This window comes from Anas acuta, chromosome 2 (assembly GCF_963932015.1).
Source record: "Anas acuta chromosome 2, bAnaAcu1.1, whole genome shotgun sequence".
NCBI classification, from domain to species: Eukaryota; Metazoa; Chordata; class Aves; order Anseriformes; family Anatidae; genus Anas; species Anas acuta.
This window is the reverse complement of record NC_088980.1, coordinates 78509449-78753241: the sequence shown is the minus strand read 5'-3', so window position 1 is coordinate 78753241 and position 243793 is coordinate 78509449. Positions and strand designations below refer to the sequence as shown.

The 243793-nt window shown below is 40.9% G+C and overlaps 1 protein-coding gene and 2 long non-coding RNA genes across 6 annotated transcripts; 1 reads left to right on the top strand and 2 right to left on the bottom strand.

The window, feature by feature from the left end:
- The first annotated feature begins 8338 nt into the window (after nucleotides 1-8338).
- On the top strand, nucleotides 8339-33009 carry LOC137850636 (uncharacterized). 2 transcript variants are annotated; one of them, XR_011092698.1, is made up of 4 exons: nucleotides 8339-8473; nucleotides 28306-28452; nucleotides 30994-31138; nucleotides 32876-33003. It is a non-coding gene; the product is annotated as an uncharacterized lncRNA (long non-coding RNA). The 2 variants fall into 2 exon arrangements; XR_011092700.1 differs by lacking the exon at nucleotides 30994-31138 and having other exon boundaries at nucleotides 32876-33009.
- Nucleotides 31751-144824, bottom strand: CDH20 (cadherin 20). 3 transcript variants are annotated; one of them, XM_068670875.1, is made up of 14 exons: nucleotides 144699-144795; nucleotides 136569-136661; nucleotides 83000-83125; nucleotides 67561-67924; nucleotides 60097-60391; nucleotides 58255-58374; nucleotides 54893-55060; nucleotides 52599-52786; nucleotides 48285-48538; nucleotides 44413-44549; nucleotides 41773-41894; nucleotides 39801-39918; nucleotides 33787-34038; nucleotides 31751-33467 (listed from the first exon to the last, which is right to left on the bottom strand). In XM_068670875.1, exons 4-14 carry the CDS (start codon nucleotides 67801-67803, stop codon nucleotides 32968-32970), a joined length of 2397 nt encoding a protein of 798 aa, XP_068526976.1. In that variant the 5' UTR covers nucleotides 67804-67924; nucleotides 83000-83125; nucleotides 136569-136661; nucleotides 144699-144795; the 3' UTR covers nucleotides 31751-32967. The 3 variants fall into 3 exon arrangements, with proteins under 3 accessions (XP_068526976.1, XP_068526975.1, XP_068526977.1); XM_068670874.1 differs by lacking the exon at nucleotides 136569-136661 and having other exon boundaries at nucleotides 144699-144824; XM_068670876.1 differs by lacking the exons at nucleotides 83000-83125; nucleotides 136569-136661 and having other exon boundaries at nucleotides 144699-144801.
- An 81565-nt stretch (nucleotides 144825-226389) lies between these two features.
- On the bottom strand, nucleotides 226390-241550 carry LOC137850634 (uncharacterized). Its single transcript, XR_011092697.1, has 3 exons — nucleotides 241386-241550; nucleotides 228520-228686; nucleotides 226390-227815 (listed from the first exon to the last, which is right to left on the bottom strand). It is a non-coding gene; the product is annotated as an uncharacterized lncRNA (long non-coding RNA).
- Between the last annotated feature and the right edge of the window lie 2243 nt (nucleotides 241551-243793).

Sequence of the window (243793 nt, the reverse complement as noted above, 5' to 3'; positions counted from 1 at the left end):
AGAAGGGCTGTCGTCTTCAAGCTGAATTCATTTCTCTCTTCATACGCAGAGTCCCTCAAATGCCCTTTTTTTTTTTTTTTTTTTTTTTTTCTTTTTTTAAGTACATTTTCTGTATCTCCAAGGCAGTGTTGAAACATCCTAAAGTATCTGCATCCTTTCTTACAATTAACCCCTTTGGAAACCTCGTGGCTTGAAACATGGGACTTGTATGTGTGCTTGGGAAGTTCCCCTACGTGACTCAAAACAGTGCAGGAGAACTACAGGTCCATGAGAATAAGGGTCTGTCTGGCTGCAGCTCTCTCTTCATCCTTCCGAAACAGTTTCTCCTGACATTCAATAGATTAAGTCAGCATCCTTCAGTTCTTTGTCTGAGACTTCACTTTCTTTAACGTTTACTTAACAGCTAATGCTACCTTTCTTCTTTCTTAGCATCTGGATAATTTTCATGCCACAAATAGGTGTGGGATTACTGTTGCAAAAAGTCATTAAAAGTCAGTGATTTTGTCACAATAGCATGCTGTGTGTGAGGATAATGCTGTTCCAGTTTGATGACCCAGAGAGGACCCTGCTCAGCTTTCTGAGCCTTGCTTAGTCTTGTTGCTAAGCTGAGAGTCTAAGTGACACTGAAGATTGAAATCAGAAAAATTGTTTACTTAAATAAGAATGTCATTCCAAGAATGTACATATCCTTACCACAGCTGTAGATAGCTAATTGCTAAGGAAAATCCTGAGACAAAAATAATCATTTTTAAATGTACTTTTAAAAATAAATTAAAGCAATAAGAATAATCCAATGTATGTTCTACAGTCAGTCTGTCACAGGTGTTTTTCCTAGACATGCTATAGTTCAACCAAATGTTGTATATTCAGCTGAGAAATGATATCTTCACATCTTCTTTTCCACAGGCCAGGGCTCACTGGAATATTCTGATTCTTGTGGTCTTGCAGTCACTTAGATGATGTGTATCTGTAGAAGAAGCTCAGACTTACCAGTGAGTTGTATTTTTGTCTGCAGAACAACAACAAAAAATACTGTGTGTGGGGGGAGGGGAACCAACACAATAGTCCATTCTTATTAAAAGACAAATGAGTAAATAAATCTGCACTCCCAACAAACTAAAGAAAACTGCAGTGTTAAATGACCAGAGCCTCCCCAGGCTGGGTGGAGAGCTTGTGAGCCACAGGCTGTAGAAGCTTTGCAGCAGAGTTTGCTAATAGGAATCACGCGTCTGGCAGGAGGGCAGTAGTAGTCCTAAAAAGCAGTTTCTTAGAGAGATACCATCCTGGCAGTGTCTTTGTGTTGCTGTACAATGTTATGTTATGGTTTGAGGGATGGAAAAGAACATCAAAGAGGTTGTACAGAGGTGGAAATTGAGAAACAAGTAAAAAGGTCACGATGAAGGTGAAGATGATAGGATGTTTTAATAACTTTTCTCAGGAGAGAAAAGAAATGTTCTGTCTTGTTTGCCTCACCATGCGTGCAGCCCTGAAAAATACTGGTGCTCTTCTGGAATCAGAAATGAGCGTGCTTCTGGTAGAAAACTCCACACTTCTGAGGGCAAGCAAAAGCTGAAAGATTGTTTTATTTTTATTTTTATTTGGTTGAAGTGGACAGATTCTGAAAGTGCGTGGAGGCAGGACCTGGTTGCAGACCTAAATGACCCTCTGCAATGACAGTCCTGATGGCATTAGTTCTCCATCGCACAGTCTCAGGATTCCCTCTGTAACTTTGGATATTTTCAAGGACATTCCTAGTGTAGACTCATGGCTCAATACTGGGAGGGACTGGGTGCATAAGGCTGGCTAAAAAAGAAGAGAGATGTGTGTGTGTACATACATACACAATCAGAGCACTGAAGAAGCATAGATTAGAAATAATTAATGAGATAAGGTGATGAGGATGGTGGTTACAGTGACATAAAGACTAATAACAAAATGGATTACTGGAAAAATGCTAAAGGAGAGACAGAATGGGAAAATAGTAGAGGGACCTTAATTTTCTTTTAGTAGGTAAACTTCCCTGGCATATATATTTTATTATTATTATTATTATTTATTTTTTATTTAGTCTGTGGATCAGAATTGTTGCTGCTTTTTTACCTTTATGAGAAGATGAATCTGTGGTGTACATGCTTCTGTAAGGAAGCTGGCCAAGCTCTGCAGAAACTAGTGGGGAGTCACTGGCCCCAGTTCACTGGCTGAGTGAAGGAAGCAATGAAAGTTGGCTGCTTTGATGAGGAGCTGGGTCTGATGGGACAGCCTGTGTTCCTGGTGCCCGTGCTGTTATTAGCAATTACATATCAGACTTTCTATCACTCAGTGATAGAAAGTTGCTAGGGCTTTTCCCCTCTCCAGTTCTCTTTCAAGCTGATCAATGAACTGAGAATGTTTCTTGTGAAGTACTAGGGTCCAGCAAGTCCAAAGATGGGAGGCCAGCAACAGCTTTTGTTATCCTTCTCTATTGCATTTCTGGGCAACTAGAAGGGAATCCTTCCAGTGCATCTGATCTTTTCATAGAGATTTACCTCTTGGACAGCTGTGAAGAAGCTTCATATATTTATCTGTCCATTCCCAGGAGCTCTCAAAGATGACTTGTAATTTTATGTCAAGGGAGGGACTGAGTGTATCCAGGCCTCTGTTATTTCTCTGTAAGAACAAGGCAACTGAGTTGAAGGGAAAGCTCACTTGTAATGTCGTGCTATTGCAGAACTAATGAGTACAGCACTATCACCCCAGAAGTACAAAGCCACTTTTCAGCAGGTGATAAATTTCTTTATAACTTTCTTGTCCCCCAACAGAATTTCAGCCCTTGATAACTTGTTCAGTGTAAATGGCATAAAATGATATTAAAAAGATAGTATTAAAAATGCAAAGTCAAGCTTGCAGATATGAAGAAAGGCTGGAATTCATGCTCAGCTGAAGCCTTAGTTTGGTTCCTTTCCATGGAGTATGAGTTTTGATTACTATTTGGTCATGGTTTTTCCAGAAGCTTCCTGTCTCACCCAGCACACAGGACACTTGGTGCTTGTTCACAGTGTACCTTCTAAAATACTGCCTTTTCCACTCTTCCTTGGTATGGGCTCACATGCTCTCCCATAAACATGGACTTCTTCATTCTTCTTGGGCTTTTCTAAAGTGTTTGTGCTGGAATAACCTTATAGATTTCAGATAATAAGGACTTAGTATCTTTCAAGTTAAGGGGATAATATTATCCATATTTTACTGACTGCTGTCTGAGACCTGAAGATTAAAGCCAGTGGCATCAAAAGCAAATCCAGCAGCAGAGAAACAGGTTGGATACTGTTCTTCAGTTTGACATTGTTTCTTTAGCTGTGAAATCTTTTTGCTCCTCCTCCAGTTTGCTACCTCATTACCTTTCCAGTTGTCCTGTGTCAGTAACAGAGGAGCTGGGCTTTCACAGACAAATGACCTTTCCACCACAAAAACTCAGTTTGTCCCTAGAACAGGCTTATGCTGTATAATTAAAAGACAAAAGGTGAACTGTGAAACTCACATTGTACATTCAAGGAAGATTCCAGCTAGCAACTACTGTGTTTGGAAACCTTGTCTGATGTGGGTGGCATTTCAGGAAGCACAGCAACCAGCACGGCTGAGAAGAGCGTTGTGTACTGCCCTCACATGGTGGCTGTACGGTGAGGAAAGTCAATGAAGACAAGATAAAATCTGCAGAAATAAAATGACAAAAGGGAATAGCGAGAGTTTTGAAACTGCAGAAAACACGGGAAAAAGAATTGAAATGTAAACAGCTAGTAAAATGCTGGTGTGGGAGATTCAAAGACTGCAGAAAGGGCTTGGCTGTGCATTGGGAATGGACCCAGAAAAGGGGCCTGTAGTACATACTCACATAAAAGCAACGAAAACCAAAGGTAATCTTAATTATGTATCAGTGAAAACTGATGTGGAACCAAGAAGCTTAGAAACGTACAAAGCAGCGAAATGAGTACAGAGAGAAAACAGATGGTTACTTGCTTCTGCAGCTGCAAGCAGAATCAGGCAGTCACACGGGAAGATGAGGAATGCCTCTGCAACGCTTCTGTAGCCCCTTTGTGTAGGTTTGCAGCACTCGAGACCTGTCTGGTGTGCTGGAACATTTAGAGGAGATTGGGGGTAGCACAGTGTGTGGGAACACACTGTAAGTTCTCAAACACTTGGAAATCTACCTGTGGAAGGACAAGTAAAATAGGCTTAATGATTGTGTAGTTCTCTGCAGTCGTTTGAGGGGCATAGACTTCTCTGTAAATGTCATAGGAGTAGAGATGCTGAAGGTGGAAACGAGTTTTCCATTTAAGGGATGGAGAATGGCAGTGCATTTTTATGATGATGTCTCATCTCCAAGTTACAAGGAAGCTGTGATGGGCTAAAAAGATGCAACTGCTAGATTCTTGGCTGATTTTCACAATTGAAAGCAAATTGCAGCACTTTTACAGGCATATGCATGATTTTCCCTCCCTGTGTTTGGTTACCGTGCATCAGAGTGAGTTCTTACAACATTTCTGAGGCGAAGTTTAGCTCCTCTTTCTTGCCAAAGCCTAGAACTTGTAAAAGAAAAGTTTTTTAAACAGAGCACTTAATAGGGAAACTATCCTTTCCTGTCACACACATGCATCCATTCTACAAGCACGTGTATAACTTTGGATATAGGTTTGGCTTGCCTGTCTTGAAGAATATTCAGAACACATGACTAGGTTTTGCAGTGGGTTACCTTGTAATGAAATGGCATAAAACTGTTTTGTTAATTTCCTTATCATTGGCTTTCCGAATCGCAAATCAGCTGTTTCTTAACCCGAGGACAACATGTAAGGCTATCTATAGCCATATAACAAGCTGCCTTTTTGTACATAGATATGCGTAACGCTCTGAAACACTGCCATCTTTTGGCTGCTGGAAAATGTGTTGTATGATTTGTTTCAGATTCCTCACAGGTGACTGGGAGGGGAGAGAGGTGTTTATAGGCCCCTCTTGATTTTATCCTATGCAGCAATGCATGGCATTGCAGGAACATGGAGAATCACATTTCCATCTCCATATTTTGGTGGGAACATCAGTGATTGGAAAGAGCAATGTTACTTTCCTTCCTGCCCCGTCCAGGAAATACACACAGAGTTTACCCCTTAGGCAAAAGGAATAATGGACTTCACATAGCAGAGTTTGATGCTCTGCTGAAAAATGCTTACACGGTTCAGTAACGATGGCTTTATGAGTTCCTGTATTGAGATCCTTTAGGATATAGTAAAGGATATGAGGTTAATAAGCTTGCTCTGAACATCATACTTGTATATACATCTTTGGGAAATGTGCATCTAATTCCCTCTCTGAAGTTACCCATACCCTCTAATTCATAGGATTTCTATGCTTCTATTTATTGTACATTTATGAAGAGTTTTGACGCCCCCCTAGCATTTTGCCTAAGATGTGTTTTGGTACTGCTAGGGACCTTTGAGTTGGCTTTAGACTGGGCAGTTTAGAAATGAAACCTGGAAATACAGAGAATGGAGATCCTAAAGATGTTCTGCAGGAAACAAGTCTCCCTGGGATGCTAAGACCAGGCACAGGATCCACATTCTCTTCTCTCTGTGCCGAAGCTGAATACAATCAAGGTAACTGAAAGTGGTTTGAATAATTTGTGAGAGCTCTGTTGTGATTTACCAGAACACCTTACTTGATAACTGCATTGTTTTGGGAGATGAATAATGTGATTATAAAGTAGGACTGTAATCAGGAAAAAAAGGATAAGGTATTGAAGACTGGATTCACTAGGCTTGACTTTTTTTTTTTTTTTTTTTCCCTGTACAGCTTTATGTGTGGATTTAACTATTGCTGAAGATTTATATTAGTGCAAGGAAAAGCAGGCTTAGGCACTCTGGTGCAAATGCTGCATAAATTTGATAGAATCTCTCTATCAGCAGACTGGAATATGCGAATGAAGAATTAAATGCCCGGACTTACTAATAGATGCTTATTGATATGTCATTGTACAAGGATACAAGTTTGTACAAATTTTCATGGCAGAGAGCCAGAAGAAATTGTCACATTAAATTAGGAGGATCTATTTTAATTTTCTCCTTTTGACATACTCCTATCGATTAGGTCCAAGTGCCTTTATTCAATAATTCTACTAAATGAATACCAAACAGCCTAGTTGCTTAAATAGCATTTATTTATCAATACAAATTTTAAGACATGGAATCCCAGTCTATCAGGATCCAGCTGATTTATGAAAGTGTGTTAAAAAAGTAAAATAAAATGTATCTTAGCAGGTAGCCTGTCTGGGAATTAGCTGTAGCATGGAAGCACTCTCTTTTCCGTAGCAGCCAGGTTGCAATGGTACTGTCAGATACACTTCGCCTTTAACACAGGATCTGGCTCCTCCGTTATTTGGTGTAACAGAAGTAAATAGGCATTATATGTCAGGAGGGGGTGGCCGTCCTGTGACAACATTCTAGTCTGATGATGTTATCACTTAACCACTGAAATAACTGGAAATAAAGCAGGCATTTGTGAAATTGTTTGGAGGCACCACATCAAAAAAAAAGTGACATGAGTAATTTCTGCATGGGGTGACATCATATCTACATCTTCTGTGCGGAAGAAAAGTTTTATTTGGTATCTCCTCTTGAGGATTGCTTACAGTATCAGCAAAGCTTTAGTATGTCTATTGCACTATATATATTTGGAAAATGTAGGTCATGGTTGTAATATCTTCTTTGGAGGAGAAGCAAAACTGAAGACTTGATAATCTGTACCACTGAATTTGAGGGGGAAGTAAGAGTGGGAAGTCAGTTCTCCTTCCCTGGTCAAGCTGCATTTTGTGAAAAAAACACCGTGCCTACTTGGACTCCTCCTGCAGCACCAGTTGGCAATGGCACATTTGTTGACTTCCTCATCTTAGCACTCTGCTCCTACAGTTTCTAAAAGCTGCAAAAGCATTTCAGGGATTGCTGTGTCTGTATTTGTCTGTGTATGCAAACATAACCATTAATAATATCTTAGGGCTTTGCAGCATTAATAGGAAATTCATTCAGGTGTTCACAGTCTATCAGTTTTGCTGGTTCAGTTTCCCTACTGCTGTAGAGAAGAACTGCTGTGAATATGTATGGGAAAGATATGAATGTGTAATAATTGGTCAGGCCCCAGATTTGTGGAACTTTGTCTGGTGGTTCAGTACTGATCATACCCAGTAAGTTGGTCATTTGGTATTCATCAGTAGGCTGCCTAGTAAACATAAATATGTGAGATGAGGGGAATATTTGTATGAATACATGGAACAATAAAGTGAAACTTCAACAGAGTTCAAAGAAATGGGGTCTCTTTTGTGTAATTCAGATACTTCCTCGCACATGCATTATTGTGCCCAAATAACTTCAGAAGAAAACCTCTTGCTTAGCCTGCCAGACACCAGAAGACACTGTATGAAGAACTTAACTACAAAGTTTAAGACTAATTAGCTCTTCTGTTACCTTAGTAGTGCTAATTCATTTAAATGGATTTGATGGAGTAGGGTTTGATCAAACAAGGATCAGAGAGAGGCAGTCATTGACGGCGGCTGATGCGAGGAACAGACGTCAGGAGATTTGTTCCTTTTTTCCCCCCAATCCCGTTGGTTCTCTGAGAATTACTGTTTGTAGTGATAGCAGGCTTCAGAAGAGGCTTGCTGCAGCAGCTAACTTATGATCCTGATTAATTTTCTATAACTCAGTAAACTGTAAATAAATGGATTAGAGCCATTTGATCTTCAAGAAGAGGTTTAAAGTGGCTTTGATGACTAAGTACCTGGGGGAATACAATGGATTATCATGGATAATTGATTAAAGAAGAGAGGACATTAAATTGTTGTATATGTGAATACATATAATCTGCAGTTTGTGTGTGTGTCTGTAAATAAAGACACACGTATAAGGGTGTATATACGTATATGTGTTATTTTCTATTTATTTTGTGTTAAAAGATGAGGCACTGCTCTGTTGAATCATAATTGTGCTTGGGGATACAGCAGCAGGCTGCTAAGCTACAGGTGAAGTGCAGGCACCAGGTGAATTTTCCAGACCTGCCGTCATTAGTAAAACTGGCTGAACGTAGAGGTGCACTGTAACTACAAGCATATGGGAGCTGAAGCATTCAGTGATAATTAAGAAAGTAAACAGGTGGTGGAAACGTGAAAATACCTTAGAAATAGTCTCGCCGTAAAAAAAGAGCATTAGAGATCATGATAGCTTACTGTCTTCCCCCATGTGTCTCAGCACAGATACCAATACCTCTTTCTGCTGTGGGTATGCGCTTAAATAGAGGACTCTGAGGAAAGCTTAAAAACAGGTGGGACGAATAGAAAGGGGATGAAAAGATCAAGGGGGCTGCCCCCTCCATCTTTCTTAATGGAAGGACCTAAAGACTCGTCTCAGCTTTTAAAAGACGGAATTTTAAAGTCAGACGTGGCCAGAAATGAAAATAATGTAAGGTAACCCCTAAGACTAGTTTTGTGACCTCTTCAGATTAAACAATTGGTTCTCCTGGTTGGTAAACTGGATTTCAGCCTGCAGTATATTAAGTCAGCAGAGCTGTATAAACCTGCTAAAAATAAGAAGTGAAATGGAAACAACGATTCAATCTTGACCTTAGCCCTGTGAAGACAAGGCTATAGGAACTGAAGTAAATCTATACGCTGTTTGCTTTCAATTGCCCTCTTTCTCTTGGATGAAATGTGTTTGAAATGTGTTTGATTTTTTTTTTTCCATTCATTTTAGTAAAGACTTTGGAGTAGGAAAGGGTGAATTTAGCTTGGGGAAGGGAAGAGAGAGGTGATGTTTGTACCTTGTGGCAGTTACTTGGTTGGACCTGTGATGGTATTTTTACTTTTTAATTTTTATTTTTTGTACTTGAAATGATAACTTCACAGATGATTCAAAACTGAAATGATACGAAACAATCTATTCCTTGCTTTTGTTCCTCTCCTGCATATATTCCCTGCCCAACTGTACTTGCTCTTTAAAATTAAGTGGAGAGAGAAGGATTTATTTTGCACCAGGGCTTTGGGAAATCTAGAAAGCAGCTGTTCACTTCCACTAGAGCAACGGAGACAGCACAGGCTGTCCTCTGGGAACTGACATAGAGCATAGTACTGCATTATAAATGCCATTTCCTAAATACAGACTAGGCTCCCCACGGCTGATGAATAGAGCCGTGCTGTCTTAGTACAGGGAGTTAAAGAACATGTTCCTTGCTCTTTTTCAGAGCCGGGGGAGGCGTCTCACAGCATTTCTTTTACTCCACTGGTTGTTTGTGGCATTAGATAAACCTTTAACAATAATTTGTGGACTGACCTTTGTGCTGGCTCTGTCACCACCATCTCCCACGGAGGTGAGCTGCATTTGGGGGCACAGATCCTTCTGAGCAGGGCGAGAAGAGGGCTGCAAGTTTGGGCCCTTCTGCACTTCTAGGTTCAGGGCTGGTTTGACGTGTAGCCCTTGATAAATGGCGCCACAGCATCCTTGCATCGCGTTGCTGGTTTGTGAACTGGAGCCTGAACTTCCTCATAGTACGGTAGGGATATAATAGGCCCCACTAAATGACTGCCAGCTTCACTGCGTGCCTGTCTTTTCTTACTCATCTGAAATAACTTTCCAGTCTCATTAGGACAATTAAACTCCTCTTGCATACAGGAAAGAATTAACTTTGTTCAAATAACGCATAGTGAACGAGATGTGAAATAACAGCATTAAGTTCCCACTGAATAACTGCTGGAGAATTGTCCCAGTAGGAGCTGCTGCTCGTAGCCCACCTCCTTGGGTACTTTCTGCTCTCTTCATGCATTGCCTCTGCATGAAGATCTGCCCCTTCCTCTCTTTCATATTCTCATGCATCTTTTTGCCACAAGGTAGTCTCTGAGGAGGTAGGGAAGTGAAGGCAATTTGCAGCTCCCTGTATCAGCTGTGAAAAGCCTTCTGTAAAATACATTAAAACAGAGATGTACTCTCTGCCTTAGAGAAAGCAGCCTAAGAAAAGACAGTTCTTTAAGGAAACAAACAAGCTGCAGTGGTTTATTTTATTTTATTTATTTATTTTTGGAATACCTCTTTGGTGAGCTTTTACTGCTCTGAAGGCTTCTTAATTAATCACCAGAACGGAACTGGTTGTCAGCACTCAATATGTTCAGCTGCATGATCTTTTTGCTTTTGAAGATTTGAAATTGCAGTAGCTGGTAATACCTTAGCCTCATTAGAGCTAAATTGCAACTGAAATGTAGGAACCTCCTGTCAACATCACTTCCATGCTGTGCTGCTACCCTAGAGGACCGGAGTTTGCCACACACAGCAACGATATGACTACTAATGCAGGAATTAAGAGGGAATTCTGATTTTGCCCTCTGTGTGAGGGAAAGATGAAGCTGAAATAGGTAAATACAAGTTTTCACAGGATGGAGCAAGGGTGAGTTACAATTGCAAAGGAGACATTGTTTTGGGAATTGTGGAAGCCTTCTGTATTCTCTTGATACATCCCCTCGGTTAAAACTTAACAAGCAAATTCCTGAAATTCATTCTTTCTGTCTTATTTTTCAGTCATTTGCCTGGCTATCAAAAACGCAGTACCTATCGGCTGCTATTGAAGTCAATAAAAGCAACCATTATGTTTGCTTTTTAGTAATTGCTTCTGTGCAGGAGATTCTCCCATGTGAATCTGTCCCTTCATTTTTGATTAGAAAACTGGCTATTTAGAGCAGTGCTATTTGCACATACTGTAAGAAGTGACGAACAAAATTAAATTTTTGTTTGAAAACTGATTCCCAACATTGAGGAAACTGTAGTGTAGATGAAACATTAGGAGGAGCCCACTGGAAAACAGGTGAAGTTTTTCCTCACAAAAAAATTAAACAATCTGTAATAATTTGCCAAAATAGTCAGTAGACAGCCTTTCATTGAAAAATTTAATAGTTTTTTTTTTTTTTTATTTCTATCAAGACAGAAAAATATCCAAGGCAAAAACACAGTTTCTGTAATGATAACATTGTAATAACAACAACAATGCAACAGCTTTGAGTTGAAGGAAAGGATGCTGGAACAGGAGTAAAAGCAGAATGATGGGTAGCCCTGTGTGTTGAGGTTTCCAGGACTTGTGTCACCAAATAGCATAGCCACAGCAATTAAAATCAGGAAAAAAAAATGTTAAAAAAGATTCACAGAACTCTTCCCAGTTCTCTCTCATTTGCCAGTGTTGCCCCTTCTCATGTTGTGCAGCTTCTCACTGTGTACAACCAGGCATCTTTTTCCTCTGATTAGAAAACAAATTATTTCAGAGTTTTCTCTTTTCCTTTTAAATGCAGCCAGCAGAACTGATGGGAAAGAGAGCTGACTGCATCACTAGATTCAGTAAGGTCACTTCGACTGCTATTGAACATGAATTTTTCAGGTTACTGTACTGTCCATGTTCCCTATCCAAGCGTGCTGTGTTTAATATATTGTAGCCATTTCCCTTGGGAATAAAGCCAGAAACGATGATTTGAGTTATGTTTAAAAAATGCTGATCTTGTACTTGTGGCTTTGCTACTTCCCTTGAGCTCAGGCAGAGCAGAGTTCTTAGCCAGCACATGGTGGTACAGACCGTAGCACACAGCATAAGCTGCGACTTGCCCCAAGGCAAATTAAGGACAAGGAAGCCTGAATGCTGCATTTCTTTTCTTGTGTGTGTCCTGTCTCTTTGGAGCAAAAGGATTTCTGGTGTAACAATGACACTAAATGAAAGTAAACAGCACTGATGGGAAACTTGCAAAGAGTTTAGCTCAGCTAAGCACTCCAGTGTTATTTCTTATTAATTATTGAGAGCAGCTTGAAATTGTGGAATACACGAAGGATAACAGGAGCTAGAGAACACAAAGTATAACTGAGTCACTTTGCTGTTCTTCTGCTCTATGCAGTTTACTGGGGAAGGGCAAGAAGGAGAAGCAGTTTTAGAGTTGTTTTCCCTGTGTGTCAGATGCGTGCGGATGTGGGGACTTTCAGGAGCATTCAGAGCACTCTCTGTGGGTGCATTCTTGCCTCAGAAAGCCCGTGCTTTCTTGCCCTTGTTAATACCACCTGGCTCTCAGCTGGCATGGAGAGCCACGGGCTCACCCTGCCCCCTTCTATGCCTTGTGTTGGTAGTGCTCTCAACAGTTTGCCTAAGGAAAATCTTTACCTAGAGTCTATTTTTCCCCTAATTTATTCCAGCACATAGCCCTGACTGTGAGAAATTCATTCAGGACTGAGCCATGCCATCCTCTTGAGCTTAACAGGACTCATATTGATGATTTAAGGGGGAAAATTGCATAGGTTATTGGCAATGTCATGTGGCATCAAGCTCTCTGCACCTATGAGAATGTATTTTAAATTTTTCTTCTTGGAAAAGCAGTGCATGAAGTAAATCATGCTGTAGAGTCAACGAATCTCTTCACAGGACTGTTTCATCTGGACTAAAAATTGCCTTAGGATAAAATCAGGGCAGATAGGACTGTTATAATTAAAGTGATGCGGTCAGAGAGTGCATGATGCAAATTACACATACAGCAGCATGCAAATGTGTTTTGAGTAAATTGCTTTTGAAAGGTTTAAAAGAAGGGGAGTGGGGACCAGTTTTCAAAACAGAGGCATCTTAGTGTTGTTTCAAATGCCCTCTGTCTTGCACACTCCAGCTGCTTCTCCAGAAGAATGTGGATTTGCAGTCTCATGTCATATCATAGAATCACAGCATATCCCAAGTTGGAAGGGACCCACATTTGGAGTCTAAATCCTGGCTCCACACAGGACCACCCAAAAACCAGACCCTATGTCTGAGAGTCCAAACTCTTCAACTTTGGCAGCTTGGTGCCATGACCCATGCCCTCAGGAGCCTGTCCCAGTGCCCGACCACCCTCTGGATGCAGACCCTTTCCCTAACCCCCAGCCTGACCCTCCCCTGTCCCAGCTCCATGCCGTTCCCTCAGGTCCTGTCGCTGTCCCCAGAGAGCAGAGCTCAGCGCCTGCCCCTCCGCTCCCCTCCTGAGGGAGCTGCAGGCCGCCATGAGGCCTCCCCTCATTCTCCTCTTCCCTGAGCTCAACAACTCCTCATATGTCTTGCCTTCTAGACCCTTCACCATCTCCGTAGCCCTTTGAACTCTCTCTAATAGTTTTATGTCCTTCTTATACTGTGGTGCCCAAAACTGCATGTGGTACTCGAGGTGAGGCTGCAGCAGGCAGAGCAGCACAGGGCAATCCCTTCCCTCAACCAGCTAGCAGTGCTGGGTCTGATGCACCCCAGGGCATGGCTGGCCCTTTGGGCTGCCAGAGCATGCTGCTGGCTCACATTCAACTTGTTGCCTACCACAACCCCCAGATCTCTTTCTGTGGGGCTGCTCTCCAGCCTCACATCCCCCAGTTGATCCCTAGATCCAGGGTTGCCCCATCACAGGTGTAGAATTCAGCACTTGCTCTTGTTGAACTTCATATGGCTGGTGATTGCCCAGCCCTCTGATTTGTCAAGATCTCTGCAAAGCCTCTCCACCCTCAAAGGAGTCAACACTCCCTCCCAATTTAGTGTTGCCAGCAAGTTTACTTAGTACACCATCAAGTCCTGCATCCAAGTCACTTAAGAAAACATTAAAAAGAAATGGCTCTAAAGTGGAGCCCTGTGGAGCCCCAGTAGTGACTGGCCACCAGCCTGATGGCAGTGTCAGCCCCACGTACATGTCTCATGTACTTAAAAGCATCTAAAATGGCTCTTGATGCCTATATTCCAGGGATCTGTGGAGCACAGTCCTGCTTTCAGCTCTGTAATAGCGAGTCCTATTGACACACGTTTCTGCATTGCTGTTGACACTGAGAATGAAGTAAGAGCAGCCTTTGTCAAAGGCTATTGTGCATTCATCTCTGCCACACAGTGGGCAGAGGTAGCAGCAATAACCCCTTCTAACCGAGGTTTGAAAGGGAATAACTCCTATTGCCACATTAGGTGTGGGTGTTCTTAATCTCTGCTTGCACCACAAATTACAATTTCTGATTGAGTCAAAGGGCAGTGTCACTTATTTTACTAAATTAGCTTTCACAAAGATCCCAAAAATGAATGTTTGAGATCATATAGAACTGAATGTAGTATTTTCAATCATTAAAATTTTGTCCACACAGTTAAAAAGAAAAACAAATCTGTTGTAACTAGCTGTGTACAATTGAGTAGCTACTTAGGACAGTGGTTAATATTATCATAAACCCTTGATAGTTCTTGGACTTGAGTTTGAATACTGAAATGTGCGTACTGTATTTTTATGTTCTCATTCTCTCTTCTTTTTCTCTTTTTGTCTTTTCCTAACAAGGTAATAAATTCAGTTCTTTGAGAACTGTTCTGCTTCTTTTCTTCCAGAATTGTTCACGTTCCTGTCTGTGAATAATGATTGCTTTTTGAAGCAGTTGTTTGTGTAGTGGAGACAATGTTTTGTTTGGAGAATCCTAAGTTTTCTAATAATTGGAGTGAGAGAAGAAGGATTTTTTTTTTTTTTTTTTTTTGTCTTTTGTCTTTTTTTTTCTTTCTCTCTCTCTCTCTTTTTTTTTTTTTTTTTTTTTTTTTGTATGCCCATAAAGCAGCCAGCATACTGTTATTCTTTCTGATATAGGGTCATATGTCATTCTAGCATCTGAGTGCCTTCTGGTGCTGTGGTAAGCAGTGTGATTAGGATTTTGTGGACTCTCAATTCCTCTAGACCAAAAACAGAGCTGGAGATTGCATTTCCTTTGTTTTTCCAGCTACTCTAGGGAGCTGTGAGCACTCTTTGTATTTGATACTTCCACCTGACCTTGCAAACATCAGTTATAAAACATTCTTTAGACAGGTTTGCAGTACAGTGTGTTTCTTTGGAGCTCAGACAATCCTGATTTTGCTAATGATTTGGACATCCTCTGAGATTTTAATGCAATTTAACAAAATAATGGTATCTTTGGGTGTTTTAAGGGCTCCTACTTCCAGCTAGATGAATTAATCTAATAACTATGTGCTTAGAATTTGCTGGTGATCCAAAATTTGCAGGTTTACATACAGAACTATATTTTTGCTGAGGAAGCAACATCGTGTGAGCTCTGAGAGCTGCCAGCTAGTCTCTGCAGCTTTCATTTGTGTGGCTGAAAGATGAATTTCTCCCTGCAAATTGTGAACAGCTCTGTGGGAATCTGTTTAATATGTGTAAAGTAGGTTGTGCATAGCAATAGCAAATGCCATAGTACCACAGTGCAAACACTTCAAAGCAGGAAAACAATGTTTTTCGTGCTGCTTTATTTGTTTCAACTAACTCTTGTGAGGCATCAAAAGTCATATCCAAGAATAACTTTGAATTCTTGAAAACCCCTGTACTGCATTAAACTGCAGCGGTGGGATGATGAATCAGCATGAGAGAGAAGGAAATATGGCCCTGGGCATTATGCTTTGCTGTGCTTTGTGCAAGGTAGGCCTTGGAGACTTGTCATGCTTTATTGACTATTGGGGGAGAAGAAAGAGGTTCTGCAATGATTGCTTGCACCAATAAGTTGTCATAGAAATGCTCTTATCAGGGCACATTGCCAGAGCAGGAAGGCACTTCAGAGACTTCTGACTAACAAGTTGCCATGTTTGGGGAGCAAATTACCTGCTTTTACTAAGGATCCCTGGAAAAAAAAAAAAAAAAAAAAAAGCTTCAATGCCTTCAGCTGCAGTTCGTCATCCAGCCAGCTGCAGCACAAGGTACCTGCTGCTGGGCCTCCACCTTCTTCTGTTGTGACAGCTGTAGAGCAGAACTACAGAGGCCAGAGCATGACCCCTCCCAGAGATGCTCCACTGCCCTGTGTGTCTTTGATGTCAGACACTGAGGCATGTTTGCAGTATTTCTTTTCCAGTTAAGCTTTGGGCAGTAATGACTCTGGAAAGGTTTCGGTTGCTGAGGTTGCACCAAAGCCATGACTGCTACATTGTCTTTTGCCACTTGAAGTTTCCACACCATCTTTATCTTTACGTTATTGCTTCTGCTGTTTTCTCACAGAATTTGATGGGCACACGTTGTGCTTGCTGAATCAGTTTTATGTATGTGATGTGTCTTCAAGGATACCCTAGTTCTTCAAAAATATCCCAGTAAACTTTAGCAGTTTTGCCTTGGGTGTTCGTGCACTGTGAACAGCCTTAGATAGATGCTTTTCAGTATTCTTACTTTCTTATTCCATTTACCTTCAGGACATGATTGCCTTCTGGCATCCTGTTCTGTCTTTGAGCAGAAAGAGAAGAAAAGGGAAGACATTATAACAACCAGGGTTTTTGCTCTTTCTGTCCATATATTATTCTCTGTGACTAAGTGAAGCAGAGAACTTTCTTAGCTCTCAGGCACAGCATTCCCTCTGAATGAGAGCTCTTTTTATAACCTGGATCGCCTTAATTTTTCACCATTCTCTGAACATAAACTATGAAAGTTGTCCTTTTTCTTCCTCCCTGCCTTGTGAATCCCAATTATAAATTGTGGGAGGGTTATGACCAAGGTGTACAGAATACAAGATGTTGCATTTTAAAGGTTTTACTGACACTCATTTGTCATGACCTACATAAGTCACTGGTTGCGTCATGCTTTAGAAAATTAGAAGGAATTAATTCATAAATGAAATTAATGGAAAAAAATGACCATGAATTTTAATAGAAGTGTAATATTAAAAGGAATGGAACTCATTAAGCTTTGAAATATGAGGCAGCCTCTTCATCCACTAGTCTCCACAGCTATGATTATAACTGATGGGGATTCAGGGGTATTAAATTGGCTGTATGAGGGCTTTCTAATTGGCCCGTGAATAGCATAAGAGTAAGGGGAAAGGAGAGAGATGGTTGCAGGGGAACAGCAAAGAAAATCAGGAGTGAGAGCAAAAAATTATTGAGCTTATTCCATCCCTATTCTCCAGTTCATGTTGAGTTACAATCTCCATCAGCTGCACCACTTGGGGGGTTGCTTTCACTAGTAGGAGTGCTAGAAGAGCTTTTCTCATCTCTTGCATCCTTGCTTGTGTGCACTCCCCAGTTAGAAGGGTTCTTCTGCGCAGAGCATGATTTTTTTATCCTGCCTGTTAAGCAGCAGCCTCTGTGTGACCTGATGCTTCCCTCTGACTACAAAGGCTTCCCACCACTGAGACTAGGTACAGAGGCAGCACCTTTCTCAGTTTTGCTTGTTTCAGACTAAACCACAGCTCCGTCCATTGTCTCTCATTATCATTTTTTTTTAATGATTTTTGTGTTTTTCTGCCAGTCAGTACTAAGGTGTCACATAAATTCCTGGTGATAAGGTTTCAAAGATGTTCTCCTGGGTCAAAAGCATTCCTCTGCAGCTTGGTACTACCTTACACATGCAGCTGAAATGTATGTGCATGTGTTTTCTGTCTGTCTGCCTACCTATCTAGTTACTAATAATTATCTAGGTGTTTAGAAAATTAAAGCTCATCTACTTCGACCAAATTCTTCCACTTGATATTGAAGTTCATTTCTTCTTTGCTCGTGCTTTTCTTGTATGTCCTATTGGTGCTTAGTTCTGGGTCACTTAATGTACATTTATAAACTTTACTTTTCACTTGAACTTTTACCCGTCATGGGTTGAGAGGCAAGTTATATTGCCAGCCCTCAGTTAATTACCAGTGCCATTATTTTTTTATTTGTGGTGCCTGAGCAAGCAGGAGAACAGCAGGTTAAGCCACATTTGCAAAGAGATCACGACTCAATTAGTGCTTATGAGCAAAAGGAAAAAAAGGCATAATTAAGGGTACAGCAGTAACACCATTATATGCTTGCCTAAATGCTCAGGAACCTGCTCAAAATTGAAGCCAAATAAAAGAACAAAGGATTAAAAAGGAAGTGTATAAAGCCTTGAATGCAATTGGGAATTTGTGTGAGAGACTCTTCACACAGAGGAATTAGAGTTAGAGGAGCTTGTTAGAGCAGGGCAGAAAATCTTGGCTCTGGTTTTGCAAAATCAATGAACACAAATGCTCTGGTTTTGGAGGGTTTGCTGCATGGATAGTTTAATTTTGGTTGTGAAAGCAGAAATAAAAAGCAGCAGACATTCAGGATCATCCCTGTCCATTACAATTAGAAAGGCACAAAAGCATCAAGGTTTTGCTTGTAAGCTCTGCTCTTTCTAACTAGGGAAGTTGCTGCTCCCTTTATGTTCAGCTATGCTTCTCCTTCCTCCAGCAATTTGTAGTAATACTAATTCACATTATTTTTAACTACTTGCCTCAAAAAGTGACATGTGGCAAACTCAAGAACTGAAAGGATCACTGTACAAGATTTCTTCGTCCAGCTTTCTGGATGGGTTGTCTGTTTTGGTCTGCATCGGAGGTGTTTTTATAACCTCGTGGTGCTACCAGCAGTTGGAGCTAACTAAAGAGCTAGGTTTTTGGGATACATGTCCTTCCCTGAAAACTCTATCTTGAGGGGAATAGCATATGTGCTGTTTATTATCTCGGTAAAACCTTTCCTAACGAAATGGCAATTACGGGATTTTTAAAGCAATTCCGGTGAGGAAATTGCTGTACACAGTAGCAGGAATATTCCACAAAAGGTTCTCTAGCTTTTAAAATTTAAAGTAAAAAGCTATTGCCCTTGAAATCGGTGTGCTGATTTCAGTGGGAGCAAGGGCACCTTGCCATCCCATCAGGACACTTGATTACTGTGATTTCCAGAGTCTTTCAGAGATCCAAGGGGAAATGCCTGCCCTGCTGAGCTTACAGTGTTTTGATATGCTCAATTGCTACCGCATCCATTAAAGAAACAAACAAACAAAAAAACAGAGGAGGAGATTTTCTCCAGCTTTTTTTCCTGATGGTGTTTTCCAACTGTCTGAGTGTGGTCTCAAAGCCTTTTGCCTTTGCAAGCAGATACATGTTTAACTTTTGTTCTTCTGTTTGCAAGTGTGTGGCTTTGTTAACATGTGTCCAGGAGAAATAAAGAAAAAAAAAAAAAAAATAGAGTGATGGGTTCTGACCAGGCTTGGTGCATTGCCATCTGCCTTGGGGCTGCAGTGCAGGTCCTGCAGCACTAGTCAAGTCTTCTCTCCTTTTCATTCCCTGGGTGTAGCTCTACATGTATGTTTGCTGGGTGAGAGCCCCCAGATGTCTACCATCATCATGTTTCCAGATCCCACCAGTGCTTGGAGCTGCAGGGATGGAGCCACAGGCTCCTTATTATCTACAATGATCTCCAAAAGCCACAAAACATTTCAGACCATGGTGTGCAGAAGAAGAAGGAAAGACAGCAAAACTGTAGACCTCCTTTTCCACTAAAGAGGATGCTCTGGCTTATCCTCCACTGCTGGGCTGGGAGGAATCAGCCCCCCTGGCTGTGTCCTGCTCCTTAACATGCTGCGTATTGGTCTTCCAGGTTTGTCAGCTTGCTCACTTGCTGGGGCAATCTGTCTCTGTGTGTGTTGTACGACTGCTTGCCATTCCTACAGGCTGCTTACTGGGAAAATAACATGTTCTGCATGAAGAGAATCCAACCACACTTAAACCTGGCTGCCTTTGGCTCGCTTTGTGGCGCTGTTTTATCCTCCCTTCTTATTTTTTTAACAACCCCTCTACAGCCCCTGTGCAGCCCATTCATATGAGGATGAGTAATTGGACTGGCAGCAATACACAGCTGGACAGTGAAGTTTCACATACAGTGCAGTAAAAAATAATACTGGCATCACCTCAGCCTATGGCAGCGACTAGGAAGTGATTTCTTTTAAGCATGGATACGTTACAGTGACAGTCTTTTCTTTCTTTCTCTCCATTTGTGTACAGAGCATCAAAACATGATTTTTTTTTTTCTTTTTAACTGAGTGACAGATCCATGCAGTGACACAGTCCCAGAGGTTGTACCTTTGTGTTTTTATTTTTATTTTATTTATTTTAATTGTCTCATTTTCCTAGCTCCCCTCCTGGGGGCAGGACACTTGGGTATCTTGGTGTTCTGTGCTACCGCCGCTATGAAGAGGGGATTGCTATTTGCTCAAAATGGAATTTTAATGCATCCAGATGGCAGCCGGTGAGCATGTGGGCTGCTTCTATGGGAGGGGAGTATTCACTAGCTCGTGGGGCCTCAGAAAGCATTTGGAAGGGAAAGATTTTGAAACAAATTGTTTTGTGGTTGTTATTTTTGGTTTGGTTGGGTTTTGGTATGAAGGGGAGAGGAGAGGTAAAATTGCCTGTGTATCTTTTGAAATATCTACAAATGTTTTATGAATCTGCAGAAGTGATTAGGAAGCATGCTCCTTCACAGAGGCTGTGACCCTACAACAAGGCCCCCGTGAGCTCAGGGCAACCCTAACCAGCTGAGGCTTGCAGTGGCTGCACTTAGTGCAGGCATTTCATGCGGATCTAAATGGACCTGAGGGCACGATTACATCTGATTTTCTTATAGAAACATTGGCACCAACCTCTTCCCCTGATGGACAGGGACTAACCACCCACAGAATAAGCCACAGCTCCGTGTAGGACCCAGTGCAGAGGGCAGATTATCTTCTTAAACGGCATGTCTGGGTGCTGAATGTGACCTTACTCTTGTCCACATTTTCATGGATGAAGATGAAGAATTTTTCTTGCTGCGTGTGGGAAGCACAGCAGAGAGTTGTCTACCATGAGTGCAGGAAAGTGCATTTCCTCATCATTGGTTTCTTTAACAGAGCAGCAGGGTGTTCTTGCGCCTTCTTGCTGACCTTTGGTAGAAATGAAGTATTAAAACTCAAGAGCCAAGGAGGAGTACCAGTTTCCCTGAGTCATGGTATGCGTGTGGAGAGCCCAGTGAGGAATGTTTTTTTGGTGGGCATGCAGGTAACGAGGTGGGGGATGCTGCTGTGCCCTCCAGAGGAGCAGCGGTGTGCTGGCATCAGGGGCAGGCTCCCAGGTGCTGCAGGGGAAGAGCTAGAGCTTGGTGGCTGTGAGGGACCAGGTAGGTCAGCTAGCTGTTGTTACTCATACAGGGGGTTGTGCTGCTGGTGTGTTCGTGTCCAAAGCAGCAGGGGCTCACAGGGCACAGAGAAATGGTTTGGCGTGTGGTTAATCAGTTGTCGTGTGGGCTTGAGTGATTGCCTGCCTATTAAATCTTTTGTTGATGGACTTACAACATGTATTGCTCATCTGTAAAATGATTATAACGGCTATAAATCACTTAAGAAACCTTATAATTCATTTATGAGCCCATTCTTTAGAGTAAAGTGGGGTTGATCTTCACCTTCATGCCCAGTATTTTTAAATTACACACACATCCTCCGCAGTGGGCAATTGGATAGAAATGATCCCGTGTGTTTCATGGTGGCTGTTTGTTTTCCTCTCCAAGCTTTGGTCCTTGTCTTTGTGGCAGTTATCACCCTGTCCTCAAAAATGCTCCACTAGGTCTGGTCCAACCCCCTGTAAGCCATTGCAGCTGACTGGAGCACGGCCATTTGCTCGGTTGGTGGGATTCTTGGTGGCTTATGAGGAAAAATGTAAGCTCATGGCCAGCGTTGCTTCGCTTTGACCACGGTGGTGAGTAGCCCTGTACTATTTTAGAGCATTCCTGAGGTTCTGCTCACTTACGTCTATTTGTGTTGCTGAGGAAAGGACCCAGGGACTGTGGAGATTTGGGAGTGATACGTGTTCCCAAACCCTCCTTCTCCCAGTGAAACTCTGAATGAGTGAGGCCTGTGGCAGCTTCGGGGTATCTAGTGATTTCGCTGCTTTTGGAGAGACTGCACAGAGGACTCTCAGACCTTTTTGCCTGACTTGGAAGATGCGTAGCAGGGCTGATGGTATAACTCTGGTTATGTTTATGGCACAACTTCGTGCTTCATTCATGCACTGGGACTTCTAATCCCTAAGAGAGATCCCATGCTGAACACCACAGAGGTACGGAGCAGGGCTGTGAGCACCATGAGGCAAAGGCATCCCCGGTGCCCTACAGCTGCTGGGTGCCCACATGGCTCAGCAGCACCCACATCTCAGACTGCACTGCCCTCTGAAGCTCTGCAGGGGAAATCACACATTTTTTTTAAATTTATTTTCTCCCCCCTGATTGCCCTACAAATATGTCATCCAGGTGGACTGCTGCTGCTGGGAAGAGACTGCCAGGGCATTATTTTTTTTTCCAAATGAAAATCTAAAACACTTCCCTCCTACCCTCTTACTTTTTATATTAGCCTCTTGGAAATCAGAAATTGAAATGTTTTCTCCCTCAGGTTTTCTTTTTTCTTTTTTTTTTTTTCCCTTTTATCCCTTAGACTGCTTGAGCATTTGATGGCTGCTTTTTAAAGGTAGACTGTAAGTTCAAAAAAACAAACAAGCAAAGAGAAAAGACATACTATATTGGCAGAGGGAAGATGCTAATACCCTCTGTAGAAATGCTTTGCAGACTTCAAGCGTGGATGGGAAAGCAAGGCTGCTATAGGCAATATTAGCATGGTCTGCCTGCTGTTAATAGCTCTGTGCCAGTCCACAACTTACTGTGAGGCAAAGAAAGGTTAATAACCTGGGGATAGCTGAACTGTGGTTTTTGACCGCTAGTAATTGATATAACTTCTCCCTGTTACAACACCAACCACAAGAGGTGTGGCAGGATTATCTGTCCTTCACTTGTCTACTTCCAGTTCCAGTGCGATCTACCCTCCACTTGGATACTTGGTATTAGTGACACTAAAAATATAAACGAGTGATTTGGTGGTGGTGGTGCTGTGCAGCAGAAGGGGCTGTCCCCTCCCCGTGCATGGCCCAGTGTGCAGTGACAGCCTTACACCCGACAGCAGCCTCCACGTGGCCTCAGTTTGGGCTCAGGTGCAGTTTGATCCCTTCTGATGTCGCTGCTTCAAGATGGTGCCCACATGCTCCAGCACCAGGTAGTTACCCTTTTCCAGGGCTATCATGAATGCAGACTAGTTGTTATTCACCGTGAACTCTTGCCCATCCCCTGCATGACATTACCCCAGGATTATAATCGCCTGAAGCAGCTCAGCACTGGGGGAAATCCTGAGGAGAGCTGAAACAAGCAAACAAGACCTCTAGCCGGGAGCTTCCAGCCACAAAAGACTTCAGTTATTAACTCAGCTCATCCAGACACCAAAAAAAAGTCACCATGCTCCACAAACACTGCTGCAGTGTGCCAGCCCCAGTTGCTTGCTGTGGGGAAAGTGGAGATTTTTCCATTTTCAGTGATGTTGTTGGAGTTTCTCTAGGATTGGGGTGACCTTTGTTAGCTCCGTGGGGCACTAAGGAAGTCAAAAGGGATGCGGGGGTGCAGGAAGCCACAATGTGCAATGGTGCAATTGCCTCTCGAGGGCTTACAACGTTAGAGTTTGGCTGTACTGTGCCTTCTGATCCCTTTGCTCACCTTCAGCAGAGGGAGATGCTCCAGCTCTTACAAGGTATTGATTAGCAAGGAAAATAACGTGCGCGGTGATGGTGTCTGCAGACTCTTCCCGTGAAACTTTCCAGCCAAAACTAGGTCAGGTTTAAAAGCCTAACGTGGGCACCGAAGCACAAAGGCGGGCAGAGAGATGACTTGTTCCCAGTAATGATATTTTAAACAAAAGGAAAAGGCCGTCATTTTGTTTGTTTAATGGCTGCAAGCTGATCGGGTATTTCACCACAGCTGTGTTTTGCTTTCAGATGCTGTCACGGTGTTTACTTGCAGAGACAGGACAATGAGTAGCAGGCAGAGCCTGGCAGGGAGAGCATTACAGCAAAAGTAGCTAAATAGTGTAATTTTTCTTTTTATAATTCTGATACATCGCAGTGGCCATTATCCACGCACAGAATGAGAGCTGCTCCCCTGGCCTCGTGGGCAGAGTAGCGAAGGTGGAGTAGGCCATTATCTCTGTTTTGTAGACAGGGATCCAATAATAACAGGATAAATGACTTGCTCTGGGTCTAAAGAAAGTCTTTAGCACAGCTGTGTACCAAACCGATGCCACGTGCTTGCATCCTGCCTGAAGTACAATCCCTCTTTTATTTAAAAGGGAGGTTGGCCAACTCGTTTTTGCCACGTGCCAGTTTTAGCAGCAGACGTGGTGGCAATTGGCATGGCAGCAGGTATACAAATCCTCAGGCAGTGGCAGACCTTACCTCCTTTATGGTCTGTGCACCCCCATGAAGCACTACAGAGACCCAACACAACAATTTGGGAGCCTCTCGGATTTTACTCCTTACTGTTGTTTCTTGCACTGGTGTCTCGATGAAACCCATCTTCATCCCTGCAGGAGACAGGCAGTGAGAAACCAGGGTGCCCTTAGCAGTCCCTTGGGCACCTCTTACCGATGTGGACACCTCCTTCGTGGCCAGCAGTTGATTGTCTGGGCAGAGAAGTGCTCCTCCAGGGTTCAACTTGTCCTCTCCTGAGACTGGTGTCTAAAGTAGGACAGTTTCCTTACTAGGGTAACCTCCGCTCTTTCTCTTGTCCACAGACAGAGACTAAAAAAATGATTTTTAGATCCAGTTCTACAGTTTTCAGTAAAAGCAGAATGCTGTATTACCAGTCTCAAATCCTGCTGGGCTGCACCGAGACACTGAGCTGATTTTCTTTAGCAAAAATACCAACATGTAATAGTCTCCAAGGGCTACTGATAACAGAGTCACCGTACGCATCGAGAATGCGGTGCTGCTTCGGTAATTCATATTTACTGTGTGCTTTGATGCTCTTGGAGGAAAGGCCTGACTAAAGGAGCAAAATATTGTGACTACAGCTCCTAAAGTGAGACAAAGGGAAGGGATTAGGATCTGGCTTGCCACTGCATTTTGCTCAAGTCTATTCTAGGGAGGCTGCATCACTGCAATCTCTAAGTGCCTTCTGGCACTGCACTAAGAGATGCTACCAACATCTGCCACTGAGTCACCCTCCTTTCCCTCTTTTCCCAGAGCTAGAAGGGTATGTGCTTTTTGTAAAGGAATATGCAGCTTTATATCCCATCTAGCATGTGCCAGGGGCCCTAAAAGTGCTTAGCAGTCTGCTTAAATAAATACTAAAACTCTTCAGGTTGTTATGCTACTTTACAGCAGGTAGCAAAGATGGTTACCGGGTGGGGAACCAAGGCAGAGAGACTGAAAATCCACCATACAAAGTGCATGGACAGCAGAGCCAAAACCAGGCACCAAATCTCGTGGTGCCTTGTTAGTATTACATGTTAGTGACGAGCTGGGAAAGCACATTTGGCAGTACGTGGCTGATAGAGGAATCATGGTTGCACACCAAGGTGTTGGTGGGAGATGCTTTGCTTTCTGTGAGCCCAGATATACAAATGCAATACTGGGGTCAGTGTGGAGGGCTTCCAGTCTTCCCTTCTCCTTCGCTAGGCAGGTTATTGGGGTGGCCACTGCACTGGTTTACATACAGCCTGGCTCATTCTGTGGGATAGAGCCCTTTTCCTTGCTGACATTAGCTTCTCTTGTGCCAAGCCCCCATCAGAAAATGCCTGCTTTATTAGGTCTCGTTTTAAGCAAAACCAATATTTTACCTCGTCCTTGAACGTGCTGCTCATTTATAAAGCAGATCCATGAGATGGCTGACATTTTTCAGGGAAGATGAAGGAGGCTCAGTATCTTATAAATCGGTCAGTTTGGAGCTTTCACTGTGAGTGATGTTTCTAAAATGCTAACATCATCTCTAATTTCTCAAAATTATACTTAATTTATGTTGTGGTTGTTCACTACTCTGTTGGTTTAGGAAAACAGTTTACAATTAACTCTGGATGATAAGATTTAATAAGAGCTTTCACACATTTTTATCCTACTCATCTGTTTTGGCTTGTAAATGCAACATTGACTTTTGATTTCTTTAGTGGTTGGACAGCTGGCTGAATAGGAGTTGAGAATTTCAAATATATGGGAATTGTAAAATAAGTTTTCCTTGGATTAATAGTAGAGTTAATTTTCTCCTGTAGGACTGTATTTATCATGCCACCCATAGACTCATTTATTTCACCAGTTTAAAAAATGACTTTGCATCATGTCACCTATGCCATAGGAATAATTTATAAAGTGATAAAAGGAGGTCTGCTGAGTTAGCACAAATTGCCATTCGGTTACCAAAAGTTGGTTACAGGTTACCAAATACAGTGTTTTCCTCTGAAATCTTAGGCATTTTTTTCAGCTTCTCTGTGCTTCCATTCATTTGTCTTAAAAAAAAAAAAAAAAAAAAAAAAAAAAAAAAAAAACCAAACAAAAAAAAAAAACAGGTATTAGGGTCTTACTTACCAGAGGTTTGCAAAGCCCTTTGCATACAGTCTAAAGGTAGAATATGCATCTTTTTCCTTATCCCTAGTGGACATCTTAAAGACATTTTAATGACACTTCTTCCTGGTCAGTAGGCACAAGACTGAGACTGTTGGAAGGTACGTACTTCAACTAGTTAGTTTGTTTTTTTTGAGAATGTGGCTCTAAGATGAAAACAAGCATGATTTTTCTAAGCCAAAAGGATGCTCTGGGGTTGGAAGTGGTCATGTGCAGGCTGGGTGTCTGTTCCTATTGGAAGGTCACTTGACTGTTCTGTACCTCTTTTTTCCTACCTTCCCAATCTGTGATACCTGTGCCTTTACAGAATAGTTGGGTGAGGTTCTTCAAGAAGAAGAGACCTTGCTGGACAGGTTGTCTCCTTGTGGCTGATCCCAGAAGAATCCATGCAAAAAGGAAAACAAACAAGCCCAAACAACCCACCCTGTGTTAGCATTACTGCTTGGTAGAAGACGAGTTTTTCTCCTCTGAGCTTGGAAACACTGCTCTTGTAGAGTCACAGCGATGCATGTTGTAGCTCAGGAAGGCAACAAGAAGGTTATGGAGCTGTAAAAATTCTCCTGTTCCAAAATGTATCCTGGGCTGTCTAGGGGAAAATGTCTTCATACAAAAGGGGGTTCACGTGTTCCCTGACTTCTCCCTCACAACTGATTTGGATAAGGACCAGGTCAAGAAAATCTGAGACCTTGAGAGACTCCCTGGGGGCCAGCAGTGACTGGCTCTCTGAAGGACTGGTGTCAGTGGAGCCCCAGAGCATTTAGCTGCACTGGGAGGAACAGGGCTCTGTGCACAGCTCCAGGCTCTCTGCACACTCCAAGCAGCATCTGAATGGTGTTTTCCAGGTTCCTTCTCTTGACTTGGTGGAAAAGGCAAAATCTCCTATTCTATGTTCATCATGCTGCTCCCTTGCTGAGGAGGATCACGTTGTACTCTGGAAATAATAAGCCTTTAACTAGGGGTTCAGCTTCCTGAGTCCCAGAATGAGTCTGGGGAATTTCTCTCTCACACTGAACAGGAACAAAATCCCACCCCCAATCGTGATAGGCATTGGCTTTATTTATTTATGTGGATGTTATGGCAAGCTCTTCTGCCTCTGTTATTAGATGTGATAGCTCATGCAGTTTTCAGGAAAAAAAAATAATAGGACCAGTCATTGTGGGACTGGCTGATAGATATTAAAATGCTATTTTTGAAAATTCATACTCCCCAAGAGTCCCATTCCTTAATGGTGGGCTTAATAACAAATGAGATTTGAAAATGGTATTCAGGCATTGTACTGTCTTCTACAACACCTCCTAAAAAAATCATGTGATTTTTTAGAAGTCACTGTAAAGATATTTCCTTCCATGTCCTCCACCACATTACCCTAATGTCTCTTGGGAGTGTGGGCATCACGCTGCTTCTTCTGCTCAGAGCCAGTGATGCAGGTGGCCTGATCCTACCACTTCCGAGGCCAACAGTAAAATATCATGTCTGTCAGTGGGGGTGGGATTTTTAGAAAGTTTACATGGAAATTAAAACTCTGTCCCTAAGTCCTTAGCTTGGCAGTAGGGCTCCCCAGCCCTTATTGCTCTCCTTGGATCGTAGCTCTCACTCCACCTGAGCTTCACTGCTGTCCCCGCTGATATTTCTCCATCTGTTTATAGCGGATGCACTGGTACAGATCATGTCTGCATCACAGTCCAAATGACATTCAAACCACTGACGTCTGTGCAGGAGAACTAATCCCTTAGGTGATGCAGCTGTGTAGTGGTGGCTATATTGGAGCACTCTATTCATGGCCCTGCAAGAAACAGGGCACCACAGGGAGAAAGTCAGCTCCTCCTCTTCTGCATGCTGCAGGTCTCAGCAGGCACAAATTGGGATTGCTTGGATGGACTCACTCCATGTTTATACCAGCTGCATGTGAAGAAAATACACAAAGGGCTATTTCTTGAGCAGTACGCAGTGAGTTGCCTCCCACCCTGACAGGCAGGAGGAGGGAGAGAGCTGCAGCACGCTTATTTTACAACAGTACAGATATCCCTACATGCCATTCTCACCTGTTGTTCCCTGTCTTCTCTCCTAGGGAGCAGCAGCCTCTCCCGGGTTTGGTCTGACTAACAGCTGAGCCAGCAGAAACCAAAGTGGTGAAGCCTGACAGCACGGTGGTAATAAGGCCCGGGCAGCACAAAGTCAGAACCAATTGAATCTCCTCAACTTTGAATTTGTCCAGGTCAGAACTTTTCTAGAGTCTGTCAGGCACCATTTGTCTCTCTTTCACATGCCTCATTTCTCCTACTAACGGCCAGCACAGGTAAGATGTGGTGCATATGCAGGAGAGACCTCTGGGATCCATCCATCCCCCTTGGTTTGATGGTTCCTGGGAGCTGTGGGCAGGCAGCAGGCAGTGAAGCAGGTTCTGGTTTGCTCTATGTGAGAGCTGCACCAGGCAAAACCCTGGTGCAGCCTAGTAAATCGTATTTCAAGGTGACCAAAATATTACATTTGGGTCCCCAAGGATCCGTGTTACTATTGATTTTAATGAATGGCCTAAAAGGGGCTCTGTAGTTAGGCAGCAAACGTGAAGGTGGCATAAAATGATTAAGAGCAATAAAAGCTGGAGGAGAAAAGACAAAATCAAGAGGGACCTAATAAAGCTGGAATAATGGTCAATTCAGCAGCAAATGAAGCTCAGTGTTGCAAGAAAATTTATGCCATAAAGAATGATGTTAACTCTTTTTATGCATTCTTGAGTTCTGCATTTTGCTCTGAAAAGATCTGGGCTCTTGACAGACAGCTTAAAGAAAGCTGCTATTCAGAGCCTGGGTGTGATGACCGATGCAGTATGAGAGATGACAGGTCACGCAGCCTTCCTAGATGAGACAGAGATGGATGGTAGGAAGGGAAAAGGAAATCATCAGAGCCTGTAGTGCTTGCCCATGGTTGCTCATAAAGCCAAATGTAGAGTAGAGGGCTTCCAGATGTCATGCCTAGGGCCAGACTGAACTGCATGGATAAATCCTCAGAGGCTAGGCCATTAACTAAGAAGGAAGCACTTCCAGAGGGCCATTGCATCATATTCATGGCCATAGTAGGGGTGTGAGTGGTTCTTTGTCTAGCTCTGTTAGTTAGGGAGCTCAACTTTTAGGGGTCTGGAATTAGTGAAATGACTTACGCTTTCTGCTCCTTCTTTCCTCTGAACCATTTAGGTTACACATAGGCCTGATGGCTGTCACTTTGAGGTGTCTCCTGGTGTGGCAAAGCCCAGACCTGTGGCAGGCTGAGCTTCTCGTTGTAAACCACCAGCAGCAGGCTTTGTGTAGTGCTACAAATGTCCAAGCACATGGCCAGGCCCGGCCTTGAGGAGACCCAGGGCAGGAGACTGAGGACCTGTGTGATCAGCAGATTTATTTCACTGCCACTATATGGCACCATACACCTCCTTTGGGCTCAATCTTCTCCCTTATTCTACTTTGGGCCCTGATGTGTTGGCAAATGGATAGTTTTTATATCTCATCTGTAAATGCAGGGAGATCTTCAATTTTGTTTGTGGGAGGGTGATAGATGCAAGTGTTGATTGTTTGCATAGAGATTTCACAGTCTGCAAAAACACTGTCACCTGTTCCACAGAATGGGAAAAATCCAGGCTGCCAAGCATCTTCTAAACACCAGCTGGTAAGTGTCACAGCATCAAGCTGTCCAAGTATTGACTGGGCTCATGAGTTTAGGCAAAACAAGGGGGTAATCAGAGAAGCCAACTGCGGCGTGCGGCTTAGGAAAGTGGAGGATTCTCCCTGGAGGGTCCCTGAAGGTGTGAGTGCAAACACCTGACAAAAGTGCCACGGTCCTTGCCCGCTGTGTGACACACAACCTGGGAGGATGGTCTCAGCCACTGTACAGCCTTTCTAGCAGAGGCCACTGCTGGGGGCTTCTCTGGAGTAAAAGCAGACCTTGGAACATGTTTTCCTTGGGAAAAGCCTCAGTAAATGCAGTAGGTGTCTTCAAGTTGAAGGCAATGTGATTCTGGACTGCATTTCTACTCCCCTTCCTTCCACTCTAGCTACAATGGTAGAAATAAAGCAGTCTGGTCTCAGGACGTGAGGAATTATCTGGAGCCTTTTTGTTACCATAGATTGTGGCTAAAACAAAAGATGGAAATGGTCTGTAAATACTGAACTGTAGCTCTGCAGAGGAACACAGTCGTCTGAGTGCATTGTGGGCTTGTATGGCAGCAAGGGATGCTTTGCTTGTGCTCCCCAGGGAAGGCTTTCAACACTGAACATATTGATGTTGTGGAAGTTTGCCTAGACGGCTATGGAGCCTTAGCAGTTGGAGGTTTTCAGAATAATCAGGCATCTGCTTAAAATATATAAAATTGATTATTAATTCAGACAGGGAAGCGGTGTGAGATAGATGTGCTCTCTATTCTTCCTGCCCTACATTCTGTGATTCCTACTTAATCAGGGGGGTGAGCAAGCTCTCAGAAGTCTCTCAACACCAGTTTTGAATGCTGCACCTCACTTCCTTGATCATGGTGGTTACAGTTCTTTGTCTAGTGTTATAAAATCAACACAGTATGTGAGGGTAAGAGCTACAGCATGAGTAAAAGAATCATTATCAGGTATATTTCCATGCTTTTTCCCCAGAGGTGTAAAGCTCAAGGGGTAAGCAGAACCCATGGCATATTACATTTACAAAAGCAGAGAGTTTCATCATGGTAGATTGAATAGCCACTTTGTTGTTGTTGTTTTATTTGTTTTGTTTTGTTTTCTAGCTGGCTACCTAGTTCTCCAGGGTGCATGACTTTGTATGAGCCCCGGTGGAAACAATGCTGCTGTCTCAAATTGATGCAGCCTAAGATTCGGCCAAGTGGAGGCAGCAGTGTTTTGTGCATCTCTGCAACAGAAACTAAGCACAAGGTGCCCATGGTAACTGGGTGATTATGTCTGCACATGTATTTCCTGGGTAATTTGAGATGGAGAGAGTCCTTAGCTAGAAGGACACGTCATTGCAGACTGTCCTGCTTCCAGAAGTCTTTTGCCACATTTCATGGAACTTGTGTTAGTGTAATTTCCCCGTTTCTCCTGTTTATACAGGCAAACAAGATAAGATCCAGGCTCAAAACCTTGGCTGCAGAGTAAAATTGACCATTAATGAATATTGCATGTTATAGTCCATCATTTTTCTGAAGGCATGAGCTTCTGTCAGAGCTATGTAACTGGCATCCAAGCTTCTCAATGCCCCAGCTTGTTCCAAAAAAATCAGCCAAGACTTTCTTTTTACTCAGATGGATCAGAAATGTAACTACTCTGATGGGCTACACATGAGCCGATTCACTGCTAAGGGCAGCATCCAAGTGAACATCAATAAAAGAAGCAGGCAATCTGCTCAAACCTGCGAACTGAAGGCTTGTCTCCTTGACACAATGCTGATGAGCCATTTCTTCTTGATGCCTGAGGCATGTGACAAGCCACAGATAAGCTTTAAGTGCTGTGTGCAAAGTAGTCAATAAATTGCCATCAGACTTTCCCTTCTGTTTAACTTTTATTAAAAGAGGTGCTAAGGTCCCGTACTGTATGCAGTACATCATATTTATTACCAAAATTAACAAATATACAAAACTTATACATGTAATTTTCTTACATCCATTTATTGGTCTATAATACTGCATTTGTTCAAGTAGGTTATCTACAGTATGTAAACATCCCTTGGATTGACCTCACACAGATTAGGAAAGCCCATCTAACCCATGTAGTTACCAAATATAGCTTTCTCTTTTTTTACCTTTTTCTTTTTTTTTTTTTTTAATTTATTTGGCTTTCATTGGTAGAATCTAATCTTCACATTTGGCACGTGGAAGAGACATCTACAGTGCAAAAGAGGCAGATTTTCTGGTTTTGCTCTGAGCAGTTTAGCAGTGTAATGGTTTTAAAGAGTCAAGAGGAGAATAAATTTACACAAACTTGATAGGAGATGGATTAGTATTAACGTCAATGACTCATAGATCAGCCATTAAACTAGAGCAGAAATTCAAAGCCTCTTACCCAGCCCTCTCAGCCAGGTGAAAAAAAAATCTCAGCCTTGTTTCTAAAGGTTTTAAAAAAGGACTCTGATAGCAACAGAGAGAGGAGGTTTAGTTTACAAAGAGACCTCAGAGATCCCCGTTTCAATTTTCTGCTCTGTGTTTTTTTTTTCTCTTGTTAGCAAGCATTTCTTTCTTTTTTTTCTTTTTCATTTTTTTCTTTTTTTTTCTTTTCTTTTTTTTTTTTTTTTTTCTCCTTCTTCTTTATTTCCCCTTCTTTTTGATGGGGGGGAAATAACCAGTGGGGTTATTTTCTTTTCTGTGCTGATAATTTCTCAGTGAGCTGGAGATTACAATTGGAGTTTACAGGTCTTTGAACCCATATGTATAGAGCTCAGTAAGCTGCCATATGTAGGAGAGGGAAAGGGGAGGGAGGGAGAAGAAAAGTAACATCATTATATTCTAGGAGTGGAACTTTCCATTTTTTTCTGTAAAAAAGCAGGAAAAGCTTTCTTCCTTCTGCTTCTCATTGTTTCAAAACATGACTTAATTTAACTGAGTAAAGCTGATCCAGAGAGACCTTCATTCACACCCTTCTTCCCATTCTCATTCAAGCACCGTATTGCTATTTTAGGAGGCCTCACCCATGTCCATGGAAGCATCTGATGAGAATGGACCTAATCGGACACCGTTTCGCATGGAAACCCCTCTGCAATTCCTCGCCCATTACCACAGAGCCCCACTGCTGTCCGTGGCACCGTACATCTCGGCCAGCTTTTTGAAGCGTGGCCCCCAGTCCGTCAGGTAGTCGTAGCTCTGGTCTGAGTCTGTCGTCACCGACTGTAGGGAGCTGAGTGACTCTGCCACTGAACCGTTCCCTTCAAACATGTATGTCTGGAGGGAGTCAAAGGGAGGAGCCCAGAGGTCCATGTCAGCCTCATACAGCTTGGCGAGCACGTAGTTATGGACGTTGTTGTCCATGACGCACGCCTGAGGCACGTATCTGGAGAGGCTCTCTATTTCAGGGAGCATGTCCTGCCTGTTTTTTAACACGAGCTGGGCTTCCCGTGGGTTCCACATGGCGGCGATATCGAAGGCCTCCGTGTCCTCCTCCCCACCGCCTTCATCATCATACCTGACGATGTTCTCATGGATGTTCTCCTCCTCGTCGATGATGTACGGCTGCTTCCGCTGGCGCCGCATGGAGAGGATGAGGAGCACCAGCACTGCGGGAGGCAACCAAGACACGGGGCCATCAGTAAGAGGGCAGATCTTGCAGGGGCTTTAATGTGTGTTGAATGCGTGTGTATGTTGAAGTAATACCTCATGAACCAAGAGCCCAAACAAGGGAATCAAAGTGCTTTTGACACCAGCAGCTAACAGGGGAAATAGAAGGTCTGGACAAGGAAGGGAAATACGTTTGTGGAGAGCACAGGCAAGATGCCCAGCTTTCAGTACTTCCTTCTGACACACCCTTTCCTAGAAAGCAGCCCCTAGCCAGAAGAGAAGAGCTTGTCCCCTCCCAGCAAGCAGCCAAGGCTTTACCTAGCAGGACAAAGATGCAGGCGAGGATTGCAATGAGTGCCCCTCTGCTCAGGCTGACGGGAAGGACGTAGGCCTCGGCGTTGCAGGACATCACCATGCCGTCATCGTCGCAGCTGCACACGTGTATGGTCAGCGTGCCCGTGCTGCTCAGCACGGGGCGGCCGTTGTCGCTGATCAGGATGGGGAGGTAAAAGGTGTTCTGCTCGTGCTGTCTGAAGCCAGAGCGCCTTGTCAATATCCACGCCGTATTGTCTAGGGGCGGACAACAGAGAGAAGAACTTACACACAGAGCAAATACGTTCAGAAGAAAAGGAAGGTTAAAAAAAAATCACTGCTAGGCCCACATCCCTTTGTCTTCCCTCCAATTTTTTTAATTGTTTTTAATCAGTTTGTCACCATTCAGCATTTTGCCTCTGCATCCCTTATTCCAATATCTTCCCAGGCCACATCTCAAAACCTCCAAGGCATACACACCTTACGAGCTGTTTTTACCCTTTCTGACATGAAGTGCCCAGAGCAAAGTCACAGCCTTCAGATTTAGCTAGAAGAGCTTTCAAAAGGCAGGACAGAAATGAACAGTTGAGGGCAACTTGTTGTCCCTGTTTGTTCTTGCTCAGCAGCTTTTCTAGACATTGCTCTTAAGAGCTGCCAGCATTTTGGGGATGCTGGTGTATAACCCTTGTGGACATGTTAAGGTTGTCTTTATGTTTTTTGATACATGGCATGGCCATCTGCTTGAGGCAATAAGAAGACAAAGGGAAAAAAATACAGCTTGCTATTTGAAAGAGCAGTGAGTTGAAAATTTTGCAGCTAAACATTTTTTCAATGAAATACATGCAATTTCATTGACACTTTTACCATTGAAAAAAGTCAGACTACTTTGTTTTCATTGCCAGAATTACTCTGTTTTGATTGACCATTCTGCTTCATTTAGTGTGGCTACCACCTGTCTTCTAGAAGAACTTGAAACAAAATGAATCAAAATGATGCTGTGGAAACAAGAGTTAAGAGAATGACCAAACTGCAAATTGCTTTTAATTTTCATTTCAAGGGTAATTCCTACTTCTAGGGCTTTTCCTCCATATTCATCATGTTTTTTTCTTTAAAAGTCAACATCTCCCAATGGCTTTTGAATTTCTTTCTCTACTCTCTCCCTCAGATTCCTCAAGCTGTGCACCGAGTTTTCTAACTAGAAAGAAAATGGATCCAGGAATCTGTCCTTCTCAAGTCTTATCTCAGAAATACCACAGCAAACCCTTTGAGGTTTGTGATGATTTTGCCTGTGCTGACTTTCAAATTTTATGGTCTCAGAGACTTCTGGAAAGTGCAAGGCTGAATGTCTCCAATGTGATCTGGGCCACCAGGTTATGTAAAGGAAGCTGTGGAAAATTGGCCCTTTGTACAAACATGTATACAAATCTTGGGCCAGCTAAGATAGGGAACAAAGGTACTTCCACTTTTGGCAGACCTACAGCCATGGTTCACCAGATTAGTTTGAATTGTGACTCGTTTTTAAAAGCAATCTCATGATCTTTTATTTCTTACACTTCAATGAGATTTCAAGCTTTCACTCTGAAAGTGTAAAATACTGAAGTGAATATGTAATGAAATTGTATAGTCTCATTAAATCATGTCATCCCAAGAGCTGGGGCTTTGAGAAGAACCACCAAGTAGCACCAGATGCAGGATGAAATCCCCAAAGTTGCTTAAAACTGGTAATGTGTCAGCGTTTGCTGATTTTACCACTTTTTAATACACTGTGCAGCTCTGAACATGTGCAGCTGGTGTGTACAGACATAGACAGACGCATTTCCACCGATGTGTGCCAAGATGCAGCGGTGATCAGCACCCTGCAGCTGCCAAGGCTCATGGGCAAGAGGTGCGTGTTCTCCTGCAAGCCTCCCTTTCCTCCCTCTTGGGGCACACACACGTGGTTTCTCACCCTCAGGCTATTTTATGTGCCCTCTAGTAAATGCTTCCCAGGATTAAAAACACATCTTTTCATCACTGAGCTTGATATAGCATGAGAAAAGCAGCCCAAAGGGCAGAAAATGGCAAAGTGTCTGGATTTATGCTGTGTCAGTGGAAATGTCCGAGTCATCTTAACATTGTAGTAGTTTGGTTGCATTTCTCTTTCCTGGGCGAAAGACTCACTCTCTTTAAACTGGCTTATAATAGAAGTCACAAATTCCATTCAGGTGACAGCAAACTTTCATTTTATGCGAAATTGCTCTTTGTGAAGGAAAAAGACTTCATTATTCTGAGCTGGTCGTACTTTGCCTGTAGAAAAAATCACAGGCAGTGAGTGTGACTGAAGCTGTGCAAAATCAGTTAGTGAGAGATCTCAAATTTTTTAAGCATGTCTTTTTTTTTTTTTTTTTTTTTTTTTCTCCAGGCTGAGAAACAAGTCTTCATAATCAAATATTGACGGAGATATATATATGTGTATGTGTGTTATATATATATATATATATACATATTTTTGCAGTGATGTGTTGCCCGTATCATCTAGGTCTCAAATATTCTTGGCTATGTAATTCCCTTGGTGACTTTCAGCATAATGTTTCATCCCTTTTGCTTTGTTTTGCTTTGTACTAGGCAGGCATCCAAATCATCCCTAAGGAATCACTCTACCTGTTACTCCACAACTGCAGTGTGTTTTTGCCAAAGCTTGTTGTGTGACTCATCAAAAGCCAATGTGATTTGATGTGCTGCTGCAGTGCAAAGGACATGCTGGAATGGGATGCAGCACGGTAGAAACTGGAATACGCAATTTTCTTCCAAATTTGATATCTGTTAAGCCCCAGCCATCAGCAAAATAAGGCTTGTGAGGACATGAAAGCTTCATTATATTAAAATAAAGCATGATAAGAATGCACAGTAGTTTTGCATCACAGCTTCCAGTTACAGCGTCTTTGTCTTGCAGAGGGCTGGATGGTAGCACTTAGCTACGGCACTGAGCAGAGACAGTGAAGAGCACGGTGTGGTGGGTCCCCATGCCCCTGAGATCACCTTGAGCATGAAAACCATACTTCTTCCAGGCATGCAAGTTGGTGTGCTTGTGACAGCAAGCCTTGGAGCATCTCCTTCCTGCCATTTTCTGCCCCACTGGAAGCAATTTACCTCCTTGGAGAGGTCAGGGGTAAATAATCACTGTGTAGGTCCAAACACCAAGATCAGAGCTAAGCTCCTCTCACAAGAAAGACTTGTTTTTAATCTCTGCATGAGTCTGTACAGTGACAGAGGACGGTTAGCCTAAAAGTCCTTTTAGTTTTTAAAACTAATTGCAATAATTAGGAATGGTTATTAATAATACGACGAAATATTTCACCAGAAGGTAGACCTCAGGGTCTACCTGAAGGGTAGGAAGAAGAAGGGCAGGGAAGGAAGAAATAGCTATCAATTTTTCTAGGACAAATTCAAATGCAATGGGGAAGACTGCTAGAGGCTTCCATTGACAGTCCTGATGGTGGTACGACCCTGATGCCTGAATCCATCAAAATGGCTACTACCTTCATTAATTCCTGTTACCCAAAAATGGAGGAGAGCAGGTAAGGGTCAACAGGAGATTAGCTCAGAGTTTAATCTGGAAGTGCGGTAAGCCTCTTTCGTTGCTCATCTCATTCTTACAGCAAGTCTCTTTTGCCAGCTGCTTCCCAGAATAATCTCACATGGCTTTACAAGCAGGACGAAGACAGATCACTGATGCCCTCGGTCAGTAACCAAAGGGACAGGAGACCCCAACTCAATTCCCTGCTTCATCACATATGCTCTTGTACACACATATGTCCTTGAGAAGTCATTCAGGCCCAGATCTTTGCAGATCATTACATGTCTATTGCCTGCTGATTTTACTGAACTGAAAGGGAACCAAGCATGTAAGCAGATTAATTTCTCCTTGCCCCAGATCCCCGTCTACGAAGTGGAGACAATAGGATTTCTCTGTCTGCCAGAGATATGGGGAGAATGAATAGCCTAAAGTAGTTCTTAGAGACTATAAATGACAAGGGCCAAAGAAATATGTAAAACAGCTCATCAGAATGCAAACCATGATCTATCTGTTGCTTGGTGTAAATCAAGGTTTTAATTGTTGCCAGGAAGGCTGCATGTCTTGCAGTTTTTCTTACCACTGTATGGGACGACCAAGTAATCAGCACAATTGCTAATCTTCACAGTGTGTTCCTACAGCCTGGGAAGTACTGCTGTCTCATGGTTAGATGCACAGGCTGTGAGGAGCAAGGTGGGTTCTGTTCCTTGTCTTGCCACCCTGTGACATGCAGTATATCTAAACCCCTCTGAATAAGTCATATAATTTATATACTACTTAAGGGTCCCTAGATGAAAATAGAAATATAAATTATTGTTACTGAAGTGACTACTGCACTCCAAATTGCTGAGGCAATAAATTAACCCTTAATATGTATAGTCAAATAGTCAGTGATTTGATACTTCACATTTTTATTTCAGATTTGTAACCAACAGTACTCTAAGCTTCTTGTGATATATATTTCTGGAAAACTGGTATTTTAGAGAAAGCAGGAGGCACAGCCATTCAGTCACTGCTGTCACTATAAATTACAGCAAGTATGGCCTTAGACAGAAAAAGTGCATCTGATGCTGGGAATTTTGCGAGTTTCCTTTTTTAGAACAATGCCCTCAGGATGAAATGAGCCTAGTTTGCCAAATGTTTTAGCAGTGGTTGTGTTCTATTTGCTTATTTATTTTGGCAATATATGTTCAAAAATAAAAGAGAGGGAGACAATGAGAGAGTGAAGGATAAAGATGCAAGAAGCGGTGCGGGGAGACTTCAGGGACCTTACAGAAAAAAATGCTTTTGGGATGAAAAATCATTAATATGCTGTGGAGGAGGGCTCCAGGGCTCTGCAAGCAGCATCTTTTAAGATGTGTTTAGTTAGTGAAGGCAGGGGCTTGTTTATTGGCCTATATGTTGCTCTTTCATATGCCTGCAGAGGCACAGATGGGAGCTTATGGAAATAAGTACGACAAGTAGGCATGTGTGCTTATGTGGGAGTAGGATCAGCACTCTGCCTGGAGACTGGTCACGGATGCTGCAGGTGCCTTTCCCCCCATTTATAACAGAATTGCTTGCTGATTTGTGGTGCTTTGCATACTAAGCTCCTACTGACATTCAGCCCCTTCATACCGACATTCAGTGCACCAGTTCACTTGAGGCCATCCCTCTTCCCTGCTGAAGGCTGATGTGGACTTGACCTTGGCACTGTTGTTTGCCCACGGAGGTCCTCTATCAGCAACAGTGATGTGAAGGCATGCTCACAGCAGGCTTTTCCTGCAGGCTCCAAAGCAACAAAAACTTCCCCAAAAGAAGCAAATTCCACTGGTGTGGATATGCAAATGCCAGTGTTTGGCCATGAGTCCCCCTCACTGGTATTTCAGTTTCTGCTTAACCCATCTCCTGTTGATGTTTAGCTGTAGTGCACGTCACCCCCTAAGGCTCTGCATCTTCTCCCTACCTCCCTCTCTTTCCCAGGCACTCAATGAGGATGTGCAAAGAGGAAGAAAAAAAGTGCTTGGGGAAAAAGATTGGAACAATACGAGAACCTTCCCTTTCAGTGCCTGGAAGAAAACATGAAGAGTACAAAAAAGAGCAATGTAATTTCCTTCAGATTTGTCTCCCTGTTCCAGTTTCTAGCCTACCTTTAAGCATCTCCTTTTGAATGAATGCAATTTCCACTCTGGTAATCTGAGATGCCTGCAGCCTGACCACAAGATCTGAATTTGCACAAAACACTGGCACATTTCCTTGGAGAAGAAAAAGGGGCCTATTGCTAGAGAATATTTATAGAGAAGGAAATATCATATAACCTTCAAGTGTATTAAGTAATATGTCATTTTATCTCTGCCTTTAAGGAGCAGGTGTCACTTGGTATTATTTGAAATGGCAGTCTTATCAAACACTGTAAGTCACAGCCTCTCAAGTCCAACTCAGACATTAGAAATTAGAGTAGCTAACTGCCCATGTCCACTCTGATTACCTTGATTGTCCCTCAGAGTAAAGTTGGGGTTGTTGGCTGCCTCCGGAGCCAGGCTGTAGTAGAAGTGCTGACCATCCTGTGGGTCATCCCGGTCGATGGCACTCACTGTCTGGATCAGCTACAGAATACGAGAGCAAAGCAGAAGCAGGTGAGAAGCAAAATGTATGTAATCTAAACAAGCAAATAAGTTAATATGTATATTTATATATGTAAATATAAGCAACTTGGAGCATTTGAATAAAACTTTCTTGCAGAGGCACAGAAGATGAATCAAGAAGAGACTCAAAACCTCACAGGCTTCATTTTATTTTACTGTGATCATGCAAATCACTTTTAAACAAAGGAGGAGACAGTCAGTTTTGTTCAAATAACAGACACTTTTCTCCCTTGTGTCCCTATCTTCTGTTACACATTTTTCTCTTCTTTTGAGGCTCCAGGGTGTTCAGGAAATACATCATGTATTAGGGAGCTTGTAAGAAAGCCCATGCTTATATTCAGCTTCATTTTACAGGTAAAAAAGGATGCAAGGTTGATTTTTATCACTCTCAATTTTAAATCTATTAAGCTCTTCCCAAGAAGTCAGTGGAAAACAAAGAAAATTCAATGAAAACAGAGAAAATGCAACTCTGCAGATGCTTTGCTTGTGCAACGAGTAACACTAAGGAGAGAAACTAAGAAAATACTAAATCTAGGAAGAGTTTTGTCACCTCACTTATGGAGGCTTGATGAAGTCGGTATAACAGATTGAAGCACAGTGAGCTGTAGCTCTGTCTCAATAAAAATTTTAACATCTTTTCGAACAAAGAACAGGTCTTCACCTGGATTTTTGCATTCCAAGCTATTTTTGGATTCAGGGACAAATGGCAGACACGTAATGTCTTATTTAGCGCATCAGAACCAATTTCAGAACTTTTTGAAATGAGGCAGAAGTCCCACTTAGTGTGCTTTCAAAATACAGAAGAAGGCTGGGCAATAATTTCTATTCCCTGTATTATTAAGGGCATCTTTAAGTTAGTAGAATGAAATTATCCTGTGTAAGATTTTTAGTAGGACAGCTGTCCCAGCAGTGAATAACTATTTCATTCTGCTTCAGAGCAAGCTGGGAGGAGCTCTGCTGCATGAGCAGTGATATTGCTAGTATAATTTTTCTCTTCATAAATCATCAGTTGTGTATCTGTGCACTTAAACTATGTTTATCAGATGTGAATTTGGAGATACAGGTCCCCGCTGTGGACCCTGGGTGGTGAAGCACCAGGTTGCATCCACACCAAGCTATAAGCAGTAGAAATTGTACCACCACTGTACTACCAGGGAGAGCTCCTCTCCATGTGTGACAGAGGCAGACCTTGTTCAAGGGCTTTGATGGGGTTTTAGAAGGGGTAGGAGCAAAGAGGTGTCACAGTTTGCTTGAAGGTACAGGTTTACAGTGTGCAGAGCTGGAAGTCCTGTGTTATCTATGATTCTCTGTAATCTCCAGTTCACAGCAGAACAGATTCAGTTTGTCACCCCTTTGAAGCTGATGTAGTATATTATGTTCAGCTTCCATAAGTCAGGGTGCTTAAGGCTCTTATAAATAGGGTCTTTTAAAAGGAAGCCTTGTCACTCACACACGGGCCAGGCTGACTCCGTGGCATTTCTTACAACACTTGTCCTCTCTTTGTTGCTGCCATAGGACACACCGTCCGTTTGCCTGCTGGCACCTGCCCAAGGGAAGGCTTTATTCCAGCAGTGAAGTGTATGGTGGAGTAAGTTTGGAAACTACCGAGGGTGAAAAAGTGGTGCTTTCTATGATGCTAATGGTGATGTAATGTGCTTGCCCTTGGAAAGCAGCACATGTAATGGCTGAAGAGAGCTCAGGTGCACCATTTGGTTAGCTGTGCCCTGTTTTCCATGCCTAGCCTGTTTGTTGTGCTTTTTCCATGCGGGCCAACCTTGCCCCCTGCCAGCCCCCGTCATTACCAGCATTTCTCACCTGTCCTGCTTTGGCGTTTTCACAAACAAAAGATTCGTAGAACCTTGCAAACTCCGGCGCGTTGTCGTTCACGTCCAGGACTTTCACCGTCACAGAGACACTGCCCACCTGTGAGGGATTGTCTGGAAGGAGGATGGAGAACGTAAAGAAAGTCAACTTGTGGCAAGGGAAAAAAAAATGGCTCCCTGCTCTGCAGAAGAGTTAAATCAATGCTTTTTGCTACTGATTTGTGTTAAATTATTTTCTTCTAAGAGGAACTGCGTTTGCTTGCAGGTTATGTGACTCAGAGTGAAGTTGCAAATGCTGCTTTATCTATCTTGGCTTTCTATCTGGTCACATCAGTTTCAAACAAGTTCCTTTGGATGCAAAAGGACCTTCAACCTGGTCCAGTCAAATGGGACTATTTCTGTAACAAAAGTTTTAGACAATGCCCCGCAGTTAGAGCTTTGACTGGGAAATACTGTTTGTTGAGTCTCGGTATTGGCAGCATGAGTTATGTTGCGACTATTTTTAGGGATAGTCTTGTTATTTAGAGCTTGTCGGAAATGGTAATTCTGCATTTCAAGTATCTTTTTTGCTCAGAACTTATATTCCTGAACACAAAAATATTGTGTCAAGTTTTTGATACTTTGTACAGGGGGTTAAAATGCAATACCACATGAAATTGTACAGAAAAGCTTTCAATGAAGCTTAAAATCACAATGAAAATTTTACATTCTGCATGACATCATTTGTGATGTTTCTGTCCCACTGGTTCATTAGCTCTCTTGCCCAGTACATCCAGACATCATTTCATATATCTTCACAATTTCCAAACTCAGTACCCAAAAAATATGTTTTTTTTTTTACATTTTTTTTTTCCTCCCAGAACAACTTTTTTCCCTTATTAAAAGATAAATGAAACTCTAAGAAGAGATTTTTTTTTTTTAAATCATTATTAGGAGGTAAAGAGCAAAAATCAAGAACATTCTTAAGAGTTAGGCTTGTCTTAGCTATCCAGCCTCATGCATTTATTTCCAAATATATCTCACTTTATGGCATGAAATGATGTGTTCGTATAAACAATAGATAATTTTCTTACACTCAGGAATTTTCTTAAAGGTTCCATGTACTGAATCCATAATGTGTGTCACATTTTATCGAGATAATAATCTTAAACTATATTGTTTCTCCCTGATTTATAATTTAGTCCCTCAGCTTCCCACATATCCATACATATCTTACCAACACACCTGTCATTGTGGCATATGAATGTCTGCATTCACACTCAGTAATATTCATTTAACTTCTGAAACTAGAAGCTGTATTCAGGAGCGCACAACTATGGCATTTTCAAAACTAAATTTCTAAATTAAAATATTGTGCTGCACATGTACAGGGCAAAATTGACAAGAGGATGGGCAGAGGATGAGCCAAAGGAAGACATGCCTTCATATTGCTCTCACCCCGGTGTGCTGCTACAGGGCTGCTTCTGCAGACTCGTGCGTGTAAGTGGATCTACACGGAATTGCAATGACCATCGGTGGCTGAAAATAAAACTAGCATTGAAACAGATGGGGTGAGATCCCATCACGTCACCAGCCCCTCTCACTACTAAAAAGGTGACAGGAAGGCTTTGCATGCTGGAACAGCCTACAAATATATGGCAGATTCACCCTGACTCTTGTGAAATACTCCCCTTGCTAACTTCAGATTGGTTGACTGTGTTTTGGATACGCTTCTCAATTTTTTTTCCCCTCTCAGACTGCCCCATATCTCTGGTACAGCCTGGATGTATATAGGAAGTGCTCTCAGACATGAGGAACAGCTCAGCTATTGCCAGCAAGCTTCTCAAAATCTGCTGCCCCTCAGCAAATGAACTGAAATCCTGAGCAAAAGCTATGTGGAACAAAGAGATCTCGGGTGAAAATTGGATGAATGTTTTATTTTATTTGCTCATATATCCTTAGCTCCTTTATGAAACTCAGCAAATTTTTTCGTAGTGTCACTACATAATGATCAGCATCTCCTTGTTCTCATAGCCTTGGTAAATACCTGGCACAGATTAATCCTGAGCTGAGTTTTAGCTCACTGTGAAACCTGAAAATCTAATAAGTTTCAGTTGCTCTGGGGTTTTCATACAAGAGGATCCCAAAGCACCCTCTCCGAATCATTCATGCAGTGAGCAGATGGTGATGCCACTCACTTGCTACTGGCCCAGAGCAGATTTCCACCAGCAACCTAGCAGTGAAAGCATCGTTGCTGCCTGCCAGTCCCTGCACCACGCAGTCCTCCCAGGTAGACTGGCAGCTGCACAGCCTTTGCAGCTTCTGCTTTTGCTGCCTAGTCCTTCTGGAGAAACAGAGCTCTTGCAGAAACATATTTCACAAAGAGTTTTACATAAATCCCTAGAATACTAATGACAAGAGAAAGCAGCACTCGGCATTTAATTGCCAGCCTCTGTTCCTCCCACCACTCTGTGAAAAGGAGCGTAAAAAATAAATAAAATGCAGCATTTGCTTGTTGATGTCAGAAGAGTAATTCAGTTAATACAGCTTCCCACTCGATACATAAGAACATCTGAATTGCTGAATTCAGGTCTCTCAGCCTGCTTTGTCTATTGTATCTCTTTAATCTATGTACAGCCTGCATTCTCCTTACTCAGCTCCATGGCCAGCACTGTGATGTTGTGCCAAGAAACATCCTCCCGATCTAGAGGTCTCGCAGTCATCAGTGCTCCCGATGTAATGTCGACATAAAAGAACCGCCCCGGGTCGCTGCTCCTATCAATCGAGTATCTGCAAGAGTAGAGATTGAAAATATTTTGCAACTCTGGTTAAAACTGAATGTTACGTACACCAAAGTGCCCCGGCAATGGGAATACTGTCGCATGTAGCAGATCCCCATTCTTCCACAACCTAGCTGTGTGCTCCGTTGACTTCTGTAGGTACAGTGAGATGCATGAAAAACTTGTAGTTCACACGTCTAATGGAATTTAACAGCGAGCACTGCTGGGATGGAGCTGGAAGACAGGGAGATTTAATGCAAGCAGTCCCAAAGCGAGGCACAGCTCAGCACAGGAACATCTGCTTTACAGAGAAAATGTGTCAGCGAGGAGTGCAAGTTCTTTTTCTAAGCTCAGTAATTATACCCTTTCCTTGGGCACAATTCAGACTCTACGAAAATGACTTTACACCAGCTCCTTCTCTGGGCACTCAGGCTGATGAGGAGGAACCGTTCCCTTCCTTGTGCTTTTGCATTCTCTCTTCCTTCAGGAGAATGAACTCCACGTGCATCCTGAGCCATCCTACTGACTGAGCCACGGCCGTGCAAGGGGGATGATGTCTGGCTTTCTCCTATCAAGCAAGAAAAATGGGTCCCTCTGTGAGGTTGGTTCATCATAATTACTGAGCCTGCCTGGCCACAAAGCTTCATCAGGCAGCTGACTGACAGCTGTCACGATAGGGATGGCTGGGGGTGAGTAAGGCAGCTCTCAGGGCTCCTCCTTGCTTCTGCCCTGAGCCCCTTCTGCAAATTAAGCCAGGGCTGATGCAGCTGGTACGTTGGTACCTTCCTGTTTTTCCTGCCTAATCTCTAACAGATTTCTGGTTTCAGTGGTAATGGCCAGCAGAAATGAGTTGCACTCGCCCTGTACGTGCCGTGTTTGCCATTCAGCTGCATGGACGTATTCCTTGTGTTTGATATGTCAGAAGTACTCTCAGGTTTTCTATCAATCTGCAAGTTGCACAAATCATGTGCTGTCAGCTTCTCCTTCAGCAGATGGCAGGACTGGTGGCAAATACATTTTTGCGGGGTGTGTAAAATACTCAGTACCCTTCAAATGCTCTTAACAGCAGTTTGTACAAGTCGCCTTCCCAGCTAATTATGTTAGCATGGTAAGAGATCCTCTGGCAAAAACCACCCATGCGCTTATGCAAATGCCACAGCCTAGAACAGAGCCCAGACTTATTCTCTCTCCTTTTTTTTTTTTTTGTTCTTTCTTCAAAGTTGATGGGAATTGAAAGCATTAGTCATAACAGATGCTGAATAGGGCTTGTTGTTCTGAATTTTCTCCTTTCAGCATAAGCGCATTCACTGGAACGAGCATGCCAGCCCGTTCTTTATATAGGGACATATTAAATTGGGATATAAAGTGCTGTTAGGCTACGCTGTTGTGAAACAAACAGCATTCTTTTCCACTTTTTTCAGAAAAATGAAAGAGGGTGGAAAGGCAGGTTTCCTTCCCTTCCCCTCCCAATCCTTTGCATTCCAAATAATGAGATTTCTGAGGCACTTGATTTATTTAGGAAATAAGTATGAATGTTGCTATATTTTGCTATAATAATTATTCTTGTATGAAGGCTATAAAAAGAATTTCTCTCTGACGGTTTAAGGCCAACGAGTATCTGAAATTTAATACGGCCTTCTGATTAGTGGTGCAGTATTAATCACCAGTGTCAAGAGGCACAGGTGGAGTCTTTGTCTGGGTTCTCCACACACCTTCTCCTGATAATAAGACCTGCTCCTTCACACTTGCTTCCACTTTACTCTTCAGGTAATCTTCCCAAATCACTTGAAAACAATCCAGACGTAGAGGACCGAAGAGTTTCCCTGTGTTTGATGAGCCCTCCTGAATTGTCACCTGACTTTTCCGTAATTGAGAAGATGGCCTGGACCCCACCCAAAGGAGGGGTCAGATGTCAGTTTTAATTTCAGATGGATTCCATCTTGTGTAATAAAATGTGTTATCTGGTATTTTGTTCTTCTTATCTTGCTTTGATCTGTGCAAGGTGAATGCAGAGTAAGCCCAAAATGTTGCCAGACTGGTACTGCATGGGTTTGTATGCATGGAGAACACCACATTAGAGGTAAACACTCGGACAACAAATACTTAATATCTGCATTTTAGTTAGCATTACAAATGGTATTCAAAGAACATTTCTTCTTTTCTTCTTCCTCCTTTTTCCTTTATCCCAGTCTTTTATATGTACAATGTGGAAAGGAAGAAGGAGGGAAGAAAGGAAGGAAAGTGGGGTGGGAGGAAGATGGGAAGAAAAGAAGGAAAGAAGGTGTCAAGGAACAGTTACAGAGGAATCTCTGAAATTTGTATATATATATTTTTTAATATATCTTGGGAATGCGTTCTGTGCTTTCTCGAGTACTGTTTCATCATGGGAAGTCACTGGAAAGCTCTGAAGAAAACTAAGAAAAAAACTCATTAAATATAACAATGAACGCTTCTACCCTCTGATAACAGCACAGAATTATTTTTATACTATTTTGAGCAGATTTACACAAATCTGTTTGTGCTGCAGTATTTGGATAAAGCTAGACAATAATCAGCAAAATAAGATGTGGGCAGTAAAAAAGTTTAAGGTAATGAAATCGTGATGCACACAGTGTGATGCTTTAGTTTTATTGAAGAATTTAAGACATCATGAGAAGTAAGATAACTTCATAATGTAGGTAGAAAAGACAGATATATTAAAGTAGCAGAGATGAAAAAATTAATTAGAGCAGTAACACAGAAAGCAATATCATTAAGGAAAAAAAGGCTTTGTGCCCGGTTAGATCTCACAGCTGAAGCCCACAGAGTTGCTCGTACAGATTTCACTTCCTTTGAAAACTCCAAATGCTCGGTGTTTTGTCTCTCTCTGGTATTTCCCAGTGGTTGTCCTGAACGCCGAGCACTCAGAAGCTGGACTGACACCAGTTAAAGCACACAGCAGCTCAGCATCCAAAGCATTTCTCAGATGAGAGGTGCAGCTGAACTGCTGGGATTATTAACTCGCAGACACCTGGAGCTTCTGCAGGTTATGGAAATCAGTATGTGAGCTGGGCTCAGAAAAACATCAGTCTTCCTTGATAAACTGGGCTGATTTGGCCACCACTATAGAAAAGAGCACTGCAGTTGCACAGATCTGCCCCTATGGCTCCTTGCTGAGTTGCAGCTCTGCAGCTTCCATGGCTAGAAATACACCTTTTACCTTTCGTAACTCCTTATGGGGTTATCTAGCTCTACAGAATTGACCAGACACTATATAATTCAGTGGCTCATGCATATTTATCAGCATGCATTCAAACTACTCCAAATGTAGCTGTGCTTTTCAGCTGTTGACAAAGACAGGTTGCACATAGCAATGGCTTTGAAACAGAAGGGGGAGAGACGAGAGGCAAGCTCATTACCTTCCCCTCAGTACTACAGCAGATTCTCAGCAATGCTGTCAGGTTTTGTGTTCAGGTTGTGCCAGCAAAGGTCTGGGCTTTGTTTTTTCGTGTACCCTGTCAGGGCCTGTCTGCAATGTTAGGTGCAGATGTCCTCCAGACCACAGAAAACAGAAAGGTGAGCTCCTGCTTCACCAGTTGCAACAAGGCCCCTCATTGTATGAGATCTGGTTTGATTCAACCTACTGATAACTACAACAGGCTGGAAAGAGAGTCCCTCCCACCTGTCCTGTTTCAGCCCTGCCACCAGTTCATCAACTGGATGTACCAGGGAATGCTCTGGGGGGACACACAAGGAGAGGACAGACCTGATCGAGTTGTTGGTCACGTCTGGGTCCTTGGCAGAAATGATCTGTATGGTGGTTCCAATCTCCACGTCCTCAGGCACCTCCACAAAGTAAAAGCTGGGCTCGAACACAGGAGGCTCGTCCACATCCTCCACGCTGATGTGAACCGTGGTGGTGTCTCGGAAGGGACCCAGGTTCAGGAATCGCATTTCCAGGTGGGGGTTGGCACCCTCTACTTTCAACGTGTAGCTTTTCTTGCTCTCAAAGCTTAGAGGCTAAGGAGAAAAAATATATCTAGCATTAGGCACACTGGGCCATGCGATTTAGACAATATCTTTCTGATTTTCAGAAGTAAAAGATACCTTCCAATATAAACTGATTCTTCTTTTTAAAAATAAGTCTACTGTGATTTTTAATCATAAGGGTAACAAAGATAAATACTTGCAGATGGAGACAAAGCACTAAGTGACAGTTGTATTGGCAGTGGCACTGCCTGCATCTTTTTCTTTCATTTTTAATTTGACAGTTGAACTGAAGAAGTCAGGAGAAATATTTGCAGATCTTTTTAAAATATGTGTTCTTTCATTCTCCTCGGAGAAATGAAAACAAAAGTGGCCGCACCACCCTCGCGCTGTGATTCACAGTTCCATTCCTCTCTGGGGTTGAAACAAACAAACCAAAAACAGGCAGAAACAGGTATATTGGGAGCACCTGAACAGAAGGCAAAGATAGGAAGAGCCAGTTCCTCAGAAACAGGCCCTGGTAGCACTGATAGGGACCCTTGCACATGATGTGGAGGTCCCAGTTAGGTTCCCCTTCTCTCCCTGATGATATCTGAGTCTTGTCGGCAGAGAGCCCTGGCTGCCAAGCTCCTAAATGGCTCTGGTGGCTGTAGGGGACAGGGCCAGTCTCTCTTGCAGGATCCTGCTCCAGTTTGCATCCATCCCTCCTAGAGGTGTTCTTTTCTTTCACTTCCTCAGTAAATGTCCTAAATGCAGGTTCCCAATCTAGGTGTGCTGGCTGCTAGAACTTGAATCTCCTCCCTGCCTAGGGCATAGTTTAATTTCAAAGCATTATAAGCTACCCCTGGCTTCTTCCTGGTGAAGCTCTTTCACTTTTCATTAAACACCCAAGTATTACTTGAAACAGGGAGCCAGAATGGCCCTTGTTCTTACTGAGATAATGGATAAAGAGAGATGAGCTTCCTCTGTTACTATTTTTTTAATGAATTTGATTTCCTTTCTAGATAAAACTACGTATTTAGGGAACATGGATATAGAAATTATTGATGCCAACACTGAAGATTTTAATAAATAAATCTTTCATTTTCTTCCTCTTTCCTTTTCGCAAATCCCTGAAGAAAATGGATCCTCACCAAACCCTGCTTAGACCTAAATGGAGATCTCCGTATTTTATGTGCATTTTACCAGTCCTAATGAGAGATGACTAAAAGCATCTGACAACCAGAATGACAGCAGGGAAGAATCAGCCCAAAGCATACAAAAATCTTTCACCAGATTACATAGACCTTCCAGAGGACACAGTTGTACTTTCCAAACTGCAGCTAGAAGTTATGAGCAAGCCCACTTTGTTTAAATGGTCACCACCCTTTGCTTCTCCACTCTCTGAGTTTTAATGCTGGAAGCCAGCACCGCTGGACTCCCTTAACCAGCACAGCTCTTGAGCACGAAAAGCTTTGTACCAGGATAGAAACTGCCCAATTCTCAGGTTTGTCCAGTGGGAGATTATGTTTATTTTTGTTACATGGATGGCTTTCAAAATGTGTGCCCAGGAATGGGAACTGCTTTTCTTGTGCTGGGGCAGATGAAGACCCTGTATTACTGGAGATGCTGTGCATCCATACAACACGTGCTGTGCAACCTGTGGCAGCAGGCAGAAGCTGAGGATCTAAAACTTACTCCTGGTGCCCTCAGTTCCACCTGGTAAATCAGTGACTACTGCAGGCACAGCACCTGTCAGCAAGGATTTAACTAGATCTACAAATGTTTTACCCATTACTTCAGAGTCATTATGGTCTACCAACTGCATATTTAAGCATTGTTAAAATAGCAATAAAATATATTCACATGATCAAGCAACAGTTATTGTCCATCTGGTGGGGAGCATGTAATGCAAAGCTTCCTAAACATATAGTAAGAATGAGGGCATTATATCTCCTGGTTTCTCATGTGAAGAAAAGTGTGAGAAACATTGCACGTATACTAAAAAGCTAAGTTGTATAAAGAGCAGTTAAATCACAGAAACACTTAAAGCTATAAAATACAACTACATTAGGAAAAGAGTTAATTGCCTGGAGTGCTCGAGTTAGAAAAAAATGAAAAATCAAACGTGCTGGGCCACTACACGTCTGATGCTCCTGGGCTCAGACCAGCTCAGTTTGCATTGGACCCTCTCACTGTCAACTGCAGCTTAAACTTCTGAACCTTTTATGTGCCAGTGCCTCAACACAGCCACCCCCTCCTCAGATTTCTCTTCTGTGGGTGTGTTCAAACCTTCCCCCAATGACGCTCCCATGGGGAGGGCAAGCAGGTTGTCTCCTGTGAAGGTCAAAGCCAAGAGGAGAGGCACCTCACGGAAACATCTCCCTCTCCTCATCCACCATTCTCCAGCACTGAGACAGGCACCAAGGGATGCACAGGTGGGATTTAGCTCTGTGAGAAAGCATTTCACTGGGCAGCAGCTGGTGAGGAGGGCAGCATGGGGCTCTGCCCTTGGTGCTGTGGTTGATGGTGGCTTGATAACCCACCTCTGCTCCCCAACAGTGTGAAAGTGATGGCAGGAAGAAGGGAGAGGCTGTCGCTGCAGTGAGTAGCAGCCTCATGGATGGGGAGCTTTACAGGCACTGCAGCTCCTCGAGAGGTGCTCAGTGTTGTGTGGGACTAGTTAGCTGAGATAAGTGCAGTTAAACAAGTGGTGGTCTTCTCTGTAGCTGTGAATTCCAACTTTTTGATGTCCAGGATAAAAGCAGGATTAACATTAGTTATTTCTTTGGGGAAATCTGTCTAGAAAAATGAAAGGGAAAGTTTCTTTCAAAGAAGATTCCTTTCTGGCTTTAGAAATTCTCTCTCTACTCTCATTGTGATACCCTTTTCTGACAGTACCAATTGCACGTTTTTTTTTTTTTTTAAATTGTTGAGTATATCCAAAGGACAGCTTTTCCAGTGTTTGGCTACTGATAACCATACCATTACAGACAGCTGCAGGTATATACAGTATTTTACAAACATTTACATACAGTAGATGGATTGAGCAGTACATATCCAGTAAGACTGATGCCATAAACATTTATAACTTCTCCTCATACAAATGGACATCTAGTAAAACTGTATTTGGAATAACCAAAGTCAAGCTTATCAACCTATGTACTCCAAATAAACTATTTTTCCCATCAATAAATAAATGAAAAATTACAGTAGATGTTTCATTCACCTTCTATTTCATTCCTGCAAAGCACTTAAGCACATGCTTAACTTTAGGGACCAGTGCACATAAACAAGAGTTGGAGAGAGGTGACCATAAATATATGCTTAAATGCTTTGCTGTAGGGCACGCAGACTTGCAGGGTCAAATCTATCCCATGTGTTGTTCCATTTCCGTGCACAATTTTGTCCCAGGCTATTTTAAGGGAGAATATATTTCCTTATTAGTACACTAGATACATTTAGGCAGAAATATGGTTACAATTTCATAACCTAGAAACGGAGTTGAACTTCTAGCATTTATGTAAGATTGTAGAATAAATATCCTATAGCAGGGAGTCTAGCAAAATAGTCTATTCCTTTCTGCATAGCCTGCGGTACAGAGCACTAGCAGTTTCACAGCTGCCATTTTAGAGACAGCTTCTTCTAGCCTAATTAGCATTTATGGATCTTCAAGCAGCAATTAAAAAAAAAACTGCCTGGGTTTTATTGGTTTATAAATAATTCTAAGGCATGCTTTATTATTGTTTGTGGGACACCAGAGTGAAAAATGTGTACAGTTCAAATGCAAATATTGATCTAATTTCTTGCATTGTAGGATAATTAAGCTACAGAGAATATTTAAATAGATAAATAGTGAATCAGAATATTCCTTTGGTGGGAGAAGACATGTTTATGCTGATGCTGTCCCCACTTCTTAAAGGCTGTGCCTAAGAATGCAGTCTGTTTTCATTTTTCAGCAATGATTATTAAAGAAACGGTGTTTTATGGCAGGAAAGGGGCTACTGTCATGTAATGGGAACCAAGTTACTACAGGCATAAGGGAATATTGCACACATAAAATGTAACCAAGACTGTTAGTCATATAAATTACTATAAAAATGAACTTTACTACCTTTCTCACAGTTATGATGCCAACTTGGTAATTAGGATCAGTGTTAATATCGAAGACATCCAGTCCATCTCCATCCACAAGGCTGTATTTCATCTCCGCATTAATGCCTTCATCCAGGTCTTTAGCAACCACGCGGCCCACAGTGGAGCTGACGGGAGCAGACTCCAGCACGCTCATCTGATAATGCTCTGGCACAAGCAGCAGAGAGAGACAGGGGAAAGAAAAGCAAGTTGTGAAAAGGAACTGAAAGCTGCACAGCGGTTCAAAGAGTAGATCGGGGCAGGCCACGATACCGCCTAGTCTGCCAGGAACCTCTCCCACCTTTCTTGGAGCTGAAACAGCAGTGTGATATTCTTGAAAAAGCCACAGCCAGACGGAATTGCTAGGGAACATTTTATTTAGGTGTTTGTCATATCAACAGGTTTATTCAAAGGGTCCTTTTCAAAACAGCAGTATACCTGAAAATGGGAACTCGAGCTAAAAAAATAGGGCAATTAACACCAGTGCAGTTGCAGCCATGATACATAGCAGGGTATGAAAAAAAAATTAATAGGACAGGCATCTTTTATTAGATCAGCTTGTACAGCTGGAATAAACACAAACGTTCTGAGAACCACAAATCTTTCCTCAGGTCTGTCCAAACTTCTTTTTCAGCCTTGTACAATGCTTTGAGAGCTCAGAAGCTTGCCTGCTTTTTTCCAAATTTAACAGTGACTCTATTAAAATGTACTATGTCTCCCTACAAACCTTGTCTTGAGCACATTTGGTGCATCACTAATTTGCTTAGCAGCAAGCCTGGGGAAAGAAAGAACGGCTATTTTAAAAATATGCTTTTTAAAAATATAAATGCCGTATCTAAAATACTTTCCTGCCATCATACTTTATGTCCAAACCTTCCTTGCTACACTCTGCCCAATTATTGAGTTTTACAAGGCAGAGTAATACCAAGGATAGGGTTTGATATATTCTCATTTTCCTTAATCAATACTTTGATATCAAACAGTTACAATTCATGCCATTTTCAAAAGAGGATTGGCAATGATATGTTCAATAATTTGCTGTGAAAGGAGAAGAAAATTGGGGGTTGATGCTTCTTGCTGGTCTTAGTGGACTGTTTTGTTTTAGCAGTGCAACATGCAGAAACAGATGGAGAAGAATAGCAACAAATAGAACTGCAGGAGGTTTTGTTTCTCAGCCAGATAAGAAAAATTGGCAAAACTAAAATTGCTTGAGATTGATCTATGCTACCGAAAAATTGACTTTATTTAAAAAAAAAAAAAAAACAAAAAACAAAAAACAAAGTAGAAACCTTGAAAGCTTTAGTTCAAACAAATCTAAAATGTTCCTTTCCAATTTTTAAAAGTAATATAGAATTATGCAGGTACATTTGATCTAAAGTAATTTTACAAAAGAAAGAATAAAATATTGAAAATCTTGCTTTGAGACTAATTTCTGTAAATACAAATTATTGTTTCTGATAAGAGTGGAGGTGCCTTTCTTTCCATTGCATTAACTGTTGATGGTATATATTTTAGGGTTTAACTGTATATTCCCAAGTTTTAGATGAACCTTTACTGGAGAACAGTCTTTGTGACAATGTACTCTACGCTAACAGCACAGTGATCTAATGCTCCCCTGCAGTGGCCTGGCTGGAGTGGTGAATGAATTATCTTTCACCTTCCAATACTGCCACATGTCCCTGATATGATGGATATCTTTTTGGAGATAGGATGAGGAAAGAACCAGGGCAGAAATAGCAGCCAAAGGTGATGGTTTATCCGTTCTTTTCTTTCTTTCCTTCTTTTCTTTCTTTCCTTCTTTCCTTCTTTCTTTCCTTCTTTCTTTCTTTCTTTCTTTCTTTCTTTCTTTCTTTCTTTCCTTTTTTCTTTTTCTTTCTTTCTTTCTCTCTCTCTCTTTCTTTCCTTCTTTCCTTCTTTCCTTCTTTCTTTTTCTTCTTTCTCTCTTTCTCTCTCTCTTTCTCTCTTTCTCTCTCTCTTTTCCTTCCTCCCTTCCTTCCTCTCTTCCTCCCTTCTTCCCTTTCTGTAAATTAATTTTCCTCCCCTTAAAAAAGTGTTGCTTTTGGTGATTTTGGCCGTTGGAAACCTTTTTTGAACGACAAACTATTGAATGCTCCGTTTTGACATTTTCTGAAGGGAAGTTCCTTCTTTGATCTGAAATTCTGCTCATCTCCCGTTATCGCTATATCGAGTTGGAAAATAGCTGTAATGAGAGCAAATAGCAGCTGTGCAGCCCAGCCACCCCTTTCTGCCCATCCTGATGTAGCGGGTACTCACTCTGTGGAAATCTGGGTGGATTGTCATTGACATCAGAGAGGGTGATGTTGACTGTGGTTGTTCCAGCTAATCCTCCCAGCTGTCCACCCATATCCTTGGCCTGGATAATCACTTCATAATATTCTTTTGCTTCTCTGTCCATGTTCATCAGAGCTGTCCTAATTAAGCCTGTGAGATTGAGAGGGGAAAGGGGTTTGGGGAGCAAAAGAAATGGCCATTAAAGAGTGCACAAACAAGGCAGGGTGGTCTTGCTCCTGCATCCTAGTCCCTGCATAAAGAATGAGACCAGACTGTGCGTTCAGTCTCACCTTTGCTGGCACAGTAAAGTTCACCCAAATTAAATTTAGGCTAACAGAAGGTGTGAATTTTAAAGGAGCCCAGTTAAAGTGCATCAGCTGTGGGGCAGGCTGCCTGTTCAAAATTAAAACGCTGCCTTCCAAGGGAGCTGGAAAAGTATTTCGGGAACAGAGTGCGCAGCGCTGAATTACGGCCCTGCTCAGGCTGAAAACGTCCGTGCAAAAGGGGGAAGCAATGGGATCAGTGCAAAGCTACACCACGAGGAGTTTTACAGGGCGCCCCTCCACACGCAGCCCTGGAGGCAAGCCAAGGAAAGCCACGGCCTTCGCTCGCCCTCCTTGGCCGGGGGAGACGGGAGCAGAGTTTGTGGGGCGCTGGAAATGCCGCCCTGTGGGAGCGAGAGGGCAGGGGTGGCCGTCCCTTTGCTGAGGGGCGACACTTCTGCGACAGGCCGTGAGGTGGCAGCAACGCTTCTCCTATGGAGGCTGCCAGCAGCCGGCCCCACCAACGGGACGCTGCAGCGCCCAGGGCCCATGCTAGGCCGGGCAGGGGTATAGGGGTGTCCCACCACACGGCTGTGGTACGTGTGGGTGTCCCACCACACAGCCATAGCAATGGTGGGTGTCCCAGCACCCGTCCCCCTCAGCCCCAGCACCCACCCCCTTCACGCATCTCAACATGCGCCGCTTGCACATCCAGACACTGCTGGCCTGAGTGATGCGCGTTTAGTCTTTATTTTTAGCAGACAGACAATGTATGGGTTTAATAAAAAAGCAGTAAAAAGATATTGCATCGGCAATTATCGCTGCATGTAAAAGGAAAGAAATAGCGACCAGAACTGAACAATTCGCAGTGCACTATTTTATTCGTGCTACCTGGAGTCCTTAAGAGCCTCATCTTGCAAAGTTGAGCAACTCCCATGAAGTGCTGTAGCTCCTCAACTCTCATGAATGTAAATAAGATATGAAAACACATAGCACTTTGGAAAAGTATTTTCTCCATAAAGAAATACTTTGTATGGAATTTCCACTCCTGGCTTGTCCTTAATACAGCACAAGCTACAGCTAAAAAAGACATCGGTGCCTACATTTGGGGCCTCTTGTCCCTAGATGAGGGCTAGTTCAGCACACCAGCACTCAGAGCCACGTCAGAGTCCCACACTCCCTCTTCTCCCACCTCCATCTTCCTCTGACAAGGTTGGCTCTTCTGGGAAAGCAGTGCAGATAACTGGCATTTTTTAAAGGAAAATGTAGGTTCCTACAAGGTCCCCATCACCTGGATGCTTGGCCTCCCTATGTAATGTCTGTTGGAGGGGGTCATACTTCTCCAAGCAGGACACGGAGTAGTAGCCATGCAGGGAGTCTCCTATGCTTATGCACACAACTGTTTGGCAAAGGAATAATCCCTTCCTTTGGGGAGGGCTCAGATCCTCCAAAATTAGGTGCAGGTATCATTTCTTTCAGCAGACTGAGTGGGGCTTACTTTTAAAGACTAGTAAAGAACAGAGGTGATGTCCCTTCTTTTCTATAACAGACAAATGGTTTCTTGGGATGTGGGAGACTCAGGTGCCTTTCCCTACTACACTTGAGGGGACTTAAATCCACATTTTTTACCTTCTAGGAGAATATGATCGCGGACAGGCCGTAAAAGTACTCTGGGAAAAAGAAGGAGGAGAATCTCAGCCCGTCCTTGAAGTGATTTACATATACATTAATACGACACTTGTGAGGCCAGCAGCAGCACAAAACCAGGAGCACTATTCTTGAGCTAGTTTATGTTGGGAGGTGAATGATAAAGACCTCAAGTGCTGCTGGCAGACAAATGTATTGAAATGGGTTGCTCACCACCATGTGCTTTGCTCGCTAGCCGCCACTACAAAGGAATTGGTGATGATTTATGGACCAGTTCTGCTTTAGGAGAATGTGAGAGGGACAATTGCATTTTGTGGGTTAGAGAACACTGCAGGTCAGTTTGGGAAGCTCGTTTGAGCTGTGCCTGTAATGGGAGAACAGTTTCTGGATCACAACTGTATGTAGCCTAAATGGGTGCCTTGATGACTGTTGTGAAGGCTAAGGCTGCCCTGAATGTATCCTGAGATGCAGGACTAAGTGACTGGGAAATTTCTAAATGGAGAAAGAGGACGTTTTCTGGGTTAAACAGCAACCAAGTATATGATTTTGTACTTAGAGACCTACCTTCTGCCTAAATTGCACTCCATTTGTTAAGTCTATACTGGATCTGAAGCTGAATATTGCCTCTGCTTTCTTAGAAATCATTCAACACTAACAAAAATTATGCCCTTACTTGTCCGTGCTTTATAAGCTGATTCCGAAATGAACATTATTGTTTTCGTATAGGGCAGACTTGCCACATACAAATTTGTCTTTGGATAATGCACCTACTCCATAAACTGCTAACTTTTAGAAGTGGATTATGTAGTGTTTTTTTTTTTTTTTCTTTTTTTTTTCTTTTTTCTTCTTCTTCTTCTTATTTTGCACCCTACGGCTCAGCAATGACTATCATCTCATGATTTTCTGACCTTAGCACTACAGATGCCCTTTAGAAACTGTCAAAACCTGTCAGATTCCTCTTTTGGATATAATCCTTAGATATATACAGAAAAAGAGTGAGAAAGCAAGTAAAACAGAGAGGTTGTCTTGTAGATAAATTTAAGGTTATTAACAAGAACACCCTTAGGTAAAACTACTCTAGATAACTGCATCCTTCAACTTGTACTTTCCAGTTCTGGTTACCAAGTAGATCTGTTGAAGTCATCATTCCAGTGATAAAAGCCAACAAGGATGTTTGCAGCACTGAACACACACAGCTCCCTAACTGCAGAATATGGTCATTCAGATGAACATATCACTGCAGAGAGCACATCCTTCTTCTGGGGTTCATTACAACAGTCTTGCTCTAACCCTTTCAGAGTGCTGCCCTATGTTGGCTCCATGCCATTGAAACATGTTTCTGTGGCCACAGTCACGATGCACTGCTTTTTCTTTCTGCTTGAAATGTTTTCTTTCAGTTTTTACACTGGCTCATTCCCCGGTGAAATGATATACCTGTCCGAGAGTCCACAGAGAAATATGGTTGTCCTTGGAGAATACTGTACACTACTCTTGCACTGTTCCCATAGGTTGGGTCATCAGCATCTGTTGCTGTCACCTGGATAACAGAGGTGCCTGAAAAAATAAAACAACAAAACAAAACCGAACATGAGGTAAGACCTTGTGGGATAAAGAGCTATCTTGAAAAGTACACAGTTCAAAACAAATTGAAATGTCTAACAAGCTTTCCCACACCAAATTTTTCCATTTGATGCTGGAAGTGTTTGTACTTACTGCTCATACTTGTATCTCATTAGCACTAGAGATTAATAGGCATAAATTCATCAAGCATCTTTAAGAAGATATAAAAGTGCAAGTACTCTATGTACCATAGTTGCAAAATTGCTGATCTAACAGTACTTTGTGGTGGTTTGCAGACAGTGATTAGTGATATGCTATTTGCTTCTTTCCCCCCTTTTTTTTTGCTTTAAAATGTTATTTAAAGTCATTTCAAATAACATCAATAGGTATTCTGACATAAATCATGAATTACCATAGATGCTGTAGGTTGACTAAGGGATGTGAATTGCCCACAAATATTGAGCACGAAGGGATGGATGTCTCTCTGAGATAATCTCTCTCCAGCATTGCAGTTTACATTGCATGGAGTAGAGATTATACCCTGCTAAAGTGCCTTGTGGACCCTGCAGAGATGCATATACTTTTTTTTTTTTTTTTTTTTTCAATTGGTTTTCAAGGTCTGCTTCCTCTAAAGCTAATAATGGCTTGTAGGTGATGTAATTTATCAAGAGCAAGAAGAAGGTGAGATGTAACTGTTTGAAATATATGAGAGTTTTGACTCCTTAAAATGTCAGACAATGCCTTTATGAATGTATCTACTCTTCTACATAATGTTTTGTGTTAGAAACAAATCCAGTGTTACTATATACACATTGGAAAAATATCCAAATTCAAACTACTTGCTAATATTAACATTATTTCTGAATGGAACTTTTGAAATTTGCTACTTGTCTCTAGCTTTATGTCAACATTATACTGAAGAAGGGAAAGTTGAAGCATATCGGTAACTTCAAAACATGTGATTTATCTCATATTATCTCTGTAATGATTTCTCTGGGCCAGAAAGCAATATGCATCTCCAAAAGGAAGAAAAAATCCAGTATTTTACACGTAGTATTTTATGTGACTATTGGAATTGCTATATGGTAACAGTGTAGGTAGGTAGGCGGGTATTTGCCTTCTGTCAGCACTGCAATAATGGGACTGTTTTTGACATGATCCCACTTTCTAAGAAAGTGTGGAGCAAATAGCACCAGATCTTTGGGATGCAGGCTTACTGGTTTAGAAGGAGCAAAGTTGCTAAAAATTGTTGTCATGTCTATAGGATTTCAAGGGCTCCAGGACACTATTTCGGCTCTTAGTATGACCTAACATAGGTTTCTAGAATTGTGTTATTTTCTGGCTGGTAATGGATGTCTAATGGTCATTACTATTACTACCATCTGATGGCAGGGGAAAAGTGGCACTACACATCATTGCAAGTTGTCTGAGGATGACATGTTCAAATTACACCCTTTTTCAGCTCTTCAGCTCCCCATCATATATATATTTTTTTTAGAGGTGCCCAGTGGATGGTGGTGTAAAGCTTACATTCCTTCTTCTGAGGCAGCCAGGCACCCCTCAGGCACCCTGAGGAGAGCTGAGAGGGGAAGCTCTCCTGTCCTGCAGCTTTCACAAAGGGCAAAAGCTGAGTCCAAGGAGTCAGGGAGTTGATGTTTTGGTGACCATCTCTAGGTTGGTTATAGGGGCGAAGAGACTCCACAAAATCTGTCTTACCCACAGGTGACATTTCCGGTACAGAGGCTACATATGGTCCATCCAGGAATTTGGGCTCATTGTCGTTGATGTCTTGGATTTTGATGATGAACTCTGACTCTGGTTCCATTGGCCTGCCCGTTCTCCTGTCCAGAGCCTGTGCCCTCAGGGTGTACTGCGACCTTTCTTCCCGGTCCAGTCTCTGAATGGCATGAATGTCCCCTGTGGTATCATCGATTGTAAACACAATGCCAGCTCCCTCTCCCGAGAGGATGTATTTGATGGAACCATCTCCTCTATCCATGTCAGAGTGGAGCTGTGGAAAAGACCAGGACTCAATTAGACCATGAGTGGGGCAAGCAGCTGCTGAGAGATGCTAAGCACATGAATGTCCTGAGCATTTTGGTCTCACTGTTGGGACTCACAAGCTGGTTTTAATGAACTTGTTTTGCTGAAAGAGGAAATGCTTAGTAAAGCCTGTGTCACAGAGTTGCAATTAAAAACCCTGTTCTGTCTTCCCATTTCTGCACCCACAGCTGTGCCAGAAGAAAAGAGGGGCTCCCAAACAGGAACAGGTTCAGTGTCTTTTTCAAACCTCACTCAGCACAAGAATTATCTTTTGCCCAATTGCAATGGCCATTGAGGAGGACTCAGTGCCAGGCTTGGGATAAGGAGAGGTCAGCAAAAGTACAGACTGCTTGCTCACGTGACTTAAGAGAAGTCAGATATTCCACAGGTAGCATAACATTGGGCAGATGAGTTAAATCTGTTTGTGACCAAGGGTGAAGCAGTATGGAAGAGCTATTCAGCTACTGTCATGACTCAGAAATCTGAAAATTTTCATGTGAAAATTATAGCAAGAAAAATTAAGCTGGACCATTACATCTTCAGGCAAGAATTATTGTCAAACACTACGTACGGTAAGCAACGAGGAACATTTGATTGTGGCCATAACAGTATATACAGATGAGAGGCATCCCAGATATTCTAGGGAATTAGCAAACGGATTTATTGCATGACTGCTAATTAGTTCTGAGCAGCCACAGATTGCTGGGAATGCAATAGAACAGAGGAAAAGTAAATGCAGTGCTAATTATCATCTAAAACAGAGAAACAAATCATCCTGGGGACTACCATTCTGTTAGACACCTGGTTCCCTCTGAAATACTGGAATGACTATCAAAAGACAAACAAATCACTTAATTTCACTCACACTATGAGGCTGCTTAACCGTAATGCTCATGCTTCTGTGCTTTTGAGGAACAGAGCATAATAACCTGACCAATGCTCAGAGAATGGTGCTGGTTCAGTCCTAATGAGCAGGACAGTAATAGAACTGAGGAGCAAGAATGAAAATGAGATTTTAAAGAATGGCTCAGGTGCGAATACTGTTCTCAAATGAGATTATCATATTGGGAAATAAATAGGAATTTAATTATTATTAATATTAATAATGATAAAAAAAAAAAACACACACCACCCAATCATCAAAGTGGCCTCACTTCAGTTGAGCACATTTTAAAACGCACACGAGTTAGTTTTCTCAAGAGATGTGGTCAGAAATAAGTGTAAATAAGTGCGTGTTTAATGCTTTGGTGAATTCAAATGTAGGAATAATTGTGGAGGATGGGGCCAAATACAGGTAAATATTTGAACTAGAGAGAAAAATCTTGGAATAACAAACTGGATATATGAACACAGGACTGGTGGGATTTGAAGAATGAATCCTGATAGAAATGGAAAATTTATGTGGAAAAGCAGAAGTCAAACCACATGCATTTGATTAGAGGCTATTCGCTCAAGCAAGCAAGAAGAAATCTCATCTCTGAGTTAAGACACTGAAACACAGACAGAGCTATACAAAACTTTATCATTGAGGAAAAAGTTTTGTGGAGATGTGGACAAATTGTGTTATCTGACCTAATCATTTCTAATGCAAGTGGACCAGCACATGATCTTATCAACTTCATTGCTCACAGACCATTTCCCCAGTGATGGGTCTGACTTGAAGATGCTCATTCTCTGGTGGTCGTTTTCCTTACTTGCCTCTCAGTGCAGCCCAATACCTACACAAAATTTGGGTCTTGAGCTGTTTTTAGGGTAGGTCTGAGGTGGGATCTATGGATTTTCTATGGCACTTGCCACCCTGGAGAGGGGCCTGTACTTAGTGGCACATTGGCTCTTAAAGACTGGTGTGATGACGATTGTTAAAGGCAGGTACCCGTCTGCCACAGCAGAACTCCAAAGTGGCTGTAAGAGCTAAAGGTACAGATTGTGACAAGTGTCTTGTCAGGTAATTGATACTTCATTTCATCTCTTTTCTCTGCGTGGCTACTGCATCTGAGAAACATTAGTCCTTTGGAGGAATGCTGGCAGCTCTCAGGTGATGGATCAGCTAAATGCAGGAAGAGCAAGCCCAGACAATACATGTACTGGCAAAAACAGCTAAATTTAGATGACTGCCATGTGTATTAATTCTTACATAGACACCAGAACTGCAAACTGGCGTATCTTCAGGAAACAGCATTTTGTGATTAATTTAAAGAAAAACCTAGTGGTTGTCATTATTTACCCTAAGCACTCATAACTCAGAGATTATCATTGTTGTAGCTAGTAAACAAGATGCTTCCAGAAGGAGGACACTATTATAGCATTTCAAATTGATTCAGCTACATCTTGGGCATTTATTTTAGTGCATCAGTGCGTCAGTGAGAGAGTGCAGCTGCTCAGGCAGATACAGATGTTAGACCTGACTGGGGAATTATAACTGGGCCTGATGGAAGAAAATGTGCTTTGGAACATCAACGAGTCTTCATTAAATTGGAAAAAGGAAAGAAAAAGTAAAAGGCAAAGGCAGAGAAAAGACACAGGAAAAAAAATGAGAAGAGGAAGAGGAAGAGGAAGAGGAAGAGGAAGAGGAAGAGGAAGAGGAAGAGGAAGAGGAAGAGGAAGAGGAAGAGGAAGAGGAAAAAGAAAAAAGAAGAAGAAGAAGAAAAAAGAAGAAGAAGAAAAAGAAGAAGAAGAAGAAAAAGAGGAAGAAGAAAAAGAAGAAAAAGAAGAAGAAAAGGAAAAAGAAAAAGAAAAGGAAAAAGAAAAAGAAAAAGAAAAAGAAAAAGAAAAAGAAAAAGAAAAAGAAAAAGAAAAAGAAAAAGAAAAAGAAAAAGAAAAAGAAAAAGAAGAAAAGAAGAAGAAAGAAAAATTAAAACAAAAGAGAAGAGAAGAGAAGAGAAGAGAAGAGAAGAGAAGAGAAGAGAAGAGAAGAGAAGAGAAGAGAAGAGAAGAGAAGAGAAGAGAAGAGAAGAGAAGAGAAAAGAAAGGAAAAGAAAAGAAAGGAAAAGAAAAGAAAGGAAAAGAAAGGAAAAGAAAAGAAAAGAAAAGAAAAGAAAAGAAAAGAAAAGAAAAGAAAAGAAAAGAAAAGAAAAGAAAAGAAAAGAAAAGAAAAGAAAAGAAAAGAAAGAAGAAAAGAAAAGAAAAGAAAAGAAAAGAAAAGAAAAGAAAAGAAAAGAAAAGAAAAGAAAAGAAAAGAAAAGAAAAGAAAAGAAAAGAAAAGAAAAGAAAAGAAAAGAAAAGAAAAGAAAAGAAAAGAAAAGAAAAAAGAAAAGAGAAAACATTTTAAAATAGCAGATGGTGTCCTGGAAAGTTCAAAAGACTTAGAAGAAGATACTGAATAAAATAATGGGTTAAATTACACCTCTGTCCAAAGCCCTATTTGGAATGAATGCATTTGTGTAGGGAGCAAACCAGGAATGACCATGGCACACTAATAAGAACTTGGGAGTACAAGTTCTCTGTCTAACTGTGATTTGTTAAAAGCATTGGGTCTCAACCAAGTCAAGGCAATAAGAAATGTTAGCAATAGTTCTGCAACTTCTCATATAGCCTGCTCTTTCTAGACAAAACGAACAAAAAGAGGATAAGAGTTAATAATTACAGACTGTAGTAAGTCAGAAAGAATTTGGTGTCCAAAGGGACTGACACTCACACCATTGCAATGACAAGCCCAATATCAGAACAATACAGTTTTGAAGTGTATGTAGAAGCCACTGTACTGGAAAGGTGATCCAGTATTAAGCTGGCTCTGTTTTATGGGTGGTACAATAAATTGTGCTGCCATGTGGCTGACACAAAAGTAGGAGGAATTCATTTGTACTTTCTCCTCCATATTAAAGAATGAACTATGGGAGGAATGAAAGAGATAAACCCTGAGAAATTGTTACCTGCATCAACCCAAGCTGCTGCTTTTGATAAGGATAGTACAAAGATTAAGGAGGCTGTATCTGCACCTAAACGACACGTTTTTCTGGCAAAGAGCATGTGCAAGAAAGTGCTGTTTCCAGGGGCATCTCAGGGAAGGAATCATGCAGATCCTCTAAACACGCTGTGATTCTGTCCTTGACGTGCTCTCCCATCTCTGCCTCCAGGGACGTAGCACCTGCAGGGGATTTTTGTGAGGATGCATGAGAGTATTTGGTTGATCTGGAGTGATAGTCTGTAGACAGGATGCATTTTATTCACTCATTCAGCTGCTGCGGTTCAAATGCCTTGTTCCTTTGAAAGAGGGCTAGAGAGTCTCTGACACTGCAAAGTGGTGAAATCTGTCACCAATTCAATTACTGAAGCAGTTTGGGATGCTGGATAAATGTGGAAAATGCCTGTTGCAGCACATGTGGGGGCTTTGGTTTCCCTAGTTCATCCTATTAGCCAATAATGGCCACCTATAAGAAAGCTGAAGTCTTGTATTTATCTGCTGTGGGGAAACCTCTGAAGCTAAGATACTTTATGTTAGAATAATGAGCACTGGAGAAAAGCAAAAATTGTACTGACTTCACCTCAGGAAGCTTCCTTCCATTTCCCTGCCCAATAGATATTTTGCACCATGCCTCATAGGTACGTAGGAAAGAACATTTGTTACAGCAGACTTGAAAATTGTATTAGGCAAGCCTGGACCCAGGGTTCAAGTCAAAGTTATTTTTGGTTTGCTCCAGTATTGCGTGGCTAGCCAGAAACAGCCATACAAGAGCATCAGAGGAGCTACTCTCTTACAGGAAGCCTTCAGAGTATGAAATAAATATAACTGGATCAATGCTATATGCTATTTCCTTCTGACATGGGCTGGAGAAAGCAGACAGACAACAGCAAGGCCCAGCTAGCAGGACGTTGCAGGGTGCTGTGGGTGGTATGGGTTAGGGGAGGCTCTGCCTGTCCAGCAGCAGACACAGGGTGGTTTCAAGGGCTGGTGCTCGCACCGAGGCTGTGGGCCTGAGGTCCTTCTGCATAGCTCCACGCGAGCTATTTCTGTGCCTGCCTGGGGTGACTTGGGCTGAGATATTTCTGTAGTGCCAGAACAATTAATTCATCCCACAGCCTATTCCCTGCTGACCCCTTTCCTAAGGATCCCTAAGGAACAGGCGGCACGGATGGTGGCTTGTAGTAGGCTGCAGCTTCTTCCAAGGCCTGCACCTTCAGCTGTTTGGCCTTTCCCTCCCGGCAGCCACCACCCTTCAACACACCGCTCCCCTGGCTGCTGGGTGCCCAGCTTAGGGATGGGAGAGGATATCTGAGCCCCAAAGGCCCATTTTGGCAGCACGATTCCCTGGTGGCTGGTGGAGAAAGACCTAGGAGGCCTACAGAGCAATCTAGGCAGCAGCTCACAAGTGTGTGGGGTTAATTGGCCCTGTTAACCCTGAGAGATAATGAGCCCTTCTTGCACCTGTGCCAACCCAGCTGTGGTGTAGGCCATCCTGGAGAGAGAGAGCTCACTCAGGGCAGCTTGGCCCTTTGTGTGGTGGAGCATGAAGAGTCATCGCTGCTTCCCTCAGTTTGTCAGAGATGAGCAGGAGCAAGCTCAGGAGCACTGCTGGCTGCGCCAAGTTTTTGTGCTCCTAATGACACAAGTCTAAAGAAAAGATAATTTGGCTTCTTCCAGTACTTGCTGTAGCTAAAATTCAACTCACAGTGTGAGTCTGGATTTGTTTCAGATGAAATTGAGTACGTGAAATAATATGTTTGGCCATTGTTCCAAAGCTGTGAATTGCATGAAAATAAATATTAATTTCTTTAATCAATAGAGATATCATGAGCAGAAAAGCTAGGTACAGAGATGAATGAAGACTAATGTGGTCTCATTTGATGGCAATCACTAGTAATACAACTGCTATGAGGGGAAGGAAGGAGAGCACATCTTGCTGTCAGTCACACAAGAATAAATCAGGAGGAGGTCCTTTGAAGCCAGTGGATTCATTTTGATTTATACTGGTGTGACTGAGGGCACAGTTTAGCTCTTTTTGGTTGTAAAACCATAAATACAAGTCCAAAATTGGCCTCTGGATTTGTAATACTTTTTTTTTTTTTTCCTTTCCCTGCAGATTGATAGCTTGGAAGGAAAAAAAAGATATGTGATCATGTAAAAATAAGCAATGAAATCTGAAGGAATTGTTTTCTGACGTAATTTCTTAGTTCTTAATCTGTCATATCTACTTATATTGTAGTATGTGTTTATCATCTAGACATGTAAAATCATAACTGTATTGTTCGAACACTTAACTACACTAACCCTCTCCCTCCCACTTTTCCCACATTTGTCACCTCTGTTTTAACTAGATGCAAACCTAGTGCTGCCAATAAGCCTTTGAATAGCAGGTCAATATGTTAAACAGTTCATAGTCTGTACAAATGTTGGGAAAGCAGAATAAGGAGGATGGATATAGTGAAGTAGACTGTGATGGCAGACATTACTAAGCTTGCTTTCCATCTGCTTGTATCTAAAGGAGCTACAGAAAAGTGAATGCAAAGTACTACCAAGTAGATGGGGTAAGTTTACCAATCCATTTTGCAAATATCTGTAGTAATGTATGGATTGTTAGTGTGTAAGGGAGCTGAAAATTTGGCTCTGCAAATTGGATTTAATAAACTGTCCTTCTATCTTTCTATATTTGGAGCAACTTCTCTGTAGTCCACAGAATTAACCTGGGGTCAAGCTGTGGTTAGCAAGGAGATATTCTGACCCTAGAGATTTGCAGAAAATGAAACCTGAAATGTCAGTTTTCATGAGATACTGGCTCTTTCATTTGATTGTGAATTTCATCTTCCAGCTGACTTGATCACAGACAGAAGCATGATCACAAATGCTTCCTTTCTTTCCTTATCCTCCTATGTCAATATAACCTTGCTTTGTCTTGACATTGTAAGAGTCCCTGGAAAGATCACTGCAGATTTTCTAACACTACCTCAATTACAGCTGATGATGGCTACTGAAGATCTCTTTGAAATAGGCAAATATATTGACAGCACCTTTAAACAGAAATTCTTCACAACTGAAGGTGACACTGAAGCTCTTGGGAGCTGAAGTGAAATTAATGTGGGTGGATTCACTGCCAGAAAGAAGGTAGAGACAAGGCACTTAGAGAAACTTCCCATGTTTTGCCACAGTCTGCAGGTACAGAGATGCACACACTGTGCCAGATATCCTCCTGGTGCAGCTCTTACCTTCCCAACATACAGAGGGTCAGTTCCAGTGTACTCCTCCAGAACAAAGAACTGGTTCCACACCCAGCTCCTCTTCATACGCTGATGCAGCTTGTCTGACAGGTTGTCTTCTGGCCTTTCAGTGAGTGGCCTGGCACTTCCTGACAGCACAGTTGTAGTAAGGTCCATCAGTCCCCAAAAATACAAGGAGACCCCAAGTCCAAGCAAGTTCTTTGCATTTCTCATTCTACCTGAAGTCCACATATACGAGGGTTGACTTAGAAGTCAAAGCACAGTATCTTAGGTCCCGTGAGAAGAAAGTAGGTCCTTTTTGTAGTCCTTTGAAATGTCCAAGAGAGATCCTGGTTCTGGGAATGACAGCCTCCTGTAAAGTTAAAGGAAATTCAGAGGAGGATGTTTTTTTCCCCCAAGGAAAAAGAGTTTCCTCGATAGGCAAATATGCTATAAAATATTTAATCTTCAGTATAAAAATGTAATAACAGAATGCACAAATTCTGAAGCTAGGAATACTATTACCATATAAGCTGCAGAACTGGAACCTCACATACAAGAATCACCAGGGCTTAGTCAATAAGTAAGAGTGCTCTACTTTGCTAACTTAGCTGTAGTGTTGCTTTATAGTATTGATTGGCATGAGTTAACTGCATACTCTTTAGAAATATTTATGACCAGAAGCCATTAGAGAATATTTAAAAACTGTTCACTTTGGAAATTTATAATAGCTGGTGAACACTTTTTGGCAACTGGCTTTTTCTTTCTGTTTAGAAACCAAGTCATTGTCATTACACACACGTGCATGCCAACATGTCTACTTAAATACACATATTGCTACATTGCAAACCTTGAATTTCATTTCTAGTAGCTGCAAGTTATTTCTGTTTTTAATTATTCTTTAAACCTTCCCTGTTTCTTGAATTCAGTTTTCACACTCTGCTGCCTCCTCTCTGAGGAGCTGATTGCTGCTACAAATGCAACATTTCTGGAATTTGAATGGTCAGTTAATCATTTTATAACCCACAAAAGGTTTCAGAGTGCTGACGGTCACATGCTATTATGTGATATGTCCAACCAAGTCAAGCTAACACATTTTTCCTCCACAAGCCTGAAAGACCTGTTTAGGCTGAGGAATGCTGACCTCTATCAGAGGACACTTTCTCATCAGTCTAGGATCTTTTGTTGTCATGAAGTCAGATTAGTTGGTGACCTCACTCCAGGCTATGGATTGGAGCAACCCTTTCCTTCACCGTTTTCCTGGGTTTAATGATGTGATGCTGCACTCAAGCTACTCTGCCAAAACACTCCATACATCCTCTGTGGGCCCAGTGTTTTTGCTCGGCTCTCAATTCTCTTCGAGACAAATGGACTCATTAGGAAAGGCATATTGGGCTCTGAGGCTTAAGCGAGTAGTATAATTTCATTTTACTGCCATTCTGTAGTTAAGTCTTTAGGCTTAATTAATTGTTTTATCCTGTGGAAATAAAAAGCAGTAGGAGACATCTGTCAAATATTCCTAATTGAAATTCGTGAAAGATTTCAGAATCTTAAGAAGTATTTTAAACATTTGCACAATAATATTTTGAAGTGAAGACTGAGACAGTACAATGCTCTCAACAGAGAAGAAGAGAGCGTTAGAAAATTCCCCGGCATCCGAGTTGATGTAACTGGAGGCCTGGGACCCTTAGAAATCTACTGAAACAGCAATTCAGAATTTAATTCAGAAGTTCACTGAAGTCTGAAAAAGGCAGCTTAAGTCTGGAGTAAATGTTCACAAGGGAAGTAAACCCAAAATAACTATCTTAGGCTGGTTTCTGTACACAACAATGTTTCCAGGTATGAAGCCCAGAAGGAATATGACTACACAGTGCTGCTAGTAGTGAAGCATAAAAAAAAAACCACAACTAGCATGCTCTTACCTTGAAAAGTTTAAAACTTAAGGTTAGGTACAAGAAAGAAAGGACAAACTATGACCACAACCACAGAACATGGTAGATCTCTTTTAAGCACAGCAATTTACAGAACTGCCAATTCTGTAATATGTAAATATGGGCTACATAATGTAGATAAGGGCTACATAATCCTTAGCTCCCAATAGCCAAAATACAGTTACACTTGGGGAAAGGAGGCTGAAGTCCATATCACATCATAGGTACATACACCTTGCTCTTAGCATGTTGTCAACAGCAAGTTTTTCTCTGCAAAGACATGACTGATAGTGTTTTACTGGTGAATAAAGGTGGGGAGAAGCCTCCCACAACTGCTGTCCACAATCTGAGGGAACCCATCACTGCCTCCACCGTGTAACGAAGGGAGAGCAGAGGCCAGCAGGGTCCAAGGTCCCACATGGAGTTTTTACTTTAAGAAGTTCCATAAATGGAATTTCTGGAACTTCTTTTAAGAAGTTCCAAAAATGCTAGTTACATTTTTGTCTGTATGACCAAAGAAGTGACACTGCATGATGAACCAATTCCTGTGGCAATGAGAATCATGTTTATAGGTGAATGCCCAAGCCATGAATTCGGAACTAAAGGTGCCAGTTGTCTCCTGCAATTAAATTCAGCCAACAAGGGTCAATAGTCAAGGTAGTATTGAGATATGGATAAAAAAAAATCACAGAACTTCCTATTCCCAGTGCAATACTACTTAAAGTAGGGTGACTATTAGAAAACTTGACATTATGCAATAAAAAATCTTGTAGAGGGATGTTCCTTTCCCATTTAATAGCAGCCCACAATGACATGGTCATATATTTTTATGGGCAGGGGAGATCACACCAGAGATGAAGTGCCTCAGATTGTTTGTTTATTTGTTGTGTTAGTACCAGAGTTTCTGGTTGTCTCATTCCTTTCCAAAACTTGAACAAGCATGCTCAAACTTGTCACATTTTCCTTCTTGCCTAAAGGCAAATTACTACTATTAATAACAGTGTTTAATCACAAATAGTTCCTCTACCTCTGAAATTGAAAGAGAATTAGCTTTTTTTTTTTTTTTTTTTTTTTTTTTTTTTCCCCTATCTCAGGTTTTCAGTTCATATTAAAAGAATGAAAATGACTTTTGTAAACTTCTGGCCTGTGGTGCTCTTGATCTCCTTGGGGCTCCTTTTCCTCAGCTTTACCTATTGTTGGCTCCTGGATCTGCAAGGGGTACTATTTCTCTAAGAAGGTATTTCCCATCAGCATAAAAGGCACTGATGTACAGGTAGGGATTGAACTGTGTGTGAGTACAAGAGATAGCTGAGGTACAGATAAGGTCATGGAAGACTGGGTCCTTCAAAGTACTTGTGCAGATGATGGCTGCTTCATCAGCTGAGTGTGATGGATGAGGATGGAGTCACTTGGACTGTAGATACAACAGTTGGTGAGGATGATGGCCATATGCTTTGAGTGTGCTAACTTGGTGTAGACCTTGGAGCTTTTTGCCACAGATGGATGACACAAGCATTGAGGCAGAATCTGTGCTGCCTCAGGCTTGGTAGTTCTTTACAGGGGGATCAGGAGGACTGGTCATACAGCAAGGCACTTGTTGGCATGATTGCGTGAGACCTCTAACATTCTCTTAATTCAAGTTGTTTCTTGGAGCCCTTCAAAACAGGCTCTGAAGGATATCTGCAAAGATGGAATTGAAGTTGTCATATGACTCTTTGTTATATGAAATACATTATAGAAACTCACGTTTCATGGCTCAGAATGGGGGTGGGCAAAAGATTTTAAAGCAGTGAAGGGAGGGAAATCTTGTTTTGCTTGTTCACACATGCACACAAAAACAAAGATATTAAGCCTAAGAAGATTGCATGGCCACAGCCTGCACAGGGTTATTTTATTTTTCAAGAAAAAATTACGTGTGTTTCAGAACCTGGTTTGTTACCCACAGCTGAGTACCCCATTAAAATACGCTTAGCTGCATCTGTGCAGTTTAGATCCCTGACCCAAAGGGAACACCTTTCTTGGCCCTGCTTTTGTGATGAATATTTGATTACTAGCTCAGTTGTTTAGGCTACTTTTTTTCCTGCTCTTGCCTTGCAGATGTTGCTGAAAATCTTTTTTCTTGCCACTCAACAGTAACAAATATGGCTTTTGGCTTCATAAAGACCCGTGAAGATCTAATTGAACCCTGTGCAACTGGTGGCCTACACACAACACAAAGGAAGCATCTAATTGTTCTACACAAAAGAGTCACAATAATGCACTTTCCACTGTTGCAAATACAAATTTCTCTTTCAGCACATACTGTGCAAATAAATTAGGCATATTCCAAGTGTGAACTCCTGTTTATGCTCCATTTTTAAAGACTCACCCAGCCCCCCTCCCCTCCATATTTGTACAGTAATTAAACTATTCTTAATTTAATATCTAATTCTGGTCAAAGATGAAAAGGAAAAAGCAATATCTGCCAGAACTGACTTCTAGCATTTCTTGCATGTGACCCATTTATCATGTTAATTCTGAAGGGAACAGCACTCCCAAAGAAAGGATAAAAATATTAATAGTTTGGATGACCATGCAGAGAGTTCCACTGGGATTGAAATGTATTGTGCTCAATACATTATTTACATAAATGCCAAGGATTTTATAGTCAAAAAGCTGAAACTTGAAAAGGCTTATACACATGCTTAGTGCATTTGTCATTTTGAGCAAGTGGTCTCCCAGAAAGTCAGTGGACTATTTGCATTCATAAAATTAATTACATGCTTGCATCTTTTGTCCTTGGTCCTTCCAATGGATTTTGTTGTGTGGACCCAGCACTCACGTAGAAAACTACAGAGTTTACTGGATCCTATGTGGGTACACTGCCTGAGCAGAGGCAATTCACTTACAGGAGACATATTACACTGAAAAAAGTGGGGAAGAAAGAGGCAATCACTTTCAAATTCAGCCCCCAACTTTCTCTGTACATAAATACACAGATATGTGTGATAAATTTTCTCTGTACATAAATACATAAATACGTGTGATATTTTATATATATATATATATAAATGCTTCTTAGCAGCATATACCCTGAACTAAGAATATGTTAATAGAAAATGATTTCTGTGCTTAATGACACCTTTAAAAGAGCCCCCCCCCCCCCCCCCATTTTGTCAAAAGAAACCGAACTACTTGGTAATGAACCCAGTAGGGAGGAACTGAAGTTGAATGAAAAGAATCTCCAAGTGTGCTATTTGCTTAGTTCCTTGAATTTCTTGTGATATTTTGAACCCAAGGTGGGGGTGTAAGTATTGTGTATTTTTTTTTCCCCTCATTGAATGAATTATTCTTTTATGTTTTCACAGATTACTTCTTAGGTTTCCTGTACCCTAACTTGCTCACAGCTTTGTTGTAAGATGCCTTTGCAACAACCCTACAGGAGTGCCAATCATTAAGAAGGTGTAGGCTGTGTTTGGCACTAGGCAGACCACCTGTAAAAGGTGCCTAACAGCAGCCTCCAGGACCACTCTCCTCCACACAGCCAGGATGTAAAATCTCGTGGGCAATTTATGTAATCCTGGTCTCATTTGAGAGATCCTAATGCTTTCAGTACCTGAGTTAGGTACCTCTAAACAGGCTGATTACAGTCCTAAACAAATTTGTACTACTTTCAGAACTGCATATGTTTTATCTCTGGCCCAGACCAGTCCTGCTGTTATTATTACCTGTCATATTTACTGGGCAAATTCAAATTAAAAATAAAAATCTAGAGGAGTTTGTTACTGAAAATAGATGAGGCCTGAACATGTATTTTTATTTTTACTTCATTTTACTGAGATCTTCATAAATACAACGGAACTTGACAACATACCATATGGTGCATAAACTTTAACTCACAATACAATCCATTGTCATAAAATTACATCCACAGACCAGTCAACAGTCTCTCCTGGGACACATCAGTGAACTCATTTTACTCAAGATCTGAAGTCCTTCAAAGCCACAGAGTGCATGCAGAGCAAAAATTCCCACCGAGTGACAGAGGGAGTCCCATCTTATAAATCCCAGCCCTATCATTACAGGCTCATAAAAAGATCAAAAAGAATGAAACATGCACACAATCACAAAGTAAACATTTTCAAATAAAACGATGCTGATAACTTAAGTCAGGTGAAGAGCTGATCCCCAGCTTCTACTCAGTGGGAGGTACTGTAAATGCTACATAAAATAAAGCAGGACAGAAGGAAGAGGAGGTTTCAAAAGCTCCACGCTGGTCTAACTGACTCTGCTGAAGTCTGCCTCAGTAGGAGCTAATGAGGCATCACAAATACATTGGGAAATCCAAACAAATGCCAGATAAGACAACCCCTGTCCAATCAAGGACATATATAAAAATTGTACTAATTAAACTATCATTTTGAAGGGAAAACTCTATAGTTTTCGCAGACTTCTGACTACTTTTGCTATCATGTCAAGAAAAAAACATATACAGTTTTTACTTGATGGTCATATAAACTGTGGCATTCCTCTCAAATACATAAACCTCCTCCTCTCCCTCAAAATGTGACCTTTCTTGCTTGCTGTGCAGCTGTACCAGAAGCCTTTGCTCAGACCTGTCCCAAGGCTTCCAAGCAATATAAGTAAAATCTGTTGTTTCCTGCCACGGAGTGGCACGGAGAGGGCTGGATGGGGATGGTGGAATTTCTATCAAAATGCTATCAAAAAGAAAGAAGAGGAAGGATGGGTTAGGTGTGGTGTGAAGAGCTTGTGCCTGTTAGAGAGCCAGGGTTTCTGTGAAGGCTGTGAGAAGGTAGGATCGTAATGCTGGGTGAGTCTGCCCTCCCCTGTAAATGCTGCAGTGCCCTCCTGAGCTCTGAGAGGCCAGCAGGAATATAACCCTGGTGTCCTAGCCAGCAGTGTACTTATGGCCAGAACAGGACCTACTCAAAACTGTGACAATCCTCTTGGAGAAAAACAAACAAAACCCAAAAAAACCCCTAGTTCCTTCCTTCTTTATTTTATTTTCATTTGCTTCCTTCTGCCTATGTCCCTCCTCTCTTCCAGTTCCTGAGCAGACGCCTAGCCTGATCTCTCTCATTCCCCTGCAACAGGATAAAACCCATTGCTGCCGTACACCTGGAACACATTTTGAACCTGAAATGTCCCTGCCTGTGCTGCATGGTGTCTAGTAAGCAGGCCATGTCCTTTAGCTACTGAACATTGCACTTTGTGTATGCTAGTCTGCAGAATATGACAGATTTCCACATAGCAATGAAAACCGGACTCTTTCTTATCCCACAGCTGCTGGGTGGATGATAAGGCTCACTGATACCCCCTAAGTACCGAAGATGGAAGAAGTGTTATCTCATATCTGGAGACAGATAAGAGAAGCAGCTCTCTGGCTGGAAGAGATAGAGGTCTTTCAGGTAACACTTTTTCTCATGCATGATGATTGAAAGTAATGATGGGTCAGGGCCTATGCGCTGTCATAGGTGAAGACAACTCCCTAGTTTCATTATGATTGTATTCCTAGTTAGCGTGACATTTCATGAAGTATTTTGACATATTAAAAATGGTCCCCAAATATCCCACGTCCAAAAGCAGCTGCTGAAGGCAAAGAATTGAACAGGGAATTTTCTTTGTTTTTCTTTTTTTTTTTTTTTTTTTAAGCCAGCAAACAGTATTTAGCCATCCATCAAGATATGTATATGCAAGGACTGGCATATAATGTGGCTTTTTTTTTTTTTTTTTTTTTTTTTTTGTGTGTGTGTGTGTGGTGGGGTAGAGGGCTTAAAATTGTCCCTGCATTCATAGAGAAAGGGACATATATTAGCTTAGGAATAGCTGCAGGTGCTGTAAGAGGTGAAAATCTTTCCTCTATTTCATATTCCTTGAGTCTGACATTGATTTGGCTGTCCAAAACTGGCATCTGTACCTTGCCTTGACTTCACAGTCTTCCCTATCTGAACATGAAGACATGCTACTAGCCAACAGGATGAACATTTCCAAGCCTACTTCAAGCTGCTGCCTGTGAAATGAAAACAGCAAAAGAAACAGAAGTCTTACAACCTTTCTCTATCTGAACTGTTAGGGTGCTGCCTTGTTCTTATCACCCAGCTTCAAAGTGTTTCTAGAAATACAGAGTATGAGTGTCTGGCCTTCACAGGACACTTTTAAGTGGAAAGAATAAAAGGAATAAAGATGTGCTGACCTCATTTGTCCCAGAACTGTTCTAATACAGCAAGAATAAGGTTCATAAAGCCTGAAAAACAACCTCAGATATTTTGCATGTCAACTTCTAGATTTTGGTCTTCAAAGTTAACTGTTGCAGTCTCCACAGGAAGCGTATGAGAGGTATTATCTAACTGGCTTTTGCAAATGTGACGTGCACTAATAATACACCTAAGATGATTCCATTATCTATTTTCTGTCTTCTTCATAATCCACTGTTGGGACACGTTCCCTGAACTGATGACCGTGACCATAGCATATAAACGTAAGAAGACCCTACTGACAGCAACTGCATGGGATATCAAGGCCCATTTCTCCCATTGTGGGTAGTCACTTCATGTAATCCCTCAAATAGTTTAATGATTCTTTCTTAATTCTTAAGAATTCAAAGTAATGCATATATATAATCAAAAGAGAGCAAGGAAATGCAGAAAATGTAGGAGGGCTTAAAGGAAAGCAAATTAAAATACATTGCAAAAGAACTCAAATGAGATTGCAGCTTTGCTATTAGTCCATCTGTGCGTGCATTGCAGCTAAAAAGATTATTTATTTAGTTAGTTATTTCTATTCTTTCTTACTTGTGGATCTGCATTTTTATGAAGTACTACACTGTATCTTTTTGAGACGTCAGGATTACCCTGCCAAACCAGATCTTTGCTCCTAATGTTGAGATTTTTGCCTTTGGAAATTGCCACTAAGTGATACTACTAAGTAGCTAAGGTCCCTTTTGGTATGCTTTAAATGTGGTAGTTCACACATGAAGGAAAGTCTGAAAAAAGAAACTTGGTATCATAATAGCTGCAATTAATAGAGACAAAGGATTATACCAAGAAGCTGGAGAGATGGTATTTCTCAAGTGGAAATGGGGTGGGCTTCTAGTCTGACACAAGTGAAACCCTAACCAGAGAAGGTGTAAGGAAAGCTGAAAAAGCGGTATTTTTCTTAGATTTGAGTTATGGATTGCTGGGAACATGTTTGAGACTTGAAAGACAAGTACATGCAAATTTAAATGATTTGCCTGAAAGATTGTTGCTAAAAGAAACTTCGCTTGCAAGTGAGGCAGAAACATACAGTCTCGGTATCGTGTTGTTTCATTCTGTTTGTGGGAGAAATCTAATTAATTAAATATTTTGTATTTGAAATTTCAGAGAGGGGAAAAAGGAGAAGTGGAGAATAAAGAGCAATGGGAATAAGCACCAGTGCTTATAAGAGGTCAATATTATGATACTGCATGATACATCATCTTTAGTTAATAATAATGAAAAAAGGCTCTACTGCTGTGAGGTGCTGGAAAAGGTGAAAATTCCTTACTGACCCTTGTGATTGGTTTAAGCACTGAAGCATGAGTTTTATTTTCTTCCTTTTGACTGAAGAATTATTTGGTCTCTTTAAAAAAAATAGCAGTAAATATCTCCTTCAATTTCTTCCAAATTTTCTAGTATCTTACTCCATCTTTTCTTTTTAAATTTGGGGGATGCATAAAGAAAAAGGATGGATCTATTTTTACTCTATCAACATAGTTCGATCTCAGCAAAAAGCCTGATCTAGTGCCCAGTGAAAAATGATGGGATACCTAGGTATTATGTTCTGCTTTCTCTCAGGCTGCATAACCTACATTTTTGAAATCTCTTGCCAGATCAATCAATCCGTGTGGAATTTACCCTCAGGTACTTCAGAAACCAGCAATAGCTAAAACCTTTGTGATTATCTTCACGAGCTTATAGAAGATGAGCAGGTTCCTAGAGGACTGGCAGAGAAAAGTCATTATACCTATATTTAAAGGGGGGTGAAAGGGATGGGAGTAGGGGGAAGCAATCCAGTGAATTATAGGGCCTTCAGCCTAACTGCAGTACTTGGAAATTTACTGGAACAAACAAACTGTTTTTCTGTATGTAGAGGATAATAAGGCACTAAGGAATGGATAGCTTGACTTTGCAAAGAACAAGTTGACAACAAAATGGCCTGGTCTCCCTCTCTTTGGTAAGATAACTAGCCTAGCAGATGCAAGATGAAGAAAATGCAACACATCTTGATTTTCCTAAGATATTTTACACAGCTCCACAACTCGTTGTCAAAGGCAAGACAGAGGAATATGGCCAAGGTGAAATAAGAGTAAGGCAGACTGGAAAATAACTCAAAGAGCAGCTAGCAGAAACTCAATTTCCCAGCTACTGGGAGTCAACACCAAGTGGCCCTCCAGGATTTTGAGCAGGATAGATTTAGACTAAGAAGAAGGAATAAGGAAGAAATCCTTCACTCAGAGGATGGTGATGCACTGGAACAGGTTGCCCAGAGAAGCTGTGGATGCCCCATCCCTGGGAGTATTCAAGACCAGGCTGGATGGACCTTTGGGCAACCTGATCTAGTGGGAGGTGTCCCTGCCCATGGCAGGGGGCATGGAACTGGATGATCTGTAAGGTCCTTTCCAACCCAAACCATTCTATGATGATTTTGCTTCATGTTCACTACTATTCAATATTTATGTTAACAGCTTGGATGATGCAGTATAAAATATGAGGATGACATCAGGCTGGGAGATGTTGTAAGCACTTGGGAAGATGGGGTTAGAATTCAAAATGATCTTGACAAATTGTAGAAAGGGTAGGAAATCAATATGAGAAAATTCAATAAGAACAAGTAGAAAATGCAAGCCTTAGAATGGCAAAATCAAATGCCCAGGCATATGGAGATGAATAATAGCCTAGGAATCAGCATTGCAGGAAAGAAGCTGACCAAAAACTGAATAGGAACCAGTACCTTGATGCGTGGGTTGTGGTAGAGAAGGAAAATGCCATTCTGTTTTCTAACAACAGAATGTCATGTGTGTTGTATGTTTCATTTGTGAAGCACTTATACTGGCATCCACAGCATAGAAAGTCAGCATATCACAGATTAAAGATGTGCCCAGACTCCCAAGCTGCTCCCAGGAAGAAAGCAAGAAATTGGAACAGTAGTTTAGAAAAATATGACTTGTGAATAGGTTATAAAAATGTATTTGCTGAGTCCAGAAAAGGAAGATTTGGGAGACAGCATAAAAGCAGACTTTAAAAAAGTCTAATATATGTTAACAAGTGTAATAAGAAGAATGGTGATCTACTTTTTTTCTTAGCTTCCAGGAACAGTGGAAGGTGCAGTAAACCTACTTTGAAGCAAGAGGAATTTAGGTTAGAAGCAAATCAAACCTTTAGTATAAGGTGGGTAAAGTATTGGAAGAGATGGCTGATAGAAACCATGAAATCTGCACTTTTGTAGCTTTTAAGAAAAGATTAGAGAGTAGGCTATTGGAAGTTGTTTTGGTGACTTTTGATCCTGTATCATAAGCAAAAGACAGGAGGAATTTAGAAAAGTCCTACATTTCTGTGACCCTAAAACTTATAAAATCACATCTCACGGTGTAAAAAGAAAACACACACGAAAAGAAAAAAAAAAAAAAAAAGAAAAACACACACACACACACAAAATACTTTTAAGTGCTCTAGTCTTCCTCTATCACCCTTTCCCTTCCTCCTCTGTTAGCCTGAATCCACATGTGCTGTGAATAGCCTTTACTAGGTAAGTACTCAAACCAGTTGCTTTTACTAGGTTGTAGAGAAGTGGATAATACTTTTAAGTGAAGATAACAAATGAACCCTGGGATGATCAGTGCTTCTCATGATAATTAGAAAAAATATGAAGAAAAATACCTCATGCTTTACTTGATGATCATAAGTAATTGGTCTTTCCTGAAGGTGAGATGACCAGAAGGTGCTTGGCTGTGATTGCTTTACTGTGGGGCTGACTGGCAACAGTGCCTTCACCCCATCTGCACTCTGATTGCTCCCACAGGTCTCCACTTCTATAGCAGCACTAATTTCATGACAGGTAAATCAGATCCAGAACCCTGTATGCCTGAATGCCTTTTTTTTTTTTTTTTGGATTATCCCTTCCAGTAGGAGGTTGTACCCTTGTTCCCTGTATAAGCATTTTTGTAGTGTAGAGTACTCTGTAATCTCTCTAAGCACACTAAGCTGTCACCTTATTTCATAAAATGATCATCAAATGATGTTGTATTGATTCAGAAGAGGCTTCTCTTTCTGTATGTGTTAACTGAAACTCTAATAAAGTCCAAGTTAACATACAAAAGTACTAGCTAGGCTGGACTCCCTGCAGCTTTGTAAGAGACCATCTTCCCTGTTACCTTCCAAATCCCTATATGAGAAGATAAGGACTACCCACCCACTTTTCTTATTGATTCCTGCCCCAGAGTATAAGTTCACAGTCTATGTATCCAAGTGAAAACAATAAACCAACCCTTCCTGTTGAGTACAACAGATTTTCAATAAAACAAAGTTTGAGCCCCAGTGACTCCGTCATAACTTGTACAACATCATGGGGTACACTAAGACAGGCCTCCTTCCATTAGTCAGTTAAGATATCAGAGAGCCCCAAGCTATCTCTGCATTTTAAAAACGATCAGAACTTACTGTAATGGTAGGTGCTCTTTCTCATGTCCTATAAACTCACTTTTCTGTTTATCTAAATTAACTTACAGCTGGCATTGATTCACTTTTGGCCTATACAGTCTTAGAGCAACGCCCTACATTATTGCATTTGATTTTGGATGTGCCTTGTTTCCATAGCAAGCCAAGTGTTTCTTTGTGCATAGGACCAAATTTTCCCCCAAAGTCTATGACCTAGTCTCTAGTTTTGTACAGATTTTGTACAGGACAAATCTTACTTGCTTTGCCTATTTGTACCTTCCACTACAAATATTCATGTGAACAGAGCCATGAAGATATGACCTGCACTTCCACAGAGGCACATAAAAGAATTACAACACCTCACCATATACTTTGTAGGCACAAATTTAGCTTTTGCATTCAAAAGGCAGAGTTAAATGTCTATATTATATCATTTGTGTCCATTAGCCTATTAGTTGTCTCATTAGCAAGAATGAATAACTGCAGGCATAAAATAGGTCTGAAGAAACTAAAATTTTATTCAGGTACTATTTATATTACTGTGACATTCTTTAGGATCGAAATGTAGTATAAATTCATAGTATTACCTGTCAAAAATCTATCACCTCATCTCCAGCCACTAGAATATCTTTTCGTCAAGAAATACTTTTCCTGCCAATCAGAAGATAATAAGCAAAATACAGCCTAAATGAAATTTTCTGCTTTTTAATGTCAGAATGATCTCAACTTGCATAATAGAAGGGGACTGGGTTTCTTAATCAATATTTGATTCACCTAAAATAAAATAGTGTAATATAATGTAATAAAATATACTATTAAGTAATGTAATGCAATATAATATGACACATATGGAATGCATAGTGTCTGCTTTCCCTAGAAGATATGACACTCTTATGAATATGCATCATTCGGTAATACTAGGAAGGGCAAACCCAACACACATGCAACTCACATCCATAACTACTTGGACAGCTTCAATGCATGGGGACTGTAAGTCATCTTTAAGTCTGGGGCTTGAGACACATTGAGGAAATGATTAGATTTGATTAAAGTCAGTTGCTGCTAATTTCTAGATAAATATTGAAGGTAGAGTAATAAACCTGTGAATGCGACTGAGTCAGGAAGCCACAGAGAAATGCCGTATTTTCAGGATTTAAATAGAGAAGTGTTATCTTATAAAACTCATCCAGGGAGAGCACTGCATGCTGTTGGTGTGACGTGTCGATATTGTGGGCCAGGCTGTCATGTTTCTGCTCAGAGACAGCCTCAAACACCACTGTCAAAGGCTGGAACAAGGTTTTCTGCTTGTCCTTTGCATTATCTACAAGGCCTCTATCGCCTCCTACATATTCCACCTGCCCCAGCTGGCAGAGGTGCTATCCGGGCTCCCAGAAGACCCCCTTCTCCAATCATTCTGAGAGATGAAGGACCCTCTTGCTGCTGCTGTGGGCAAAAGGTGGGCTCCCTGGGGAGCTCGTACACTTGATATTCAGGCAGAGAAAAGCCTTCTTCACCAGCTGACCCGAGGGCTGTGCATCCATGCCTGCTCTGGCCTGTGGAGGTCTCACGGTCCCCACTGTGACAGGGTCACTGCGCCATGTGGGGCAGGTAGCTGGCTGGGGAGCCAGAGTTGGCTCCAGCTGAGCAGACAGCACAAAATAATCACTGCTCCTTGTCCTGTGCTAGAGGAGGGAGGAGGAAAGTGAATGTTTTCCCACGTGCAGGAGCTGCACTGCTCCGCTTGTGGAGGCTTTCACCTGTCTCTGCAGCTTTCCTTAAGGGACAAAGGAGTTTTGCTTTAATGACCTTCCCCACACACCATTAATTTCAGTGGGTGGACTCTGTAGGAGTAGTTAGTAGTCATTTTGCTATGAAGAGAAATTGAATAAACTAAAAAAATGTGAACAGTGATTTGGAAAGAAATACATCAAGGATAATAAAACTTTTGGTTTAATTTCTGGTTTAACATTCATTCAGTATTTCAAGATTAGCTGTAGTGTCTGTGTAATGCTGTTAATTGGCATAACTGAGCTTCATTCACTGTAACTATTCTTTTCAAACGAATATATTGCTATATATCCACCATTTTGTTTTCCCACAAGGCACATTTCAAAACAACATGTGCTGTTTTGGATGCAATACCATATCAACCTGATTATTTCGTACATAATAAGATATGCCTTAAGATAGAGCACTGCAAGATATTTATTTAGAAGGACACCTTTGATGTTATGTGAACTAAAGAAATCTTTAAATTCTACTGAAATAAAAGTGAAATTCAGTGTCACTGTAATCAATCTTGATCCACCGCAGGAGTCAGGGCTCTGTACAAGTGCCATTCTAATCTACTTCCAAACACAAGTTTCCAACTAGACAGTCGAGACACGCGGATTAGCTCTTTGAACAGGAATTTTCTGAAAGCACAAATAGAAATGTATGTGCCTAATGCCTATTTTACAAATCAACTTTTCAATTAGAAGAGTTTTACAACTTGTTTAAGAATAACTTGTCCATGTCACTGTCAGTCTAAAGTAATGTATGGGTTTAAAATTAGAGCCTCCTTGAACAGACTTTGAAGAGCAAATAATGGAATTATTCCAGAGCCTTTTATATGGATACCGATGACTGCAACAGACAGCTACTTAATATTTCTGAAGAACTGCTTCAGACAGCTTGTCCAGATCTTAGAGAACACAGCAGAATCATTTGTTTCTTACCAAGACAAAAGTACAATGCTTTATAGATCTTTCCAGTTTTCAAGCAACCCACCATATTCAATGAGAAGCAATGTAGAAAATACACTTTTTGCCACAGAGAAAAAGAAATAGTAGCTTTACAACATACCTTTCACTATGTTTGCACTTCTCTGTGCTCCTGCCGCTCAGTTTACACACTGCTTTTCTCTTGTGCGCTCTTGGGCAGTACAACAGGCACTTCAGCAGCTCTGTCCTCTTTTGAATACAGTCATCTCTAAAGAAAAAGTTTAATTTGTATTATGGTATGTGGCAACTTTCAAGAAAAAAAAAAAAAAGACATCACCACAAACCAATCAGAATATTCTTTGTCTGAAGATCTAGCCTCTTTCTCAGCTGATGCACTAATATGTGAATGAGGCCAGTAATCCATGAGGTGAGGTATACAGAAGCCATTCACTAGAAAAGATGCCGGGAGAACATAAGCTACATGGGTGGATGGTGGGAACAATAGCAAACATTTCATGTTGAGGTGGCTGGGAATGAATAATGCATGTGTTGGGGAAACAGTTGCCCCATTCTGGCATGGGGAGGATGGAAAGAGTGGGCGTGGGAGGTATTTTCCTGATCGAGTTAGCATTTCCAATTAAAATCATCATCTGCATAGACCCAGAAGACGTGGTATGACGATAAAACAATGCGCAAATATCGGAGGGGGAACCAATTACCGTTATGTGAACCCACAAAGAAAGCAGCTCAGATGCAAAAATAAGATTTTACGTAGGGAGGCAGACATGCACAAATGAAATGAAAGGACCAAGAGAAATGTTAGCATGCTACGTGTTCTTTTGATCTGATATTTTTTAGATATGCCATATAAATGAGTGCTTCGTCTTAGCTGAACCACCCTTTCAAATTATTGTTAATTAAGTAATAATCCCTGAGAAATCTGTCATTACCAACAGTTAGGAACTGGTTTATTATGTTTGCCCCAGGCTATTAATGCTCAGACACAATGGCCACTAATTGCAATAAGAACGAATTTCCCTAGAATTATACATGCATCTTCTCACTATCTGGAGGCATGTTTTTGTTTTAAAACTTTGCTTTTTAACTTGTGTAACTGGAGCATTGGTCAGTCAGAAATTCTCTAATCATTCCTCACAGAAATCATCATTAATGAAAAGAAAGCAGATTTTCATTAATGTTTTACATTATTAAATTTTTGTTGCAGACAACAACAGCAGAGGTTATAATCCCCATAAACAATGCATCAGCTCCAAATCCAGCAGTGCTAGCAAAAGCATTTTCAATCAATGCAATGAGCTTTGGATCAGTCCCAACAATTCCTTTAAAATCAAGGGAGGGGAGGGGTGCCTCTTGTTATTTTCTGAGCTTGCATTACAGCTCTTCTTCTGTAACACATTATTAAAGTAATGAGAACTCATTTCTGGGATGTCAATGACTGAACTATGACATTTATTTCTGTCAGTTGTTTTCCATGTAGACAGGTCAGCTGGCCATATGAATTATTACTAAGTATTGTTAAAGAGATAAATTGAGAAAATTAATCCAGAGGCAGGGAAAAAATCTACCTGGAATTTAAAGTGATCTGCTCCACAAACACTTTTCCCCTCTGCTCAGGAGCAGAGTGTAAGGAAAAAGCCTTAAAGAAAAGCTGCCATTGTCATTGCATTTTAAAAGCATCCACATGACAATTTTAAAAGAACTGCCATTTCAGCTACTTCTTAAATAACCTCTTTCTTCCTCCATAATCATGTAATATATTTCTTTCACCTTTTGACTAGCACCTTTTTTTTTTTTTTTTTTTTTTTAATAAACTTACACACTCATTTTGCAGGAAATTATATTTTAAAATGCTTCTCAGAGGTGTTTTATCCTAACAGTTTCATTTGGGTTGAATTAATGCCGAATCCTGATTTGCAAAAATAGAGAGAGAGGAAGAGAAGGAGAGAAAGAGAAAAAAAAAGCTTAGCTTGTACCCCAGCTCCAAAACGCACTTATCTTCCATTCACATTTTCAAATCAATCTTATGGTAACCTTTATCTGTAATAACAGAATTATTCTGATACTTCTAAAACACATACAGCAGCAGTATAGTTATCTACCGGACTAGATAGTCAAATGAGTTTCCTCCCCCTTTCTTTGCCAGTTCACAGTTTGTTTTCAAGCCTTCAATGCTGGTTCTCACTTGATAGTTTTTATTCTTTTATTTTCTTTTTTCCTTTTTTTTTTTTTTTTTTCCTCTCTCTCTTTTTTCTTGTTTCTTTTTTCCTTTCCCTTCCTTTTTTTTTTAAAAAAAAAAAAAAAAGGTTCTCGTCTCTCTTTTTTCCCCATTAAGATTCGAATGGGCTGGTACCTCAGCCAATATGTCTATACATGCCTGAATAGACTTGCAGAAAAGCGGGGTCTCCTTTTGTCTGGGCCCGTATGGCTGTATGTCATTCCGCACTGATAGGCAAGGGCTTCTCTCTCTGTGGGAGATTTCCAATAATTACCAGAACAAATTAAACTGGGGCTTATCTGTTCCTCGCTCTTTTCAGCTTGAAAACGGAGGGAACTGAGGAACAAGACCAATTTTAACTGGTGACAATGCACCGTAGAAATAGATTGGATACAGCTTGTGTGAAGTCATGTTGTAGTCAGCAGTGGCAGGACACTGCTTTGAGGAGTGAGGTGGTGCCGGGCTACATGGACCCAGCCGGTCCTCCGATCTGACAAAGAATAAAAAATGAGTTGGGAGGTTACGAGCAGTCCATATAATCACCATTGTGACAGGCGGAGATGAAGGGAGGAGTATTTCTGGTCATACTTGAGTGGACTGGGCAGTCCAGGAAAGCAGAATGGACTGCAGCGTGTAAAGAGGACATGGCGTATCTTGAAAAAAAGACATGAGGTGTACAAAGAAGTTCCTCCCTCCCTCTGACCACCACCACATACACTATTTGCCACCATTTTCCCACATCTTATGCCTCAGTCTTTGGGCAAGTGTCATAAAGTACAATGTTAACCCTCAAGAGACAGGGAGAGTAATGAGGATGCCCCGCCTCTGTGGTGAACACTTGGCTGTCTGGGGCTGAAAAGAGTGTTTTAGGAGATAATATAGTTATCAGACACATATTTTCTATAGCAAAGAGCTGTCATCTTCCTTTGCAGATGAGATAAATTGAATTCAAAGTGCTTTCTCCAGGCAAAGATAGACTCAAAGCTGTGCGGTGGAAATGAATTCTTTGACAGTGTCTGACAGACAGAAATGTGAACCATCAGATTCGAAAGGGACCTTTAATTCTTGGGGCTTCTGAATGCCAATGAGAAATATTAGGATCTTCTCTTGACCAACATGATTACAGCTATCACACAAGAATATGTCAAACACCTTTCAACATACTGTTGTCAGTCAAGCTCTAAAAAGCCATCACTCACTGTAAACTATCTTCTCAGCTACCACTCTGCCTCAGTCAGGCTCTCCCAGCCTCATAGTCAACGAGAAACTAATATGAAAAAAAAAATAATCCAGCAGCACTTAGTGTTAGGTTTCCTTCTCTTTTTCCCTCAAGCTCTCATGTTCCTGATCCATATCAGAAAATCAAGAAATTGTGATACAGTCATTAATGCAGACCAGGGGGTGTAACTTCAGGCTACAGAAACTGGATGCAACTTCTATTGGTAAGGTCACCATACAGTACATAAGAAAATACATATATATATATTTTTTCCCTTAGGAAAATATTTTTAAAGCGCTGCCATAAATGAACCATCTGAATTAGAAAGGGAAAAGGCAAACACTAGACCTAAAGGCAATAAGGAAATAAGGAGTAAACTGGCGGTTGATATGGCACAGAAAAGGGGATTGAAGGATGAATGTGCGAAGAGATGTGATGGGAGATAATGATGGGCAGAAGTAAGGTTCTCTTCTGAGAGTAGAGAGAGAGGCTGGTCTGTAAAGCCTCTACACCACTCACAGCTGATTTGGAAGATGTGGGTAAGATGAGCAGTTGACAAGATATACAAAGCCCCTCTGTTTTAATGCTATAGTCCCTTAACCCAAACCTTTTTTAGGCAGCTCCTAATTGTTCAACATTTTCTGAGTTTAAGATTCACCACCCTCTGGTACGATTTGCCAAACAGCCGATCATCTTCTGCTCATGTCAGATGGATTCTGAATACGCGCGGTGTTTAAACTACCAAAAATTCTGAAGCAGCTTGAATAGGGCACCCAAAACCAATGACCTCTGTGTCTCAGTTCCTCATTTGCAAGGTAGGAATAATGTGGTAAGAGTACCTCATCTCACCTGAGCAATGAAAAGATGCACCTAAAATGGTAATGCCAAAATCTCTAGTAATTTTGTCTGTTTTGTTATAAAGGTAGGCAGATGCAGAGGATTTGAAAACAGTTACAAACTTACACCTATAGCCGGATAAAATGTTTAAAACTTCAGAAGAGGAAGTAGACCACTTCAAGAGTCATATCAAATTTATTGAGATTATTAAGACATAAAATCTTCATTTGGATTCCTTCTTTGGGGAGAGCAAAGATGTGAAGGGCCTATATTATTGAGCTTTTATGGACTTTGGAGACCACTTATAATTGTAAGTAATTGCAGAATGGCATGAGTTACAACACTGGTTGAAGGCCAGATCAGTCTATACTCTTTACAAAAGCTCTTTGGTATCATATTTGGTGGAGAACTTTGGACAAGTGTTATCCTAACAACAACAAAAAACAAACAAACAAACAAAAAACACTAGGATTTTGCTATATATTTGCTTTTATACTAATAAGATCGTTCTAACATTATATGCAAAAAACACCCAAAAGCATAGTAAAAGAAGTGAAATCATCAGGAAAAATCAGAGGGATTGAAAAAACTCACATTTTCAATTTGTAATGTCAATCCTGTGAATGGCTCTTGGATCTTAATTACTTTTCTAACTTGGGAATCTTAAACAAGCAGTTTTGTTTCTTAAACAGCCCATAACTAAAATAATTACTTAAAGAGATATTTTAATTTTAGATCATTTTAAAATGTCTCTGGAGAAAGCTATGGAAAATTCTTAACAGGTTCACTTTCCATTAGGTACTCAAGAAAAAAAATAGCAAAGTGCAAGTTTTACAGTGTGATTTTCAGTTCTAAAAACTGTGAACAGTCAGCAAAACTGGAATAGCAAATCCATTCTGAATTGACTTTTTTATAGTCATAAGCATGAGAATTCAGAAGCACACACTTCAGAGATTCTGCACTATTTTAGCCCCATATGTTCTTGTTCCTAGCCATTCTTCTTAATTGGGGCAGACAGGGGCTAGCCACCATCCAACAGGCTTACATTGGAAAGGGGTATTTTTTAAAACTCTACAGAAATCATCTTCTGTTTCCCTCTGGAAAACACAGCAAAGCCAATAAAACCAACACTCCTGCAAACAAAATAAGAACTGAGGCTCTAGGATCAATTTCAGTCATTATTTATATTCAGGAAGCCTCCTTACTTAGGAGGAGTCAGTAAAGGGGATTTCATGTCTATAAAAGGGGCTAGGCTGTCATTGGACTTTAATCAGTGCCATGCTAGAGAAATCTGAATATGGAATAAATATGTCCTTTATCAATTGGCAAATACATGCACAGAAGTAAACTTTCGCAGGAAAATAAAGGTCAGAAAGTAATTGCATGCCAGGGTGAAGTTAGGAATGACTTCTGAAGTCAATACACAGTGAAGAACAGGCAGTGCTCACTGGAGGAATGGGTACCCCTTTGCCTACCCAAGACAGGCCTCTCATCAGTGCCTCAGGGCTGCCACTGCTCCCTGTGGCACTCAATCTGCCTGGCCTGCTGCTCTAAACTGGAATACAGCTGATGGCTACAAAAGAGGGCTCCCCAGCCTGGGGCTTTCCTCTATGCTGGCAGTCCTGGGAGGAGTTGTTGGGTGCCCCTACAGTGGGGCAGCACCGCCAGCCACGTCAGAGGAGGTGAGGGGGAGAATTGCCAGCATCCATTGTGCCCTGTTCCTCCTTACCCTATGCTGCTGATGAGCTGGATCATTTCTTGTACAGTCTTTCCCTTCAAAAACTGGGAAACTGGGGGTGATGGCACAGGTGAGGGGGTCTCCATTACAGTGGGTTGGAGCAAGGGATGCTGATCAGCTGGAGAGCCTGACCTTCAGTGCATCACTCGTGCCTAAGGGCCCAGCTCTCCTGCCCCTGAGATCATGCTGTTTCTCTCAGCTGGCTGCTCCACAACCACTTAATTCATCAGCTGTTTGGTTTGGCCTCGATTGCAAATGAATCCAAAACCCCCTTCCCCTCTGCAGCTCTAAATTGCTTATTTTTGAACACTAGACCAAAGAGGCTTCTCTTGTTCGGACACCCTAATCCCCTCTCCCATCTGTTGAGGACCTCCTGTTCTGCTGTTTGTTGTGCTGGGGCAGAAGTGACACCCTGCTGATCTCGACTGTCTTTGTGGCTGCAGGCCTCAATCTCAGAGCACCGAGCTCTGCAAAGGTCACTGCAGCTGCCCTCATTTTCTCTTTGTACATTCATAACAAAAGTTTCCTGATTCAGCAAACATACGGTGCCCACATAGAAACAGACCCCTTTCTAGATGCATCCTGTGGTAGCTTTTAAGCACTCATGTCACTCTGCATTATGATGCTTGGGGCTTTTAAAAGCTAGGGAAGGACTGGAAAATGTTGTGAGTGGGAAATCCCTAAGGAACACCCACTTGCCACAGATACTTCTTGCTAATTCTGCAGATGGCATGTTCCTTCTTCTGAATAGGACATTAAAATGAGCTCTTGCTTACGTGAGGCTATTAAAAGATGCGGTAGTCCTTCCAGCAAGGGCAGTGGTGAAGTCTTCTGTGTCCTTTCCAGATTCCAATTCACTTAATTACATGTGTAAGGCACATTGCAAAGCTCCATCACTAGATGCTTGATTCCCACTAATACTTTCTGCCTAGCTAAATTCCCTCTGCTTTTTCATCTCTGTGTAGCAGTCATCTTCAGTTCTTGCCCTGGACTATTTGAGAGTGTGCAGCCTCTTTAACTGCTGCTCTGTTTTATTCCAGATGTGATCTGGGGACAAATGAAATGATTCTTGCACATATAAAATCCATAAAGATGAAAGGTGTTATAACTGTATGTTAATTATTCATCACTAGTATTACACATACTAATGTTTTCCTCAAAGTACAATGCACCCCACAGAGCTGTAAACATGTTAAAGAGCTGTAGTTTTTCATTTAAATTTGGCACAGAACTCAAATGAATTTCACCAAAGAGGTAGGATCAAGATCAGATTTTGTGAATATAAAATCCCTTCCTCACCTAGGGATGAGTTTAGAGAAGGAGGGAACAAAGAGTTCAAAAATATGCGTTGTTGATCGCTTCTGGTGTGCCATGAAGTCTTTGCATCAGATAGAGCACGATTCAAAGCCACCTACTAAAGCACATCCCCATACACACAGCAAGGATGCTGAAATCTCTGCTGAGCACAGAACTGCTTAACAGTGGCTGCAAAATTACCCTGTAGGCTGTCCAGCCTGATTAACTACTGACGTCAACAAAAATAGCAACTGGAATTTCCTGCAGCTAAATATATATATATTTTCCCTATAAAGCTGTTTTGGGTCCAAATACAAAGATCTCTGAACAACTGTGTGAAACAATCAACTACCAGCAGTAATGCTTAATGGCTCTGTTCAATGTAAACTGTGCACTTAGGAGTGATCACGGTATAATTATAGGAAAAATGCATTAACAAATAAAGCTTTAAAGGGAAAAAAAACACTCAAAATCAGACAGTAAGTTGGAAATGAAGTTGTGAATCTCAGGTAAATTCAATACAAACTGCAGTCACTCTAAACAGGAATAGCAATAAAAAAAAGCCTCGGTATTATATTGTTATGAATGAATTGGCGAGTGTTCTCCTGTTGTTTTACTTTTTCTAAATTGTGCCAACAGATGCGATTAAAAGGAAATAAGATTAAGTTGTAAAATGGAATCTTCTGCGGTGGTAATCACAACAGACTAAATGACTGTCCCCAGCTCCTAACAGGAGGCAGCAAGGAGCTTTCCCCTTAGGAAAGGGATATTAATGCTGGAATTTTCTTTCTGTGCAAGTCTGAAGAAGCCCAAGGTTGAAGTGAAAGGATGGACTACAGGCTGTGAGTAGAGAGGTGAGACAGGGTGCTGGATGTGATCCTATTGCTAGATGAAATGTGTGTCTATGAACGTGAACGTTTGTGTACCTGGATGTACATGCACGTATATGTTTAGTTAGCCTAACATCAGGAAAAAGATTACACTTCTGCTTTATAATACATAATACAGTTATATAATGGAAATACATGAAATAACTGCTGCCCAAAAAGGAGAAATCAGATGGGAACAGTGACTGGCAGCTGCTGGGAGGAAGGAGAGGGAATCAGTGTTAGGACACCCAGCACAAGTCCTGTCCTGGGATGTAAACTGGCAAAGGCAGCTCCCAGCTCCAGCCAGCGGGTACATCCAGGGCTTGAATCCCATGCTATAATGTCTCATCCACCCCAGAGCTGCCAAATATTCAGTTTCTAGCAAGCAGGAAATGGCAGCTCCCCAAGCACGTGTGGTGTAAAAGGCAGAGCTGGGAGCTGCTGCAGGCCAGCCAGGAAACCTCACCTGTGTGGCCCTGTATAAATCCAGCATGTACATCACTGGCCTTTTCTTTCCTGCTGACTGGAAAACACAATGATCACTGCAAGCAGAAGATAAGTGCAGCAAGTTCAAAACCATTTTATGTTTCGGATGTAGTGCTGCATTAACATGAAGAAAATCAGAGGAGCTCAAGCTCAATTATTTAGATTTGTCTCATCTGTCCAGACCGAAGAACTACATAGGGTCACTACATAGAGCCGTTATCTTAGTCTTTCATGTCAACAGACGACAAGATTTTTGTTACACGGGAAAATTGGAGATATGTACATCTTCTGGGGTTTGATCGCTACGCAGCCTGGCTGCACTCTCCAGCAGCACATGAAATATGCAGCCCATGTCAGCGTCTCAACAGCGTCCCTGGCAGTTCTCATGAGCTCCAGTCTCAGCAGGAGGTAAGATGCTATACATCATTAAATCAGCACTGATCAGCCACCTATTACTGGTGCAGGAGGAAGGCTCATTCAACAAGTGTTCCCAGTAAGGAATAATCACTAATAATGAACACTGCATGAAATTCTACATTATCTGTTGAAACATAGGCCAAAGTACCACAAAAACATCTCTAGTGCTACTAAAACTTGAGCACAAGCACTACAATAACATGCCAAAAGCTGTTTGAAATTTGATATTGGGATTAATGTTTATGCACCTATTTAAGGGCCCTCAGCTCCAACAGCCCCTAGATGAAGTAGACAATATGGCTTTGGCTTTGAAAAAATTAGCAAGCATCTCAGTAGGGCATTTTAGTCTCCAGTTAATGTGATTGGAAAAGATAATTTTCCCATAATATAATAGACGTATTTGGGGGGTTAAGTTTTGGTTGAAACAAACGCTTTCCTCTAGGCTTCCTGTAAGAAATGAAATCTTCGATTTTTTTTTTTGTTGTTTTGTTTTTCTTTACTGTTGGTTATTGGAGGGTGGGCAGGATAAACGGAGGGCAACAAAAATGGAAGGTTAAACAGAACCAGGTTTCTCAGGCTATGTTGAAGACACTAGACAGTGCCCACTCTGCTCTGCTCAGACACACAGTTGCTGTTCTGAAGAGCTGCCCATATGGAAAATTCCTGTCTTTGACCAAGGAGGCTCTGTGCTAATCTCTGCACTTCTGCCCTGCCTCACTGCCATCACTAAGGAGGACTGCTGCATCTTCTCTCTGGGTTTCTCCAAGCCTCTCCTGAATCTCACTCTAAGCAAGATGAGGTTTTTATGCAGTGTTCTTGCACCTTCCGCTGGACGCTCAAACATTCATCACCCTCCCAATGCAGACAAAAATGTTTCTTCTTCTGGCCTTTTGTGAGTCTCAGAGTTCACTTGACTTACAACGCAGTGGGGGCACTGATGCCTGACTCTAAGTTATGGCATGCAATGTTTGCTGGCACCCATTAAGCCCATTTGCAACATCCCCAGGGTCTGCAGATGTTCAGAGGGCTTGGGGATGCCCAGGGCTTGCTCAGCCAGAAAGAGGGCAGCCTCTGATAGACAACATCTGTGTAGACTCACATTTTTTTGTAGCTTTTCAGCTTCAAAATAGAGCCGCAAATCATATTGCTGGGAGTAATATCAGCTGTATCATCAACCTTGAGAATAAAGGGTTTTAGCTGGATTTCCCAAAGAAATGGGTGTACAGTACTTTCTTTCTGCCTGTCAGTCCTCATCTAATACAATTGGAATCCATTTAGCCAATTTCAACCCTTTTTGACAGAGAAGATATTATAGAAGATAAAGAAGAGGATTATATGCTATATACACAAAGGACTACTTTTTTTTTTTTTTTTTTTTTTTTTTACAGAAACTTTGTGTACAAGCTTTTCTACAAGCATATTTGCCTCTTTAATGTGCCACATACATGTTGTTTGCACGGTTGTGTAATGGATGTCATCTTTTTAATGTGTATTTACAAAGAGTTTAAAATATGCCCTGAGATCTTAATTTGGCATGAGAATGATAGTATGCAATTAAAATCTGAAATGAAATACAGCAAGAACATTGTAGGTTGTAACTGCAATTATTACCAGAAGAAGATGACGTGCCTGAGATACGGTCTGTCTATCATTTCATGAGTGCAAGTTCTTCAGGGAAAGAACTGCTATTTGTTATGAGGTTGCACACCGCCAATCACGATGGTCACCTTGATCCTCTCTGCTAACATCAGAAAGGTAAGATAAGATAAGATAAGATAAGATAAGATAAGATAAGATAAGATAAGATAAGATAAGATAAGATAAAACCATGCAGTATCATCTCATCTGCGACCATGGACACTGGAGTGCTTCCATGAACACTGGAGTGCTTCCCCTGGATTTAGAGGATGGCGCCAATACTGCACCTTCAGCAAGCCCTGCGTGGTAAAAGTTAGTGACCTTTTAATGGTGACAGTTATATGAAGTGGTTTGAATAATTACCCATGAAAAGATCCTTTTATATATCTTTACAGACATCTTGCAATGAGATGCTCTTTTGTGGCATTTTCATTTCCATTCTAAACCACATTAATGATTCACTGAGTTGGAGAATCAGATGGGAAAAAAAATAAATATAATAACAATTTGCTGCTTCCAGCTCTATTGCCTGGAGGCTCTGCCTCACAGGCCACCAGCCAACCTCTGTGGCCATGGTGGGTGAGGGCACCTCCAACAGAGCAGGGATTTTGGGGTGCTCCACCTCACACTGGACCATCTCACCCCACTGCAGCTGCTCCCAGGAAGATGATGGGGAGAGATCATCTGAAACAGCTGCAAACAGCTGTAAACAAGCTGAAAACAAACCCACTGAGGGAGATTCTCATTTGGTGTTGCTGACTTTATCATCTGCATCTAAAAGTTTGCAATTCATTGCTCTTATTTAATTCAGCATATACCATACTGCAGCAGAACAGCAAAATGGGGGAGGAAAGAGGAGATGAAAATTGGAGAAAAGGACACTGTGTAACAAAGAAAATGAGAGATTTTAAAGCCGTAATGCAGTTAAAACATTATTATTTTTTTCTTTGTTACAGCTGTTGTCTTTTTTCTCACAGATGTTCAAGGCAGTATCTACCGAGCAAGAAATATCCTGCCCATACAGGAGAGGAATATGAGCTTAATTACATCTGTGTGCTTTTGCAGGAAATCACTGAGGTGATGGACCCACTTGTATTAATCTCATCAAACTCTTCTGCATTATCATCATCCTTCAGGAAAGTTAAACCCACACAGACCTAAACCGTTTTCATTCAGAAGATAGATCCCAAATCAGCATTTCTTTTTTATTTTGCACTTTCAGCATGACAGACAGAATAAAACATATGTTTAGAGAATGGAAGCAGGCTCCACAATGCCCACACAGAACATGAAATGGAATTGAGAAGCATTCTGTGTCACGTGTCTCTTTTAGGCTGTTGGTGAAACCTAAGACCGTAGCGATGACAACAGATAACAAATATAAATATTCATCTTTTCAGGGAAAGGTAACCTCAGATCATTATGAAGCAGAGGCTGAACCTAAGTTTTGTGAAATTCAGAGGTGGCATCCTCAGAAGACTGAAAGAGTCTCAATCAACCTTAATTTTTCTCTGCAGTTTTTTAACGGCTACGTATTATCAGATAAATTATCTAAGCTCTGTTGCAGGTCAAGATGGTTCTACAGTCTTTAGGGTGCTTATATGAGGTGATTAAAGGCACCCCAAAAAATAAACTTAAGTAGCAATCAAACAATCATAGCTTTCCCACGATTTGAAACACACTTAGAAACAGAAACAACAACATAAAAAACAACATCACAAGTGAGAACAGCATTTTATCATCAGCTTTCCTAGTATTTCAATTGACTCATTCTTGTGGGAAACAAACAGATAGGGTAGAAGGAGACAACACACGAGTTTTCCATGGTAGAAGTAGCTGTCACATAGAACACGAGAAACACAGAATCTAGGACATTATGACAAAATGAGCATCATGAGGTTATTTCCTGATGGTTTTTCAATCAGTATTTTCACAAATTTGCATGATATGATATCTTCTGTCTTAAGATATTAAGATACTGGCAGGTATGGTTTGTTTGAATTTATGCCAGAGGATTTATTCTAATCTCCTCTTATGCTATGTTCTTCTTCAAGAGCAGAAAAGATGTTTCATCATTTCTAGCAAAGGGGACTCCATCTGATACTCGTGTAATTGTGTTGGAAATCCCTGTGAATCTGGGCAAAAAAGAAACATCACCCAGACGTGTCACCTCTCGAATATTAGTGCTGGTTGTCTGCAACGCGCTCTGACTCCCTGGCTTGCAGTGAGTGGGACTGAAGTCAATGAGTGGGGCTGGAAGTCAGTGCTGCAGTGTCTGGAGCTGAGGGAGATCACTTCGGAAGGTCTGAGTCAAGAGAGCAGAACTGGTCTATCCGTCGTGGGCCATATTCATCAGAAAGTCACAAGTGGAAAAAAAGCATCAGTCTAGACCATTCCTAACACAGCTACTCAACCAGGACCAAATTTGCCATTGATGCATATTAAGAAAGTACTTCACAAATAGCTCACAGAATAAGGTTGCCCTCAGCATGAATACATGTATTGCAAACTGGCCACAAGCAGGGAAAAATGCTGCTTGAACAATATCCCGTGAATATGTTATTCAGCTGATTTGTATGGTTGTTATTTAAAAAATAAATAAATAAAAAACTAAAAAACACAACAAGAACTCCCCCTCTCTTCCCACTATTCAGATTGCTCAGTTCACCACAAATGACACGATGAGTCCCTGCCATCGTGGGTATCCAGCCCACGCAGACAGTACATCTGGGGCACAGCATGTCCCATAACCAAGGGCTCCCAGTGCTGTGTGACCACTTGCGGTGCTCTCCGTAGCTGCTATTGGTACAAAGGACTGACAGGAGATGCTCCTTTCCCTCACCTAGCTCTGCATCCTTGCTTCTCCCTTCTTGCCCTGCTGCCCTGCTGATCTGAGCAGATCACAAAGTCATTTGGGATTTCTCTTTCTTTCACATTTTGACTGCTGCAGCACTTTCCTGCCCTCCTCTCTTTTGCTCTGGCTCTGTAGGCTGTTCATTCATGGCCTGGTTTATCTTTGTGAGCTAAATGGAAGGCACTTTTGGTGCATACAGCTGGGGATGTGCAGAAAGAGCCCAGCCGCAGCCTGACGGCACTGGCATTGTTTACAGAGTGGGTCCATTGCCTCACCACCCCCTTACACTCTCAGGACTGAAATACCTGCCTTTATCAGATGCTGTGAGCATGTTTGGCTTCAATTAATTCCAACAAAGATACGTCGGGGCTCAGTAGGCTTGTATTTTGGATGCTAAGCTATGAAGGTACAGCATTGTTCCATTCCAGGTATTAAAATGAGGATTCAGCACGAACTGCATAATTAAGGACTGAAAGGAGGAAAAAAATGTGATTGAATTAAACCTGACAGCATAATGCAAGGAATCAATAGCTTTATTTGCTGTTTAATGATGATGATACTGTTTTTATTTCATTATATATGAATCACAAACAGCTTTGTGCTGGCTTAATTGTATTCCTCAGCAAGTAAACTGAGGCATGCAATTTGCACCTGTTAAAGAAAGCTTATTTAAGACTATCAGAAATTGGTCCTGAGCAATGAAATCAATTTGCTTCCAATCCAGCTCAACAGATTATCTACGCATGATATTCTTTTATTTTTATTTTTTTTTTAAAGACAAATAACATAATGAAGATTTTCTTTGAATGACAGGGCAGAAAAACCAAAGGGGCTGTAGCAATGCATCTTGTGATCCAAGCCCCACAATGGCCTGCTTCAGTTTTCACATGTTCAGGATTACACAGCAAACCTAGATTCCTGTCTCTCTGACTTTTGGCAGTGTTTGAATGTACATGTATTTATTGCCTTTCCTTTTCATGGCCTCTCTACCAAAAATATCACATAAAAGAAGCAGAAAGAGGAACAGAAGTGGGTGAGGAAAGAACTCAAAGGAGCCAGCAGAGGAAGGAAGGGCTGTCACAAGACTGAGGTCATTGTAGGTGTTTTTTTTTTAAGCAAAGTAGTGATGAGGAACACTCCACTCATTCATATTTTCTGAAGTCTTAGGAGTGGTTCAGCCTTGAAGAGGTTTGGCCATAGTATATCTGGAAAGGGACAGAGCCGCAAATGAATTTCAGTAGACTGTGGATGCAAAGATACACTGGCAAAACGAGAAAGAGGTCTCAGGCTGCCACCCGTGACCAGCTCCTTTGTCTTTATTTGTTCTCTTCTCATGGTCTATTTTGCCTACAGTTCCTCTTTCTCCTCTCTGTCTGCCTCTTTGTTGGTCTGGGTCTTTCTAGCAGGCCCTGTTTTTCCCCAGCATCCCAGTGAGGTCCAGGTGGGCTGTGTTTGTCACGGTCTGGGTGAGAGTTGAGTGGCATGGAGCCCCCCAGGAACCTGGGGTGCCGTGACCTCTGGATCCAACACAGTGCCCACAGTGGGGTGTGCACAGAAGGTGCAGGCACAGCCAAGTCCAGCCCAGGCTGAGTGGAGCCTTGAAGTGGAGGTGAAGTTGGGAGGTGCTGGGGACTATTCCAGCTCTCCTCCTGCCTCCAGGACAAGGGATGCATGTACTACTTCTGCTCCTCAGCTTTGTACTGAAGGAACAGCTTTGTCAAACTGAAATTGATTTTTTTTTTTCCCAAAAAACTTTTTTTCCCAGTGATCACTTTTCCCTCCTTCTTCATCCTGCAGCACCTGTGCCACTGCTATATATTCAGTAGTTCATTTTCAGGGAAGTGGGGGGACTCATAATTATTATTACCATTCCCATGTTACTTTCGCTTCAACGCTCTGTCCTAAATTCTGGTCTCAATTACAAGGGATTGCACGTTTTAATATTAGTCTGAATTGCCAAAGTGAGGAGCTTTAAACAGCTCAACCGTCACATAACAGCTGAGGCCTAATATTGTTTTCCTCTAATCAAGAAATGTTAGCTGTGGAGAGGTGTTGAGGTGGGCCTGACAATAATGTCTCTGCATGGTAAAAGCAGATTTTCATGGCTTTGTGTAGAACCTGCAGATTTCCTTGGGGACCTAATGAATTAAACATTAAGCCTACATATACTATGGTAGATATAATTCCATGATTAAATTCAGGAAAAAAAAATTAAAAAAAGCAAAAATGCATCTACATGTGAAGACCTCCAAGACCTTTATGTCCCACAGCGTCATTGGGAGTGTTAAAATGTGGTGTTATCCTAAAAAGTTCTTCTACAACAAAAATCACATTACGGGTGTCTATTATTTCACATTGATTTTCTGCATAAAATATATTCGTCTTGAGAGTAAAATGCGTATTTATTTCCTGACTGCAGACCTTGAAAACTGTACATAGATCTGTATGGGCAATGTCTTTTTCCCAGCCACCAGGCATGAATGGCTAATGGGCCAAACTGTGCTGCTGTTGAACCTTGTGCAGTTCTATTGGCCGCACTGCAATTAGGCAGGTCTCGACTAATTAGTTGTCTGTAAACACTTCTGAGGATGATAGAAAGATGGAATAGAAACCTCAGTTTCTGGCTGCCTATCTGCATTCAGTCTGCAGGGCAAAATGAAGACAAAGCAGCTAAAGGAACTCAAGAGTTTTGTTAGACCCCCGAGCATGAAGGTGTTTTTTTAAGTGGAAATTTCTCAGAGTAAAGTTACATACAAATAGAAAAAATCCCTCTCCTTCCCTCTCACCTTTGGGCTACCAAATGCCTTATTAGATGCTTTTCTCAGTGTTAGAGGAATCCTTGACAGAGGACTGTCAGCCTCTTGGAATGGTAATTCAGGATTTCAAGCATTCACAAGCCCTTTTCTCATAGGACAGAGCTGAGGCCAACTGTGAAACACAAGGTGAGGAAGGTTTTTAAGGGAACTGTGGATTAAGATGTGTTCTCTGCTTCTCCCCATGATAGCTTCTGAGAGTAACCAAGGAAAGTGCTTTGTGTGCGATTTGCTTCCATACCCCTCCTTCCCTGTCCATTGAGAGGATCATACACAGCCTGGAGATAAGAACAACGCTTGGCCAGGGGGACCTTTGGAAAACAGCACACCTTCTCCTCAAGCTGCTCTCAGCTAACATTTACTACTTCTCTTACATGAAAACAGAATGCATGCTTTTGTTTTGTCTCTTGTGTAAGATTTGGGAAACGCAATTTCTACCATCTACCAGGTTGACCACCAGGTCCCAGGCAGACTTTGCAGCCTCCCTTGCCTCTGGCTCCAATGGGAAATGGGGGTAAGGGCACTACCTAAACTCCCAGGGAGGCCTTGAGGACAAATAAACACATCAAAGCTTGCCAACAGTTTGGATACTGTGCAGACCGAGTAGATGGAGACCACACAGCACTGTGCCATTTACGCAGAGTTGCTATTGCAGTGCTGGCACACATGAAGCCCTTTCATCCTGGGGGAGTATCCAACTCCAACAGCCAGGATGGGATGTATGACTTCTGAGGGCCTGCCTAGCCCAGAGAACCACAGGTGTTTTCTCCAAGTGGAGGCCTAATGCCTGACTACATGATAGTCTAGGGCTGTTTTTTTTGGGGGGGGGATTTCTACTTTGCAACTTGTATTGCTTTAAATACAAAGGAAAGTTTTGTTTTGTTTTCCTCCTTTTGATCTTTAAACAAGGAAGAAATTGCAGAGTTAGAAAGAGTCTTTATGTTCAAAACAAGAGGCTAGACTCACTTTGAATAAATACTAAAGCCTTGTGCTTAAAGATCCATTAAGTACAATCAAGTTGCAAGGTCCTGATTGTGATCAGATAGCTGCAGTATGTTAACAGCCTTTGTCTGTACGTGAGTGGGAGTACAGAGAGGGAAATGCTTTCATAGAAAATAAAGCAAACAGCGCTGTCATGTCTGGTTTATTAGGATATTAGGGGTCTGCAGACGAGCGAGGTAAACAACTGCCTTTATTAAAAGTAGCAGATCAATGCTACTAGATTAGCAGGAACTGAGAACAAAGCAGAAAAAGAGAAGAGCATTTCTGCCTAGCTGCACTCTCTCTCCCACACTGTTGAGCACAATCCCTGGTTATGAACAGTAGCAGCAACACACCCTGCCAAGTGGGCGATCAAATTTTAAGACCCAATTAAAAATTTCCTCAAATTTAAAGCCTAAATGGAAATGCAGCCATCTGTCTATGCTGAGGAAGGGCACATATCTGTGCTGATGTAAGAGCAGATGAATGAGTGAATGACTCAGAAAGGGGAACAGCTCCTCTTTGGCTCTCCACTTAGTTTTCTGTGAAGAATAAGCTAATCGAACCCAAGGGAGGTTGGCTTTCTGTCTTTCCTTGGCCAGGGAACATCTTTCTGCTCCAGCTGCTCATGGAGGAAGGCACGAGGTGGGAGTCAGGAGCTACTGATCTTCCTCCCAGGTTGAGGCCAGAAAATGATCAGAGCTGACCGGGAAGCAGAGCTGATGGCTGGGAGCTCTGAAGGGCTCCTGGGAGATTGTTTCCAGGCTGAAAGTCAACGATTATGTGAGTATCATCTTTGGGCTTGCCTGTGCATTGGTCTTGGAGAGCTTTACATCTCGCAAGATAGAAATGCCTGTATGAACCTCTGTCCTTCTGCCGGCACCCCAGAAAAAAAAATGCCATGAAAAGAGGAAAATGAGTGTTAATTTATGTGACCAGCTGAATGTCAATTTAAGGGTGGTTTTACAAGAACTTTTGCCCATGTATCTACCTAAGAAAATCTCATGCTCATTGTAAGTTACACAGTCATGTCATTTGGAAAGCAAAGGCAAAATTCAGGCCTCTTCTTTACCAATACTTAAAAACTTTTCTCTACAGAATTAGCAAGAATCATATTTGGAAATTAAAAAAGTAAACAAATGGTGTAACTTCTGAAAATTTTAGTTCAAGACATTAACTAATAATTAGAAAACTATTCTCTTGATAGTCTATTACATTTTGAGTATGTGTTTTTTAGACTCAGCATCTATCATGACATTAACACATCTGAGAATTTCCATGTACGTTCTATACATCACTGCTATATTAGTGAAAAAACTTCTGCTCATATGTGGTCAAAACACTCATTTAATGATTTGATACATTTATGTTTATCTTTTCTAGAAGATCAATATTCATCAGCTCCTGAGTGTTAACTAGTCAGCTCACATATTTCTGTAAGACTATTGTTGATTTCTGTGAAAGCTGCAAAAAGGAAGTCATTCTGGTTTCTGTTTTGTAAATCCACACACAACCACATTTTACAATACTGCAAAAAGTTGTCATGAAATTCTCTATGACTAAGACTTCGCTACTGGATTATATGAGTAGATGATTTGCTATTGTAATAAATAAGGAAAGCTAAATTACACTTAGCAAATGAACAAATGAGCTCTTTAAGTGATCCATTATCCTCTTTATATTATTCTGTTCATGTGATATATTATGAAACTCAGTCATTGAAAATGGGTATCCTATTTCTTGCTTTACAGTGGATGTAATCAGGTGAGGTAAGATATGTACTTTCTGTGGGTTAATCAGCTGCACTTGTCCAGGGGGGAAATAATTTGCAACGTGCTGTTCTAGGGAAAAAACTGAGAGGTTGTAACGGACCACAAACCGAACAAGACTCAGAAATGTCCTGCTGGTACAAGAAAAGCAAACACCATACTGGGATGTATGAACAGGGTAACAGCAAGACATCTGAAACAGCCCTTCTCATTACACTTGACACTGAGAAGGCTTCATGTGGGGCTGCGTCCAGGTTTGAGCACTACGCTTCAACCATTGTGTGGCTCAACTGGAGACAGGGCAGAGGCAAGCACCGAGACACATTACAGGTCTGGAAAATGTGACTTCAGAGGAAAGCTTTAACAAATTGCAGTTAATTAGCCTATAGAGGAAAGAACTAAGGAAACAGCACTGAAACAGCCATCGAGGACATAAAAGGATTTTGTGAAGAAGAAAGGCACAGTGTGCTCCCCATGCCCACGGTAGATAGCCTACACAGGAGGCCTCTGTTCCAGCAAGGAAGAATCAGGTCAGGGATGGGTGGACTTAGGAATGAGGGACACCTCATGAAGATGAGCCTTGTCAAGCATCACAGCAGGCTGCATGGGGAGGATCTTGTATCTCTGTTCCCAGACAGGATAAGCTGGAGGTATAATTGATCCTGTGTTCAGGAAGGGATAAGCTCTTGACCTTGCAGCCCTTCTTTCTTTTATTTTAGAGATGGACAAACTCTGGTAAGCCAATGAAGAGCACTGACACCCCTCACCTGGCCACCAGTGGCTGGCCATAGAGGTTTCAGAGGCCCTGCAAAAACCTCTGTAACTTACAGTGGGGGAACAAACTGTATGACAAAATCACATCATTGTTTGGTTCCCTCCTGGAAGAATACAGCTTTATTATTTGATTATGTTTTTAAGCTGATCCAGGGTAACAACTGACATTCTCAACCTACATAAACATTTCTAAACTTTTTAAAAATGTTACTAGACTCTTAGCATCAGTGATAACTAGTGACAATGTATTTCAGATTTGATTGAACTCTTGAGTAAAAAGTATAACCTCTCTTAGCAGTTTGTTGTGTATTATAAAGAACAGGTAACTGGAAGTTCCTAAATTGCCTTCTCTATAATATTCATTACTTGGTATAACTCTATCAAGCTCCATGTTATTTGTTTAATCTCCAGACTAAACAGCTTCAAGATCTGCACTGTCTCTTCATATGGAAGTCTTTTTGTGTCTCTAGCAATTTTCATCAACAGTCCCTGAATCATCTCTGCTGGACTAAGCAGCATATGCAAACCTTTTTCTTCTAACTGAGGCAATGGAAATAAATGCACATTTGGGGAGGGAGAAGGGGAGGGGGGAGAGAAGAATTTATGATCACACTTGTTTTTAGAACATTTTTTGCACATCTGATTTTTCACAGCTTTCACAATACAAGGCTACAATGGAGGAATTACAGACAGTTCTGAGAGTTTGTTCTGAACTTAGGAAACAGTGCATGCAAGGCATATTGATTTCTTTGTCTATATTGATCCTTCTTCATTACTTAACTCTCAAGCCCATAAAAGCTGACGGATAGAAAAAATACTGATAGCTTATTATTGGCTTATTAGAATTTCTATTACAGGTGGTATGTGTTTTTGCATTTTAAAGGAATAACAAAACAGTGAAGTCAAGATTTTTTTTTTTTTCTCATAGAATTAGAAGTTAATCTACATAAACACAAAGAAATAAGGAAAAGCATCCAAGGTACTGTAAGTTCTGTTCTGCTTGCCCACTATATATGAATAGGAGCCTTGTATTTCTTGTCCTTGTTCTGTCTATTCAAGAGCTGCTAGATTTTTCAACCAAAATGTGGTGCATGGCAATAATTTACACATTTGCTTCAGTGCTGCATTTCTGCTCCAAAGCAAATTGCTAGCCAGTCTTGACTCCTAGCACAGCTAGACAGAGGCTGAGAAGATATGACTGCATCCCAAACTCAACACCACCTCCATACACTTGCTAGAGAGCTGACTGGCAATGTAGGAAGTACAAAGCTTCCCCCATCACCAGAAGTAACAGTGGCAGGAGGGTTTGATAAGGTGAAGGAGGTGAGGAAGGTTCCTGTAAGGCAGAATGTCCCAAGGCCATCTTCAAGGAGAAAGCAAATCTCAAGCTTTCTCAGCCCATGTATGCATCTCCAAGAGGTATCAAACCCTGCCTTTTGAGGTAATAAATTATGGCATTTAAAAAATATTTCAATGACATTGTTACCGTTGTGAAAAGTGATCAGCTCGGCATACTCACTTTGTCTGCCTTTGGGTCCTTTTGTCACAGAATTACAGCATAAAAGATGACATTTTGTTGGAACTTTTTACTGATTTGCATTAATGGCTAGAGGTAGACAGAGAATTCTAATATTGTCTATGGGTTGCCTGGCATTTGAGGGCTTATGTCAGATCTTTTGGGTTATATGAATTTTTCCTTTGATGTAATGATATTCTTTATTCTTACAAGAGCAAAGAAAATTCTCTTTTCAAAATGTGTAGTTAATGAAATAACAGTCCATATCACCTAACGCATTGTGCATTTCATAAATATATATTGCAAGTTAGGACAGACAGCTTTTAACAATTCCCTCACTCATCTCACTCTAATTCTTTGAGATCTTCTGGGTCACTGTGGATTTCTTTGAGAAATATGGACATAGTGTTGTAGCTTATCTGCCTTCTGGATCTCACATCAATGCAGATGATCCATAAATAGAGCACATGGACTCAGAACTCCCAATCTTTGCTCATTTTGCAAGTATACATATTATTTACTTGATGATACATGTATTAAGCTACAGTTTTGAACAGACTCAGGCATCACTGTCTTCTCCTTCTAAATCTCTATAGACACAGTCTAACTGTGTGCATGTTCAACTGCAATTTGTGTCTGTTCAGATCTGGTGAGGCTGGGTTTCTTCTTTTTCAAATCTTTGATAGAGTACTTGAGCAACCACAGGCAAAAAACCCTACTTTTTCTAAAGTAACATGTATGCAATTCATCCTGTTGCACAAAGTTGACAATAGGAGTCAGCAAAAGTCATGGAAAACAATGAGGTGTCCAGCCAATAAGGCTGGGAACTGTGCTGAAGTCTGAGCAACAGGCATGATAAATAAGACAGAAACTAGTAGTATAAAATGGTGTGCTGAGAAATATACTAACAAAATACAGAGAGGAATTTTGTTGTGTGTGAATATTGTGTTATAAACAATATTCCTGGTTCTCTCTTTCTCTCTTTTTTTTTTTTTTCCCTGTCCTTGGTGCTTTTTGCTCCTTCTTTGGTGCATGCTTGTCCTTTTTGTCTTGTCTTCAGGGAACCAAGATGTGACAAAACTGCTCCAGTCCAGCTCAGCTGACATTTTGTCTTTTCTTTAAGAAGAACAATTACTGTAATCTCTAACATCAGCCAAAGGGTTGCCAAATGGTCTCTCTAGAGCTAAAGTTTAAGGAAATGTGGTATATTGCTAAAACCAAGTTAGTTCGCTGTTTATATGTCAGATGCATTAATCTTTTTCTTTTCTTATTCTGCATCTTTAATAAAGGATGATAGATTTTTAAGCTAGTTGTTTACCATGGTATTATGCAGACTGAGATTTCTCTGTCAAAAACATGAGTGTATTTAATTTTCTAATGTTCTGCAGTGACAAGGTCATGTTAACACCACTGTGCCTCTAGACCCATTAACCCATTGAAACCGTCACAGAATTCAGTTGTTTTCCCCTGCATGCCAGGCTGTGTCCCGGGGGCACAGAGGGTGTTTTACATAAAATCCAGCAGTGATTTGTCAGCAAATTTTCCACTTTTCCTAATTTCTCACAGCGTTCACACCCAGGTAGCTTTCCCAGTTCTCCTCTCAGGATGTATCTGGGTGGACTGAGTATCGCCATCCTTCTATCCAGCAAAACAGAGTTTGGGTATGAAGCTAAGGCTACTCCTCCTTACCTAAACCCAGGCAGAGCTTCCACTTTTTTTGCCAGCCAGCCAAAGTTCCCCTCCTTACAAGTCCAGTCCACCTACTCATTCCTAGCTGAAGACATTCCTCTGCTCCTCCTTGTCCTGGGTACACCTGGGAGGCCCATCTTTGACACTGCAGAGCTGGCTCCCCATTGGCCTCCAACACGGGGAGCTGAAACTCAAAAGAAGGCCATGCCTGCACCCTGGATGAGCTGAGCTGCTCCTCCACCTGGAAAGCTGGGTGCAGGGAGTCTGCGTACAGTCCAGATGCAACCAGGAGCTACACTGCAGCATCCACGGGAAAGGGAGCTGCAGGGGAACAGCAGCTACTAATCCAAGAGCCCTTATACTGCTTCTGGAAAAAGCAGGTAAATCTACAGGGCACCACATGCTGCTGTTGCAGTTACGGGGGTATGCTCTGAAAAAGTGAACTGTTAGGCTGTCTTTACCTCAGTGAATTAAATCATGATGGAAACATGCCTAGGCAGTGGGCAGTTGTCATCTGTCTTTCAAGACTGTAAGAATGGTCCCCAGCCTCACCGGCTGTTTCATGCCTACTGGTTTCAGTGCTGGAGAGCAGTCTTGGGCATGTTTAATTAAGTAGGATAGATGTAGCCTCTAGTTGCTTTTACCAGCTGCCTACACTTCTCCCAGATTCTGCTACACCTGAATATTTTCATCAGGTCGGTGTTGCTTCCTCACAGGAAAAGAAAGCAAAGCAAAGCAAAGCAAAACAAAACAAAACAAAGCAAAACAAAACACTCAGCAGTACCTGAACTGACCATAAATTCAAAGCTGATCGAAAGAAACAGGAATGATGCTGCAAATAAACATGGCATTGTAACTTATTCAGTAGGAGTGTGCACATGTGTTCAGTGTCTTCTGAAACCTCCTAAGCTCCTGATAAACCCATGCAATCATCTTCTGTTACCTATGGTTTTGCTAAAGTCTAACTTCAGATAAAATTTGTCTGATACAGAAAGACTGAGTTTATGGAAATCTAGAAAGTTATGCACATGGGAAACCTACTAATTATTTTTTACAGATGATGTTGGCAGATATATATAACCTACCAGCTCTTAATGTGGAGCACTCATGGTGATAATACATTCATGTCCATTATCCAGTTCTGAAATGAAAGCAGCTAATATGTTTGCACTGGCCAGCACTCAGATATTCACAACTCAGAAATTTAAAATTGAAGAGAACAAGAAAAAAAGGGCTCATCTACATCATTAACTGATGTTACACAACATTTCATTCTGAAGAAAAAACTATTCTTAAATTATAGGACTCTTGAAAAATAGCCAAAACTCTGATTTCTTCTTTCCCACACTAGAACCAATACATGAGAACCAAGATGAGAAGTAGTTTATGTGAGCTTTTTTTTTTTTTGCTTTGGATTTTAATGGTTTAACAGCATGTACAAAATAATCACTCTCTGAAGGACAGGAAATAACTGCTGCAAGGATGGGTCTAACCGTGGAGCTTAAACAATGCTGCAAACCGTCATCTGGCCACACTCTAACCTTTTTTTTTTTTCTTTAGTACTCATTTAAAAAGTACCATATTGGTAACAACAGAAGCAGAGCATCTCTGGTCAGTTATACAAACCAGTCAGCAAAGAAACTGGCTTTCCCCATCTACCATAAAAATGTTTCACCTGTGCATCAAATTGCAAAGGTTTTTGCAGCCACTCAGTGTTTTTTTCTCTCTTGTAAGATTGCATAGAAAGTCATTCCAGCTGAAAAGCTGGAGATTTTGTTCTTCTAGTTTTATATAAAAAAGCAGCTACAAAACATCAAGCTGTTCTGAGGTTTTGTTGTTGTTGTTTTTTTTTGTTTTTTTTTTTTCAACAGCCAAACCAAAACAAAAGAACTACTTCAAGCCACATTTATTTTTGCACTCTTCACCACTGAAATGGACAAAAATCAATCAAAACACCCCACTTCACTCTTCCTCCTCCCATTCGTTTTGCTTTGATAAAAGAGAGATTTCAGTGCCACTTGAGCTTTTTGGGAAAAAAAAAAAAAAAAAAAGCAAATCAATAAAAATTAAAGCTCTAATGATATAGTTTGGAGCATTTTATGTGGACTTAAAGAAATGGGAAAACAGGCTTCAAATCTCTGTTTTGAGACAGGGAGAGAATGGATTTCAGATCCGACTTCTAAAGCCAATGGAATTATAAGAAATTTGGTTATACATCTTCTTTAATCTCCCTCATTTATTTTATGCCACTTTGCATAAATAATTAAGAATCCATGAATACAAACGAAAATGAGAGCGACTTTATAGCTTTGTGGTCAGGATACTCACCTGAGAGCTTGGAAACCTGCCTGCCATCTCCACTGCAAACACATGAAGCACCCAGGGCCCTTTTGCAGGGTTCAGAGCAGGCAGGCTCTCACAGGAGGTGAGACTGACTGGGACTGCTGGGATCCTCTCACTGGACATCAGTGCTAATTGCACAGCCCCTTCTCTTTTGGCTAACACACCGCCACCTTTCAACTTTTTTTTTTTTTGGTCCAAACCAATCCCCAAATACAGCCTAGATGCACAGTTATGTCTGGAAACTGTGTATTTTGGATGGGGGGTCATTAATTTATACAGTTAGATCAGTAGATTTTCATCCTCGTTGACACCAAACATTTTTGAAGACAGACAAAAAAGAGTATTTTTGTCTGTCCTTTCAGATCTGCCCACCACCACGTCTGTACACAAGGTGGCCACCTGCCATTTTGCACCTCCTGTGCAAGACTTGGTTAAGCTTCAGGCAAGCTGAGACCATTGGTACGTGCCTTCAGGCTGCTGACACACTGTCAGCTGCACGAGCACCAGTAAAGAAAATCATCATTTCTTAATACAGGTCTCTAAAACACACACACACTCTAAAATAAATTGACTGAACATTTAAACCTGCTTAATTTTGGAATCAATTCCACGTTTGAAATAATCTACAAGTTGGAGCAGCTGAAGCATAAAATGTGTTTGAAACTGAACAAGTTTAAATATTGAATCAATTTTGACATAAATGTGTTTGCATATTAAGGCATTAAAAATGAATCCAGTTTAAATATTAAGCTGATGAGAGAAAGAGCTGCGCTAGGGAAAAAAAGATTAGGATGACCACTAAAATTACAACACACTCAAATATTAGAAAATCCTGGAGTTTGTTATTTAATCTTAGTGAGACAGCTCTGGCCAACGGAAAAAGAAAAATCCGGTTGGCATCAGTATGTAAAAGAGTTGGTAGCACAGGATGGCGATGGGTGGAGAGTTTCTAATTTGGATTTTGTTTGGAGCTTTGTCTTTATCTGCTTTCAAGGGCCTTCTTGCAAGATCCCTTTCTCCTCACAACTCTGGTCTCTTTTTTTTTTTTTTTTTTAAATTATTATTGCTTGTTTCTTTATTATTTTATTTTATTTTATTTTATTTTATTTTATTTTATTTTATTTTATTTTATTTTATTTTATTTTATTTTATTTTATTTTATTTTATTTTATTTTATTTTATTTTATTTTATTTTATTTTTTCCTTTCCCTGGGAGCAATGGAAGGGCCCACAAGCTGCATCCTTCCACCCCACACATATTCTCTTGTGTCTTTTTGCCTCTTTCCTTCCCCAAATTCCCACTCCACTCACATACTATAATACCTCCAAACGAGCTAGCTGTGGTCGGCTGGGACTCCAAGCATGGGTTTCAGTCTGGTCAAACGTGCCACATAACCCCCTCGACAGCCTGCTGCAACCCAAGGGGGAACTGCTTGACCCTTCTGCCCCTCTCTCTAAGCAGACAACCAGTGCAGCTTGTGGCACGGTCCTGGCCATCCCTTTCCTATAACAGTATCTGTGGGAGGCACTGGGGCAGGCAGGAGGGGAGGGAAAGGAAAGGAAGAGCAGTGTACAAAGTTCTGCCTGTAAAAGGAGAATAAGCTATTGGGGCAAATGTGCTCAGGCAAAACACAATCACATGCTGCCATAAACAATTTCCTAAGCCTGGCATGAGGGAAAGCACGTTACTGAGCAGGTTCAGTAGCTCAGTCTACGTTTTTCACCTGAATTCAGATGACTGCGTATTGCCAGATTTTATGCTATTTAGCCAATTATTCACTTGGGCCGCTCATCCTCTGTTGAGAAAGCTGCACCTACCTCGCTCTGCGTGTTTTTCTAAGAGCTCATGTGGCTGGAGACGCTGCTCGTCCTCACAAAGCATTCAGGGGCACGAGGCTATGGGCTGCCCACGTTTTCCAGAGGCAGCCCCTATGCACCTGAGGTCTAGCGCTCCCCTCGCGACTCTTCCACCAAGCTGGCTCTGCGTCAGGATCCATCAAGCAGCTTACATTCTGCCTCCAACGCTAATTCCACTGCCAGAGGGAGATGACTCTTGCTTAACCACGTTACCTGTGAAATTGTCCCTTCCTCCACCTCGCCACCCGGTGCTGTTCCTGCTGCAGGGCCCAAGTAGCATGGGAACTACTCCAGGTGAGGGGTGCACTTTGCAGGCAGCCGCACAGCCTCCGGGAGAACACCCTGTGATCATTAGCCACTGTTGTAAGCTTTGGTACTCACAACCAAAATTACAGAAGGATCAGTCTCTGGAGACACGGTTGTCATTTCTGCTAGGCTGCACAGAGCTGACGCTAACTAACCTCGGTAGCAAAGCCAGTACACCACCTCCGCATCTCTCCCCACCACCCCCAGGACAAGACAGTGGCACTTTTGTAAGAACGAATGAAACCTGGGGCGGAAGACTTGAACGCCTTGAATGTTCAGTCTGTATTCACCCAAAAAAAAACCCACAACCCAGCACTGCTTTAAGCATTAACAGTCCATGAGCTAAATCATTTCTCAAGGAGAACGTTAAATACTTAGAAGTCTGGAATTGAGTCTTCTTGCTGCTGAAGTTTAAAAGAGGATGGCAGTTTTAGCTCTTTGTCCTCTCTGTGTGGAAATCTCAAAGAATACATTTTTTACTGGAATTTTATTTTAATGATGGAAAAGTTTATGCATGACAAGAACTATCGGCTGATTATGTGAATTTGAAGGCCATCAAGCTGTGGTTATCAAAAGATAATGTTAACGAAGTGTTGCCTGTAGTTCTGCAGCATGCATGAAAAATGTAATCTTCAGAGAAAAGCAAACAGGGATGTTTGATGACAGCAGGTACAGAACCAAGGCCCACTCAGCCCCCTGCCCCACAGCTGTGAAATTCCTCATCACTCACTGCGAGAGCAAGACACACCGATGCTGTCACACCCACCCGTTCTTCTGGCATTTGCTCATATCTTCTCAAAAAGATGCTGGATACACTATTATCTGGAACCTGGACTGTGCTACTAGTCACGTGGTTTGAATTTTTGGGTAGACCTGTGTGGTGCCAGGAGTTGGACTCGATGATCCTTCTGGGGCCTTTCCAACTCAGGATATTCTATGATTCTATGATTCTCATTTTCTTTCCTTCTCTCCTCTCACCCATGAGGATGTCAGACAATTTTATTCTGCGACATGTTTTATGTCCCTTGAACACTCCGACTGGAGTTCACTGGTGAGCTGCCTCTCTCCATATGCTTCTGTGAGAGAAGTTCCTCACAGAGCTCATCTTGGCTATGTAAAGTGGAATCCCTTCAAGTCGGAGGGATTTTTATCTTCAACTTTACTGGAGGTAAAATCTAATGCAGCAGTTTCATCCTCCCTAGCTGTAAGGACCAAGAGGAACAGCAGTGCTGGAGCACAGGACAAACCCCCACTTTGTGGATTTTATTAATTTCCTTTATTTATTTGCCATCAACCTTTCCTTTATCATATGCAAAGGATTTTCTGCATAAAAGGACAGAAGAAACTCTGTCCTGCTTCTTCCCGTCTCAACCCGAATAGGTTAAATTGCCATGGTTACCTCTCCTGTACTACTAGACTTTGAAATACTTCTCTATTTCACTCCAGCTTCCCAAGCTCAAAGCTGAGCTCTAGACAAATTTAGGAGGATTTTTCATCAGGATATTAGCTCCCCTCCCAGAAGTCCCCTTTTGGGTTTCGTTCATGCCTCCAGCTTCCTTCTGTGCCTGTTTAAACCAACAGTTGCAGCAAACCTCCAAATCAACAGCCTTGTCAGGATGAATAATCTAAAATTAATGTGCACTTGTCGACACGCATTACTGTTCCTGACAGAGACACGTTGCCTGTGCTGGCTACAAACCGACAATCCTTCAGAAGAAGTTTGCTCACCGCGGTCTCAGGGCTGATGGAGAGCAGGGATAAGGCTGGGAGTTGGGTTGTAGCTGATAAGTACAATGGCTCCTGACACGTCAAGCTCGGAGTGAATTCACCAAAGACCAGGCTGCTTACTTTTTTTTTTTTTCCTTCTTCCCTGCTGTTTGCTTTATTCTCACTGGTGATGGTTATCACGTTTGTACAGCAACCCCTGAGAAATCATCCAGATCAGTTCCGAACATCTTGTTTTTACCACCGTCCGCTTCAAGTAGAGGAGCAGGCGCCTGAGTAATCCAGCGCACCACAGACACACCACAAATGCACACTTTAACCCGTAAGTTTGTGCTGGGCTCTCCTGTTCCCACCTTGCTTTTTTTTTTGCTTAGCTCTTAAAGGAACGGGCTGCCCAGGGAGGTGGTGGAGTCACCATCCCTGGAAGTCTTCAAAAGACGTTTAGATGTAGAGCTTAGGGATATGGTTTAGTGGGGACTGTTAGTTTTAGGTCAGAGGTTGGACTCGATGATCTTGAGGTCTCTTCCAACCTAGAAAATTCTGTGATTCTGTGATTCTGTGATCCCATGTGAGGTGTTGTGGGCAAACCACAGCGAGTGAAGGGGGCTCCACAGAGGGGCACAGGGGGGAGTTCATAAGAGCAAGTGTAGGGCTGCAGCTGTTAGTGCTGTGCCCGCTGAAGTAATGAAACCAGCTTGGAATGAAAATAACAGAATTAAGTATTGCTCTGATTCTGCCCCCCCTTTTTTACACAGCTCGGTAATCAGCATTCAGCATATTGCTGCATTTTTAAAGCCGACTGTTATGGAATTCATGAATTCTTCTTCATGAATACCAAAGGATGCCGTCTTTTGCAATTTAATAGGTAACAGAGTCCCTTTAAAAAAAATTGTTGCTAAGCTTTTGTACGTCAACACACTTATATGAAAATTGAGAGAGAGGCTTTTATTTCTGGTTTTGCTTGAACCTCGTCACTCCCTCGCCCTCTCTACCCGCTCACAACTCATGGCTGGTGAGGCACCCCAAATGCCCTTTGGGAAGAAGGGAGAGGATGCCTGCGCATCCTGTGCTGTGCCTCCTTTGAAACAGCAGGGGATATTTGCGGAGACCAGAGCGCTGCCGTCCTCACCCACCCACCTCACGCTGGCTCCCACCCAGCTCTCGTCTCCCGGCGATCCTCACGTCCGCCTCCCCGGCCGCTCAAACCACCCAGGCTTTCGCCCTGGGAAATGCCAGCCAACCCCTCCAACCTGCAGTCCTCATCTTGGAAAAGCCTGCCCCCAGGAAGCCCTGCTCCCCTTCAGTGATGCCACTCGTGAGGTGACGTGGCAGGCTGGCTCCCTTCCAGCCACCAGGGCAGAGGTGGCACGTGGTGGCTCTGCAGGCAGAGAGGGGCATCCCCTGACGCTCCTCCCGAGGGATGGCTCTGGGGAATTGCAGATTATTTTGCTGTATTGTTTTCCCCTACTCTCCACTTCTCCGAGAAGAAAATTACCTAGAATTTACTAAGCTGCACAAACAGCTAGTTGGCAGCTTTCAGTGTATTTGGAAAAAAACATTTCCTTGGCAAAATGGTATGCAAGTTTGTAACGCCGGGACGACACTGTCATAATATGTTGTGGGGCTCAGACTAGCATACAAGCAGATTAAACGTAAAAGAGTGCATGCCTCCTCTCAAGGGACTTATTGCTTGAGAAATACACGTCCTGGGCTGGTGCTGAAGAACAAACACCTCTGCAGCCCTCGGCTGATGCTGCGTGCCCTATCCTGTGCCAACTGCAAACAAAGCTGAGGGCCAGTCGTGAGGCATGCCTTTATTTCTTGCTTTTGCCTTCGGACTCTTGTCTAGCCAGGGAGGAGTGTGCTGGAAGAGATCTGAATTTGAGCTGGAAGAATTTTGGGGGCTGCAGGAAGGAGAGATCATGCGTGTGGGAAATGGGGATGAGAAATAAAGCTTCAGGAATTAATTCCCGGTATATGGTGGAGCTTCATGGCTAGGTACACTCATTTCTACCACAAATGTTCCTACAAAATGCTGGAAAGTAGAAACGTATCTGCATTTTAATAGCAAAAATAGCCAACCTTCGCACTCAGAAGAACTTTTACCTACAAGGTTTCAGCAGAGGTATGACCCGCACGGAACAAAGATCAGGGAACCCTGTTTATGTAAAATGGGAACAGAGACAATTTATACCCGGGTGGAGCTTGAGGCTTCTGAGCCCCCAGATCACCGACTGTCACGAGCACCCAGCTAACAAGCCTGTCCTGGGGGGGGCCACAGCCTCAGGTGTATCCCTGTCCTCTCCATCTGCTCCCCATCCTGCAGGTGCTGGGGACACACAAGTCGGGGAGGATTTTGAAAGCAGAAGAGGTCCCTGGCAGCAACTTCCCATTGAGAGCATCAGGCTCTTAATGACACACATCCCACCGGAGGTAGCGCTGGTTTTGTGCGCCTCATCCAAGCCAGGTGAGCCAATCTGCCTTTTTTTCTTTTCTTTTTCTTTCCCGATGCTCTCTGAAGACAGGCTGCTGGGAGGCATCGTCAGCATACTGACTCCCCGCTGCCGATTAGAGAACAGGTTACATCTCATCAGGTTATGCCATGGCACGTGTCTGTGAAGACAACATGAGGTGCGATCATGCCACAGAAATTAACAATGCAGAAAGACATTTTCTTGATTCACAGCGTGGCATCAACCGATACATCTGAGGAGTGGATTAAGGGCTTCCAGCAGTGAGGTGGGGAGGAAGTAAGGGAACAAGCTGCCAACTGGTAAATATCCACACTAATTTTGCAAATGCAGGTATTTCATGTCTTTCCTAATCTAATCGTGAATGCAAACTGGATTACTGCATCTGACATGACAAGAATAAAACAGCATCAACAGACTCTTGAAATGAGCAGAGTGAGTTTGCTGGAGGAAGTACACTGCTGTCACTCTCGTAATAAAGGGCACTCCTAAAATGGGAGGAAAAGAAGTGGGAAGGGCAGAAAAAAAGCAGAAAGAGGCACAATTTTTCCCTTATACAGAGGCATGATTAAGTTAACTCTGCGCTAAAAACAGAAGATTTTTCCTTCTGACACTTAGTACAGCATGGAAATTAGGTGAGACAATCCACGCTGACAAGAGAATTTAGGGAAGGAAGCCGCAAAGACTGAAGGTGGTGGTAGCACTTTCCCAGGGTCTGTCAATGATGTGCCTGGGGAGATGTCTGGAGGCTCAGGAAGAAATCTGTGAAAGTGCAGAGGGTAAGGAGAGGAGCTGCAACCTGGCACACAAGGACAGATAGGCATGGAAAGGGCTATTGCCTGCCCTCCCAGTGCCCTCAGCCTTGGACAATCATTTAAAGCACCACTGTAAAGAGAAAGCACTTAAAACTCTTTTATTTTGTTTATCATGGCTGTACAGAAATGCAGAGCAGTAGAGATCTTGCTCTGTGTCATTTTCAGGTTACTGTTAACAAAGCCCTTACAACTAGCAAAGCTGCACTATTTCCCCAAGCTCCTATTTTCTGTCTGTAGCATGGCTCAGGTGATCTCAAAACCGCTTAAAACTCAGGTCCAGAAGAAGAGGAGCCGCACCTCACCCTACCCTGAAGGCTATTTCCTGACTGCAGCACATGTAAAAGGGGAAAAAAAAGAGGAGAAAACATGCTAAGAGAATGGTTGCAAAGAGAAAAGCTTTAAAGCAGAAAGGCAGAAAGAAAAACAAAATAAAACAAAAACAACAAACAACAAAGCAGGTCTGAGAAAGTTGAGGTACTACTAAAAAAAAAATCTCTTTTTACAGGTGCTGTCTGTGGAGAAAGTGGGCTGAAAGACAAAATGAAAAAGCTGTCACTGCAAGGAGGGGCAGATCCCACAGAGGCAAAACCTTCCCAAGCAAGGAAGCTCTGCCTTGGCTGATGGATGAGCATGGATGAGATGTAGAGGCTGCCTTCAGGGAGCTTTGCATGGGACCAAGGCTTCCTAGAGAGATGTCAGCCCCTGTGGCAGGTGGCAGCAGGGCACTTCCACTGGGGTAGCTGGGACCAGCCACGGCGAGATGGAGAAAGAGAATGGGAGGACACTGAGTGCAGCCTGGGGAGGCGAGGGACAGGAGCAGCAGTGATGGAGGATGTGGGGATAGGAAAGAGACAGTGGAAAAAAAATGTGGAATTACCACCCCCAATTTGCCTTGCACTCTAGCGTATGGAAAACCAGCCTTCAGCACTGAAGTGTCAAAGGAAGCGACAAAGGAAAAAATGAATCAGGCCTGAAGCAAAGAGAAAAAGAAAATGCCAGAGTCAAAGAGAAGGAGATGGAAAAGACCTAGCCTCAAGCCTGAAATGAGTAAGTTTAAGGCTACAGAAGAAGAAATTTAGGCAGGAAAAAAGAAAGCAGAGAATATAATGAAAGAGAGCCAAGTGACTATGGAGGAAGGCTCATCGCTGTCTGCTTTAGCTGCTCTTCTGCAGTAAAGTCTACCACAAGGCCCAACAGTATACTTTGGTGTTAATAACTCCTTCTGGAATTAAATAGCAAAGGCGTCCTGGGAGGAAAGCCAAAGTGTTGATGCTGGTTGTCTCACTGCACCCAGCAGCCGCTTTGCCATCTCCCTAACGAAGGGTTCACCTCTGATGTGTCTCGCTGCCTTTCTGCACACACTGCAAGAGCACCAAGGCACAAGAGGTACTCTCATCTTCAGGAACCACCAGAGCTAATTTGCCCTGGATGAAAATGTTACTGCTTACTTCTGCTTCTCTCTCCACTGGCAATTGCTTAAGTAACTATATTTTTAGCTTGGCCACAGCAAGCCTCCAGTTACAAACTCCTCATCCTAATATGTCATTGACATTAATAATGTCTCTGACTACTACTGAAATAGCGAAAGATTGTGCTTTTTGGCATTTTTTTTCTCAGTAATAAAGCCTTAACCAATTTCATTTCAGTCACACAATTCATTCTAAAATCTCCCTCCTCTGCTGCCTTCAATCAAAGCAGTATGTCGTTTCTGGGACATGAAAGGAAAGCAAGGGATGTCCTGTTAGCCCCCCATTTGCCCAGCAAGAGAGATCCATCTTAAGTAGGAGTAGTGAAGGAACCAAAGTACAGGGAAATAAAACAATAACAACCATGAAAGCAAAGTAATCTGGCTTTAGCTCAGTTTAATGAGAGCAAAACTTGCCCCTAAGCTTTCAAGGTATTGCATAGGCTCAAAAGACAACTCCTTCCCATTTTTTTTTTTCCAGACGTTAATGGAGCTACAGTTCTGCCCTACTTAGAAACTATAGAGGCAAGAGACAGACTGCTGCTTGAACAGTAATGGAGCTTTAATTCCTGGAAATCAAATGCTTTTTGTTGATATTCAAATAATCACAAAAGGTGCTGTCTTAAATCCTAGGAGCCCACGAGAGCAGCAACAAAGTGGCTTTGTCTGTGTATGAAGAAAATACTTCCTAGTCCATGTCCCAGAATTTCTGAAGAATTACTGAATGCTCTCCAGAGAAAACCTTCCCAGATGGTGGCATGAGGTGGCATCAAGCAAACCCCACCTGTTTTCATCCTTTATTACCCCTTATCCCCTTAATTTTCATCATACTCCCTTATCACAGAGGATGAGTGATGCTTTTCCTTCTGACATTTTGCTTCTGGACAGATGAGCTCGACTTGGCCATAACCACTGTGAAGCTGAAATGTGGGTCTTGGGTTCTGTCCTAGAGCCTGCTGTTTCCCCTGGCTTTGCAGAAGATGGTCGTGCTCATTTGCATGGTGCTACCAGCACACTCCATCCTCACAGGGACTGAGAGCTGTTTAGCCAGTTTATTTCACCGGTTAACCCTTAACTAGTGAAAAGACTAATGACAAAACACATCACAACAAAGGCTACCATAATATTCTGCCCTTTGTGTAGTCTGTGTTTGAATCCCTGGTCATTAGGTCAAAGGCTTTCTGTCTCCTAACAATCTCTAAAATAATGTAACTGCCCATATAGATGTATTGAACACATAGCTTTGTCTTATGCGGGGAGAAAAGGGAAATATGAGAGAAAGCAAATGGAGGGAAAGAGAGGTAGGAAAGGGAAAGGGCAAAGCAGAAGGGGAAGGGACCACTTCAGTCCAAACTAATAAAGTCAGAGTGTGCTGGATGGAATCTGCACTACGAAAAGGAAAGTGCTGCAATGTGATGATTTTATGTCATCACCTTAGCATCAATTTACAGCCCTAGCTTGGGGCTCAGTACCCATCCCAGTAACACCACTGCATCCCTCTCCAGCAAAAGCCATCTCTCTGTCCTGAGAGTCCATTCATAAGGAAGGGGAAGGGGAGGGGGAAAGAGAAGGATGACCCTTTGTCTTTGCACTGGGCTGCTCCTGCCTGCTTGCACGCTGGGTTTGTAACACTGTGGCATTTTGCAAAGCCGCATCGCCTGATGATGCCAGATGGAAGCATTACAAGCGGAGGATGTAGCTCAGGTTGGGGCTGCCTAATAGTACTGGCTGTAATTCAAATGCAAGCCCTGTCCGGCCAACTCACTCGTCCCGATGAAAGGTCAAGGCCTTACATGGCCCGGCCCCCACTGATCCGTGCGTTGCCCAGCCACCAGGGGAGGATGGTCAGTGCATGCAGCAGGCCTTCAGGAGGCACTGGTGCCGAAGAAGCTCCTCTGGTGAAACTTAAAGGAGACTGATTAGACAACGCAAGTTAATAGAACTGATTTAAAATGCTCTTAATTGTATTATTCCTGGTAATTATTTCTTCCAGTAGGAAAGGGGAAAAACAAAAAGTCGACCAGCCAGAACTAATGAAGAAATATTTTATGGTAACTGTTTGCATTAATAATAATATGGAGTGTTATGATTAATCAGAGGGGCACAAACACAGCAAGTTAATTGCAGCTTGCTGATTATAGATTCTGAAGTTCAGACTAATGGGTAAGTGGACATCGAGCCAGATTTAAATATGAAGCAGCACTACTGATTGCCCTGAAGTTTTCAGCAGCATAACACAGATCCAAATCTGACCCATGGCCTTCTTTTTCTACTTGGTTAGCTCTGTTTGGACAGGTAATTAGATCAGCTGAATACCCCATTCTTTGACTTTAGAGCATAAATGGAAAAGCTTTGTTCACCAGCTCATTGTAAGCCTAGCAAGTGAGCATTCAGTCATTGATGCCAAGAAGTTAATGACTCAGCCCTGTGTTTTCTGGAGAGAAAACCTGGCTGTTTATCTGAGGGGCAACGCAAGCTCCCCAAAAGAAGGAAAGTGATGGTCACTGAAAGGGACAGGCTAAGGTGAGCAGTCTGAAAAAGCTTCTGTCAGTTTTGGACTGTGGGCATTTCTAGGACAGAAAAGCAATTGCTATTTAAACAAGCATCAAATCCAAGTCAGGGGCTTTGAGTTTCATCTCCAGGCCAAACAATTAATTACCAAGAGCATAAGAAAGAATTTATTCTTCACCTCCTCCCACACCTCCTCCACAGTATTTTATAATTGAATGACTCCATTGGAGAGGTTTTGCTTTCCAGCTTACTATTTTGCCAGTTTTGGAAGAAGGATAACAGACTACAGGGTTGTTCAAGTTTTGCACTGCATACTCTTGCACTACAAAAGCTTTTCCGGTGGCATCAATGTACAGAACAACTCTAATCTACACAGATTTTAATGACAGGTAAGCATTAGTAATACTGATATCCAATAGTTATTAATAAATAATTAAATAATGGTGTATTATCCTGTTAGCTGCATAGCAATTAGCTCTCATAAATATCTGTAATGAAATGCACAGTTCAATGCACTTTCATTCAAAGTAGATGTCTCTGTACTTGAGATGATGATCTGCTTCAGGAGTGGATTATAGCAGGTACTTGGGGACTTTCTAAAAGTTAAGCAGGTACTTAACCACTGTCCTGCAGTGGGATGGACTTCAGCACCATTAAATTCACCCTGGCAGAAACGTGCATCTTTTATTAAGCATGTCCTTAACTGAAGAGAGACAGTGCCGGAGGATGGGGTGCTAGTGAAAAACAGGGTCAGGCTTCTGTCTCAGTTTTACTGAATATGCATCACAAAATTTTTTTTAAATGGACCAGTCCTGAATTCACTCTATTTTAGAATAGAAAAGAGGAATATTATCTGCAGTTTAGGCAAGAGATTTCTTGCCTTGCTGATGTATCTCTGCTCTCTCATCCTTCTGGAAATATTATCCCTTTAAGCGATTGCACCATTTCAAGCACAGCCTCATAAAGAAATGATCCAATTTTACCATCCCTCTCTCTGTGGCAGAGCCACCATAGCAATGCTGAAGGACAGTGCTGACTGGGGACCTCCACAAGTCTGGATAAATACATGTTACATGAGGTGAACGGCTCCCCCGTGCCTGTGCAGCAGGGTCTGGGCAGGCCCACTGCCCATGGGAGACATAGCCTCTCTGCAGATGCAGACTACATCAGATTTACAGCCCACGTCCAACTTATCTGCAAGCAAACAGCAGTCATCTGCTGGACATGCAGCAGCCTGGGGTGCTGAGCATCTGGGTAAGCATCTTGCTGCCACAAAAATACAGAAAATACCTGTCCCGTCAAGAGGTTTTCCCGTATGAGACCTGGGACCGGATCATCCATACAGGACTACGTAATACAGGATCATCTCTATTATCACACACAATCCTAGCATTGACTGGTGGGTCTCCAGGGCCTTTTCAAAGCTGGGGCCATGGGAGCTTACGTGCTCACAGTGTGTTCCTTAAGACATGGCTCTGTATCTACATCTGTCCATCCAGGCTGCACATAATTAGTTTAAAATCTGTTGGCTTATTTCAGTTTCAGTTATTTCAGCCAGTTTCAGCTGGCTTATTTCAGAAATGACAGCACCAAAAATTGCAAAGGTCCTACACATATTATATAAAATTGTAGCTAAGAGAAGAGAGACCCATATGAATGTCCCATGGAGAGAAAACCTGTATGAAGTTCTCCCCAGTTAGTAATGGTTTTGTGCTTGGCTTATACCAGGTGGGCTGTGGTCATAGTTGGCTGACTAGCACATGAGTGACTTGAGCCTTGTCATGGAGCACACCCCTGGGGGCCTTGAAAGAGTCTGGAGTTTTGTTCAGATGCTTATGGGACATGGGGAGGCAAACAGGAGATGTTGTGGGGATGGCCCAGATCACAGGAGCTAGAACAGAGGCAACAGGCTACTACAGAAGGACAGGCATCTGTGGGTGTAGAAAACAAATCTTAGGACACCAGGTTTTTTCAATTGTACTAATCCTGGAGCAACTTATACTTAAATTTCATTGTACTGACTGTTCCTCTGCTTCTTACTTGGAAGTTATACAAAACAAGTCCCAGGTGAGCTCTCTCATCTCACCATGAGATAGACCTCAGCATCTAAGAGTCAGAAATTTATTTTACCTGTGCAATCCCTAGTGATGTTATTCAGTATTCTTGTGAGCCTCATGGCTACTGCATAAAATATTCCATGATAATTTGTCACCATTATCTAGTGCTTTACTAATGTTACTTAGGTAAATTATTATAATCTCCGTAAAAATATTTCAGTATTTCATCTACAACTTTGTTCAAAGTAGTCTAACGAAAATTAGATTAATAAAACATCTGTCTTCCAATATAGTTCAAAGTATCCTAGCAAGGTATGTGTATGCCAATTAATTCTGCCATAAGAAGCAGAGTTTAGAAAGGCTGCTTTAAGCTATCAGGACATGTAGTCACATCTTCCATTTTTCCTGAAAATCTGTCTGTAATGAAGGGAGTTCAAGTCAGCCCCCAAATGAAACATCCTGGCCTCAGTTAACAACATATATCACTAAGCAAAAATGCCAACACTAAAGGCATGCTGGGATCAATAACCTTCGTTTGCCTTAAAGATCCTAAAATGTTTTGCTTTCCTATGTCACTTCCCATTTTCTGCATCTGCACTGCTTCTTTTTCTCTGCTAGCCTGTGACCACACATATCCTGGTTCCCCACAGCTGCCTCCATGGCTCACAGAAGAAACAGCCTCCAGTTTACAGTCAAATAACTCCCGAAGGCTGAATTCCAGTTGCTCATTGGCATCTAATAACACTGAGCCTAATGGGCAATGAAGCATATTCTATTTATTCTCAGGTGCTTGTTTTCATGAAAAAAGCATACATTATGTTATCAAGGAGTACATTACCAATATTACATTATCATTACCATGACATGCTACTGTCTTAACTCTTCTCTTTCCTGTATCCCTTGCATGAACAAAGCATCCATGCAGGTTCTCTGCTCATAGGAATTTCAACCTTGCTTTTTTTGTTTGTTCCTCCAGCACCCACAGCAGTCTATATGCTAGCTTAATTTAATGACAACAGTAATGGAAAACTAAAAGATTCAAGAATAAGATTGTGCCCCCTGCAGAAATTCAAAAACAGTGATATTTAAATTGATACCTTGTACTTATTAAGAACAGTTTCTACATCTTTTTTTTTTTTTTTTTCCTAACGCACCATATTTTAATGGCACTTTGAAAAAAAATTACGTGTATTAAAATGTGGGAAAAAGTACTACATTTTGTTTATATTTTGCTCTATATTTGGGACATGGAGCTGTTGGGAAGAAGAACATACCACACCTATTCCCGTGCATACAGAACTTGACCAGAGGATCTGTGACTATTTACTGTCCAGGTCAAATATAAGGGAAAAAAAAAATGAAGTTATGAATTATTTGAAAAAGCTTTCCACAGGGACCTAGACCTGTCACTGTAGAGTCTGAAGCTCTCTGCTACAGGGGTTGTCTTCCTACATGTTTCTGTGGAGCGTGTCATCAAAGTACCCAGCACCCTTTGTGAGATAGCCCTTAATAATAAATAATAGTAGCGCAGGATGTAGGGTAGCTCATTTTCCTCCATGGTCCACTGATATTGTCTACCTTTTCCTGTATATATTAGCATACACACTAATATATACTTATAACACTTCAAAGGAATTTGGTGCTAAAAATCCCATCAAAGTTAGTGGAGTTGGATTCAGATCTGATGCTGAAGATCTGTTTGATAATTTTCAATCCTACCTTTAGTAGCAAATATTTCATGTTCCAAGACTGGCAGCAGCAGTGACTAAACTCTATTATCGAAAGAGACGTTTCAGCACTTCCACTACAATAGTAGTGGAATGTTTTCAAGACATTCCCAGTCCAGAGAAGGGGAAAGGCAAAGGACGCTGAGAAGAATAAACACAACTTCCACACACTCCCACTGCTACCTTTCTGTGGCAAATACTGCCTGAACTGGAGTAGGTTACCTGTGCTGGTACAACGTACAAGCTACGTATGTAGCTATCACATTTAGCCAGTTGAGATCTTGTTTTCTTGCAGTCTACCAATCACTTCCATGAAACAACTGGTTTTACTAGCATCCTGTGTGATGCACTTCATAAATTGGGAAGAAATCCTCCTGAATGCCTGAAGCTAGACTGAACACAACTCTAGAGACTATTTTTTTTTTTTTATAAGTAAAATCAACAATCCACATTAGGCTATTAGGAATACAAGGTGGAATTTCTATCCTAGAAAAAAATGTATTTTGAACACTCTAGATTTAAAGTCTCCTTTTGTTCTGGAAGGAAAAAGGACCACATCACTTAAGAAAGATAACACTATTTTATTTTCTGCAGGTCTGCCTTATCTTCTTGTCCCAACCCTGACACATCTATACCAGGTCCCCACAAAAGGATTTCAGTGTTATTGCGGGAACTCGTCAGAAGAGTGCAGTGTATAGCAAGAGAGAATAGCACTGGTGTCACGCAACATGTCCTGTGAGCAGAATTAATATCCTTCATTAGATAGGCTGGTTTAGTTGAATAAAAGTTATGGGACCAAAAGCGTGCCTAACTATATCATCAGGTCCAAAAACAGTTATTAATTCTTCTTAGAAACATTGCTTTGCCAATTAAAGTTGCTGCAATCATCTTCCATCAGGAGGCTGGACTAGGTGTCCTCCATAATGCACGGCATGCAGACCGCCTACAGTGCTTGATGCCACGATGCCTCATAAAATTACCTCCACCTTAAGAACTCAGTGGAAGTTTTATAGCAGAGCACATCTAATGGATGCTTGTAAAAAACTCCACTTACTTTGTCACAAGAAGTAAATAGGGTGAGAACTTGTTCAATATTTAAGTACTTACATTCTGCTCTAATTCTAAACTAATGTACTTAGTATATAATTTTGCAACCAAGAAAACTAATAGAATTGAATGTCCTAATGCGTAACACTTTTCATCTTGTATACTGTAGCCAGACAGCTTTTTACAATTAGTACTACAACTACTGATCTTTTTTTTTTATTTATTTTTTTTAAGCAAAGTAATACATGTACAGTCATTAAGAGCTGCAATGGAATACACTGGATGCCCACAGTTTTTCTTTACCTTTATCTTCAGCATGAAGAAAAAGGAAAGAAAAAAGATTACCTAATGTGACTAGAAGATGCATGCATAGCATAGAATGAATACAGACTGTGTGCTCAGAAAAAAGCATTAAAGCATTAGGGCAGGCATTAGTAATCCCACACTATGTACTTTAGAATAACTTGCTGCCACAAAGATAGATAGTCGAGATAAAAATAAAATAAAACAAACAAACAAGCAAAAAGCGTAAGAAATTTTGTAAATTCCTCATACAAGCTAACTGAAATCTTTGTAGCACCATTATGGGGATGTTTCAGTCAGTCACAGAACAGCCTGATTGAATGATAATCAAATTAATTATCTACATTAACTGAACAGTTGAGAGCCCAGGTTGAAATTTAATAAACCACGCTGCATGAGGATGCTTAAAGATAAATCATAGCTTGTGATTGTGTGAGCACCATTTATTTTAAAACACTGTGCTGTTTCTGCAAATCGTATTTACTAAAGCTGCGCAAAGCTTCAAGTCTTTTCCAAGGTGAGTACAATTTTATCGTGGTGGTTTTTACAATTTAGCATCCACTTATGCAGTTACTCACATTTCTGCACCCTCCCCGGTAATTCTTGGCCAGAAGTGCTTGGCCCAGAACTCTGCAGGGAGCAACACGGGTCCAGCTTTTTGACCAAGCTTGATCCTGCCTTCTCCAAGCTTCCCTCTTTATCTGATGGCTCCATGCACACTTGCACCATTTGTTTGCCCAATGTCTGCGGGACAGCACTGCCTGGGCTCTGCAGGGGCTGTGGGCACAGCCCCCAGGGTGGCTTTGTCGGGGGCACCCCACCTCTGTCCCACACATGGACTCAGCACACATGTGCAGGAGGGTTAATTATAATGTCACTTGTGGAGGTGCTTTCCCTCCAATATTAACTTTCTGCTTTTCCCATGTGTTCCTATATGGGCCAAGTTTTCTTCATAAGCAGAGCGCTAAGAAGAAGCATTTTGTACTCGTGTTAAGCTTTTGACAGCTAAGCTTTACTCATGTAATATCAAAGCCATAAGTCACCTGACTTTGATAAATCATTTTAAAAAAATAATTTTAATTTAAATAAATGGCACCTTTTCCTCCCATACCATAACTTCTTTGCATCCACAAGATAAATGCAATGTGGTAACCCTTCTCACAAAACATTTTCATCTATGCCCAGCAGTGATCAGTGAGAAGACTCAAATTGCCTTATCTCAGCATCCTTTCTGCAGCCTTCCCACTTCACATCCTTGTTACAGTCCAAATATGCCCAGTTCTACATATGTCAAAAGCATTACAGAATTTAGATACAATCCCTGCTAATTTTGGGAAGAGCAGAAGAACCAGCTTCATTATGATATAATGCAAAACATAGCATTAATAACTCAACAGGTGAAGTAAGCACTCACGATCTTAATCAATTCCTATTAATTCTTGTCAAGAATAATAAATAAAAAAACACAGACAATAAAAATGCTTGACATTTCTCAGTTTCTCTACATGCTGTCTGAAAAGAAGACTTTGTCAGTGAATTGGTTGAAATCTTACCAGTCCTAGAGATGTGCAAATGATTGTGAAGGATGCCCCAGACAAATCATTTGTAGAGGAGCTTTAAAGAATAAAGGGCCTCTGGTTTTGAGTGAGTTGTGCGTACGCACACAAACGCTCATCCACAATGTGAATTTAAACTAATCCTGATGGGAGTGAGGGAAGGGGAGGGAAGGGACAAATGGAAATAATGAGACAGACTTTGTCCCTTTGTGTCAGAAAACAAAGCCTTCTGGTTCGAATCTGAGATAGCGGCTCCCATTTGACATGGTTTCAACAAACATACGCGCATTCTGGCTTGAGCCTGTCCCTAAAGGATACTAAGACCAAGCAAAGCTTGCTTACAAGTCACCCAAGCGCAACACGATGGTTTTAAGTGGAAACAAATGAATGGAATGGATGTAATTAAAAAGCTAAACTGAATTAGGCAAAATTGCTACAGCTTCACTTTACAAAGTCAGTGAAGGGCAGCAATGGAGCATCTGAAATGGTTATTTGGCATAGGGTCGCTATGAAGATGAATTAGGGTTAATTTTCTACTGGAGCGTAGGTCAGGCGCTGTGCTGTGGCAGAGCGCTCATTTTACTGGATATGTTTTGGCCTACTCACAACTTTAGAAAATAAATATTACAATGTTAAATTAAATATGCTCTGTGACAAGGACTTGCAAGATTGGAAGAATGTGATTTATATGCAATTGGCTCATATACACCATCTAATATGATATGCACAGTGTAACGAAAGCTCAGGGGTCTGATCTGCAGTGCAGAAATGCTTTACAATCCTCTTTCAGGTTGCATGTTGTTTTTCTTCCCTCCTCTTCTTCTTCTTTTTTTTTTTTTTTTAATGACTACATGAGTTAATTAGCGGTTATGTACTCTGTCTCTTTGCCTGGCCTAGCTTATCCCTACTGTAATAAATCTCTTTTCTTTCCCTCTCCCAAGGATCATTACAACATTAGGCAGCACTGTCAACAAAACTAATTGAAAGCCACCTGCTTTTAGGATCACCCTAATGAAAAACAGCAAAGTTAAGAAACAAGATTCAATCAACTTTCTAATAGTCTGTAATTTCCTATTAATTTACACAAATAGAGAGGCAGAAAAAAAAAACACAAGATCCCTTTTTTTCACTGCTGGCCTTATTGTCCACCCCTCCTTACATCTGTATAATTAGAAATGATTATTTTTGGTACCTAAATCTCCCATCACTCCTTAAAGTGGAACTAATAGTATTACATTTTGTCTTTTCCACTGCAGCTGTGTAAAAAGTACTTGCAAATACCCTTCCAACTATAAGCAATCTGTTCACTTTGCTAAACATTTAGGCCCTTTTTAATCAGGTAGACCCAGATTCAGCAAAGCTTTTATAGATGTCTAAGTCCATGTAAGCACTTACACAAATGTTCTACATCTCATTGTCTTTGATGTCTTTTAAATTCAAGTACCTGCAGAAACCTGGGGAAAGGATGAATGTGCAGGACTGAATTGGTGTAGATTTCTGGAAAGGGGCCTTAGTCCCAAAACGTGCAAAGTCCTTCAGCACATGCTGAACCTCAGTCAGGTGATTAAGTGCTATTGAAGTCAATAGGAAATAAGCATGTCCTTCAAGATAAGTACTTTGCTACCATTCCACAGGAGCACACAATTTAGTCAAGTGAGTGTCAGTAAGGAAAACATTCTTGATGGCTAAACTGTTTCCCGTAAGTAGTTTCCCTGCTCATTCTTAATTGTGGAGAAAAAAGCCTAGAGAAGGATAAAAGTGACTATTTCTGGTAGGCCAACTGAATAAAAATACTGAGAAAAGAAATGAAAATGGAAAGCACAAGACCAAAAGTACTAATGACTATTTTCTTTATAGCAGAGCTTAGATGTCCCAGCAAAGATGAGGAACCCACTGTGGTAGATGCTGTGCAAACAAGTCAGAGAGGGTGTTCAGTAAAGGAGAGCTGACTGTAAACACAACATGTTGAAGTCCCTTTGAAGTCAGTCAAAATCCAAGCATGCAAAGAGTTTGTACTGTGGGGTCATAAATTTCAAGCTATATGATTAATTGCTATCAAGTGTGCTGAAGCAGAAGACGAGGTCTCTCATACCATGGCCACTACAGACACAAACATGTGGGGAAAAAAATAAGGTCACAGATAATATATTGGTGGTATTTAATAGACTGCTATTTACTTCCTGAGACTGTAAACATATCATTATTTTTCCTTCTTCAAAAGAATAAAAACATTATTGAAATGAAATACATTTAAAACAATGCAGGTGACAATACGATATGGGATAAAATCTACCTTCATGCAAATGTATGCATTTCTCATTGATTATTTTAATGAGATATGCAAAGAAGATGAGAGGAATATAATTTGATCCTTTCTGGAAGCTACTGAGAAATTAATGCTGGATGTAGTGTGTGTGCATATACAAAAGAGGAAGAAGAGTGAGGAGTCGTATTGTGGAGCCTTCCTGAAGAGGGCAAATTCCTGCTGATTCAGAAGCAGTCTGATGCCTATAGGAGGTTAGGGGACCTAGGAAGAAGAAGAGCTCCCCAGTTTGTGATCCCGCAGTTTCAACAGTGCGATGAGTATTACAGCAAGCAGAAAAGGCTTAAAAATAAAGGAGTACAGAAGAACGAAAGGAAGAAAAAAATACCAGTCAGGAATAATTATCACAGTGTATAAAACTTTCCGCTCCTTTATTATCATAAATTGCAAAGTTTTATTGATGCATATTTTATCACAGCACTCTTGCCATATGTGATCTGAAGATTCAGAGCCTGTCCCCAGGGACAACGGTACTGATATAGATAATCAAGAATTCCTTTTATGCTTCTCTCAACGCAGCCACAGCTCAGATTGAAATTAACATCTTTTACAATGAAACACCAGTTTGCTGCCACAACCAGACATGACAGCTGGAGAGAGAGGCCTGCTTATCCAGTTACTCGTTCAAGTCTCGGTTTCATTATGGCCTGTGAAGATGTAAACTATGTAAAAAGCAATGTGGATGGTCACTGAATACCAGAAAAAGGAATCAGCATGCAACCTGCTGCATGAAGAAATGGGAGAAATTTCTCAAGATAAAGTCAGGGATAAAAAGCCAAGATCAGAGGCAGCCCCTAAAAAAGCAATGAAGAGGAATCCAACAGCTTTGAACTTCTGCAGTTTACACTGCCTGGATTACTTTGGATGATGCTCACACAAACATGCACACACAGGGATGGAATCCGCACCCAAGAAGAGAACCAGCACAGGGCACTATTCCACTTAAATTCTCCAAAACAAGGATTTTAACCACTCTTCTACATACCAGGGAGCATAGGGTCATGTAAGCACTGTGGGAACACCAAGGCTGGTTCCTGTGGAAGGCACTTGCTCCTCGACATCTTTGTAGGTTTACTGCTTCTACTCGCAGATGGGCTCTGTTTCTCAGGCTGCTGAGAAGAGGGGCATGGAAGTTATCTTGCTCTGTTCCCCATGGGGCTATATACCACTGTAGCATCCGAGTGCCTTCCTGTAGAGCATTAAACGACCAACATCTGCCATGTGTGGTTCATTCTCCCTCTCATCCTCTTCTCAAGGGAGAACGAGGTAAAGTGTAGTGTTTTGTTTTGGCAGGGCTTTGTTTTTGTTGTTTTAAATCTATGTGCTGCCATATGTTAAGAAAAAAAAAAAAAACACAACACAATAGCACCTTTCATTTGAAGGACAAGGTGGTAGGGTCTGTGATGGTCATTGCTTTCTGAGGCAGTTAGTGCCAGGGGCTCAGGGTGGCTTCCCAAAAGGTGTAGCTTCACCCTGGCTGCTAGAAATGTGCAAATTTCACATATTGTCACAGGGAGCAAGAGATGGAATCACATCTCTTCATGTGCAAAATTGCTTCAAGCCCAACTTTGAGAACGTCTATCTACCACAACATTTTATGTCTGTTGTTTTGGCATGTTATGTGCTGGGACAAATAGTAAAGCCTCATCTATCGATATTTTTTTTCCTGATTAATATCATGTATTTACAGGTTATCTCCTAACAATCACCACAGAAGAACAGAAAAGACAATATCAACGTAAGTTTTGAACCATGTAAGTGGACAAATGTGCTGACAGAAGTGCAAAGACCTTCAGGAAACATTTCAAGCATATTGCATGCCTCCAGTAAAGATCAGGAAAGAAGTACGCAAAGGACAGCAAATCCAGTGCTACTTTACTGCCTTATGTCTTTGACTTCCTATAGGTTGCACAAAACTACTTCTGCAGTCGAACACTATGGAGAGCCTCAGGCTAAAATATGCATAACATCAAGCCCACTTTATGGTCATAACCAAGTAAGACAAGGAAACAGAAGGCTATGAAAAGAAGATGGGTATATGACAGAACAGCAGCGTAAAGATCTAATTTATACCAGCAACAGAAAAAATAGCAGTAATGGGTTACATAGACAAGTGTTCAGTGAACAAAAAGGACAGGGCAGGACCTCCTGGCCTAGATTAAGAGACAGTCACTTTTGCTTTCCTAAAGGTAAGGAATTTGGGGAATTTCTGGTTCCTCACCCCACTGGAGGGGAACATCTCACTGGGAAGGGCTGATTCCCAAGCCCTCCAATCTTTGCTAAGTCACAAAGAACACTGTCCATTCTCTTTTATGTTTGTAATTTATACTTTTCCCAGATTTCACTTGCTAATACTGAAGGGATTTAATATTGAAGACATTCTTCTGCACCATAAAGAGAACTCACAGGTTCAGATGACCAGTTTTTTTTTTTTTTTTTTACAGTCTTGTGTGTGCCTGCACACACAGAGTGATGACTGCAACCTCAGTCACACTGTGAAGCCTAGATTAGCTAAGGACCATTTAAAGAGAAATGTAGCAGTACATATTATTTTTCCTTTTACAAGAGATTTAAGATACTTACTATGACCATACAATTTTAATGTCAGATTGAAAAACAAAATTTCCATCTCACAAGAAGTTATAGTATGTGGCATTTCTCTCGAGTCAGGCTAAAATGCCAAAATAATACAATTTCTTTATCTATAGCCTATACATGTACCTATATATATACCTATATTTCTTTACCTATTCCTGAATTTTCTTTACCTATATATATATACCTTTAAAGAATCGGTTTCAAGAGGCAAAAATGCTAACTTCTATGTTATGAAATAAGTCATTGTCAAATTTCTGAAATAAAATGTTTAGTGCTGGGGGCAGGAGGGTTGTGGTGGTGTTACTCCTTGATGCCACCTAAATGGCCACATCTGTGATCTGATACTCAGTCTGCTTTTTTCTACCTAACCCATGGATCCTTCTTCCTAGTCACACTTAGAGCCCTACCAGACATGACAGTCTCACTGTGCTTCTGTTCTCAAGATGCTTCACACCTGTGCAAAATCCCATTCCAAACACAAAATCTGTCAGTCACATTTTCCTTTGTGGAACAATTTACCAAAGGGTCCATTTTCTCTAAGATTATTTCAATATTTAATGAAGTCCCTTTTCCAACAGGAAAATACTTAATTTGACACTTTTGTGATCAAACCTAGTTGTTTTATTACAGCTTGCCTTTTGAATCCTTTGAGTGGGACTATCAAGGCAAAATAACTGGTAAGGACACTACTATAAAGCTAGTGTCTCAGTGTGATGTCTAGCTAAAGAACAACTTTGAAAACCTTTTTAGATTAATCTTTCTTCAGAACAGCAAGTTTTTTAAAGTACTGTTTATAAGCAACCTTTTGCATCATTCTTTTCACAATAGTGTTGGTTTTAAAAGTTATTTTACACTTGGGCATCAAGAAGCACGCTGGGAATAAACGCCTTCCTATAAGCCTCCTAATAAGGCACAGACCTCATCAGGAGTCTGTACAAGGTCTGCTATGATGGATAGAACCCCTGAGCCAAAAGGGTCATCACAGTAACACAACAATATCAGTAAACTAATAAAATAAAATAAAAATAAATAAAAATAATAATAATAAAAAAACAGATAATCAATCAAGCAGAAATCAGTTCCTTGTTATGAGCTAAATTCAGATCCTCTTGAGTGAAACTTGATTCTAATTTCATCAGTATAACAGTGAACTTGCAGTGGTCTATTAAAGCATAATAACATAGAGACATACCACATTGTTAAGAACTTTTACATCTTTCTTTGAAATATCTGACATGGGTCATTTTTCCAGACAAGACGCCAGAGCTATGAGACCACCAGTCTGTCCTGAGACAGTAAATCCCGGATCTTTAAGATAGATAGGGTCTAACTGAAACTAGAATTTGGCCTGTGGGGCTAGATCTGGCCCCACTTAAATCACATTGCTTTCAATGCTCTACTGGTGTAAATGGTATTTTTATGTATCTGTCCAGAAGAGAATTCAACTGCAGTATTTCTTTTCTACCGCTGAAATATTAGCATTAAAAAAGCAGTATTTTACAAAAGTCATATAAACATAGTGCATATAATACAATCAATTTTGTTGGAATTGTTTTATACAAACCTTCATCTTTGAAATTATATGCCTTCCTTTGTGGAATGTCTTAAAACCTAAAAACATTATTTGAAGTAAGATGTGACAGTACATTAACCAGTAAAAAATCAAAGTACTCCTTTTTTTCCTCAAGTCCAGAAGAATTAATTGTGTTGCCACTAAAAAGTAGAGGCACCAAACTTTTGAATAGGAACTGACCTAGTATTTCTGAAAACCCTGCATGCAATTAGCTTCGTGTAAGAGCCATCTTTCAAGCCGTCTTTTTTCTGCCTCTGAACTCTGAAAGCTGCTCATCAGATACAGCAAAATTAGGATATTAATAGAGAACCATTTATCAAGCTTGATAGGTTTGTTAGAGGCACACTTGCCCAGTTAACCAACATTGTCAAAGTTTCTTTTAAAGCACAATACTCTTCCCAGTCATCTTAAAGATATTCTGAAGGTCTTCCTGATGTGTTTATCCCTATGTGACACCTTCCACATCAGCATTTCTCCAGCGGTGGGCTGCAAGCTGTGCTGCCCCAGGAAGTGGTGCTTGGCTGGCAGAAGATGTCTTTGGCTATAGTGCGGTGCTGTGGCCTTGTCCCTGCTATATATGACAAGATGTCCAGAAGGACGCTTGTCACAGGAGGGGTTACACCAGCCCCCTCAGAGCCTTGTGCACAGGGCATTTTTGGTGGGTCCCCAAAGCAAAGAGTGCTGCCATCCCCCTTACTCTAGGGTTTGTGGTTGTCAGGAAGAAAGTGTTCAGCAACATCTGGATTTTTTAGATATATTTTCCTTCAAGTAAATAAAGCAAAAAAAAAAAATTCTTTTGGTGGAAACATACCAACTTCAACATTTTCCAAGGAAAGATTTCTCACATCATGGCTATTTCTTGTGTCTTTCTGAGAGACACAAATCAAAATCTTGACCTATTCATTCCTACATGTGAAGGCTCTGACAACTTATCTGTCTGTACATTTTCTAAGGGCTTTGGTTCCTTTCTAAAACATGGTGATTTTGAAATCTAAGCTTTGGCAGAACTGAACTCGGATCTCTGATATTTGGCTTGCAAGCACTTCAATACAGTGCTATTTCCTATGTGTTTGCACAACACAGGGGTCTGCATCACACGCAGCACCTGTAGGCACCTCTAAAGCGCATATTATAGCTACTAATAAAAGTTTTACCTTGTCTGGTGCTTCAGTCTCAGAAAACCTATGTACTTCCTTAAGCTCCCAGATCCACTGTGTAGACAACAGCAACCAATATCCCTGTTATTTTCAGGAGATTCAGAGCCAAACTCAAACACTGAGTTTACCTAGATACATAATGTCATCAGAGAGTGAACTGGCTTTGCTAATACGGTGTCCAGCAGTGGCAGAAGATATGCAAAGGCTTGACCCTTCTCACATCTCCTCCCTCCCAGCCTCTTTTTCCCTCCAGACTCAGATGCCTCTGCTTGAGGTTCTCATTTATTGGCACCGGTATTGTACAAGTTTCAGATGGGACAGCACCATTCCTTCTTTGCCCTTTCTTTAAAAATTTAATATGTCATGTCTGTGATTCTTCTAGTTTCAGTGGTTTGTGAGACGGGAATATTGAGGTTTTCTCACAGATGTTGACAATACCCCGCACATGGCTGGGGACAAGAGCATAAAACACTCGGGATGCTTGGTATCTGCCTCTTTCCCCTCTCCTTTTATTTTTTATTTTTTTTTTTTTTACATCCTGTAAACATTACTGGAAAAAATTGTACTGCAAAGCCATAAATAAAGTATACTTGTCAGAAGCTACAGTCTTAAAATATTCTAACGGTTTGTTTGTGCTCTCTCCATAAATTGTTTATTGGTCAATATGGCTAGAAGTTTCAAATGTATCCTCCTTTGCAGTTTACTGATATTATCTCTGTTCTAAATTCTTTCATCTAGTGTAGAGCCTTCAAGAAAAACAGTTTCTACCTTTTTTCATTGATGACAGAGAGATTTTTCCAATGCTGAACATTCAGATTATGCAGCATTACATTACTCTGTGTTTCTTATCCTTACAGAGATTGCTAGCAGACCGTTAAAGGAGAACTGTATGATTATTTCTGAAGTTAGCATCAGCAGTGGGGTTATGCAGCAGGGGGATGCTTTTCAAGTGGTCTCTATCTATGCAGTAAAGCAAATCAGAAAAAAAAAAAGATCTCTGTATAAAATATTGCTCTAATTTGTATTCTACTTCACTACGTCATGTAAATGTTCTTCAAGTAACAGTTTGACATTGTGAAATGGTACCCTGATGAGTAAATTATCATAGAAAGAAGTTCATCAAAGCAATGATTTCAGACATGTGTCTGAGTAGCCTGTGAGCATGTAGAACCGAAGCTATCTCTTCAGCCAGAGATGACACCAATCACTGACATATGAGAAAACAGACTTTCTTCTAACTCTCCTGGAGCTCTGCAATGCAGGGGGTCTTCCTTGAAAACAATCAGCCTGCACAGGATGATATTTTAAACTGGAAATTAATCAGTTCAGTCCCTTCTTTATAGTGTCTAAAAAGACAGACCTAAGAAAATTTTAAATGCAGATAATGGCTGATAGATTGGATATTTACAGCTAGTAAGTCAAATATGTTATGACATTTGATAATCGTTCCTTCAATAAATAACTTGGTGAGTTCCTGGCGAGAGGAAGAAGGTAATTTATCTCAGAATAAAAACAGCTTTGGTCCACCAACTCTTTGAGGACAATTTGGTAGGTAGCAGCAGCTACTTGGGGAATTTTGATGCTCAGTGATTATTAAAAGTAATGGGAATGTAGAGTCCAGATCCGACAGTAGCTTCAAAAATCTTAGCCACGCACTCCTGAGGCAATCATGTTTTGCCCACTGCACAGGTATTAACACTGAAGCACTCATATCTCAGAAAAGAATAAGAACAAGGGGATAAATATTTCAAATTGTTATCTAAGACCATTTTACTTTATTAAATTAGCACGTGAAGAAGAAAACGAGTAGCACACTCTGCAAGTTATTTTGATATAATTACTGAGGTTTCAATTAAATAAGGACCTCATAACCAAAGAGATAAAATTAGCAACAGATTTTAATCAAAATGAGTTTTTCAAGGTTGGGAATTTCTATTAAAAATTAAGTGCCTACCTGCCACACATCATTATATATATTTATTCTACATAATGCATAATGCAACGGAACTCAGCTCCAGTGAACAGTGGGTCCTTTGGAGAAACAAAGGTGAGAAAAGAATGTGATGGAGACAGGGATTAGTTAATAATGAACAGTTAGTAATTTTGCAAGGTATCACTACTGCTAACCATGGTTCATTCACTGCCTTACTAATAGTCAAGTGTTTAACAGTCATCATAACATAAATGAGTTTTCATGTGAGCTCTTCCTACTGCCCCAGAACAGCATGACAGCAAGTGAGAAGGTACTTGAAGAGCAGCATGGGGCAAACAGGCAAGAAAACAGATAAGCAGAAACTAACAACCGAGCTGCTGGTTTTATTATTTATTGTTTGTTTGTTTGTTTTGGTGGGGGGCTCATTACCTCCTCTACAAATTTGAGCCTAACATCTCATTCCATAGGCCTTGCATTCATGTTGAGATGTACCACATACGTGAGCCATAACAATTAGCCCACCTTAACCACAGCATACGTGCAGTTCCACCGTGCCCTTAGCAGAGCAACTGAACTCAGCCTAATTAGGATTAACTTTTCCAAAGGCTAGACTACCAAAAAAAGATTAGCCTCGACTCAGTCCAGAATGCCTATATAGTGGCTCCAGCTCTAATGTATATAACCCTAGTATCTAAGACACTCTGGTAACAAATACCTTTCTCTTGGCTTATTGATGAACAATTACCCAAAACTCTGCATGCAAAACTAGGAACCAGTTTTCTTATAAAACCCTTCCAATATCCAGTACTCACCCTAGAGACTTCTTGTAGGATCTAGGAGCTGTTCCTCCAATCTCTATCTTTTACCACAAACTGCTCCGTTTTCTGCCATGCTCGTTCACAAGCCTGCAAAAGGTATTTGTGTTTCTTTTGTATCGGTCCCTCTCCACGCCGCAGCCAAATTCTATTCCCGCCACTGATCCGATCTGTCTTTTTTTGTCTCTGTTATTTTATTAAGACATTTGTAATTTCTTTTGCTCTGCCTCTCTATTCAAATCCTCCGTTTTCTTGCTCTCCTGCAGCTTCATCCTCTGTTCAGTCTCTGCAAGGTTTTGTTGCTATTATCATCATTTTCTCTCAACATGCTCTCTGTCCTCTTAAAGCCTGCTTTGACAGATCCTCTCTTGTCATCTGCATGAAGGCTGATTTCAGCTCTTCCTTACAGCACTGTGCCTATTCGCCTCCTCTGCTACAAGTGCTTAGCATGGAGCTTCTCTTACCAGGGCTATTTGCCTGCTCCTCGCAGCCCTTCCTCCCAAGGAGGGCTGAGGAGATGTAAGGTGTGCAGGGCTATGGGCCAGGGGCACTAGTCTGATAATGTCAGTAGTTCACTGATGTCTTTCCAATGGTCTAGGAGCTCTTCCTGTTGTCACTATCAAGCATGCATTCTAGTCACTTGACAAGAACCCACTTGGGTGTCCATGGGATGCCCATGAACACCCAAGAAGAGAGGATGTTTGGGAGCAAGCTTGCTATCACAATAAATTTACCAGCCTGTGTTCATTCCCCCTTGCCTTAGTGAGACGTGTTCATGAGGACTAGGCACCTCTAATTGCGTGTGTGGTGCTTGCCCATCTCTGCAACACTTTCTGAAGAAAACACGTGAGTAAAGCAAATCCATATGGGAAGCAAAAACCAAACAGGCAAGTGTAGTGGGTCCTGTCAAGAGTTACAGTAGTGGTAGATGCCATACTCCTCCCAAACCCTCCTTTCTGAGGAGGCATTCTTCTACCCTAAGTAGCTTCACACATTTATCAGCCACACTGATTTCTCTCTTATTCCTTTACTCTGTTCCTTAAAAACATATTTTCCCTGAGAGGCAAGGCCTTAAGTCAAGCAATAAGTAATAGATACTTGAACGGTTGGTTAATATCCTCTAGATTATATTTGGATTGGGGGACACTTGGGACAAAACTTTAAATTTTCTGCAAGGAAGCACTTCTACACCATTTAGGAACTCCCCTTTCTGTAAATTTGTCTCCTAATTCTCAGCTCTCAGGTGGAACTTCGACTGTTAAATCACCTCTCTCCTTTTCAAATGTATCTTAAAATTACAGAATAGACTAATTTCAGCAATGGGCTAAGCACACAGAAGACACTCCATATATAATAATAACCTAGTGAGGTACCTATATTCTTTTTAACACGTTTGCCAAGTAGTGATCTACTACTGCTATTTTAACTTGCTTTACATCATGACTGCAATCCTAAATTAAACTCATATAAGCAAGGAGATTTATAGTTAAGTCTTTCACTCAATCTTTAACTTGTTTCTCTGTAACTAAGTTACATATTGCAAGGGCTCTTAAGCATGTGTCACAATACCTAGGCATGAAGAAAGATTAATTACATGGACTAATTCTTTGCCTTTGATTTGTTTCTGTAGTAGACTTAAGGGAATCATGTAGAACAATTCAGCCCCAAGTGTGCCGTCAACCTGAAAGCTGTTGGGACTTACTGGGCTACATTGTTGGGTGCTGCATACTTCAGCAGGACAAACCTTAGACAGTTTGCAGAGTGCCTGCTGAGCTTGCTCCCATCAGGTATCTATCTACAGAGAAGCTCAGAAGCATGAAGGGCTTCTGTCCTTCTGAGAAAAGTGAAATAATTTAAAGGAAGTCCTTTCTCAGAAACAAGTCCACATGTGGTTCCCAGTGGCCCCACAGCAGCCGAAACCTGTTCCTTCCCTCCTTTGTGAGGATGTGGACATGAACTAATGGCACAGACCTAACCCAGAGCACCTCAATGCTGTCACCATTAGAAAAAGCAGGCGTCCCTAATCCAAACGGTAAAAAAAAAAAAAAGAAAAAAAAAAAAAAAGAGAGAAAATCAAGAGAGGAATTCAGAAGGCAGTCCTGTAACCTGAAGACTATGATGTTTTGCTGATTCCAGTCTAAGTTTGGACTGGTTAGGGTCTGGGTTATCAACCCCTGCATATTCAGACTTTTTTGAATAGCTTTTACAAAAACAACAGAGACAAACATTTCAAATATACAGAGTGTGTTTGACATTGTACCTTCACCCTGAGTATCTGAAATCCCTTTAACATATTTCTTAGCATGTGAACTATACTTATGTTTTCAAAGTAAAACAAGTGGTTTAAAAGACGGAACCCCCTGTGACTGCATAAAATGCTCCTTTCATCCATAAATTCTTTAAATGAGGACCCAAGTTAATTCTTTCACATCAATTATGGTTTCTCAAGTCTGCAAATATTTTTCAAAGGGTGATGGGGGGGGGGGCGGTTTACGTTTTGGAGTATCATCATGACAGCCTTGGTAGTGCCAGAACTGGTGAATTTTAAGCGTTTAATTTTCAGATGAAATATATGTAACTATGTTAAAAATTCCAGTGAAAAAGTAGGTCTTACACATGTACTGCAGTCAGTCTTCACAGTTCTATCCTTTTTTAATTACCCAAGGCATTCTGATTAAAGAGCTACAAAGTAGTCTATTTAAAATTGGTTTTTACAGTGATTTAATAAGCACAAAAAGCATACGGAATTAGAAAACGTTTACTTCTCTTCCCCTTCTTATATTGCCAAATATAGTTAAATCAAACTGGTATTAAAAAAACAAATATTCCCATGGTAAGGACTTTCATATCAACTTCCAGTTTCAAGCAAGTTTCTACTGCTGAATTAGAAACCTCTGGCAATTTTTTCCCAAAGAAATGTAAATGATGACATCCCGTTAACTAGCAGTGTTACACCACTAAAAGGCTACGACATGTCTCCTTGCCTCAAACTTCCCTTTCCTTAAGTACAATGCCTTAGAGGCAGCAGTGTTTAAATGGTACAAAGTACTCCACTACCACCAGCCTGAATCTTTATTTAGGAGAACAAGCTTCACATTCTTCCCCAGTAATGCAGTACATGGGCTTGTTTGGCTCCTCCATAAAACACGCTCACACGCTATTCCTGTCTAAAACAAGGTACAGTACTGACATGACAGATTCATGTTCCCAGCTGTGACATAAGGGTTCTTTGACAATACCACAGTGAAAGCCCTATTAAGACAACATGTGCCGGACAGTGCATCTGATGCAGTTAAATGCTATAAAAGATTTTCCAGGTGTTAATGAGTTCCATGAGTAGAATGAAAATGAGATAGATCCGTGCACTTGGAAACCCTCAAGAAACAGGACTCAGACTCTCACAGAGATAGACAAACAGAGCTTTATAAGCATCACTGGCCAAACTCTGCACCTGACCGCATGAGGTGATGAGCGACCCTGACTATTCACTGAGGGAACTGTTCCTTTTGGACTGCTTGCATGGGAAAAGACAGACTTTCATGTCTTCCTGCAGTTTATTGCATCCTTCTTGCTTTGCTCAGTTGGTGAAAAAGCACTAGTTATTTTGCCCTTTTTGTGTCTTTTTTTTTTTTTTTCCCTAAAGAGAAGGAAAACATTATGCCTGCTACTTCATTTCTCATCCTTAGCTGTATGATAGATCCAGCTTGACACAGTACAGATAAGAAACTGTAATTTAACCCATGTTAAAGTATCATGACTGACAGTTTGTGCTTTTAAAGGACAGAAATGAACTCTATTGCATACTTTGAAACAGCAGTGGCAATGTTAGGGCTTAACATATATATATCCTCTTGAAATAAAAGAAAACAAGCTAAAAAGCCTATGTATAAAATAATACGCATGGACTGCCCCGAAAATTTCAACCACTGATATTTCATAGTATATTATCGTGAACATAGGTATCTACAATAGAATTGTTTATTTGTGTCACCTGTTGACTTGGTAAAAGGTTGTTTCATTTCCTTAGGGCGTGTGACTTTTATGGTTACTGTCCTTCGGGAGCTAAGTTTTGTTTTATCTACAGATGACAGGTACAGTGTGGGAAGGCTGCAATGCAGATTTTTCCATGCTGTTGTGACCAGAACCACAGCCTTTATACCAGCATACATTTGTATGTAGGAAAAAAAAAAAAAAAAAATTGTCTCTGTTCTAATTCCAGCCTGATTTTCCTTAAAGGGGAACCTCCCAGTACTAGGGGGACCAATGGAGTCTCCTCTCAGAAATGGATTAAGACCCACCTAGTTTACTTCCCACAATGACAAGTCAGTGCTATTTTATCTTTCATTTCCAATCTAACATCCCAAGTTCCCTTCCCACTCTTCCCCTATCCCAAGAGAGTTTCTCACTTAAATAACTTGGAGAACTAAATTTTCTTAAATGCATAAGACGAGCAGGTGAAGAGAATGAGCAGGCAAATCTAATAGTACCTTGACATAGATCCTTGAAATTAATGTCTTAAGGGTTAAAATTCCTCTGGCTTGCCAGGTGTTCTGTGCAAATGTTGCATTCATACGATGTATTATCTGACCATTTAACCATATGTCAAACAAACTCTGCTATGACAACCAGATGTAGACATTGCCATGGAATGAAATTATCATTTTATTAATTACCCTTTAATTAGTTGATACAGCAGAGAACATGCAGTAATTTAGTCATAATTGGCCTGACTGAGACTCAATACTTGCAGGGATGGAATCTGTTTGTGAGACTACTTGTTATGAATAACAATTATGTCTGTGACAATGCAATTTTATTATGAAGATGTACTATGCATTTCAAACAACTTTTAGGTATAAGATGGTATCCAGTATTTGACTACATTTCAATAGTAAATGGTTTCCTTGAATAACAGCATATAATCCTCTGCACGTTTTGCTAACCATGCTGTAAGAATGCAAGAAAGACTTCTTCCCAAACTTACTGTAATGCCCAAAGTGTGTTTTCAATGCATTTTATTATAGAAATTAGGAGCCATTTGGTAAACTTTATGTTTGGGAACACAGGAAAAAACACTCTGGACTCCTCTCAAAATCTTGTTTCTGGTCTTCAAATTACTCTAAAATTTAACGTGGTATTTGTGTAAGGGAAACACTGTGCAGACTTTTAGAAACATTCTCTGTCAGAACATCACTAGCAGAAGCTTGAGCAGGGTCTCTTATGTGATAACTCGAGCACTCCACTTTTTGAACTTCTTTAAGAAAACGAGAACATTCTTAGGCTCTCGGACTGGACAGGTGCAAATAAAGTTGGCAATGTCCTCCTCTATACTGTACCACTAAACAAAATGCTTGGAAGACTTTCTTTCGATACAGCTTGCCATTAAATCAGGAATGCTCTTTCTAGACAGAATACCAAGTATCACTGTGGTAGGACAAAGCACATTCAACAACTTAACAAAAAGGTGAATAAAGTAGATTTTAACTGTGCCACTGACATACCTAGATGATATGATTTTTTTTTTTCTTTTTACCATCACTTTGGACAAATCTCTGGAGACACCATGCTGTCCTTGTTGTCCTACACTCTGTGACCCGAGCAAAGACTGCAGTGTTTTGTGTTAGTTATATATTGTTGGATTGGCAGAACTCTTTGTGTTTTCTATACATTTATTCCCACAAAGATCTCCCAAGGTGCAGACCAAAATCTCCAACAAACTTGTCAACAAGATATAGCAAATCGCTGTACTTTTCAAAGTTGAATGAAAACTCCCTTTCCGTTTTTCTGCATGGGCAGTGACAGAAAATTACACTTCACTGAATTTCTCTCTACACCTTGCCCAATTCCAGCCCATTTATTTATTTATTTATTTATACAGTGAATGGGCTGGCTACACGGATGTCTCTTAGCGAAATGAATCTTTCATGTAACTTCTCTGAAGTCAGGGAAGTCATATGAAGGATGGCCCCTTTACAGTTAGACTTTAAAACACTCTTTTACTTTGCTCCAATGCCTACAGACTTCTTTTGGAAGTTTTCCTAGTTTTAAACACATCATTCTTCCACTCTTTCAGATAAATAATCCACTAGTATGCTTCTCTACCACACGCTAATATGTATGGAAAAGGATGCTATATAGGAAAGAAAACATTTTTTGCCTATGGTGCCATCTTTCAGTTAATAGCAGCAAGTCATATCCCAGTGCTTGTAAGCGCGACTTGCTCGACAACTTACAACCTCCTCTGGTACAACCACGCACAGGTTGCGTTTTCCTGCTGTGTCACAGGGAGTAGCTAACACAGTGTAACAAGAGATCATTTCATTAGATTACCACTGAAGAGTCACTGCTGCAAGGAACTTGACTTGAACGGGGACACGATTACAGTGTTAAAAACTCAAAACAGTTTACCAATAAAACCTTGTGTGCCTGCTTGAAAAATGTCTTGGAGCAGCACAAAAGCTGGCACCATTAGGTTTCATCCCTGCTGAGTTGGCAATAAAGTGTACACATAAGTAAAATGCATTAATTGGTATTAGTCAATCTAGTTAAGATGTTCATTCTCCAGGCATCTTCAGATTTCACTTCCATAAAATGGGATTTCTTTAAGTCCCATAATTTGATTTTGTCCAGCCCCAAATGATGTTGACACAGTGGCAGCAAAAGCACAATTATACCCCAGCTTTAGAAAGGTGTTTTCTCACTAAATAGACTAGGACCCACGTGCTCCCAGTCCCAAAAAGAAAAAAAAATGCGGAAGAGGAAAAAGTGATATATTTTCCTATCATTTTCCATTTGCTATTTTTGCTTCCTTTCCCCCGTATTTTTCCGACTGTGCACTACTGATTACTGCACTTTAAGATCAGAATGAACAATTAAGTGCCTAATTATTCCAGTCACACCAAGCCACAATGAAATCTTTATTCAGTGTTTACAGCAATCTTTGGCAGAGACTGTCTTGCTGTTTTTAAACCGAGAAGAACTGCTCCCTTTGGCTCCCCTCAGCATCAGCTGCCTGGGTTTCGGCGCTGGATGCCAATAATCAGCCTCCTTTTTCTCTTCCAAAGTGGCTATTTTTTTTTTAAGGGTGAAAAGACCTATTCTCACCGACTCCCCATATACTCCGCCTGATTTATGTCCCAGCCACTGGATCTCTTCCTTCCGTATCTTTTACCATTTGTCCCCCTCCGTCCCGCTGCCGGAGACCCCCGGGGGGCCCTGCTTCGCTCTCGGGAGTGAGGAAGGGGCAGCACCCCCATCCCCACTGCCGCTCCTTCTTCTTCAGCCCCCCGAGGGGGATCCGACCCCGGAAAGTTGGAGGGAGCCGCTCCGGCCCCTCCGAGCCGGGAGGGATCGTCCCGGGCCAAGTCCCCGTGCGCTTCGCTCCGGTCCCCTCCCCTGGTCCTTGCCCTCCCCGCCGGCTTCATCCTCGCTCTCGGATTCTCAGATAGCGGCTGGGGGAAGGAAGAGGATGGGAGGAGGGAAAAAAAAAAAAAAAAAAAAGGAAAAAGAAGATGAAAAAGAAAAGAGGAAAAAAAAGGGAGGGGAAGATAAAAAGGGAAAAGGGGGGAAAGAAAAAAAGTAAAAAAAAAAAAAGTGGGAAATAGAAGAGAAGAGAAGGGGGAAGAGAAAATAAAAAGGAGAGAAGAAAAAATGGAAAAAAGGGGGAAAAGAGAAAATGAAAAAAAAGGGGGGGATAAAAGGAAAAAAAGGGGGAAGAAAAAAGGAAAAAAAGGTAAAGAGGAAAGGAAAAGAAAAAGGAGAAAGTGAAAATAAAAAAGTAAGAGGAAAAGAGAAAAGGAAAAAAAAGGGGGGGGGGGAGAATAGGAGAAGGAAAATAAAAAAGAAAATTAAAAAAAAATCGAAAAGGGGAGAAAAGGGAAAATAAAGAAGGAAAAAAGGTAAAAAGGAAAAAAAATGGAAAAATATAAAAAGGAGAAAAAAGGTGAAAGAGGGAAAAAGAGAAAAGGGGAAAAGAGAAAAAGGTTTAAAAAAAAAAGAAAAAAAAAGAAAATAATAAGAAAAAATGAAGAGGAAAAAAGGGAAAAAAAGACAAGATATAGGAGGGGATAAGGAGGGAAGGAAGGGGAAAAGCAGAGCAGAAACTCCCCGAAGGGCAGGACGCGTTACCTTGCTGCGCGCAGGAGCTCCGGCTGCCTTCCCGGCGACGGGGCTGCGCTGCGCTCCGCTCCCTCCCTCCTCTCTCCCTTCCCTCTCCTCTCCTCTCCCCCTCTCTCTTCTCTCCCTTCCCTCTCCCTCCCCTGCTCTCCTCCGCCGGCTGCGCCCTCTCGCCGCCGCCCCCCGCCGCTCCCTCCGCGCAGCGCCGCCCGCCCCCGCCTCCGGCTCCGGCTCCGGCTGCGCGGGGTTTGCGCGGGGTTTGCGCGGGGTTTGCGCGGGGTCCCTGCTGCAGCCGCGGGGACCTGCGGGAGGCGGCTGGTGCTCGCCCCCGGGACCCCCCTCCTGCCCATCTCCCCCCCCAGGGGCTCTCAGGGGGGCTCCAAGTGCTGCGGGGGGATTAATGGGGAAGGGTGAGGGGGCTTTGCTTCGTTTAAGGGCAGGGGAAGGGGGGTGATTTTCGGTCGAAGGCTCGCTTTTAGTTAATAAACATCCCCGGACTAATGTCAGAGCTACTTTTATGAGGGTAAACAGTACGGTTTCCTGGCGGGTTTGTGTAATACTTTGAAAAAACAACCAAATAATAAAGGGGTTTTACATCCACTTTTAAAGATCATTTTAGTGTTCATAAAAGCTGCCAGCCGCGCTGAAATACTCTACCCACAGAATGACAGCCGCAATGGCAGCAGCAGGACGAGGCATCCTCTCTGCTACCCACCTGCCCCAAAATCAACCTGAAGAGAGGAGGAGGGCAGACATTGCTCACGCGGCCCTGTGTGAACCCTCATCTTTCCACAGATGAAATGGAAAAGGAGCAAACCTGTGCCAACTCCAACCCCACTGATGTGTGTATGTGAGATAGAAAATCCTCCACCTGGGTTATGAGGAGGTTATCGTGCCCGTAACAGCTTCCTGCAGCAATAACTTCGTGTCGCTAGTGGTGCAGAGCCCGTTCCCATCCCAGCTGAACTGGTAGGTCTGAAGCACCTCTGCCAGGCTGGGAGCAAAGCGGTGCCCCAGCAGTCTGCAGCCAAGCTGGAGACTGGCAGTGGGAGACTCTAAATCTCATTATCAATTCCTTGGGACGCTGCCAGTCCCTCAGCAATTAGATCTTGAGATGAAGATTCAGATTATACGGTCAAGATTTTTATTTTTTTTTTCCACCCTCCAGATTTGCACTAATGATTATTTGTAGGACTAAGGTCACCCTGGCTAGTTTCTGGCCCTGCATTTTTCATATTGACCACAACTTTGTCGTTTCAGCATTACAAAAGAAAAAGAGCAGGCTAATCCCTTGAGAGAAGTTGTTGGAAGTTTGGACCCTGGCATGGTGCCCCGAATGATGAATTACAGCTGTGATAAATGAATACTTTGATATGTTAGGAAGCGATGCGATGTCTTCCCCGTTTCCTCTATTGCATGTTCATCTCTGGACTCGGTTTTAGTGTAAGAGTCCAAGGAGGCAGGATTGGCTCTCTTGTTAGTATCACTGGTCAGAGTCTGAGACGTGATGATAAGGCAAAACACACACTTCAGAGCTATTTTTCCCCAATACTAGGATGGGATATTTGTAATCACATCCCAGAAAGTTATCAGTACACCATGACTGTTGGGACTCTGATTACGGGAGCAATGACCTCTTGCTAGAATCCAGCTGGTTATTGAATCAATGTGTAAATTTTTCCAGGCTAGGATTTTATTCACAATACATTATTTCTTGCAGAGTATATACACATATCTATTTCTGTACTTCAATATAGTACATTCAGGATATGTCTGCTTTTAATTTAAAAGGCTAAACAGATGCCACTTCTTTGAAAAGTTTGCATCTCAGTTTGAGTGTAGTCTGTGAGTTTGCTTTTTTTCCCCCAAGTGCAGTAAGGGGAAAAAAAATCAGAATAAAACACATATGACAGATTTAATGGAACGGAGGCTGCAGTGAATGCTCTTTGATTACTGCATATGCCACAGCACCATGAAAATAAATGCAGATACTCTCTATTGTTAAAGGTTATAATTTAGGATTAATATACAGTACATAATGTAGCACTCATATATATGACACAGAAAACTCAGGAGAATTTTCTAATATACAGTGTGAGCACTGGAAAAAATAACACACATTTAATACATGAGCTCCTCGGTTTCACATATACAGCAGAATGGATTATCCAAACACTGCGTTTTACTATAACAGGTGTGGCTGAATACTCTAATTTCTCCCTTGCGTGTTGTCTTCCTTCACAGGGACACGTTTCAGTGACTGTGACTATCTTTTCTAAGAGCTGTTGTGTGATGTACAGTAAAATAAGAGGAGGAACTTACATTTCTCACTGGATGTCTTGTGTTCCCCTCTAGCACAGGGCTGAATCATGCAAACCAAAGAGTACTCTCACACGCCTCTGAAATCAGAAAGGAGAGTACATTGCATAAAATATGTCCGTCGACTCACCTGTCTCACTATTATTTGTGTGATATCAGCCACCTGGCTTTTTCAGGAATAAAAAAAAGGAGAGAAGGTTTCAAACGTTCTCATGCAAAATGCAAGTATTATGTACAGAACAGGTGGGTGAAAATCTATGCCACCTCCTTTCCTCATTAAAAATATATAAAAAAAATACAATTTTAAATTAAAAAACTGACCTGAGCTCTCAAACCTTATATGAACCATAAAAATCAGTTCCTGAATATAGATTATTTTATTAAGCGTAGCTGCAGTTAAATGTCCTTACATGAAAGGACTGAATCTTTTCTCTCCAATACTTGATGTTTTCCCTGCCACCATATTACACATAATGCTAAAACCATGCAAAACAGAGTAAAAAATACTAAAGAATGCAGCATGCTGAGTAGTTTTAAAATTTAGAGGCTTTCGGAGAGATGAAAGAAACATTTTGCTATCACTGTTTGAACAAGAGAATTTTGTATGCTGCAAGCTATTTACATTGTTCTCCTACAAGGAAAACTTGGACGCAGCAGCGTTTTATATGGATATTGCCTTCGGGTTCATATAGTTGTCTGTCTTGCAGGACTGAAATCAGGAATGAGTTACAAGTAACCTAAATGACAGAGCTGAGGAAATGATAGAGAAGAAAGCTGAAAAGCAACTATTTTCAACTTTTGTGTTGTCATTTTATGTCATACAACAGCTTCTGTGTTTCTGTCTCACTTATATTCCTGCCTCACTTTATCCTACTCTGTTCATGATTCTTCCGACAAAAGACATTTTTTTTTAAGTGTTGCAGATGTGGGCTGTGTTGTGGTATCACTTTGCAGGTGGTATCACTAACAGGAAACACTCATTCTTTAGAAATACTAGACCCAGATACTCACACCACGAAGGGCTGGAGCACTTGACAGGATGTAGGTTTTGTTGCACTTTCATGACTTTTTCGAATATTGTGTACTCGTTTAACTGTTGGTTTGCTTTTGTGGTTAATCTTGACCTAAATTGCATTGATTTTTATTGTCCAGTAAATCATGATTCTGCAAAGGCAACAAACTGTAAGGGTGCTACAGAGCCTTTTTGAGAAAGGCAAAAAGTGAACATCAATGAAGAAGGATTGTATACCCAAGTGATAAAATGAGGCTGTCACCCAAAAGCAAGAAGGTTCCGAAGCATTGAAACAACACTGCGCATTGCTGAAGAAGTGACGAACAGAGACAACACATCTATAACAGCAGGAATGGTGGAAAAAGTACACAGTCATAAAACTGTATCCACTTTCATAAAATGTCACTAAACCAGTAATAGAACAGCTTTCATTTGTCAGGGTCATGGGTGAGAATACCAGTTCTGCTTCTAGCTGTGAAAGCCCCAAATGTCACATGCCACCACGGTGAAACTCCTGAACACTACAGCCTGTTTAAAAAGTCTGCATGCACATGAAATCCAGTGGGGAGCTTAAAATGATGGCAGCACAGCTGAAGCAAACACACAGATCTGTGGATGCACTTGGTCATTCAGCAGACTCCACAACATGAATTGCTCTGTCCCATGCCTTTTGGCTTGCCTCCACTCTCCCTGTCTTCCAGGTAGCCTGTGATTAGTCCACCCAGGCATAGCTCACTCCTGAGTTTTCATCCATTTTAGGGGGCTACCTAGCTCAACACTATCAAGCAAACATTTTAGAGGTCTCCTCCCTCAGAACTCTGTGTCCTTTCTCCGCTTCTGTCCTCGATTTGCATCACTCAGTCACTTAATAGTGTTCATGGAGAATAGGACAAATCACACAAGGCTTTCTTCTTAGTTAACATTCCTTCTTTCTTAGTCAACTTTCCCTTTTACCTTAGTTAACGACAACCTTATTCAAACACATGCTCAAACCTGGCCATTTGGCAGCACAGCTGTTTCAGACTATCTTCTGCTCTTTAAAATAACACTTTTGCTTGTCTCTTGAACCTCCTGATAAACCTAATTTTCAGTTCATCACTTCAGTTGTTTTAGTCTATCATCTCCTTGAAGGGAGGTAGCATTCTACATCTTGTGGAATGTGGAATTTTAAAATCTGAAATACACGGAACTTTATTACTACTACTTTATTTACTTTTAAAAGCATTCCTCAAACAGCAGTTCTGATGCAATGCTCACGAGCAGATTTTTGGTCTTCCAGTTATTTAGTAAAACTGAGTATCTGTTGCTGCACCAGTCAGGTACAAGGACCGAACTGTTTGTTGTGTATATCTATCGCAGGGTATGGTGTATGTACGATGGACAAGCCATAGGTAGTATATTGGCTGGTATACAAGCAATTGTCCAATTGGTAGCTACACCCTTGTCTGCAGCGAGAGAAGGTAATGAAGGATTGTCTTCTCCCCATGCATAATGACAGGGGCTAGTGGGAAAGGAATAAGGTGAAGAAGGAAAACCACCTCAAATCTCTCTATATATGAATATTAAAAGGAACAGACTTCTATTGTCAGAAGTCAGTGACGTCTGTGCTTGGGCTGCTTTTCCTGATTGCACTGCATGTCACAATACAAAATGCAGCATAACTCTGATTGCCCAGCACTGTTCATGTTCTCTCTATGGGAACTGGGCAGCGATTTTTCTTTGAATACATCATTTACAGCTTGCTACAGTGATTTTACAAAGTCAATACATATCCTTAACACAAAGCAAAGAATGAGGGGCATTATGGAGACAGAGAAAGATACTACAGAGAAAGATGAATTCCATTGCACAAGCACATTACAAGTTCCATTCATAGCAATAAAAAATATATATTTTTTGAAACACAAAGTAATTTTTCTCAAAATACATGTAATACAGTTTATATTTTAAGAGATCTTGTGTGCAGCCTACATGTCACTACTGACAAAGTCTCTGGCAGCAAATTATCATATGCTATTTCTTGTGCAATGAAGATCTATTTATTGATTCAAGTCACATATATTTGCATGGCAAGGTTTGTAGACATAGGTAATATTTTCTATTAGACCATCTGATTAGAATGGAAAGATGGATCAGGCACACAAGTCCTTCCCAGAGCAAAAGCTGATCTATTTTTTTCCCCTAGGTATTCAAGCTTGCTTCATGGAAGGCATTATGTCTCCGCACAAACTTAGCTTCTGTTACAGTCTCAGATCACTGTGACTATTACAATGCTGCTACTTAGGTAATTATAAACTCCCTATCTGGGAAGCTGGTCACTCCTCTGCAATATTAGCAGTATGACATGTTTTCACTACTGTATTGGGAACACACTTTAACAAAATCTCCTGACCACGTGAAGTAATCAAATTGTAGCCTACAAGTGTCAAAGCTTATGGAAAACAATCTTCAGCAGCAAGGCATTAAGCTGGGGTAGAAGTAGTCTGCCAGAAAGCAGTTACATCCCTTGGACTTGCAATAGTTACTCTATGTCACCCCTGTGTCTTACCTCCACAGACAACATAAAGAGTTATTAGGTGATCCACCAGTCTTTTATTTCTGCCTTCCTTTAGATTACTGCTGCTGCAGGGCATGGTTTGCAGTCCATGCTTCCTGAGTGGACTTTAGGACTGAATAGAGAATGAACGGAAGATTAGCCAGACAGGGTCCTCAGTCTGTCCTCCTGACACAGGTAAGACAGGATTTTCAGTGAGTACTTGTCTTGAGCTACAGGAATCCACCTCATTTTTGAAATCTACACAGTAACCTCTAAGTAATTTCCTTAGGGTTTAGAGGGATCTTATCAACTGTGTTCCTTCATTGTTTTTCCCACATCCTGCTTCTGGACTGCTGGTTCTGCTGAGAGCCAAAGAGCAAAGGGATCCCCTGAACAGAGCTGCTGGATGCACCTCAGCAAAGCGTAGGGACATCCCTCATGCCCCTGGTCCTGGGTGGTGGCTCTCGGGGTGACGCTCTGCACCGTGGCCGGTAAAGGTTCCCCAAGCAGGAATTGGAGCATGGAAGGTCCCCAGGGCACAAAAATGTGTGTGTGTGTTGGACTTCTCTGCAGAAATCCCGCTTTGAAGAACGCTCACCAACCTGCTGTAAGCAGCGCAGTGCAAACAACGCCAAACTGCCAAGCACGTCAGTAAGGAGAAGTTTTATTCTCATCTCGCCCCTCCACGATCAACTCTGACAGCCAAAAATTGAACATGTCCTTAACACTAGGAGAGAGGAATATATTCTGTAGTGTGCTACCAGCATGATCTAGACAAATTGCACCAATATTTTATTTGAACCCATCACAATGCAACATAACAAGGCATTTCAATTACCTCAACAAGCTACCAATACAACTTTATCATTTCAATTTTTCATCCCTTTTCTCTGACTCGGCGTTTCTTCTATATATCACTGTAAATCTCATCAGTCCCAGCCCAGTTTAGGCTAATAAATTTCAGTCACCACCTCAGACTGAACGAAGAGAAGGAAGCTCGCAGCGAAGGAAGCCAACGCCTCCAGTTTTGAGGCCTGGGGCCTAGCACAGGCTCTGAGACGGGCACGGCCCAGAGGCAGGCAGTCGTGCTGCAGCAAGGGGGATGGCACTGCACCCCAGAAACACCCTCGTGTCTCCTTGAAGTGAAATTTAGGCAACAGGTGGAAGCACGCCGTGCCAGAGTACAGTTTTGGCTGGCATAGAGCCTGATGCACACCAGAACTGTGCATGCAGGTTGGGCCACAATTATTACTCACTTCTGCCATGCTATTGCTCTCTTCAAGGAGGTGAAAAAGTTAAGCAGGAAAACAGTTATTTGCATATTAGCTAGAAATGTGCTGAGATCCCCACAGACAGAGGGAGAGAAAACTAATTTCATACCATGATTGTGTTTTTTCTAAGCAACAGTGATAAAGCCCAAGGTTTTCAAAGATTTTATGAATACACAGAAGAGGCAAACAAGATAAAATAATACTGCAAATCAACGTACTTATATGTTTATTAATTCTGACTAAAATTTGCCATCTGTGACGGAGCGTTTTACTAAATAAACCCAACAAATTATAGATTATTCTAGCTAAGAATCTTCATGGCAGTGTTTCTCAAACTCTGGCACTGAAATAGCTCTACTGTAAATGAATATTTACAACAAAAGTATGCTCATAAAAGTTCCAAAGCATTTTCTAGTGACAGTCTGTTCAACTATTTAGTGATTCAAACGAAAACTCTTCTAGAAAGGCTCCATATCAGTGCAGTACATAAAATATAGAAACGTATGAAAAATGACAAAGGCAGTATGTTACTATTGAGGTGCCTCTAACATGATTGCTAAGCTAGTTGAAGGAGCTTTTCATAAATGAAATACGTCATCAGTTTTTCTAGTATAGATAGAATAAGAGCAAAGTCAACAAAAAGTCTCTTCTTTATTTTCCTTTGAAGATATTACTTCGCCTGAAAATAGTAAAAATTTGTGTTCAGGGCACGTTAGCTAATTCTGGGGCATGCGTTCACAAGTAGGCGCATAAGAGGCTAATTTACATGCTTAAAGGCAACTCAAACTTTGTTTTGCATATGTAAATGTACCTGTCTAAAGTAGGAAGTGGGCTTTCCAGTATGCCCATGTGTGAACTGGGTTTACAGGCTAAAAAAATAAAAAATAAAAAAAGAAAGTCTGATCTGCTACTGCTGTCACTGTAGCTGTCATCACAGCACAATTCAGGCAGAAAACCTCAAGACACATATCAGACCAAATCCTGCGGACCTTACTCAAGCAAAAAATCCTGTTGATGTCAACAAACATTTTCCCCAAAGAATTTATACACAATTGAGCCTTCTTCATACATTCATATTTTAGTATCATTGAATATCTGCAACAAAAATAGAATGGGCTTTCTTCTATAACTCAGACAGGGCATGTGGGAATAAAAAGTAAAAAAAAAATAAAAATCCCTCTTTCCAATCCAGGATAGGGACTACTTTTGTAATTTCAGGATCCCTTTGGAAAGGTCTGAGTTTTTGGGTGAGTATAGAGAACTGTTTGAAGAGCAAGTTGCTGTAAAGACGAGCTACAGTGGTCAGCTACATAGGTATTAACCACTCAGAATCCATTTTAGAAAGGTGGCCTCTGCCTCTTTTCCTAATAAGCAATCACTTTAACGTGAGAAGCATGCAGTGAATGTCCTGTGGGTTCAAATAGTATCCACTAGTAAACAAGCCTGTCTCTCAGGTGCTTTTTGTTTTTTTTTTTTTTTGGTTAATCGCTTAGGACTTCCCCCAGACCAGGGCCCATTCTGTCAGAGCAGTTGTAATTCTAGCTGAGGTCTGCTTGATGGAAATGTCATACACTTTGATTTCCTCCCAACCATACGGTTCCAGTTTAGAGTTTTATGGTGAACAAACCATGTGTGTCATCGTGCAGAGAGTTTCAACCTTGATAGCACCTTTGGGTGCAAGATCTGCAGAGAAGAGAGAAGGCCCCAGTAACCTTCTGGTGGAGGGAGGGTGCCTGCTAGAGATAAATCTAAGAAGAGAAAAGGGAACATTTTCAGGAAGCATCTTAGTGGTTATCATAGTCAGAGCCTAGCTGAAAAATCATAAAAAAGTGTTTCCAGAGAGTTCAACCTACTTTCAATTCAGCAGACATTTTTAGCAACAATGAAAAGGAGATAGGTCTGGACATTTTCAAATGGTTTCAGAAATACTGGAATAGTCTATAGTCTAAAACAGCACCAAGCATTTGAAGGTAACATTTGTGTATGTTTGAAAATGAAAGGAAATTAAGAAGGAAAATTAAAGGACAAAGGATTAAAAAATGCTCAATAACATCTAAAGGAACTAAAACATTTATTTTAAAGTATCTGTAGAAGAGATCACTCTTTACTAAACTCGACCAGCTATTAATTTATCATAATGTAAGTGGTTTAATTAATATTTAATGATACAGCACTTTCCACAAGAACTGATCTCCAAATGCACCACGTTAGAAAAGGGATATGGTGCCCCAAGAACCACATTTACATGAGACATGACAAATGCATGGTTCACGTAAATTGCTTTAGCTCCAACAAAGTCATGAGAACACACCAATTTCTGTAAATTTACTACCTGAAAATGATATTACAACTAACATGTAATTTTAGTGTTTATCTTATACGTCTGTGTATGTATATGTCTTGGTAGCTCTGTTTTCTGGTAACCCAGACTGACTTTGTGAAAGTCAGTGTGACTTTGTGACTACATTGCTTGAGACAAGAACTTGTAAACTGTAATTTTGCAGCACTGCCCTCTCACACTGTGCCATCTGATGGCAAACATCACCTGTGTACTAGTTGCTCAGTTATGCAGCAACACTCACACAAGATAAAATGAAGAGACTGCATGAGAACTCAGCCTCTGTAATGTCACTCTGTTAATTAATGAAGTGACTCACTAAAGGAACCCCCAAACTCCAACCACTAAACTCTATATAGATGTAGAAAGAGGAAATTTATGCATAAGATTCATATTGAAATATCTTCTCCAATCATATCATCAGTAAAGGAAAAATTTGAGTAGCCTTTAAAGCTTTTCTTGCTTGATTTGATATTTTTCTTCCAAAGTGTAGAGTTTCAAACAGATGATAACATTTTCCAAGTGCTTTGGAGACTGTGTCAGTCACAGGGCTATTCTTAGTATAGCCACTGGCAATACAGAATGACTTCTGGAGCAAGAGGAAGACCAAATACCTCCAAGTCAAATTTTAACTAGGTGGAATTACCTGTAGGAAAGAATTACTAAATCAAACTATAACAGGGTTTGGCATGGGATTGTCTGGCAAGTAGAGAGATACAAATTAATCAAAGTGCTTGGGTGTTATTATTATTTATTTTTTTCTGAGATATGCCTTTAAATATCAAGAGTGTCTGACTTTTTACATTGTTCTTTTTGATTTTGTTAGCTTCTGCAAATGTAGGAATTTTGTTTTCAGCCATAACAAATTTGCTGCTCCTATAGCTTTAGCTCAACCACTGCCTAAAGTGGCACTATTGCAATTCAACAAAACACTGAAGTTCGTCATCTGCTTAACTGTTTTCTGAATTAGTTACCTACATGCAGATTTATAATTTGCCTTCCATTTCTTCACTGGTTCCATCACATGGTACATGTACTTCAGACAATTTAAGCTAACTCAGCCAGTTTATCTCCTGCAATGAAGGGCCCATTTCCTTCAGTGACAATTTATGTTAATGATAATCAGATGCTTTTTTAATTAACAATGACCTACAAGCATCCTAATATATTTCTCCCTCTCCCTGATGGTAGTTTTTACAAGACCGTGTCACTCCATTTCATTTGAAACTTGGGGGCTCTTATATTTGTTCAGACAGCATAGGTCCCACAGCCCCTTCATTTTTGCTTTTGCAGCATTTGTGTTCATATTTCCCTGTCAGCGTGTGTAGCTCTAGAAGTGATAGCACGGTGGGGGGCTGGAGGGGGGGGCGGCATTGCTCCAGCAGTGCAGAATTGATCTTTACGTGTGCAACAGCTTTGAAATTGCTCAGATTCACTAGACTGCCTACACATTCTTAAAGTGGCTCCATATCACATGTACAGAAGTAGGGCTGTCTTGGCCGCACCACCAAAAAGGCACGGTTATGTGCTACCAGTAATAGCCATGGTGTAGAAGACAACCAGTAAAAATAGGTAGCAGAGACAGCAGATATATATATACCAAAGCCTGCAACGTAAAATGCAATTCCTTTTATTCTATACTATATATATTTCTAACAAATATAATGACTTATAAATTGCTTCAACACAGGAAGATACAGTCCCTAATCTTGTCTCCTCCACTGAAAAAAAAAAAAAAAAGCAACTAGGCTTGTATCTCAGAGTGGTTACAGCTTCCTTTCCAAAGCCTGTTTTTTCTGCACTTCTTGTCAGGGCTATCACTACCCACATGACAGCGCAGGCAGTCGCCTAGGACAGCAGGCTACAAGGGGCAGCAAAAACGTGCCTGTAGCTCAGCTGTCCCATGCCACACTCTGGCATGTTCTGACAAATCTGCCTTCCTCTTTGACTTCTGCTGAGAATGAAGGAGTGTGACCTCGGCGGTGGCCGAGGCACTGCACATGTGGCGCTCCCTGCCTTCCCTGCCACAGCTGCACCAGCCTCCCGCAGACACTCACCTGACTCTAATGCAGTGGGGATTTGGATGTTGGCTACAGGTCAGAAGCATCAAGCATCTCTTCATGCTGTCTGATCATAGCCCGATGACTTCTCTAGAAATCCTGTTCTGAAGTCTTTAGAATACAGCTCTCCAGTTGGTGCCATCTCCAAGGCATGACTACATGGAATTAGCAGTTGTCCTTTGCTAGCATGGGAAGGGATGCGAGGGCATTCATGTCTTAAGGCACTTTTTAAGAAGAAAGGTAGACAGAAGTGGATGTGATGGTATGCTGACTCCAAATTCAGGGTCAAACCCCTTCTCAGATCCATGTATCCTTATCTTAGCCTGTAGATACCATTGTTTTTACGGTTTTGGACTGCAGTTCAGAAACCTGGGACTCTTTCAAATACCACGCCTGTAAATCAGCACTATAATAATAAAAGTCCCAGGTGATGTCATGCAATACCATGGTCATTATAATAAAAAAACACATTACTTAGCAAGGAGATTTTGGAATATTTCCAGACAGTGATCGGAGACTGAAGGCAGCAGAAAGCTGAGTTTTGTGGCCGCTGGAGCTGATGTGTTTCTTTAGGCACAGGGAATTTTTGTTAACCCAGATGGGAACTGATAAATACCTGATCTGGATGACAGGAACCAGACATACTCAGGAGAAAGGATCAGTGTTTCCTTGAAATCTAAAGCTGAAATACATTGTGTGTGTGTGTTCCTTTTGTGATCATTGGCACTAGCTGATCATCCAAGCTTAGGTGATGATTTAGATAACACCTTAAGGTTTTATCCCATTCTGACAAGTCAGCGGTATCCTCCCAAGACAGGTGGTGTGCATTATGCTTTTGTTTTTTATTTTTTATTTGGTTTAATTTACCAATCATGGATAAGCAATGCGTAATTTGTGAATATGTAAATAACAGTCTGTCTTTTATTTTACTTTTTTTTTTTTTTATTATTATTATTAACAGGAAGAGTAGAGAAACACAGACTTTATGTACCAGCCTGATAATAATTTTATATGAAGCATGTAAGAACTCAGATTATGGACAAGCAGTTGAAATTCAAACAAAATTACTGTAGATAATTCCTAGTACTAGGAATCAGGAGGAGGTATTAAGAATCAGAGAAGAACAATCAGAACCATGAGGACTGAAGATTAAGGACTTCAGAGTGTCAAATGGATGCACTAGCTGATATGTTATCATTTATTCTGAGCACTGGGGCTGTTATATGTCATGAGCAGAGCACAGAGTCTTATTTTATCTTAAATTCATCCAAGAAATACTCTGCATTTTGCCAGACCAGACTAATCTATTCTGTTTTCACTTTTCTGCCAGCTTTGTTACCTGTATAAAATAAAGCTCTTCCTGAAGAGAAAGCTGGATGCTAAACAGCAACCATGAACTTCAGCATTTCTTTCCTGGCAGCACACCTGCCTGCCAGCCTGCTGGAAAGGAGCTGCTGATGTGGAAAGGTAAGGGAGGAGACTATGGACAAGCAGTCCTCAAGCAAAAAGGGAAATCCAGCAAATTGCACTGTAGATTTCTGCCTGAGCTCTACCTAAGACAGGATGGCACACTGGCTCATGGATATGCCTGCTCTTCTCCAGATATTGTCCCTCTCTTTTTATCTATGTTTAGCCCTGTGGGAGGTAAGCAGAAAGAAGGACATGGCTCTGAAGGCTGACAGCAGCTTGGCTTTGCCTTTTTGTTTGTCCTTGGACTGGGCAGAGGATGCTAGGACCGTTGAGAGACTTACATGGGACTGGAGTACTTAAGCTCTTCAAGGTGTTCCTTAGACTTTCCTTAAGCTCATCTTTCATCCTAAGAAGTGTTCAAACTTTCACTTCAGCTCCACTAACACTAAAACATGTTTTGGCTGACACATGAGTGTCTGAGTTCTGTTGTGACAAAAGGTGCCAGGCTGAATGCACTAGATGAAATGTCCCCCATGCACTTTTAAACTCCTGAAGTTGCAAGCAGGTCTGGTACAGATGTCAAGACCACAGGATCATAGAATCCTTTAGGTTGGAAAAGACCTCTAAGAGCATCAGGTCCAACCATTAACTTAGCACAGCCAAGTCCACCACCAAACCATGTCCCTACGCACCACATCTACATCTTCCAAATACCTCCAGGGGTGGTGACTCAGTCACTTCCCTGGGCAGCCTGTTCCAGTGCCTCACAACTCTTTCAGCAAAGACATTTTTCCTAATATCCAACCATGTTTCAGTTCAGATTCACAAGGACCACTTCATAGGAATAAGGGTGCTTATTTGTGTTCTTTCACGCCTCAAATCACCCAGGGCTTAACATAACCTAACTATGGGTTTAATTGATTTTCTGAACTACAGCACTTCACTGAACCAAGATGTCAATTCATGGCCATCAGGAGTCTATGACATTAGCAATTGTTGTTTTGTTGCTATAATAAAATCTGCTAAGGATTCTAAACCAAGAAATTCAGCTAGGCAGGTAAATATTACACATGAACATGAAAACATGAAAATGAATAAAATTTAAATAACTGACTTGATATGGCAAAGATTCCTTCCTTCCTTCCTTCCTTCCTGCCTGCCTGCCTGCCTGCAATCCTGCCTTCATTCCTGCCTGTCTACTTTCTCCCCATCTTCTTCCAGAAGTGTTTATGATCTTGCCTTCTGTAATTAAATTAACTGAAACATGCAACTTTCTTCATAGCTGCAAGGTGGAATTGCTTCTTCATCTAAACTGCTATACAAACACTCTAAGGAGAAGCTTCTTTGACTCTTTGACTGGATACATTTCTTCCCATTCCTCAAGAGAATCAAAAAAAAAAAAAAAAAATCACCCCAATATGTACATCAGCATTTTTCCTTCCATACTTGCAAACATTTTTGGAAACTAGTGCTTTCAGGGAGTGCTACCGGCCCTTTCCTTTAAAAGAGCAGGCAGCATACTGTAGTGCTCTTCTGTAGAGATCAATTTGAAGATAAATGACAACTTGTAGGATCTGATCCTTAACAGGCATTCCAAAATATCCTTTTTCCTTCTGCACAGCTAAGAAAAATGTAGTTTTCAAAAGCTTATCAAAGTATTTTTATTTGGTATTACTTTTCTTTTTCTTTTTAATTATTTTTTATTATTATTTATTCTTTAAGCTAACAGACACTACTCAATATTTCCCAAGTGCACTTACCAGGGAATACTCCCCTGTTCACAAATACCAAATTGGCTTACAAGACTGAGGTCATCATAAGGAGAAGGGGACATCGAAATGGCAGAAAAATTGGGTATTATAATAACTTCCTTAGTGACCAATGAATCTCATTCCCAGATTAACTTTCCCTGTAGCCTGCTGTCTTTTATTTTTCATGTGCTTGTGTGAATATGCAAATGACAAGGGTATTTATTGTATCATGTCCCAGTTCCCATGCCGCAAATGTTACTGGTGGTTTGGTGACAGTAGGTAATGTGGTGAACCCTCCTCCCTTGGGAAGTAGTATCTAGTTTTGCTTTGAGGCTCCTGCAATTAACATATCTCTGATGATTTTTGTTTTGTTGCACAAAAAGGCAGGAGAAGCATCAGAGAATTCACTGAGCTCCACTCTCATCCTCTGCAGTTTGCAGTGTGTCTCGCTGGGAGGACAATTTAAGTCATCCCTGACTGAGGAGTCATTCTTGGCCATCTTATACTGAACAATGCTCCCAGCTGTTCAAAGTCTTTCAAGGGAAACAGCCAGCCTGCCAAGAACAGAAGTCCTCCTTGGAGAATAGAAGCATTTCTCTTGCTCTCAGTTTAGCTGAATTCCCCAGCCAATTCTGCTTTTGTTTGTAGCTAGGGTGGCTGCCCCCATATCATCAGTGGAAACTCAGAAGGAAGTTTATACAGAAGAAACACTTGCTCTACTGACTTCTCTAATCTGTGAACGTGAATAAGCAAAGAATTCCTCTCTTCCTGAATTTTCTGCTCATCTCAAGTTCGGGGTAAATAAGCTGAGAAACTGGCCCTCCATATTTTATATCTTCTGCCCAATAATACATAGGAACAGAGAGATTGCTACACTCCACATCTCATTTAGAGCTGGTGTCCTGAGGGTCGCAGGGCTAGGAGAAAGCAAGTGACCTATAAATGTGACTCCCAATTTTGAAGGACATATGAGTATTTTTTGATGAGATTTTTTTCTTTTTCTTTTTGAAAAATAAAAAAAGGAAAAAAAAAAAAAAGAAAAAAGAGAGAAAAGAAAGAAAAAGGAAAGAAAAGAAAAATTCTTTTATGAAAGAATCACCACACTGGGAGACTGTTCCCAGGGATCTGTGGATGAATGTTGCCTTTTGTCCCATGGAAATCCCCAGGAATTTGGGTACTGAGGGGACTGAAAGCACGGGATAACTGAGGCAAAGACACCTGATGTTACAGCTGTTTCCCAAAGTAACAGAAATTAGCTGCCTGTTTCTTGGGAGCGGGGCTCCCATCTCCTCTGCAGTGAGCTGGTGGGTGCCTGTGCTCACATGGAGGCCCTGGGCTCATGGGGGACACTACAGAGATGTCTCATCACACACTTCTTAGGGTAGGATAAAGCCCTCTGGAAAGCACTTCACGTTAGTGTTTTCGAAGGGACTCCTTTAAAGGTTATACAATAATAAGAAACTGGAGAATTGGAGTGTTTCAGGATGCAAGGTTTTCATATTATTATTAATATTCACAAACATCACTGCAACTGTGTTGATACTGTCCACATCCAGATTGTTTTGAAATAAATTACCAGAAAATTAAATGCCAGAATTTACATAACTCTGGAGCATTTATTGTACTACATTACTTCGCCCTTCAATTGCCAAACACATGCCACTTGCCTGAGACAGTTTAATGTGATCTGGAATAGTTTTGCATTAATATCTTTGGCTAGATTTACATTAGCAAACAGCAACGCACAGTAGCAGTGCATCTCACCCTACGATCTGTAGAGTGAAACAGCTGATACAGAAGATCTGGCAGCAACAGTGAACACATTTGGGAAAGGGCTAGTCTGGTCCTATGACCAGAATGCCTTCTACTGGTTGGAGCATATCAGGTGTGCGCCCAGAGCATATCTTTCAATTTATTTTCATCCAAAAGTTAGCATGTTTTCAATACCAATACAAAACAGAGCAGAGTAAGTGTGACAAGTGAGAAATTCACTTAAAAACTCACTCCTTATCTGAAATAAAACTCTTAGGAAGAGGTAGTTTAGAGACCAATTGTTTTTCCATCTAAGAAATCAAAAAGAAAACCTTACCAAAGTCAGGGAATTCATACTATGAGGCTTTAGCTGGTGAATTTTAAAGCTGAAAACAAGATCCCATGGGAATTTTAAAACAGGTCTCATGTGGCTGTGTCTACATCCAACTCTGGTACGTGCATCATCTGGAAGGAAAGGCAGGAAGGGGGCTGTGGCCAGACGGTGGGGCTGGTGGGGAGGTGGGGTCCGTGCGACCCAAGAGAGAGCACACCTGCACCTCTCAGAGGCAGCAGATATGGTCAAGGCCACGGTGTTTTGTGAGGAAGAGAAAAATCGGGATTTAACACCGAGCACGTCAGCTTCATAGGCTGTAAGTAAGAGCAGGCTGCGCCTCTCTGTATAAATGAGATACACCAACATACACTTCTCAATAGGTGAGAGCCGTCTGAAATTTTCCAGCTTGTGAAGCACTTGGAATTTGGGTGATAGACTGCGGGAAATAAAACTTTAAAAATTGTAGCACAAAAAGAGGAGAAAATAAAAATGCTCTTAGTCATTCCCAGGAGCACAAACAGCCATTCAAACAATATTCTGAGTAAAGATGAGATTTAGGGCTCAGCGCATGGGGCAGACATTGTAAAAATCAAGGAAGAATTCCAATTTCCATCTATTTCTGTTGTTAGAGGCTTGCTGTTGACTAGCATAAAGCCTCATCAGCAGAAGATAACTGAAGCTTTTGTAATCCCAGGCATAAATAAACTTTAATAGGTGTAGTAAAACATATCACTATTATAGGAACATTGGTACTGATATACTTGGTCAGATCATTTCTGAGGCACAGATCACCAGAAACAAGAGATAATACCAAGGGTGAAGGCATGCTACTGATATCTACAACAGCAGTAAAGTATTTTCAGGTTTATTCTCCTGACTTTTCTTAATGCAGCCAGTTTCATTTTTATGCTTTTTTATCTCTCGTGCTTACTTTTTGGCTGAGGTATTTCACTCGGCAGATGTTTTTACTAAGCTGGCCACTTTGACAAATAGTTTTGTTAGGATTCATCTATCTGGAGTCCAGCAGAGACTACGTGGTGTACAAAATGTATCCTTTGCACACATTTTAATATTACAAGACATTATTACCCAAATGTTTACCACTGGCTTGGATTATTTTCTTCAGATTTGCATTGAGACCTCTACAAAGAACCCGCACTTCTGGATTGTCACGTCCGGTTATTCTGAAGGACTGTGTTGTTCCATGAGTGCAGAGGGCAACATGAGGATCTCATTCATAGTCAGTGGGGCCCTTTACATTGATTCAACAGCCTTCAGATCATAAGCCAAGCAATAAATTCCTGCAAGGTCTAAGCTACATCAAGCACATCATGTAAGCCTGATGGAAGCACACCAACCTACATTCCAGGTCCCTTCTGGAGAGGAAGACTTCTTAAATGCCCCTAATATAAAGGTGCAGCCAAACAGACCCAAAATAAAGCAGCCAAATACAGGTTTCCTCGTTCTCCAGTGATAGGAAAGAAGAAAAAGAGTTATAAAAAACATGTACTGGCTGCATCTCATAAACGAGATTAACTTGTTCATCTTGATACAGTCACTTCAAGTTTATATCATCTTGGCTGAGAACAGTATCTTACCTGTAGTTCATATTAAAAAGAATGCAGATGTAGTAATTGCAGCTACACGGACATGCCAAAAAGGAGAGGTTTCTAACAGACTGCCATGCTGCCAGTGTTGCTGGTGGCTCAAACCCTTAACTTTAAAGTCTAAATGGTAAAACTTTCTATTACTTCCTTCCTGACTGAATCTCACAATGTTAAGCTGCTTTTCTACTCTCTAAAAATGTCATATTCTTGATCTTCTGTTTTACTGAATTTGCACCTTCGGTACATTTCTTCCCTCCTTTTAAATCACTTCACAGGCATGAAGGTCTTCGTAATAACCTTTTCATCACTGAACCTCAGGGATTCTATCTTATTTGTAAAAATCAGTTGTTGAGTTATGTTAAATAAAACCAAACAAAAAAGAAACAAACAAACCAGTGAAACTGCTGGTGATTATCTTTGAGAACCCAGAACAGCTTTCTCATTTTTCTTCTGTACCACCCAGTGACTTAAGGGCAACCTTGAACAAAGCAGGTGAGAGACAGTGTCTGAAATGATATGCCTTGTTTTACAGCACTTGCTTTACTGAAGTCCTGGTCCTTGGCCTTTGCCATTTGCAAATGACTTTGTATATTCTCATTTGAAGCAACTCCCGTCCCTTTGCCTTCTGGTTCATGGTCAGTATCTTTAAAAGCTGATGGTCAGGCATATTTGTACACCTTTTTCATTCCAGTCTCCAACCAGCAGACCAGATGAGATCTGTGCATATACATATTTACATGCTTGTCTTCCTTCCTCCTCTCCATCCCTGCACCCATAAGGACCCTCAACATATGGGTGCTGCCTACGGTGCTTCTTCCCTGCCACTAGTAGAGGTGCAGCAGTAGAGGTGCCACTACTAGCAGGGTGCAATGTTCATTAGTCATTCAGGGTTTAAGACTCCTGAGAGCCACCTCCTGCATCTGTGACCAGTACCAAACAGCTTTGCATCACTTCAACAGTTCTTCAGGCCTCTGCACAACCTCTGTCTTGGGAGCTGAGCATACTCCTCAGCAACTTCCTTTGTAACACAAAGGCTTACCATTAAACTGCCCACCTGCACCCACCCAGCCCTACAGAATCACTGCCAGACTAACTCCTACACCTACTCCAGGGGCTCAGCCAGCGTGCTGCATGGTTGCTCAAGTGCTCAGACTTCCCCTCCAATCTCAGCACCACTGGCCTGAGGAGGCAGTATCCCTCATGACACGACACTGGTGCCCATGTCCTGCATGTCCCCACCGCCTCAGTCTGCTGGGCTCACTGCCTGGCTGAGGAGCCCTCAGAGAGCTGGCTGATCCCAGGTGGCCCCAGTCTCTCTCTTCCCCAAAACTCCAAGGTGACATTCATGTCTGGGCTAACAATTCCAGGCAACTGCAGATAACCACTACCTCCTGTGATACTGTGGCAATCCACAGCCAGCCTTACTGACGTGGGTAGGTACAGTTTCTTTTTGTGAAGTGGTGGTGGCCCTAGGGCCTCCAACTCCCATCAATCAGGGGGGTTGTTTTGCCTTAGCTGTCACTTTGCATATATGTAATTTCCCAGAGTCTCTGGCATCTGTTCCTAACAGTCCAAACATTCTTGTTTTCAGCACAACAAAATGTTATGCCTACAGACTAGCCACTGTCAAAACTGGTTACCTTCTGAATGTCTCCTTTTTTTTTAATGCACCTGTGGATGCTGTTTGCAGATACAGTCAAATGCTGTCTCACTTTCTTCCCCATGTTTTGCACAATTCCAGGCAACCTCCAGACTCTCATTTTTAGCTTCTTCCTCTTCTTCCACTCAGTGCAACACATATTCTGATTGCTTTTTACTTCTGGAGGAACCATGGGGCTTTCAGAGCTCACTTAGTGCTCAAACTGCTTCAGAATGATTGGCTCCAGCCTTTGCTATTTAGGTTGCTCATTAAATCAGCAAGAGTTTATGAGCTCCTGGCTCAGGCTCACCGGATTCATCCTGCTTAGCTGAAACACCTTCAGGAGGAACTTTGTCTCTTTATGCTTCTTCCTGTAGGTAATGGCAAAGGCGAGGAGGATGAGCGCTGTTCTCTGCAACTGTCTATCCCTCATTCTCCCCCCTTCACTGGCTGCAGGAGGAGATAATGAATGTAAGGAGATTGGGTTCCTCCTGGAGGTATCTCGGGGAAGTGAAATGGATCTGGGCCTGTAAGCAATCCAGATTTTAAGATTTATTTATTTATTTGTTTTTTTTTGTTTATTTTTTTTTCATAGAACTGCTCTTCTATTGAGCAAATGTAACTGGAAACAAATTAACCCTGAATGACATAATTAGATACATTGCTGCATCAACCCTTTATAAAAAGCTTCATTACGTGATTGGATTACCAAGGGTGGCGAGATACAACGTGCTTTTCCAGTTTCTTAGGAGCAGTCAGAACTTTCCCAAGGAAAAACTTATAAATCAAGGTGAGTAGGAGATACATAGGATATGTTATCTTAGCACGCACATTGCTACCTTCGGTTAGACTAGGCAACAAATCAGACCCAGATTTTTGGACGAAAAAAAAAATTCCTGTGGATGGAGACAAATTCAAAGAACTGTGCATTCCCTGTAGCAAAGAGGACTAAGGCTCAATTACACTGTAATTTTGCTGTTATCCCTGATGTCTCCAGACAGCAAGAATCTGACACACGGAACCTTCTCTCTCCTTCACAATATGGAAGAACAACTAGAGAGGAGAGAGGTACATCCTGCTAGCTGTGTGCACATCAAAACACTGCAAAAACAGAACACTAAACACCAATAAATCCTTTTGTTTTCTAAAAACAAACCAACAAACCTAACAAATACTTCCTGGTAGAGTCCCCTCCTTGTTTTCAAAGAAGCATATTCTTCTTGCCCAGTGGAAGTACCCTGGACTCTGCAGCCTGCTGGGCAAGAAGCACCGCTTTTATGTAGCTGTCTTGTGGACTTTCACACAGGGACAAGGGCAAATCTTCACCTGACACCTCTCACTGTGGACTGAGAAAACTCCCTCCTTACACCAGTGCCTCTGTGACAGTGTCAGACAAAAGCCTTCCTGTTTTCTTCCATGTTATTTGGTGGGTTTTAGAAGAGCTCCCTTTTCAGACACCAAGTTCCCTCAGCTTACTTTCTCAAATGCGTAAGTTGCAAACCATCTCTTTTTGGGATTCTGACAGATGATTGGGCAAAGGTTGGGCTGATGTTCTGCAACTTGTGCCCCTCTGCCTCATAAGTGCTGAATTTCGTACAACAATCAAATTTTCAAGGGTAATCTGAGACAATAAGCAGCTTCTTCTTCTATGGTTAAACACCACAGTCAGCAAAGTACACCCTGAGACCCTGGCAAATCATTTGCTGCTGTGAGATTGTGGTGGGTTACCTGGGCTGGCTGCCAGGCACCCAGCAGCCACTCTCCCACTGCCCCTTCTCAGAAGGACAGGGGAGAGAAAATGAGGTGGAAAAGCTCCCAGGTCTGGACAGAGAAAGCAGTAACCCATGTTGGGCAAAACTGCCTCTCCCCTAGGTGCCGGCAGGGCTGTTTCTCCCCCTTTCTTCCTTTCTTTCTGCCAGCTGCCGGGCAGCGCTGTGCCCTCCTCCCTTCCCCAGGCTGTCCCTGAGGTGAGGCGCCGCCATCTTGGCTGCTGGGCCCAGCCGTGCCCTGCTGTGGGGCTGTTGGAGCCGGCATGGGGCAGCCCCGGCATCGCCCCGTGCTGCGGCAAGAACACAGCCATAGGCACCCACACCGAAGCCTCTCTCTTTGTTTAGGGAGCTAACATTGTTTCTCTCTTCCAGATTAGCTCTTCTTTAAGTAATGAGCCAGACCCCAGCTCTTTCAAATTGGGCACAAACACAATCATGTGCATTCACAGTGTAATCATGAAGAAATGGGCCTCCAGAAGTAGCGCTTGAGTTAGGAGCTAAATCAAGATGAAGTACCCTTCTTCTTTTTACTGACTACTTAGGTAGCTCGCCTGAGGATTATTTGATCCACTACAAATGTTCAGTTACAACTTTTATTTCAGGATATCAGTTGTTTTTCTAAGACAGTATGATCTCTAGAAACTGCACATGGAATATTTGTATTTCTATACTAACTCTTACATCAACATCCCAAACTCCCAGATTGTTATTTTATCTACAGTTTAGCTCCACAGAATTTAGAGATGGAAAAAAATATATTATCCAGTACATTTCCTGCAAATGTACCTTTGCTCCCCGAAGTGCCTTGAATAGGCATTTTTTTCTTTCCTCTTTAAACACACAGAAAACATAAGCCTTTCTAATGGAGAATGTTGATAAGTTTTCAGACTGTTCAGTGTTTTTGATGAGATTTCATTTTCCTGGGGCACATGGTTCACAACTGCTTTGTGCTTAATATCCTTTTGGTCTGGTCAAGACATAACTTGCAGGTGAGAAGCTGTCCCCATCAAGCTCCAGGTTCCTGCCTTCCCAGTTGCTTGTGCTGGGACCAGTTTAGAGAAGGCAGCAGCTTTCTGCATCCCTGGGTTTCCTTCCCAGAATGATCACATCAGGTCCCATTCTTTTGGCATCAATGCACAGCAGCAAAGTGCCACAGAAAATGAGAAGCATCACAGGGCCCGGGGCTTAGAAACAGCCCTAGCGGACTTAGGATCCAGACCTTTACATCCCATTTAAAAGCATTTATCTGATAAACTTTTTGGTGCCAAGATCTACCCTTTTTCAGGCTTGCAATCTCTTAAAGGATGAAGGGGACACTTGAAGGTAGAAAAATATGGTGCCTTTGTTATGCACAAATAAGAAGAGCTACTTTTTTCTTAAAATCATCTTTCTTTTTAAGTTGAGAAATGCAGCAAGAATTAAGGCACACAATATCTGCTTGAGAACTGAGAGTGCTGATGTGCAGCATACTCTTATTTTTCATGCTTAAACTGCTGTAATTCTCTTTTAACTGGTCTTCCCACCAGGCAAATTTAACGCCTTCAAGCTGCACAAAACTATGCAGCTCATCTTCCCATTGGGAGTAAGCCAAATCTACATATTTTTTCTTCGTGGCAGTAAAGTTCTGCAGTGATTTCAAAATGTTATCACTCACATTTTTTAAAGCTCTCTGTGGTCTGTCTCCAGGACCTGCTGATAGCATATTCCCAACAGTTCAAGCAAGAAGAACCTCTCAAGTATCCTCAGACTTAATCAGAAAGACTTGTCAAAGCTTCCTCATTTGATGCACAGACACAGGAATATTTTTTAAACCACAGAATATTTGACAGCTGATTTCCTCTTTGCATTCCACTCTTAGATGAAAGGACTTTTTTCTTATTTTTATTTAGCCTTGGGTATTTTAACTTATAAGTGGCCTAACATATTTTTTAATGTGGTTTGAAATACACTTATGAGCTAAGAACCTCTCTGCCAACTTTTAGCCCAGATTAAATTTTTATGGTTTGGTGCAGTTTATAATGAAGACGTTGACACAACTTTAACTTGGTACCACAAATAAACCTCTTGCATACTTTCCCCTACAAAAGTGAATCTGAGGCTTACGAAAACATACTGTATTGAAAAATGTATGAAAATTCAGTCCTCTCTTTATTCAGAGGAAGAAGCAAACTGCAAACACTAGCACTGCAGTGCTCCTCACACTGCCTGAATAATCTGTTTTATCTCTGTTTTGGAAAGACCCACTATAGTTCTTTCATAAGAGATTAATTCCACCTCTGTGCCCAGTCTGTCTTTGGCTTCTGCATTGAGGCTTATGTGAAGACTGCCAAATGTAATGATGGGATTTTTTTGATGGCACAGACATCTGTCAACTAGAAATTAGGCTAGAACTACCGTTCATTTCACATAGGCCACCCAAAGGTAATAACTCTCAGTTAGTATTGATTCGGAATACATTTGAACCCTTGACCTCTGAGATGAGAGTCCTCATACCAAATCCCAACCCACTTAGGTGTCTATTCAATCATTGGTAAAATGAGACAGCTTGACTATTTTTAACCATGATATTGATGACATGTGTAGTATAGGGGTATATTTTATGTGTAAACAGTGTATACAAATGTCTTAGAAATAGTGGAAACTTAAACTAAAGTCAGGAGCACTTAGAGTTTAAGCAACTACACCGTTACATTCAGTGCAAAGATCACTATGGTAGATGAAATTACTCCATTAATGTCTGTCTTTACCAAATGGGATTATCTTGTTTTAATCAAGTCAGTCTAAATAAATAAAGACCCACTCATCCTTGTGGATGGCTCTGAACCTTTGCAGAAGTCTACGTTTTCTTCAGTACTGAGGCTGGTTGAAGAGTTTTCTTTTTCCCTTCCTCATCACTTTTACTCCCACTTACCCACCACCACTGGTCCTTCTCTCTCCAGTTGCACTGACAGCTGTTCTTCAGGTTACATTACAAGTATAATTATCTAAACAATAATTAAAAAACACTACCTTAAAAAAAAAATAGATTTTAAACCTCTCTTCCCCCCCAATTACTTTTGTGTTCTGATTTAGCTTACATGGGGCAGGTGGGATGGTGATGGAAAGGGTGATCAGTGAGAAAAGAAGGTGAAATTTCTTAAATGAAGAAGTTTCAGTTTGCCACTGAATAAAAGATGAACCTTTGAAAGAAAAAAACACACACATGAACATCTTTGTTCTCGTATATGCCAGCTCCCGAGAAAACTGTGACCCCATCTAAAGCAAATTAGGGGACAAAAGGTATGAACAGATGTTAAGTAAAGCCCCATGAAATCTGAAACTTAATTCCTTTAAGATTTACAAGCTGAGACATTTTTGCACTAAATTATAACTTAATTTTCAAAAATGTAATTTTGAAGACAAAGGAAATGAAACAAAATAAAATTTAAAAAAATGCTTTTGGGAAGGCTGGAAAGACCCATTTTAGGGCGTTTGAATGTTTTATTCCAATCTTCACTTTTAAACCAGAACATAAAATTATTATAATTAAAAGAAACACCATGCTGATAATGTTCAGAAACACTTCAAAACACAATGTTTTGATACCACTGAAAGGATTCATTTACTGCCCCTCCTTCCCATTTTGTCATAATTGACATTTTCCCGCAGAGATTGTTTTGCTCTGAGGAAATACTATTCTCTGACAGGAAATGTTGCAGTGAAAAGTTCCTGACCATCTCTAACACCCAGAGGAAAAAGCCTATGAATATTAAGTTTCACTTGTCTTTTACTTTTCATTTCACCTGCTCTTTTTTTTTTTTAATTTGTTGTCCATAGTTATTTTTAAATAATTCATTCAATATTAAACAAGCACTCTGAGAAAAAAAAAGTGCTGCAATTTAATTTAATTACCATTACCTTTTTTCCAGTCCATTTCTGACTTTCATAATGTTGCATTTAGAAGTAATTATTCTAAGCAAGCTACCTGAATGCCCAGCTCCTTATTTTTTTAAAAATGAGAAATACAACAGCAGTAAGTAATATGTTCCATATCTCATGCAGTGTTCCCTGGCATGATTTTTTCTTATGTAAGGGGGTTAGGGGCTGAGCTCATGTGGTAACACTATTGACTAGAGAGGAGGCAAAATTCTGTGACACATGGCAATGTAATAGGAAATCAGATATTTCCCACTGTTTCTCTCCTTGTTTTGTAACTTGTAAAAGATACCAGAAAACAATCCTAACTCTGTGCAAATGTACATTAATACAGATGAGCAGAGTGTTGCTTGCATTGGCTCCATATGCGTTAACCATCACACCTGCTTGCTGCCTCACTGGCTGCCCTGGAATTTTACATATTCATGACTTCTTCCTCACATCCTCTTTGGCCATCTCTCCTATCCTACCAAGAGTCTTCTCATTCTTGAATAGAAAAGGCAACGCATCTGTCAGCAAAAACTGACCACTGACTCCAATAATCAAGGTCATTGCCTCATTTGAGCTGAGGACAACTTGCAATGACTATGTATCTGACTAGGGTATCTTAATTAAGGTCTGATGCATCACTCTTCAGGAAAAAAAAAAAAAAAAAGAAAAGATTTTACAAGCAGGTTAAACAGGTCTAATTCTAAACCATGCATGGTTCTGGGTTCACCAAGGCTGTTTGAGGTATGACTAGGCAGCAGAATTCAAATGAAGCCATTTCCCCAAGCACCATTTTGATAAGTGAGGGTTAGCCCAGAGGTGTGATCTATATATGGAGAGATTTGTCCAGAGAGTCAAGCTCTGAGGAATCTCTGAGTGCTCTTCCACAGTCACTTGCCCATGCACACAGCTGAACAGGCTAGGTACAGCTAGAACTGGTACAGTATTTTTAGTTCTACATTTCCCATGTGTTGTGCAGAGATCCAGACTCGATGAGGGAAGAATCATAGAATCGTAGAATCATAGACAGGTTTGGGTTGGAAGGGACCTTTAAAGATCACCTCATCCAACCCCCCTGCCATGGCAGTGACATTTTTCACTAATCAGGTTGCTCAAAGCCCCATCCAACATGAGACTATCACAGAGGACCACATTAAGGTCACAAAATCAGAAAATGCTGATTGCAGTGGTGGAGAAAAGGAAAAGAGGACATCAACAGTGCTGTCTCCTTGGAAGAGAGGCACAAAGAAACTTGAGATGTTGCTTTTTTGTACTACTTTGTCTTGAGTATGGACTTCCAAGATTTCTAGTATTGTTCAGTTGCCAGACCTAAGTAAACAAAAGGTAACTATTGTTTCAATATTATGCAGCTTATTTTCCAGAACAAATAAGCAAGTGGTTTCATCCTGGTGTAACAATGGAGTGTTTCGTCTTTGCCCTGGAGGAAACAGTCTTTGATTTGCCCAAACAAGCATTACTTTTTTTCTTTCCTTTTTTTTTTTTTTTTTTTTTTTTTTTGGTATCTGAAAACATCTGAGGAAAGTCTTCACTGTTCAGGCTGATGTGGGAGGAAAAATGGGAGTATGGTAACTTGGATAAAGCAAAACCCCATGCACCTTAAGTGTAAATGAGGTTTCAGAGGTATGCAATGCAGTAATAAGAGCAACAAGAAAGTGTAGTGATGCTGCTGCCATGGAGCATAGAGATCTCTAGGCTAGCAGTAAATTTAAGCAGGTTAGTCCATGTAGTCTGCCTAATATAGTTCCAGATCCAGCCTGGCCTGGATGGAGACAGTTAGGGGTTGTAGAGCTTGGCAGATAAATCAGCTTCAGTGTATATAATCTCTCCTTAAATAATTCATAAAATTCATAGGTAATGGACAGACCAAAAAACTTTTTATTTATTTATTTATTTATTTTTCTTCAGGCAACACCCACCACATCTGCTTCTCTGGAAGTTTTTGAAAGATCTTTACGACAGTTAGTACTGCCAATCGGCATGGGTTAATATAGCAATAATCTCTAACTTTCCTCTTACCTCTTGAGGCTGATTGTATCTTATTTGTTTTTAGATTGTATCTCTTTGCACTGGTCCCATATCTCTGGGAAGACATAGGAAAGACTAAGGCATGTAAACGTAGAGAAAACTTGCAGATAGGCCTTGTTTTCCAAATAGCCTTTAAATGATAGACATAAATAAGGATAATAGATATCTGATTTGTGGATGAAAACAAGAACTGCATTGACAAATCAGGCATTTAAATCCTATCATTTGCTTCTACAAAACATTGTGCCTGCATAATCGAGGTCCATTTAAAAGTCTGTTTCAAGAAATATGGTGATTATGAAGACATACATCAGAAAGTTATTGTAATACTTTTTTTTTTCTAATTCAAAAAAAAAAAAAACAAAACACAAACTTTTCAATAGATCTGTCTTTAAATGGGTTCTATATAATACAGTTATCTTGGGCTGATTAATTCTAGGAAGGCTGCTAATAAAAAAAATCCTGACTCTTGAGGTCTATAACGTGCACCAGTATTGGCAAAGATTTGTGCATTCTTAATTTCTAAAAACATCAGGTATCTGTGTGCACAAAATCTATGGGTTTTGTAGACAGTGACTGAAGGAAAGCTGTACACAAAAATGTTTTTGTCGGGCCCATTTCAGGAATGTTCCCAATAGACTAAATAAAGACTACCTATAATCAACTGCATTTGGTTCAATGAGACTAGAAATCTTTTTATCAGTTTTCTGTGCTCATTTAAGTTCTCCCATTAAGAACTGAAATTATGAAGTTTGCATTATAAAAGTATACACATGGCTTTTCATGTAGAAGTTACTCATGAAACTACTAAAATTCATGACTTGATTTACTTGTACCTATGTTTTCTTAACATAACTGGCCACAGAAATCACTTGAACTCTCAGAGTACGGAGAGACACCTTTCCTAATACAAAACCTTGGGTGAACCTCAGTTCCCAAAATAAAGGATCAGGTACTTCCCTGCACTTCCCTGCTCACCTCTATAATCCTTACAAAAATGCTGAAAGGTACTCAGCTAAACTCTTTTACAACCTTCTGTTTTAAAGAATTACCCAGTTACTAAAGAGAAACATCTGCAGACAGCTTTTTTTTTTTTTTTTTTTTTTTTTTTTTTAAATTATGCTATTGAGCAACAAGCATAATACTGATAGCTAACTGATTTATTTAGTGCCATTTCCTCACTTCCGAGTGCTTCATTGATTTCAGATTACAGCACACACTGCACTCTTTACCCAAAATGCAGCCTTCTCTGGAGAGAAAACTGATCCACAAAGCACCAAAAAAAAAAAAAAAAAAAAAAGATACTGGAATGGGAAACTGGAGCAGAATAGGAGTGAGTGGGATTATTTGCCTGTTGGGAGCTCAAGGGTGGCTGTCACCAGCCCTGAGTAAAACAGCAACAAACAGGAATAAGCTCGAGTCATGGAGAGACAGAGCCCATGCTCGTTGTTCCCAGCTCCCACCTCACTGCATTTCAGCACAACTTCCAGTCCTGTGCATCCCTTCCTGGGTGGCTGGCAGGGGCAGCTGAGGCTGCCTTGCTCCCCAGATTTGTCTTGCCCCTTCTCTTCCATAACTAAGTGAAATGTAATGAAACTTGTGACCCTGTAGTTGCTAACATTACTGCAGGCTTTGTTGTGCAGTCATCTTGCATCCAATAAATAATAGGAGGAGAGGTGATTAGCATTAATTTCATACTCTTATCGGCTTCTTTAATGAATGACTGAAATTCTGCTATGGAGAAAGGTTAGGAAAACAGGCTTCTGCTCAACATTACCTGTCGCTCTGTAATTCACCATTCTAACAAGAAAGGCAGAGCTTTCCCATTAAAAACACATTGATAATTCTGTAATTTCACACAGGAGACAAATGGGCATAAAATATTGACACAAGCAAAAAAAAATATAGAAAACAGAATTTGACAGCAAATATTCCTGAGAAGGAGGGTGAACTGGAAGAAGAAACTCCAGACGGGAAAATCTTTCCAGACAGTACTCCCCTGCACCACGCTCTTCCTCAGATTTTCCCAAATTAGGTACAAAGAGGAAAATGCTGTGATTTAGGAGGTGATGCCGATAACTTTAATAAATCATCTCTTTACGGCTGAAGGCACAATTGTTATATTACTTGTACAGCAAATAGCAGTTAGCTTTTGACCAAGTGTTGTCAGAGAACATCAAACCATCTGCCTGCCTTCACCATGCCTAGTTAACTTGAAACAGATATCCCAACAGTTACTAATAACATCTAATGAATGTCCTTCAGTTCGTTTTTATGTTATATCTGTCAAAAGGAAAGATGATCAGAATAAATTTATAATGTATATACTTGTAAGAAACATTCTATGCATATGTGTGAGTGTGTCTGGGTGCATGTGTGCATACCTAACACAGGTTATGCATTTTGGCATACCTGTAAGACCAGGAAGAGATAAAAGAAAACCAAAAAAGATATAATTTACTTTTGTTTGCAATGGTATTTACTCAACTGTTAGCTAATTTATGAACATAATTCAATAAGCATGTTAAAAAAAGTAAATGCCTGCATTTTGTGCCTGAATAAAGAAAAAGTCAGTGACAAATAATCACACACTGATTTTCAGGAAACAAACAAACAAACAAAAAAACCACCACCACTAACATAAAAATAAATAAATAAATAAATAACCACCAACAACAAACAAACAAGAAACAACATGAAAACTAGACCAAGCTGGAATGATCCAGATCACTGTTTTCCCTTTGAATGAAAACCAAAAATTTAGCAGAGAGTATTGTGCTGTGCTATAATTAATATGAGACTAAGCAAAGCCAATATTGCACTTGTTTCAGTATTGGATTGCTTTTTATGGAGCATGATTAAAAAGTTCCTTCTAATGCACAACTCTCTTCACTCCAAATGATTGTCTAAGATCGGTAAAATGATCTCCACCAATGCTTGTATCACTTTTTCTCTGTTTTGAGTATTTCTGGCAAATGACATTTTGTTTGCAACACCCAGCGTACTGTGAGAGAAACAAGAAGTAGGAGAAAGCTTTAATTCTACCTCATCTTAAATCCTGTGGGTGTAAATTGTATGGTAAATGAGTCAAATATGGCTGTGACTTGGCAAAGGCAGAAACATCTTTCAAATTGCAGAAGCAAGCATGGTAGTTTATCTTTTTTTTTCTTTTTTTCTTTCCATTATCTATAGGCAATGTTCACAAATAATTGCCCTAATTTACCTTAATTGAAGGTACAACTACTGCACCTTACTGTAGCAGGAGGCACAGATACTTTTTCTGGCTGTAATTATTTGTAAAAGGACAAAACTTCAGATAAACCATCATTTGCACAGATCAGAGCAGCCTGGATTGTCAAAACCACCTAAATTCAAAAAAAAAAAAAAAAAAAAAAAAAAAAAAAAAAAGTCTTACTACGTAAGTTCTGCTGGGAAGAATGACTATTTTTACTGTATTAGACAGCATTTGTTTAGGCTTCTATCCTCATCAGTCTGACTACTGATGCATGTAAGCTGCTGCACATTGCTTTAGTCTTTTCAGGCTCAAAGAAACTTGGTTAGAAGGTAAGATTAAATCTACAGAAGATCTTCCCTCTTGAAGGCCTACTCTGCAAGACACATGGGCTTAAATAGCAACAAGGGAGATTAAAGTTAGATGCTATGAAAACATTTCTAGCAGCAAGGATTGGAACTGATTTTTATGGGGGAGGAACCATCAACAATGGAGGTTTTCAAGATATCAGACAGACATCTGCTAGGGATGACTGAGGCATCGCTGCTCTTGTCTCAGGATGGACAGATGTACAACAGAACTTCTTGGGATTTCTTTCAGCCCAATTTTCTCCAATTCTTTTGCATTAAAACAGCACCACATTGACAGGAAAAAATCACACAGAAGACTGATAAACATTAAGGGGAAACATCTCACAGGAGTTCATTATGCACCTCACTAACCACTTTAATTATGCATTAATTTATTATTGATGAAAAAATCAGTACTATATCTCAGCATCTTTTCTGACAGGGAGGGCTATATAAAATGCCTCCAAGCCTAAAATAAATGACAATACTAGAGCTTTTTTTTTTTTTTCTTTCTTTTTTTTTTTTTCTCAGCAAAGATAAAGCATCTCATCATTATCAATTAAAGAACTAGGGAAGTCTTTGAAAAGAGGACTTGTTTGCTTAAAGTACGTGAAGGTCATATTCACCCTGTAATACTTGATGAAGAATAGTCATTTGTTATTTTTAAGCAGGCTGTCATTTAGCCATTATGAAGATGAATAACATTTGTTATTACCTAATAATCCTCCTGTTGATTACAGAGGAAGACACTTGCAGACACCTTATGTGCCTTGCTTAGGTTTCGTAGATTATTAATGTATTTTGATTAAACTTTGTAAACAAAAAATTATGATCCCAGTTCTCTGGATATAGGGACTGACATGTAATGCAAGATACAAGAACATGTCCAGTCCCTTGCATTTTGTTCTACCTATGTTATTGGCCTAATACTCATGTAACACAGTAAAAACAAAGTTCATTTTTTAATATCAAACAGATTGTCAATGGATCATATGCTGCTCTATTAAGGTTAGTTTTTGGATGCCTGCCTTCCCGAAGAGAGTTAATGAAGCTATAAGTTACCTGTGTGGCTTCATTTGGAGTCAGGCCTAATTATCTGGATCATGGCCACATTTTGGAAAGTCCGAGCCTCATTTCCAAAGCAGATGGAGTCACTCAGGAATGACTTCATTTGTATTAATTTGTTACACTGTCTTCTGCTATTCATCTCAGGGAATGTTGCTGCCTTTGCAGTCCAGCAGGAACAGAATTTAAAAGTTTCGATTTGGGAATTTTTATTTTATTTCTTAAAATAAATCCATTATCTTCACAATTATCAGTGGTGAAGCACAACGGCAATTAAGCGGGGTCCAACACGTGGCCATCAGATGCTGCAAGATGGTTATCATGTCACCAGAGATTTAGGAGGCTTTCGCTTCTAGGAACAAGTGAAGTGACGAAAACAGTGACCCAACAGCTTTATCAGGACAGCTTACAGAGCAATTGTGACTGGGCTTCATAAGCAGAAGGTTTTTGATGTCAACTGTACCACAACAAGAAAATCAAAATAAAAAAAATAAAAAAAAAAAAAAGAGAGAGAGAGATGGTGAAGAGCTTAGGAAAGAGGGTAGTTTTATTGACATTTTAGTATATTTGCCTAAGAGAAAGGTTAAATTATTCCAGTAGGGAAATTATACCAGGATTTCTGATTTGATACAGTTGTTTATGCACTGAGCAGTAGAATTACATGAAATAGAGATTGGATGACTCCAAAGTCATTGCACTGCATTTCTAAGGTTAGGAGCATAATGCAGACTAAAGCCAGGGGAGTTTAAAGGTGCCTGTGGTACAATTACTGTGCTGTATCATAGCTGACATAGCCTGGCCTGTCCCCCTATTAAATGAGGGCAATACTCAGCACCGTTAATCCTTGAAATACTTTGCCAATAAGCGTTACTATTACCATTTTGTACAATTTGTAAAGAGCAAAAGGAGCAAGGACAAATGAAAGCAGAGTATCACATGGAAAAACAGAGACTCTTTTTGTATCATATCACCACATCTTTATCACAGCACCTCTGTCTAATCAAATTATTATCCGCCAATTATTTTCCGCAGAGAGCATAAGTGCCAGTCTATTTTCCTTAAGCTTAAAAAGTGGACAAGTAGATTAATATGTGGTAAATTGCAGGCAAATAGTTCAGTTTGGTTTTCTCTCCCTCTGGCATTGTGGCAGCAACTTTTACTGATAACGTGTGGTTGAGGACCTGGGGTACCTGTGATGCTCCCAGGAACCACCTGAGTGATCCTCATACCACAGGGCTACTTCAGTGGCTGAGCTAAGGAGTGAAGGAGGAACTGAACCGAGCAAAAGGAAAATATCTGAGGCTTCCAAGTTTGTCACTTCCAGGCTTTTTTGATGTCCTGGGGACAGGGAGAGGGATGGCAGGACTGAGGCTGCCCTAAGTATGCTCCCTTGCATGATACCTGGGGATAGCAAAGGCAGGAGCAGAGGAAGAACATCCTCTTCATTGTGAGGAATGCTGATAGAATGAAAAGATAGTTTCTTACAGGAGGCTAACAATTTCACTGATTAAAATGTACATGCTGACTATGACACAGTAATATGATGCAAAGGAGGCCTGAGGGTAGGATCCAAAATGATGGAATCATGTGGGGTGGGAAGAGGAAAGAGGAAAGAGGCACTTGCAGGGAAATAGAGCCCCAAAGTTGTTGCAGGCTCATTTATGTCTCCAGGAAAGGTCAGTTGTCATTTCTACTCCCTTATATCATAAACATCCTGTGCCTATTGGCACCAAGTACCTCCTGCAGGTTTTTAATCACACAGAAACAGAGCTACAAGCCTCCAGCTCTTTGTGTTTGCACATCAATAATATTATTCATGTCTCCTGACTATCAAGGCAAAAAGCAGAGGGCATTCCTTTGGTCTGGCATATTCTTTCCAAAATGAAATATTAAAGCTTTAATTTACATAGGAAGAAAAAATCAGCCATATGTCTTTTCCTGTTTCTGACATGATTAATTATACACACACACTTCAAATTGTTGACTATTGCAAGTACAAGGAATAAGACATTTCAAAATGTTCAGAAGTACCCTAGTATGTTGAAGAACAGAAAAAAAAAAAAAAAGTTTCTGACCTGAACAGTAGCCAGGCCAAAGAGTAGAAAATGCTAATGCATGTTAATCAGTTATTTTCCCTGTTTGTAGCAATAAAGGCCAGATTCCTCAGCTGAAGTCAACAAGCGTTAGACATGGTTTTAAACCCTGATTTAAAGACATGGAAGTAGGAAAAGAAACAAAGGAAATGTTAGGTGATTAAATGAGGAATAGATTATTGCAAGAATAAGGTCATATATCCTGGAGGCTGCTAAAAATACCAAACCTGTAGCAGTAAACACTGTTCTGAAATATTTCTGGACTGTCCATCAGAAGGAGTATGGATGGAATTTGACAGAAAAAAAAAAAAAAAACAACACCAAAAAACAAAAACAACAAGAGATTAAATTATGGTAAGCTCCACTTTGAGTGCTTGAATGAGGCTGACCCAGTACAAGAAGATAGCTACGACCTTCTCCTAAGCCTACCTTTCTAAAGTACTGGAATTTATTTTGTGTTCTTTTGGGTCACTTTCTTGGTGTTCTTTTTTATTTTATGAATTGATATGTTGATGTCTAAGGCACTTCCAAAAGGACAACAACTTCATTTTACTGAGTACTATACGACCTCGGACACTACATAGCCACTACTTATTTAAAGGATGAGGCCTTGATCCTGCAAAGGATTTAGATAAGTATTTCTGCCATGTGTGTGGATGCACTGGCCAAGGGACTGATGCCTAAATAAAAATAAGATAATATCTGAAAAGAGTTTAGAGTATGCTTGATTCTAGAATCAAAGGGATAAATAACAGGAATAGTAATATGAAGACATAAGTTTCATAAAGTTTTAGTAAAATTAATAAAATAAGCATCTTGAACTCTTTTATATTGCTTTTCTTTTTATTTGGGTCACAATAACAGATTCTTAGTGGGAGAAACAAGGTAGAGGAATTAGAAAACTTCTGTTTTAAAATGTATCAGAAATTATTTTCAATACTGGGCTGACTTTTTAGGATTTTGATGTGGCCAGATATGTGAAACTTAATTTTGCATTTTAGAGTTCACTAACAACTGCAAACAGGTCAATCGGCATCTGAACCAGAACTTCAAACTTGTTTGCACTTAAGTTACCTCATGTAGAGCCTGTCCATACAATGACAAAGCTTGCTTTGCCATGAAAAGGTTTGTTGGCTCATTTCCAATTTTTCAGAGCCAAAATATATGTGAATGAAAGACTGAATTGGGCATTTAAAGCAATATCTGTTTCAACATTTTCTTAATAATACATTCTAGTTGTTGGTTCAAAATGTCAAGTTAAAATTTAAGATAATTTATGTTAAACGACAGCCAAACATAAAAAGAGCTTCAAAACAGTCAAAACCAACCCAAACATGTCACAACATCAAAAGAAATAATTTTAATTCAGTTTTTAAAATGTTGATTAGAATTTATTTATAGATGCTGTTTTGTTTCATTTTGTTTTGTTTTTCTTTTTTTTTTTCATGTTTTGTAGAGAGGCATGAAAGGAAGCATTTCCTCAAAGCAGAACTGCCTCACTCAGTTCAGCCTGCAGGAGACACTCATTCTGCCACTGGACAAAGAGGGTTTCTATTTCATGTGGACATGAAGTAGTTCAATATTTTTTCTTTTCCAAATGAATAATGGGACACAGTTATGGAGGGGTGTGAAAGCAGATTTGATTAGCTAACAGTTTTTATTTGGAGGCAAAAATCATCTAATCTGCACCTAGATGTTAGGAGTTCCTTGTAATAGATTTTCTCCAAACCTCTCAAAGCAGAATTGAGGAGTGTGGATCAGGTAACAGGAGAGTGGGAGTAAAATCTTTCATAAACGTGACCTCTGGTGTCAAAGAAGACTGAGGATGGCAGTATTTCAGCAATCATATTATACTGTAATATGAAACTCCTCATATTGCTACATTGGTTGTGTATTGATTTTAAAGGAAGATTGCTTATTAAAGTTATGAAGTTCAGCAGAAATTGGACTGTCTCTCTTTTGACTGGGAAGGGAGTCTGGAGAACTTATTTTGGACTTTTTTTTTTTTTTTGCCTTGGTTACATGACTTTGGAAAAAAAAAGAAAAAAGAAAAAAAAATGTACTTGACTAATTTTGTATTTCCAGTACCCAGTACAGACATAACCTGCATTTAGGACTTGCTACCCAGTTTATTAGAGCTCTTTATTGTGTTCCTTGTGTTCCTTCTGGCAGTCCCTGCACAGATTACTCTGTCCCTCAGAGCATGAGCACATAAACAGTTATTTGAAGTTTGTCACAACTGAAGGAGTGAGATGAAAAGGGTAAGAAGAGAGGCGGTGGCATGACCTTCCTAAAACAAATATGCTGATGCTGAACTAGAAACTCCCTCATTTGCTACAGGAAGACTCTGGGCAGTCCCCCTCCTGCTGGCGGTACTTCCAGCTGCCCTTCTGCACCCAGCCCAGTTTCTGCCAGGGAGGATCTGTGGCAAATGCCAGATCAGCTGTTGGTGCATGGAGATGCTCTGAGTGGGCAATGATTTCCTGCAGGGCCTGGGCGGGAACAACAACCTTATGATTATTTTTTTTTCCTTTCCAAATCAGTTGCTGGTTGCACTCAAAAGGCAAAATTAACATCTGTACCCCCATCATCACAAGTAATTTTAGTGCATGAATTGCATCAATTTTCAGACAGAAGGTAAATTTGCACAGGCGCAGATCAATCGTGTGTGTGCACGGCAAAAGGGAGATACTTCCATCTGGAAGGCACATATCCATCTAAGCGTGGTGTTGAGTCCAACCCTACTGAGCAGACTGAGGTCTAGTGTCTCATTAGCACAGTTACATGCATTTTTAACTGACTTGGAGAACAGCTGGGTATTTCTTCCAGCTCTTGGGTGTCTGAATTACTTTTGAAAATATGTTCTCAGTTCTTATATTCTTTTGAAAACTGAACCCATTATGCTCATTGTGCATACTGAAAATGGACAGAAAAAAAAAAGAAAAAAAGAAAATATTCCAAGTTAAAATCTGTGTGTTCCAAGTAAAATCTGTGTTGCCCTGTTTGGGGTTTGTATCTCAGTTGTGTACAAAAATCTGTGAAACAGCAGAGAATCGGCCATATCTAACTTTTTGGTGTGCTGCTTTTATATACATGAATTCTTGGAGATCTGTTTCTGAAGTTCATGGGTAACATGATGATTTGTGGACACTTGCTGAGGTGACTAGTGACTGTCATGTTTTCAGAAAAAGGGTATAGCTCAGACACATTTTAATTTTTACTCATCATCTGTTCACCTGAAAATTTAGAGGGGGAAAATGCAGATTGGGAAAAAAGACCTATAATTTTAGAAGCTACTCCAGGGGAAAAGAAATTGGTTCCCCTAATTTTGTATGAAATTAGCATTCCATAGAAAACAAGACAGAGAATATGTGTTAAATAGCCTTTTAGCGTGTGGGTTGGTTTCTGTTTTGCTTTGTTTTGTTTGGAATTGGAGCTCTTTCTTTAATGTTGTATCACCAAGGGGTGATAGAGGAAAAAAACAAACAAACAAACAAAAACATATTAAATTATTAAATTCAAGGAATATTGCCTGAATGATATAGATACATAGATGTACACAGTTCATATGTATTATTACAAGAGAAGCTGTAGGAGAACCAGGTACTGTATTATATGGCAAGGTCCTTCCAAATAACTAGGAAACAACATAAAAAGCCCCTCACTCATACTTATTTGGCAGTCCTTTGTTCATCTTTCTTCATGCTACTTTCACACACAAAGCTACTTGGGCATTCATGATGAATGGGGACTAAACTGATTTTGTACAGCACCTTCTCAGGCATATCCTAATTGCTTAAAGATGCAGAGTGGCGTTGCAGTAGATCTAAGTGCCAAGTGTTGTATTTACTGTGGGAGCACTCCGTAAATACGTGCTAGTTTGTCAGCACATCACAACACAGCTCTTTCTTGAAACGGCTTACATGATTATTTGTTATGCTGTGTTTTTATCAGGGCACGCTACAATTGTTTGCACAGTTCTATATAACCTATAAGAAGTCAAGAAACAGCAAAAAGATACAAAAATACCCAGCTAGTCTAAAATGACAAGAAATATAGCTACCAGACCAGATTAAATCTCTCCCATCCAGTCTCTGGCCTTGGAAAGCACCTAGTACTAGGTGCTTCAGGAGAAGGTACATGACATTTGTGGCTTAACATGCTCACAGCTCAGCTTGCTTCCTACCTACCTGCGTTAGCTTGAAGTTGGCACATGCCCTGAAGCATGAGATTGTATTTCCCTAATTTAATGTTATCCTACCTAATATTGGATTATCAGTTTTTAAAACCTCAGGGGAAATTTTGGCTTTCAGAACTCTACAGCAAATAGTTGTCTTGGTTCAGCAAACATTAGGCACCGCAGAGATTAAATGGTGTTTGGGATTCTGACAGGCGAACTCTGGTGAACGGAGCTGCAGTGGCTTGCAGGGTTATTACCCAGACTCTGCTAGGGGCTCCTGCCCTACAGCTGCCTCAGATGTGTACTGGGGTGTCACCTGCATCCCTTCTCTGGATGCTTTCTCAGCACAAACTTCACTAAAATAATCATGGTCTTTTGATCTATTAGGCTGGACCGTGATGTGAACCCTTCTGCAAATTCCTTTACCAGGAGTGTAACGTGTCATGGGAGGAGGGTGAGAGCTGGGAGGGTAACATCTCACTCCACCTCCTGGAGCTCACCTGTAGGAACTCTTCAGCTTCTCTAGCTCAGCATGCTTAACAAGGAAGATCCCAATCCAAAAACCAAATTTCAGATATCATTAAAGTTTGCAAGTCACAACATCAAAGCAAAAGACTGGCAATTTTTGGCCACTGCATTGCCTGTATAGCATAGAAGTGCAGGGGGCAACTGTTATGGATGCACTGTGTCAAGTTACAGCAAGACTGGAATAGAAATAGCCATGAAATGTCATTCCCTGCTCACCCAACAGCCAGTGGTCTCTCCACCATCTCCCATTTTCACAGCCCAGTTTTTGGTCCCCATGTTGCCTGACCCAGTTGTATCTCCTGCATGTGCAAGCTTTCTTTTTTTTTTTTTTTTTAAAATCAAGAAAATTTAGGGCTTACATAGATCACTGAATATTACTTTCACCTTGTTAGCTAGGTGCTCCATTCCTTCTGTATTTTACACAATTTGGCCTCTGTTTAGCCTCTGTTTATGGCATGTGAGTACTGGTAATTCCCTCGACAGAGATCCATGTGCAGTGTTTTGGGTGTTTTCTATCCATGGTCTATAATGGAGTTTTCTCCAGCTGGCTATTGCACACAGACTGTCTGCCAAGCAGGTTTCAACCACCTGAAAGCCATATTGACTTTATTACAAACAAAATCTCTTGGATATAATGCTTTCCATCAACTACAGGCAGGCTTTTCTGGAAGAGGAAAGTGGATTTTGAGACCGTATCCTGTTGGAGCTACAGGCATTAATCTGCCAAGCCACCCCGTAGCATAACTGTGGTGGTTATGCTGCCTGTGGTTACCTCCTCTGACACGTACATTTTTCTAGTTGTATCCTTGCTTCAGGATTAAGGAATTCTTCAATGTAGGAAGTAAAATAGGTGGCCCTGGAGAACACAATATCTATCAGTCTCTCTTTTATATTGCTCGGAAGTATGTTAGTCACACTGCAGGAAGCACGTGCAAGATTTGCCCTTCCTTGGGTAATGTACAACTTCACTGAAGAGCAGAACAAATAAATACGGGTAAAGGAAGAGGTGGAATACAAGAGGAAAGATACAGTCTAGAAAAAGAGAGATAAATATTTCATAACTGTAGGCTGGAACTGTTCCTGCTATCAGCTGGTGGAGATTTATAGATAAGATCATGAAAACATAGGAAGTATCTTACTGGTCAGATCAATGGTCCATTTAGCCCCGGATTCTGTTCCAGCCAAGGGAATACACGGTGCTATTTAGAGAAAGGACATAAGCTTGGCCACTCTCTGCAGTCTATATAAAACCACAGGGGACAACAGTGTGCCTCCAGTCTGACCTACATGACATAAAACTAGAGAGCTTCACTGAATTAATTTCTCTTTGAACTAGACGAAGACGTCATGCACCTCAGTGACACTCTGCCACTTAACACCAGCTGTGGATTTTCTCAGAGATCTTTGTGGCTTTGTTTTCCTGTTGTTTAATGTGTTTGAAATGTTAATATGCTCCTTTTTTTTTTTTTTTTTTAATAAGTCATCATCACCAGAATCAGCACTATTTTTTCTTGCTTTGCTAGCTCTCACAACCAAGCAGTTCAAAGAACAGAAAGAGCTATGATAAAACGCCACGTATCAAATGACAGAGGCTCCTTAGTAGCAAAAGTTGGGGGATAGGTAAAGGCACACCTTTCCCAAGTCTGGGACATTATATGTTTACAACCCAGTGTCCATCCCACTCCTAGCACCATGGGTTGAAGTCACTCTTACTTATCAGTTTGGAAGAGGGGTGCTTCACCCGTGCTTCTTGTGTGCCCAGTTTTTACATAATGCCTATTTCAATTTTTTGAATCTGTAAGATTGTCTGTGCCTGTGTGTATACATCCATCCATATATACCCATATGTATATATTAATCAGTGTTTTATGCCAACAGATACTTACATGTAAATACACAGTGGTTCGCCAACAAAAGCACATAGTGTTCCATCTTAAGGGAAGCTTTCTGCTTCTACTAACCCCACAGAAAAGGGCTATGCATTTCTGAAACAACCCTGAGAACTGCATGCCAGCAATGTAACCAGTTTGATGTAACCTGGCTTAGTGCTGCTGAGGTAAATGAAGCCTGCTGAATAATGGCAGCTGGGGCACCGCAGACATAGCAAATGAAGTGTTACACACAAATGCACAGTGCACAGAAGCATTGCAATCCCTGTACAAAAGGGTAATAAGCATCTGCAAGGCTTTTCTGCAGATATTTGTGATTACCTCGTGGAAACTCTTCACCCCGCAGTTTCAGTTTGCCGAATTTCTCTAAGTTTTCTCTCTTTCTTTTCTCATTCCATACTGAACACGGTTACTGGACAGAAAGAAGACCATTTTCAATGAAACTCCTCATCAAACTGTAAAGCAAGTGAGAGGTAATGTAACCTTTGCTTTCTTGGTGACTTGCTACGTAGCATAAACATCTCAGGAAATATTATTTTGTCCTCAAGAAAGTAAATCATGCAGCATGAGAAACAGCTATAATATTTCAGCATTGTCATGATTTACTAGATGCAAACTCGAAATATTTATAGTTTCCTTGATGGGTTTACATTTCTTTTCTTGATGCTAGGGGAAAAGCTTACTGTAAATAATATAATTTAAACTGCTCAGATATATCCAAACACGATTGCTCAGAATTTCCAACATTCTTTGCATCCTGCAAAGATGCTTTGATTTACACTTTGACATGGAGGGATATATTTCCAAACCGTGCAGTATGTTAGGTTCACTGTTGTTAGATTTTTAATTTGCATTTTTTCAACACGTTTACTGTAAAAATGTCTATGTATTTATTTATTTTGAATATGGAAATATTGAAGTGCTTAGAGGCCATGCAATGCATAAAGCTATCACGCTATTATTTGTACACAAAACTGTCAGGGTTTCCTGCCTATGCAGAAACCACTGGCATGCTAAGCTTTGAGCAGATACTGAAGTAAGTTCCTAATGGAATATCAGGGCTCCTACCCTCCAGCAAGGCCATGACAGAGGTGGAGAGAGGGGCTGCTGCATGGAGCACCCCACAGATGCCCCTGAGCACTGTGAGCGTCTGCGCTCCTCCCTCTGCCACGCAGACCATCTCAAAGCCCACAGCATCAAAGTGCCAAAGTGTCTAAGTCTTGGGCAACCCAGACTTTCTCCTTTCTTTTCTAGACAGTTTACTTAGAAATGTGCATATTTGGAGTATCTGTACTTTTTTTTTTTTTTTTTTGGTGTTATTTTGTAAGGTAGCAACACTTGCATGAAGCCCTGCTATTAATTTTGCAGTTCATGTCATCCCTGTATTTATAGTTGCTGAATCTGGAACATTTCATCATTCTGATTTTAGCCGTCTGTTCAAAACAAAATAGATGTCGGGGGCTTTGGCTCAGAGTTTACATAATATAATCTCTGCTAACTGTGGAAAAACTGCTCTGACTTTGGGGTTTGCGTCTTTGCAGCTGTCTCCCTCACAGGGAGGGTATACCCAATTATTAGCTCGCGCCTGTTGCAAGGCTGCAATGTATCATCTGGGTTGCAGTGCCATGGTCCCTTGGAGCTCAGCATTACATGTCGAGTCCTTGTGGAAACCCATTAATAACCAGGAGGGCTTATTCACAAGCCAGGCTGGCGCGTTTTAACTCAGTTTTTCCCATGCGGTGGCTGTGGAGACGTTCCAGTCACGCGATGGATCTACGAAGAGCAAGGCTGTAAAAAGCAGTTGGGCTGCAAGCTCCAAACACAAATGCTGCAATCTGTTGCTCACTGGTAGGTCTGCACATGGGTGGCATCCTCAGGCACAGCCCCGCTGCACGCAGTAGTGTGACAGGAGATGAGAAGGAGACCACGAGAACAAGCTCTTGGCTCCTGTGGTCCACCTGGACTAAAAGGGGGTTTCCCAGCAGAAGCTGCTGGCAGTGCAGTGGGAAACCACTGCTGGAGCTGGTCCTGCTTTTAAACTGATGGTTATTTGTGGCCAAATGTCTTCTCTGTCGACCAGAGCACAATAAAACTTCTCTAATGAGAATATATTAATGCTAGCAAATTCCCATCTAGTCAGTCATGCTCATAAATTGGCTATTAGCTTTTTATTTAGGTTTGATTTTTTTTAAAATAAATAAAATGAAATATCCCCGTGTAAAACTCAGGGCACAGACAAGCAAGATGTTGTAATAGGTGCGCTGATGTTCTTACTGAAAGTCTCCTGGCGTACCAACACTAAAGCCTTTCCTCGCAACTCAGTTATTTCCATTCACTCCATCTGCGGAGAGAGGCAAGAGAAATAGGCGAGCTTAAGCACATTTGGAAAATCAGCAATTTTGAGCTCTGTCAGCTCAGGGTTGGGGGAGTGAATCTCCGAAGACGTGCTGCAGATAATGCCCTCCCCCGTCTGTCCCAGCTCTCTGTTTAAATCTTGGGCCGTCAGATACGCAGCTCTACTGATTTTGTTTCCAACAGCAGCAGAGGAAAGCCAAGAGAGGGAAGGTCTCTGAGACGTCCGAGGCTCAGGAAGGCTGGAGCTGTATATGCATTTATTTGCTGCGTGGAAGGCTGCTCAGCCCAGAAACAAAATGGAAGGCAAAGCAAGATCCCCATCTCATGACAGCTTTATTACTTTTCTCCCCCGGAGGCATTACAACACTTATTGCAGCATTTTTGGGAGACTTTGAAGTTCCTTTACTTCTAATTGCAGAACTCATGTCATTTGGGGAATTTGAAAATAACCTCTTTTCATCTCTTCCAACAGTCAAATGTTACATGCTAACGTTTTATTCCGCACATTAAGAATTCACAGATACAGAAATGACTGGCATTTCGTTCCACATCTTGTCTCGATTTTCTCAGCTTACAAATGCCTATTCTAACCCAGCACCATCACCCTGCCAGCAGAGGTGTGCTCCCGAAGTGCCCTTTGGAGTTAAACCTCTCCCGCGGTAGCCTCTCAGCCCCAAAATGCATCCCTGTTTCTGGACTCATTCCTCCTGACCTCAGCACCTGTGTGTGGTCCCCGTGCCAGGCTCTTGTGGGAACACACATGGATGAGCTCAGGGAAAATGCCTGCTGCCACCATCTCCGTGCAGAGCTTGCCACTGTACAAAGCACAGACCAGATCGTGATGACATCCCTGAGGCAGGGACTCTGCCTTCAACTGAGTTTGGGCTGTATCAGAGCAAAACGTGGCTATCAGTGGAATGTAAATAATAGAAGGAATAACAAATCGCAAAAGCAAGCCCTCTAATGAAAAAATAAATAATCTAGATAGAATGTCTTGGAGTGTCTAAGCCTGATTTATTAGCAATTCTGGCTGACCGCTATTGTTATTAGGTGAGCAAGTTGCAGTGATTTTTCACCTGATGCTCTGCAAATTAACTGTGCTACTGGATGAATGCAGGAGATTTGTGTTTATTGTTTTATGAAATTATGCAGTAGGTAAAAATTCACTTGGAACATCAACATCATCACTTTGCAGTTTTATGACCGATAGCGCATCTGACACACAGTAGTACCGCTGCTCAGTGCAGATTAACAACAACATCAGTATCACTGGTCATCTGGAGCGGTGAATTATATCAACAGGAGCAGAGCCAAAGCTTATTTCAGGCTGGCACAGAAATGCACTCACCTGCAGGTTATTCTCATGTTTATTCCATGTGAAAGAGCAGGGGGAGACTTTAGCTTTTCTGACACATTGTATGCTAATGTTTTCCAGGCCAAAATTCTGTGCCAGGTGCCCTAATTATGAACAAATTCCCTCCCAACCATCCCCTCTGCAGTGACAGGGGAATCACTGTCTGTGTTTATTTGCCCTCCTCAAACAGGATGTAACTGTGACCCTGAGGAAAAAAATGCATTTGCATATGCAGAAGAAGCCGGTGGCAATTTGTATTCTAGTTCAGCTCTTATTGTAGTAAATGACATTACCGTAGAGTCCAAATATTTCCTTTGTGTCAGATTCCACTTACTAGTTTCTATTTCCCAGAGTCAATACAGAAATCAATCATGTCAAAAGAAAAATTCAATAAGAAAGTCCTTTATGCTATAAGCTTAATTATAGATATGTTTTCTTTTGTAAAAATAAAAGAAATCCAAATACCAGAGCCCTTTACAGATCATTCACTGCTATGAGAAGCAGCTGTATTTATACATAAAAAAATTATGAGCGAACTTTTATTATTCCTTACACACAAAAAAAAATATATGGGGAAATGCCTGAAAACATTTTGCTCCTGACTAAATCACTGCAAGATTGCACATCTTAACTGTGCTGACAGAAAAGGAAAAGCGTTGCAAATTAAGTGTGATACAGCAATACTTTAAAATCTCGATGTCCTTCCTGCAACACATTGATTCTGTCATTATACTGAAACCAGTTGAGAAAAATATTGGGAACTGAGCTGTCCCTGATGTCCTCAGATCTATAGAAAATATGTTTTCAGTCTTCATTATCTAGTTAATGAACTGGACTTCAGAATAATGTTTAATATGAATTCTGCAGGAACATACCACAAGTGTTGGTGGCTCTTATACAAGGAGGGATGAGGTGCTCACCTTGAGCTGGATTCTAACATTTCATTATTCTTTATTATGAGCTTTTCTGTGTTTCTCAGTGAACTAAGTACATTATGAGCTATTACTGGCATGAAGCAGAGCATCAGAACCTAGCCCAGCAGGAGATAAGTATTTTATGTGATGCTGTAATGGTTTCCCTAGGAGAATTTAGATCTCAAAAAACAACAGAACAAACAAACAAAAATAAGACACCAAAAACTAACAAAGCAACTAACAACTAACAAAACTAACCAAAAAATGCTGCAGCACAGTAGGCTGTATAAGAGCAGAAGGGCTGAAAACAATTTTTTTTTGACAGATCTAGATTCAAATATCAGACATACATGTTTTAGAAGATTAGGTTAATCTTTTCTTTTGCAAATATCAGGAAGTTGCGATGTAATTTCATCTCAAGAACAACCCCTACTATGTGAATTCCTCTATACCCTCCTCCCCTGTTTTGCAACATTCCCCCCTCCTGTTAACAGGATTATCACGTTCAGAATTTCCCCCTACCATTCCCAGAGCAGTAACCCAACACTAAATGGCTTCCTCCTTATAAAATCCTAGGTAGTGTAACACCAGGATGGAATATGGGCTTGTAACTCCACTCCTTTGCATTGCCTGTTGTCGGATTTTATGTGGGATAGCTGGTTCAGCATGAACGCACGCTTTCCCTATTCACTGAAGACACAGTGCCAGATTTTAATATCTTAATTTCGAAACTGCACATGCCACCTAGAAAAAGTAGGGAATGAGCTCTGCGCCTGCGGTGCGCAGATCTGTGCTAGGGGTAGTAAGTTAGGTTCTGCAGAACAGGCTCTGAAAATTATAGCTTGTTCCCAGACCAGTGCTTAATTTTCCCCTCCAGCAAGCTCCGTCAGTGATGCTCAGCCGTGCTTCAGGGCCTGCCTCTTCCCTGCTCTGCTTGCTGAGGTGCCCACCCCACCTCGCCCTGAGGCACCGGCTGCTGCTCAGCCTGCAGCACTGCCCTGCCCCTGATGGAGACACACGCAGCCCAGATTTGTTCAGTTAATCCTGCCGGTGAGAGCAGGAGCGGAAGGAAGGAAATGCAGGAGCCAACCCTCAGTAGTCTCTCTTCTTCCCTATGATGCTGCTGTCAGTAAGGAAGAGAGCAAAACCAAATGATTTTTCTTAACGGGAAACGGAGGAACTCAATACCTAATTAATTTCTGCCCTTCAGTTCCTGAAACTGCTAACAATGCTGGATGCAACATAATGAGAGTTGTTACTATGAATTTTATTTTATTTTATTTTATTTTATTTTATTTTATTTTATTTTATTTTATTTTATTTTATTTTATTTTATTTTATTTTATTTTTATTTTATTTTATTTTTTTTCAGTGTCTCTTGTCTCCCATGCTTGTACACCTTTCTTATATCCCTTTTTATACCCATGGTTTTCCCATTTGTACCTTTCTTATTAACCTCCAGAGATACTTCCCACCAAGCTTTATGCTGGCTAATCATCTCCACGACTTCATGCAGGCTGTGAAATTCTCAGCTGTATCTCTGCCCAGAGGCAGGTTAGCCACCACCATCAGAAGCATCCTTTGTAAATAAAGGCATGACAGCACATTCAAAAAGCCAAACTTGATGTCTCTCAGATCAAAACATAAGATTGTATTCTTTGGGGTGTTTTCACCAGTGTTTTTTTCCCTCCTGCTTCCATCTTGGTACTGTATTGATACACAATGCACTATTTAAAATGATTATGCTGCATCTAAATACACTGCATTTTCAGCTCAAAACTGCAGGCAGTCATACAATTTTAGTAATTCACCTAGTGAACTCCACAGGGTTGTCTCCGAGGGGCTATTGAAAACCCATTAACTTCATCAATACCCTTCCAAGTCCTCCGCTGTGAGCTGGTGAGCTACAACTGTGTGTACTTGGCTCTGCTGAAAAAAAAAAACAACACCTTTTATTCTGACTTGGAAAGGCAATAGTAAACTTTTTATTCCTTGACATAGGCAGGATCACTTTTCTTTCCACCAAAATAAGTGAAGTAACTTTGTCTGTTAGGCTTTGAGTGTGACTTAATTTTTAATACTTGAAGTGTACTAGATAGGGTACTTAATTAATTTTTCAGATAAGCTATGCTGACTGGTTTTTCTAGATTACTAGAGAGGTGCTTGAAAAAAAAAAATATGCACACATGCACACGTTGAAGCAAGACTGAATTTTTGCATCTGCAAATTACTGAATAAGACAGTACCTTGACAGCCAATCTAAGGACTCTAAAACAGTCTGATTTCATCAAAATCCAATAAAGAAGCTTCCAGAAACTAAAAAAAATAAATAAATAAAATAAAGGACAGAGAGACAGAGAACTTTGTCTGATGGAAAAAGCAAATACCGCTCTTTCAAAAATCACGAACCACAAATGAAAAGAAAAATAATAAGGTGTAGAAGTAAACCCTTTGCTCAACAGCCTGTCTACTGGCATTCACACAGCTCTGACAACACCTGCTGAAGCAAGGTGGAATGTGACAACAGCCTTGAACAGCACTACTAACACGTCGCATACCTTTACTAACGATAATGCATGTGCAGAATACATCATTAATCTTCTTTTAAAGCCTCTTCAAGAGCAAATATAATGCGGCAAAGTATTTAAATGGAACCAGTGAATTATCACTTGTAGACATTCAGTTAAGTGAGAAAGGGCTTGGTTATTAGCACCCTGGGCTACTCATTGCCCAGGCTGCAGCTGCTCCAGCACCTTGAAGGATAATGCCAGGCAGCAGGGAGGCTGCAACATGAGTCCTTCCTGCAGGCCATTCTGCCTCTTGGACGGTTTCCATCCTGAATGGCAATGAAAAGTCAACGTGGAGACTAAAAATGAAAGCAAGAAACCCTGCAAGTCTTTCTCTCTCTCTCTCTCTTTTTTTTTTTTTATTTTTTATTTATTTTCTTTTTCCATTTAAATTTGTCAAAGTATTCTGCTTTTGCATGGAGTGACAACTTAACTCTGCTCTTCTGAATCCTCACAGAGCTTTTTGCAGGTAGCAATTTCTTAATCACGCAGTCCTGTTCTCTCACATGTGTTGGTCCCTCTGACACGACTACCTCTCCTAACACTATGTTTTAGTCAGGGGTTTCACTGCTTCATTACAGTGGGGAAACGGAATAGAGCAGAAGGAAATGCAGCTATTCAGTGCAGAGATGAACTGAATTTCATCTGAATGCATTAATTTGGCTTAATTATATGGTAACTGCAATATTTACAGCAACTATTTGATATACAAAGACTGTTCAGAGCCCTGTTTACCAGAAGGGTGATAGGGGTGAATCACCCTGCCGGAGACCACGGTCACACTTCTGAGCTCCTCTCAGAGCACAACACATCCAAAATAAATCCTGCAGACATTCTTTCTTGGACTTCTGTCACTAGAATGTGTCGTGGGTGGTTTTTTCCTCCTTATGTGCACCTGCCCCAGTGATGGTTTTCATACTGCAAGCTCTTCCATTGCTCTTCACCTGCCCCACATGTTCAGGTCCTCTCTGCCCAAACCAGCACACATCCCCCCCAGGCTACACATTATTCCTTACTGGATGCTAACATGGTGCCTCCCTGCCTCTCAGGAGCTGAACTATTTCTTATGACTATGTCAAGGGAAGAAACATTGACTGTTGGTGTTTTGGCTGAACCATAAACCCTAAAAAACATCAGCATGTACCTTATGTTATTATGTATTTTTGTAAAAATGCTTTGAAAGAAATCAGGAGAAAAAATGTATATAGAGAAGAGAGGTGGAAATGCAGCGAGGTGAAGTAGTTTGGGAGTTTGTTGTACGTGCTTACAGGAAGGTAGCAAAGCCTAACAAGCTAGTTGTTGCCATTGCAGCAGCAGGAGGCTGAGCCGTGCAACCCCAGCACCACCACAGTGACCCTTGATGCACAGTTGGTCCCTTCCTCGTTTGAGTGATCAAACTTCAGGGGGGGATGGAGCCACCTCCTTCCCAGCCACTCAGACTGTGCTGCTCTGAAAGCAACGAGGGAGCCGCAGTAAGCGTGCAGGAGCGAGAACTTGGAGGCTACCTGCCCTGCATGGCACATGGAAAAGGATGCTGAAGGGGGAAGCAGGATAGAGGGAGTGAATGAGGTGAATAGCTGGCCAGAACTCAAAGGCCATAAAGAGCTTGAAATTTTCCTGACTTTTTTTTTTTTTTTTTTTTTTTTTTTTTTTAGGAAAGGCTGGTGAAAGAGCTGAGCTGACATAAAAATATTTTTTGCAAGGAGCAGCACATTTCCCTTATTTCCAAATCACAGGAGTCCTTTTTTACTATTATGGAAATACTAATAAAGCCTATTATCACAACTCACATAATTTCTGCTACATCTTAACACCTTTTTATTTTGTTTAGCATAACTTTATTGATCTGTGCCTCATTGCGGGCAACATGGGTCTTACTCACCTTTTCAGTCATGGTAGAAAAGTTATTTATTTCTCAATTACTGCTCTTGTATGAATACTGAACTGGAGTTCCACATAATCGCACAGGGCAGGCACGTATGGCTATGTCTGTTCTAGTAAATTAAACATGCCCAGCATTGTTCCTAGGCACTGAATCCAGCTACATGACGTGTCCCAGATTTATGCTACTAAATTCTCTTAATCTCTAAGAGGTAGTGACCACAAATTACCTATTGGGAATAGTGTCTGGTAAATCCCAACTCCCAGAACTTGGCTGGGAATTGTTTGGGAGGAGTGGATATGGATCAAAAAGCATGTATGATGATATTCTCTAACAACTGAAGCCTATAGATCATTGATTGCTTTCCAGTGCTCAGAAATATTCCTGGGCAGTATTTTAGTAATATGATCGTGGGCTGTGATTAGTTATCTTCCACATCAATGAAGCAGACTCTGATACTACTGAATCGTTGGACATTTACACAAATTGAAGTCTATTCAAAACAGGACAAGAATCTGTTATATTCCTTGCATTCCTGTCACGCCAGTTCCTTCGCAACATGGTTCTTATTGTTGGTGTTCTAAAATAACAACACGACTTAGTTTATTTAATGTGTAGATTTAAATATCAATAGAAAGCCAGACCTCTCAATTTTGTTAGTAAATATATATATAAGCAAGCTTACGGGACCCTACTGCACTGAGTACTGTTCAAACAAATACTGCGAGACAGTCTCCTGGAGATTACACAGAGCTCTCACTTCAAATTGACAGAGACGCTGAAACAGCAGGGATAAGGGGCACGTGCAAATAAAATTAACGACTCGAGAAAGAGCAAACAGCAAGTTACCAGCAGATAGACAAGACACAGAGAATGACTTGAGGGTTATGGCAGATGTCAAGTTAAGGATGAGGCAATGGAGTCATTGCAAACCAGGCACTGGGCTGCTTTAGGAGGAGCTGAGGAAAACTCTTGTTCTCCTCTGCTCAGCACTGGTGAAGCTGTTGTGAGATGCTGCATCAAGACCCGGGGCTCCCAGTTGGAAAGGGTTGGGGAGAAACTGGAGAGGGTCCTGCAGAGACCTACCTTGGTGGGCTGGGGCCATGGAAATGTGCCCTGCAAGGAGAAGCAGAGGGAGCTGGAGTAAAGTCTGATGAAGATGGTGAGAAGCGAAATGGTAGGAGCCTGAGTGTACTTGAAAGGAAAGTGAAAAGGCGTCTGACCCAAACTTCTCTCTGTATTGGCAGATGGTATAAAAACTTAGAAAAAAATCCCTCTTCACCTAGAGTAGTGTAGCACAGGAACAGGCTAGCTAGAGAGGCTGCTGAATCCCTGCCCCTGAGGTCTGCAAGGCTTAGCTAAACAAAGCAACAACAAAGGCCTGAGTGGAAGTGAGCTGCATGGACCTGGTGACCTGCAGACATGCTTTCCAGACAGCACTACTGTTTCTGTGAGGAAGAAGCAAAGCGCCCCAATGCTGGGCATGAGCACCACCCAGAAGGCAATCATGTCTCCTGCAGGCTATGCAGGAGCTTCAACTATATTCCAGCTCGATGTATGATATTTTTGGTAAACAAGGATTGCTATTACTATAATTACTTTCTCTTCTTTGTTTAATGTTCTGCCCTGGCAGACCAGCAGTGCTGTTTACATTTTGGAGAAGTATATTCTGGTTATTAGTAGAGATGATTTCTTTCATATGCTGGGAAGTAAGTTTACTTAATCTGCAGTCTAGATACTGAAGGTCATCATATATTTCAGCTATTTCTTCTTTCTAATAAGTGGTATGCAATTGCAGTTTTCATCTTTACAGGCCTTTTTTGCACTCCTATTATGAAATGTGAATATGACCTGAAGGAGACCCAAATTTTGCCTATGTGCACAGAAAATACTTGAATCTGCTGACAAATACACGTCAGTACTTTATGAGAACTTGGTACGCACTGATGGTAGGATATACTTGACAAGATTAATCAGAGACCAGCTCATGGAGATATTAGCCAGCCTGCACAAGTATGAGTGAAAACCACTCAAACCCAAATTAACTTAATAGAAACACTGTTGCTAACACAGCACAGTCTACTAAAGATAAAATACAGTGGCTGGTCCAAGAGGAGAGCATAGCTAAGCACTCAGTCCATTAACTCTGCAACTCCCAGTCTGGTGGCACAGCGTGACAGACAACACTGGTTTGTATGTGTAAAGCACCTGTGGAACAGCATGGTCCACTACCAAAGGCACAGTCCTGTTTTGCTGAAGACTTACGTACCTGGTGTAGAGTACCCACCAAAGTGTGCAGAAGTTGCTTGCTATTACCAGACTGGACAGGCACACCATAAAATTCAGCTTTGGCTTCTTTTCCTGATGCCTGCCGGGAGACTGTGTTCACCCTGGTTGAATATTAGGGGAGCTGGTGGACCGTCTCAGGAGTAAGCATAATATCAGTTTAGAAAACTGATAAAAACACACATATTCATCTTACTATACACCTTTTCCAGAAGTCATTTTACATATAGACATTTGCATAGCAGAAGGGAAGCCCTGCCATTACCCCAATACAAACTCCTGGTCTGTAGACATCATCTTACCTCACTCTGCACACCAGCCTCTCTGATACGGCTATCCTAGAAAATCCTAATTTGCATTTTAAAATGGGCTCAGATTTAGTCTCTTCTGCCATTTGAATCAGTATTAAACTTAGGATTGATTGGAAGTTATTTTACATAGATGTGAAAAATGCTCTCATTTCCTCTCAAATCTGCTTCTTAATTAAAAAATAATAATTAAAAGAATTCTTTACACTGAAGAATTCTCTATGCTTTAGCTTTTGAATAAAAGCCTGAATATCTGGGGAGTCTCAAAACCTCAAAACCTAGTTTGAACTGATTATCGTGTTGTTGACTCAGTCTTCACATTCCCCTTAAAATGTGAGGCAGAAAAAAAATAGACATTTCATAAGGAAACAAATTAGATAAACAACAAAAACATGCTAGTGGAAACTATTTTACCAGCCCTAAGACTTTCATTGACTTAAAAAAATGTGCAGTGATAAATCAACCCTGAGCAATTCTGTAAGAAGTGGAGAAAGGTTTTATTTCATTGGTGTTGCACAGCATTTAGCATATTTCCTGCATTGTGCCTTATATGAGCTTATACTTTTTGGTTTTGGAAAACAATAATCTCGTTATTTCAAAAGTGTTTCCTAGCTTGGTTCCCCACAGAAACAGAGGTTATACATTCATTTACGTATGTGCACTGCATCCATCTCCCCAGTATTGCTCTGAAACCACTGGTCTGTCAAATCAAGTCAAAACCACTCTCAGAAATACTAAGCTCCTACAAGCTATATGAAAACAGGTGGCTGGGACAAGAACGATCCTATTAGCATCCCCACAGAGGGGAAGGTTGCAGGATAACTTTACCTTTTATTCAACGTTGGAATTCAGCAAGGCAGAAACATTTGATTGAAAAATGGCTCCCTCCACGGAAGAGACACCTTCAAGTGGCACCCAGGCCTTATTAGATGCCGCGGAATCTGACCATGAGATCTGACACCACAGGAAAGAAGGCTCCACTTTGTTCAACGAGTTTCTTATTAAGGGATGCATTTCTCCCTTGGGGTTGCTCTTTGTTTAACCTCTCCCTGTACGTTCAGAAAGTGACACATGGAGCAATGCGACTGCAGCTGCGCATCAAACAGCATTTGGAAGAAAAATGACAATCAAATACTTAAAGGTCTACATAAAGCTGGCTGTGAGGAGACAACTCTAAAGGAAAGAAGGCAGGCTTGGCAGAAAACATGAAGTTATAACAGAGTAAAACACCCTTGGAGACAGTGGTCATTACTGCACTGGGAAACAGGCTTGTCCTTGTGATGGCCAATGCATTGGTGGGCATGGAGCCCATCCTCCCAGAAACCTGCTCTCCCCTCACTGATGGCAGGAGCAACAGGAGTCCAAGCTATCACCATTCCCCCACACTCATTTCTTGTGGAAGCAGCAGCTTAGCCCAAACTTCCTCCCTAACTCCTTGCAGCCTTTGCAGCAGCAAAACTGGTCTTCCCCACATCCCTAAAAACCTCGAGCCAGCTCAGAACACAGTACAACAGAGAAAGCCCCATTTCAGAGGGGGAAGTGCTGGGAACGACAGGAGCTCACTTCTCCTGACTGTGTACACTAGAACACTTACATGCTGCATTTAACTGCTCTGAAGTTGTGCTAGCTGCTGCAGCAGTGCTGAAACATGGGACCTGATCCTGTACCACCGACCTCAGATAAAGCTTTGCCACCACACTGGATGAAGGCAGTTTAAAAGCATACACATTTAGGACATACTTTGCAAATTCAGATTGTAAATACGTAAATTCTACAGACATTTAAGATTATTTCTTGCATCTGTTGTACTATGAAGGCTTCAGTAGCTGAAACTATTACTGTTTGTCTCTGCAGCTAGGTTGTTTCAAGCATCGTGGCCTGATATTTGTGCAAAAGTTGAGCAGAGGTATTTGCAGAACGTGGTCTGTTAAGTGAAGGAATCCTTTTCATTAGACATAAAAAGACCATTCTTATCTTAAAGATGTTACCAGTCCTCCTGGCACTCCAATTTTATGCACCAGTACCTTAGCAGGATCAGTCATCTCTCTGAAACTGGAACAAGCTGTACAAGTAAACCCCATGGGAGAAATATGCAGTATCGTAGCCTTGGGGAAAAAACTGCAGAGATGAACCAGACATACTTCTTCCAGTATAAGCTATCTGCAAAACAGGAATCCAAAACCCAAAAAAAGCAGGAGTAAAACAACATCCTTTGAATCACCTCTCCAGGTGTGCACAGAAGAGGCCTTCTCATACGATGAGAAGGGCTTTCTCTTGCCAAACACAAGTAGCCGGAGGATAAAGCTGGGGAGAGGAGCTGACCTGATTCCGGTTGTGAGGAAGAGTTGCAAAAGTTGCTTGAGCTGTAGCCCACGGTGCAGGGGGAGCTGCTTGCCATGCCAGTTGGCCTCTGGCTGCCCTGTGCCTCTACCCCTGTTCCCAGCATCATGCTCCCTTGCCCTCTGTGCGCTGGGGCTGCAGAGATGCTCAGACGTGTTACAGGCTTTTTGCCTGAGAGCTGGACTTGCAGACGAGTAAATTTCTATGCAAGAGGAACATGCCTGATGTGGAAAAGTGAGTTTTCTCTGAAAAGAGAGGACTTTGGGGCTAGAAGTGAAAAGTTACTTTCTTACTTCTTCAGTGAAGCAAAGACTTCAGTGAAGTCTTCGGGGGAGGGGAGAATGCGAGGGTGGTAGCATGTGGAAAAGGGCTATTTTTTGACCAGCAGTATATTTGGAATAAGATCTTTAGTTTCAAACTCCAGTAACAGAGACATGTTTTAAATATAGGAAGACTGATTGTCTCTTCTAATTACAGTATGCACCAGAATCATTACAATATTAAAATCTATTTATGAAGTGTAAAAATTGATAGAGTTAGGTGATCTGTTTTCCACTGAGTCTTACCTTTATGCTTAGCTGTGTATGAGATATATGTAAGGTATATATTACCAAATAATGCATGTAAAACCGGTTACTATTGACAGCTAATAACACACTTATTTAATGATCCTAAGCAAACTGCGCTAGCTAATGTTACATCAAATCAGTCATTAAATGCTGTAAAGACCACTTTTGTGGGATTTACTGGTACCATACTAAACCCCCTATTTAATGACTTGACAGTTTAATTTTTTACAGGAAAAAAGCTGCTGGTGTCTACTTGCTGCAGAAGAGCAATTGAGATTTAGTTTCCTTTCCTGTATGAAATATAGGCTTTTACTTTTCTCAAAAAAAGTTATAATCTACAATATATAATTTTCTATCGGTTCATCTGCATCAGCATACAGGCAGGATGTGGGTAGGCACTTAGTTGCTCATGATTAACACTCACGCAGCTACAAATTCTCGTTTACTAATAAAAAGAGAGGAAAAGAAAAATAAATCCCCTGCTGTAACTTAAGTGAAGCCAAATTTTATTATTAATTTAATAACGTAGCTTATTCATTCGCGCACACAGAGAATTACTGAATGCACGATGGCTGAGAGCCGTGAAGACGTTTACATTCATCTTCACGAGTGAGCGAAGTGATAACTCATAACTGGTACAGCCAAGAGTGAGTTATTAGATCACTCCTCACAGATAAAAGGTTAGAGCAGATTGCAGCCATCAGATCTTTTAATGTCTCTGTGTATATCCAACACTGAATATGAAAAGATAGGCCATTTTTTTTTGCTTCGTGCTCCAACAAGCCACTCTGCAACTTTTTCACAACTGCCCTTGGTTTTCCCTATGTTTTCCTCTCACATTGTGCTGACTTTGCCACTCAGAGTTTTGTCTTTATGTCTCAACATCTGTATGAAGTAGTTACTCAGCTCAGTAGAAGATCAAAAACTATTTTTTTTTTCCCCCAAGACAGATTAATAGCTTGATTTCTAGTGGCACCAACGAGCACCCATCTACGGAACTTCCCCTTGGCGTAAGCACTTTGTTCAGGGAAAGGGTAATTAACGTGTGTGGCTAGCCTGACCCTTTCACTTTGGCATCCTTTTTATTCTAGCTGCATGGTGGCTCTTGAGCAAAGGCAGCCAAGCAGAGCCAGTTCTGTCACACAGCAAGGCCACTGTGAATGCTTGCTGGACACGCAGCACTCGGGATCAAACAGCCCAGAAGGGGACAGATTTGCAGCACCGGTATTAAACTGGTAAGCACATTTGCTATTCTGCCTGAAGTCACAAGTTTGATTATAGATGTCCAAAGATAACATCAATGATGCAGATGCTTGCAGTAGTTATTTTGGCAGGCTTGCCACAGCCTGACCAAAGGGAAAAGAAAATTTTCTGCAGCCGAAGCTGAAGAGACACCTTCCTTGTAGGCACTTGGCTGTCCTGGAGCTCCCACACTGACAGATTTGATGCACTCACAAATGCATTGTACAATCAAGAAATCACCTACCTTTCCCCAACCTTATTACTTTGCATTAAATCAGTTGTTTACAGTTGTCATAAATAAGGGAATCTGTTAGTGCAGCATGAGTAATGCTGCCTGTAAGTGCAACCTTGTTATTAGCAACTTTTGTATTTCTGGTACTTATTAATAAAACACAGATGAAATTGTTATCTGTACCGGGATATTTGCATTGGACACACAGGTCGTTTTCTTAAATCATTAACTTTGACTAATATAAAGGAGATTCCCCTGGGTTTAAAGAAGGGGACCGAGAACATGGACTCCCAATTTACATCCAATGATGATTAACATAGCTGGATTGATTGCAGCTCTATTGATTTCTGCTAGTGGACTTCTAAACCACAGAATGTAATCCTGCAGCTTGTCAGGACTCATGCTGGCTGTGTCCCGAGCAGCAGTTAGACAAAATTGGGTGCATCTGTTCTTTATTAAAAGAAACAATCTGCTTAAGAAAACATTTGTGTATCTATGAAAAATAAGCTTTGGTTTCCAGTTGCGAAAACAGGGCAATGCTTTACAGAAAAAGCTTTCCTGGAAAAATAAAAGTAGTATGTACTGTAAATTAAAAAAATAGTGGTAGAAGAACATTTCACTTTTCTGCAAGTGATGCATGTGTATGCATTTCCCATCAAGGGCTTTCAGTCATAAAGCTAAAAATACAGGCAGAGAGAGACAGGAGAGAACAGATGAGATTAAAAACTAAACCAAAACACACCATAAGATGTGATTAGAAGAACAAAGCAGGGTTGACAAGGTTTATTAACTATCAGCCTTCCTGCAACAATACTTCAGCCCCAAAGGCTTTTGGCAAAATTTCTTATAAAAAGGTGGGGGAGGGGGTCTCATTTTCAGAAATTGCCAACATGCCCAACTTCAACAGGAGCTGCAGGTGCTTGGAAAATAAACTCCATGGTCTAGTAGGTTCCAGTTGCCTCTGTTCCTGTCTGCAGGTCATGCTGTAAAGTTACAGCATTCATGCATAGAAGTATAACACCGAGAGGAATTGACAGGGGAGCACAAAAGCTGTCGGGTCCAAACAGGTTTCTATAAGGCTCTAGATTATCAACTATTCACAGTGAAAAATGAAAGAAGAGAGGAAATCTTATCTCCAGGATTTGGCACCAGTCAATAGAAAATCTTAAATTGGAATACAAAGCCCCAACAGTGAGTAAATCGTTAGAAGCCTTATTATGTGTATCCATTCTGGGTGGGCTTTTCACACAGATCCAAAGAAACCCATTTCTTCCAATATGCTCTTCTATAATGCACTGTATTGGACCTAAATACTGCAAGAAAACAAGGGGGATCTCAAATCCATTTGCTTCAAAATCCATGGGAGGATTTACTGAATCAGTTTTGCCACCATCATGTTTGTACAGTGGCCAGTGGCCCTATCCATCTGTGCTTGGCGCTTGGTATAAAAAACATGAACCACAGCAGAAAGAAATTAAAAACCTTCTATCTCAGAAGAAAATACAACAGAGCCTAAGAAATGCAAAACTGCCTGGTGTTACCTTTGTTTCTGGAAGAGGAATGTTTAGCCCTTACCCCTCCTGGCTGTGTGTGTTTTGGGTGAAGCAGAACCAGCAAGTAAAAAAAAAAAAAAAAAAGTATTATTTTTCGATTTCTGAAAAATGTTATTGATTTTTTAAATGTTGAGAGGACCGATTTTTCAAATCCAATGTGGAACTTCTTGCCCATGAAGGATACAATCTTCTTGTATCTTCAAAAACTAGTAACTCTGTGGCTAATGAATACACACACAGGAGCCAGAACAAATCATTGCTTTCTGGTTCAGGCCAGAGGTTTGGTCTGAAGTCACTGAGCTCCAAGATGAACGCCCAAGTCATTCAGTTATGATGCTCTAGTCCCCTGTTCCAGGTGGGTGCATCTTGGCTTCTCTTGGGTGAGCTACCCCATTTTCTACCACACAGAAGCTTAACATCCTGGCTTTCCCCACCCCATGTGCACAGCATAAGCCGTGGGCTGAGAAGCCAGTTTTTGCTTCACTGAGCATCACAGTAATACAAAACGAAGGAGCCTTGACAGTGACAAGCAAGAACTCTTCACTGCTCAGCAGTCAATAGCTTGATTGCTCTCAGCATCAATGAGTGATGGATCACCTATGAAAGAGTACCTTTTTCTTCTCCCACCTGAGAAACAGTAATAGTAGAGCTTCTTTTCCTGGTATTGAGAGTATTAGTGTAAGTGCAGACAAGTTGGGAGGCTGCTCAGGAAGGTGGCTAGCCACACATGCGATTAAAATGATTTTCCAAGCAGCAGTATTACCAAGATGCAGCTATTAAGCATTGTGCTGGCCAAGACCTAGCCAAAAATCCATGGCTGCAGCTGCATTACGCATAAACAAGAACTTGCTGATCAATTAGCAGAGAATAAAGCAAGAGAATCATTGCTGTAATCAAGCTCCAAGGTCACAGAACATGAAACCTAATCTTTAAATTATTCTTTTTTGAAGACCATATTCTACAAAAGTTTCTAAATGATAGAAAGACACCTTGTGGACATTCATCAAGGAATGTAAAGCAAAACAGTGGCTGATTTGACAGTGCCACTTTTGTGCCTGATTTACCCTGCCACAAAGATGATCAGGGCTCTAAAAGAGGAGATTGTCACATTACCATAGTTATCAGAAAGAAAATGGGAAAGCAGTTGGGAATTTTCCAATGAGACAATCTTGCGTCAGAAGTTGTCAATTCTTTGATACAGAAATATCTCTCAGAAATATCATTTAATGAGCTGCCAATGAGCCACAAAAAAAAAGGATTTCTGTCACAAATCTGTCTGACTTTTTGCCAGCTCATCTAAACAGTTGCTGGGGCCTGGGTTTCATTGGCATACAAATGCAGGAAGGCCCCTCTGTGAAGCATCACAAATGTATGGCTGTTGGGCTTTCTGCACAGAGTTTTAAAGTCCCGAGAAGACCACCTCTACCTCTTCCTGAAGCTCAGATCCTCAGTCGAAGGTTTGTTGCTGCACATTCTTTTTCCATAAATGATGGGAAACTGGAACCCTGGAGTACCTTGTTACCATGGCAAAAGAAAAGATCCAGACTGTCAAATTTGGACATTTTCTGAAGTCAGAGTTCTTGCCCCTGTCCCCAGCAACAATTAAAAAAAATTGTGCTTCGTGCTCTGTAAAGAAAACCATTTGTCCCCTCTTTGTTCACTTATAAGAACTCCTGGCTGCAATTGTTGCTGGATGAACAAGAGAGAGCTGCAGCGCAGGAGTTAATTTCCTCATTTGTAGCTGTAGTCCATCATGCAGGGATTTAAATGTGTGTTGTTCAATAGCTATGATGTGCTATTTAATTCCTGAAGTAGGTGCATATCAGTGTTAGGTAAATTGATCCCTTTATCACCTAATTTGCAGTACCTCAACAAGATATTTTGAGACTTAATTGATAAATGCTTGAAAATACACTCACGTCCTTTGGTAAGGATAGAGTGGGTGATAATACATGATCAGGATGAGCATTTGCTGGGGCTCAGAGTGGCAGCTGGGGTTTTGCTGATGTTTAGCTGTAATTCACGTGTGACCTCTGCAAGGTCTCTGCTGAGACAGAGACCAGGCCACAGTCTCTCACAGAGGTTGTGTTGTCAGTAAGAGGCAGAGTGACTGAGCTGCAGCTACACGGTATTGACACGAGAAAGTGCAGTGATTGAGAACCGTCCCCCAAAGCAGCATATTTAAAGCTTTTAAACAGCATGGGGCCCAAGAATAATGCTCCCCCTCAACAGTTTGAATAAGTCCTGTGACGACGTTCCCCAAAGTGCAAACCTTTATACAAACACACGACCGAGAAGGCTGACATTCAAAACCTGTCAAGAACAGCAGCACCAGATCTGCGTGAGTCACTGAGCGGTCAGAGAGGAGCTGCCCAGCCCCTGTGTCAAGAGCAGCAGAGGACTCCAAGAGAATTAGAGGGGAGAGATGGTCATGGCTTTCCTGCACGGAAGAAACAGCTGGCAAAGCAGTTTTGGGGCTGGGAAAGGGTTCCAAAGCCCTCTCTGAAACGGATTGAAACTGGCATTCCCACAGAGGTGTGACTGCAGCTGAAGTACAATTTTCCAGGATCTTGGACAGAAACAGTAAATTAGACTTCAGGCTACATTTTAAAGGCTTTTCAAAGGGTGTGTGTGGGGGTTGACGTTCCTCAAACCTGGAATGACAGCGCTGTGCAAGAAGAGGTGGAGAATCACTCTTAACATGCAAGAGCATTACACTAAAATGTCGTGAAGTGGAAAAGTGAAACACTGAAAACAGTTTTAGTATGCCAGAAATAAGACCACCAGCTGCTGGCCCGGGGGGAGATCTTCTTTGTCTGATTTGGATGAGCAGGGTTCTGCAGGAAAAACAGCATGTGATCCTGTGATGAAAGATCATCTCCAAGTCCCCCCACACGGCTGAGCTGAAATAAGGGTGTGTGTACAAACTTTTACTTTGTTGTGGAACTTTCTGACTTGTCTGTAGGACCCAGCAACCTCAGTTTGGATGGTGGATGGTGGCTTTTTAACTCACCGGCTTTCTTCGTGTGTACTTCATTATAAGAAGATGAAAAGAGAGTAACACAAAAAAGTTTTGATACCTGAAAACCTGTCTAAGCATACTGGTTAGAATAATAAAAAGGTCTCTTTTCTTTCTGCAGCCTTAGTTACGAAAGCCCCAGGATATAGACTAGAAAAAAGTAGCACAGATATTAATACTCTGATATTCATAAGACAGCATAAGTTGCTGATACCTACAATCCCACACACATTCATAAGACTGCTCCTTGTCTTCACTGTAAATAACTACCAGGGACTGTATCAGATGCACATCTAATATACAGCATTGTTCTTTGTCCCAAAACCAAGCAAAAAGTTTTCCTCTGTTCACCAAGCCATATTTTCCTCTCATCTCATCACCTTTTCACAGATGCAGGACTTTGCACCTTGTAGACCAAGCAAGTTCCTGCTGTGGTTCAGGACTTTGAGAAAAGCTCAGGCTGGTCTTGGCAAAGACAAAGGAATTCCCTTGTTTCTTCTTCACTAACATAAGGAACTCCAGGGGGGAAAAAAAAAACAACAAAAAACAACAAAAATTATTTCTCCAGGACAAAAGGGATAATTTTCATGAAAAATAGTGTTCTTTTATATACACATGTATATATATATACACATATATATACATAATGAAATACTAATGGAGACCTACCAATTGTGATTTGAGCCCGAGCCACTTGGCTGATAGTAGCATGCAGTCACAGTGGGATACTGCTGAGCAGAGTCTCTTGGACTAATGGAGAAGTTTATTTTGTATTTCAAGCCTGAGAGAGCAGCACCTTGCATTTCCTCCAGTCTAGAGATGGTTAACTTCACCTGTGAGACAGTATTGTGTGCCAGGGACAAGTCTGGCAAGTCCATTTACCTGACAGGACAGCAGCTGGCTGCAGCTGGAGAAGGCCTTCCCCAGTAGCACCCTTCCCCAGAGGAGATCTCTCTCCTGCTGTGTGGCCTCATACAGTTGGGCCAGCCTGATACAGTGCTCTGATGCTGCACTGCAGCACGAGGTACCAACCCAGCTAGAGAAGTGGGCACAAAATGTGTGAGTTTCAGACAGATGTGTGACATATACAGGTTTTTGGTCAGAATGGTAGGATAAACTCTAATTCCAAGTAATATACATTATTAAAAAAAAAAAAAAAAGTGTTTAGAAACAGTAATTGAAAAGTTAGCAAACCTAACTTTTTAAAGGGGGGAATATGTATCCTTTTCCCAACTATTTTGGTGAAGGTACTTGATTCTGTACATGCACATGCTATGTAAGGTGTAAGAGTGAAAACAACATATGAATGCCTCCTGCAAATTTCTCAGTGCCCACTGTCTGCACCTTAGCTGGGGAGGGAAAGCAAAACAAAGAGGGAGAGAACATCACGGTTTACAACACTTGCAAACATCCAGGTCTGGGCTGTACAGCACGCAGTAAACAAAGCCTGAGTCATATCTGATAATCTATTTGGTTTCTGTCCAGAGCATCTGAAAGCTCAGGACAGAAAAGGGCATGTAGCAGTTGCCTCACTCAGTAAGTCCCATCTGTCGTTTGCAGCGGGTGAGGTAACAGGATGAGGGAAGAGGCCACTGTTGCCCATTGGGTGAAGAACAATTTCTCTCCCCTGACATGTTTCATCGTGGCAGATGATTCTGCAATGCTTTAATAGCAGCTACTCAAGCCCAGCTGCATCATGTTGCTATTATACTATCAGAGAGCAGAAAGGGCAGGTGAGCTTGATGAGAGCTTGCACAGGCTTGTTCCAAAATGGTATCAGAATCTGCAGGGAAATATCTGCAGAGAAATATGAACTTGGTGGCAGAGAAGGAAGCCACAGGAAGTTACAGACCCCTCTGAAGGGTCAGTGTGAAGGAGGGCAGGAGGAAGGATGACAATCAAGAATAGCCACCAGCGAGGAAAGAGCCTGAGGAGTGGGTGATGGCTGTGAAAAAAAATCTGCCCAAGTAAATGGAGGGAAGGCAATCTTGAGGGGATGTTACTGCCCACTGGGAGCAATACTGAGGGAGCAAAGAAGGGAAGAGGACATGATGGACTCCAACAGCAGAAATTAACTAAAAAGGTTCATTCAAGGGGAGGTTCTTTTATGGAGGGCAAATTAACAAAAAAAAAACATGAGGTCTCGAGAGAGAAGAGAAGGTAGGAATGATTCATCTATCATCAAGGGATGGGCTTCCTGGGATGAAGATGAAAGCTTATTCCACATATTCCTTGTGATGGATGTCACAGCTGAAGGGAGTAATGACCGTTTCTTTGCAAAGGAGCCAGGGATGCCTTCCTGTGCTTTTCCCTTGCTAGCCTGGGGGATTACTTTGAACTAGTGGGTAGGCTCTTCTCTGCTGTTTTACTCCTAAGAGAAATGGCACTGGAAACTTTTTTTATTTTTTTTTATTTTTTTTTATTTTTTATTTTTAGTGGTGGTTTCACAGGCAACTCTCTTGTGAGTTTTTATCAAACCAGATTTTTTCCTCAGTTGGTAAAACTTTTTTTTACAGATTTCACTTCATTAACTCAGGGGCTGGATGTAGAAGAACATCTCCATGGCCTTGAACATCACTGCCCTTTGCTGTGTGCAGAGAGGTGGTTGCACATCCTTTACGTGCTGTTGAGCAACGTCTACCTTGCAACTCTAACAGAAAACAGAAGTAGGGTGGAAAGCCTTTATGGAGTCCAAATTGCCCTGGATATAGCCTTCTTCATGCTCTTGTGCAAAAGATTGATCTTTACAGGAGAATAATTGCAAAGAGTAAATGCTGATATGTCAAAAATGTCTGCCATCCTACGTCATAATTAAATGTTTAAACATCATAATTCTTCGTAGGTTGTAATTTTCAAATATTTTCAGCTGATGAATCATTTGTGTTTTTGCAGTGAAATGTCAGTGTGTGACTTGCTTTCATACACTTGTCTTCCTTCCCTTTTTCCTCAGCCCTTAGATAAAAATTACGTATATTAAACTGTATTACCCTGCGGTGGTTTGCTATGTCATAAGAGTCATATCCATCATATTCAAGTTTCACATCGCCTGAATAAGCGATATTTTCCATGATATACTCCAAGTAGCTGTATTCTATTGGATCTCATAATACAAAATAATTTCTGAGACCATCAGACTTGGAGCGGCATACGACCGTGGTGTTACACTCTCTTGTCCTTCAAAACAGGACAGCCACATACTAACTGCCTACTAGGGATGGTCCCTGGACCATGCAACTGTTCAGAAAAAGTGCTAATCAGCTCAGGACAAAGTTGTGCCAAGAAATATCTTTACAATTTTATGATACAGGCAACAGCATTTTACTGTCTGAGAACATTCCCAGGCACTGCTAATTTATTAGCATAGGACCATATGCAGCCCCAAATTACAATTCCTTTAAGACAGGATTCCACACTATGCCGTTTAAAGCTGAAGGGATATATTGTTTAGGTTTTCCCTGAGAAACAATTGAAAAATGTTGAAGTAATGGATATTTTCTCACAGAGAATATTGATTCTGCAGATGTTGCACTTTTGGTTTTAAAATCATGAATGAGCAACTCCTACTTAGCATGAGACCCAAATTTTAATTGAACAATGAATTCTTTAGGCCTTGTTCTTTGTCAGCTTTACTACAGCTTTTTTTTTCCCACATTTTTTTTTAAGTGTTTCAGAAATGCTCATTGTCAACACTTCTGTGAGCACACAGTAGTATTTTGTAAGTGGGAAAATGAAGTTCAACAAGATCAAAGAAAGAAGCATGCTAGTGTTGTGCAGGCTAACTCCTATTTAGTTAGATAGCAGCTATAAATGGTTATCTCTTCTGCTGATAAGATTTCAGGACCAAAATTTAAAACAACACCATCCCCCCCAAAAATGAGAAACATATCAAGAGAGACAAATAACTGGTGACTTGCCAAATGACATGCTGGGACTCCAGGCAGAAGTACAACTACATTCAAATCTCTAGGTGCCCTTCAGCTTTCTTAATCACAAGACAATCTCCTTCCTTTAGTCCCTAATTTCATACAGCTCATACATCTGATTTTCCACAACAAACCTTCAAGGACTCTAAGAGAAAAGAGACAATTCCACTACGCAGCTCCAGCTCACTTCCAGGGCATGCTGCGGCCTATACACAAGTGAAGCAGTAGTGCTATGGAAGCTCTATTTGGTGATAAACCTGTGAAAGAGTATCACTACATATAATAATACTTAATTTGCAAGGCTAAGTAAAATTGAGAGGAATGTAATTTTTGGTACCTCCTCAATTCTCAGTGCATGATTTTGCAGTAATAACATTTATTTAACATAATTTTATGACTGCAAAATGTTTTGTATTGGGGTGTGACTATGTAAGAAGCATTTGGCACTGCAGTTCTGATTGCTTCTTTTAAAAAACGTGAATACTTGTGAATAAACTTCAGGGCCAAGGGTTTTAAACAGAGTAAAGTATAAAAAATATAAATACTAAAGTAAGGTAAGGGAAACCAAGTTAGTGAGATGAGACATTGTCTGAAAGCAAAGAGCACCAGATGTAGATAATAATTCAAAGGTTACTCAAGCAGGGATAAACAAACTAGATTTCTGATGTAATGATAATATTCATTTCATGTTCAAACTCTGAAGAGCAGAGTTGTTCATATAGCCTCAAATATCACTGATTTACTAAGAAGATTCTGAATCTTCTTCACAGCCTTTTCCAGGACATAACAGTTGTTTCTTCTCAATTAAAAGCTGGTAGTAGCACTCAGAAGCACCCACTCAATGCTTACAAAGGACAGGCACTAAATGTGTGACTGAGAGCCACACTCAAGTCTCCAATGGTCAGTAAGCAAGCTATGGAATTTGTGATTAGCAGAAATTAGGAATAAAATCTCCCCTCCATCAACCAAGAGGTGTTTTACCAATGAATTAAACAGAATTTAGATTCCCCATTAAAGCTCACCCACACACTGCATGAAATGCAGCCTTATAAAGGCAACTTCATACACAGCTGTGGGCTAAAGGTCAACTCACTTGGAATTTATTGCCATATTTGCAAGTCTTTTGAGTTTCAGAAACGGGTTTGCAGGTTCACCTTACAGAGAGGAGACTGAAAAAGAAAGGTATGATAAAAGGTTTCCCTTAACATTAAGGAAAAAGATGCAGAGTCTGAGAGAAGAGCTTAGGCCTGGTCTGCAACTGAAAGTGCTTAGGAGACGAACATGTGCTGTGCAGAACACTATTGACTTGTAGCTGTTGCCTTGTGGATGCAGTCGTCGATCCCCAGAGATCCCACCTCAGAAGCATGAGGGCTCTGACCTTCCATCATCCAAAATAAAATTGTGGTTCTAAAATGTTTATGTTAAAAGACACTGTGTTTAGTGTGTTTTGCACTTATATTTTAAACAGCCATCACAGTAGGATGTTTTTCTATATGATTTTTGCAAATCTGGGAATCATTATGAGTGTGGAAAAATGCAAGGGAAAAACACGCTCACAAGCAGTCTGACATTTCCCCTCTGGCTGCTCCCATGCGTACTGACCAAGAGAATCCCTAACATGTAAAAAGAGTGAAACCTTCACAGGTGAGGATAAAATGAATAAATATAGTTTAATGCTAATTTTACAATCACTAATAACACCATTCTCCAAGCTTTTTAATCTCTCTCAAATGTAACAAATACATTCCTTTATTCTAGCATTTTAAAAATCCTTACTGAAAGGTCTTTGCTAATAGGAGAGAGACTCCATGTTTTGGTTTTCCCTTTTATTTTATTTTTCAGATTGAAAAGGTACATGAAGGTTGCTACAAGATCACTGAGGATTTTGGAAGGTTAATGTTTTCTTTGGTTTTTACTTTTACTTCTGTTTACATGGCTTTTACATTATACTACCCAAAAGGGAGAAGGGGAGGGAAAAATATGATGTGAATGAACTTTGCCTGATGCTAGTACATGGCAGAGCTCTGAATACTCCAGCTACTTTCTGAACCCTATAAATACAGATCGAGCAAACCAGTATTGGTTCAATCAGCAGGATTTTTTTTTCTTTTTTCTTTTTTTTTTTTTTTTTTCCTTGAATCAAAGAATCGAAATAAAAGTATCTAAATTTGGATACTATTTTTTCCTAAGTTCCTACATTCTGGAAAGCGCCTAGATGTTGGTGATCGTTCCAAGCAGGAACTGTTTGTCCATAAGTGATCTACCTCAGCTGCGCACCATCTGTAGACGTGTAGCAGTGAACTGCTTTGCATATTGAGGCTACCAAGGGAGAAGAAACCCTCCCTGTAGGCTCTCAGAGCCAGTTAGCCATATATAGTGTGAAATACAGACACTCAAATGGCCATGCAACTGCTAAAATTATCAGATATGAAAGACTTTGAACAGCAGGAAGAGGTAAAGGGAAGCATTCAGCCATTAAGTGTCTATTCCATATAGTTTTCCTTATCACCCATATAGCCCTAAAAGGGGGACCATGACTATGAAGGCAGTCTTTCAGAGATAAGGAATGTCTTTTTTATTTAATACAAGCATGTGTATAAGCAAAATGATTTATGTTTGCCATTCAGCCATATCAGCAATTTATGTAATCATCTTGTTTTCCTCATTCGAATCCTCTCAGGCTCTTATGCACTCTCCCTGCCACACATTAGAGAGCTTTTCAGTCTCATTTCTTGTTCTCACTCCCTTCTACTTCTTGCTGCCCTGGGTAGGTTTAACTACCTTCCTGCTTCCCATATTCTCATTATCTTTCTTTCCCTCTTCTTTCCACTACAATTCCTCTTCCTTATTCCAGTGTTCCATCAGGCTCCCAAGACATTGCTCTCCACTCACAATACTTCAGGTTCTCTTCCCCTATCACTTTCTCCCACTCATCATACTTCATAATATCTTGTCTTTTAGCAATCACTACTATACACAGTTGTGCATTTATGGTTGTAAATAGCCCCATTCTTTTCTGCTCCCAGCACTTCCAAAATAAAGAAAAAAAGGGAAAAAAAAATCTCCCTTTTCCCCCTACCACCATAGAGAATAAATAAATAGCTTGATTAGACTAAATCTTTGGGTTTAATTTTATTTATTTATTTATTTATTTAATTTAGTTTAGCAGATAGTGTGTGAATATAAGTGCATGCTTCTTGAGAGAAAGTGACAGAGAAGAAATGTTTTATAGAAATGTTTTGTGTTCACCTTGAGAGGAACCAGCTCCATTTGGTGTTCTGCTTCCTGGAAGCAGGAGTGCAGGCGTCCACTGTGGTGAAAGCTCTGCCGCTACACAAGTCTCTTCTTATCTGCTTCATGTTTTCCCAGGGGAGAGCAGAAACAAGGGAAAAGAGAGACCTCTGTGACCATCAGGACACTCTCACAGGTTTTCTTGACTGCTGGCAGCAGGTGCAGAGCAAGTGCAGAGCAGAGGCAGGAGGCAGAGCACTGGGATGGTGTGACCACCACAGCCAAGGCCTACTGACTTTACATAGGCAAGACTAACCACCAAGGGCTTCTTTGTTCAGCAGATCCCAGTCTTTGCTGAGTCTGGCACACTGAAGATTAAGAGACTGGATTACTGTTCATACCAATTTGGCTCGCACTGGCATAAATATCTACTGTAAAATTCATGAAGTTGTTCTACTAAAATTCCTTCCCCATTAAATATGGTATGACAAGCTTTTTTGAACATATTTGGTGACTAACATATGCAGCTTAAATAATATTCAGCTCTCTTTGTCCTCCTGTACTTGTAGTAGTGCAGTTCATTAAGATGTAGTTTATTTGTCATGCTAGAGGACAGAATGAAGAGGCAGGACTGATTAATTGTTATAGGGACCTTTTTAAACTTCCAATACTTCAGCCAAGTCTTCCACCCCCTTTTCCTTCTCTGACTGAATGATCTGAGGCTATTTCTCATCACACAAATCCCACCATCTCTCTGGAGACAACTAATGGAAAGCACAACAACATCACTTTTGTGCTAATCCAAACCTTTTCCCATAAGGGCTGAACATCTTTTTGGCAGATCAGCACTAGTTATTGTGCAGTTTTGCATTATGTTGTCCTGTCTTTCTCCTTTGCCTTTTGGCAGGTTGTCAGATATCATTAAGATGATCTTAATGATGTAGCATTGTACATTTAGTTTTGCTTTTTCTTTGCTTAAGAATAAAGAAAAGGAGGATATAAGTTGTGCATGGAATGGGCTGAAGACCATTAGCCTTTTCTTCTCTATTTGGTGAAATGATATTTTGTGTGTACCTGTGATGTACAAGCATGCATCAATATACATGTATGTGCCAACACTAAGGTGTAAAAGGCTGGGGAATCCTAAAGTGCCTTCTGATCCTCCAGAATTTTCAGCTGTTTGGGCCAGGAATGACCTGAGCAATATGATAGAAAGCTAGCGAGGTCACATTTCCAAGCAAGTTAATCCATTTTCAGTGGCACTCCTATTATTGGAAGGCAACGTTTCTTCTGTAGAGCCTACCTTTTTCAAAACAGAAACTGATGTAGCATCCCACAATGCTACGCATGTAATCTGAGAGGTCAGTCAAGATGGCTAGGAAAGCTGCAAGCAAAAGCTATAACTAGTGACATTAATTGCAAATGTATTTCCAATTCACTGAAATAACGTTGCTTTAATTTAAATAATGTTCGTCAGCATGTGATTGGGAATTTTACAATTTAACTTCATTTTTTTGGGAAATAGAGGAGCTCAAAAATATTCAGATGAAGTGAAAGGTTTCATTCTGGTACAATAAATTCCTTCACTCCTTTATATTATACTAATAAAACCACACTTGTAAGTTTTCTAGTAAAACTGAAGGAGAACATGCAAAAAAAGCTTTTTAAATATGACACTATTTATTTAGAAAATGTCAGAACAAAGCATTCTTTCATTTTCTGTCATCCTTGAAGTATTCTTCACCCCACTGAACAGTTAAAAAAAAAAAACAAAAAAACCACTCATACAGAGTTTGACTCATAAAGACTCATACAGGTTCATGAAAGGTTTTAGCATCATAAAATCTGCATTGTTGTGCCCTCAAAGTCTTTAATATGAACATATTTGCAAAGGCCTTCCTCTTACTAGATAGAAGACTGCATTCCAATCCTGATGGTCTAACTCACACCCATTTCTTCTGCAGAGGGGCTCAGATTGTGCAAACTATATATATCTATATATTATTTTTTTTTTTGACTGCTATTTAATCAGATACATATTTCCAAGCTCTTTGCTTGTTCCTGAATTTCATCATCCACATTACACTACAAGACCTTTATAATAGACTCAGTTCAAGGAGCTATACTCGTCACCTCGCATACAGCACAACATCATTGGTTCCTCTTCTGCCTTCACGTTTATTGGCAAATGAAGTGACCCTTGCAATTAAATCATGACATTACAAAATACTGTTGTCAGAGGGGATCTCTGCCCCACCACTGTGCTCCCATGAAGGTCACAGGCTCTGTTGTGTGGGCAGCTTCAAACATGACCTGAATACAGTCAAAGGACAATCCTTTCTACTGTGTAAAAAGCCTCAATCATATTCCCAAACCATGCTGTAACCTTGAATAAAGAGGCTTTAGCATGGTCGAAGACAGAATTTAGGTCCCTTCTATGCTGCAGAAATGGAGTCATGCTTTAATTGTATTGCAGGGATAAAGATATTGTAATTGGGTCCCCTGGAATACATTTTTCTTTAGATATAGCTAAACAGAAGGCCTTAAATCTCTCAAGGACATAAGATGTCATTCTATCTTTTTTCAGCACTCGTATGAGACTAAAGGATTGTGAAAAATGAAGTGGGAAGGACAAGAAAGACTTCAACAGATGTATGTTGATTTATACAAGTTGAAAATTTGACCCTTCAAGAGGTGGTAAGGTCATTTGGTCCAACCAAACATAAAACCGTGATTTTCGGTAAGATCATTTTTCGTTAAGCTTTAAGATATATGTTTATCCTTCACCTTAAGAAAACTACAGAAACAAACATATTTACTTAAGTATATATTTACAAGACCAAAAAGTTTAACTTAGACTATATCCTAGCTCTGTGAGTTCACAGTACAGAGGATTCATCATTTTTATACTCTGAGGAATCTGTTTTAATATATATTTTTTTCAGTTTTCTATAGTGGCTCCAGATGGTCTTCCACCTTACACTTTTGCTCATTAGCATAGTGGAATCTGTCTTATTTGACAATTTTTCCTGATCTTTCTGTACCTCAATATGAAGTCCACCCATATCATATCTTTCTCTATTATATCCACTACCTTAGGCATCTGATCCAGCTGAGAAACAGACTCAATCAGAATCAGACAGGTCTTGATTATTCTTTTATACAAAATATACTGGAATAAAAATTAAAGGACTATCCACATGTCTACTTCAAAAATTTTCACTTTCATGAGAACATTTTTAATGCTGCTTTAGTCAAAAGAAAAAAAAATCCAGGAGCTATAAATCAAGTTACGCTTCTCGCTAATGATGGGATTCATCTCACCTAACCTTAGTCATCTAGAAACTAGACATTTAGCTTAACCTAGGTGTCAAGACTGCTGTTATTGCCAAAAGTCAGAAGTTCGACATCTCACTAACTGAGACACTTATCTTAAGGTGGGAAATATGTCTTTTGGAGATGCCTTTCTCTCTGAAGCAACTATAGAAGTAGCTTGGATAACTAGCTTACACCAGGTACCTTTTTAAAGACATCTCACCTGCCTCTGAGTCTCTAACTGGGCACTTATTCTGAAGCAAACTTTTCTCAAGCATATCACCATTAAAAGCTGAGCCCTAAACAGAAACAAGAGCCTTCTAACAGAAGCCAGAGCCTTGATGCTGTTTGTTTTATATAAGGAATAGCACTTCTACCAAGCTAAAAATAGGAATGAATTTCCCCATCTCTTTCTCTCTGTCAGTACAGCAACAACCAAAAAGACAGGTCAGTAAAACAACCACCTAGGGCATGAAAAAACAAGAGATAGGATTTTCAAGAGACAATGTTTTTAAAGAGTCTCTCTTCTGCTCATAAATGCATCAAATCCTTCACTTTCTTTAAGATGTTTTTAAATCGGATTCTCTGCATTATCTGCTACAAGTGCAGTGGACTGCCCTTTTTACCTCTTTTCCATTTCACCTCTGATTTTTATTTTGATGCTGTAGACAACTCACAGCTCTGTAAATAACAGGGATCCTGAAGCGGCTTTTTACTTCTTCCTACAGGTAGCAAAATGCCTGGTGACTGTGTTCAGCCTCAGCACACATCCCTCAGAACTGAGGGATGCACAGTCTCCAGTTTGCCTAGAGTATAAACATGAAATAAAACATACTGGAACTTATACTGTCGAATAAAACAAATAAGGTCATAACCATCTCTACTGCGCACTTCCACAGCAGAACCAAACAAAGACTTTAAATAGGAAAGGTGTGATGGGCACAAATCATGCTGGCAGTCACATGTATGCTACTGCCTGCTGTTGCAATAAAAGAGACATGTTATTGTGTGACTTTTCTCTCCTCTTCTCAAACTCAAACCAGTTGAGCTCTCAGGTGGTTGGCAGAAGTTGCCTATCCACTCTCCAAACTACAAAGTTGTCACATACATTTCCTCAGAACATCATAGGAAGATTTCTGGCAGGCAATCTGAAGACTCCTGCGCATGCCAGCAATCCAGATACAAGCAGCACTACACCTCAAGTGCCAGAGAGAATCCATTCATCCAGCAGTGACTGTATCTGTTTGCAAATTAATTTCCTTGAATATATGCCCATTACCCAAAGAAAACAAATTCACAGAGAAATGTGTGCCCTGTAGATAATCCAAACAAAGCATGCTTTACAGATGGGAGATTAGCTAACAAAATCTGAGATAATGCTGTCTCAGCTCAGTGCTAGATTACTTGTGTGCATCCCTTTCTTACAAATTAACACAGGAAACAATTACAAGATTTAAAAGCATGCCTTTTTCTACACTGTCCTTGACAGGTTTTGTAAATTGGCTCGTGGTATAAATCTGTGTATTTCCACTGAAGACAGTTATGCTGCTTAGAGTCTCTGAGGAGCTGAGTATAAGATTTTTAGTCAAGTCTTTATTGTAGAGCTACTCGGAGAATTGTAAAGCTCTTCACAAGGAGCTACCTAGTCTAGCCATCAAAGCACTAAGTTGACTGTCAGGAGGACTGGTCTCCATCTCAGCACAAACTTGAAGGCATCACTTGATCTTCTTGTGCCTCTATTTCTTTCCTAAGAACCAAAACTGATTACTAATTTCATAGAGTTTTAAAGCCAAAAAACCATGACAGAAGCCAAACTATCTCCTGCTATCACACAAGGAAGTCTGCATTAGAAAAGCTGCATCAAATATCTAGTTTTCAGCTGAGTGGCAAAGCATTTTTTTCAAAGATGTCCAGTCTTTATTTAAAAATCTAATTAACAGAGGATCAAATGCCTTGATAGGTTAGTCATTTATTTGTTTAGTTACCCCTCTTAAAAAACATATACCTCTTTTTTGGTCTGAATTTTATATTTTATATTTTGTATCAGATTCCTATCATCAGACCTCATAATGTCTTTGGAAATATGTTTCTGCTTTTTATTATATCATACAAGCATGTAAATAAGCATGAATAAATACTTCTTTTTACAAGCAAACAGGTTAAGTGTTTTAGAGTTTTAAGTGTTTCCTGGAGAGGAAAATTCAACTGCATGTTTGCCTACATGCCATCTGCTTTACCTAATGAAAAGAAGGATATGGTGTCTTTGACTCAGTGTCTTCACAACAAGGCTACCAGAACATATGCAGTAAACACAACAGGCGGTATCCATCCTCACAGATGAAATCTTAGCCTCCTAAAGTCAAGTTGGCTTTCTGATATAAATTGTTCTTTATGTTGTTTTTTTTTTTTTTTGATTTTTTAATATATATATATATTTATTTTTTTTCCAAGAAACAGCAGTTTTTCAACATACTTCCACCGTATTTCCAGGAAAAAAAAAAAAAAAAAAAAAGAAAAGACAAATTTAGTCAACTTAAGTCAATCATCCAGGTCTTGTTGGAGTTACGAAGTACTGCTAGAGGCTGACTCAACCCTGCCTGGGGTTGGTATTTAAAATGGATAGGATTTCTTTCTCTCACTGCTTTGATTGTCAAGAACAGCCATACTACATCAGACCAACGCTCCACCCAGCCCACTGTATTTGCCACAGTAGCCAAAACCATGTAAGTGCTCTGAGTATAAACCACAAGGAACTTATATATGTTGCTCTCTGAAATATCGTTTCAGCCTTCAACAACTTGCCACTGCAGATCTCCTAAGAGACATACATATGTAAAATTTCTCCTTTAAATTTATCCTGTTCTTGAACCCATGCCGACTTTGATCTATGATGATGACTGCTGTGACAAAGAATGAGACACCTAACCTCGCATGCTGAGAAAATCTACCTTCCTGTGTTTGTTTTGAAACAGCCACATGGTATTTTCATTTGATGCCCCCTAGATCATGTGTTGGACACAATGAGTAATCAGTCACACATACTCACCCAATCTGCTATTTTTATAGGCATTTACCCTCACATCAATCAGTTGTCTCAGACTGAACCAACTGTCCTATTTTCCAGGCTGAAGAATGCTAAGTTACTAAGTAGTTCCCTGTGAGGAAGCCGCTCCATGCTTTTCATCACAGAAGAAACCTCAGTTATTTGTTGTCTAAATTTTAGATGGCGAAGGTCAGGAGAGTTGAATACCACTGTACATGCTCAGAGTTTCCAAGCTACATGAGTGCCTCATTACATTGGAGTGGGAGAGTTTCTGTACAAAAACGTTTGAGCTTTAAATGAAAAAAGTACATACAAAGAGACTACATGAGGCTTAGTTCATCAGGAAAGTTTAAAGATATAGAACAGCAAGTGCTTTGGGAACAGATATGGGAACAGATATTCTATCCTTATTCATGCCAGTGTGCATCTGTTTTTCCCCTAAGATGTCAGCAGTGGTGCAGTGTCGTAAAAGACGGAAGAATCAGGCTCATAAAGTTTATATTTTATGACCTTGCAAGAACATGCAGACTTAAGTTCCAATGACATAAACATTTCTAGCAAGCATGCTTTGCAATGTGTTTGACCTCCCTAACTGCTTCCCTCCAGCAGACAGCACTGCATGATGTACACCTACAAAGTGCCATCAGCCAAGCCATCGCTTCTCCCTCTGGTGAAGATCTAACCATCAGTTAGATCTTCAAATCTAACCAAATCAGCTAAATGAGGACCCAGAAATTATTTTATTTAAATGAAAACACCATGTCCCAGATAGAAAGAAGACAGCAACTTGTGTTTTCTTGATTTTCTTCTGAAGCTAATGGAAGGAAAGAATCAAAGATAATTATTCAGAGTACTTATTTAAAAGGAAATTTTGCATTGCTATAGCAATGACATGAACAAAATCAGGCAAAAGGTTTAGCAAAAGAGAAAAACTGGGCTTATTCTATGGCAAAGTCAGAAAGTTATTAAATATACAGGCATTGTATAAAGACATTGATCATTGCTCAATGTGCCAGACGATTTAATATGTTCCCCTGGCTTCCAGCCACCACTGTCTTATCTGGAGATGACTAAGTGAAAGAGTTGCAAACACACAAAGGAAGAGCTCAAGGTGGTAGAAATGTTTTGGGATATCACCTTCCCAAATGAAACAGCTATAGACCTGGCCAAAGACACAGCTATATCAAGTCCACTGGACTGAGTCAGCTAGCTCCTGAAAAGTAGGTCTGATCCCTCCTGCCTTAACTACATGATCTGGAAGTGAACAAGCATATGCAGTCATATTAATATACACCCCTTTCTGAAGTCCTCACTTACTCTATCAGCAGCCAAAAAAGCACCAAAAGCTATTGCCTGGGTGCAGAATTTCCATCTGCTACTATTTTCTTCCTGTTTTCTTCCACATTAATCAAATCTTAGCATTGACAGAGTGACAACCGGTATAAAGGATGACAAGGTCTTTGAGGAGGAAAATATCTAGTACACAATGCCCTACACAAGCATTTTTTCATAGACAGACTTGTCCATCCACCTGTCTGTCCTTCCTTCCTTTCTTTCTTTAAAAAGGATGTACACCATTTGATTACTGTAATCTAGTAAATGTGTGTCTTGGCCATGTTAAAAGATACAATTAATGTCTCTCTTTTCTTTTCTGTTCAATGGCCTAAAGCACACAGCTGCAGCAATATTTACTGAAGCTCAGGGGATAAATCACACTGAAATTTTACCCAAGTGAATTCTGTTGTCAGATACAATAGGTAAATAAACATTTTAGTTCAATAGCTTGCTGTATTAGTGCTGTATCAAATGGCACAAGATTTGTATTCTTGAGAGAACTTGAGGATAGTCAGTGATTGAAAATTTATTAAAAAATGTTTCCATTTTTTTTCCAATAAAATACATGGGGGAAAAACTACCAACGCTGACAATTTTTACTGGAACACTTTTTTTTTTTTTTTTTAAATAAATAAATTAATTAATTAATAAAGTCTTTCCTTTCCCAAAATGGTTTGGAAATAATTCATTGAGTGGTTTTCCCCTTCTAAATTCTTCAAATGAAATATCACTCTAGATCTTTTTCATTGATTTTATTTTACTTTTTAATAAATCAATGCTAGTCTTTGTAGTTTCCACACTGTTGAATCCCAAGCAAGCCTCTATTTACCAGATGCTTATGGAAATCACATATGCAAAAATGCTTTGGTTCAGATGGAAGCTTTGGTATTTTCCAGGGAAAAATATCCTCCAATTGCTGATTTATTTTCATGCCAAGTACGTGTTCTTCCAATATAATCCTCTGATTAGGCCACATAAAATGGCCTTTAGTTTCAACTGCTTGTTGTCTCCTTGCCCTACTAACAGTATTAGGTTTGCAGAGAAACAGGCCTCAAGCTAATATAAATCAGTAAATTACATTTCAAGCCATCGTCCTTTATCGTTCCACACTGGGCATACACAACAAGGACAACTCAAAAGGCTGGTTAATTGCCTTAGGAATTGCAAGATCAAAGTCAGGCTCAGAGAACCCAGCATTGCAGGAAGAAGGAAATCTGCAACCCCCCCTTTTTAAAAGCCTTGACTACCCTGGGCTGAGATTTCTCTTATGATCTTCCTTCAATTTACTGTTGCTGGTGCACCACTACTGTTGCTAGAGAGATGAAATTCTAACATCACCCAGGGGTCTTATCCCAGTGCCATGTACATTATTATGTGCAGGGCCAGCAAGTGGAGACTTAAAAATGCCAAGCACTTGCTTAAATTAGACACTCAGAAAATCATAGAAAAATTGAGGTTGGAAGGGACATCAGGAACTCTCCACCCAGATCCTCTGCTTGAAGCAGGATTAACTTTAAAACTAGACCATGTTCCCTGTGGCCAATGCTAACTGAGTTATAAATATCTCCAAGGATGGAGATGCCGTGATGTCTCTGAATGCTTTATCTAATGCTTGACCAGCTTCTGCAGAACGTTTTGCCCTTATATCCAGTTGGAGTTTCCTCTGCTGTAGCTTGTGAACATTGCTCCCTGTCCTTCTGCACTGTACCTCTGAGGGAAGTATGGCTCAGTCTTCTCTACAGGCTCTTGCAGGACCCCCTTTGTGCACAGCTGCTGCTCCATAACCAGTCCGTATCCAGCCTGTACAGCTGGGGATCATTCTGCCCCCAGTGCAGCACAATTTCTGGGGTTTGTTGAACACCATGAGGTACCATAATGGGGCCTGAAGCTTCTCACGACTCCTCTAGCAAACATCTTGCATCTACTGCCAAAACCCAGAACAAGGCCATCTCTACATGTCACCATCAAAGTCAGCCCACACACACAGTGAATAATGCTGTTAATATTCATTAAGAGCACATCTTCCACACACAGGCAAACTTGATATATATTTAGTGTCTTGGAAGTTCAAATAAGCAAATCAAAAGCTCAGCCTGTTCTGTACCCATGAAAAAAAGGTGTTAACTAAAGCTTTAATATTTTTCTTGTCAGCAGCAACAAACTGCATAAATCCCGTTAATGAACTCATCAGGTTTATCCCTGACATTAATAGGAAGCAAAAATTACCTCTAGACCTATCAGCGTTTACAATAGAGCACTATGAATCTTAAGTATTGTTAATGATCATTTCTTTACGCAGAAGAGCAGTTGTAAGTGTCAGCTTTATAGCTGGCAACAAAACAGCCGAGTCTCACAGACAAGAGTCAGCATCAATAAGCAAACATCATTCTACAGAGCAGGTGGTGGGAACCTCTCTGCGCTGCCTGAGACCAAACCGTCATCTGCATGAATATTAACATTATTGATATTCACAACCATATTGCATAGGCCATTCAGCTATCTCAGGGCTTGGGCAAAATTCCCAGGGTCAACACAGCATTGGTGCAAGAAGACAATGCAAAAATATGGTAGTAAAGTGCAATAACATCTCAAGTATAAGGCAGGGTGGGAATGTGCAATGCTGCAAAGGAAATTGTAGTGGAGCACCCAGATTGTAAAATCTTAGGCAAACCAACCGTTTCAAGGAAGTTACAAGGTGAAAAAGAAGTTTTCTACAGAGTCATTGCAGCATCGAGTGCCTTTTGGGTAATCCCATTTCTGTTTCTTGAACGAGCAATACAAAGCAAAGCAATCACACATTCACAGACACATTTAAGAGAAATCAGTTATGCATCCTGGCACTGGTTATCCTCTCTCTAACAGCACCAAGATAGTATCACTGCTCTGTTTGCAGAAATCACTTCTTGTCCTTAACGTACAGCTGACAACTATTCTGTAGAACCTCTATGAATAAAAATGCGCTCTTGGACATGTCTTTTTTTAAGAGATGGAAGCAAGATTTAGAAATGAAGAATTGCAGTTATTCCTTCTCATCAGGTTTTTGCCATCATAACCATAACCAACACCACTTAAGGTATATTTTGTGGGAAGCAGAACAATGGTCACCCCAGAATGATTTGTACATGCAAATCAGCGTGGTGAGATCTGAGTAAATAAAGGCTAAATGCCCACAGCTGTCAGAGCACACTGGTAACAAGAAGCAGTCTTCAGGAGAATAAAAGTATGAGATATTCAAGCAATTGCACTGCAGTACAGAGCATAGATCTTGTGTCTTAAGCTCAGCATTGTGAACCTTCTCAGGCTGCTGAACTCCATGCTGAGCAGCCCTTAAGCTTTATTAGCCCTTTCTATATAGTGCATTCTTCTTGTACAGGTTATGAGTCTTTCTCATAACATTTGAGTTATGGCAAACAGGTAAGACACATCAGCTCTTGGGAGCTCACAGAGGAGGTAACCAAGGCAGTGGATTTCAGTCTTCATGCATTTGCATGACTAAAAGTTTCAGTACAATTGTGCATACCTGAACAGGAAATGTACGGTTACCAACAACCTCTTTAAAGAGCAGAGGTGGAAAACTGAGGAGGTAGGTCAAACCTTTGCTAAGGCAGGTAATCCACTACAACACCTTGCTAGCTGAAACATACTTAGAAAAATTGTCAGACACTAGACATTTCCATGGCAATGTGAAATTTCCAACAAAGCTATAACTGAGGTTAGGCACCCAGAAGTATCCTTGTGGTACTTGAGTTAGCTGGCTATCACAAAGCCGAATGGGCACATGGAATAGAAAGACAGTGCCACGCGTTCAAGAGCTCTCTGAGCATCATTTCCAGCAGCAGCAGCCCTGGCAGCAGGCTGTTCACAGAGCACTGCTTCAGCAGTTTGCCTACAGTGTTTATATTTGCAAATTCCTGTCTGCAAGCAGCAGGCTTCTTTTGTGACTAAGAAGGTAAGCATTAGGACAAGTGGCATATTTCTTCCATGCTTCCAAGAAAGGGGATTTTCTATTAAAAAAACAATTTATTGTATAAATCTCCCTTTCCTCTCCTCCCCTCCAACCTCCCTCTCACCATCATGGCATTCCCAAGATATGCAACCCAACAGGCCTCAGAAAGGGTTGTTTTAATGCTTGATGGATGCTGTGACTTTTGGCACTGTGGGAACCACTTTCCTCTCTCTGTGGATAATCTCCTGAGAAGACCTGGTGTGAAGAATGTTTCTCATAGCAGCAGGAGCATGGCAAATGGGGCCAATCTGAGAGATAAACGACTCTTTTGTTTTGCTTTCCCAAAATGTTTGTTTTATCTCAGCGCTCTCTCCTTGTGTAGCCTAGTCTCAGCCTTGACATCTTAAATGTGAGCATTTGTAGGGGAAGCAATGAGATCCTCAGATGCTCTATTTAGTTATACTGTGGTTAGAGAGATCAGTTGCTTGAGCTTTCTCAAGGCTCTCATTCAAATGGGATTCTCCCAGAAGAACAGAAAACACAATTAAAAGACATTTGTAACCTTAAACAGTTTTTCTTAGATCCTCAGAGGCATTTAATTGGACTTATTCTGCTCTCCGTAAGAGGTTATGTCAGATCTCAATTTCAAAAATTATTTTTCAGCTTCATACACTTGAGACAAAATTTCCCAGTCAAAAAGGGACTTAAGGGATAAAGGATTTAGCTTATAAATCATGGCTGCCTATAAATCAAGACTGTAGCTCAACTGGAAACAGAGGACTTTATGACAGTTTCCACTTCTTTATGATCAAGTCCAAAGAAAGTCACAAGCATGGGAAGTCCTTCCTTTGTCCAGAGGAGAACAATTGCTCTGGAAACACCAGAACAGAACATGAGTGGAGTAACAGCAGCAAGATTTCCCCTTTTCAGCAGGGTGGGTTTGCTCTGAGTTATATTTATGTAATCCATTGATGGCAGGATGGGGCCTAATAGATTAATCAAGGACAGAATTGTCCCACTTGCTCACAACAGCATTTAGAATTCAAGGCCTTCACTTGTAGCAAGCAGCCAGGATAACTTTGGAGGATTTTAATATCATGTCGAGAATAAACTATGCTGGAGTATATCTTAGGCATATTTGCTAATGTGAGTTTGGATTTAGGACACTTCACAGAAACCTACAGCATGACTTTCTCCAGGGTTTTGGCCCTCCAAGACTTACCCCTCACTGTGCCAGTTACTGCAGAAAGGCAGAGCTTCTGCTTTTAAAATCATCTACCAGTAATTAGAAGACAAAATTTGAAAATTGGGCACAATTTAAGCTACCTTAAGTCCTACAATGAGCTCATAGCTTCTTAACCTCTACATGTCCAAGACAGCAGTAAGAGGAAACAAAAGGAAATGTCAAGATGGCAAAAGGATAGAAATTAATAGTAACAAGACACAGTCAAAAAGGCTACATTTATATAGGAAAATGAGCAGGAATCATTACAATATGAGTTATTTTCCAGAGGAAATCATGAAAATCTCATGGCTTGAGAAAGTCACAGTTTATAACAGGTGAAGTTTTAGAAAAGGCCCTACAGAGACCTCTTTCCATTGCACTGAGGAGAGCTGAAGAGCACACCTATGATTTTAAAGTCTTTCTTGCCTACAGATATAATGCTTGGGCATGAATGTTTGTTCTACCATTAGAACAGGCAACAGAACATGCCATGCATTTTTTCTCCAAAAGAAGAAAGGGGCTTCTTGCTGGACATGTTCACTAGCTGTAGATTGTTTTTCTTTTTTTTTCCTGGGGTGTGGTTGCTGGTGGGAGGGGTGGGGAACGGAAAAAAGAGCCAGCAAGGAATAACTAAGAGATTTTTATTGCTAGTTCAGCTGAAAGAAATTCAGGAAGATTTTGCTAGGTGCAACAGATAGGAAAAGTGGTTGAAAGTAACAGAACAGAAAACAGTATAGTAAAGCAGGAGGCTAAAGGTGCCCACTTAATTGATTTTATTATTATACAGGCAGACAAAAAGATATGGAAAATGTCTGCAGCACTTCTTCAGGGGGTAGTGAGACTGTATCCTTCCTAAGAGGAAAAAGAAAGAAAAAAACAAACACAAAAGCCCTAGTCCTTTTTTTTATAGCAATACAGCTGATGTATATTAGCCGTATCTTTCAGTAAAAGTCCCAGTCAAGATAACATACTGGCAGTTTTTTCAGTGACATAATCCAAGCAAGATGAACCTAGAAGGGAAGTGTATATAATTTTGTATTGAACTTGTTGTAGAAACTATAGGTGTCTTGTTTGTGCAGGATTTTACAGCCGGATAGCTAATACAAACTTGTTATCTTGGGAAAAGTACACACTATTTTTTCCCCTCCTTTTCTGGCACTGAGGACAAAGCCTCTGTCTGACTCTGCCCTCAGCTCCAGCAGCACTTGTAAACGTAAAATTCAAGCCCCTGGCTCTGTTCCACTTTGCTACCTTGCAGCTGCTCCTCAAACCCCCTGCTCAATGCTCTTCCTCCAACTTTGCGTGCTGGGTTGCGAGCATGGTGTTCAGCAGCCTCGTAAGCTCCTGTCTTCTGCATGCATGCCAAGACTGTCCCACTGCTATTTCCCAGCCTTCTGCTGTGTGCCCTGCCCAGGGAGAAATATGGATAATCCTATAGTTAATGGGGTCAACGGGAGGACTCTCAGTGATGGAATATATTGGCTGGCACAATGAAATACTGTGTATTTCTAAAACAACCACACCAAGAGGGCTAGAGAGGACACTACATTTGGTCATTCGGGATTATTGTATAGAGATAGAGGGAAAAAACATATGTAAAGTGAGAACTATTTATTGAATTAAATCTCATTACTAGATTACAAAGACTAACTCATTAGTCGTACAGATATGGAGTCATATACAGTAGATTTCACTCAATGTAAAGGAACTGCATGTGGATCATGCCCTACTTCCACTTCGAGATGAAAAGCATATTTGAACAAAATGATCGCAGACTAACTCTGGACAATTACCAAGAACTATTTTCTGATTTCCCTGCTTTGTGAGCAGAAATGAGACATTTTAAAATAACATATAGATGTCATATGCTAATGCAGAGCTCCCATATTATAAACATACTTTCATAACAAAACTGCAATGTTGTAAACATGTTTGTGGATCCAACATTTACTTATTGTACCTTTGCCGACCTATTAACCAACCCGTACTTGCAACTCTAGGAATCTGGGGTGGGTTGCATACTTTCTTAAGAAGTGGGCATTACAAGAACTATTTGCAAATACTTCATTAACAAATGGAAAAAAAAATCCTCCAGTATTTACATTCTTACCATACAGACGCAATCCGGAAAACAAGATGGTTCAGAACTATTTGTAGACAATGGGGGATGCGGCATCACTGAAAACAAAAAGGATTGGCCTGGATGTTATAATTTCCACCTGAACTACTTGGTGTAAGATAAACTGCTGAAAATCCTGTTACTTTCTTCCTTCCCTTCTGGAAAAAAAACAAAAAAAAAAAAACAAAAAAACAAAAACAAAACCACAACTATATTGAAATGCTATTATGCAAGTCACCTAAGTTTGGCATTACTGTGAAAAGAATAGAGAATACATTCTCTTATTTTTTTTTTTGATCGATAATAATAAATAAGTGTGTATTTCCAAATAAAACTTAGTATTAAAACCAAGCAGTAACAAGATGAACTCCAAAAGGGTGATTATCCCCATCTGGAACAGCCTTTTTGTTTTTTAATAATAAAGCACATCCACATGTACCTCTTTTTTTTCTTCTTCCCTCTCCCTAACCCCCTTTAAAGGGCCATGTGTATTTTCAACACAATTTTAATCAAGCTGTAATAAACATCTTGCATAATACATCCAGAACACAGCATTTTGGAGTAATGTCATCCATTCAAGGTCTCTCCCTTGGAGGAAGAGCAGGTAATTCAAATACTCCTGCCATTTATGTAGTGCCCACTCTTCCTGCATTTACAGCAGTAAGAATCATAGCTTTCTGGACCAAACCTTTAAGTACTCTTGCTCTCCAGCCCACAAGTGTCCCAGAAAAATCTCACACTAATTTGAACCAATGTTAGACCAATCCATGGTGAGGCAGCTAGCTCTATTTACAACCTGTGCAGATACACAATATATGATCTGTGTACCACACTTGTAAAGCTCTTCTCCCTTTTCTGACCATGACAATAAACTTTATTTTTAACCAACAGAAGTATCACCAGGCTGTTGTTTTCCCAGTTCTGAGTGGCTTCAGGAAAGGTATGAGTAGAAGAAAAATGAATGCTACATTTTCCCTGCTGGCACCATGCAGATTGCTTCAGCTTGCTTATGTATTTTAGAGTTTACTCAAAGGACAGGAATATATGTCATTTCAAAATATCAATTCAATAATATGAGAGAAAGCCTCATGCAAAATGTTTCCATGTCACAGGGCTAAGGACAATTACCCACCTTCCTGGCAAAAATCTCCTATTTCCTTTTCCAGGCACATCTTAAATGTGCTTCCTTGGCACGTGAAGTTCTCCCGTCCACCATAATTAAACAAAGCAAACCCCGGGGTTCTGCTGCCACTTTTCCCTCCTCCTCTGTTTGAGCCAGCTGTCGAAAGGCCCATATGCTCGCTGCTCTATGGAAGATACAGCACTCCCCTACCAGCATGTAGACCAGCAATTGGCTGGAGCCACAGGCAGCTGTGTTGATGGCTTGTGTCCAGTCAGTCCAAAGTGGTCGGCTTGTTCTCTGGGAAGTCATTTCCTTTGGATCCATTTTTAATTTTAGGGAACTGGCACACAAGCCTTCTATTTAAAAGTTGAACTCCAAGAAGAGTCAGTTGTCACACTGCTGCAAGGCCTATTTGCCACAAGTTTCATTTCTTACTTCTCCACCTTCTCCCACTGATGTCACTTTTTTTTTTTTTTTTTTTTGTGAGGGTTATTGGAAAATGCTGTCTACAAGGTAGTCTCCAGGTGTTCAGAATGCAATTCCTACTCAAAAAAAAAAAAAAAGTACTGCATGTTATTGTCAAGGTGCGCTGTAAAATTGATTCACCATGTTATTAGAAACTGCTGCTGAGAATAAAAAAGTCCTCAGGCTTCCTTCCTCTTCAGTTAGCTCAGTCTTTAGGCAACGCCTGAATCTTCCTTAAGCTTCCATCTTCCCTTCCAAAACAGACTGACACTCATTCTTAACTAGCCTGCAGAGATGCTCAGTCTTCCACTACAGTGTCTTTCATCTGAAACCTCATCGCTGACTGAAGATTTCACAAGAAACAGCAGTATATATAGAGCTTCCTTTATGCAAACTTGAAAACAAGAGCTAACCCCATGCATGATTGCTAATTTACATGCAGAACTTAGCGAAAAATAGGGGAGAAAAATCAAATCAATGGGAAGTAGGTGCATGCTTATGGGTGCCCTTATGGGTGCCTGTGCAAGAGATGCGGTGGTATGGGCAGGAAGGATGCTGAGAGGTTTTTGCTATATTCCCTGCGGCCATTTTCCATGCAGTCTGTTTTTTTACCTGTCCATTCCAGTATAAGAAAAAGAACCGGGGACTCTTCCACCCAGCCAATTCAATGAACTACAGAGGAAAAAAAAGTTGGACTGAATTTTTCTATTGACTTTGTAAGAACTGTGGCTGTGCCAAGGGCAATGTACTGTATGTGAGTTTATAGGCACAGTGGATGGTTTCTTTATATTCATGCACTTTTCCCTATTCACACCAATGTCGTTCAAATAAATAGGGCAAAACTTTCCCAAAAATGAAAGAGAGAGAGGAAAAGTTATGCCATTATTCTTACTGCAACAGCTTGGAAATTGACTTTATTATACATGCTCATTGGGTGATACTTGTGAGACTACGGAGGACTAGAATGCCTGATAAAAATCTTGTCAACATTGAAATGTTTGATTTATATGACTCTTCCCATAACAATTATATGATTTTTAAATTAAACCACATTTCCCAACCAAGTAGACTGCAATCTTTTTTAGTCTCCTTCCATATCATTTTTCTCTAAAGTGTCTGTCTTTGTAATGTGTCCATCATTAGAATAATGCATATTTGATGAAAACTTGCAATAAATAACATTTTGGACACTGTTTCCAGTCGTTGATTGATGTGCATATTATTTTGTCTGCAGTATTTAACTGACGTGTCTCAATTTTTCCAATATCCGAGGGGCACAGAGAGTATAGTAATGGAGAATTCAGATGACCTATTTTCAGTTTCTCTTGCAGAAATAAAAGATTCACTAAGTTGTAATTCTGTACAAGGAAAAGCAGTGTAATTCACCTGCAAATCCAAGCTCACCAATTTTCAGAAATGCTTAGAGACCAGCACACACAGTATATCAAACAAGAATCTGGCCATTTTTCATGTTTTCAAAAACACTTCAATTTATGGGTGCACATAAGAGAAAGCGAGACCAGCATCACTTCATTTGCAGTGGTAGAAGCATGATTGCACATGATGACTTTGAGATTTATTGGGCACCAAGAGGTTTATCCCCATCCTAGAGGTGTCAGATGGCTCACCAGCAGAACCTTCTTTGTTTCTCTGTAAGAAGTGGCAGGCAAAAACTAAATATACAGAGTGGTGGATATTTTAGCATTTACTGTACAACTGAGATGAGTCTAATCATGTTTCTTCCTAGGTTAGTGTGGATATGGGTCTTTTCCTGTAGCTGGTGAATCAGATGCCCTCAGATACCATCCTGTATAAGCTCCAAGTTGCAAGCTCTGTAGTCAATGAGGAGGAGAGCATATTCCTGTAAAAGTCACCTATGGCAACTTTGATTTTCCAAATTTATGCTGATAAAATGGTTTATTTTGAAAAGTGACCAGTACCTGAGTGAAATGGGCTCCTCCCTTAAGGGTAAAGAACACATATAGGTGCAGCTTTGTAACTGGTGTTTGGCAGAAGAAAGTTGTAAAGATAAGGAAATGAACAGTAGGGAAATGTATATACTTCATATAAATATACATGGCTTTGTGTCTGACAGGACTTGTGCAACTCTGCCTACTTTTGACCTGCTCTCAAGAACTGCCTAAAGCACATGACCACTTGCAGCCTCTTCCCAATCCAGTTCATTTGAAAATGGTGACTATTTTTTGAAACACAGAAGCTTGCATAATTCTGGCTGTTCTGCATGGAACAAAAAGGGATTTATACCAAACTGCCTGGTTTATCCTTTTAGCTACTATCTAGAGCAGCTGTTGTACCTGAGTACTACACCAGATTTTTCCCAGACTCATGTAGCAAGAAATAAAATGCAAGCTGCATATTGCCTATATATATATGTATATACACACATATTTGCCTGCAGTCTAATATTCTGAACCCAATTATTTTTGTACGGGGCTTTTGGTGCAAGTAAATCAATACTAACAAACTTTTAAGAACATGCACTCAATGACTCAGATGAGCACTAAACATATCAACCCTTTTTCTGCTAAAGCCTCTCTCACTCAACGTGATGGAGAGTGCCTGGATTAAAAGCATGACTAAGTTACATTTATTGTTATACCCAGAACTGGCTTTGTAGCACAAACATCAAAGGCTTAATGGACATGCTCCAATTTTTATTTTTTTTTGAGCTTGTATATTAAAAATTGAATGCTTCTGGATATTACATTATCTTTGCAACTTGCAAATGAACAGTAGTATACCCTTTAAAAAAAAATTTGCATCCCTAAAAAGCTCCATTTAGCCAGGCATTCTGCAAGTATGAATTGGAGCTCTTCAGTAATAGAACACAGAGAAAAGCAGGGGCAGAGGAATGCTTCACTTGAAAATGAAAAAGTGGTGTGTTTTTTCTTATTCAAAGGAAGTAAAATTATCTGTTTTGGAGATAAAAAGTATAGCATCTGACCTTCATGCTTACAGATGCTCAGGCAAATCACCAGCTTGGTCCTACAGTTGAAGAAGTATAGAAGCAGGTAGCCCCTGCACAGTTGAGGTAGGCTAAGGAGGCTTATTAAGTGATCTTGTCAGAAAGGTGATTTTATTTTTTTTTCAAATGGATGTGAAGTGTAGGGGACAAGAATGAAAGTTAATGCCCACCATGAGAGTGGAGCTAGGGATCAATATATTGTCAGGATCCCACAGAGCTACTCAGTGCAGAATAAAACAGGTAATTTGTCCAGGACTCCCCTGGAGGGAAACAAATAAAATAAAATAATAATAATTACAAAAATAAAAATAAAAGAGCACCTTAAGAAGTCAGGTATCCAAGTGGGAGATCTTCACATCATTATAAGATGTTGTAGTAATAACACACTCCTAGCCTTTCTGCCCCTAAATCAATTTTACTAGGTCATTGATTGATGACTGTCAGGAAAGCTTCCAATTTCTTCCCTACTTTGCCCAACGCACTTTTTTTTTTTATTTTAGTCCATTAAATTTCAGTGCACACACATGCATAGTAAGTCCCTAAAACTGGGCCACAGAAATTGAGTCTTTGGTGTTCCTTTACAGAATATTTTGCAAAGGTGATTTTAATCATTGTATCTTCAATGAATGTAACAGTTCAAACTCCTAAATAGTTTGGGGGAAAATACTGCAAGAAAAGACTGATTTGGAATAAATTCATCCCCTCACCCCAGTAACAAAGGTCTTAAAGTAAACCGTAAGTTGCATGTTTGGCCATAATGAAACATCACACCTCAGGCCATGATGAGCCACAAAACCTCAGAGGTTATGGCTCTCTAGGGTGTACCTACAGAGCACGGATTTGTTAACTCATGTTATGATAACCATCACTTGAGAGAATTTTATTTCCAGTGATAAGAGACTTTTACAGATGGCAAAAGGATAAGGTTGCATATACTTCTGTGAAGAAAAATGAAGAAAAACCAAGTTATCCAAGACTTATTGACTAATGAACCTTCTAAAGGAACAGACTAATATCCTCTAAGTAAGTGCTATGCAGATAGGAAGAGCTTAAAGTTTTGCTTATTGGTCATCACACCTTACTCTCTACATTACTGAACTAAAAACACAGACAAATAAACAAAAGACATGAAATAAATCAGAGACTATTTTTATTGTTGTTTTTGCTAATTCCTCAGTGAAGTGTTGAGCACTCATGCCAGATGTTAGCTATGTGTACCCACCAGAAAATCAGGAATAAAAATATTCCTTCTAAACCATCCATCAGGTGCCTTATCATCCAAATAGGGAATAATAATAATAATTAAAAAACCTATTCCATGAATCACTTTATTCTCTTTTTAGCAGCAAAAGTTCTTCTCTCCTTTTTGTTGTTGTTGTTTGTTTTCTAACCTGAATAACAGAGCTAGCCGGGGGAAACAGATGACAAAAGGAAGGCGTGTGGGAGACTGGCAAAAGAAGGCTTAATTCCCCACCAAAATCCAGATGGCTTGCTTGATTTAAATAGCCTGTGGTTTCCCACACTCCAAGTAGGTGCTTTGATTACCCTGCTCTTGGTGTAGCTGGGGGCTAGGGTAAGGAGGAGAAGATGCAAGGAGCACTTCTCTCTCTGTAAGGAACTTAAGGAAACGTTTTGAAAATCCTGAAAGAATTTCTCAGGATAGAGATTTTGCTTCCAGCACTAGTCTACAGCTCAATTCTCCACTTGTTGTTTTATTTCACTGCCACCAAGGTTCAAGAAAATAAAGCAGATATTTTACTTCTCAGCCAAGAGAAATTTAGAAATAAGTGGCCTATTGAAATTGCCATTTGTTAGGATTCTTTTCTTTTGGAAAAGTCTGAGTTTGTGTGTATATCTTCATTTTGTGTAATACATTCAAGAGCTATGTGAAAAATAATGACTTTTTCAGGGTAAAAATATTTTCCTCTGGGAAATTTAGAAGACCTGGAATTTGGCTTTCTTGTAGAATTTTTATATTAGAAACAGAGTAGTGGATGTCTCTGATTTTGTAAAGAAAGAAGACAAAGGAGCAGATAAAGTGCAACTGTCAGAAACATAGTCAAAACACCTGCCATACAGAAATGTTTAAATCATAAATGAAGGGGGTCTTGCATTGCATTTAATGCAAGACTTTTGGAAAGCATATCAACCATGGAACTATTTCAAGCACTAAGCAACAGACAAAGTGAAGGCATAATTGTAAAGCATTTTTGAGGAGATATGCACCTCAGTATGGATGATGCATCAAAATGTCTTCTGGCCTAGACTTGCACCAGTTTTCTTACTTTAGTCTTTAAGGATCAGCTAAGACATTAGTAGACGTGACTTCTGCAGGATAAGCATTGCATATGCACCTGCCAGAGAGCCGAAAACTGTCAAAAAGAGGTTTAAGACAAATTTATTTGCCTTGTCCAATAACATAATATCTTCTTCAGCAGAGAATGCCAAACCTATTTCTGAGAGTACTTGAGACATCATACATTTATCATAGTTCTGTTTTCTTTCTAATGAATCACTTTCAGCCTCCCCTTCTTCCCTCCCCCTCCTCCTTGTTGATGGAAACAAGCAACAAAATCCTCACACAGCTTTGTAGGCTGAGGCTTTCAATTCATGGGTTGTGTACAGCTTTATACTTTCAACTTCCCCCTGCAGAACAATGAACCATAAAACAAAGTAATACCTTTCCTTCTCCCTCAAGGTACTTCCTATCGTGTTGTTTCAACTAGAAGCAGAATAAAATATTTAAACAAGCAAACAAGCACAAAAGAAGGAAACAAAGCCAGGCTAAACATGGGAGCCCTTCTTACAGCAATTTCACCATTGCCAAACAGTCCAAGCTTCCCCTGTGCATCACATATCCACACGCGGTATGTGGTAATCAAAAGAAACCAGAAGGCATTGCCTTTTTTTGGAGTGAAAACTGGTCTTACCTCATGAGACAGAGGCATACAGCAATGCAGGTACTCAGCAGAAAAATACTTGGAAGCAGACAAAGGGTACTTTACAGTCACATGTCAAAATTTCCTTAGCGGAGTGCAAAAAGTACTTGATAAATAATATTGCAATGGTATTATATTTTTCATTTTAGAATGTGGGGAGAAACGTAGGTGTAAGTGTACATCTATGTATAAAGCACCAGCAGTGAAGGGCTCTGAAGAGAGGTTTTCACCCTTTTTGTATGATTTCTTCGTGTATGATAGCAAATACAAGCATTGCCCATCAGGGCTGATTTCCATTGTTCTAAGCCTCTGTTGATCAGAGAGAAAACAGGCAGCTTCCTACAGCCCCTCTAACTCCAGTGGGCTGAACTGGGAGGTAGAAAGAAAAAATAGCACAAAGCATCAGACCTTAGCACCCTTCAGTGTAATAAACGTTTAAATAGAGGGAAGAGACAGGATGAAAGAACAATGTACCCACGGTTGACTTCTGTATTTCCCAGTGATCAGAAATCTTCATGATAAAACACCATTTCTTTCAGTATTTTCAGTTTCAAACAGGAAATCCCAATTAGTCCTGCCCCTTCTGAACATTTCTGCCATATTGGCAGCATCCAAACCGGAAAGACCTGAAAAGGAGAACTGATGCTCCACCTGCCAAGGACTCAAGCTGATGTGGTATCTTTGGATGGATCTTGGTTTCTCTGCCAAAACCAGTGCATTAAGCACATTCTGGGAGCTCCTGGGGCAAATGAATTCAAGTACCTGATTCATCAGTACATCGGGAACAGCACTCAAAACCTTTCGCCCCTGCTTAGGTTGCCCTGCTGCTGGTCTGGAAGATACCTGTAGCATTTTCAACTTCACGCAAAACATAAGTTTTGACTAAACCTGCAGCTGGAAGTGCTGCCCAGCTGATATTTGCCTCTTGCACACTTTGTCTATGGTACATTTGCACATTCTTGCTGTACCTGTGCTATCTCTAGCCTTTGCTAAAGTCTCCTGGAAAGATTAATGGGGCTCCATTCTTCAGCACTGTCATTTCAGCACCTTTTATAAAGGTCATTTGCACTTAAAAATGAGGCAGTTAGAAAACAGTTAAGCATCCCTGGCAGAATGACTTTTAGGTCACAGAATGCATAAGGCCTCGGCTCAGGCATGCGTCACCCCCATAAAAACCTAGTAATTTACCGATAACTAAAATTGGTATAAAAATTCATGCATGCAAATTAAATAGAAAACAGAAGTATTTTAGGAGGATAACATCCATTATTACAACCCTGTATATGCCTGGGACAAAGCTGACAAGTTTCATGGTGAAAATATTACATTTTATGGTTAGTCACAGATTAATGAGAAAACACTTTTAAGTGCAGTTTTAATATTGAGAAATTAGCAGAGATTTAACGGTCCTTATTTAGTGGAGTTAAGCAAAAGAAGAAAGCCCTTGAACAACTACAAACATCAGTTTGTGATCTGTGCCTCATTAATTCCTTTCACACAGCTAGAAAGAGGGTGAAGCAAAGACAGCATCCAGCAACAAGTGCCTTTGTATGAAGATTGATTTTTTTTGTTGTTTGGCTTTTAATGCAGAATGTGAATAGAATCCATGGAACCAGAATCCCAATAAACTGAATTGACCTAGCCTAAATGTTATTCTGGAAAACCACAAAGCCAAAGTAAAACACGGATCTGATGCAATGTGCACAGAAAGCAGACAAACACCAATTCATTGCAGTAACTGTAAACACTTTTTCCCGTCTTTGGAAGATCATGTTGGTGTCATTCACTAGGAAACAGTAGAAAATTGTTGAGGTGAAATATAAATTTTGCCTCTCTCAACACTGAAGTGTCGTTTACAACTATAAACTTGACAGTGCAGCATTCCTATCCGTCAGCTCAAAGAGTTATGCCAAGTTGCAGCTTCTAGGTTTAGCTTCACCTCCTAACAGTGCAATGAAAAAGTATGTGGCTCCCTTCCAGAAGGGGTAGGGAAATAGCCTCTATGGAGTGAAACATGGAGGTTTCCATCTCCAAGACCACAGGATTTTGGTAAGTAGCAACTTCACCCTGACTGCACGGACCAGCCATCAAACCGACTGGCTGCATAGCTACTGCATCTAGGATTTCCAGAGATTTGGCAGCGCTTTTTTGGAGATGTGGGATTTGGAGCCTTGTACCATATCCTTTCAACCCACCCCTACAGCTCTGATCATGAGTATTTGCAAGTCCTACATCTGAACAGGAAAGCTCTTGTGCCTTCCTCTTTCTTTGAAAGACTGATGCCCCAAAAATAAAATATTAACTGACATCTTTCAAGAGCTGTATATGTTAAAACCATCTCTATGGTTCTGGATATATGAAGACAGGAATAAATTCACATCATTCAAATCTGTGTCCTGCCCAGGCCAGTTAGGACACATGATGTTGCAATTTAAGTGCCTATTTAAATGCCACTGCTTTTGATTCATAATCAAAAAGGCGCCTTATGGCACCAAAATTGATTTGTCATTAGAAAATTTTGATTTGCTGGGTAGGGGGAGAAGAAATTTGCCTTGGATCAGGCTTCCAACAAGGAGAGACCTAGCAGGGAAGTGACCGCTAGGGACTCTTCAAGAATCTTTTTGGTTCCTCTAGTTCCTTCCAGGTGGATTTTTATAGCAAAGCCACAGAGACAAAGCAAACAGTTTGATGTGCTTGTCTGACTCCGTGCAGGGAGATGAACCTGAGCTTCCCACAAACTTACTGCCTACTTTAGCAGCAGGATCTTAGTTGTTTGTATAGGAATTTGTAGAGAGACAAGAACAGCAGTCAAGCAGTTCAACATCCATCTGAATTGCAGGACAATGACTACGGAGGCACTTCTATTCTGTTCTTACATCCCAAATGATTAACACTACCCATACACTAACAGCTATTCCAGTATACGTGCTTCTCTGTGTCTATTGTCCCCATTTTACAAGCTTTACGATATTAGTAATTCTGCTCAGAGGAGCTGGTTTTACTGTACAATTTAAAATTCTAACGAAATATTTGCATGTATGTGTTGCCACTGCATTATGCAAGTGATTAATAGGAAGACTTACACACTTGGATATGGTGGTATGCACCCTTCATAAGGTGCTTTCCTCTTGCCTAAGTGCTCTGGATAAGATGGAGTCTAACAGAACATATTATAATTAAACAAATCTATCATTTTTTGCAGTTATACTTATGTTCTTAAGTTAAATTAAAACACGGCTCAACAGATTCTTATCATGGACATCACTGGTTTAAAGTATAGCCAGGTCAGTTCTCTGCTGCTCTATTTTTCCCCATCGTTGATTTTTAATTTTTTTCCCCCCAAAGAAGAGAGAAATACTAAAATACAGTACTTGAACAGAGCTCTTAGGCTCTTAGTCTGAATGAGTACAGGGAGGCACTCAAAGGAGGGAAGGCTAGAATGAAAATAAGGACAAAGGACATGTAATGATCACCAGGCAAGGCCACTACTTATTTCGTTATACAGTGATTTAAGGCACCCGAAACAAGCCCTTCCAGTTCTCAAATCCACTTCTTATGTATAGCACTACTGGCAAATCAAATCATTCAACTGTTTGCACAAAAGGGATGTGCAAAAGGTTTGAAGACATCAGCAGTCATAAATCCAGATACTCTAATGCACAGACAAAGAATATTTCCCACCCTGCACACAGTGTTTGCTCACTCCAGATGGGAACTCAATACCTGCTCTATGAGAAAGCTTCAAATCAGCCCTTATATTTCAAGGCAAATGCTGTGGGTCAGATGGTGAACAGTTAAAGTGCTGTAAATCCTCAAATGAGTCCACAATAATTTATCCCCTCTCTTCACACAGAAGATGGTTCAGGAGTTACTAAGATTAAAGGTTAAGGTTTCAAAGGCTTCCCTTTAAAGGAAAAAAGCCACAGAACAAAAACCAACACTTCCCACTCAAAATGAGATACTAAAAATCGAATCCCAGTTTTCAGGGTCTGGATGCTCAGGAGTTTTGGAGGATTCAGCCCAGTCGTGAGACTCAGGCTGGGTGTCTCGAAGCAGCTTAAGTCAGTAGTTATTTCAGAAATTTTCTGCTGTGAGGGTGTAATCAGAAAGGCTCTGCCACAGACACCTGAGTCTGGTAAGGTCCAAACATCAAACAAAATCACAGCTGGCTCTTGAACCGTCTTTTACAGTTTGTCCTCAGCTCCCCCACTCCAAGCCACTACTTCCAAACACTCTGCTACCCAAATGCCCCCTGCCTGCTACCCCATCTCCCTCCTCAGGCCTGCATTGACTGTGTCCATCCTTGCAGAAAGTTATTCCCTCCCCAGGTCATTCAGCATCAGACATAGCAGTCTGCTCCCAGACTCCCCACTGGCTTTTTTTCTGCTTGCTGCTAAACCAGAGGGTTTTGAAAGGATTACATAGCCCTAGGTGCCAGTCTCACACCCATCGGAAAGGGCAGAGGCTACTAACAAGGTCTTCAAGATGATCCATGAGTGCCTTTATGAAAACAGCATTCAGAGGTAGAAATGAATGCCCTGGTAATCTAAAGACAGGTAATATCTCCACTGCATAAATATTAGAGCACCAGATTATGCAGGTTAAATCAATCAGTTTGATGGAATAAAATAGGTTATATCCAGAGTCATTTTAAAAAAGTGTCCACGTGTCATTTAACAGACAACTTCCTTCTTCTTCTGTTCATACTCCTGAAAGACCAAGCAGAACAGAATATCAGTTTCAATTTGAGCTAGCCCTGCCAGGCTATCGTAGCTCACTGAGCCTCTTCTACATTCATCACTTTGCTGGGAACTGCAGGGGATTTTATGTGGAGTACTCTAACGTAGCCATGTGCTACAGGTAACAAATATGCCTCAGCTCATCTCCCATCCACACAGAAATACCAGCATGCTTGGGAGATGAACCTCTAGATGAAGAGCATCACAGACTTTTCTCAGGTACATACTAAGATCTCATTCAAACAACAATATTAGGGGGGTCTTTCATCATATTCCCAGAGTATCCACTAAAACGTGATAACCCTCCATGCAACAGATGCAGAGTTAGTGTTGCATACATCCATTGCTGAGAAAAACTTCCCTTCTGCCATCTCAGTCTCCAACAGAGAAATACTTCAATCCTCTTAGCTGTGTTTACCCACTCTTTTCCTCCTTTAAAAGGTCTTTCACGTATACTTATATTTAAAAGAGAGAACACATTGCTCATTTAAAAAAAAAAAAAACAACTTTCCAGCCTGCTATCTCATTGAACAGAAAGCATCCAGGGAAGAATAAAACGATCAACTATGGGGTAAAAAAATAATAAATAAATAAAATCCACTTACCACAAACATGAAGAACTCCAGACTGATGGGCTTTGTTGCTTTCCTTAAGTATACTACTACTCCTTGACACTCACAGCAATTCACAGTACATCTACAGTGTTTCCCAGTCAGTCTTGCTTAGTGCCTACTGCATCAGGAATAATGTAGCATAGAAGCAGGTGAATGGTCTGATTGCGATTGTAAACAGCTGCCTTTAGCAGAAAAGAGCTGCTGAACTGTAAAGAGGTGTGGTGAAGTACCAGCTTTCTGGAATTAATGGAGTGACCATAACACTTCAGCAGATGGTTTGTATTGATAAAAACAATGTTATCTTTTGGGGATAAGGAGGAGATGAATATGGTGTCCACTTCATGTGCAGAAAAGAAGGCTTCAGTGAAACACAGCACAAATACCCTCTTCTGTAGTGTCAAGAGACAAGACATGAAAGTTGTGTTGTTTTTTTTCGTGAGTCATGTGGTGACCAGGAAGGACAATCCAAGTGTGACAACAGGGTCAAACAACACCAGTATTGAAATTAGAACTGAAAACAGATCTGTAAGCAGATCCAAAATTAGGTGTTAGAGCTACTTGGGTAATACATTCTGCCTTAGATCCTGATCTTGTGAATACTTATGTAGGTAGTTAGCTTTAAACACACACAAAGTGCTGTGGCTTTCAATAGAGCTATTCATGTGTTTAAAGGCCTGGAGCTTTAAAGTGCTTACTCCTTGGGTCTGGGATTAGCTAAAATTTATAGCACCAGTAATTCTCAAGAAAGGCACAATCACTTGTCTGGTCTTATTTATACCAGCATTTCCTCCAGGTGGAGGGAATTCCTTTAGAACAGAAATTACTTATACTAAAAAGCCAAATGATCTCTTTGTAATACTGCTGTGGCCTGCAACCAAAATAAACTGGAAAAAGATCAAGACCACAGACATGAAATTGGACTAAAATGAAAGAATATTGGTTTGGTTTCATTTCCCCATTTCTTCCCACAATAGCCCATTATAGCTCATCATTTAGAAGGATGGATAGCACTCCAAAATGCTAACAGAAACAACATGCTACTGATAAAAAACCAGAAGCATTTATTTCTAACACAGTAGGAAGGACTTCGGTGGCAATTTCACTTCAAGAATTTTGTCCTTTATTGTGCTATCTGCGTCTGTATTGATACTTGTTTCTGGGGACACAGGATGTAAAAGGATACAAATCAATCTGTTTACTGTTTTTCTTTACTTCACCTAATGAGTTCAAAACTCATAGGAAGTTCTTCTGCCAATGATGATTTTTTTTTTTTTTTTTAATGAGCAAGAGTTTTTTTGAAGCAGACTTTTCTAATTTGGGGAGAACATTTGCGAGGCAGCTCCCACTAACCAGGTTTTCTGTCATTTCCCTTCAACCATCAGAGGCCATTAATCTGGGGATGGACAATAAGGGTCTCATCACGCAACTGTCTGTACCAATACTCCATCCCCCAGGGCTGAAACTGATGCTTTTTTTTCAGCCATCTCCAGGCTGAAACAGGTAACTCCATATCCAACAGTGGTTACCTACTCAAACTTCACAGTGTAAGCCATTCTGTGGAAACATGGATGTTGCTGGGCATCATGGCATACCATGTCCTCTTTCAGGACTGACGGCAAGAATTGCTGAATCAAATTTTTTTTTTTTTTGCCTGAGTAAGGTTTCTAGTATTGCTGTCTCTCAGAACAATATGTGTCAATTCACATGGTGATATGAAAAAATGCAGCAGTTAATATTTTAACCTATCCACAGGAAAAAAAAAAAAAAAAAAAAAAAAAAAAAACAACAAAAAACAAACAAACAAGAAAACAATTTCTATGGATAATTCATTTTTCATCTGGTGTTCTAGGAGAAATATATTGGATAACTGGGCTGAGAAGATTGTCTTCTGCCCACTGCATTTTCCAGTATCTTTGTAATTTGTATTAAAAATAAACCTGAGGTAAGAATCAGTTTATAAGCAAATGCCAGGTCACACAAAATGGTAGTGAACAATTTGTGCCGATAAGGTCTGGCGGTAGTTTATTGGCTCCGGAAGGCTTCATCACGAAAATTAGTATTTAATCCTCTAAGGACAAAATATTTCCCATTTCTCAAAATATCTCCTTTTACACTTTAAGTTGAAGAAAACAATCCCAAAACTCTGTTCTCAGCAACTTTTGTGTCAGAGACAGAGTGAAAGCCATTGAAAGCTTCACTCTCCCTCTAACAAGGTTAATCACTTTAACAACTTCCATGACATTTGCCAGTTCTAGTACCTTCCCACATGAAGCTTTTCGGTGGCTCATTCACTGAAAAGGTAGGAAGTTCACTCCATATTTCTTTTTAAGTAAACCAATAAAGCTGTTGACTCCCCCCCACACAGCTGGAGAGCCGTCAGTCACCACAGCTGTTATTTT

Excerpts from the sequence above, each read along its gene's own strand:
- CDH20 (XM_068670874.1), bottom strand. The coding sequence starts at position 67,803 with ATGTGGACTTCAGGTAGAATGAGAAATGCAAAGAACTTGCTTGGACTT. Across the intron at positions 60,392-67,560 it reads ACCCTCTGTATGTTGGGAAG|CTCCACTCTGACATGGATAG; the intron begins GTAAGAGCTGCA and ends TCTTTTCCACAG. Across the intron at positions 33,468-33,786 it reads CTGCATCTTTGTCCTGCTAG|TGCTGGTGCTCCTCATCCTC; the intron begins GTAAAGCCTTGG and ends TGCCTCCCGCAG.